General features: G+C 46.4%; 3 protein-coding genes, 1 long non-coding RNA gene, 1 other non-coding gene and 1 pseudogene across 16 annotated transcripts; 2 read left to right on the plus strand and 4 right to left on the minus strand.

Moving 5' to 3' along the window:
• Positions 1-7,360: 7,360 nt before the first annotated feature.
• Positions 7,361-18,525, minus strand: NINJ1 (ninjurin 1). 5 transcript variants are annotated; one of them, XM_081524405.1, is made up of 5 exons: positions 18,109-18,339; positions 17,728-17,976; positions 10,066-10,291; positions 9,081-9,239; positions 7,361-7,949 (listed from the first exon to the last, which is right to left on the minus strand). In XM_081524405.1, exons 3-5 carry the CDS (start codon positions 10,256-10,258, stop codon positions 7,915-7,917), a joined length of 387 nt encoding a protein of 128 aa, XP_081380531.1. In that variant the 5' UTR covers positions 10,259-10,291; positions 17,728-17,976; positions 18,109-18,339; the 3' UTR covers positions 7,361-7,914. The 5 variants fall into 5 exon arrangements, with proteins under 5 accessions (XP_081380531.1, XP_081380533.1, XP_081380529.1 ...); XM_081524407.1 differs by lacking the exon at positions 17,728-17,976 and adding an exon at positions 10,368-10,513 and having other exon boundaries at positions 18,109-18,318; XM_081524403.1 differs by lacking the exon at positions 17,728-17,976 and having other exon boundaries at positions 18,330-18,525.
• Positions 18,526-41,755: 23,230 nt separating this feature from the next.
• On the minus strand, positions 41,756-44,263 carry LOC145516421 (tRNA-splicing ligase complex subunit RTRAF pseudogene; annotated as a pseudogene).
• Positions 44,264-56,121: 11,858 nt separating this feature from the next.
• WNK2 (WNK lysine deficient protein kinase 2) lies at positions 56,122-229,878 on the plus strand. 8 transcript variants are annotated; one of them, XM_081523595.1, is made up of 31 exons: positions 56,124-56,366; positions 56,940-57,613; positions 99,123-99,295; positions 99,528-99,748; positions 103,250-103,407; positions 106,106-106,194; positions 108,374-108,593; positions 116,514-116,796; positions 120,334-120,536; positions 122,993-123,148; positions 123,530-123,721; positions 125,214-125,768; positions 127,882-128,175; positions 128,743-128,792; positions 129,577-129,745; positions 129,832-129,948; positions 130,318-130,488; positions 130,759-130,804; positions 131,298-131,417; positions 159,654-160,477; positions 160,660-160,729; positions 162,566-162,648; positions 162,745-163,436; positions 164,654-164,868; positions 165,746-165,934; positions 166,661-166,759; positions 173,169-173,213; positions 174,667-174,926; positions 194,989-195,100; positions 203,851-203,916; positions 227,818-229,878. In XM_081523595.1, exons 2-31 carry the CDS (start codon positions 56,942-56,944, stop codon positions 227,895-227,897), a joined length of 6,624 nt encoding a protein of 2,207 aa, XP_081379721.1. In that variant the 5' UTR covers positions 56,124-56,366; positions 56,940-56,941; the 3' UTR covers positions 227,898-229,878. The 8 variants fall into 8 exon arrangements, 7 of the variants coding, with proteins under 7 accessions (XP_081379748.1, XP_081379721.1, XP_081379731.1 ...); XR_014063274.1 differs by lacking the exons at positions 127,882-128,175; positions 203,851-203,916; positions 227,818-229,878 and adding exons at positions 167,110-167,268; positions 197,920-198,119 and having other exon boundaries at positions 166,661-166,763; XM_081523605.1 differs by lacking the exons at positions 127,882-128,175; positions 203,851-203,916; positions 227,818-229,878 and adding exons at positions 197,161-197,211; positions 197,920-198,119.
• Positions 70,472-74,072, minus strand: LOC145519707 (uncharacterized). The gene is made up of 5 exons (XR_014063841.1): positions 73,898-74,072; positions 73,016-73,190; positions 72,371-72,866; positions 71,125-71,301; positions 70,472-70,947 (listed from the first exon to the last, which is right to left on the minus strand). It is a non-coding gene; the product is annotated as an uncharacterized LOC145519707 (long non-coding RNA).
• Positions 188,733-189,422, minus strand: LOC145539394 (tetrapeptide repeat homeobox protein 2-like). Its single transcript, XM_081573449.1, has one exon. It carries the CDS (start codon positions 189,420-189,422, stop codon positions 188,733-188,735), a length of 690 nt encoding a protein of 229 aa, XP_081429575.1.
• Positions 214,505-214,577, plus strand: TRNAM-CAU (transfer RNA methionine (anticodon CAU)). Its single transcript has one exon. It is a non-coding gene; the product is annotated as a tRNA-Met (tRNA).
• Positions 229,879-243,466: the final 13,588 nt, after the last annotated feature.

Raw genomic sequence — 243,466 nt, forward strand, 5'->3', positions numbered from 1 at the left:
CGTGTCCCGTTCCCTCCTTCTGTGGTCTCCTTCCACTGTTTCTCTCCAGAACTCCCTACCTTGAACCCTTCTTGCCATCCCCTACCTGGAGCACTGTTGGTCCACATACCTGCCCCCGCCCATCTCCTCTCTGTCCCAGTCCTCAGCCCCAGGTCCGGAGGATGGACAGGCAGGCCCTCTGGACCGCTCTGTTACCCTTCCTCGGCTCACAGGGCCACCAGGGCCAAAGGCAAAGCACCAAGCCCTCTTGGATGTGTACACTCACCCTTCTGGGTCCACAGGAATGTTTCCATGACAAGATCCTGAGCCTGAGCTCAGGGTACAAGCTCCCTGGCTGAGGGGACAGGTCCTTGTCCCCAAGGCAGTTACAGGGCTCAGCTCAGAACAAGGGGCTTGCGTGTGGCCAAACCCCAAGCCGTTAGGGGAGGGCCGTGGAGGGGCACCAGCCGGATGCCTTGTGATGCTCTAGTGCTTGCATGTGTTACTTTGACTCCTCCCAGCAGCCCCAGGTGGGGGCTGCTGCCCTTGCTTTCCTCGTGAAGAAGCTGAGACTGAAAGGAGAGGTCACTGAGCCAAGAAAGGAGGACCCGGCACGTGAGGGGCTCGACCACCATCTTCATTCCCTTCCTATGACATGTCCCAGGGAGATACCCTCCATCAGCCCTCTTGTCTCTGTCTAGTCACCAGAGCCAACACCCAGTTCCTGGGCCCTGTGAGGCTCCTCAGACCCCACTGTCCAGGAGATGGAGCCCCTCCCTCCTGGGGAAGCGATGACCTTGGCTTTGGGGGTCAGGGACATATATATGGTCAGAGCCTAAAAATGAACACAAAATCTTATCCCTGATCCCAGGTGGAGAGGAGGTTGAGACAGAAAAAAAGGGTCCACAGAACCCTCTAGGACTTTTGGAGATGAAAAGTGTAATTGTGCCATTTGAAGTCTTGGGCTCTGGCTCCTCACGCCCTCCCTGAATGGCCTGAGGGAGCCCCTCGTTGGCCCCACACAGCCCCTTGTTCTCAAAGCCGAGCCCTGTAATTGCCTTGGGGAGATGGGCCTGTCTCCTCAGCCAGGGAGTTTGTACCCATCTGTCTCACCTGGCCTCAGTCAGGCTCAGGATCTTGTCATGGAAATGTCCCTGTGGACACAGAAGTGTGAGTGTACACATCCAAGAGGGCTTGGTGCTCTGCCTTTGGCCCTGGCAGTCCCCACTGCTGGGCCATGGGTGCCCACTGCCCTCCAGGCTATGGCTGCATGGCCCCTGCCCTCTGTGGAGCCCTGTCAGCACCCTCATTACCAGTGAGGGAGCTGAAGCTCAGCGCCCAGGACCACACAGCACCCAAGAGTGCCCTCGCCACGCGCGCACACACACATGCACTCAGATGTGAGAAGTGTGCACAGTGCTCAGATACACACGTGCACATGCGCAAGGCATGGGCTGCTGGGGCCTGGGCCTGGCCCCTGATGGATTCCTCTCCCCGTTGCCTCCCTCGGTCATCTCCTTCCCCTCCAGCCTCTTTCTGGGGTAACAGAAGTGTGTCAACCCGAGAATCATCATATGCTTGTATTATCCACAGGGGGTTTCCAGAGGTCCCGCAGGCTGACACCAGGAATGATGCTGCCATTGGGCAGGCCCTCAGGAGGGGTTCCACTCCCGTGTCTCTCAGTCTCTCAAAGCATGTGGGAGGGGAACAAGATGGGAAGCAGAGGAATTAGCTTCACGACGTGGTCTCTGGCCCTCATTCAGTCAGCCTGTGGGTTCATTCACTCATTTGTATGCCCAGTCATTAAAGCGAGGGCCAGGGCATGGGAGAGCCAGGCAGAGGAGCCTTCCTGCCTGCCCTGAAGCCCAGGACAGCACAGCTTCCCACTAGCTCTTCCATCTCTGCCCTGCCAGTCCTGGAGGGGTGTCTCCAGACTCTGAGCCTTAGTTGGCCCATCTATTCAAAGAGACAGGACCCCTCCTTGAGCATGGATATCCTGAGCTGGATAGCACTGCTCCAAGTGCTGTTTTCTGGAAATGGCTTCATGAATTGACCGCTAAAGTTGTGTTAAAGGTGCAGCTCATGCATGTTTCTCTGGAACAGACCCTCATTGGGTGAAATGAGCACCCTGAGCTGTGTGAGCTGAACAGAGCCCTCAAAGGCTGGGCCGCACATGAAGGTTCCTCACTCAGGGTCTAGGATGAGCAATGCTGTGAACATAGCCACTCCCTCCTCCTCAGAGCTGTAAACATGAACTGCACTCCAGGTCTCTTGCACACAGTGTCCTGTGTAAACTGCTCTTACTGCTGCAGAGAGTGATTGGAGGCCACCTTTTTGGCTAGCCATACAGATCAAGGAACTAGTTTCTGGACTCTGAGCTCAGAAGGTAGGAGGTCAGCAGAACCCTGAGGCCAGCCCAGCACGTCCTGTCCAGTCTGCAGCCCTTCCACCCACTGAGCAGGTAAGATCCTGATTCCCAGGGGAGGTTGCTTCCTGGGCAGATGCCGAGGTATTACTGATGTTTGTCCTGCTCTCTGACAGATGTGCTTGGCTAAATAGTGACACATGCCCAGTGAAAGGGACAGAACTAGGTAAAGGGCACCACTGGGTAAAAGTGCCAGATGCCTGACTGTAGCTGATAGAGACATCTGGGTAAAAGTAAATGAGGCCACTGTGTGTAGGGTGCAGGCAAAGCAGACACCAAACAAGCCAGTGCCTTGATCTCAGTCTTCCAATCTCCTGAAATAAATGTTGTTTATATACCTGCCTGAATATAGTCCTTTGCTATTAGCAGTCCTGAACTATTAAGTAGAAGCACCTTTGAGGGGACATCCCAGAAACAGGCTGTGGCAGGGAAGGTCCTGTACTTACCGTGAGGCCCTGTGGCAGGGTTCCATCCCCTGAGCGAGGGGCAGTCAGTGCCGGGCCCAGGTGTCAGGTGAGCTGGTGAGCTGTGGTAGTCCAGGGCACCGATTCCCTTGGCTCGAGCTGGGCCACTTCTTGGACTGCCGACTTTCTCCTTTCAGCAATGACCCACCCAAGGCCTTGCCCTAGTGGTCCAAAGCAGTTCCCGAGTTCAGGCTGTTCTTGGACCCCCTCCATGGATCCCAGCCTCAATGGCCCCTTCTCCAACTGAAGTCTGTGGCAACAGCCCAGACCACCAGCCCGGCCCCTCTCCCATCTGCTTGCCCCTGGCTTGTGGCAGCCATACAATGACCCCATTCCTAGGCTGGGACTGAGGGAGGTGGAACAGTGGGGCATCCATGTCTAGGCACAGCACTTCTCCCCATGAGGGCCCCCTGCCAACTACTTGCTCAGTAACCATGACCTGGAATGAATTAAGTCCATCAAGGTGTGAAAGATGCCAAGGGTCACAGTCTTACTTGCTGGACTCCTGGGACAGGCCCTTACCTTCTGTCCCCTGTCCCTACCTCCATACCTCAACAACTGGAACTGTTCATGATCCATACCCCCCACCTTTGCACATGCTATTCCCTCATCTGGAAGACTACTAACCATTCCCCCCATCTACTCAACCTTCAGATCTTGGGTAAAATGCCACCTCAACTGGGAAAGTCCCCCCCACACTCTAGTAATAAGAGTAGTTCCTCATCTATCACAGTACCTCAGCTACCAAGTGGTGGGATCACTGTCTCGTTTCCAGTCTGCCTGGGTGGGGAAGAGCTCCCAGGTGTTGGGAGGAGAGTGAGGGAGGATGTGAGGAGGGTGGGAAGGACGGAAGTGATGGGGGCGTTCAGGAGAAGTGTGTCTGTGAAGGAAGTATGTGTGTGAAGAGCAGAGGTCCTGTGATGGAGGCAGTTAGGGCCCTAGATGCTCTCAGGGATATGGTTTCAGGCCTGATGAAGTAACAGGCTGCTGCTTGTGGAGCCGGAAATGCAACTGCAATTTACACAAAGCAGGGTCCCCCTCTGGGAGTAGGCACAAGATCTGGGTGGGGGTGCTGACACTGCTGGAATATGGGGTTGTTATTTTCAACCCGCCCGGTCAGTGCTCTGAGAACTATCTCAGAGTGCCCACCCCACACCCCAAAACCTCAGCACGAACCCCAGGCCTGACCAAGTTGCAGGTCAGGTCCTTGCTGGATGGGCCCTGGGGCACCAATCTTGTAGACTCGGTTGGGGTTTGGGAGTGAGGAGCAGGTGTCCTTCCTCAGCACTGGCTAGGTGGCAGCTGGCACCTCAATTCTTATCCCACTTGGAGGCAGGACTGGAGCCCCATATCCCCTCAGAGGGCATTGAGGCCTAGGGCAAGGTCTGGGGGGCACTGCTGCCATGAGGCATCTTCCCTGCGCCACACACAGATCCAGCAGCTTAGTTAGCTTAGTTTCCCCTGAAATAAATACTTGAGAGAGAGAAGAAAAAGGTTAGAACATTTTGCTCGTGGATTCTTAAAAGTAATCTAGTGAGAAAAGAGGAATTAAATTCCATTAAAGGCAGGTGGGAGAAAAGGTGCCTGAGAGAGAGGGAAGTGGGTAGGTGGATGTGGCAGGTGTGGAAAGAAGGAACCACTCAATCCTGCAGCAGAAGTCCACCTTCTCACTCCACTAGCCCCATCCCATCCCATCGCATCCCGGCCTACTTTTCTCAGAGCTCCCTGCCTCACCCTGTCCTTCCCTCTCTCAGATCAAGTGGGCCTGGGCCTTGAAGGGTGGACAATGGGGATGGAGAGTCAGGGGGAGGAGACCCCCAGGGTGACCTGGGGATGACTCATCTATCCCTACCCCTATCTGTCATCTATCTGTCTGTTTTCCATCCATCTGTCCATCAATCTGTAATCTTTTTGTCATCCATCCGTCATCGTCTCTCTATATTGTATAGCAAGGAAGTTAAGCACAAAATCCTCCCAGCTCACTCAGTCGCCTCAATTCCTAGCTCTTCGTGACTTCCCCCTCCCCACACTGACCATCCTACACTCCTTTAAGGCCAGCCCCAGCTCACGTGGCCTTGAGGGTCGTGCACCACAGGCTTGTCCTTCCACAGGGCTCCCTCCTGGTCCTGGATCCTGGAGCATCAGCCTTGAGAGCTCCCCCACTCTTCACTTCCCTATGTGTGTCCCTCTGTGGAGTCTCCCAACTCGGCACATACATTTCCTTGCTTTTTACTCCTCAAGCCCCTTGCTTACTCTCAGGGTTTCTGCCGTCCCCCGGGATGGCAGAGTGGGGTCCCCAGATGGGGCAGCTGCACAGCAGGGCTTGGCCCTGACTGACTCTCTGGGCTCCATCTTTTTTTTGTCTATCCCTTGTCCACTGTAACACATGTGCAGAGCTTGGAACTTGAGGAGTGGATCTATTGTAGACATTTACTAAGTACCTAGTGTATGCTGGACACAGTGCTGAGCACAGGCTTTGAGTGGTTGCATCAAGTGGAAGGGCCAGGGCAGATCAAATAGAAGTATGATTAAGGGTCCACCTTCTTCTCCAGCTCAGGCAGAGCTCCCTTAGCCTTCAGGGAGATGGTGAGCAGGACCCTCCTTCTCAGGCAACAGCCCTGATCATGGGCCAGATGATGGGGGTAGTCAGGGCTCAGATGAGGGCCCCAGGGGGACACTGTGGGCAGTGACATGACCAATGACATCAAAGGCAGAGCAAACCCAAATGGTCCACCATGACAGTGACCAGAAGCAGTGGTCAGGAGGGCCAGTGGGGAAGACCTCAGGACACAGCCCTGACCCTAGAGAGCTGCAGCACGAGCCAAGGCCCTGAGACAGGAGAACATCCAGAGTGAGGGTCAGGGGGCCGGGGCTGTTGCCATGAGCCTGGGTGCTGGTTGGTGGGGAGATCAGGGGCTGTCAGGTGTACCTGTGGGGGAGCAGCTGGGGCAGAGGCTGTCAGGGGCTGAATGCACATACCCACCCTCTGTCATGCCCTGTTCCCAGTGCCCCTAGTGCCTGTAGAGGCCAGCCTTATTGGGTGACCTAGGACCCATCCAGCCATCTGGGGCTTACCCTCTCTGATCAGGTCTGGGCAAACTTCCTGTCCTGGCCAAAGGAGGAACTCAGCCATCTGCTGGCCATGTCCATGGTCCACACAGGCTGGCATCCCCCTGGTGTGGCCGTCAGGCAGCCCACACCACAGGCCACAGACTGCTTCAGGCTACCCCAGGGCTATGGTGCTGGGCAGCCTCCACTTGTGCAGAGCCCTGAGTGGGGCTGGACCTGGGGGCATGGGCCCAGATACCACCCTGAGGGCCAGGTAGTAGGGCAGGTTTACAGCCAGAAGACTGACCCCTGCTGCTTCCTGGCAATGAGACAGCCAAGGTGCTCATGGTGACCAGCCCTCAGAGGTTGGCCTCTCTACCGCTTGCTCCCAGGGCCCAGTCACGTGACAGCTGTGCATCTGCCCTCCTCTGACCAGGTTGGCCCCAGGCTCATTGGCTCCTCTGGGAACATCTGTCCACCCACTGCCCACCTGCTGGTCTTGCTTCTTCAAGGATCTCATCCCATGTGTGAATCACCTTTAGTAGCCTTCTTTACGGGACATTCAGACACTCAGCAGAGCAGAGAGCTGGCTCTGGGGCCCCAGCTCTGCAGTCCCCAGCACTTCCAATCTTGCTTCATCCATTTCCCTGTACCTTTTTTCTGAGTTATTCATTTTAAAGCAAAGTTCAGATTAGATCATCTCACCCATAAGCACTCTTGTTTATCAATCACTCTGTGCTCACCTTTCAGCCCCACAGAAGACTCTGTGGGGTCATCGGAATGTCTGTTGGAGCTACCCCAGGCTCAGAGTGGGGAGGGCAAGAGGAGTGATGGGGGAGGGGCCTTGGGAGCTCCTGGGGGCTGCAGCCCCTCCTCAGGCTCCAGTTGCTTGGAGGGAGTTCTCGGATATCCCACCTGGAGAGGCCCAGGTGAAGGCATTGCTGACTTGAGATGAGGGAATGGGGCCAGCAAGGGTCAGAAAGGAGATGACAAGGGGGCTGAGAGTGAGGGCTCAGGCCCTAGCGGTCACAGGGTGGACTGAGGGAGCTGGGGGTCCCAGCCAGGTGAGAGGTGGCTTCATGAGCCCCCAGAGACAGCACCTGGCCTTCACTGATGTCTCTATAGGGTCGAGGCTGGCTTGGCATCAGCCCCACTCTCCTTGATCCAGTACTGTGGGTATGGAAGGGTGCTAGTTGGGTGTGTAAACTACAGGAAATGTGGGAGTGCTGGAACTTTTCACGAGGGACTGGTCAGGGGTCATTGAGCTGACTGCCCTGAGGGACATGCATGTGAGGGTGATGTCTGGAGATGCCAACAAAGTCTGCTCCTCCCATAGACCACAGGCTTGGAGGCAGGGAGAGAGGGCTGTATAGGATGGGGGCTCTGAGGGGCACAGTGCAGCACCCAGGCCTGGGTGGCAGGGAGGGTGGTTCTGGGAGCCACATGAGAAGAATCAGCTTTATTGGTTACTTATACATAGAAAAGTGGGGGTTCAGATCCCCAAGGAGGGGCTAAAGCCCTGCCCAGTCACTGCTGGTGGAAGGTGTGAGGTCTGAGTCAGTGGCCACGGTGGGGGGCCCACAGGGTCACTCGTGGTCTATAGCCCTGGGTCAGAAGTGCAGAGGTCACAGGTCACCCAGGGTGGACAGCGCACAAGGCCAGGACGCTGCTGCACTGGCAGAGGGCAGGCATCGCTTCGTCTCTCTGGAAATGTCCCGAGATGGGGCCAGCCCCTTGACCCCTGCCCTTGGGCCTGCTGCATGTCCACGGCAGCGATGACCCTTGTTGAGGGCTCACCAGTTCCATCTTCTGGGCCTGGCCACTCCATGCTCCAGGAGGAGGAGCAGCTGAGGACGGGGCAGGCCCTGTGTGGCCAGAGTGGCCTGAGCACGTGTGGCTTATTTGGATGCAGTCCAGCGGGGCCAGCCTGGGCTCCAGCGGTTTAGGGAAATCCTGCGCACAGGAGGATGGGCCTCAAGGGTGAGGCGCCTCCTGTGTCTAGGCAGCTGTGGCCAGGCACGATCCAGGGGCACCTGCAGAGAAGGAAGAGGAGATGCATGGAGTCGCCAAGGCCAGAGGAGCCTCCAGCTCTGTTTTGGTGACCCTGCCTCAGCGTGATGTCTGCTACCCAGCCCATAAATGTCAGGGCCACTCTGACTCCAGAGTCAGCCCAATCCTGACCTGGGAGAGCCAGTGTCCCCCTGTGGGACACTGTCAGGGTTTAAAAGCCTGGCTCAGCATGCTCTGACAGGGCACCCCTGAGAGCAGGGGCTGGTGGGTGGACATGTGCCATGGGGACCTTGAGGTCTCCTCACTAGGCTGATGCTTGGGGAGACTCAAGACTGTGTTTGGGGCACACAGCAGGTGATTAATAAATGGCCCAGTTGTCATGTGATGAGTGAGGGAGTAGGCTGGCATCCAGGGGATTCCACGGGGGACAGACTGAACAACAATCTGGGGCCAGGAGATGGGCAGTGAATCGATGTCAGGTGGGGGCAATAGTGATGGCAGGGGCAGTGGAAGCCAGATACTCACAATGGGCCACACAAAGGCCCTGCTCCCAGCATCTTGCTTCATTGTCCACTTGGTCAGTCTGGAAGGTTTTCTCCTATATCCCTGACACACAGGTGTTTGCTAGGTAGAGACAGTCTCCTGTCCACTCTGCTGTGGTAGTGGATGGACAGCCGTCTGTCTGTGGCACCCACCTCGCCTCTGTGGCAGACCTGAGGACTGCTGGGTCCAGCACCCTGTGGACCTGTGTTGTGCGGCCCTGGCCAGGACACATGCCAGACCTGCCAGCCTTCTGTATCTGCCCTCGTGACAATCCGGGTTGCCTGCATCTGAGCCCCCACAACCACCCTATAGAAGGGGCTTGTTGAATGTGTTACGAGGCTCACTTGACTTCCTTGTGGCTTCTGCTCGCAAGTGGGGTCACCTTGTGCAGGCACTGTGTCTCTCTGAGTAAGGACAGTGGGCTGAGTATGGTGTAGGGGTGCACATGCCCAGGGGCGCCCACCCTGCAAAGCCCAGGCAAGGACAGATGCAGTCACGGGAGGTCTGCACAAAAGACCCTGAGTTTCCCACACTGAGTCAGCAGCCCAGTGGGGTGAACGGGTGGGTTCGCGGTGGAATAGACCCTGCTGGGGATGGCCCTGCCAGCTCACCTGAGCCCCTACTGCCGGGGTGCCGTGTCCATGATGGGCTTCTGGACACCAAAGGCAGTGATGAAGATGTTGACCACAACGATGATGAAGACCAGACCGGTGGCCAGATTGTTGAGGAAGTCCAGCTTGGCATGCTTGGCAGGGTTGTTGAGGTCATACCTAACTGTGAGAGGGAGCAAGCACTGTCCAGGGCTGTGAGATATCATGGGGCCCTCTTCTGCCCCCCCAGAGAGAGACATGCCTACTTTAAAACACTGCCAAAAATGGGGCCTGGCCAAGGCAGTCTGCTATCTCTGGCTTGACTGCTGCAGCCCCGATTGCTCTGTTAAAAGAAGCTCAGAGGGGCCTGGCACCTCATCACGAAGTGGAAGGCGTGGAGGCCCGAGGCCCAGGCTTGCATTCTAAGGCACAGTGTACTGCACACAGATAGGCAAGCACCATTCTGAGCACTGGCATGTGATACTCAAGCTATTCCCACACGTACCCAAGGCTGTCCTTACGCCCACTTTCTAGGCAAGGAAACAGAGGCTCAAGAGGTCACGTAACCTGCCTGAGGTCACACAGCCAGGCGGAGGTGGAAGGGAGCCCAAACTCTTGCTGCTTCTACACCTAACCCTCACCTGGGGGGCAGGACCATCACCTGGTCCCTATAGACCACCTAAGGACTAACAGGTACATAGTAGGTGCCCAATACACATCAACTCTTCGTATGGTTATGATGTTTTCCTGTGTCCTCAGCTTGGGTGAATGGAAGGATAGAGACACGAGGGGCCCTCTGGGGGCCACAGTGGGAGCTGGTAATACATTTTGGACCACTTGGCCTAGTGAGGCGGGCTGAGGCTCCCGTGCGGCTTGTGAGGGCCTGCAAAACATTCAGCCGGGTAAGTGACCCATCCCAGAGTGTGTGCAGACAGAATCAGCTGACTGTAGGGCAGGGGTACCCCAGGGTCCTCCCACGGCTGCAGCCCCCTGCCCAGGCACGCACCAAGGAAGATGAGCAGCACGCCCACACCAATCTGCAGCACGAGGGAGATGGAGATGAGGACCACCAGGGGGATGAAGAAGGCGAAGCCAGTGCCCTGCTCAATGACAGCCTTCAGCTGGGAGGCGTTGGCCATCAGCAGTGCGATGTCCAGCATGCTCTCGGCTGCACTCTTCTTGTTGGCATAATGGTTCATGTTGATGGGCCGGTTCCTGCCCCAGCGGCTAGGCTGCAGGGAGTGGGGTGGTCAGGCCAGGCTCTGCAGCAGGGGGCTGTAGGTCCGGGCCCACCCTGGTGTCCCCTACTTTGAGCCTGGTCTCCTTCCTAGGTACTGGCAAGGAGGTGGGGGTAGATTGGGTCAGCAGCTGAGGCTCGAAAGGGATGTGCTGATTAACAGAATAGGCCCAGAGAAGAGACTGTACAGCCCTAGACCCACCCTAGGAATCAAGTCCTGGAAGAGAAAGGAAACAAAACACAACCTCAGCGCACACTCTGGTTTTAGACGGGAAAATGCTGCCAACTATCTGCTGCCACGGGTGGGGCCATCTGGCAGCCTCCCCTGCGTGCCCCTGCCCGCCCTTCCCTTCAAGAGGTGACTGGTGCCAGGGCGGGAAGTGACGTGACAGCAGCTGGATCCCAGATTTCCACACACTCGCCCACATGTGAAATAAGCCTTCCTGGGATGGCTGATCCACCCAGGCCATCTCCCAGCTGTGCAGGCACACAGCAGGCGCTCAAGAGATGCCTCAGTATTCTAATCTACAGCTAAACTTAGCTTCTTCCTTACTTTTTTATTAAAAACAATTTTAAACCACTTTACTGAGTGAGATGTGACTGACACACAAAAAGCTGTACATAATAAACATGAACAACCTGAGGAGTTTGGAGCTAAGTGTGCATTGTGACACCATCACCACACCCAGGCCACCACACATCCACCCCTCCAGAGTCTCCTCCTGACCCGTTATTACTAGTATTTGTGGTAAGAAACATGAGGTCACCCTTAGAGTGCCCTACTGGTCATGACGTGTGGCTCTCTAGAGCTTATCCTGCCTTCATGTTTATATTGATAAAATGCAAACACAAGTTTGGATACCTCCTCCCTCGCTTCTGCCTGAGAACATCCCCAGTCCTCAAGGCCAGGCCCCTGTCACTCCCAAATGCCCTCCATGCCTCAAGGCACCACCCAGAGCTGACTTTCTCTGCAGGCTAGGTTCTCTCCAGGGGCAGGAGCAGGGAGGGCAGTTAGGCAGAAGAAGGCTGGCCTCAGAAGCTGGAGTCCAGGCCACCAAGACCCCTCACGAGAGGGACTGGAGTTTGCCTCTCAGGATGGCTGTTTCACTTGAAGGCAACTCTAAGTTGCCTGGCTTCCTCTTGGTAGCCAGCCCATCCGCCCTCTTCAAGCTGCCCCTGGCCAGGCCACTCCCCGACCTCCCAGAACCAACCTGTTCCCCTCAGCCCCGGCCACTTGTCCACAGGCCTCCCTGAGCCTAGGCCTCCTGGGGCCATTCAGGAGATCTTATTTCTAGACTCATGAAAGATGCAGGGATGGGAGGTGGGGGTTCTGGAAACCTCTACTTTCTGCAGTTGGAGAAAGCATGGAGATTACAGAACTATACATATCATGGAAATTACAGAACTACAGAAGTTTTACAAAAGTAAAACTACTTTTACATTATATCTTCTTTTTTAAATTGGAGTATAATTGCTTTACAATGTGTTAGCTTCTGCTGTCCAACAAAGTGAACAGCTGTATGTATACATATATCCCCTCCCTCTTGAACCTTCCTCCCAACCTCCCCACCAACCCCTCTAGGTCATCACTACATTGTATCTTTTAAAGTTTAAATTTAATCTAGAATAACAGGCCTAGGAGGGAAAGCATGGGAACAGAGACTCCCTGTCCTGTGTTCCCTTAGTGTCAGTTGTTCTTAAGCAGCAAATCCCCTTGGTTTAAAATTTTAGAGCCAAGTGCTCGCTGGGAAAGCCTCCTCTGTCCAACCCAGTGCCCTGGCCCTGCCCTCTGGGAAATTCCATGTGCTGCTGCTGCTGCTGCTGCTAAGTCGCTTCAGTCGTGTCCGACTCTGTGCGACCCCACAGACGGCAGCCCACCAGGCTCCGCCGTCCCTGGGATTCTCCAGGCAAGAATACTGAAGTAGGTTGCCATTTCCTTCTCCAGTGCACAAAAGGGAGAAGTGAAAGTGAAGTTGCTCAGTCGTGTCCGACTCTTCGCGACCCCGTGGACTGGAGCCTACCAGGCTCCTCCGTCCATGGGATTTTCCAGGCCAGAGTACTGGAGTGGGTTGCCATTGCCTTTTCTGAATTCCATGTGCAGTCTCTTTCTTTCTTCAAGTGGGGTCTCTCCTTTGCCTCTCCATGCCACACCTACAACTGCACTCACAGCTGGCTGGGCCACCCCCTAGGCCAAGAATACCCAGGGCACACCACTCCTCCCCAGGGTCTGTGCCCTGCCTCAAAAGCACCCAGGCTGTCTCCCAGCTCTGCTCTTGCGAAGTGGCCCAGCTGGCCATGCTCCATCATGTATGTGCTTCACTGGGTGCAGGCATCCTGGAGGCCCTGACCTGCTGGCCATGTGCCCCTAAGTTTCATAAACCAGAAACACCAAAACGTCTTCCCTTGAGGCCACCTCAGGGCTCATCCCAATCCCCAATCCCAGAGAAAAAGCCAGATGCAGGTCTTCCAAGGAGCTTCTACCTTCTGGGGGAAAGGGAGCTATACATACACAAATACACACATTCATGAGCATATACACATATACACGCCATACACATGCATCTATACACACACAGAAGCACAATACATATACACGTATAAGTACACACTAACATGTATACACACGTGTGGATACATGTACACACATACACACAACATACATGTATGTATGTATTAACAAACACACACACAGCTAACAGTGGAGGCTTCTGGACAGGAGGGAGAATTCCTCTTTTACTTTGAACTCTCTTGAGCTGTATAAATATTTCACGCCTATGCAACCACACACACATCAAATACACAATGACATCAGCAGCAGCAGCGCCCCCAGCACAGGGAGCCTGTGCCCCACTGTCCTCCAACTTGGTTGTCCAGGGCACAGCCTGTCATCCTATTCACCCTTCAGCTAGGTGCTTTCCTCCAGGGAGTCCCTGTCCTCACAACAACTTACCAGGGGTAAACTGAGGCTGTACGGGGAGGAAACTTGTCCAAAGTCAATAGGAAGTGAGGGCTGCACTGGGATTTGAACCCAGGTCCCAGGGCTCAGAAACTCTGAGAGCTGACACCACAGTCTCCTCCGCCCCTGCAGAGGGGGCCTGGGGTCAGGGTCACCTGCGAAGCTGAGTGCTCAGAAGTCCCCAGCCCCCTCTGCAGCTGAGCGCCCTAGGTGTGCAACAGGGCCATGGAGCAAACATGCCAGCAAGTTCTGGGGGGTCTGGTCACTGTCTCAGGGCCCCTGGTAGCAAGGGCCTCAGCCCATGTGCCCCTCCTGGCCAGGTCATTTCCTGCCCACAGACCCATCTGCTTCCTATTCAACCCATGCAGTGATAAGGAGCACTGGCCAGAGGCTTCAGGCCAGACAGTTGGTGGGGAGGGAGCTCTGGTCAAGCCCTAGCTGACTACAGGCTTGCAGTGTAGCCTCGACAACATATCCCCTTCACTAGGCCTCAGTTTCCCATCTGTACACCCTAGGCCACAGTCTAGGAAGTTCTACCACCCACCAAGTATACTAACAGTGAGAAAGAGCACTGTTCTCCCATTCTACAGAGTGGAAGACTAAACCCCAATGGCATCTCAGAAGCTGAGTGAGCTCAGGGCTGCCAACTTTTTTCTTTTTTCTAAAAGCCAGGAAGGAGCCTGTAAGGAAGGAGCTGGTTTTGGCACGGGTGCCCACAAGGCTGGTTCCCTGAGCCCACTTTCTGTGGACAGAGTGCCGCATCCCAGTCATTTGTACATAGGCAGCTCGCAGGGACCCAGGCCACTTGGCCCAGGGTCACACTGCACTGAGCAACCTCAGCTTGGACAGGGAGGCAAGTTGGAACAGAAGCGAGATTCAAAACAGGTCTGCGGTACTCAAGAGTACCCGGTTCCAACACAGCGCATCCTCCAGTTCACCCTGGGCTTGGAGAGGCTGCCCATGGCCTCCAGCTGGACCCACGAGGTCTGGCCCATCCTCAGCCTTTTGCCGGCACACCCTCTGCTTCCTTGGGAGATGAGGGCAGGCCAGGGCCATGGCTGACTGAACCTCTGCAGGACCTCAAGGTTTGGGTTATGGACTTCCTTCAATCCTGCCTGCCCCCAATTCTGCCACTGACTCCAAATCCCAGGTACAAGCATGGAACAAGATGCCCACATGGGAATTCCCGCCCCCCTTCCCAGAGCCCAATTTCACATCTAGAGAATGAGAGACCAAGGCCCCCAAAATCTATGAGGCTCATCATCTGCTCTGGGAAGAGGTGGAATGTGGATGTGGACCTTCCCTTTATCATCTCCACATCCTGCCACACCACAGACCAGCAGAGTGACTGGTCTGTGCTCAGTTTCCTCAGCTATAAAATGGGCAGGTGGGCATATGACGGGGAGTGAATGAAGCGCTCAGAAGCCTAGTGGCTGGTTAGAGCATAGCTGGGGCAGGGCAGGTCTGGATGTTCCTCTTCCTCGCCACCCAGCCTCACAGCTTTGAAAGGCTGCCTCCCAAATGAACTGTAACAATTTGTAATTAATTCTATTGTGAAAGTCCATAACAAGGAAGAGAGTACTAGCCCCAGAAACTGCATGAGCTGAGTGAAGCCCAGCTCCAGATGCTGGCCATTGCAGCCACTTCTGCATAGGGCCCCTCCCCTTGGGCTCAGTGGGCAACAGAGGATGTCTGGAGTCCTCACTTCTGGGCTGGGACCTGAGAACCGACCAAGTAGGATCTGCTGGGGCCAAGTAGGATCTGTCTAATCCATCAGTGTGGGGCATAAGCTGCTACTGTGCCCACTGCCTGGGCTCAGCGTAAAGGCACCCACCCCAGGTCACACTAGCTCACTCCTGCACTGTCCCCACACCATCTGTGCCCAGCCAGCCTCCGGAGGTCTCTTGATCCAGGTCTGAGTTCCTGGCAGGAAGTTTCCCAGGGTGGGGGTGGGAGATCCTCGCAGCAGCTGAGCAGGGTTGGGCAGTCCTGCTTCCTGTGGGCTCACCACTGACCAGGAGTGACCACGCAGCCACGTCAGAGTTGCCTTTCGGAACATGGCCAAGACCCCACCAGCCTCGGGATCTGCCAGGAGAGCAGAAATGAGAAAAAGCAAACTCGGAACTTCCCTGGTGATCTCGTGATTAAGACTCCACAATTCTAAGGCAGGGGGCACAGGCTCAATCCCTGATGGGGGAACTAAAATTCCACATGCCAGCTCAGCAAGGCCAAAAAAAGAGTTTAACAGAAAAACAGCAAACCTCTCCCAGCAGCTGAGGCTATGCAAGCAACCCTCCCTCCCAGGACTTGGTTTCCAAGCCCAAATGTTGCCCTACAAGCCTCACTGCACCCTGTCCTGCCACTGCCCTGCTGGGTCCTCAGCTGGCTATAGCCCCAGAGTCTGCTGCAGTGTCCAAGGCAGCTGCCCCCTCAGATAAACCCTGGGCATGGCCACATTTATTTTCACAATATAACCAATTCTTCTTATTTCTTCTGCTGCCATCCAAACGTGAGTTAATTGACTAACGACACCAACTCACTCCAGCAGGGGCCCTGAGCAGACTGGCCTTGCATGGAGGCCACGGGGGTGGGCAGCACGTGGAGGGGGACATCTGTGGAGCTCCCTCACTGCCCTGGCCTGACAGCTCATCTGCCCTTGGATTACACACACAACTCTCCTCTGAGCCCAGTCACCCTGGGAGGTGAGTGATTCTTCCCCACTCTACAGAAGAGGAAACTGAGGTTCAGAGAGAGTCCGTACTTGCCCAAGGCCATGCAGCAGGGCATCTTGAGACCGATGGGGGCTCTGGGCTTGGGCTCCCAGTCAGTCCTCCCGCAGCCAGGGGCACATTAAGGACATCGTGGTGACGCAGCCCACACATCATGCTGTCTGGGGGCTCTTGCTCAAGCGGGTAAATATCTGAAGATCCTGGGATTTTCCCCTCCTCCCAGCAAGCCTTTCTACCCCTCCTCCCAGCAAGCCTTTCTACCCCTCCTCAAGCAGGACCTTGGGACTCAGATTCAGGCAGGAGCCACTGGGAGAGAAGGCTGTGGAAGAGCCAGATGAGGTGCAGGGGGAGGGCCGTGCCTATCGTGGGGTAGGGGGAGAGCGGATTGCACCTGGGAGAATGTGCTGCCCTTCCTAAACCCTGCCGGGATGTCATCTTTGAAAGAGGATCTAGTTTGGCAGGCAGGAATGTTAATACAATGTGTCCAGTTTCCCCCAGCACTTCACACACATTAGCCCATTTAGTCCTCACCAAAAGCCTCTGAGAGCTTCCCTGGTGGCTTAGACAGTAAAGGATCTGCCTGCGATGCAAGAGATGCGCGTTCAGTCCTTGGGTCGGGAAGATCCCCTGGAGAAGGGAATGGCCACCCACTCCAGTATTCTTGCCTGGAGAATCCCATGGACAGAGGAGCCTGGCGGGCTACAGTCCAAGGGGTCGCAAAGAGTCACACGACTGAGTGACTAATACTTTCACTTTCTTTCATAACCCTCTGTTGGAGGTGCTGCTCTCACCCCCTTTCACAAATAAGAAACTGAGACACAGGGTGATGTGCCTAAGGGCACAGTGAGGCAGGTCCTGAGGGTGGGAAGCGGAAGGCAGAGGCTGGAGAGCGAGCAGTGTTGGGTGGGCCTGGACCCCAGGTTGGATGAGCAGAGCAGCTGTCAGTCCTGACTTTCTCTCTCAGAGCCTCCTTGCCTGTGACTGGAGCTCCCTGGAACAATGTGTCCATTCTCACATGAGCGTCCAGAGCCTCCATGGCCTCCGCAACTGGCAAGGTCTGACCTCCTATACCCAGCCCCGATGTACTTGGTAGTCCAGCCCCTGGGCTCTTCTCCCACTGTTCCTCCTGCCTGGGATGCCCTTCCACAGATATTCACACCCCAGGGCTCAATCCCAATGTCCCCACTGCTCAGGAAGTCTTCCCACCCACCTGTGTGTTCAGCACTCTGCCCATGGCTTCTCCGTCAGGACTGGTCTCAGCTCTCAGACTGAGTGGAACAGGGCTGTAGCACCCGCAATTTGTCCCAAAGCCAATGGCAGTGACCCCTGAGCACAGGGATCCCTGCCTGCCGAGGGACTGTTTCCCAGGCCAGGGCCTTGCTTGCCCCACATGTTTGCCCTCCACCCCCTAAACATGACCTGTTACTACAACATCGCTAGTACTGGTCACCCACACCTGAGCAGGGTCACTCTCGGCCTTAGTCTGGTGTACATAGCTGAGAGGCCACTGTCCCTGCCCCCATCCCCAGGGGGTCAGAAACTGAAAGAATGTCCAATGTCAACAAGTTACCAAAGGGTGGTGCTCAGGACTGCGCCACAAACAGAGTCCCTGGGGAAGTGCTGGTCCTGGGCAAGGCCGGTTACGAACCGCTACTCTGGCCCTGCTCCAACAGTGGGACAGGACCCCAGGGTGGGAGGGTACCGGATCTAAATGGGACCACTGCCAGGGCCTGCCCCCATGCTCACAGCATTCCAAGGCCAGCAGGGCGTGCTGAGGCGCAAGAACCCGCAGGTGGAGAGAGGGGAGGAGGCCACAGCGGCCCCAAGTTCCCCATCAGGGCATGCACAAGACTGTGCGGTCGCTGTGGACACCGTAAGTGACGTAACTGTCTGCCCGCTGCTGGCCTGGAGTCCAGAGGCCGGGATCCGTTCCGCGCCTAATCCCGGGGCGCAGCGAATCGGAGCAGAGGCAGAGCTGGAGCGCTGTGTGCGAGCCTGGAAGGCAGAGGCCCGCGGAAAGCCGAGTGAAGGTGGCGCCCAGGCCCCACGGCTGCGCAGCTCCATGTGGGCGCTACCTGCCCCGGGCCACATACGGCAGCCTGCCAACCGCCCGCGCCCCGGCCCTACCTTCCAGAGTGGCTTGAGCCCCGGGTCATCCCTGGGCTCCCCGCGACCACGCTGGCAAGGGGGCGGGACGCAGGGGGCATGGCGACCACCCCGACCCTCACTGCGGACGCGGCGCGCAGCGGGTCGGCGCCCGTAGGTGCCTGGGAGCCGCGGGCGCAGGGCTCAGAGAGGGCTGGCGTCGGCCAAGGTCGCACAGCGGCGCGGAGGGAGGGGGTGCTTACCGAGGCGTCTGGGGATCCCGGCGAGCTCGGGCGCAGGTCGCCGTTGAGCTCGTACTCTTCGGGGCGCGAGTCCATGGTGAGGCACTGGTTCAGCTGTGCTCCGGGTCTCAGCGTGGCCCGCGCCCCAGCCGCTCACACAGACCCCGCTGCGGGTCTGCCCACGGCTCGCCCCCTTCGGCTCAGCGCTCAGAGTCGCAATCAGACTCCGCCCACGGCCCGCCTTCCCCGGCCCGGCGCACGCAGCCGCCCTCAGACTCCGCCCCCAACCCCCTGGCGGAGGTCGGGGGCCGGGGCTTAGGCTTCCGGGGACTTGCCCCGCGTGGACCGCTTTGGCAGGATGAGCCCGCTCTGAATTTCGGTTCTGTTAGGTCCCTGACCTCTCTTGTTCGTGGTAACGCACGTCGCCTTCTGTGTTCCTGTCGTGGACACTTTTAATCCATAAAACGAGGGCAAGAACCGGCCTTTCCCTGGCCGCTTCGCTAACCGCCATGAAGGCTAGCGGGTACTGCCGCGGGTGTGGTTTTGTGTTTTCCCGGATGACGCTCACTCCCGGGGCCCCGGTGCAGCTCTCGCCAACACATCTCTCGCCCAGCACACGATTTGGTCTTCTCTGGGAAAAGGGGACGTAAAGGCCTCCCACCCACTCAGGAGGGGGCAGACAGCATATCACCGCAGCTTGGGCCCGCTTTGTGCCTGCCGCCCTTCATGGAGCAGCCTCTGTGTCTTCAGGCAGGGCTCCTTGTTTGGGGTGGCACCTTGTCTGTGCCGGTGCTAGCCGCTAGGGGTGGCAAAAGCATGTTGGTTCTTCCAGCCCTTGACTCTTTCAGCCCTTGTTTCCCGGGACGCAGGCCTCTCCCAGGAGCCAGGTGGGTGCAAAGAGGCCAAGCATTATCTCCCCGGCCTGGTAGGCGAAGGTCTGGGTCTCTGTGTTCTGCCCTGACCCTGACCTGGCTTCCATGACCAACGGCATTTTACTCCTCCCAGTTGCCCTGCCCACCTCCACCCCCATTCCCGCCCCACTTTCTGCCTTCTCTCATAGTGTCTGCTAAATTCTGTTAGCACGAGGCATTTGACCAAGGCTATGTGGGCGTGACATTACCCCTCCTGTTAAACCAGAGATCAGAGAGAGTAAGCAGCAGTGCAACCAGAGATCAGAGAGAGTAAGCAGCAGTGCGCAAGGTCGGGAGATAGTTACATTGGCCTAGAGCTCATTCATTGATCCTGTAACCAGAGTGCCTGCTTTATGCTAGGCCCTGTTCTAGGTGCTCTGGCCTGGAGCAGGGTTATGGGGCAGATAGGAGGTGATTTGGGATAGCCTTGTGAAGCAAGGGTTACCCTCTCACTTGACATGGGACAAAACTGAGGCATAGCTGGGAAGAGACCTAGAAGGGCCATGCTCAGAACTGGGGGGAAATTGCATGGATCTGTAAGCTCTCTTGGCTGGTCTCAGTTCAGTTCAGTCGCTCAGTCGTGTCCGACTCTGCGACCCCATGAACCGCAGCACGCCAGGCCTCCCTGTCCATCACCAACTCCTGGAGTCCACCCAAACCCATGTCCATCGAGTCAGTGATGCCATCTAACCATCTCATCCTCTGTCGTCCCCTTCTCCTCCTGCCCTCAATCTTTCCCAGCATCAGGGTCTTTTCAAATGAGTCAGTTCTTCACATCAGGTGGCCAAAGTATTGGAATTTCAGCTTCAACATCAGTCCTTCCAATGAACACGCAGGACTGATCTCCTTTAGGATAGACAGGTTGGGTCCCCTTGCAGTCCAAGGGACTCTTCAAGAGTCTTCTCCAACACCACAGTTCAAAAGCATCAATTCTTTGGCGCTCAGCTTTCTTTATAGTCCAGCTCTCACATCCATACATGACCACTGGAAAAATCATAGCCTTGACTAGATGGACCTTTGTTGGCAAAGTAATGTCTCTGCTTTTTAATATGCTGTCTACGTTGGTCACCAGTGAGAAATGAAATAGTTCCTGCTGTGTGAATAAACAAGGATGTCACAGTCATCAGTGATTGCAGCCGTTCAATGTGAGCTAGTGAGCCCTAAGAGAATTCAGGAAGGCGAAGAATACCTGCTATCTAGCAGCCAGCAGACTACAGCCATTTCCTATGATGAGCTCTGAGGAAAGGAAGTTCAAGATGTGAAAACACAGGGTACTGGCCCCAGATAGCTGAGGTGCATGTGAAAGAAATGATTTCAGTGAGTGCAGACTCTTACATCTTCCTATAAATAGAAGAATGCTGATTTCCTTAACTTGGGATGTCTCATTTTCTTTAGACTAAAAATAATCTTTTGATGATCAGACTACCTGCCCTTTGTTGCAAAACTTGGCTCCTCCCCTCACCTCCTCGGACCAGTTCTCTCAGGGTTACTTGAGATGCTCTCTCCTGGGCTAGAAGTGCTAAAAATTTCCACTGAATAAATATAACTCTCAACGTTTAGGCTGTGAGTATTTTTTCAGTCAACAGATGGGCATCCATGAGCACTGTAACCTAGTGCCTGCCTCACCTGGGGTTGCCCTCCACACCAAGACCGCCTTGTTTCCCCGTGCCTAATGCCTTACCCTTGCTACTAGAAGTAGCTTTTTTTTAATTTAAACAATCGCATCTTTTTAAAAATTGGTTGACTGATTTAATTATTTTTGGCTGTGCTGGGTCTTAGTTGTTTCATGCGGGGTTTCTCTAGTTGCACCGAGTGAGGGCTACTCTCTAGTTGTGGTGCACAGGTTTCTCATTGCAATAGCTTTGTTACTGAGTCCAAGCTCGCTCTGCCCACTGCATGTTAGGCCAATGAATCCAAGAGACAAGGTGTTGTTGAGGCAAGGAATACGACTTTATTCTTATTCAGAAAGCTGGCAGACAGAAAAGATAGCAGACTAACGCCTCAAAATAACCATCTTGTTAGGGTCTGGATGCCAGGTTCTTTTATGAACCAGAGATGGGGGGAGGTGAGGAAACAAAGTAAAAAGGCCACTTAATCTTGCAAGTTATCTCCTAGAACAGCAAGCCTCAGGCAGAGTGATATGTTAATTTCTTCCTTCTTGCCATCTACACATGGACAGGGTTCTGAACAAAGGCACTTTAGTTTAATAGTCAGGCAAAGGGGTAGGATTCTCTGAGGCAGGTCATTATGTGTAATTATAATAATACAAGCAACGGAAAGCAAGTCAAAGAAACCATTTCAACATGGAGTCAGAATTGACTTCTCCCTGCAACAGCTCATTAGTTGTGTGTGGGCTTAGCTGCCCCATGGCATGTGCAATCCTCCCAGGGGACAATGGAATCCTTGTCCCCTGCATAGGCAGTCAGACTTCCAACCACGGGACCACCAGGGGAATCCCTAGAGGGAGTTTTGAAAGTGAAGCTGAAAGCATGGAAAGTGCAAGTCACCTTGGAGATTTATCAGTAAACGGAAACTTCCTCTAAATCCTGCTTCAGGCCTTCCTCCTGACATGCTGGCACGTCCGCACCATTTGTGGTGATGGACAGGCTGGGGGCCATGGGGTGCCCACAGCCCTGGCTAAACCCAGCTGGGTATTTACCGACTGTATGATGTGACTGTATGATTTCCTCCTCTGTTCAGCGAGCTGTTTGGGCTTGATTCCTCAGGGCTCCAGGCCATGGTGGGACCCTGGGGTCTAGGGTCTGTATGGGCTAGGCTGCCTGGGAACTTGTCCTGACCACAGCCCTAAAGTCCTGCAGCCACAGCTCAGACCAACAGGCCTCCATTTGTGCAGGTGTAGGCAGGCCCTGCCCGCTTGCATCCCTGCTAAGGGCCCAGTGCATCTTAACAGGGCCTCAGTTCTGCCCACTCACAGCCCTCTGGTGAAGGAGGAACTGCTGTTGTCCCACTACTTCATAGCTGAGAAAACTGAGATTCACAGAGATGGCTATTGCCTCAGTACTAGTTGACAAGGCCAACATGAGTGGGGACACAGCAGTGCCTGGGGGTCTGGTCAGACCCAGGCATGGTGACCGTTACAAGTAGCAGTTACTGTTATTCTCACATAACCCAAATGTAACTAAACACGAGCAGCTGGAAATCTCTGCTGCAGCAGCAGCCTGGCTCCTGGAGGGGCTTGGGAGAGGGCAGCCAGAAGAGAGGGCCCTGAGGATGCAGGGGAGGCTCCAGGTGCAGGGGTGGGGTAGGTGGGGGGAGGTGGGAAGAGAGTGCTTGAGAGGGCTCTGTTCCTGCCTGTTTACTGGATGAGAGAGTTTCGGTGGGTGTCACCAGCTTGTGGGCCCCGTGGCAGCTCTGTGCTGAGGTTCATTATTCCCTCTGTCCAAAAGGAGGAAGCTAGGAGAGATCATGGTTGAATAAATAATTGGGCATTTAGACTTGGGTTTGTAACCATGCTCTGTACTGACCACCAGGGACCCAAGCAGGCACTTCATCTTCCTTGAGTAGAGCTGATAGGGGCATGGTTAGTCCTTGGCAGGGTCTCATCCTCCAGATGTGCTTGTCCTCAAGGAGGGACTTTCCCCAGTCTGCGTTGTCATCCTCACATGCCTGTGCTGTCTGTTTACCAGACTGTTCCCAGGACAGACTGAAAGGGGCAGTCCCTACTTGGATGTCCTCACATCTACCTAGTTTGAGATTCTCCTGCTGGAGAGAGCAGCATGGGTGTCCGAAGTTGGTTCCCAGATTCTGACTGTGAGGCTTGGGTCCATGGGGAAGTGACCACTGGGGAATGTCCCAGGAGAGAAGATGGGCTGGGGAGGGACAGGGCCAGTCTCTGTTCTACAGCAAAGAGACACACAAGAGAGGGACTCATGTGCAGTCAATACACACATGCAGACACACACATGTTGCGTGATGTTTAGTTCACCTGCCCATTCTGATCTGTGTCACTGGAGGTGCATTTCCTGTTTGTAAAATGGAGATGCTCTGAAGATGAAGTGACCCAGCCCGGGTGAAGCCCAGACAAGCTCCCAGTAACGGGGATGACAGTCTTGACCTCACCCCCCCACCCCTCATGCTGCCACCTTGAGCAGGAGCTGAAATCCTGCTGGCCATTGATAGTCAAGAGCCATATCACCCAGAATAAGCCCCAGAGTCGGGTGGCTCTTAGGGTGGTGGCTTCACGCTCTGGGTGAAACAGAGACCAGATGCCTCGGTGGCTTCACTCCTCATCAGGAGGGATAGGGTCTCATGGCTAGAAGGGCCTGGGCCCCACTCCACCCAACACAGCACCAGGAGGAGGACGAATATTGCCTGTGCCCCTGAATTTCTGTGGGGAGAGCATGGCCGTGTCAGCTGGGGTCTGGGAAGATGTGCATTCAGATAGATCACGTGAATGGGAACCTTCACAAATGGCTGAATCCCTGGCCCTTTTCCTTCTCTGAGAGGCAAGGAGACAGGGAGGGCATTTGCATTTACAGAGAGAGAGAGGAGACCAAGTTTGGAAAGGTGCTGTGACATGCATGGGGTGCCCCAGGCTCAGTGAGGCAGGCCTGTGCTCAATCCTGCTCTGGGAGGCTGGCTTTGCAACTGAAGCTCCTGCCTCTGCCAGGGCCCAGGCCAGCCCACACATGCCCACTACCAGGGAGAGCGGGAGGAGGGGGACCAACTGGCGGTTAGCCTGGGGCAACTGGTACTCCCTGGGAGCTGGTGGCCTGACTGCCTGCTACCCACTCGAGGGGAACCTTGTCATGGCTGTGGGGTGGGCCTAGGATTCTGCATTCCTATCAAGCACTTCCAGGCAGTACACTTCCCACCAGTTCAGTGCTCAGAGCCAAGCGGCAGGGCAGAGCTGCCACCCTATTTCCAGAAGGACAGAGGAGGGAGGCCAGGCATATGAGGAGGTTCTGTGTTATCACTCTCATTTTAAGGACAGGGTGGCACTGGCCAAGGTCACGCATGGTAATGGACTAGGTAGCATGAAATGGGCACCCAGGTAGGCATATGCATCACCTCACTCAGTCCTCCAGCAAGACATGACATGCCTAAGGTCACACAGTTAGGCCCTCACCCCCCAAACAAAGCAGGTTTCTCCCACGAGGGTGTTGCTGAGTTATGCTCATCATATTCTGGAATATCACCAACATGACAGTCTCTGGATGTTCTGCAGCCATCAATAGAGCGTGAGAGGCAGGTTGGGTGACTTGGAGGCACCCACCTAGTACTGTGGAGAGAGAGCAATGAGACACAGCTTCCTCCATGGAGACTTGATCTGCCCATTTGTCCTGCCGTCTGTGTATCCGTCTCTCCCCCGCCCCCAAGGGGCTGACTCCGCTTGCCATCTATAGGAATCTATGCCCAGCCAAGTCCTTGTTCCACAGCAGGTCAAAGGGGCAGGGATAACGGCCATCCCTACTATTGGTTCTTCCCTTCTCTTTCAGTCACAGACGCCTGAGTTTTAGCTCAGCCAATGGTTTCCCAGAATAGGGGTTTCTCCTGCACTTCTGAACTTCTTCTGCACTGAAGTGTGGCTGTGTGGCTACATTCTGGCAATGGAAGAGGTGTGCAACGTTAGGAAAGGGACTGAGGATTACCATTTTTATTTTTTTTTTTTTACTTCTACCTTCCTATTGGCTGAAATATGGATGTATTGATTGGATCTCCAGTAGCTATATTGGACCATGAGACTGGGCATGGGAGTCTCGCACAGCAGAGCCAAAGATAGAAGGAGCCTATGTCCCCTTGGAGCCCAGGCCTTCCCTAGCCTGCCCACCTCAATACTTCTTAAGTGTAAACAAACAAACAAACAAACAAAAAACTATCTTGTTTTAGGATACTGGAATTTTGTGTTTTTTTCCCCTGATACAGCTGATCTTAATCCTAGTTTTTATATGTGTTATATTTTTCATTGATAAATAGGTTTTTTTCCCCCCTTTAAACACAGGACATAAAACAGATTAAAACACTCACCCCTCCCCCACAGTCCTATTTTGAAAAAGTAGATCAGGTTATATCCCTGACCAGATTAAGTCCCTCTGAATTCTTATGAAAATCTGCACTCCTGGGACCTATATATCTGACACCCCTGCATCGTCCCCTCTCCTCACCCTCCTCATTGCCCCTCTGTTTGTTTCTTGAACTCATTGCTGTGTCAGGACTTTGCATTCCCCATATTCCCCACCTGAAGGTCCTGTTCCCAGGTCTCCACATGTCCAGCTTCTTCATAACATCTGAGTGTATCCCATCCGTTTGTTTACCCTCTGTCTGCAGTAGTCCTTGGCCTCCCTCAGCTTGTGCCCTGGATCAGCCCCTGAAAACCCCATGCTTGTTGTTTGTGTGTTAACTACCTCCTCCCCCGACCGGACACAAAGCCCCAGGTACTGCTGACCCTCAGCCCACGCCTAGTGGCTGCCCCGGGCATGCCCTGGCCATGCCTACTTTGTCCAGGCTTCGGGAGTCCCTCAGCCTAGCCAGCTCAGCCCAGCCTGTGCTTTGCAAACCACTAATGATGGGGCTCTATATTCTTGGCTCTGACAGTGACCGCTGACTCAAACCATGAAGCTACTGGGCCACAGGTGAGTGTGGGAGTGAGGACAGGGGTCTGGAGTGCTGGTGGGGTAGGTGGCTTGTGGTTTGGCAAAGAGGTGTCCTCTGGAAACAGGTCAAGTCTCATCTAGGTACCCCACTTCCTGTTCCGAAGGTTGATTGCTAGCCTTACCCTGTCCAGGGAACCAGCTGGGCAGAAAGCCCAAACCCAGGCCTTGACGAGGTCCTATGGACTGATGATGGCTCCTCCACAGTAAACTGGATCTCAAAGCTGCACACCAGGTGCTGAGAGAAAAGTTGCTGAGGAACTGGTGGGGCTTGTGCACATCCAGCCTAAAGACCACCCTGCCGCTTCCTGCCTTCCCCTGCCAGGGTCAGTGTCCTCTTTATCCAAGCCTGGGGGCTGCCTCCTCTGGGAAACCCCAAGATGCCCCTGAGGGTGTGCTTTCACACCCCCAGGTCTCTCCCCCCGCCTTCCAAGACTCCTACCCATGTTGAGGGTCTCAAGGCTCAGGCTGGGGGCTGTTTCCTTTAGCACCCACAACTTCCCACAGGTTGTGGACAAGTGGAGACAGCGCCACCAAGAGGTCAAGGATAGAACCAGCAAGCACTGCTGAGGGACGCTGGTCTGGGGCTTTGGTGTGAACTATCTCACTATGCACCCATTGCTGCTGCTGCTGCTGCTAAGTCGCTTCAGTCGTGTCCGACTCTGTGCGACCCCATAGACGGCAGCCCACCAGGCTCCGCCATCCCCGGGATTCTCCAGGCAAGAATACTGGAATGGATTGCCATTTCCTTCTCCAGTGCATGAAAGGGAAAAGTGAAAGTGAAGTCGCTCAGTCATGTATGACTCTTAGCGACCCCGTGGACTATAGCCTACCAGGCTCCTCCGTCCATGGGATTTTCCAGGCAGGAGTACTGGAGTGGGGTGCCATTGCCTTCTCCATTAGGCTTGCTTAAGAACTAAGGCTCCCAGAGCTGAGGTTTGAACCCAGGTATCCTGAGCCCACCCCCACCTGCCCCAGATGGGGACTGGGAGCTACCACGAAACAGAGGTGAGTCTCACAGGAGCACTCAGCTGCCCCAGGCCCTTTCCTCTCGTCCCTGGAGAAGTGAGGCCCACCTCAGATTCTGGGCTGACCCACGGCTTCACTTTCCTTAGGAAGACCCCTGAAAATACCCTCGGAGCCACAGCAGGGTGGGGAATTTGAGCCTCCTGCTCTGAGGTGGGGAGGGGACAGTGGCCCCTGTGTCTGTGGACATCATGTGGTGCCATCCACATGGGTGTCCTTGTTCTGACCCTGGTTGGGCCAGCATCAGAACTGTCGAGGGACACTGCTCGCTACCCACTCCCTGCATTTCTACCCAGGTCCTGGGGAAGCTGGTGTGGCTGCTCTAGGGATCCCACTCTGAGCCCCAGGGTGGGAATTTGAGTCAAGTGGATTTGACTGAGGGGTGCAGAGGGGAGGAGACCCCACTGCTGAGCACCAGCCTTGGCCCTGGCGCCTTTGCGCAGATGCTGTCACCAAACACCCCTCAGCACAGGGCATGTGTCTCCTGCTGTGGAAAAGCTGACTCCTCAGGGTAACATGTTAGAAATGCCTGTACTGCAAAGGCACCATTTTATTTCACTTGCATAAATCCATGAAGGAAAGAGTCCTAAGGAGGGATCCTGTTCAGATTCCTGCCAGGGTCAGCCAGCACAGTCTTCATGTTGGCTGGGTTCTTGATGACCTGTCATCGGTCATTTCTCACAGTTGCTGAGCAAATTCGGTCCAACAGATGGCAAGTTTGCCTTCATCTTGGTAAAGCCTATTCCATCAAAAAGCAAGGGTTTCAGAGGACTTTGTTTGCTAAGAATAACTGCGGGGCAGCCAGGTGAGGGAGCAAGATGGTTTCACTTTAACTTGCCCTTTGCCCTCTGCCTGCTGCCTGCCTGCTGTAATGCCTGGGCTGTGCTTCTCAGTCTGACAGTGTTGATCTTCACAGCCTCTTCTTTCAAGCTGCTTGTGAATTCCAGGAAAGGACTCTTGTCCCTTCAGGAGCAGGTTGGAGGCAGATGTATCCTCCTGGTCCAACATGGAGTGGAATGGGGGCTGGGTAAACCCAGGGGCTGGTTCTGGGGTTACCACTGCTTGGGAGTCCAAATCACCAGGCCATTGAGGCCTCTGGCTCCATATTCAAGGCATGTACAAGAGCCAGGCCCTGTACGGACCCTTTGTGGTCCCTGGCCTCTTTGTGGGGCTAGCTGCACATCTAGCCCATGGATGTTGCCTGCACTGTGCAGAGACTGAAATTTCCAGGGTGTCTCCCCCAAATGCCCTTCTCCTGTTGCTGGCTCTTCTGGTGTCCCAGCTGGCAGGACTTTTGCTGGGCAGAGGCCGGAGCAGGGTGCAACCAGCTTTCACGAAAGACATCTCATAAGTTAATGGAAACCCATCCAGCACAAAGGGGCATTTACTGAACTGGATGGTATGTCTCCATCTGAATGCAGGGAGGACAGAAATAGCCTTTCACAGAGTGCCAGCAGGGCTGGGCTCTCCTGCTCTGAGGGTGTCAGTTTTCCAGCTCTTTCTCCAAGCTATGCAACTTGTCCATTTTTCATGTGAGTTACTCACCCTGTCCTGGACAGAGGACTCGCTGATCCCTTTCTTGCTAAAACTTTTGGGGGGGGGGGGAAGGGGGAGAGAGTGAGGGAGGAGAGAGAGACTGGAAACATGAAAACACAGGTTGAGTTTCTGTTGAGATGCTGTGTCTCAGTGGTTCTCCATGATGGGAGTGACATGCATTAATGTCTTACCTGACACCCTCTCAGTAAGATGAGATTGGATGGTGTCATGCTCCAAGAAGTGACTCTTGTGTTTCTCAAAACGGCTATCATTTCCATGATAGCTTTGCTTGTGCTCCTCCATCTGCCTATAATGTTCCTCCAAAAATGCCCAATTAAGCAGCAGTTAAGTCTTATTTGACACCTATACATAATTTTTTAAAAATTCAGTGTGCTAAACCCAATGCTAGTAGTGTTTTGGAGAGGTTAAGAAGTAGCTCAGCTGCTGCTTTATTGCTAAAAAATGCTAACTATCATCTGACGCAGGGTTGCCACAAACCTTCAATTTGTGAAAAATTCAGTATCTACAAAGTGCAATAAAGCAAAGCACAATAGGAGAAGTTATGACTGTAACTTAAATTTCCAGCAGGGAAAACACATGATCATGCTATGTTATATTCACTTGGTGGGATATTCAGTCACTGTAAATGTTATTCATGAAGGACATATAGTAACAAAAAGAGTTTTTACAATGTAACTTCAGAGAAAAGTCAGGATATCAAAACGTTCATTGCAATTATTACTAGTTACTGTGCATCTGCAGAAGGCTGGGAACAGAAACACAGTGGTCTTAAGGAAAGGTTTTCTTTCTAAACATCCCAGAAGCTTGTTTTATACATATGCACATAGACATTTCTTTATATAAAAAACTTAGATAAATAATAACACATATAAGCAATAAAAATGTATATAAATAGTAAAATATTACACTTAATAAAATATAATATATAAATAATAAATATATATTGAATAAAATATATAATTAGATTAATATAATATTATGTTCATATCAGAAAATTTAGAAAATGAAGGTAAGGGAAAAAAAAGAAATTGATTCTGTTATGCAGGAATAACAGTTTTTCCTGTTTTGATGTTGTGTAATCAGTCACAGCCACTGTGAACACTAGGAGGTGCTGGAGGGGAAGGTGTAGGTCTTGCTCTTGTACCTGTGACTTGGCTAGGGCTCGGCCTCAGCTTCCAGTTTGGTCCAGGTCTGCTCCACATGTCTCCCATTCTCCTGGGACTGCCTGCTACTCGGATGCTCCTCTCCTGTTGAGAGTCTGAAATTCCCAGATTGGCAAGGAGAGCATGCAAGTCCTCTGAAGGTTTGGAATTGAAATTGGCTACTGATGCTGCTGCCAGAACAAGCCATTTGGCCAAGCCCAAGATCAACATGATGGGAAGGTGTCCTCCACTCACAATTGAAGGGGACGTGTGTGGATACGTGCCCATCTATAATCCCAAATTACTCAGATGGGTAGCCTTTCCTACATTTTCTATGCTTTATATAAAGACATGTTCTTTAGGGGGCTTCCCAGGTGGCGCTAGTGGTAAAGAACCCGCTGGCCAATGCTGGGAACATAAAAGATGAGGGTTCTATCCCTGGGTTGGGAAGATCCCCTGGAGAAGGTCATGGCAACCTACTCCAGAATTCTTGCCTGGAGAATCCCATGGACAGAGGAGTCTGGTTCATAGGCTGTCTATAGGGTCACAAAGAATCGGACACAGCTGACGTGACTTAGCATGCACACATGTACTTTAGGACTTCCCTGGTAGTATAGTGAATGGGAATCTGCCTGCCAGTGCAGGGAACACGGCTTTGATCCCTGGTCCAGGAAGATTCCATGTGTTGCATAGCAGCTAGGCCTGTGTGCCACAACTATCGAGCCTGTGTTTTGCAACAAGAGAAGCCACTGCAATCAGAAGCCTGTGCACCACAAGGAAGAGGAACCTCTCCTTGCCACAACTAGAGAAAGCCCACATGTAGCAATGAAAACCCAGTGCAATTAATAATAAAAGACACATTCTTTACACAGCAGAATCATTCTACCTCTGTTTTGTCACTTAATTATAAGTACATCTTTCTATGTCATAAAATCATTCTGCAACATATGAGTGCACACAATTCTATTTTAATGTCACAATATGCCTTATTCAACTTAATGGACATTATGGCCCCACCCTTTTTTTCTGCTTCTAAAAGCAATACTTCAGTGACTATCCTCTCCTGGTACCTAAGTCTTTGTGTATATTCATGATTTTAAAAAAATAATTTTTTTTAATTTATGTTTTTGGCTATGTTAGGTCTTTGTTGCTGTGTGGGTTTTTCTTTAGTTGTGGGAGCAGGGGCTACTCTCTAGTTGTGGTGTATGAGCATTGCCGTGGCTTCTCTTGTCGCGAAGCATGGGCTCTAGGGTGCAGGGGCTTCAATAGTTGCAGCATGTGGGCTCAGCCATTGTGGCTCCCGGGCTCTAGAGCACAGGCTCAACAGTTGTGGTGCAAGGGCATGCTCCAAGGCATGTGACGTCTTCCTGGATCAGGGATCAAATTCGTGTCTCCTGCATTGGCAGGCAGATTCTTTACCACTGAGCCACCAGGGAAGCACTATCTATGACATTTTTAAAGAATAAATTTCTAAGTAGATTTAGGGAGGGAGATAGTTGACCTCAAGATGGCCACAATGATCTTTGCTTTCTTATTCACACCCTTCTATAGTCTCTTCTTACAGCAAATCAAGGCCAGACTATATGGCCAATAAATTACAGCAGAGGTGATGGTGTGTGACTTCTGTGGCTGAGTCATAGACGGCACTGTGGCTTCTGCCTTTCTCTCCTGGCTCAGAGCCACTCTGCAGAGTCACTCCTGAATTCTTGACCAACATAAACTACTGGAGAAATTAACTGATTATTTTTTAAAGCCACTTATTTGTTTTAAAATGATAGATACCTAATAGTGTGAGTATTTTGATCGAGAGGCCCAATTCTGCTTTGTTATCAGATAAACTCCAGCATCTTGGTGGCTAACAGAGTATGGTTTATTTCTCACTCCCACACACCTAATGTGGGTAAGGGGGCTCCCCTGCTTTTCACAAAGTGGTGCCCAGGGACCCAGCATATTTCAGTCTAGTAGCAGATCACAGCCTCTCACATCCAGGTGGTGAGAATTAGTTAGGTGATCACACCCAGATGTATGGGACCAAGAAAATAATTTGACCAACTCTTGATGTTCAAGCTGAAACTCTAATACTTTGGCCGCCTGATGCGAAGAGCTGACTCATTTGAAAAGACCCTGATGCTGGGAAAGATTGAGGGCAGGAAGAGAAGGGCACGACAAAGGATGAGATCGTTGGATGGCATCACCAACTCAATGGACATGGGTTTGGGTAAAGTCTGGGAGTTGGTGATGGACAGGGAGGCTTGGCGTGCTGCGGTTCATGGGGTCACAAAGAGTTGGACACGACTGAACGACTGAACTGAACTGAACTGAGCATTATTTCTGAACTGAACTGAATTGAGCATTGTCTCTGCCAATGAATCAAAGAAACTATAAATGGTTACTATGTATTTTTAAAAGGTAGACTCAGAACTGCTGCTGCTGCTAAGTCACTTCAGTTGTGTCCGACTCTGTGCGACCCCATAGACGGCAGCCCACCAGGCTCCACCATCCCTGGGATTCTCTAGGCAAAAATACTGGAGTGGATTGCCATTTCCTTCTCCAGTGCATGAAAGGGAAAAGTGAAAGTGAAGTCGCTCAGTCGTGTCCGACTCTCAGCAACCCCATGGACTGTAGCCTACCAGGCTCCTCCGTCCATGGGATTTTCCAGGCAAGAGTACTGGAGTGGGGTGCCATTGCCTTCTCCAAAGATCTATATATTGAAATCATGATTCACAATGAACAACAAATCCTGAAGGTGCTCAAATTTCCACAGTTGCTACATGACAAACATATACAAATACAGTGACTCTTCCATATGACAATTTGACAATCTATACCAAGGGCCTTTAGGATATTTATAGCCTCTGACCCAAATAGAAGCTTCCCTGGTAACTCAGCTGGTAAAGAATCTGCCTGCAATGTAGGAGAGCCCAGTTAGATTCCTGGGTTGGAAAGATCTCCTGGAGAAGGGAACGGTTACCCACTCCAGTATTCTGGCCTGAAGAATTCCACAGACTGTATAGTCCATGGGGTTGTAAAGAGTCGAACATGACTGAACGACTTTCACTTTCACACTGACCCAAATAATTTTGCTGCTGTGACTCTATTCTAATAAGATGTTGTTTAATATGATAAAATCATTATGAATAATTCCCCATAACATTATAAGAAGTAATGAAAAATTGTAGGCAACTGAAATGTATGCCAGGGAAAGGATAATTTGTCACCCCCTCCATGATATAATATTACATAACCATTACAAGAGATGCTTTCTGTGCAACTTGTCATAGCTGACACTATATTGTTATGGGGAGAGGTCGCAAAATTAAATTATTTCAATGATACAAACACAGTTAGGGAGAAAACACTACATTATTTATAACCTACCTTATTTTATAACCAGAAAAAAGTTGAAAGAAGCAATTTAAAAAGCGTTGCTGGTCTTTCTGATTGCTAGTCAAAGGCACATCTATTGGCTTCACTGTCCCCTTCAGGTGACAGCTTCCCTAAGCTTCCCAGGAGTGGATGCGGGAGAGGGTGCAGGCCAGGTAGGAGCAGGGACGCTTCAGAGAGTATCAGAGTGCTGGTCCTGCATCCCCAGGGATGGGACTGGGATAACCCACCTGGGCACCACCCTCTTAGCCCAAAGTGAGAGCCCAGCCTAAGGCTGGGGACATCTCCCACCTCACTGGCTACACAAGTTGGTGGCCTCCATGATGCTGATATCCCCCCGTGAGGTCCATGTCCTCCCATTACATCCATGATGTCCATGATGCCCCTGGCGCCCTTGCTGCCTATAGCTCCCATGGTATCTGTGGCCCCCATGATGTCCATGATCCCCTGTGATGTACAAGGCCCCAGTGACTCTCATGGCCCCTGTGATGTTCATGACCTTCATTATATCCAAGGCCCTATGAGGCCCATAGACCCCCAGTGATACCAAGGGATCCCCCTCAAAGGTGGCCTCTGCTCCCAGCCCACCACCTGCTGAGTGCACTGTCCTTCACAGACCCCTCAGGGCAGGCCCTGTGTGAGCTGGGTGGACAGAGGAGTGGGTGCAGAAGTTAGTCACCAGGGTTTGGGCTGGGGAGGGCAGAGGGAACCCGAGGGACCCACTCATCTCAAGGCTGGCCTCAGGCCTTGGTCTTACTTCTCTGAACTGTGCTAGAGCTGCCTCCCCAGGCCTGGGTGCTGAGGAACATTCAGCACCATTCGCTGATCCTGGTGAATGGTGCCCTGGAGGGAGGGGGACTGGCTTGCACACATCGCTTATAACAAGCCAAACTGTGGATACTATTATCCCATTTTATAGATGAGGAAACTGAGGCCCAGAGGATGGCAAAGCTAATAGGTGGAGGAGAGGACTTGAAAACATGGAGGTCTGGCCAGAGCTCTCTCACATGATTGCTGTGAGGGGGCAGCTCCACCCTGGTGCAGGCCAGGTTCAAGCGGACAGGGACACAGGATGGGTCACCAGACTCAGTTCTTGGTCACAATGGAGGCCATCACCAAAACTCAGGCTGCAGAGAGTTGCTGTGTCATGCCCAGGGGCTGCCTCCTACAGAGGTGCCTGAGAGATGAAAGGGATGAGAGGAGGAAGATGGCCAGGTTGTGGTGTGCCCAAAATCCCTTGAGGCTCTTGGCCTTGGCTCAGGGCCTGAGTGAGAACAAGGCAAATCCAGGCAGCTGGAGGATTAAAAGTGCCAGGGGGAACATGAGTCCAACGCTGTGATGTGATTACCAGGAGCAGAGAAAAGCCCAGACCTGTGGGCACTTTGCAAAGTTCTACATGGGATTGTCCATTTAGTTCTATCTCACAGACAGGACCTGAGGCAGAGGGGATGCTTGACTTAAGGTCACACGGCTGGTACAGCGGGAGGATGGGAGACCCTTCTAATGTGGAACTCAGCTCTCAATCCATCAATGTGAAGGAAGGGCACACAGTCACTGCCTCACCTCACTGCCAGCATTTATTGTCAAGGATGCTGAGAAAACGGAGATTTGAAAGTGCAGAGATGGACAGAAGCAAGAGAGAGCAGTGAGAAAGAAAGAGAGAAATATGGGAGTAGGAAGAGAGAGAGAACCTGGGAGAGAGGGAGGGAGGAAGGAAAAGGCAGGGAGTGGGGGAAGGTGAGTCTGCCCCTTGCCCCCACTGGCTCCTGTGCTTGGCTTGGTTGCCCCTTGAAGTCACTGCCCACCTCCCTCTGACTTTGCTCAGGTGCGCGGCGGCTCTGATCTCCAGAGAGGGAGCCAGCCGCTTAGTGACTGACTGGGAAGGGGCGCATAACACAGTTACGGCTGGAGTGACTTTTGCAGTTGGTCCTGTGACATTCCTTGGTCTGGGGTCTGCTCCCTCCCCTGTGCCCTTGGATCCTGGTACCCAGCTCCCCACTGGGGTGGCAGTTCCTCCTTCAATACAGCACATACCATCACTAAGGCCAGCAATGGTGGTGTCACCCTGGGTCATCCCCAGAGATGGGTATGCCTCTGGCATGAGGCCCAACTTCACAGCAGTCAGGAGTGGGTCCTAACAGCTGCCCTCCCTCCCTTGGGCTCTGGTTCAGTTGGCTGCTAACCCCTGAGCTGTGGTGAGGGGCAGGAAGCAATTACTGCCACTAGTCTACTTGTGGTGTCCACCCCTGGCCCTGTGTATCTAAAAGACAATTGGACTGAGAATTTCAGAAGCTCTTTTCCTGTTTAAAAGCATCAGCCATAATTGCAAATGACAGCATTTATTTTTCTGCCTTTTTTCTTATGTTGCCCAGAAATTGCTTTTAAAACACATGCTGATTAGAGTGGATTCAGGTAAGTGTTTCCTCTCCTCCACACTGGGCTCCTGACAGCCCAGCCAGGGATGGAAAGAGGCAGCAGACTGATTGGAAGTGGGTTCCAGGAACCACACAGGCCTGTGGTCATGGAAACATCAAAGTGGGTGAGATGCTCACTCTTCACCTCGAAATTGGGGCATCAGGAGAAACGATTAAGGCAGTGTGTGTTAGTTTTTAGGCAGCATTGCAAATTGTGCCACTAAATATATATCTTCCCTTCTGGTCTGTAGTCTGACCTGGGTGATAGCAACCAGAAGACTCCTAGCACTCACCACATCCTCAGAACTCATCCCTGGGAGCAGCTGTCACAGCTGGCTTATAAGCTAAGTTTTGTCTATCCATTAGGAATTTATGGGGTATCAATAATAGACATAGTTTTATCCTTCCCATCACTAGATCAGACCCAAACAGCTGCTGCCTTGCTCAGAAGCTTGATGTTGTCCGGACAGTAACTCTGCAATGATATTGGCCTCCTCCTTGGAGCTGTTCCCTCATGGTTATAACTTAACTCCCACAGCTTCAGGTATCACGTCTGTGTGCAGACCAGGGAGAAACAGGGAGAAGACCAACAGCCACATCTGTTCCCCTTCATTAGCAGAAGTTCTGCATTTCTCCAGCAGACTGCCCTTTAAATCTTAGGGCCACCCCTCACTGCAAGGGAGGCTCAGAAATATGGAACAGTCACCTGGGCTGAAGATGCTGTCCCTGGGGCAGAGATTGCCTCCCAGTATTCATTCTTTCCCTCTTGATTTTTAGTAACTGAACCCCTGATATCACCTCTTCTTGTCTTCTTAACAGCCAGATGCAACTGAGTTCCAAACCATCATCTCAACTCACTGGAGTTTTGTTCACAAGAAAGAAGGGAACCGTGGCTGTTCGGGAGGTGTCAGTACAGTAAGTCCACTGCCCTGGTGTTTGCTCAGTGGAGTGAAATATCATTTCATAGCTTGATCCTTAGCTGATTCATCACATGGAGCTGCTTCTCCTCTTCAAACGGAAACTTCTCACCATCTTGATCCTTTCTCTTCTGCGTGGTTGGGTCTCCCTCTAAGAAGGGGCCCACTGGGATGTGGCATCCTGTGGGATGGACAGGGCTAGACAGGGTGAGACATGGTTTAGATTTTAACAATGGATTATTACTCACAGACACCAAGAAAGCACCCATCTTGGAGGTCCAGACTGATGTGTTTTGAGAACTGTACAGATTGACCATCATGAATATCAAGTCTTAGAACAGTGCTATCCCCAAGAAAGCTTCCTCAGGCCCCTGTGCAGTCAAGCCCTCTCTCCCCACTACAGTGGCTACCCCTGTTCTCATCCACTTTGCCTGTTCTGAATCAACAAACAAATGGATTAATTTATTACGTGTCTGGCTTCTTTCACTCACAAAATGTTTCTGAGATTCATCAGGGCTGTTCATGTATCAGCAGCCCATCTGTCTTCCCTCTTGAGCCCATCCCAATGCGGGGGCACCCAGCATGTTTTCACATTCACCTGCAGACAGTCATCAAGGTGGCCCTTGTTTGTGGCTGTTATGAATGAAACTACTCTTCGTGCAGTGTGTAAGGACTTGTGTAAGCATGTTTTCACTTCTCTTGGCCAAACAGAGAGGAATCTCTTGTGTATATTTATAAGAAACCACCAGACCATTTTCAAAGTGGCTGTACTATTTCTTACCAGCAAAACATGAGTCCCTGTTGCTCCATGCTTCCCTAACACTGGTTATTTTCTATCATTTAAATTTTTAGATGTTAAAATGGTTGGGGGAGGTACTTTATTGATGGCACTGAGCACACTTTCGGGGGCCCAGTCATTCACAAAAGTATATCATCTTTTGTGAAGTATCTGTTCAAGTCTTTGGCACATTTAAAAATTTAGGTTATTCATCTTTTTAGCCTTGATTTTTAAAGGAGTTCTTTATTCACTATGGCCACATGTGATTTTTTCAAATACAAGTATTTTTTCCAAATCTGTGTCTTGTCTATTATTTTCTTAGTTGTGTCATTTGATAAGCAGAAGTTTTCAATTTTATGAAGTCCAATTTACCAGATTTTATTCAGATAAGTAAATCCAGATAAAACAATTTTATATTTTTTGATTAGGTATTTCTTTTAGCATCCTTTCCCGGAGGCCTCTTTACCCCCAAGGTCAGTGTACCAGTTCGTTGCCTCTGAGCTCCAAATACCCTTGAACGTTTCTCCTTCCTGGTGAGCAAAATGTCAGGCTCCCCCAGTTCAGAGCACTGGAAGTATGAAAAGAGGATGGAGCTCTGATACCTGGGGGTCAGAGGTACGGGATTCAGGATACTTGGTGCCCATGTACCCCAAATGACATTCCTGTGATCTTGCAGCCCTGCCCTGGTGGTAACCTTCCTAAGGCCTCCAGATTCATGTTCCTCACTCTTGACCTCCAGCTGCTTCTTGATGCCCCAAATTTGCTATGCACCCAGGCCATTAGGCACAGTGTCTGCACTGGGTGGTTGCAGACCAGCCTGACCCACACAGACCAGCAGATTTCCCTGCCAACTAGTGGGTTCAGGCATGCCTTCTCCATTGAGGCCTAGCTCCCTCCAAGCTAACCTCCTCAAGTACCCTCCCTCAGCCCTGGAGTTTCCTAGGGCTTTCTTTTAGGTCTCATCAGTGCTTACTAATTGGGCCTATTAGACATCCTGTTCAGGTCACTGTGTGGTCCCATCTGATTGGATACAGATTAATACAGTCACAGAGATATTCTCCAAGGTCTGTGATCAATGAGACACGAGATCCATCAATATAGATACAGGTAATTTTTTTTAACCACTTAATCATTTTTAAGTTTGCAGTTCAGCAGTGTTAAATGATTTCACCTTGTACAAAAGATCCAGAACTTTTTCATCATTCCAGACAGAAACCATCCCCATTAAACACTAATTCTCCATTCTCTTTCCCCCAGTCCCTAGCACCCCACATTCCACTTTTTGTTTTTATAATTTGATAACTGTAGGTGCTTTATACACGTGGAATCGTACAGATTCTGTCTCTTTATGACCAGCTTATTTCAGTTAGCACAATGTCCTCAAGGTTCAACTATGTGTTATGTGTCAAAATTTCCTTCCTTTTTAAACTGAATTATATTACCAGTATCCAGAGCAGGAAAGACTATGGACCCAGGCTCAGATTCGGAGCTGGCAGTCCCTGAGTGTGGCGTGGCTGTGGGGGCCTCCCTGGGAGCCCGTCATCAGTCCCTCTGCTCCTGGGGCATTTGTGGAGCACATTCAATCTGGGCTGCTTCTCTGGCACTCAGAGGACTTTCCTGCAACCCAAACAGCAGATGGTCAGGAAATGAAGACTCACTTCAATATCAACCAGAGGAAAATGTAATTCAATTGGCAAAACATAGAGGCAGAAAAGCATGTGGCTTAACACATGTCATCTTGTTAGGTGGCGTTGGCTTTCAGAGACTAAGGACCCATGACCAACAGCTGGGCTGGGGCTGGGATAGGGCAGTGGAATATCGTGGTTTTCTCTGAGTCAGCTTCCCTCCCAGGTTCACAGGCCTGGGTGCATTTCTACTCTATTCCCGTCATACATGTGTGACTGGGTTGGATCCTCAGCTGGGATACCTGTAACTGGCCAGATGCTTATCAGGTACTTTATATGATGTGCCACTCAGGGCAAGTGCAACTGTGATGACACAAACCCCAAAATATCAGTTACTTAAGCAAGAAAGACAGTCTTTCTTATTACATAGAAGACGTCCTAAGGCAAGCAGGATGGGGCTGGTGTGGCAGTTCCATACTGTCAGAAGCCCAGGTTCCTCCTAATTTCCTGTCCTGCTGTTCTTAATATCTCCACCTTGTGGCCCAAGATGGCTGCTTAAATTCCAGCCATCCTGCTTGCATCCCAGCTAGCAGGAAGGAGGAAGAGAGAAAGAAATACGCATCCTACATTGTCAGACTCTTTTTTTTTTTTGGCCACACTGTGCAGCTTGCAGGATCTTACTTCCCTGACCAGGAATTGAACCTGGGACCATGGCACTGAGAGCACTGAGTCCTAATCTCTGGACCACCAGGGAACTCTCTAAGACACTTCTTAGAAGTTTCTGCACAGTTCCACTCATATCTTTGGTCAGAACTTAGCCATGTGGCTATACCTAGATGGAATGGAAGCAGGGAGGTGTACCTTATGTTCTAGGCATTCATGTTCCTAACTGAAAGTTCAGGATTTCTGTGATAGAGGAAGAGAATGGATGATGGAGAGCACTTAGCCATCTCTGTTACACACATCTAATTCTGATAAGTTCTCATCATTGTTTAAGTTTAAATCTTATTTATATCTACATTTTTGTTAAGTAGGCTGATCACACAGTATGAAATTCAAAACAGTGTGTGTTGAAAACTCTTCCTCTCGCTCCTGCCCACCTCTTGCTCCTGCACTGTTTCTTTACTTTTCTATCAGGTTATGGGGCCTCCTGGCCAGCTCTCGGGGGACTTGGATGCTCCATGGGCAATGGCTTCCACTCACAGGACCAGTGAGGTCTCTAACATCTTCCTTCCAGGGTTTCTTCAGTCAGCAATCAGGGGGACCTGGGGTCCTGGCCTGTACTTTCCTATGGCATTAAGGCTGTTTAGTCTGTCCTTGCTGGGTTGGCAAGTGTTCAGCTGGTGTCTGTGTGAGGAGGCATCCTCACAAATGTTTGTTGAGTGAATAAATGCAGGGTCACTTGTACCTGCAGCTCCATCTCCCAGGTGGCACTAGTGGTAAAGAACACTTGCAGATGCAGAGGACACAAGAGATGCGGGTTCAATCCCTGCATCAGGAAGGTCCCCTGGAGGAGGGTATGGCAATTCACTCCAGAATTCTTGCCTGGAGAATCCCATGGAGGGAGGAGCCTGGCTGGTTACAGTCCATCTCAAAGAGTTGAACACGACTGAAGCAACTTAGCATGCAATAGCTCCATAAGTAACTCTGGACCTTGGATACTTACTACACTTACCCAAACCTCCGCTTTCCTCCCCTATTAGAAAGGGAACTGGAATCCTCACCTCACAGTGTAGTAGGCAGAGTACAAAGAGAGACGGCCAGTGGTCGGCTATGTCTGGGATTGGGAAGCAGCAATGTTTTTCTCTTTCTTTCTTCCCAGAGAAAGAAGGTTTCCTTGAGTACAGATGGTGCTTTGTCAAATCTAATGTCGATGCCCCCTGGAGCCTGATTGTGCCTCCCTGCCTGAGTTGCGCACACATCCTGAATGGCCAAGCGCCACCAGGGGGCGCAGCACACCAGAGTCTAAGAAAGGACCTGCGGTCCAGAAGACAGAGCGGGGAGAGAGGGCACAGGCCTTGGTCTGAGGAGTGTGGGGAGTTTAGTCAAAGATTTTGTTGGGCACAGACACATTAAGGGAAAAATAGATCAACTTCAAAATTAAACACTTTTGGAATCAAAGGACACTATCGAAGTAGTGAAAAGACCATCCACAGAATGGGAGAAAATACTGGCAAATCACAGTTCCCACAAGGATCCAGTGTCCAGAATATGTAGAGATGTCATAAAAGTCAACCAAAAAAAGACAAAGAACACAATTCAAGAACTGGCAAAGGTCTTGAAAAGACATTTCTCCCTTAGAAGATATATAAATGGCCAATAAACACGTGAAAAGATGCTCAGCATCACAGCTGTTAATCAAAACCACAATGAGGTACCCCCTCACGTCCACTGGGATGGATAGAATAGAAAAACATGGAAATTAAGTGTTGGTGAGGATATGGAGAAATTGGAGCTCTCATACACTGCTAGTGGAAAAGTAAAATGATATAGCCACTGTGGAAAAGTTTGGTGGTTCCTCAAACAGTGAACATAGAATTACCTTATGATCCAGCAAGGCCACTTAGGTATATACAAAAACGTGTACATGATTGTTCACAATGGTCAAAAAACAGAAACAACCCAAGTGTACACAATTGGATGATGGATTAAACAAAATGTGGTGTATTCAAATAATGGAATATTAATCAGCTATAGAAGGGTGAAGTGGTGGTACATGCTACAATGTGAATGAACCTAGAAAACATGCTGAATGCAGGAAGCCAGACACAAAAGGTCACATATGGTATGATTCTATTCATATAAAATGTCCTGAATAGGCAGATTCAGAGTCAGATTCATGATTGTCAGGGTGCGGGGGCCCTGAGTGGGGGCTGATTGCCTGTTGGGTACAGGATCTATTTTTTGTTTTCTTCTTTCTGAAACTTCATTAAAGAAAAAGCAATGGTGGTCGCTTTCTAGAACATAGTCAAATTTCTGGGATTTTTCCATTGAAAATGTAGCATTTGCTTCCATATATATGCCAGTGTGTACTAGGTAGGGGCGATGCTAAAATTCTAACTTTAGATGAACTTTCTAATGTTCATCTTCCACCCAGTCTGTGGTCTGTCTTTGGATCAGCAGTAATCATCTGAACAGTCACTATGGCTGCATTAATTTTTGTCTGCAGCTCTCTGAGCTCTTCTATACGCACCAAGTGCAGAATTTGAGCAGCTTCATTAAGAACCTCAGCTCCTGTGTCAAAACCAAGAATACACTTGTCTTAAGCAGCAGGCAAGCCCTCTTCTGTTGGGTTTGTGTTAGCAACTGCATGCCATGTCAGGGTTCCTGGACCAAAATGTTAATTGCTTGAAGCATTGCCAGGTAATCACCATGGGTTGACTCTGAAAGGTAGCCTGGGCTAGGACACCAGCCCTAAAATTAGGATTATTTATGTCCAAATTGATCATGGGCTCTGCATTTTTAGTTGTGTTGTCAGCATTTTTTGCATTATCAGTTACCAAGTAGTTGTATTTTTCAGCATTATCTTCATATTCAAGCCTAACAGCTAAACCAAGAATCTAGTCAATTGCTTCTTATCCATCTAGAATCTTGAAAGAACAGTGAACATCTCTGATATACTTTTCAAAGAACTTGGGCTGGTCACTGTTGTGGATTATCTCTGTCTTCAGTCTTAAACAGTGTCTGATTTTCTGGTTTTCAAGGAAAAAATCAAGTTTCTAAATTTCGTTTTATCTGTTCAGTTGAAGAGGTAGGTTGTGGTGAGAAAGGCCATCACGCTTCCTGCTTCAGCTGGGAGGGCCAGATCTTCTTTTGTGATGATGAGAACATTCTGGATTTAGTGATGATGGTTGCCTAAGTCCACGAATGTGCTAACAACCACTGAATTGTACACTTTAAAAGGGGGATTTTTATGGCATGCAAATTATGTCTCAATTTTTTTAAAAAAAGGTTTTCTTGGTCAGAATGAAATGTAGTGGCTGAGTATTGGTCATGTCCTTGCAACTCTGGCATCCCCCTACCCTGCCCCATGGGGGCGAGGGAAGCAGTCAACCCAGGGAAGGGAGGCAGTTTCCAGACAATTTCAGCTTTCTGTCAAATTCATATCCTCATTCATTTCACCCTGTGATTCTTTCTCTAGGGCACAGTCAGGGAATGTGATGGAAAACTGCAGTGTGGCAGACAGGAGCACAACAGGGGACCAGGCTGTACGGGTGGGGTGGGGATATTCACCATCCCTGGGACCCTGCTTGGCTGTCCCAGGGCAGTTATAGCACAGGAGCTTCAGGTCTGTGGTCCATCTGGGCATCTTGAAGGCCTTGTGCTCCCATCTGGAGAGATGCCAGCAGAGCTGGCTGGCATCCCTCAGGTCCTGGGGAGGGGCTTCCTGTATCAGCTGGGGGCTGGACCAGATGATGTTGATTTTCTGTGTCATTCACAACATTCATGCATTTAAAAAAGAGCTCCAGAGTTACAAACAGTACCTCAGAGTAGATTAATTTATTTAACCAACAAATAAACACTGTTTTACAATTGGCTTCCCTATTTGCTCAGACAGTAAAGAATCTGCCTTCTGTGCAAGAGACCCTGGTTCAATCCCTGGGTTGGGAAGATCCCCTGGAGAAGAGGATGACAACCCACTCCAGTATTCTTGCCTGGGAGATCCCATGGACAGAGGAGACTGTGGGCTACAGTCCGTGGGGTCGCAGAGAGTCGGACATGACTGAGTGACTTCTCACTTTGAGCTACTATCAGCTGGGAAGGAACCGCTGAAAGGTACATCCTTGTCATGACTTCAGAATTTTTCCTAGTTGCCTGGGATGACAACTTACCTCTGGCACCTGTGGTGAGGCTAGGGTGAAATCAGACAGAGGCAGCACCTCCCCACCCTGAGAAACCCAGTGCAGCAGAGTGTTCATCATGACCGTGAGCGCGTGCTGAACATCATGGTGTGCTTCTAAAAGTGCAGAGCCAAGAAAAGTGCCAGAACAGCGTAGGGTCTGGGAGCTCCAGGTGTTGGGGATGCAGGACAAGCTATCTTCCCCTCTATTGTTATGGTTTCCATCCTGCAGTTCAACAAGGAGAGCTCAGAGAGGCCGGCAAATCTGTCCAGGGTTTCCCAGCTGACCATATGGGGGCAACTTTCTAGTTTATCCTTAGCAGATTGTGATCCTGTCTTTTTGCCCATTCATCTTTCCTCCCTTCGCTCCCTCCTTTCTTCCACCTTCTCCCTTCTCTCCTTCCCTGTGTCCCTACCTTCTTCCCTCCTTCCCTTATTTCCATCCTCCAATCCTTTGAGCAGAGACTGCCACGTTCCTTCACTCATCTGGCTGTCCTCCTCTCCTTGCAAGTGGGGAAACCAAGGCTGGAGAGCGGCACCACCACCTGTTTAAGGCCACTGAGCCTCCTGGCTGCCTCCACCTGTGTCTGCAGGGCCTCACGCCATTTGTGTTAAATTCTTGCGAAAGAAGATGAGGGTGTGAGGCTGCAGGCTTGGTCCTCCCAGGGAAACTACAGACCCTGTCCTCAGGACCCCGTGAATGAATGCTGGTGCTTTGTGAACAGAGGTACCTGTGCAGCCCTGGGTCATGCTGGCCCTTCCCAAGGTGCCACTCTGAGAACACCTTGGACTCCACTTAGCACTGCCCACCGCCCTTGGTCCATGTGATATGGAGGGCACTGGCCTCTACTACCAGAATCAGGCATGGGCTGCAGGCAGGTGTGGGGACCCCAGGGTCAGGCATCTGGCTGGCAGGGGCCAGGCACACACTAATCGATCAATCCAAAAGCCTCCACCCCAGCTGTGGCACAGGCAAAGTGGGCCCTGGGAGCGGAGATGCTGATCCAGCCCAGCATTATTTGGAGGAGGATGGAGAGCCCAGGGCACGCACCCTCAGCTGCCTAGAGCTGCAGTGACCACTCCTCTTGTGCCTGGGCCTGGGCTGCCCACTGGAAGCACTGCAGATGTCTACCCTGTCACTCTGACGGTGACATTGCCGGTTGGCAGATAGGAAACTGAGGCCCAGGGGATGAGCTTATTGCAGCCCCCTCAGCCTAGGCATCTCTCCCTCAGGCTGGTACGGCCTCGGGTGGCCAAGGGGCTGGACTTGAGTTTAAGCCACATTTCTGATTGCCACCATACAGGCCTTCATCTTGAGGCTAAAGGCCTTGCTCCATGGGGAGCCCAGAGGTGTGAGATGGGTCAGTTAGCACAGACTCATCTCCAGCTGGCTCAGACCCTGCTGGGGCAAGGGGGCTTCCAGAACCAGAGGAGCAGGGGCTGTGGGCTGTGACCTGAGTGCCTGTTGCAGAGAAGCAGATGCTTCAATGGTGGCCCCACATCAGGCTGGGCTGTGGGCCCCTCAGGGACCTCACCCCTCTGCAGAGGTGACTTCTGAGCCTAGGGCTGACAGAAGAGATGGAACTAGTCACTCAGAAGCTGAGCGAAGATGGTCTGGGGGAAGCAGGGCAGGGAGATATCAGCCCCTATGAGGACAGTTCAAAGGAAAGAAAGCTGGTTTGAACCCAGGGGCAGAGGCTGGGCTCACAAGTGGCGGGAGACATGGAAATTAAATCCTTGGGGGGATACAGCGTTTCTCCTAATACAAAAGTCAATTAATGTGCTCTGTGGGCAAGCCTACAACACTAGTGGGAGTGTAAATTGGTACAACCTCTCCTGAGAGCAGTTTGCCAAAATCTGTCACAATTACGAATGCATGAATGAACTTCTAACCGAGCAGCTAGTCCAGGGTAGGCCAAGCAGGTGAGTGCATGGTACAAGCTGTGGGACAGCCATGACTGCCATTTGAAAATATTAGAAAAGCATGAAAACAAAAAATGGAATTCACCTAGACAGAAATAAAAGTGAAAGTGAAGGTTGCCCAGATGTGTCCGACTCTTTGTGACCCCATGGACTATAGAGTCCGAGGAATTCTCCAGGCCAGAATACTGGAGTGGGTAGCTGTTCCCTTCTCCAGGGGACCTTCCCAACCTGGGGATCAAACCCAGGTCTGCCGCATTGCAGGCGGATTCTTTACCAGATGAGCCACCAGGGAAGCCCAGATAGAAATAACTACTGCTAAAAAAAAAAAAAAAAAAGAAATAACTACTGCTGATATCTGGTGTATTTTCTTTGAGATTATTCCTTTACTGGCTGTTTTAAAAATTGTTCCTTGAGCTTCCAGAATACATCAAGCTTTCTTGTGCCAGGAATCCAGTGTGGAGCGTATCAGTCCACATTGCTGCAGTAACAAATGATCACAAACTCCTTGGTTTAGGATAACGAAGGGTTACCTAGGCCTCCCCCTGGAAACTTGTCATTTGCAATCTTTTGGTATGTATAGTAACTCTGAGATAAACTACTCTAGGTCTAAATCTTTGCTTTCCTCAGAGTAGATGCCAAAAGTGAATCAGAGTAAGAAATAAGTGTGAGGCTTTTCCAAGCTGCTTCCCTGAAAGGCTGGGACTGACTACTTGCTCACAGCTTTGCCTGTCTGCTCCCCTCTGCCAGCACCGGGCCTTATTAAACCAGGACTGCTAATCTTCACATGAAGATGCCAGTTTGTTTTACTTGCCTTCTGACAGTTCCTGGTGAGACAAAACTGTGGTTCTATACATTCCAAGACTTTCTGTGCTTGTCGGCATGACTTTCATCCACTTTTCTTTTGGGAATTTGGCTTTTTTCCACTAATACTGAACCCGTATTGACTCATGTGAATTTTTGTATATTAATGATCACTCTCCTTGCCCTTTATATCTGCTGTGAATCTTTTCCCTCAAGGGAATGGCTGCCTTTAGATCTTATTTCTTAATATTTAAAAATTTGGTCAATTTTATCTTTCTTTTTTAAATCTTTGATCTCTCCTCCCTGCCCTGCCCCCTTTTGCTCTTGTGTCTGGGAGGCCCCCCCACAACCCCAATACACACACGTAAACATCCATATCTAATGAATGATCACGTAAAGCTCCCTCCAGCAAGAGACAGGGCCTCTTTCGACCCTGGAGGCCTGTCTATAGCCTGATCACCATGTGCTCTTGGGCAGCTCCCTTTTCCTCTTTGAGCCTTGGTGTCTCCTCCTGTTAAAAGCCGTACTTTGCTCTTGCTGGTGTCTGTGTGTCTGTGTTGGCCTCTGCCACTCAGCTTCAGAACCAAGGCATCCTGCCCCCTACCTCTCCCACCACTCACATCCTCACAGACAGACCAGAACCATGTCAAGCCCCATGCAGCACACTATACCCCACATCCTTACCCCATGGCATCTAGGGGTTGGCTCCTGCCTGGTTGTCCCTGTGATGCTGATGTAGAAATCGCCCCAGGGCTTGAGGCTGCCTGCAGTATCCTGCTGATGCCCTGAGGGTGCCAGTTATATTTTGGGTCTTTATTCAAAGTGGAGTATGATTCTGGTTGTTGGTCCCCAGTTATCTTGTAAAATGGCAATTCTGTCTCTAAGACTAATAAGTATTGGAGTCACTGCTGTGGTTTTTTGATCAGTGACTTCATTCCTGGATGTGTAGTTCACATGAAACCTTCTAGAAAAACATGTTGCAGCTCAATGGTCTCAGAGGTTGTGACCCATTCCCTCAGCAGGTGTGTGCAGAGTGTTGAGCCTAGGAGGGTGGCATTAATGTTTAATGAGCACCTACTGTGTGCCAGGCTGTTTAGGGCCCTCCCATTCTCCTTTGCATGGTCTGATGAGGTGAGCCATTCAGCAGATGAGCAAATTGAAGCCACATGTATAAGAAGAGTACATGGGGCTCCCTGGGGGTTGGTACAGACATTCAAAGAGGAGCCATGCCTCCTTCCCCAAGGTCAAGATCAGGGTGTAAGTGGGATGCTTCCTCCTTATTTTGGAACAATCCCACTTCCCACATCCAGTCTTTGGACCTATGAGGGACATGTGCCCAGTCTGGCACATCAGAACATCCCAGCCCCGTCCCCAGGGGTGGTTCAGGGATGAACATGTGACCGCTTAGCTAAAGGCATCCATCTCCAAGGCTTTTCCTAGAGCTGTGGAGGGAAACACTGGGAATGTCAATGTAGAGCTACTGGTGGGTATGGGTGCCTCCTCCAGGAAGAGTCAGACTGTGCATGAAGCCACAACAGAAGGAAGCATAGCTGAAAGATAGGCAGTGCTTCCTCTTGCAATATGGCCATTTTCTAAAATGTGCACTAGGCCTGGCCACCAGTGAATTCATTTGGGCAGCAGGATGAAACAGAGGCAGTAGACAGTATGCAAGGGCTGGCATGAGCCATCAGGACTAATAGGAGAAAGTCCAGAATTTGGGGCCTCAGTGGGATGAGAACTCTCTAGAGGGCTTGACAGGCATTTGGTGATGATATATTATATCACCCAGACACCTCTTCATTTTGAGTGAACAGTCATTCCCAGGGGCAGTTATTGCAATTTGAACTGGGTCTGCTGGAAAACCCCAAGTCAAGCAGGCCAAGTTTCCAACCAGTGGAAAAAGCCTCTTCTGCCTCATATGGAGAATTATGTGGCTCCCTTGAGAGCTCATGGGGGCTGACGGGGCCCACTGAATGTAAAGAGGAAACTCTGGGTGAGTGAGACCCCTGTGAACCATGGTGGCATAGCCCACCTTGGCCACTGGTCAGAACCTGTCCTAGACGGTGGCCTGGCTCTGGTCTGAGGACTCCAGCCAAGGCCTAGTGGCACCTGGCTCTCCATGCTCTTTCTCTCTGCTCTGTCCACACGAGCCCACATGTCTGCCCTCCCTCCTTGCTAGCTCTGTGGTCCTAAGCAAAAGACATCAAACCTCCACGTCCCCTTAGGGAAGTGGGGATTCAATGGCTATCTTGAATAAGGGGCCATTTCTCTCTCTATGTCAGGTCCCACCAGCAAGGAGACAGGTGGCAAGGTAGAAGGTGGTCAGAGTCCAGGATGGTTACCATGTTTCAGTCCTCCTGGCCTGCTAGAACCCCTGGGGATTCATTTAGTGATTCAGTCACAACCCTACGAACTGGGTGCTGCTACCACCCTGTGACCAGTGAGGAAACTGGAATTCAGAGACATTAATGAATGAATTGAAGTTCATGGCCAACAGATGGTGCCAGGATTTGAATCAGATCCAGGCTTCCAGACACTTGCTGAATCAGTGCGCCCCCTTTTCCAAAGAACGGGCCACACATTAAGTGAACCTGCCTCTTGTCCAAAGTGCAGTAAAACACACAAAAGAAAAACCATCTACTGCTGACATTTTGGTGTGTTCTTTTCTGGTTTTTCTCCAGTGCATTGTCACTTCAAATTATCTCTAATCACTTCCTGCCTCATTATAAAATTCCAAGAAGAGCATTTAAGTGGCTTCGTCATATTTGATTATGTCAGAATAACACAGTTTATTGAGCCATTTTCCAATTGCTGAAAATTTACATTATTCCTAATGCTTATTATAAACAACCCTTCAGTGAACATCTTTATGCACCACTATCTGCATAGCTGGTCACTTCATTTGTATAAATTCCCCAAAAGGGAATTACTGACTTAAAAGATATAAACATTATTTTACATTCTTACTCCAACTATGAATTGCTTTCCAGGAAGCTTGTGCTAGCCTGCTCAGTGGATCCATTTGGGCAACAGGATAGGAGAGGCAGTGGGGCCATGGTAAGCAAGGGCTGGCGTGAGCCATCAGGACTAATAGAACACAGCCCAGAATTTGGGGTCTTACTGGGATTTGGTATCTCTAGAGAGCAGTAGATAGATGTGGTTGGGGTCAAGCTAGAATTCAGCTCAGTCGGCAAAGAATCGGACTACAATGCTGGAGACCAGAATTTGATCCCTGGGTCAGGAAGATCCCCTGGAGAAGGAAATGGTAATCCATTCCAGTATTCTCTCCTGGAAAATCCCAGGGACAGCAGAGCCTGGCAGGCTACAGTCCATGGGGTTGCAAGTGTTGGACATGACTTAGTGACTAAACCACCATCTCTCACTCCTCAGCCTGCCCATTAAGACAGATCCCTCAAGAGCTGAGAGTTGAGGAGAGAGCTGAGGCTGAGACTGGGTGGAGCATCCATTCAATCCTAGGGCTTAGATGCCAGGTGTTGGCAGGCTGATTGAGCACACTGGGACTCTGCTCCCACTGAAACCCAGACAGCAGTGCATACTCTGAGTATGGACAGAAGGAAGCTGTGGAGCTTGGATGGGTGGCCACCTCAGGGGATGCTCAGCCTCAGGGATTGGGAATGTGGAAGGGGGCGCTGCTGTGCTCTGGCTGCTCCCTAGGAGGGGAGTGGAGCCATGTGACTGGCTCCGGGGACCAAAAGAAGTCTGATGGAGAGTACTGTATACCCCCTGTTCAGTGGATGGGGACAGGAGCTCCTTCCAATCTGCTGCTGCCAGTAGTTCCTCTGACAATGCCTTCCTGAAGCCACAGGAGGCTGGGAGAGATGGAGCACAGACTCCCAGCCCCAGTGCTGTACGGGGTGGAGCTGGAGGTAGGACGGGTCGTGGGCATGTGACAGAAGAGCCAGCAGAGTTAGGGCTCCAGGGGCCACATGGACAGAGGTGTTAAGAGAGGATGCAAGAGAGCTGGTGTGATGAGGCATGTACCAGCTTGCCGAAGACCAGCCCCTCGAACCAGCAAAAGTCAATGGGCAGGGACCGGCCACAAAGCTCTGAAAAGGCTAGAAGGCAGCAGTTGCAGGCTGAGAGGCAGCTCACAGTGAGGTGTGAGCTGGTTCACCTCCAGGTCCACTGCCTGCAGTCGACAAACTGAGGCAAGACCGCCTCTCTAGTGCTTCCCATCTGATAACAGGGCCCTCTAGGACAGTGTGGGGCAAGCCAAGAGAATTTCTGCAAACTTAGCTCAGCACTGGGGATCATCATCATTATCATTATTTCAGCAGCATGACTTACTTTAGGCCCCACCACCCACTGGGCTCTATGACTCACCCATATTTTCGATGGCTATCAGGTACTCACGCTAATGGCAGAAAGTGAAGAGGAACTAAAGAGCCTCTTGATGAGGGTGAAAAAGAAGAGTGAAAAAGCTGGTTTAAAACCCAGCATTCAAAAAACTATAATCATGGCATCTGGTCCCATCACTTCATGGCAAACAGATGGGGAAAAATGGAAACAATGACAGACTTTATTTTCTTGGGCTTCAAAATCACTGTGGATGGTGACTGAAGCCATGAGATTAGAAGATGCTTGCTTCTTGGAAGGAAAGCTATCACAAACCTAGGGAATGTATTAAAAAGCAAAGACATCATTTTGCCGACAAAGGTCCATGTAGTCAAAGCTATGGTTTTTCCAGTAGTCAAGTACAGATGTGAGAGTTGGACCATAAAGAAGACTGAGCACGGAGGAATTGATGCTTTCAAACTGTGGCGCTGGAGAAGAAACTCTTGAGAGCCCCTTGGACTGCAAGGAGATCAAACCAGTCCATCCTAAAGGAAATCAACCCTGAATATTCATTGAAAGTACTGAAGCTGAAGTTCTAATACTTTGGCCACCTGATGTGAAGAAATGACTCATTAGAAAAGACCCTGATGCTGGGAAAGATTGAAAGCAAAAGGAGAAGAGGGCAGCAGAGGATGAGATGGCTGGATGGCATCACTGACTCAATGGACATGAGTTTGAGCAAACTCAGGGAGGCAGTGAAGGACAGGGAAGCCTGGCACACTGCAGTTCATGGGGTCGCAAAAAGCCGAACATGACTTAGCAACCGAACAACAGTGTTACTCAAGATCCCTGGTTCAAATTCCTGGGGCTTTAGGAGAAATGAAAACATGGAAAATAGCCTGTGATTTCTTCTGCCCATTTCCATATTTCATGATCCATGCAGGTCTCTAGAGCCATGTGGACCTTCTCTTTAGGTCCGCATGACAAACCAAAGTCAATCCTGCTTTGAGACACTAAAAGAGGGCTTGTTCAGTGGGTCTCAGGTGGTGGACACAAGCATCATCTCTTTTGTGCAACCAGAAGTTGTGCCACACTCCATCTACTTCCACCAGAGACGAGAATGAAGGGCAGGCTGTGACCAAGGATGATGATTAGGGTGAATGCACTGCTTAGCTCCGGAATTGACCACAACTCCTGCTGGTAAAGGTTGAAGGCTGGTCTGAAGGTGTGCAGGTGCCCTCTGTGCCCACCTAGCAGTTCCCCACTGAGACTGATCTGCACTCCCACAGCTCAGGCCACTGAATGGGTAGGAACGATCATTGAATGGTCTTAGCTGTTCTTCTTCAGACTCTTAACCATAAGATGGAAATAAACTGTTTCTAAAGGTTGAATCCATAAAAAAAAAAAGTGCCTGGGGTCAGGAACTGAGCTGTGCAGTTTGGGAGTGGTCCCTGAGGGGAGACTGAGGGCTGACAGCATCTCCCACACCTGGAGGCAGGCTCACTTCACAGCAGGGTCATGGGGAGAGGATTTCAAACACTTGCACAGTCAGGATATCTGAGGGCTAAAGCCGTGTTCCCTGGACTGAACCAACAAGGATATATAACGTAGCATCTGGTATGAGCCAAGCTGAGAAAAGTTAAATAACTTTAAGTAACTCACTGCATAGGGGAAAAAAGCTTGAATCATTATTCAGTTGTTTGATGCAAGCCTGCTGAGCATCTCCTGAATGGACAGCTGCACGTGGAAAGACATCCTGCTACGGGTGGTGCAGTGGAAGTCATACTTATTGTTGTTATTCAGTTGCCAAGTCGTGTCCGACTCTCTGTGATCCCATGAACTGTAGTACACCAGGCTTCCCCTTGTACTTCCCTTCCTTTCCGGGAGTTAGTGATGGACAGGGAAGCCTGGCAGGCTGCAGTCCATGGGTCGCAAAGAGTCGGACATGACTAAGCGACTGAACTGAACTGAACTGAACTGAGGCTTCCCTGTCTTTCACTATCTCCCTGAGTTTGCTCAAACTCATGTCCATTGAGTCAGTGATGCCATCTAACTATCTCATCCTCTGTTGCCCTCTTCTTCTCTTGCCCTCAATCTTTCCCAGCATCAGGATCTTTTCTAATGAGCCGGCTCTTCGCATCAGGTGGCCAAAGTATTGGAGCTTCAGCTTCAGCATCAGTCCTTTCAATGAATATTCAGGGTTGATATCTTTTAAGATTGACTGGTTTGATCTCCGTGCAGTCCAAGGGACTCTCAAGAGTCTTCTCCAGCATCACAATTCGAAAGCGTCAATTCTTCAGCACTCAGCCTTTTTTATGGTCCAACTCTCACATCCGTACATGACTATTGGAAAACCTCAAGGCTCCTGGGCAGTGGATTGGCCCCTGGGTGGCCAGCAGCAACAGTGAGGCTGGGAGCCAAAAAAAAATCTACTTCTGCTTCATTGACAACGCTAAAGCCTTTGACTGTGTGGATCACAATAAACTGTGGAAAATTCTTAAAGAGGTGGGAATACCCGACCACCTTATCTGTCTCCTGAGAAACCTGTATTCAGAACAAGAAGCAACAGTTAGTACTGGACGTGGAACAACGGATTGGTTCAAAATTGGGAAAGGAGTGTGTCAAGGCTGTATATTGTCACCCTGCTTAGTTAATTTACATGCAGAGTACATCATGCAAAATCCTGGGCTGGATGAATCACAAGCTGGAATCAAGATTGCTGGGAGAGATAGCAACAACCTCAGATATGCAGATGATACCACTTTAACGGCAGAAAGTAAAGAGGAACTAAAAGTCCACTTAATGAAGGTGAAAGAGGAGAGTGAAAAAGTCACACTTGGGTAACAACTTAAAAACCTCAAAAGATTTTTATTTCTACTTTTTCTATCTTATAAAATTTTAATGAGCACATGCTCTTATTCTCTACAACAGAATATTTTTAAAATTAATTAATTATAGTTTGGTTGCGCTGGGTCTTCATTGCTGCCTGCAGGCTTGAACGCTCACTCTTTAGTTACAGTGAGTGGGGTCTACTCTTCCTTACGGGTGCCTGGGCTTCTTACTGAGGCTTCTCTCATGTGGGCTTCTCTTGTTGTGCAGCGCAGGCTCTAGGCATGTGGGCTTCAGTAGTTGCAGCTCGCCGGCTCTAATTGTATCGCATGCTATTGGTTGCTCCACAGCATGATGAACCTTCCCACACCAGGGATCAAACCTATGTCCCCTGCATTGGCAGGCAGATTATTATTATTATTATTTGGCCACAGAAAGGAGTGACGTACTGATATGTGCTACAACATGGATGAAGTGAAACACCGCTAATGGAAGAAACCAGTCACAAAGTACTGTCACATGATTCCATTTCTATGTGATGGTGCTGTTATTTAGTTGCTAAGTCATGTCTGACTTTTTTGCGGCCCCATGGACTGTAGCCCATCAGGCTCCTCTGTCCATGGGATCTTCCAGGCAAGAATACTGCAGTGGGTTGCCATTTCTGTCTCCAAGGGATCTTCCTGATCCAGGGACGGAACTTGCATCTCTGGCATTGGCAGGCAGATTCTTTACCACTGAGCCACCAGGAAAGCTCATGTGTGATGTTATGAATTAGCAAATCTATAGAGGTAAAACGGAGAAGGCAATGGCAACCCACTCCAGTGTTTTTACCTGGAAAATCCCATGGACGGAGGAGCCTGGTAGGCTACAGTCCATGGGGTCGCAAAGAGTCGGACAGGACTGAGCGACTTCACTTTCACTTTTCACTTTCATGCATTGGAGAAGGAAATGGCGACCCACTCCAGTGTTCTTGCCTGGAGAATCCCAGGGATGGCGGAGCCTGGTGGGCTGTCGTCTATGGGGTTGCACAGAGTCGGACATGACTGAAGCGACTTAGTAGTAGTAGTATAGAGATAGAAAGTAGATCACTGCTAGCCTGGGACTGAGAGAGGGGTAATGTGAAGCTAATGGGCATGGGTTTCTTTTGGAGGTGATAAAAATGTTCTGTAATTAGACAGTGGTGATGGTCACACAACTCTGTGACTATAGTAAAAATCACTGACTTGTACACTCTAAAAGAGTGAATTTCATGGTAACTAAATTATATCCCAATAAAGTTGTTATTTAAAAAAAATCAACACATATTTTCAAATTTGGGAGTAAAAGAAATGTTATATCATCTTATTATAAAAGAAGAAAACAATGCATTATAGAACTGCTCGGCCCCCACTGGATGGGGAGACTTCCCAAGGAGTCAGAGCCCCAGGCGCCCCATCATTTGCCCTCAGTTGCAGGAGGCTCCAGGGCCTCGGAGCCCAAGCTTGGAAGTCCCATATGCCCCGATCTCATCTGCCTGTCCCAGCACCCTTCCTTCAGTCCCTGAGAAGTCTGCCCTGCCCCCATCACCTCAACTCTGCTCTCCTGGCACAGTCCCCCCATTTGCCCCATCCCCTTATGGGACCTGGCTCTCCACTATTTCACTTGTGCCTGGGGTGGACCCCACATAGTCATCAAGTGAGGGGCCACCTCCCCATGCAGTAGCCTGTGGGGGGCACTCAGGGAAGTGGCCTGGCTGCACTGGGTCTGACCACCAGACTGACCCCAGGCTGTCTGAGCCCACTTAAAGGCAGGCCCACCCTCAAAAGTACCTTTTGACTGGGCTCCCTGGGGGCAAGGCCAGACCCTGATCTTCCTATCAGTGGGCTGTGCTGGGAACTGGTTGGAGCAGAGGCAGAGGGTAGGCCTTGTCTCCATTCCTCCCTGCTTCTGTAAGCACTTGTTGAACACCAGCTGTGCACTAACCATTATGTTCATCTCATGGATGAGCAAACTGCAACCTGTCCATTAGCTGCTTAGCTGTGTACTTATGAGTCATGGGTCAGCAGAGAGAGTGAGCTCCCTGTCACGAGAGTCAGGCAAGCAGGGCTGCCCAAAACTACCCCTAAGGGTGCAGAGAGCAAGCACAGAGCACTCGGTCAGGGGCAGGTTCTCTTCGATCCCCCAGCGTTTAGGTTGCCCCTTAAATGTGTGGGGATACTTGCTGCCATATTATGTACATCTGTCAGGTGTGGGTGGGCAGCTGTCTGCCAGCGATGACATGAATTGCCTGTCATTTCCTCCATCACCGGGCAGGCATGATGCCCACATGCCACCAGCATGTCCTAGGGAGCACGGAGGAAGCCAGACTGGCTTGCATGCGTCTGTCTGGAACATGCTTAGCTTCATCCCTTGATAGGCCTAGGTTTGTCCGTCATGGACAGGCTTGAAACGGATAGGCTTGTAATTCAGGATGTCTTCCCGGACTGATTGAATCTTGATGAAATCGGCAGCCTTTCCAAAAGGCAGACAAACTAGGATGGTCAAGCCATTTCTGCAGGGGGGTAACAGACCATTCGCGACCAGCAGTCCGGTGGGACATTCCAAAGATCCTCAGAGGCCAGCAGTGCCCCCTGGAGGGGGAACAAGAGGGCCGCAGTGGGCCTGCGCGGCCCCGGGGGCTGGCCTGCAGGTGGCCGCGCGCGCCCGAGGACAGGTGGGCGTGCCAGGCCCCGCCCCGCCGCGCCGGCCGGGGGCGGGCAGCCGAATGCCCCGCCCTCCTCGCGCGCCGGGTCGGATCCCGTGCCGGAACGCAGCCGCGCGCAGCCGGAGCAGCACGCGGGAGCGCGGCCCCGGCGCGGGCCGGCCAGAGGAGTAGCGTCGCGACCTGGTGCCGTGGGTGACCTGGGTCTGGAGCGCGGACCCAGGCCCTGAGAGCTACCCAGACCGAGCGCGGATCCCGGCCCTGAGAACGGCCTCGCCCGCCCCTGCTGCCGGGCCGCGGGCATGGACGGCGCCCGTTCGCCCTGTGAGTGCAGAGCCCCCCGCCCGCTGCCTTTGTGTGCGCGCCGCGTCGCCGCAGCCCCCTCCCCGCGCGCCCCTCCTGCGCCCCGGGCCGCGTCCTTTGTGGAGCCGCCGCCTGGCCAGTACCTCCTTCTTCCCCAATCTCCTTCACCCCTCCCCGGCCCAGGGTTGAGCCGGGCACGGCGCCCCCACTCCCCCAGCCCGGGCCTCACGGTCCCGTCTTCACCATCTCCACCTCCCAGGGACATCCCAATAGGCCCCTTTCCCCGGGGTTGGGCAGGGCACAGGTGTGCTCTCTTCGGCCTCCCGGTCCCCTCTGCAGCCTCCCCCGGTCCCCCCTGAGACAGCCCTGCAGGGCTCCTCCGCGGCCCAGGCCTGAGCAGGGCACGGCCCCCTCCCACCCAACCCGGCCTCCGGGTCCGGTCTGCAGCCACTCCCCACGGACAGCTCGGCAGGTCCCTCTGGGCCAGGGAGGGCAGGGTGCGGACTCCGGGGCGGTGCTGCTTCATCCCGCGCGCGGCCCAGGCAGGTGCGGCGAGGCCCGCACTCACACGGCCCTGTGTGTCCTTGTCCGCAGAGATGGACGACGATGGCGGCCGCCGAAACGCCCTGGGCGCACTGATGGAGGCCGGGCGCGGTGCGGGGCCGGCGGGCATGGCGGAGCCCGCGGCGGTGCCGCGGGTGCGGGCGGCGCGGCCGGGCCCCCAGCGCTTCCTGCGGCGCAGCGTGGTGGAGTCTGATCAGGAGGAGCCGCCGGGCCTGGAGGCTGCCGAGGCGCCGGGAGCGCAGCCCCCGCAGCCGCTGCAGCGCAGGGTGCTGCTGCTATGCAAGACGCGCCGCCTTATCGCCGAGCGCGCCCGAGGTCGCCCGGCCGTCCCGGCGCCTGCCGCGCCTGCTGCTCCGCCGAGCAACCTTGCCGACCCCGGCCTGGAGCCGGCGGGAACGCAGGAACCTGGCCCGGACCCCGCGCCCGCTCCCGAGCCCGCCCCCGACGGCGGTCCCCGTGAGGAGGTAGCGGCCACGAGGAAGGAGGACGCGGGGGCTCCCGAAGCCAGGCCGGAGCTCGGGCGCGCACGCCGGGAGGAGCCCGAGGAGGAGGAAGACGACGAGGACGACCTGAAGGCTGTGGCCACCTCCCTGGATGGCCGGTTCCTCAAGTTTGACATTGAGCTTGGCCGCGGCTCCTTCAAGACGGTCTATAAGGGGCTGGATACGGAGACCTGGGTGGAGGTCGCCTGGTGCGAGCTGCAGGTGAGGGATGCGCTGGCCGCAGGTGGGTGGTGGGTGAGTGCAGATCCGGCATGGCGCCATGCCTGGCCTAAGCCAACCCTGGCGGCGGCCGTCTGTCTGTCACCCTCTCTGTGGGTGGTTGGTTGTGCTGGCGGTCTGTGTGGTGAAGGTTTGGGTGATGGAGGTCGGACCTCCCAGTGTGTGGTATGTGAGTGTGGCACGATGTGAGCCCATGATGAAGAGGGGGCACTTGGAGGGCGTGTCTTCCAGTGTGTGTTAGTGCTGCTCTTCGAGGCTGTACTGACACAGGCAGTGGCTTTGCTGACTTGGTGTGGGGGCTTCAGAGCCCTGTGTCCAGGTGGTCACAGGGTTGTTTGGGGGACTCGCAGCTGCTCTTAAATGAACACCTTCCTGTATCTTGCAAAGTGTAGATGCCCTAGTTGGGGATATCTGAGGGGCTTCCTTTGACCTGGGGGTCTGTTTATAGTGAGGCCTGGGGGACAAAACCTGGAGGTGTTGTCACTAGTTAGTTCACGAAATGGATGTGTGAGAAGTCCTAAAGTCAAGTCATGCAAAATGCAGGTGGGGTTTGGTTTGGTTTGGTTTGGTTTTGGTTTTGGTGGATATAAAGGCCCTGGACATGCATTTTTCATAACCTTGCCCTCCCGTTGGCTGTGTCAGCCCCAGCCCTAGAAGATTATATAAATGGTAACTCAAGCTGCCCTGGGCCAGTCCTGGAAGCTGGGGTAGCGCCTGTCACAGTGGGTGTTTATGGGCCCTCCCTTGTTTGGGGGAACAGCTGTCAGGCACTGGGCTGGCCTATGCGAGAGCTGGCCGTGCGGGTGTAAGCCTACCTCAGCACCCTGTAAAGTTATAATAGCTGGGCCTGCCAGTCCTGACGCAGGCTGCCTGCCACACTGCAGGCAGCTTTCCTTTTTGGCTCAGAAATGGGATTTGGTTGCTTTGTCCTCTGGGCCCCTGCAGAGTGGCGTGTGTGTGTGTGTGTGTGTGTGCTGGCGAATGTGTCCAGTGTCCACCTGTCCTCAGCCTTTCTCCTAACACAAGAGCTCTGGAGACTGCCCCTCCCCACAGCTCCTTGGTTCTTCTGTGGAAATACAGATTTTTCATGGTGAAGCTAGTGGTGTCCTATTGAGGTCCTCAGAAGGGGCTGAGAGCTCCTCTCCCTCGTGGCTGCAGATTCTGGGCCCTGCTGAGGGCTGGCCTCAGTGGTCTGTGGTCTGGGGCCCTCGGGATGGTGTGCCGGGATGGCACAGTTGTGAGCTGGGCATCACTGCTGTGTGTGAACACACAGGAGAGCGGGGACCCGGAAAGGGAAGATGGGAGAGGAAAAAGGATTCCTGATTCTAGAGTGCGGTCATGTGCCTTCCCTCCCTCCCTTCTTACTCTTGCCAAGTGGCCTGGTGTGGCGCTCCAAGCACCCACTGGTGCTCTGCCACGGAATGCCTCTGCAGGGTAGAGGACAAGAGTGGGGGTGCTGCAGCAGGCAGGAGCTGAGTTCGACCTCAGCAGCAAAGCCCAGCTGATCTGGTTGAGGTGCTGCAGGCTCATGTGACCCTTGGAGGAGGTTGTTAATTCCCATTCCCTTTAAGGCAAGGCAAGCTGTTCTGTCTCTGGGTCCCTGAGCAGAGCGGCACCAGAGTGTAGCTATCCAGGGGGCCTTTCCTCCGGTACTCTTGGTGGGAGTGGGAAGGTGGGAGATTTGGCTTCTACTCTGTCTGATTTTGCTTCTTCTACACTAATTACTGGGGGCCCCATGCCAGCCAGAAAACTGTTCCTGTATCTCCCCTAACAAGAGGGCTGATGGTGCAGCATTTGGGTTCAGCTGCCTTCTGCTGAGTGGGTCTGAGAGGGTTTTACACCAAATGGGGCTGGGACCCAGCTTAGGGCAGCAGCCAGGCATCTGCTGTGTGCACTCTCCTCTTTACTAAACAGGAGGCTGCTGTCTCCCCCATTTGGTTGTTGAGCGCCCACCAAGGTCACCTGTGAGGATCCAGATGATAGAAGGGATGGCAGCATCATGGAAAGAGGCCACCAGCCGTCCTTAGGAGAGGAGAGAAGGGTGGAGGGCAGGGTGCCGAGTCAGTCCGGTTAGATCATTGACAAGTGGTCTGCTGGCTTTGTGTGTGGGGAAGGGGTTTCCGTGTGCACAGGGTGGAGACGTTCATCTTCCACCCAGCACCCAGAGTTCCCCGGCATCAGGGCTCCCAGTGGAGGGTGGGTTGCCGGGAGCATTGCCTTCAGTGCAGGGAACTTTGCAGGATTCCTCCTGCTCTCCAACCCTCCCTTCCCCAGTCCCCATAGGCTCCTCAGCAGGCAGCTTTGGAATGCCCTGGAAATCAACCCTCAAAAGTCTGTTTCCTCCTCTCAACCTTGGGGTCATGGGAGATGTTGGCACCTGCCTGCCTCCCCCATGACTGAAACAATGTCACCGTTCGCTTTTTCTAGGGTTCCCTGCAAAGGGAAGGAAAGGCTGCATTTTTGGACCTAATAAGTCTGGCTTGGAGGATGTAAGATTCCCATGACTTCCAGTTTCCTTCTAGAATTTGCTTTTGAAAGAGCTTTGCAGGAAGAGCAATATGTGTTCACGTCACAGTGAAGGGCAGCGATCTGTTTCACCTCCTGAATTCTCCAGATGTTCAGAGCTGATACTGATTTGGGGGGGGGAGCCATTTTAAAGTATTACCTCCCCTTCTGTTTTATTTTGAATGAACGTGTATTTCTGGCACCAGGACATGTTACAGTAGCAACAGGGACCTAGAACCACTGACTTGACTCTAACTCACGTTTCCCACGTCGGTGTAGCCAGCTCTGGCCCCTCCCAGGCCCCATCCTGTCAGTGCATGGGATAGCTGGGGCTTCTGGTTGACTCTGGGTTGCCATGGAAGGATAGGTGTGGATCACTGACATGGTCCCGCATGACCCAGGCACCCTCTTTCACCTGCTGATGCCTCTGAGCCATGGGCAGGGCCTTGGAGCAGAGAAAATGCAGCCACCCCAGATCCCAGCCAGTGTCCAGAAGCCTTGTGGGAGATGGCCTATTGGCCTTTCTTGGACCACCTGCTTAAGCATCTTTCTCGAGAACTTGGAAGGAACCTTGGTTTTCAGCCCTCTTGGTCAGTACTGCCCGCTCCTGTCAGCAGGCCCCTGCATCCAAAGGAGACAGGTCTCAGGTGCTGTGTGCTTCCTCCTCCCTGCAGAAAGCTGCTGTTACAGGGTTGGGCACTGCCTCCAGGGGATTCCACCTGGAGCTCATGTTTCCTGTGCTTGTGTCCTGGCCTGTGCCCAGTGCGGGAGACATTTTGCCTCATGGAGGTGTCAGCTCTTGACCTTTCTGGAGTCCTTGCAGGGGCTTTGAGGGCCATGAGAGTCCTAAAGAGATACCATGGGGCCTGAGTCCCCTTCAGCCAGGGACGGGTGCCTGGGTCCCTCAGGTGTCATCATGAAGCTGTCCTGCTGGTTGGTACTGCCCAGAGGTGACTGCATTCCCATGGGGTGGTGGTGGCCTGGACTCCAGGCCCGGGAGTCGTGAGGACCACAGGACCTCCTGACAGCTCCTTCCTGTGGCCATGGAGGACTCATGTTTCCAGCCCACCCACTCCAGCCAGGCCTCTGTCCCATTCACTTCCCTGCGCCCTGGATGGGGATAATGCCTCTAGGGGTCTGCCAGGTGCAACCATTTGAGCATGCTTGTCCCCTTACTGTCCTCAAAGGGTCTTCCTGCCATTGGTGTGGCCTGGCACCTCTCCCATGGCTGTACTGGGTGCTGAACTCACACACTGATCATACAAGCGTACCATCGTCTTTCATGGACAGACCAGGCACGTGCCCTGCCGTGTTGGGCAACCTCAGGCCTGGGATTGAGAGGTGTCCCCTGTGGCCTCCATAAGAGACTCAGGTGCTGCCTCATCCACTTTCAGAGGAGCCACAAGCAGCCGGACCTGGCTGACATGGGGAGTCAAGCGGATGTGCAGAGGAGATGGCGCTTGCTTGCTGTAGTAGGCTGCTTGTGTGTGGTGCTTAGTCCCTCAGCTGTGTCCGACACCTTGTGACGCCAGGGACTACAAGGCTCCTCTGTCCATGGGGGTTCTCCAGACAAAAATACTGGGAAGCCATGCCCTTCTCCAGGTGATCTTCCCAGCCCAGGGATTGAACCCAGGCAGATTCAATTGCAGGCGGATTCTTTACTGTCTGAGCCACCAGGAAGGCTTAGAAAGGTCTCAGCTCAATTTGATTGGCGGTCACTGTGCTTTTTTATTTTTATTAAAAAAGAAATCTTTTAAGAGCTTAATTTTGTTGCGAGAGGTGTAATTTGAAAGCAGTTGGGTGTCGGCACTGAATTTGCTTTCTCAAATGATGTCCCATGTGCCACCTTGACCACAGTTCTGGTCTGGTTGGTGAGAAAGCTGGGTGCCAGTTGCCTGAGAAGCCTGTGGAATGCGCTGGGGAGGGGCCCACCAGCGCTGAAGTATCCACGTCCAGAACCCAGAGGGGCCTCCCCTGTCCCCAGGCTTTGGTGGGGGTGTGGTCAGAGTGTGGTCAGCAGTGATGGACAAGCAGCCTGAACTGTGGGTCACGACTGTGGGCACATTGGGCATTGTGGCTCATTCCCTTTTGGAAGAGGGTGCTTCTCTGGGCAAGCATGTGTGTCCCAAGGTGTTCTCAGGGCTCTGGCATGTACCAGGCTGAGTGTTTCAGGCTTGAATTGCCCAGTGACTTGGAGCCCAGAAGGAGGATTCTCAGACTGTCTAACTTGAGTGGAGGGGTAGGGGGCATTTCTCCACCCCCTGTGCCATTTCAGGTGGCAGCTGGGATGTAAGCTGGGGAGTGTGGAGAAGCACATTCAGCACCGAACATAGAGCAGGCACTCTTCTCACCCCATGTGAAGTCGCTCAGTCGTGTCCGACTCTTTGCAACCCCATGGGCTGTAGCCTACCAGGCTCCTCCGTCCATGGTATTTTCCAGGCAAGAATACTGGAGTGGGTTGCCATTTCCTTTTCCAGGGGATCTTCCCAACCCAGGGATCAAACCCAGGTCTCCCGCATTGTAGGCAGATGCTTTACCGTCTGAGCTACCTTTGGCCCCACGCATGCTGGCTAAACAGTTTTAAGAAGCTGAGCTTGAGGTGGAGAGCAAGCTGTATCTGGAGGAGCAGGGAGGCCTGCCTGAGGCTGGAGGGCCTGTGCCTCTGCCTGAACACCTGCCTTATCATCTGAGCTGCAGATAAGGAAAGGGTGTGAACAAAGCAGCTGCAGTCTCCCAGAAGCAGATTAGGATCTGCTTCTGGGCACAGACAATCCAGGAGCTGTGTTTTGGGTGGAGAGACTCCCTTGGTGAGAATGCAGAAGCCTAGTCTGTCTGAGGTTGGCAGCCTTAGTCAGCTGTGGGTTTTCCTCCTTCAAATAGTTTTCAAATCCAGATCTGCTCCTGAGAGACTTAAATTCTAAGATTTTCTAGAATACTTGATCACTGCCTTCAATTTATGTCAGCATTCTCTAAGTAAATGTTAAAGTTTTTAAAAAAGAATAAAAGAGGCAGTGTGGTATAGAGAAATAGATCAATGAAACAGAATAGAGAGCCCAGAAACAAATCCAAATAAATATATGACCTGACCTTTGACAAGGGAGCAAAGGCAACACAATGGAGAAAAATGGTCATTTCAACAAACAGTACTGGAACAACTGAACATCCACATGCAAAAAAAGGAATCTGGACTCAGACTCTATACCTTTCAAAAAAGTTAACTCACAATGGCTCATAGACTTAAATATAAAACACAGAACTTTAAATCTCCTGGAAGATCACATAGAAGAAAACATAGGTGACATTGAGTTTGGCAATTACTTTTTAGATACACCACCAAAGATATGATCTGTGAAGGAAAAGCTTTCTAAGTTCAACTTCATTAAAATAAAAAACTTCTGCTCTGCAGAGGCCTATAAGTGAATGAAAAAACAAAATGCAGACTAGGAGGAAATCTTTGCCAAATGCATATCTGATAAAGGGCTGTTACCCGGAACGGGGAGTCCTGCATTGCAGGCAGATTCTTTACCATATGAGCCACCAGGAAAGCCCCAGAATACACCAAGAACTCTTAAGACTTAACAATAAGAAATCAGACAACCAGATTAAAAAATGGGCCACCTATCTTTTTTTGTGGGTCAGGGAAGGTGAACACAGACCCACCGTCTCCTCCTTGTTTCTGAGCTTGGCTTCTAGAACAGAGGAAAGCTCCTGGAGGGAAAAGTAGAATAAAGACCTTAACAAACATCTCATCAAAGGAGGTATACTGATGGCAAATAACCATATGAACAGATACATCATATATCATTGGGGGAAATGCAAATTAAAACAATGAGATACCACTAAACAACTATTAGAATGGCCAAAATACAAAACACTGGCATCACTGAGTGGCACTAGTGGTAAAGAATCTGCCTGCCAATGCAGGAGATGTAGAGACGTGGGTTCAATCCCTGGGTTGAGAAAATTGCCTGGGGGAGGGCATGGCAACCCACTCCAGTATTCTTGCCTGGAGAATCCCTTGGACAGAGGAGCCTGGTGGGCGACAGTCGTAGGGTCGCAAAGAGTCGGACATGACTTAAGTGTCTTAGCACACGCATGCATGGCATCACCAAATGCTAATAAGGATGTGGAGCAGGTGAAACACTCATTCATTGCTGGTGGGAATACAAAATAGTACTGCCACATACTCTTACGATTCAGCAACCATGCTCCTTGGTATTTACCCAAATAAGTTGAAATTTTATGTCTGCACGAAAACCAGCATGCAGATGTTTATAGCAGCTTTATTTATAATTGCCAAAACTTGGAAGCAACCAGGATAGCTTTCAGTAGTTGAACAGACAAATTATAGTACATCCAGATAATGGAATATTATTCAGTGCTAAAAAGAAAGGAACTATCAAACAACGTAAAGATGGAGCAATCTTTTTTTAACTTATTTATTTTAATTGGAGCTAATTACTTTACATTATTGTGGTGGGTTTTGCATACATTGACATGAATCCGCCACTGGTGTACATGTGTCCCCCATCCTGAACCCCCTTCCACCTCCCTCCCCATCCCATCCCTCTGGGTTGTCCCAGTGCACCGGCTTTGAGTGCCTTGTTCCATGCATCAAACTTGGACTGGTCACCTGTTTCACATATGGTAATATACATGTTTCAATGCTATTCTCTCAAATTGATATGGAGGAATCTTAAATGCATATTAGTAAGTGAAGGATGTCAATTTGAAAAGACTGCATACTATGTACTTCCAATTACATGGCCTTTTGGATAAGGCAAAGCTGTAGAGACAGTTAAAGAATCAGTGGTTGCCAGGAGTTGGTGGGGAGGGAGTGATGAATAGGTAAAGTATGGAGGATTTTTAGGACAGTGGGACTATTGTGTGTGATACTATAAGGATGGATGTGTTAGTTGCTCAGTTGTGTCTGACTCTTTGTGACCCCATGGACTATAGCCCACCAGGCTCCTCTGTCCATGGAATTCTCCAGGCTAGAATACTGGAGTGGGTTGCCATTTCCTTCTCCAGGAGATCTTCCCACCCCAGGGATTGAACCCAGGTCTCCTGAATTGCAGGCAGATTCTTTACCACCTGAGCCATCAGGGAAGCCCATAATGATGGATACATGTCATAAATTTGTCCAGACCCATAGAATGTGCAACACCAAGAGAGAACTGAAATATAAAGTATGGACTTTGGTTAATAATAATTTATCAGTATTGACACATCACTTATAAAAAAGTACCACACCAAAGCAAGGTGTTAGTAATAGACAATACTGCGCAGGTGTGAGGGAGTACAGGGGAACTCTGTTTTCTGCTCAGTGTTTCTATAAGCTGAGAACATCTTTTAGAAAAAAAATAGTTAATTAAAAAACAAAGCAGTGTAACAGCTACATTAAAGAAGTTTGCAGAAATGAAAAAACTCATAATTAAGTGATTATAATTACTTATTATTTTTGCGTATTACCTTCAAGTTCTTGTTTCCCCATATATGGCTTTTATAAATACCATTATAGTCTCTAGGTGTCATTGCTTTTAAAGTTTATGTTTCTAGAGTGTTTCTTAATCCTATGTATTGGTTTGCAAGGAGATTCTGTGGGTTAGGGTCCATTCCTGTCTTTGTGCTTCCTGTCCTCTTGGAGGGGTTTTCCAGAAAGCCCTGCTCGTCTGTGCTCTGAAGAGGGGGAGCAGGCTGCAGCCTGGGCAGAGTGTCCCTGACCATGGAAAGGTGGTCTTGGATTGTGGACTCCCTAAGCATCTGCTTCCAGGAGCTTCTGTGCTCTTGGAGTGGTCTTTATGCCTTGTGCACGAGTCTGGAGGGTCTAGACAGTGGACCCCCTCATGCCCCACCTCCCTGGCGACCAGGGATGGCCAGCTCCTGAGCTGGGATATTTCCCAGGTGCTCAGGAGTGGGGTCTCTTTGGTGGCTTCAGAAATTAAAGATGGCATGGCATGAACCCTGCTCAGGCACATGGGCAGAGGAGGCTGTGGAGGAAAGAGGGGTGCCAGACGAGGCCTGGTGCCCCCGAATTCTGGTGATTTGCACAGAGCTGTCCTCTCTTGGCTTTGGCGGGCGGGGGGTCTCCTTGGCAGTGAGGTTCAGGCCTGACTCTCAGCTGGCCATGAGCAGGATGTGGGCACAAGGGCAGGGAGGAAGCTGTGGTGTGGGGAGCACTTGAAATGGATATGTAGACCTGTATGTGAGTTTATTAGGTCCTCAGAACCACTTTGAGAGGTCTTGGGACTCTGTTTTCACAGATGAGAAGGAAACTCAGGGGAGGTGGCACACATCTAAGCTCACACTGAGGGACAGCAGCTGGTGTCATACTTCAGGCCTCTCCCCTGGATTGTCATTTTCCATGTGTGTTCAGGGGCTTCCCTGGTAGCTCAGCTGGTAAAGAATCCACCTGCAGTGCAGGAGACCTCGATTTGATCCCTGGGTTGGGAAGATCCCCTGGAGGAGGGTGTGGCAACTCACTCCAGTATTTTTGTCTGGAGAATCTCCATGGACAGAGGAGTCTGGCAGGTTACAGTCCGTGGGGTAGCAAAGAATCGGACATGACTGAGCAGCTCAGCATAGCACAACATGTGTGTTCAGAGGGTTGCTGTGGAAAGGGAGGTGTTACTAAATAGGCGTGGGGAATGCTGGGTCAAGCATGAATTGCTGTTGTGGGACTTTTCAGAGCCTTTAAAATACTCACTGTGTTGTGAAGCTCTCAATGGGGCATGGGAGGCCTTGCACCCCTTCCACCTTTTCTTTAGATTTTTGAACATCTCGTGGGACCAAGATGGGTTCTGGGGAGCGTCCTGTTGGCTGACTGTTAGTCAAGATACGTATGTTCTCGTGGCATGTGTTGGCTCCATTTCAAACACCATGGGAGTTCCCATCTCACTCACTGGTGGTGCTGTTGTCAGCACTTGGATCTAAACATGGAAAGCTGGCCTTGCCCTTGACACTTTCTACCTGTCTCAGACCAGAAGCTGCCCTGGAAGGACCTGTCCTCCTTCTGATGTCCATCCCCACCACCCCCAACTCCCAGGCCTCCTGCTTTCCTGACTCTCTCTGTGCTTTCTCAGAAGTGGATAAACTGGGGAAAGTCTTAGCTATAAGCCAAGTGTGGCTAAGCAGTGCAGACCTTTGATAATTCCCTGAATCTGAAATTGGGATGGCCAGTCCAGGGCCTTAGAGACTCAACAGTGTCAGCAGGGTACTTTCCTCAGCCTTGTTGAATTTGTCCCCTGTCTCATTGTCTCATGGTGGCAGAAAAGCTGCCATGGTTCCAGGTATCACAACCATATTTGAAGACAAGAAGCAAGTAGGTAGTTAGGTGGCAGTTAGGTAAGATGTCCATATTTTGGACCATAAAGGGAAATATTGGCCAGTAAGCTTCTTTGGTTTTTCTGGTTTACAGTGAGATAGTGTGGTCTCCCTTAGTTGTAAGGGCATCTGGGAAAGGCTTGATGGTGTAGATGGGTTGTGATTTATCTCCTGGGATGGGGCACAGTGGGTTTTGTTGGTAGAAAGGTGTGGCAGGCAGTGGGCAAGTGCAGAGGGATGCCTTCCTGTGTCTGTCTTGGTTACCTTATCCTCCGAGGATCTGATTGGTGCTCATGTTTGATGAGGCCCTCGTCCACCTGGGCCTGTCTTCTGGCCAGAACAACCCACATACTCTACTTCTTTTAGGTGCCTCCAGGGGCTGCTATGCCATACTCCTCCCACCTCTCACTTCGAAGAGTCTGTGGCTGGGATCCTGTGACCTGGGAGCTCTCTACGTGCCTCCTCTTTCCTTTTTCTCTGAGCTTTACATTTCCCCACAAACTTTTTATTTTGAAAAACTTGATCAGAAGAGTTGAAGTTATCAATTGTTAACATTTTGGCATGTTAGCTTTGTCGCTGTACCTCTGCATGTGTTTTATTTTGGCCCATATACAGCTTGCCCTGAAAACTTCAGCACATGTCTCCTATAGGAGTGAGGATATTATCCTGCAAAACCACAGCTCAGTGTCCCACTCAGATCTAACACGGATGCTGTCAGCCACACATCTGATGTGGACTGTGCCTTCCTAATAGTTTTCCTGTTTAGATCCGGGATACAGTCAAGAGTCCTGCGCTGCATCTGGTTGTTAACGTTAGTTTTCATCTAGAATGGTCCTCCCCTACAGTATGCTGGCACTGGGCCCCTCCAGTGTGTCGGGGTTGTGAGGATGGAGGGGGTTGTGGACAATGGATAGGAGGCCACTGTGAGCTTTTAGGGGAACATTTCCAGCTACCTAATTTCTAGGAGGGTGATGGACATGACCGTGCTGAAACCTGAAAAAGGAAAAACTGCCTCAAATGTCTTTCCTCTGACATAGCAGTTTTCACTTTGGTACGTGCCCTTTTTGTCTCTTTTTTATGTTCTTGGGTATTTTGCAAAGTCATAATTGTAGCATTTGTACTAATGTGTGTGGTGATGGTGAATCACCGCATGCCTGCAGTTTCTACCTCCTTGAGCTTTGGTGAGAGCCCACCACAGTGATGAGTGGGTCTGCCAGCCTCCTTCTTCCCTCGGAGGTAAGTTCAGGGTAGGCTCACCCCCCCGCCCTGTCCACAGCTGGGCCCAGGGTTTTGCATGCCCCTCTCATCTCTAGATTGGGGCCAGACCTTTCAGGGTGCCTCTCCCGGCGCTGTGGGGGATGCAGCGTCTCTGCCCAGGTGCTGCTGTGGTCTCTGGGGCGCCCCACAAGGAGCTGGCTGTTGGGTTGTGTCTCAAGCCAGGAAGTTCTCTTGCTGCTCTGGCCAGCAGAAATTCACTGACACCTGCCCCAGCAGGTTCTGAGGCATTTCTTCTCTTTAATTAAAAGTTTCAAGTGGGAGAATAAATTAGGCTTTTTTGGAAGAAGCGTTGTAAGCGTGAAGGGTGGCGGAGCGAGGACTGGGGGCAGGGCAGTGGTGTAGTCACCAGGTATATTCCTGGGTGTGGTGAGGGCCCATGCGTGCTTGCATTTTAGAGGTACTCTATCATCCTGAAGTGTTTTGTGGCAAAAGAAGTGATTGACTTAAGGGGACTGCAGGGTCATTTGGTGAGCAGCAGTGTGAGGGTCCTCTGCCACTGCTGAAAGCCTCCCACGCCCCCCATCCTCTCAGGTCTTTGGGACCATCCTGTGTTTCCAGTTGGAAGCAGATTCCTGAAGGTCTAGGTCTTGATGGCCACAGCCACAGGCAGAGTGGGCTGGTTCCAGGGAACCCTGGGGAACAGTCTAGATGTCTGTACTGTCTCGGGCCCTGGGGACACAGGTAGCACCCCGCCTCTCCCTGGCTGTGCACTGGACCTGTGGCATATGAGAGTGATCTGCTCTAACATTTGCTGGGGAATGGTTGGTCGTGTTCCCCCTCCCACCTCCCAATGTAAGTCTTGACTTGGTCATCTGGACTGTTGGGCTCCTAGGGGGACAAAAGCTGCCCTCAGTGGTGGCTGTCTGTCTTTTGGCAAGCTTCTTAGGGGCATCCGGTTGGAGTGGTTCTGCCTTTGAGGTTTCTGGGTCAGGAATCTGGGTAGAGGACATGGGGCCTGAACTGTGGACATTGTGTGGGTGCTGAGTGGTCTGGAACCTGGAGCTGCCATGTGGGGAGAAGGTTATCAGGGGGGTGTTATCTCCATTTCATGGAGAGGGACAGCAGCTGTGTTGTGTGGGGAGGGTGGCGGGCTCCTGATGTCTCGGGTGAGTCCTAGTTTTACCATGGGGTGATGGTGAGCACTGGTCAGCACAGACTCCTCTGGTGCTATGAGTGATTTGGAGCCCCTCAGAGGGGGCTGGTTCCAGGGAATGGTAGAGAGTGTGAGGCAGGGGTGTCCCCAGGCACTGGGGACCCTGACTGTGAGTGGGATTCTTGGCCAGTGGACCCACCGTCCCTACCTATACTGACTCCTGGGGTTTGGGCTCAGCCTCAGGAGGGCTTGCCTGCCTCTGCCCATCTTGCTTAGTTGCCTTTGCAAGTTTGAGGTTAACATCCCCTGGACAGTACCCCTGGGGTACCTACAGAACTAGTGTGGGTTTTTAGGGCCCTTGGGTGGTCTGCCCTGGCTGGGGTCTGGTTGTTGTGGCTGCAGGCCCGGCTCAGCCCGAGGGGAGGTATGCACAGGTGACTGCATTTGCTGTTTGTGAAAAGAAGGTTAAAAGGGAAACTGGGAAGTGAATGAACTCACCTAGGCATACTTCAGAGGAAGAGGACAGGGTGAGTTTAGGGAAAATGATAAAACATGTTAAAAAACTATCAGTTAGAAATAAAATGAAGCAAAAGCAGATGAAAATAAACAGTGAAAGTTTTTAAAAACAAAATGCTGAATGATGGAGGGGCATTCATTTATTATCATGGAAATCAAACTGCTGGAGCCCACATAGCAGGTCAGTGTGTTGTGAGCCCCACCTGGCAGAGTAGACGCTTCCCCCGCCCCAGGGCCCCTTGCCCGGCTGGTGCCTTACGGATCGCCTGCCTGCCCTAACATTTCCTGCACGTAGATCACACAGTGTATGTTCAGTCTTTTGTCTGCTGCCCATGCACGTCAGTATGCCTTTGGGACTCAGCCCTGGCTGCACCAATCACGGTCGGTCTCTTTTCTGCTGTGTAGGTGTCCTCAGTCTGTCAGCCTGTGGACAGACTTGGGTGGTTTCCAGTCTGGACTGTAATGGATTAGAGGGAGGCCGCAGAGGTGGAGGTGGGGATCAGGGGCTGCTCTCTCCTTGTCCTCAGCAGCACGAGGCCCCTGCTTGTCCGGGCTGTGGTAGATGCCCACTCATGCCCTTGCTCTTGACTTCCTGGGAGTCCTGAGTATGGAGAGCCCTTCTGTACTTCTTGCAGTGGGGTCAGTGTGGAGGCAGCCTGCCCTGGGCTCTGTGTCCAGGCAGCAAGGACCCAGACCCATGGTGGGCATGCTCGCTCCAGTTGGAGAGAGCAGCTGCCTGGCAGGAAACTCCACCCCTCTCGCCGCCCCGCCTTCTCACCTGCAGCTCCCCGTGTCCTGGGAAGCGTGGTGTTTGGCTCACGGCTGGCCTGCCTGAGATGTCCGTCAGCCTCTGTAAATATTTGATGACGGAGATGATAAAAAACAAAGCCCTGCTCTGTTCCTGGAGGGGAGCAAGATGGTGACTCTGGAACGTTCCGGCCCTGCTGACTGCTTCCTGGAGAGGATTATAGATGCATTTTTGAGGCAGGCCCTTTGTGTCCTCAGTCTGGCAAGGCAGAGCGGAGACAGTGTAGCCAACTTTCCACCTGGAGCCTGGCTGGGCCTCTGTGAGTGCTGCTGGCCAGCCAGGGGTCACAGTGGGATCTTGCCCTTCAGATGTGACCTGGGACAAACCCCTGGCCACAGGTCCTGGGGAGGAGCTCAGAGAAGCCAGGGGACTAGGGTTTGGCATAGGCACTGGACCTTAGAGCAGAGGGGTTAGTGGCTGGCCAGTACTGTTGGGCCCTGGTGGGCTTAGCTAGAGTGTCACAGGTATATCATATGCCTGCCCCTGTGGCCCTACCCCTGTGGTCCTGCTCCATTGTCCTTCCCTTGTGGTCTTGCCCCTGTAGTCCTGCCCCCATGGCCCTGTCCCCATGGCTCTGCCCCTGTGGTCCTGCTCCCTTAGTCCTTCCCTCATGGCCCTGTTCCCCATGGCCCTGCCCTCGTGGTTCTGCTCCCACAGTCCTTCCCTCGTGGCCTGGATGTGGCAGCAGCGGCCTCTGACTCTGGCTTCCCCACCACTGTCCGTTGCTTGTGCAGGTTGTGAGTGTGGTGAAGATGCCCTGTCAGGCTGTGCTGGCCTTTCTGTGCACTTATATCTGTCGCCTTGGGTCTGTGTGCCAGAGTAGAGGCCTCCCTGCCCCGTGGGCACTTCTGTGGGAATGGCAAACCCTTTGAGGCACCCTTGCTGAGGGGGAGCAGGCCTCCAGGGTTCTGGAGTCAGGGCCACGGCCCTACCAGACAGTGAAGGCCCTCTCTTTGGGTGGGGCAGGAGCTGCTAGTGGGCCTCTGTGCTCTTGAGGGTGGAGGCAGGTGTTCCAGGTGGGTGTTTATGGCTGATGGCCTTTCAACGAAGGGTTTCTGCTGTGTTTTCTCTTTGGAGGAAGGAAGATATTATGGGTGGGGTGGGGGTAGGTATAGTTTGGTGGAGGTTGAATTAACGAGAGTTTCAAAGGACCTTGTCTCTGAGTATAATTATTAATGGTCATGATAAGAGCTATGGCAGTTTCCTGAAAGCTCACCGAGGACCTGTGTTAACGTGTGTGCTTATGTTTCTCACTGAGTCCTGGTTGCTGCCCCAGGAGGCTGGTTTATCTTCTGAGGCCCAGGAAGGCTGTGCTTGCTGGAGCTGTCCTCCACTGCCCTGGGGCTGCCTGTGCCTGGGATTCCTGTCGGCCACTCAGAGTACTGTCAGTCCTGCTGCGGGGGCGAGGCTGGAGCCCCCACTGCCCGGACCTGGAGGGGCCATTCCTGGGGGCTGTGAGCAGGGGGCCAGCCAGTTTGACCCAGGCAGGGGGGCAGGGCACTGTCGGGAGCCTTGAGCACGTTTTGCTGAACCTGGTTTGTGACGTGAAGCTGGAGTGAGGGCCCCCGGGCCTGATGGGCTGGGTGTGGCCAGAGGAAGGTATGGAGGCCAGGAGGGGGCACAGGCTTGGCAGCATGGATAGATGGCCCCATGTGGGCAATGATAGATGGGATGTAGATGAAAGGGGTCCCACGTGGGGCTTCCTTCTTCATCTAGGGAGGGAAAAGATGAATTAAAAAGATGGCATTACCCCCTGAGTCTCAGTTGTGAGACTGGGTGATGGCTGGCTTGGGGAGAGATGTGTCTGGTGTGAGTGCTATAGACAGGGGCTCTGGTCAAGGAAACACACTGGCGGTCTTACCCTGGTCAGTGGGCATGAGGGGCTGTTGCAGGCTCTTGCAGGGGTGATATGAAAACAGGGTTCAGGGACAAGGGCTTGACAGTTGCATGTGAGATGGTGGGAGCAGTAGAGGCACTGGGTAGCTGTGGCCCCTTCCTCGGACCTGTCCATGCAGGCAGCCTCCTAACTCACATCACTGTTGGGGGTGGCAGAAAAAATGAAGGCCCCACCTGTGGCATGTGATGAACTGCCTGTGGCCCCAGGAAGGGGTGGCTTTGCTCTCTGGGAGGCATGTGTAGCCAGCCCATGGGCTCTGAGGGGTCTATCCCAAAAGCTCCTGCCTGGGGCCTGGCTCTGGGCTGATGGCACATGGACCCCCTCTACCTGTCACAGAGCTGCACGTGTCCTGTGGCCAGAGAGTCGAGTGGCCCTTACCTGCCAGATGGGACCTCCCAGGGCTGGGGTCTCCATGGCAGGGAGAGGGAGTGCGGGAGAGGACACAGCCAGCTGTCCTGTGGCCATTCCCTTGGACTCCCTCCTGGAGGGCTGTCCTGCTGCTCCCTATAGGCCAAGAGTAAATTCAGCCCATAGGAGGTAACTGCTGCTAACTGCTAAGTCGCTTCAGTCGTGTCGGACTCTGTGCGACCCCATAGACGGCAGCCCACCAGGCTCCGCCATCCCTGGGATTCTCCAGGCAAGAATACTGGAGTGGGTTGCCATTTCCTTAAGGAGTCAGTGAATAGTAGGAATCAAGGCTCTCTGGGGAAATATGTTGGACTTGAGCTCAAATCAGAAAAGTGTTTGCATCTGTGGGAGATCCTGTTTTCCTCCCTCCATTCTGGTACAGATATTACTGTTTAGTGACCTCCCTCCCCAAAGTCTGTATTTGCAGATCAGCTTTACCAATGATAGGAGGCATGAGGGCCAGGGTTGGCCAGGTGCCTCCTTCCAGCTGACCAGCCCTTCTCTCCTGCCCCCTGCAGGCACCCTCTGTACCCCACCATCTCTTTGCAATCTCATCTCTGTACTCCCTTCCCCCAAAAGCCCCCCTCCCCCATCTCTGTCCCCACCCCCTGCTTAACAGGAGCTCTGTATCCATAGCAACAGTTGCTGCTGTGGAAGCCACTGCCTGCCTCCTCATCCCGTGGGGAGGTATTTTTGGCACTGCAGAGAGATATTTATTTTATTTTTGGTTTGACTTTTCCTCTTTGAGTGAGCACTACACAGACAGAACTGGGGGCAGTGTTCAAGGAGGCCTTTGCACTGGGAGGGGCGCCGGGCCCAAGAGCCGCCTTGTATAGACGTGGGCCCTTCCCCAGGGGATCCTGTAGACTCCGTCAGAGATGATGGCTCCTTTGAGCAGCCTCTGGGGACGTAGATCTTGGGGTCACAGATTGTACTAGGGGTTTGGGGCAGTGACTCTGGACAGCAGGAGAAACCAGCGGGGTAACCCTGGACATGAGGAGTGGTCTGACTGAAGCCCTGAGGCCTTGGGTCTGAGCCAGTAGTCACAATAATAGCTCACTGGGAGCATGCAGGGCATTGGCCTTTTGGGCACCAGCCAACCTAGTGCTGGCCCTGGAGCCTAACGCTGTAAATTCCCGTGATGCTGCCTGGGCTCCATTTTACAGGCTGGGGATACTGATGCCACCAGGGTGGTCTTGAGCACCTTGGCTAGACATCTCCTTCTGAGACATCTTCCTGTCCCCCCCAAGGCCCACGGATGGCAGAATATCTGGGCTCAGCTTCTTCCCCTAGTGTGTGAAAGTGAAAGTCTCTCAGTTGTGTCCGAGTCTTTGTGACCCCATAGACTATATGCTGCTGCTGCTGCTGCTAAGTCGCTTCAGTCGTGTCCGACTCTGTGCGACCCCATAGACGACAGCCCATCAGGCTCCGCCGTCCCTGGGGTTCTCCAGGCAAGAACACTGGAGTGGGTTGCCATTTCCTTCTCCAATGCATGAAAGGGAAAAATGAAAGTGAAGTCGCTCAGTTGTGTCCGACTCTTAGCGACCTCATGGGCTGTAGCCTACCAGGCTCCTCCATCCATGGGATTTTCCAGGCAAGAGTACTGGAGTGGGGTGCCAGAATATTGGAGTGGGTAGCTGTTCCCTTTTCCAGGGAACCTTCCCAACACAGGAATTGAACCCAGGTCTCCCTCATTGCAGGCAGATTCTTTACCAACTGAGCTATCAGGGAAGCCCTCCCCTAGTGTGTCGGGCCCCCCTTGTTTCTTTGGGGGTTGGGACTGTACCCTTCTTTTGCTCTAGTCTTGGCCACTGCTAGTAGAGGTGACCCCCACATATGGCACCTGCCCCAACACAGCTTTGCTCCTTACTGGGAGTGCCACTGGGATGCCCGGGAGACCCCAGGGGCATGGGATCTGCCCCGTCTGGCCCAGGCACACCCTGGCATGAGGCTGGGGGCTGTGGGTTTCCAGTGTCCTTTACTGAGATATCAGGGGGGCTGGCGGCCAGATGGATAATGGAGTGGACAGGTCTTCCCATGAGCCAGTGCTGGGGTTGATGTGTGCTGGGTTTGTCCTCGAGGGACTATCACTGAGGGTGGTCCACAAGGCATCTGCTGCCATTGGTGGGGAGCTGTGGCCCCTCGAGGAGGGCGTCCAACCCCCTCTCATGGGTTTCCTTGTTGAGGAGGTGGCTGGGTGTGCTGCACTCCAGGGTGACTAAGAGTTGCTCCCTGATCCTTCACGTGATGGCAGCTTGCAGGGGGCCGTGGCATTGCTCATGATGCCCATGACTGGCCAGGTTTCCTGCAAGGGTCATGACAGGGCATCCAAATCAGAGTCAAGGGCACTGGTGCTGACTGAGGGCCAGAAAACCCAGTTGTTATTTCTGATTTATCATCATGGAAATTCCATATACGTCAGAAAGTAGACTAATAAACCTCATCCCACCCCAAATTATTATCAGGAGGTTCCTATATTTTATCTTCTCAATCTCCCAGTTTTGGATAAGCTCCCAAGTACAGACCTGAGGGGTTAGACCTGCCCAGATCTCTGGAGGGACCTTAGTTACCATCACTGACAGACAATACCTGCCAGTTCCCCCCTAACCCCTGCAGAGGGTTGCATTTCCCATTAATCAATACACAGTTAGTGCTCAGTGCACACTTGGGAGGATTGGACTGGTCCATCTTCTTTGTCCCCCGGGAGGAGATGGAGCTCAACAGGAAGAAGCATTCAGGGTCTGTGGGTTTTACAGAATCAGGAATTCTGTCTCCAGTGAGTGTGTTTGGTGCAAACCCAAAGCCATTTATAGAACAGATGCCAAAGGGAGCACTTGAAATAAACGCCATGGTAACCTCACCCTGGGGAGGAAAATAGCCTTGCAGTAAGCGTTGCTGCTGCCCAGAACATGATCTGGGGATGTAGCTGGCGAGTGCTTTTTGTGTTTAGTTTCATGAAGTTTAGCAGATTGCAGAGAATGGGGGAAACAGAAGGAAGGAAGAGAAAAGTCCCTGTGCCCTCCTCCCTGAACTCAGCCCCCCATTCTCACTGGTCCTTTTGTTCTCACCATGTGAGTTTTATTAAGTCCCCACTTGGTGCTTTTCACCCTTGGCCATCTCACCCCTTTTCTTGGTAGTTGGGGATTATAACTGCCCTGTAGACCACATGATCTGAGTCACTGCCGCCAGGCCTGTCCTGGGATGTCTGGTTATTTCTCAAAATTATAAATAACCATGCAGTGAAGAATTCCAGACACACATACACGCACGCACGCACGCATTGTGGTTTTGGATGGTTTCCCTGTGGAGAAGCACTAGGCTGAGAGTCCCAGGTGGGTTCTGCAGGACTCACAGGCTGTGGGTGCACTTCTGGGTTGCGGTGCCTGTTGGACAATGTGAGCAACTGCAAATGGAGTTTTAGTGTTAACATTATCTGCCGCCCTCTTCTGTTGTATTCTCTGAGAAATATTGTAAATACAGTAGAGGAAGTAGCTTTTTATAGGGAAGAGACACCTGGCTCCTGTCTGCGGTCCAAGGGTAGGAATGTGCCTCTGCCTGTGTCCTGTGTGTGTGCATTCACACACGTGCAGTGGGGCTGCGCTCAGCACTTCCCCGGCTGCTCAGACGGCGGGTTGGGGGGCCGTTGCTGAGGAGGAGCAGCTCCGAGGAAACAGCTGTGCCAGGCGGAGGGAACAAATGCTGCGTTGCTGGGAGCTGGGTGTCTGTCCGTGTGGCCTCTGGCAGTCAGTGAGGGTGCTGTGAGCATTGGGAATCACCATTGACCAGTGGCCTTGAACGATGCATCCCCTAACCCCCTGCCCCCGGCTTCCTCCTGGGTCAAGGGTTGGAAGGGGGATGGCTGCAAAGAGTTACGAGATGATGGTGACCCTGGCAGAGGAGGCTGCGAGTGAGTGAGTTCACTGCGTCCTGTGGTTTACATTGGCCGAGTATCTACACCTGTCTTAGGCATTTCCTGTGCAGCCAGACCACACAAGGAGGTTCCCCGTGTCAGTAGCTAGGAAGCTGATGGGGCTGGTTTGTGTGGGTCACACAGTGCACTGGTCCTGTCCTAGGGAGTCGTGGGTACCTTGAGGCACAGCCAGGGAGGAGCCCACAATGGCCTGAGGGGTGGTGTGCTGAAGGTCACTGAAGAGCACTGTCACTTTGTCAATGCCCTGGTCTCTGGTGGGAAGGGGAGTTGTGTTGTGTGAATGGTGGAGTTGGGTAGAGTCAGGGCTCTGACCATGTCGCAGGGTGGGCAGGCCCCATGGCCAGGTGGCTGATGTGCTGATTGCTCCAGGCACTGCCCCTTATGGAAAGTGGCATTCCAACCTCTCCTGGCCATCTCTCTACACTGTGATGCCCCTGCCTGTGGATTTGAGGACAACTGGGGGTGTGGGTGAGGTGGAGCTGTTAATGTTCACAGGGCCAGGGTTAGAAGACTCTGGAGTGAGTGTAGTTGGGATGGGTGTTGGGGGGCGGTGGGCAGGTGCCACATGGTCCTGGGGCCTGTGCTGATGGCTGTGGTCCCTGCCACAGTGTGGGTGCTGACTGGGGCAGGCTGTCTGGCAAAGGGTATGAGAGGGACTTGGTTATGTGCAGAGAGGCCTGGGGGAGGGGGAGCTGAAGGGTGAGCTTCAGGAACTCACCCTGCTCTTTGCTTGTGCATGGGTCCTGGGTTCTTTCAAGTCTCCTCATCTGGAGTGATGTGTTCACCCCACTCTGAGATTTGCCTGTCTTCTGCAGCCATGCTTCACCCATGTTCAACCATGTTCCTAGGAACCTGCACACACCTGGAGGGAGTGGGAGCCAGGTTGGCTGAGCATCATGTTCTGACCTGCTGCTTGCAGAGGTGTTGAGCTTCTCTGAGCCTCAGCTTCCTCTTCTGTAAAGTGGGGCAGCACCAACTTGCATAGCTGATAGGGCTGAACAGCAAAGGCAGAGGTCTTGTCTTAGGGTCACCTTAGTGAGCTCAGTGTGTGGCTGTCCAGCAGGGCATGGCTGTTGGTAAGTATTTGCTTGAGGGAGAGAGGTGTGGAGGAGGTGGAGGTATTTCTTCACCCATCAGGGTGTCAGTGACAGGAGAGAGACTCCGTGACACTGGTTCTCCTGACCCTGAGTTTGCTCCTGGCCTCAGGAGTCATTCCTAACTGTCCTAGGTGAGATATAACAGATGAAGGCAGAGCAGCCCCTGTGGGGTGCCAGGCCTGGCATCTTTAGGTCTCAATCATGCAATGGGGAGGTGGCTTTACCATCTCCCAGGAAGCAAACCCTCCTACAGAAGGGAGCCCCACCGAACACTAGCTCTGCATTGGATTTGGGATTCTTTTCTATCTTGGGAAGATTGTGCCATCATCCCGTAGGTGATTGGGGTCACAAAGATGGTTGTCCTTTGTAGGCATGTCCTGGGGAGACCTGGGTTGTAGGGCTGCATAACTGAAGAGGGCAGGATGGAGGGTGACAAAGAGCAGGGTAATTGGGGTGGTGTGCTTATTTCAGTTGTCATTTCATTTTACTTCATTTTGCTGTGTATTTGCAATTTTTGGTCATTATTTCATTACGTACTTGTATATCCACATAGTGGGAATTTTAACAACTGAGGTGTGGTTTCAGGTGTGTCTGCTTTGTAATTGGATGAACCAATCTTAGCTCTCTAGGCTTTGAGCGGTTTAGAGTTTGTACTTAGAAAGTTTCTCATGCATTCTTTCCTAAGTTTTTTAGTAGTCCAACTAGAGATTACAACAATGTATCCTTGATTATTAAAGCACCTGACCTGTCTCCTGATAAACCTATATGTGGTCAAAAAGCAACAGTTAGAACCATACATGGAGTAACTGACTGGTTTCAAATTGGGAAAGGAGTACAACAAGGCTGTATATTGTCACCCTGCTTATTTAACATCTATGCAGAATATATCATGCGATATGCTGGGCTGCATGAAACACAGGAGGAATCAAGATTTTCAGGAGAAAATATCAACAGCCTCAGATATGCAGATGATACCACCTTAATGGCTGAAAGTGAAAAGGAACTAAGAGCCTCTTGATGAAGGTGAAAGAGGAGAATGAAAAAGCTGACTCGAAACTCAACATTAAAAAAACTAAGATCATGGCATACAGTCCCATTACTTTATGGCAAATAGAAGGGGAAAAACTGGAAACATTGCCAGACTTTATTTTCTTGGGCTCCAAAATAATTGTGGACAGTGCCTGCAGCCATGAAATTAAAAGATACTTGCTCCTTGGAAGGAAAGTTATAACAAACCTAGACAGTGTATTGAAAAGCAGAGACATCACTTTTCCGACAAAGGTCTATATAATCAAATCTATGGTTTTTCCATAAAGAACAGAAACAGTAAGAACCTAACAGAATCAGAAGAGATTAAGAAGAGGTATCAAGAATACATAGAAGAACTGTATCAAAATGGTCTTAATGACCTGGATAACCACAATGGTGTGGTTACTCAACTAGAGCCAGATATACTGGAGTGTGAAGTCAAGCGGGCCTTAGGAAGCATTACTATGAACAAAGCTAGTGGAGGTGATGGAATTCCAGCTGAGCTATTTAAAATCCTAAAGGATGATGCTATAAAGTGCTGCACTCAATATGTCAGCAAATTTGGAAAACTCAGCAGTGGCTGTGGGACTGGAAAAGCTCGGTTTTCATTCCAATCTCAAAGAAGGGCAATGCCAAAGAATGTTCAAACTACTGCACAATTGTGCTCATTTCACATGCTAACAAAGTAATGCTCAAAATCCTTCAAACTAGGCTTCAACAGTATGTGAACCAAGAACTTCCAGATGTACAATCTGGATTTAGAAAAGGCAGAGGAAGCAGAGATCAAATTGCCAACATCTGTTGGATCATAGAGAAAGCAAGGGAATTCCAGAAGAACATCTACTTCTGCTTCATTGACTATGCTAAAACCTTTGACTATGGATCACAACAAACTATGGTAAAGTCTTAAAGAGATGGGAATACCAGACCACCTTACCTGTCTCCTGAGAAACCTGTATGCAGGTCAAGAAGCAACAGTTAGAACTATACATGGAACAACTGACTGGTTCCAAATTGGGAAAGGAGTACGTCAAGGCTGTATATTGTCACCCTGCTTATTTAACTTCTGTGCAGAGTACATCATGCAAAATGCCTGGTAGATGAATCACAGGCTGGAATCAAGATTGTCAGGAGAAATATCAATAACCTCAGATATGCAGATGACACCACCCTTATGGCAGAAAGTGAAGAGGAACTAAAGAGCCTCTTGATGAAGGTGAAAGAGGAGAGTGGAAAAGCTGACTTAAAACTCAGCATTCAAAAAACTAAGATCATGGCATCTGGTCCCATCACTTCAAGGCAAATAGATGGGGAAAAAATGGAAACAGTGACAGACTTTATTTTCTTGGGCACCAAAATCGTTGTGAACAGTGACTGCAGCCATGAAATTAAAAGACGTTTACTTCTTGGAAGAAAAGCTATGGCAAACCTAGACAGCATTAAAAAACAGACATCACTTTGCTGACAAAAGTTGGTATAGTCAAAGCTATGGTTTTTCCAGTAGTCATGTACAGATATGAGAGTTGGATTATCAAGGCTGAGCACCAAAAGATTGATACTTTTGAACTGTGGTGCTGGAGAAGACTCTTGAGAGTCCCTTGGACAGCAAGGAGATAAAACCAGTCAATCCTAAAGGAAATCAACCCTGTATATTCATTGGAAGAACTGTTGCTGAAGCTGAAGCTCCAATACTTTGGCTACCTGATGTGAAGAGCTGACTCATTAGAAAAGACCCTGATGCTGGGAAATATTGAAGGCAGGAGGAGAACGGGACGACAGAGGGTGAGATGGTTGGATGGCATCACTGACTCGATGGACATGGGTTTGAGCAAGCTCCGGGAGGTAGTGGAAGACAGGGAAGCCTGGCATGCTACAGTCCGTAGGGTCGCAAAGAGTTGAACATGACTTAGCGACTGAATAATGACAATGAACTAGAACTTCGACCACATCCTGGGCAAGGAAAGCAAGGGTCTTAGAACATTGCACTGTATCTACCCACCCCTGCCTGCCTTTGTGATATTGTGTCTTAAATTTTCCTGTGTGTTTGTTTTGTAGGAGTTTTATTTGGCTGCAGTGTGCCCTTGGGTGATTTTCCTTATGTTTAACCTGATTAAGGTTTATAGTACTTACTGAATCTATGTCTGGATGTGTTGTTTTAGTTTTAGAAAACTTTGGGCTGTTATTTTAGACACATCGCTTTTGTTCCATTCTTTATGCCCTCTTGTTCCAGAATTCCTTTTATGGAAAGGTTGGACCTTTTCACTGTGTTTTATGAGTTTTTAAAAATCCTCTTTCCTGTATTGTCTATCCATTTGTCTCCATGTTTTCAGTCTGTATATTTTGTAGCCCCATCTTCTAGTTTTTGATCCAGTTTTTAGCCATGTCTAATCTGCTGTTAAACTTGTATATTGAGTTTCCATTTTCATTTCTTAGTTTTAGATTTCATTTGATTTCTATTCCATAGATTTTGGTTCTGGTGAAATTATCGGTCTCACTATTTTCTTGACCACACTAATCAGGATTTTAATGTCTGTGTCTAATAACTATAATATTTGAGTCCTCCTGGAGCTCACTGTCACTGTCTTTTTTTGGGCTGTTGTCATTTTTTTTCCTCTCGATTTTCTATCATCTGGCCTTGTCTCCTAGTCTGCCTGGCCGTTTCTGATGGATGTGTTTAAAACTTACAGAGATGTTTGAGGGAGGCTGTGGGTGATTTTGTCTTTCTCTAGAGAAGATTTACTTTTGTTCCCAGAGGCAGTTAGAATAAGAGGAGATCACATTATTCGAGTCTGGAATTAAGCTGATTCAAAGTCGAGCTTCAACCTTTGTGAGGGCTGCTCTGTTCCCTTTTATCCATTTTCCTGGCACTTAGCACTTCTGGGGGGACTAGACTGAAGCCTGGGGGTTCACTGAGGCCTCCCTCCCTCAGCAGACCCTGTCATTCTGCTGCAGCTCTGCCCAGCCCTTCAGTGTCTAGTCTACGGTAGTAGTGGCGATGCTCTAAGGTGGAGCAGCACTGGTCCTGTAGAAATTTATTGTGAACCATATATGTAATACATAGTTTAAAAGCCACTTATAAAGTATGAAAAGAACAAGTAGAGTTAACTTTAATAATATATTTTCCTTAATATATCAAAATTATCTTTTTAACATATATAGTTGACCTTTGAACAATGTGGGTTTGAACTGCATGGGCCCACTTACTATGTGGATTTTTTTTTTTTTCCAGTAAATACATGTGACAGTATTAGATGATCCATGGTTGGTTCAATCTGTAGATGCAAAACCGTGAATATGGAAGGCCAACTGTAAATTTGAATGTGGATTTTCAACTGTGTAGAGGATCATCGACCATAACCCCCATATTGTTCAAGGATCAGTTCAGTTCAGTTCAGTCGCTCAGTTGTGTCCGACTCTTTGTGACCCCATGAATTGCAGCACACCAGGCCTCTCTGTCCATCACCAACTCCCGGAGTCTACCCAAACCCATGTTCATCGAGTCCGTGATGCCATCCAACCATCTCATCCTCTGTCGTCCCCTTCTCCTCCCATCCCCAATCCTACCCAGCATTAGGGTCTTTTCCAATGAGTCAACCCTTCGCATGAGGTGGCCAAAGTATTGGAGTTTCAGCTTCAACATCAGCTGTAATTAAAATAAGATTATTAACGAGACTTAAATACTCCTTTAAAAAATGCCATGTCTTAGAAATCTAGCATGTATCTTACATTTAGATTGCATCTCAGTTTGTACTAGCCGCATGTCAAGTATTCATAGCCACATGTGACTCATAGCTATTGTCTTAGGCCACACAACTCTAGGGGAGAATGTGGCTGAATGTGGGCTTCCCTTCTCTTCAGAGGAGTCAGGCTCAGAGCTTATTGCCCGTTTCACATGCATGTACCCTTTGCACCTGCTGTCTTGTTTTCACTGAGGCCCCAGGGCTCTTGCTACCATCTTGAGGCGGAACCAAGGAGTTGGTTCACAGGACTGGGACAGATGCAGCCACTGGCCTTTCTTTCACCCCAGAGAGCCCTGAGCCTCTCCCTGTGGTCCTCTGTTTTCTTGATCGCATGCATCGTCCATCTGTCAAAGCCTCCTTCCACCTTGCATTCTGGTGCATCACCTGACTCAGAGGGACATCCCCAGCTTCCTGACCTGCATCCTGGTATCCTGGTGCAGCATCTGGCCCAGAGGGGACACCACCTCTCCCCCCACCCCCCGCTTCCCCCCCATGCCCTGTACCCTGGTGCAGTGCCTGGCCCAGAGGGATACCATGGATGTTCAGGCCTGGGAGCATGTTCACTAAGCACACGCTAGCCTGAGGCCATCAGTCTGCCACCTGGCCCGTGCGGTCATCTTACCTCTGTTGGTTAGATTACTTGGACTGCCCAGGGCCTCTGGACAGCAGTGGAGTGAGTCTGGGCCACTTTTTTTGTGGGGTGGGGCTTAGAAGACTTGGCTGGATGAGACCTTCTGTAGTACGAAGCTTTGGGTTCTCCCTCCTTTCTGCTTCTGTGAGCAGCCAGAGCTGCAGGTCTGGGTGTTCTTCGGCTTGGAGGTATGTGGGGGAGTGTCCATAGCATTCAGCAGATTGATACAGGACCATGGACCCTACTGTTACAGTAGGGTGCCCCAGCCACAAGAAGATCCTTTATAGGAAATGGGGCCAATGAGGAGGCCCCAAAGGAGTGACCTGTCAGCAGCTTGGCCCTGGTGTTGGGCAGTGTTTGCTGTCCTGTCCCACTTCTCGCACAGGCACTGTCCTTGGTGAGGTACTCACCTCGACTGACCTTTGTCCATGGTGCGTCCACATCTATCTTTAGGTGTCTCTGTGGGGACGTGGCCTGGGCTGGAGCCGGCCCTTCCTAGAAACCAGACACGTGGTTTGGTCAGGTACAGGGGGTGACTGCTCCCGAGCTTCTGCCTGCTGGGCCTTGGGGCCACCTCAGATGACTTCTCCTGCTTGAAGGGTAGAGGGGGAGCCAGGGCAGGAGCAGGGAGTGGCCAGTGGGATTGGCACGAGCCAGGTGCTAGCTCCCATGCTCACTAACCTCCTATTTGCATTTCACACCACAATGGGTGACCCACTGCTCTGGCCCAGGTTACCAGGGTTACTCCATTGCTCTCTTCTCTCTTGTCTGCCTGCTTCCAGGAGAAAACAGACCTGTTCTCAAACAGAGTCTGTGGTGCCACCTCCATAAAACATCCATCCTTTCCCTTTGTATGGAGAGGAATGAGGTGTGGCGAGACCACAACCGTATAGTTAAGACCCCATGGCTAGGCCAGGAGGGGCGAGCTAGACCGTGGAGGGCTGACTCTCCAGTACTTGCCAGGGAGACCTGCTCAGGGCAGCTGTGATAGGAGGAGGTGTGTCTTGGCCATGACCATCTGTTATTATCTGGGACTATCTGCAGGGCTGGTTCAGGTCTGTCTGTGGCCTGTGTGAGGCCTGAGGTCCCATGAAAGGTTTTATGGACTGGAGGGCTTGGGGTTGGATACTGCAAAGGGGCCAGGGCTGCCCAGCGAGCTCCTGCCCTTGAGGATGCCGGTGGGCTCTGTCTCTGATCAGGTGCTATCCTCAACCCCCCTCCCTCCACCCTGAAGCCTATCTGCTCTCCGAGATGTTCCCCAACCCCTGTCTGGTCTTCTTCCCCTGTTTGGCTCCTTTTCTCCACCTGTCTTTACCAAATAGTGACAGCTCCTGCCAGCTTCACTGTGGCCCTGCCTGTCCTGTGATGAGGAGGATGAGCAGGCCTGGGGTGGGGTGTAGCCTGCCCATGACCCAGAGCCTGGGGTGGGGCATGAGGCAGAGGCCTCCACCCCAGGAGTGCCCAATATAAAGGGCCGTCTAAAAACTGACCCACTGTGTTCATGCCCGGAATAAGGGCTTCCTAATGGGTAGGAAGGGGCCATCTCCTGTACCTGCCCTCCCCCCGCCCCTCCAACAGACCTCACCTCTGGCCCTGCTCAGAGTAAAATGTGACAGTAGACCCCAGTGAGGGTCTGGGGATGGGGTTGACATACTTTGCTATGTTCACAGAAATGGAGAAGGGCCTGATGGGGCTGCCAGCTGGTCCTGAAGAACTGGTCTGTGCTGGGCCCATAACTGCTCCCTCACCCCATCTGCTGGCTGATTAGAACCAGAAGTGAAAGAACTGATGCTGGCTTGGCCTCAATCGAGTGATAATTAAGATTCACCCATGGAGAATATGTGAAATGATAGGGAGAAGGCTCCACCCGGCTCAGTAAAAAATGCATGTTCAGTCACATTTGTTATCTGTTTGATCAACTATGCACTACTGTTTCATAATAACTCGGTGCATAATAAAAATGTTTGGACCTCAAAGTTATATGACCATAGGAAATAAAAACCCTAAATTCCAATATGCATCATTTTGTGACAGAGAAGTGTGATCGGGTGATCAATAAAGGCTTTTAGGAAAAACCTGTATTATATTAGGTCTGTGGAGTGAAAATAAGAATCTGGACTGTATTAGAGATGCTTTTACTTGTGTATTTTTATAATACAGCCGGGAGACTATGAAGTTCCATGGGAACCATTTCATAGAGCATTAAAATAATGACACTATTTCCAGTATGCTGCAGATGACATCCTTTACAGCTTGTTAAACTTGTGACATAGTTGTATCCCAGCTCGCATGTGGTGAGGGAACCTAGTTTTCCATAGTCTTTCTGTAGGTGGCAGAAGGAGCGGGGCCTGGTGAGCCTGGCCACTGGTGGCTCTGCCTTTTGTGGGAAGGGCAATGGCCTGAGTGGCCTTAAAAGAGCAAAGGCCCTTAGAGACTCTAATTTTGAGTCATTTGTGTACCTAAACCTCCCTCCACCCCGAAGAAGATAGTATTGTTTACAAAAGCAGTGAGAGGCTGGATGGTGATGTTCACATTTCCTTCTCAGCAATTATAAGCTTGCTGGCACCCATGACAAAGAAAGTGTGAGTGTTGGGGTGTCCAACCCTCCCTGACCTGTCTGTCCACTGAGATTTTGCTCTCAGCCTGTGCCCAGTGGGATCTTCCTTTTTCTGTGAGTCCATGGACCCTTTACATTGGGTGTGCACTTCCTGAGAAGCGGGATTCCATCTTATGGTAGCAGTGGGAGGACTTTTCATGTCAGTAATGGTGCCTTTATTTTAGTTCAGTTTAGTTTATCTTGTATTTTTTCAGAAGCAAAGGAAAACTGTCTTCTTTGATCAAAGAGTGGAAAGGTGCAAGCTCATGTTCTAGAGTACACACTCTTTGATGCCTTTGTTTGAAAATGAATTAGAAAAAAACGTACCTCCCTTTTCTGTGAGTTCATGTATTTTATTGCTTAGATGCAGCTGAAGAGAGCACTTGAGTTTAAAAGAAGTGAATACAGCAAATATTAGAGGGAACAGGTCACAGCCCAATGTGTGTGATATTACTGTCTGCCCAGGGCTCTCCTTTGCTGCCCGGGTGGAGCGTAGCTCTTGAGAGAGGTCAGGACAGCCCCACTGAGCCACCTGACTTGGGGCAGAGCCAGCACTTGGCTGCTGTCCCTGCAGCCACCAGCCCCTGTGGTGAGTTTTAGACCACAATCAACCCACTCTTCTGGGACCTCACACTCTCATAGGATGCTTCCTCCTGGAATCCCTGCCCTGCCAGTGCCCTGGGTAGGTGGGGGCGGCCCTTCTCTCCAAGCCATTGGGGGTGTTCTCTGGCTCACGGTGCCTCCAGCTGCCACACCCACCTATCCCTTTGCTCTGATTTTTGGTGAAGTGTAACTGCGTGTTTTTCTGTTGCCTGCCATCCCTGCCGCACCTGAGGTTGTCCACAGCTTTTCCTGCATGCCCAGAGCCTCAGTGACCATCTGGTGACTGGGCGAGGTACGGGGACCCTTGCCTGAAGTAGGAGTCAGGGACAGAGCAGTGTCCTCTTCTCCACTGACATCTCCACTCCCTGTGTACCCATTACTCCCTGGACCCGAGACCCTGTGCTTTCTCTCTGTTTTATGGTGAGAGAGTGGCGAGGAATGGGCCACCTCTGCAGCAGGTTGAGCCTGGGTCAGATCCTCTAGTCTTGGGAAGGCTCTTCCCACCAGTGGTATCTGGGCCTAGAGTATGTGGAGACACTGTGCAGGGCCAGTGACCCCCGCCTGTGGGCCCACTCTGTTCCTGGAGCCCCTGTACTCAGGTGATTCCCTGTACATGGGACTGTTCTCAACAAAGACCCTTGAGACTTTGTTTTATGACCAAATGGGGTTGAAGAGAGGTCCAGATTGTCAACCCTAGGACTCTGGTTGTTCTTGACACTCTCCTAGCTGCTCATGTTCCCTCTCTGTATTGTGTGTGTGTATCCTGCCTTTCCCTGGCTGGACTCAGGATTGCTGGGCAGCTCTGCTCCTCATGGGGTTGGTTGGCTTTGGCTGGAGAAAGGAGATGGTTGAAGAATCCCCTGAGAACAGCCAGGGTGGCCCTCTGGGTCTGATAATTTCAGCCCTCACTGGTGTGATGTTGGGCAGAGCTGGTGACCCCTCGGTGCCTGGGAGGGCCTGTTAGATCCAGGGATTTCTTCCTCTGACCACCTTGGCCATCTCTTCTTCCCTCTATTCAGAGGGTGCCATCCGTGACTGGCTGGACCTTTTTCCTGTAGGAGAAAAGGGCCGGCGTTGTCCCAGAATGCTTTTATGCTTTATCATCTGGTTGACTTTCATGATCCTTAGCCAATAAATTATTTACCAATAATTTACCCACCACCAGGGATCTGGTGGAAGGGAGGCTGGTCTAAGAGACCTCACCTTCTTGTGTGGTGGGGGTGAACTGTCCCATAACGATACTATGTGACCAGCCAGAGCCCACCTCCTCAACATCAGACCTCCAGAACAACCTGACTCTGGCAGGATTTGGGGGTCTCGAAGGGATTATGTGCTTTCTTCCTACCCTGATTTATGACTTGAGCCCCCAGCACATCAATGAATGAAATCACTCCACAAACAGTGATAACGCATCAGTCACTGTGGTGGTCCTGCCTCCGTGGAGTCACTGAGCTGATGGGGCCAGCCAGCAATCAACAAACTGGAAAGGACCCCAGCCAGCTCTGAGAGAAGGGACGTTGGACAGCATACTGCAGGCAGCTCTGGACAGTGCTCTGAGGACATACCAGCTGACCTTTTAAATTATCGAGCAGTGTGTCACCTAGTTAAAAATAGCCCAGTGGCTTAGAATATAAAATAAGGTCTGCTCCCTCCCACTTCCACACCCAGTCCAGCTCCAAGAGGTGCTGTTGTTAAAGACCTGACTTTTGTGTTATACTTGAGTCTTGGATTTACCATGTTTAGCTGGCATCTGAAAATGAAAACTGTAGCATATGCAGGGCACTTTCCTCTCCCTCTCAGTGTTGTTAGTTGGGCTATTTATAACATGAACCTTTTGCTCTGCACTAAAATGAAATCTTTTGCTTTACTGTTGGTTGATGCTGAAATACTGGCAAAAACAGTTTTTATTATAACTATAAGTAATCCTGTGAGTTTGCTTTAGAATAAATGACTAGACCATTAGAAGGTCTAGTAACTGAAATGTAACTGAAGTGTCGTCGCCCAGATGGCCGCTGGGTCTGGGAGTGGCACAGTGGTGTACCCCATGTCCTTTCTGGCTTCTGTTGCATGGTGCAGCCAAGTTCAGTCACCCATTGTGGGCCAGTGGGGCTTCACCAAGTTCCCTTTTGTGTTCTGTGTTTTGCAGAAACACTTCCAGTAGCTGTTTCACCTGGGGTGCTGTGAAGTAACCTTTGGGTTCCCAAGTGTCTGAGAATAAGTCTTTGGGCCTCATGGTTTGATGTCCCTTTGGCGGATGATAGAATTCCAGGTTTGAGTCGGCATTTTGAGGATGCTGCCAGTATTACCAGTGAGACTGGGTGCCTGTCTGAGTGTTCCTTGAGAGGTAGGACTTACTCTCAGTCCTTGGGAATCTGATTTTTTCTGGAATGAGACTGGAGGTAGGTCGTTTTTCATTGATTCGGCCGCGGTGTATGCTTTTATTCTCAATAGTTCTCCTTTTAGCTCAGGGAAATGATATTCTGCTGTCGTCCTCTTTCCTGATACCTGTTCTCTCCTCCTAGAACTCCTGTTCTGTATTGTTAGGACTTCCAGCTGGTTCTTTCATGTCTCTCGATATTTTTCTTCTCTTTATCTGTTAGCTTTCTGATGCTTTCATTTTACTTTTTACATTTGAAAAATTGAGGTATAACTTACATATAATGAAACACAGATCTCAAGTGTATACATGATGAGCTTTGACATATGCGTGGGAAGGTGTAACCTTTGTCTTCAGTTACAATGTAGAATGTTTCTGTCACACCCTCATTCCCCACCCCACTACCCCCCCATCCTTCTCACACACCACCCCCAGCCCCCCGCCCAGGTTCTCAGCTTCTGCATTTCCCCTTATCCAAGAGGCAAGCCCTTGTTGAGTTTTGCCTTCTCTGGAGTTTAGGAGATATTAGGAGTGGAGCTGGGCTTCCCTGGGGGCTCAGTGGTAAAGAATCTACTTGCCAATGCAGGAGACGCAGGTTTGATCCCTGGTCCGGGAAGATCCCTGGAGAAGGAAATGGCAATCCATTCCAGTATTCTTGTGGGGGAAATCTCACGGACAGAGGAGCCAGATAGGCTATAGTTCATAGGGTTGCAGAGTCGGACACGACTTAGCAACTGAACAACAACAACAAAGTTGAAGGGGAGTGGCTGGATCTAGAGCAGGGGTGAACCTGCCAAGGGCTCTCTGAGGCTTGTACCAGCTTGTGTTTCCAACAGCTATGTGCCCAGAGAGCTCAGCTGCTCTCGGATGCCCAGTGGTTGGAATGATCCGTCTTTTTATTTTAGCCCTTCTGGTGGGTGTGAAGTGGTATCTTGTGGTTTTAATTGACATTTTTCTGGTGACTCATGGTGCTTTACACATTTTCATGTACTTATTGGCCTTTTCTGCATCTTCTTTTGTGACTTTTCTGTTCATGTCTTTATTGTTGAGGTATGGGAGTCCTATCTATATTCTGGATGTAACTCCATGTCAAATGCACCTATTGAGAATATGTTGGTGACTTACTCTCTAAAACAAAGTATCGCTTTTAATGAGCAGAACATGTTTCCATGTTTTTGTCTTGGTGAAATGGTAACTTTTTTGTGTTTATTGTTTCATTGGGTTACAGAATATCTTATTCTTAAAATACAGAGCTTTAATTTGCAAAAGCTCTTCCTTGATTGTTTCTATTTAAATAGAAGCTGCTCTTATTTATTTGTGTCAAGCTCTTGGATTTTTATGAGGACATGAACTAGATTTGGGGGGAAGTTGCTTTTGTGCCTGAATTGCTTGTTTTTCTGGAATCAGTCTTGGTGTGTCTCTGCTTTGTTGGTGATTATTCTGTCCAGTCCCACTTGTACCTGGAGTGTCTGATGACGGTGTGTTGAGGTGGGCCCGGTGGGCGGGAGAATGCCTAATGGGTACCATTTGGGATAGAATTCCTTAACTAGCTAATCTTGTCATGACCCTAGGGCCCTTCTCTTCTTGTGGATTGGTTGGAGTCTGGCTTGATGTCCTCTGGGGTCTTTCAAAGGACCTGAGAGGTCTTGGGCTGTGTTTTCTTTTTTTTTTCAGCTTTGATTTCTTCATTGAAATGTATCCATTTCTGTCTTCCTAGACATGTCTGTCTTCAAAAACTTGATGGTTTGTGTTCATTTGTATTTATGTTTCCTTCTGAGAGTTCTCCTGGTGGGAGGGTGAAGGGTGGGCTTTGTAGGCTGATTGGGCTGTGATGGAGGTGACACTGGGGGCACCTGTTCAGGCTTGGGGAGAAGGCTGTGCTGGGGCCTCTAGGGGTACGATTCACCCATGAGGTGAAGTGGAAAACAGCAGAACTCTTGGAGTTGTTCTGAGTGCTCTCTGGTGGGCATCCATTGGAGGGATTTAAGAAGGGAAGGGCCAGGATCTAGGCTGCAGAGGAGGGATGAGACAGGTGGCCAGGTTGGTGGTAGCTTGGGATCTGGGCAATGCTGGAGCAGATGGATCAAGGGCAAGGAAGGTGCTTGGTGTGTGGGAATGTGCTGCGGGAGTCCGTGTCTTCCTCCCAGGATGTGGCTGGGCATGCTTATGGGTGACACCCCAGAGGTGCCTCCCCGTACTGTGATGGCGGGGTCGTAGTTCCCTACCTAACCTTGAGGTCCCAGCTCAGTCCTCAAGGGGTAGGTGTTCCCAGGCCCCAGGGAGTGTGTGTTCTGTGTCCTCTAGCTTTGATGCAGATGTGCCTGGGACTCTGCTGTTCTTCTCTGCCCCTCATGTCATTGTTTCCTTGTTTTCTGGTTGTCATCTGCTGTGGTTGTGGACATGTCCTCAAAGCTATGTGTAAATTAGAAGTAAACAGATGCTTCTTTCTTTTAATAATACTCAGTAAGTGGGTGTGGAGGCAGCAAGGTTTCAGAGGGTTTTTTTCTGTTTTTAATTTCGATATAGTTGCTTTAAAATGTTGTATTAGTTTCTGCTGTGCGATGAGGTGAACTGACTATATGTATACATATATTCCCTCTGTCTTGGCCCTCCCCCACCCATCCCACCCATCTGCTGCTGCTGCTGCTAAGTTGCTTCATTCGTGTCCGACTCTGTGCGACCCCATAGACAGCAGCCCACCAGGCTCTCTCATCCCTGGGATTCTCCAGGCAAGAATACTGGAGTGGGTTGCCATTTCCTTCTCCAGTGCATGAAAGGGAAAAGTGAAAGTGAAGCCGCTCAGTTGTGTCCGACTCTTTGCGACCCCATGGACTGCAGCCTACCAGGCTCCTCCGTCCGTGGGATTTTCCAGGCAAGAGTACTGGAGTGGGGTGCCATTGCCTTCTCCTCCCACCTGTCTAGGTCACCACAGAACACCGAACTGAGCTCCCTGCACTCTACAGTAGGTTCCCACTAGCAATATATATGTCAATCTCAATCTCCCAATTCAACCCACTCCCACTTCCCCTCCGCCCCCCAGGTCCACAAAGATTCTCTACGTCTTTATCTCTATTCCTGCCCTGCAGATAGGTTCATCTGTCCTGTTTTGCTGGATTTCACATATATGTGTTGATATACAGTATTTGTTTTTCTCTTTCTGATGTACATCACTCTATATGACAGATTCTAGGTCCATCCACATCTCTACAAACGACCCAGTTTTGTTCCTTTTTATGGCGGAGTAGTATTCCATTGTATGTATGTACCACATTGTCTTCTCTTTTTTTCTTGGCCACACCATGGGGAGTGTGGGGTTTTAGTTCCCCAAGCAGGGATCGAACCCATGCCCCCTACAGTGGCAGCATGGAATCCTAACCACTGGACTACCAGGGAATTCCCCTGTACCACATGTTCTATATCCATTCTTCTGTGATGGATGCTTAAGTTGCTTCCATGTCCTGGCTATTATAACTAGTGCTGCAATGAACATTGGGGTGCCATGTGTCTTTAAATTATGGTTTTCTCAGGGTATATGCCCAGTAGTGGGACTGCTGAATCATCTGGTAGTTCTGTTTTCAGTGTTTTTAAGGAACCTCCATACTGCTCTCCACAGTGGTTGTATCAATTTACATTTCCATGAAGAGTGCAAGAGGGTTCCCTTTTCTCCATACCCTCTCAAGCATTTATTGTTCGTAGGTTTTTGATGATGGCCATTCTGACAAGTGTGAGGGAATACCTCATTGTGGTTTTGACCTGCACTTCTCTAAAAATTAGTGATGTTGACCATCTTTTCATATGCTTCTTGACCATCTCTATGTTTTCTTTGGAGGAATGTCTATTTAGGTCTTCCAGCAGTTTTTTGATTGGATTGTTTCTTTATGTTGAGCTGTGTGAGCTGTTTGTATATTTTAGAGATTAATCCCTTGTCAGTTGCTTCATTTACAAATATTTTCTCCCATTCTGGGAGTTGTCTTTTTGTCTTGTTTATGATTTCCTTTGCTTTGCAAAAGCTTTTAAGTTTAATTAGGTCCTATTTGTCTATTTTTGTTTTTATTTTCATTAGTAAAGGAAGTGAGTCAAAAAGGGTGTTGCTGGGATTTATGTCAAAGAGTGTTCTTCCTAGTTTTCTTCTAAGAGTTTTATAGTATCTGGCCTTAAGTGTAGGTCTTTCATCTATGTTGAGTTTATTTTTGTGTATGGTGTTACGGAGTGTTCTAATTTCATCCATTTACATGTAGCTGTCCAGTTTTCCTAGCACCACTTATTGAAGAGACTGTCTTTTCTTCATTGTATATTCTTGCCTCTTTTGTCATAGATTAGGTGACCATAGGTGTGTGGGTTTATCTCTGGGCTTTCTGTCCTATATTATTGATCTACATTTCTGTTTTTGTTTCAGTACCATACTGTCTTGATGACTGGAGCTGTGTGGTATAGTTTGAAGTCACGGAACCTGATTTCTTCAGCTCTGTTTCTCTTAAGATTGCTTCGGCTCTTTGGGATCTTTTATATTTCCATATAAATTGTAAAATTTTTTGTTCTAATTCTGTGAAAAATGCCATTGGTAATTTGATAGGGATTGCATTGAATCTGTAGATTGCTTTGGGTGGTATAATCATTTTCACAGCATTGATTCTTCTAATCCAAGAGCATGGTATATCTCTCCATTTGTTTGTGTCATCTTTAATTTCTTTTATCAGTGTCATATAGATTTCTGAGTATAGGTCTTGTATCTCCTTAGGTAGGTTTATTCTTAGATATTTTATTCTTTTTGTTGCAATGGTAAATGGGAGTGTCCTTGATATTTCTTTCTCAACTTTTGTTGTCAGAGTATAGTAATGCAAGAGATTTCTGTACGTTAATTTTGTGTCCTGCAACTTTACCAAATGCTTTGATTAGCTAAAGTAGTTTTCTACTGACATCTTTAGAATTTTCTATGTATAGTATCTTGTCATTTACATACAGTGTCAGTTTTACGTCTTCTCTTCCAGTTTGAATTCCTTTTATTTCTTTTTCTTCATAGCTAGGACTTCCAAAACTATGTTGAATAATAGTGGTGAGAGTGGACATTCTTACTCAGTCTGTTTCTGATGTTAGAGGAAATGCATTTAGTTTTTCACCACTGAGAATATTTGCTGTTGGTTTGTCATATACGGCCTTTATTATGTTGACGTAGGTTCCTGCTTTGCCCATTTTCTGGAGAGATCTTATCATGAATGGATATTGAATTTTGTTAAAAGCTTTTTCTGTCTCTATTGAAATGATCTGTTTTTATTCTTTAATTTGTTGATAAGGGTTATTGCACTGATTGGTTTATGTATATTGAAGAACCCTGGGATAAATCCCACTTGATCATAGTGTATGATCCTTTTTGTGTGTTCTTGGATGCTGCTTGCTAGTATTTTGTTGAAAAACTTTGCCTCTATGTTCATTAGTGATATTTGTAATTTTCTAATTTTGTGCTTTTTTTGGTCTGGTTTTGGTATCAGGGTGATGGTGGCCTTGTAGAATGAGCTTGGGAGTGTTCCTTTCTGTGCAGTTTTTTGAAAGAGTTTGAGAAGAGTGGGTGTTAGATCTTCTCTAAATGTTTGATAGAATTTGCTTGTGGAGCCATCTGGTCCTGGATTTTGTTTGTCAGAAGATTTTTAATTGGAGTTTCAATTTCATTACTTGTAATTGATCTGTTTAAAACAATTTTTTATTTCTTCTTGATTCAGTCTTGGGAGATTGTACCTTTCTAAGAATTTGGCCATTTCTTCCAGGTTGTCCATTTTATTGGCTTATAGTTGCTTGTATAGTCTCTTATAGAGAAGGAAATGGCAATCCACTCCAGTATTCTTGCCAGGAGAATCCCATGGACAGAAGAGCTTGGTAGGCTATAGTCCATGGAGTCACAAGAGTTGGATACGACTTAGCGACTAAACCACCACCATAGTCTCTTATGATCCTTTGTATTTCTGTGGTATTAATTGTAATTTCTCCTTTTTCGTTTCTAATTTTATTGACTTGAATCCTCTCCCTTTTTTTTCTTGATGAATCTGACCAACAATTTATCAGTTTTGTTTCTTTTCAAAGAACCAGCTTTTAGTGTCATTGATTTTTGCTGTTATTTCATTCCTTTCTATTTCATTTATTTCTCTTTGATTTTTATGATTTCTTTCCTTCTATTAACTTTGGGTTTTATTTGTTCTTTTTTCTCTAGTTGCTTTAGGTATGAGGTTGTTTATTTGATGTTTTTCTTGTTTCTTGAGATAGGATTGAATTACTAAACTTTTCTCTTAAAACTGCTTTTGCTGCATCCCATAGATTTTGAGTTGTCTTTTATTTCTAGGTATTTTTACAATTTTCTCTTTGATTTCTTCAGTGATGTCTTAGTTACTTAGTAGCATATTATTTAGCCTCCATGTGTTTGTGCTTTTTACAGTTTTTTTTCCTATAATTGATTTCTAATCTCATAGCATTGTGGTTGGAAAAGGTGGTTAATATGATTTTAATTTTCTTAAATTTACTGAGACTTGATTTATGACCTAAGATGTGATCTACTGAAGAATTTTCTGTGTGCGTTTGAGAAGAATGTGTATTCTGTTGCTTTTGGATGGAATATCCTCTAAGTATCAATTAAGTCTATCTGGTCTGTTGTGTCATTTAAAGTTTGTGTTTCCTAATTTATTTTCTGTCTAGATGATCTGTCCATTGGTATAAGTGGGGTGTTAAATCCACCCACTATAATTGTATTACTGTTGATTTCTCCTTTTATTGCTGTTAACATTTGCCATATGTTTTGAGGTGCACCTATGTTGGGTGCATAAGTATTTACAGTTGTTATATCTTCTTCTTGGATTGATCCCTTGATCATTATGTAGTGTTCTTCCTTGTCTCTTGTAATAGTCTTTATTTTATTTTAAAGTCTAGTTTATCTAATTGCTACTCCAGCTTTCTTTTGATACCCATTTGCATAGAATACCTTCTTCCATCCCCTCACTTTCAGTCTGTACATGTCTCTAGGTCTGAAGTGGGTCACATGTAGACAGCATGTATACAGGTCTTGTTTTTGTATGCATTTAGCCAGTCTTTTGGTTGGAGCATTTAATCCATTTACATTTAAGACAATTATTGATATATATATTCCTATTGCCATTTTCTAATTGTTTTGGGTTTGTTTTTATAGGTCTTTTTCTTCCCTTTTGTTTCCTAGAGAAATTCCTTTAGCATTTGTTGTAAAGCTGGTTTGGAAGTGCTGAATTCTCTTAGCTTTTGCTTGTCTGTAGTGCTTTTGATTTTTCCATCAAATCTGAACCAGATCCTTGCTGGCTAGAATCATCTTACTTGTAGGTTTTTCCCATTCATCATTTTAAATGTATCTTGCCACTCCCTTCTGGCCTACAGAGTTTCTGCTGCAAAATCAGCTGATAAACTTTTGGGGATTCCCTTGTGTGTTATTTTTTGCTCTCCCCTTGTTGCTTTTAATATTTTCTTTGAATTCAATTTTTGTTAGTTTGATTAAGATGTGTTTCAGTGTGATTCTCATTGGGTTTATCTCCTTGAGTAGGGAAGTCTCTGTGCTTCCTAGACTTGGGTGGCTATTTCCTTTCTCATGTTGAGGAAGTTTTCGACCAATCTCTTCAAATATTTTCTCAGATCCTTTCTCTTTTCTTCTTCCGAGATCTCTATAATTTGAATGTTGTTGTGTTCGGTGATGTCCCAGAGGTCTGTGAGACTGTCCTCATTTCTTCTCATTCTTTTTTCTTTATTCTGCTCCTCAGTAGTTATTTCCAGCATTTGATCTTCCAGATTACTTATTCATTCTTCTGTATCAGTTATTTTGCATTGATTCCTTCCAGTGTATTTTTCATTTCAGTTGTTGTGTTCATCACTGTGTATTCTTTAGTTCTTCTGGGTCCTTGTTAAACATTTCTTGTATTTTCTTGATCCATGCCTCCATTCTATTTCTGAGATTTTGGATCATCTTTACTATCATTCTTCTGAATTCTTTTTCAGATTGGTTGCCTGTTTCCTCTTCATTTATTTGGTACAGTTTTTACCTTGCTCCTTCACCTGTAACATATTTTTTTTTGTCATCCCATTGTTTTTGATGGGCAGGGCTGTGTTCCTGTCTTGCTGGTTGCTTGACCTGATCAGTTCAACACTGGAGTTTGCAGACGGTTGAGTGGAGCTGTGTGTTGGTGCTGAGATGAGGACCTCTGGGAGACCTCACACTGACTAATTTCCCTGTGACCTGAAGTTCTCTGTTAATTCAGCAGCTTGGACTTGGCACTACCACCGCAGGAGCTCAGGTCCAACCCCTGGCCTGGGAACTAAGGCCCAGTAAGCCTTAAAGTGCAGCACAAAGAAAAAAAAAAGCAAGCAGCAAGCAGAAAAGAACAGAACAATACCAAACAATAAAGTAAGATAAGATTAGGAAAGTAAAAATTATATATTAGTGAAATAACTCTAAAAATTAAACAAGAAGACAAAACAGAACGATAACAGCAAAAAAAAAAAAAAAAGCAAAAGAAAGAAAATAAAGCAATTTAAAAATTAATTAGAAAAGGAATACAAATAAAAGATAAAGACATAAAAATAGGACTTCCCTGGCGGTCCAATGGCTAAGACTCTATGCTCCCATTGCAGAGAGCCTGAGTTCGATCCCTGTTTGGGGAACTAGATCCCACATGCCACGACTAAAAATTCTTCCTGCTGCAAGGAAGGTCACAGATCTCGCTTTTGCATGACACAGCTAAGACCCAGCACAGCCAAATAAATAAATAAAAATAAATAATTGTTGAGAAAAAAATAAATAAAATATTCTTCATGCCTCCTCTTCCAGTGTTCTTCCTTCTATTGTAAGCTACGCCTACCCCTGTCTCCCCAGTAGACCCTCCAAGACTTCTAGATAGGTCTCTGGACCTGCTTTGTCAGCCTCATGTCTCCATGTGTTCGGCTCACTAGCATCTGTTCCTGAAGCTGGCCTAGAGCACACATGCCATGTAGGCCAACTGGGGCGTAGGCCTCCACTGGTGTGCCCATAGGGGCTGGTGCAGCCAGGGGAGAGGCCTTAGAGGCGGGTGGCATCTGGCTTGCCTGCACCTGCATGGCCAGAGGAAGCCCTGTGAGGGGCGGGACTTGGGCTGCCAGTACTGTGTGGCTGGAAGAGGCCTTCGTGGGTGTGAGGGCTCAGGACTGGGATCCACACAGCTGGAAGAGGCATGGGGGCTGGACTCAGGCTCAAGATGCAGGTGTCTGGAAGAGGCCTGGAGTGGTGGGGGGACCGGGTGGTCTTAGGCCTGAGATCTGTGCAGCCGGAGGGGGCCCCAGTGGGTGGTGGGGCTTTCAAGCCCTTGCTGAGCTTCTTGAGCAGGGAGAAGCTAATTTGAAATCGATGAGGTATCAGGGTCTGATGTTCCAGAAGTTGGAGAACCGTGAGCAGTTGTGCTGGCTTCCTGAATCAGAGGCCTGCTCTGCTCTCTGTGGGTAAAGAGGGGAAGGACTTGGGACTGGGTCAGATTTCCCTCGACCCCAGACGTCTAGTCCTTTCCTCCTGCTGTGCTGTGTGTTAAGAGCCGAGAGAGCGGCCTGGCAGAGTCCTGGCCCCGGCTCCCTGGAAGGCCTCTGCCTGACGCTGTGCCAAGTGTCCCCCTCAGTCCGTGTGTGTTTCTCTCTAGGACCGGAAGCTCACCAAACTGGAGAGGCAGCGGTTCAAGGAGGAGGCTGAGATGCTGAAGGGCCTGCAGCACCCCAACATTGTGCGCTTCTATGACTTCTGGGAGTCCAGTGCCAGGGGGAAGCGGTGCATCGTGCTGGTGACCGAACTGATGACCTCGGGGACACTGAAGACGTGAGCATGCTACCCACCCAGCCCATCGGGGCCTTGGGGTGGGCTTGGCCTGGGGCTCAAGAGTTGCAATGGCTGAGGCCCCAGGCCTGTGTCTTCCTGGGGTGGTCCTGGCTGGGGTGGCCAGTGGCCCTTTCTCATTAGTGCCCCTGTTTGGGGAATAAATACACAGCCCTCAGCAACTGGGGGCCCCTTCCCCACACGAGCCGTGGGTGAGCCACACCCCCACCTGCAGGTATCTGAAGCGGTTCAAGGTGATGAAGCCCAAGGTTCTACGTAGCTGGTGCCGGCAGATCCTGAAGGGCCTGCTGTTCCTGCACACCAGGACGCCCCCCATCATCCACCGGGACCTCAAGTGTGACAACATCTTTATCACTGGGCCCACAGGGTCTGTGAAGATCGGCGACTTGGGCCTGGCCACCCTCAAGAGAGCGTCCTTTGCTAAAAGTGTGATAGGTAAGCCCATCTTGTCTCTTCATGCCCCTGTGCTTCAGGGCACCTCCCCACCCCCCCGGGATCACCATCCTGCAAGTGCTGGCTCTGCTGCCTGTGCCCCCTGTGCCTGGCTGCAGCCCTGGATGCCCTGTGTGTGAGTCCCTTAGCTGTGTCCCTTGGGTGCTGAGGCTGACTGGCACCCAAGGGCCTGTGGACACTAAGGGTACTTGGGTGCAGGAAAGGGCTCTGGAGGACAGAAGAATGTGGGGACTTTGTGGTCAGTGAGGCTGGAGCTGCCTTCAGTGGACTGAGGGTGGGGAGCGTGCCCCAGACCCCAAGAGCCACAGAGGGAATCTTTGGGGTAGTTTGGGGCATGGAGTGAGCATGAAGGGCGTGGGGGCTGAGGGATTTCATGTGGACGGCAGTTTGCTGGCTATTACTGCCTCTGCATTTCTTACCCTCCTCAGAGAAGTTCCTCTGTGGCTGTGGCTGTCGTGAGGACATGGTCTGCAGTTCATGCCAGCCCCATGTGGGGTTGTGCTTCGGTTCTGCACATAGCAGGCACTGTGTGTCCACCAGAGCTGGGGGGAGCCCTTCCTGGGTTTTGCAAAGAATGTGCTTGAAGGGGCTGTGGGGCAGCCATTTATAGGGTGCAGGATGTCTGGAAAATGCCAGTGAGCTGCAGGGTCAGGTGGCTGTAGTGTATGGCTCTGGAAGCTTGTATCAGGTAAGATTTGGAGAGACTCTCCTCCATGCCATGATGTGATGGCTTCTTCCCACATAAGCGAGATGAGAGGGTGATTAGGGCTTGGCAAGTTCATGGTTTTGTTGTATGGTTGGAGACAGAACTTGACCTGTTTGTGGAAAATGGAACTGCTGGCAATCTGGAAACTTCTCTGGAAGGCTAGTGGTTTTGGGATGTGACAACATCTGGGACAAGGTAGCCACCAGGTGTCCTGTGGATGTGAGGCCTCTGGCCTCCAGCTGAATGGGGGAGCTGAGTGGTGACACAAGGGTTGACTCAGGCCTCAGTTCCCTATCTGTGAAATGCGTAGAGCAGGCGAGGGCCTGGCTGTGGGACCCAGGGGTTTGGGGGATACACCACCAAGCCTCTGAGCTACCAGAGGTGTCCAGGCAGGCTTTGCAGATTTGGCCTTGGAAGTCAGGGCTTCTTTGACAGCTCTTTTTCCTCTTGGAAATGGACTTTCCAGTTGCTGAGTGATGTGGTGGGGTGAGATGAAGCCTGCATGTTTCTGGAGGCACATTGAGCCCCACACAGTGTCTGGCTCCACGAGGTTCCCTGATCACCCCACATTTTGCTCAGCTGGAGCCCTCGAAGCTCTACGCTCATTGTAAATGGAGGCTGGTCAGCACATCTAAACAGGTGGTGGGCACCAGGGCCCTGTCCCCAGCAAGGGGCCTCAGCTGAGTGAGGGGTCTGTGGTCAGGTGAAGGATCCCCCAGGCCTGTGAATGAGGCTTTTCCCTCCTTGCTGTGTCCGGGGTACCTATAGGGCAGTTGATACTGTGGACCCATTCTAGGTGCAGCTGTCAGAGAGGTTTTGTGCAGATAAGACGTGGTTTGAGATATCTGGCAGTGGCGGCCTCCCAGAGGCTCCCCATGACCCTCGTGGGGTTTGTCCGTGAGGGCCACTGGAATCTGATGCCGTCATGCTGTGCTCTCACTGCGTTTGTGTTGGCCGGGCCCTGAGTAGGTGGAGGTGAAGTGGGCACAGTCCTTCCTGCAGGTGTTCACAGCCATGGAGGCTGGGACTTGGGGGATGCAGAGCTGTGGGGCTTAGGAGGCATGCCCAGAGGTCCGTGGACACATGTGTGTATGGGTGCCAGCATACACACATTCTTCTTAACATTTAGATTTAAACAGCTGTAAGGAAAGAGAAAAAAAAGTTCGGTGTCCGTGGCCCAAGTACAAGTGCAAAATTGGCATCTCCCACCATCCCACCTTGGAGCTGGGCCCCACACACACCCACTGTCCACTCTACTCCCACAAAGTCAGAACATCTTGGGTCTTTGGGGTATTTCTCACAAAGCAGCATTTCTGGTTCCCAAGGGTCTCAGAAGAGACTGAGCTGAGTGATCAGGAGTCCTGAACAGGTAAGTCGGGTCCTCTCTGAGCCGGCTTTGCTCCCAGCTGCTTGCCACCAGCCCTGAGGCTCCCCTCTCTTATCCTTGTAGATGGACATGGCCAAATGCCAAAATTTTCAGTATTATCTTATGGTTCAAAAACCCAAAAGGATGAAAAACTGCCAGTGCAAGGGCCCTTGAACTCCAGTTCTCTCTCTAAATTCATCATTATTTCTGATGGAATCTTCCAGAATTCTTTATGCATATGTGTAATTCAACTTAACGTAGATTCTTGTGTTTTCCATTTTTCACCCAAACTGTTAACTTTTTTTTTGTAAATGTATAGTACATCTTAAGTTGAAATTATGGGTAAAGGAGAAAAAATTAAAATCACCCTTAATCTATCTGCATGCCAGATACCCCCAAACCTCTTGCTTTTTAACACACTAGTTTGTACTGTTTTACATCTGCTTTTTTAAAAAAAACTGGAACATTTTGAGAATCTTCCAAGGTCAACAAAGATGGAGAAGTTGAAATTAAAAGCAGTCTTATTGAAATTGATGGCCCCGTTTCTTTGCATTCAGCTTTACAGACGCTCAGTTGGACCTTTTTTTTTTAAATAAAAAGTTTGTGATTTTTAAAGCAAATATTTGTTACAGAAAAATTAAAAACACCAAACTAAAGGAAAAGGCCATAACCCCACCTTCTAGATGAGTCATTTTGGGCTGTGCTTATTGTTTTATATGGGATGGTCAGCATGCATGTACAATCATATATTTTGCTTATTTTACTCAGCCTATGTGAGTCTATCATGTCCTTAAAAATTCAGAGTAAGCTTTGTTTTAAAATCTCTTGTGCTTAGAATGATGGGCAGTTCTCACCATAACATGTTGCTGTGCCTGCCAGATGATTGGCACCTGCCCAGCTGCCGCCAGGCAGCCATCTTTAGTGAAGAGGATCACTGTGCTGACTGATGCTCTGCCTGTCTAGGGACATGGGGGCCTTTCTGGGCTTTTACAATTTACGTAGCTCTGTGGTGACCCCAAGTTTTTGTCTGCTCTGGGTTATCCAGGCCTGTAGCCAGGAGGGATATGCTCAGACTTCTGCCTCCTCAAAGAGAGGCACCTCTGTCATTTCTGGCACAGACCCTGTCTCCTGGGAAGTAATAGTCTCCCAGCTCTGTGATCAGGGGATGGTGCTATAAACTGATCCATCCTAGAATTGGGAGGGTATGGGGGGCTGGGGATTTGGGGGAACTTCTATCAGTAAAGCAGAATCCTGTTTGAATCCTGGATTCTAGAACCAATGGCAAGGAGCATGGGGGCAGGGCCCGTCCTGGCTGGTAGATGGGGGAGGAGGTGCAGGACTCTGATGAGAGGCCCAGGGGAGTCCGGGGCCCAGTGACCACTGACCCTGCGTCTTCTGCTCCTGGGTGCAGGTACCCCCGAGTTCATGGCACCAGAGATGTACGAGGAGCACTACGATGAGTCCGTGGACGTGTACGCCTTTGGGATGTGCATGTTGGAGATGGCCACCTCGGAGTACCCCTACTCGGAGTGCCAGAATGCCGCCCAGATCTACAGGAAGGTCACCTGTGTGAGTCCACCGGCCACTGTGATGGGTTGGCTGTTTGTCCCACATTGAGCTCTGTGTGCTTTGTAAAATCCTCACAGGAGCCGTGTGAGGAAGGGAAGGAAGCCATTTTACAGATGGAGAATTAGAGGACTAGTAGGGGGTCTCCTAGCTTCCATGGAGTAGCAGCAGCTGTAACGTGGGCTGTGGGTGGACCCTGGAGCCTTCACTGGGGCCTCAGGCAGCGCTGTGGGACTGGAGCACCAAAGGGGCCTCTCCAGGAGGCCCAGGCCACCTGGCCCCTCCTCTGTGCCACCTGGAGGCTGCTGGCTTTCCCATCTTCTTGCATGTCTCTAGACTTTGATCAGATGGTTTCAGCTCTGAAAACAGCATCTTGTCCTCCCTCTATGGCCGTCCTGCTGGGTGGGGAATGCAACAGGAGCATCCAGCCCAGGGCAGCAGGGGCTGTGCCTTTTCTGGGCCCTGGTGCCTCACTGTCCATCTGTACCTGCAGGCACCAGGCCTTGCTGCCCGAGTGCTGGCTGCCTCTCCCCAACCCCAGCCACTCCCGCCCCCTCCCTGAAGCCTCCTCACTTCTGCAGAAGCGTGAGGCGCCATGGCTCTTGGAACCCCAGAGCACCTGCCCTTATCCCGCCCTCTACTTTGAGCTCTCCCCTCAGGTCACAGCTTGTGTCTGTCCTTTGAGTCTTCATTTTCAGTTATCTATCAGTCATTTTTTTCACTCTAAGCGCCTCCTGTGTGCTGCTGAGGGTGCAAGGTAGAAAGAGAGAACCCTTGGTTAGTGGCACTAGTGGCTGTGGGTCAGATACCCACAGAGGTGTGCAGCTCCCCAGAGGTGCTGACCAGAGAGGTGACCCATCGGCCATGGGCAGTGGTCCTCCGGGGGGACAGGGAGGGACTCAAGGGAGGTTCATTGCCAGGCCTTGGAGGAGCGCTGGGGCCCAGGGTGCAGGTGGAGCTGCTGCTGACCTTGGTCCTGGTTGCGTGTGTGGATGGGTGGTGGTTCCTCTGCTGGGCTTGGGGAGACAGGGACTGAGTCTCCTGACCACATACTCCTTAGCCACCTGGGTTCTTTCAGCAGCACCTCTGCCCCCCATTTAGGCCCAGGGAAACAAGACACTGGTCAGAGTCCCAAGGCTCCTACGTGGACCCGTGTTGGTTTGAGTAAAGCAAGGCCCTACCTACCCTGCCTCCTTGAGGAAATCTGATGAAAGATGCATTCCCTTATCCTTGGTGTTTCCTCTATTTGCCATGGCACCCTCGTGCTCTGGGTCCTCTGGGCCCTCACGCCACACCCACACACTGGTCCAGCCTCCAGCATCTGCTCCAGTCCTTGGAGGGTCTTGGTTCCCTTTGTTCTCAGGTGCCCCAACTCTGTGCTTCTGAGCCCAGAGATGTGAATCCCTTCAAACAACACTGTGTTCTGGCACATTCTGCCACAGCCTTCCAGAAATTTAAATGACGGTGTATGGGCACACTTACCTGTATTTATAGTTTCTCAGACCACTGATTCCCACCCCTGTTAGGACTGTGGCCTTTCTTTCTGGCATGATTAAATTTCTTTTTCTGTTGGCTTCAGTGGAGTAACACAGGGGTCTCACGTTCAAGGAGGACCCTTCGCCCACTTTTAAAGCCGAGGGCTGTGTCTGTTACTCCACAGACTCCCCTGCATGTCAGACACAGCATGACCCATTGGTTATGGCCAGATGTCCTAGGCAGGGGTTTGCTGGGCACTTTGGGGCCTCACCTGCACTCCCAGGGTGCACCTCCTCTCTCCCCCATCCCTGTCTGTGGGAAAATGTATGCTTTAAAAAAAAAAAAGCCAGGACAAGATCTTTGAAGACAGTCTTTTTGAAGGAGGAAGAACATGATGGTTGAGCCCTCACTGTGTTCAAAACCTTCAAAAGTCAGGATCCCCTCCACCCAAACCCCTCCCTGGGCAGATTGCAAATAAGCCCTGCCATCAAGCCCCTGCTTCTCTTGGAATCCCATCTGCTTGTGGGATCGGAACCCTCCTCCCCCCATGCCTCTGGCTGCACACCCCTGGTACCCGCTGGCTTTCTGGTCCACTTCAGTACTCGGCCACCTCCTGCTCCTGCTGCCTGAAAGTCATCTGATCTGGCCGCCGGCTGTGAACCTTCATGGTACAGATGCTTGCTTGCAACCCCCTCCAGCCACCAGGCCTTGGAAGTCAGCCCTGCCTGTGACCACAGTGTGGCCAGAGTCTCTGGTGGCCCTTGGCCAGCAACAGTGACCACACAATGACTTCTGCATCCTCCAGGGAGGTATGGCAAGAAAGGCCAGCTCTTTAGGGTTCCTTGTCCAGCCTCTGAGACCCTCTAGGCAGCTGGCATGGGAGGTCCTGCCTGGCTGGTGTGTGGCCTTGGGTAGGTGTGCCTTCCCCCACCCCCACCTCCTCTGTGCAGTAAGAATGCAAATGCTCCCTTGTGCGGAGCTGGATTGGGCAGAGCGAGCATCCTTCATGTCTGCTCCTAGTCTTCCCTGAGTGTTTCTCATCCTCAGACCTCACTAATCCCAGTAACCCTTCAGTGGGGCCTTAGAATGAAATGATGCCCCTGCCTCCCACCCGTTTGGGAAGCCTTTTGCACTTCCCATTTTCTCTTCTACTGGGGTGAGTGTGAGGTGAGCAAGAAACAGACCCCAATTCGATGTCAGGTGACTCTGCTCATGTCGTCTTCAGGGCATCAAGCCAGCCAGCTTTGAGAAAGTGCACGATCCTGAAATCAAGGAGATTATTGGGGAGTGTATCTGCAAAAACAAGGAGGAAAGGTGAGTTTCCATGCAGCGCTGAATCTAGGCTGTTGCTCTGACTGAAATCCCATCCCAAGAGAAGGCGAGAGTTGGGAGACAGGCCACTTCAGGCCACAGATGTACTGGGTCCCAACAAGCCCACTGGGCAGTTGGAGGGCAGTCCCTGCCTGACCTCAGCTGCCTAGAACACGCTCCCTGGCTTTGGGTACTGTCCTAGAGTCCCCATACCTTTACTGGCTGCTTCTCACCCTCCCCAGCCTGGAGTGTGGGGGCTACTGGGGCCTCATACTGCCCTTGTTGCTTTGTTTCTGAGTTGTCCCTGGCAAGCCTATCCATCCCCCCAGTCTGGGGGACACCCCCATGCCAGGGTTCCCATCGAGCCTCATCCTGCCCCCTCTCTCAACTCCAGGCTGCATCTTTCATGCACCTGTTGTCTGACCCATTTCAAAGTCCCACATTCAAGTCAGAGCCCTCCAGATGCCCCCAGACCAGCTCCCTTCTCAGGTCAAGACCCTTCCTTCCTCAGCTGGTCAGCCAGGAAGCTGGGTGTGTGTTCTGAGCCTTCCTCCTTCCTTCGTTTTTTCCTCCCCCCTCTCTCTTTCCTCTTTCCCTCCCTCTCCCTCCTCACTGCTCCTTCCTCCCTCTGTCTTTCCTTTCTTTCCTCCCTCCTTACTCTCTCTCTTCCCCACTCCTTCTTATCTCCCTTCCTTCCCTCCCGTCAACCCTCCATCCCTCCTCCCTTCCTCCTTTCTCCCATCTCCCTCCCCCCGCTTCCTCCTCCCCTGCCCCCTTATCCTGCCCATTCCCCACCTTCCCCATTCCTCCGTGTCTGCCCTTAATACCTCTTCCTCCTGGCAACCCACTCCAGTATTCTTGCCTGGAGAATCCTGTGGACAGAGGAGCCTGGAGGGCTGCTGTCCATAGGGTCGCACAGAGTCGGGTACGACTGAAGCGACTTAGCGTGCATGCACGCATTGGAGAAGGAAATGGCAACCCACTCCAGTGTTCTTGCCTGGAGAATCCCAGGGACAGAGGAGCCTGTTGGGCTGCCGTCTGTGGGTCGCACAGAGTTGGACATGACTGAAGCGACTTAGCAGCAGCAGCAGCCCCTCATATTTCGTCTCTGCCCTTGCACAGCCAGCTCATTTCCCTTCCCCCATGTTGCTGTGCTCAACATTGACCACTGTCCTTTCTGTCATCTTTCACGTAGGGGCCTGTCCTGATCTCCTGAGTCTTCTCTTTGGCCTCCTCACGTTATCATGTTTTGTTTCTTAAAGAGAAAATATTAAAAAACTGTGAACTATAGCTCACATCAGAAAAGTACAGAAACCACCTCCCAGACCAGGACAGAGCCCCCAGGGGCTGTGACCTCTGCGCCCCTAGGGGCCCTAACTTCTGAGCTTCCCCAGGGTCCCCACAGGCATTTGTCAGCCTATGTAAGGGTTGCTCACTCTACTCTCCCCTTTTCATGTATGGTGGCTATCCAGGTGGCATGGTTCCACTGCCTGTGGGATGTGTTGCCCTCAGTACAATCAGTAATGGGCCACTGGAACTCAAAGCCCACAGTGACCACAGACAGGAAGCTGGGAGGAAGCCAGGCCCTGGACAGCACTGGGATCTGTTTGTGCCAGAGATCAGAAATTAGGCAAGCATTTAGGGATGTGGATTTGGGTGGCAGAGTGGTTAGCAGGGCAACACGCCACCCCCACCTGCCATTCCTATCCTTGGGAACCTCCAAAATTATCCCTGCTTCTTGGAGGTCAGGGTCCCCCGGGTGGTGAGCTAGGGAGGTTGGGGCTTGCCTCATCCAGGTCCAGTTCAGTTTTACCTGGATCCAAGGTATCCTATGACAGCTGAGAGCTCCCCAGCATCTCAGCAGGCTTTGTCTGGACAGTGCAGAGCCTGATTTAAAAACTCTTTTCTGAGTTACCCAAATCTCTTAATAATGGAGATTTTTTTTTATGATGAGAGAAAAAAAAGGTCTTAATGTAGTATGTAGTTAGATGTGTTCAAGTAGCCGAGTTTTCCTCTTCCCCTGAGAGTTAGAGAATGCAGATGTACTGTTTTGTGCTGCCCTTGGGGGCAGAAATGCTCAGTTAGTGGTATGGTCAGAGGACTTTCCAGGGGGAGCTGGGCAGGTACAGGACCCTCTCAGCTGGTGTGCCCATGCCCTGCCTGACAGCTGTCTCCTTCCCAGGTATGAGATCAAGGACCTGCTCAGCCATGCCTTCTTCGCAGAGGACACAGGTGTGAGGGTGGAGCTGGCCGAGGAGGACCATGGCAGGAAGTCCACCATTGCCCTGCGGCTCTGGGTTGAGGACCCTAAGAAACTGAAGGGCAAGCCCAAGGACAATGGGGCCATAGAGTTCACCTTCGACCTGGAGAGGGAGACGCCAGATGACGTGGCACAGGAAATGGTAATGTGTGCTTGTTCCTTGGCAAATCTGGGTGCATGCCTTGCAAGTGTGTGGTTTCCAAACATTAGAATGAAGTCAGAAAAGGCACATGGTCCCTCAGTGGGTGTGCAATTTTGGGAACAAGGATCCCCATTTGTTGAGTGCATCTGTGAAGGACAACATAGGTCAGAATCACAGTGCTGCACAGTAGGACATCACCTTGGAAATGGTGCAGTGAAAGGATATTGTGGACCAGTGCAGAGATGCCCCTGGGGACTTCAGCATATTAGGAAGAGCCCTGTTTTGACCAGATTCTTGCTAACTTTGTGCAGATGTAGGCCTTTGAGTTTTGATCTTTATTTCACTTTGTTTCTGAGGGGCATTGTGGTCTGAAGAACCTGGCGAGAGCAGGAGTGTAGAGATGCTTCCTATCACAGGGGGAAAGAAGTATATGTGAGAAATAAATTAGACACTAATTTTTGCTAGAAAATCTGAGCAAAAGTAAAAATCTACATGCTAATTGCAGTAGAGTGAGTACTTGGCTGCACCTGTCATAACCACAGAAGTGCATATCCTTTTTTTTCTCTTTTTTAAAAAATAATGTGTCATTGAAAGTAGCACATCTTTCAGAAATGCAGTAAGTCACAAAGGTATGGCTGATGTTTTCTTTACAAGTGGATTCCCTGAACCCTAGTAGGTTTTTTTTTTAATCAGTAAAAAATATTTTTAAAAATTGAAGTATAGTTGATTTATAATGTTCAGGTGTACAGCGAAGTGATTCAATTATATATCTTTATGTATTTTTATATATATGTGTATATATATTCTTTTTTAGATTCTTTTTTAATATAGGTTTTTACAACATACTGAATATACTTTTCTGTGCTATATAGTAGGTCCTATTGTTTACCTGTTTTGTATATAGTAGTGTGTATCTGGTAATCCCAAACTCCTAATTTATCCTTCCCCTCCATTACTCTTTGGTGACTGTAAATTTGTTTTCTGTGTCTGTGAGTCTATTTCTGTTTTGTGAATAAGTTCATTTGTATCATTTTTTAAGATTCTACATATTAGTGATATTATATGATATTTATATCTGTCTTTACTTCACTGTCTTTACTTCACTTAGTGTGATAATCTCTAGGTCCATCCATGTTGCTGCAGTTGACATCATTTCATCTTTTTTATGACTGAGTAATATTCCCTGATAGCTCAGTTGGTAAAGAATCCGCCTGTAGTGCAGGAGACCCCAGTTTGATTCCTGGGTTGGGAAGATCCGCTAGAGAAGGGATAGGCTACCCACTCCAGCATTCTTGGGCTTCCCTTGTGGCTCAGCTGGTAAAGAATCCACCTGCAATGCAGGAGACCTGGGTTTAATCCCTGGGTTGGGGTGATCCCCTGGAGAAGGGAAGGGCTACCCACACCAGTGTTCTGGCCTGGAGAATTCCATTGACTGTATAGTCCATGGGGTCGCAAAGAGTCGACATGACTGAGCAACTTTCACTTTCACTTTCAATATTCCTTTTATTTAAGTAATGTTCCTTTATATATACAATATCACATCTTCTTTGTTCATTCCTCTGTCCATGGACGTTTAGGTTGTTTCCATGTCTTGGCTATTGTAAATAGTGCCCTGTGAACACTGGGGTTCATGTATTTTTTTCAAAATAGAGTTTTTGTCTTTTCCAGTTATATGCCTAGGAGTGGAATTGCTGGATCATATTGTAACTCTATTTCTTAAGCAACCTCCATACTGTTCTCTGAACTGGCTGCATCAATTTATATTCCCACCAACAGTGTAGGAGGGTTCCCTTTTCTCCACATCCTTGCCACCATTTATTATTTGTAGACTTTTGAAGATGACCATTCTGACAAATGTGAGGGGATACTTCATTGTAGTTTTGATTTGCCCTTCTTGAATAATTAGCAATGTCGAGCATCTTTTCCTGTACCTGTTGGCCATCTGTATGTCTTCTTTGGACAGGTGTCTAGTTAGGTCTTCTGCCCATTTTTTTAATTGGGCTTTATATATATATATATATATATCAGTTTAGTTCAGTCGCTCAGTCATGTCCGACTCTTTGTGACCCCATGGACTGCAGCATGCCAGGCTTCCCTGTCCATCACGAACTCCCAGAGCTTACTCAATCTCACAGCCATTGAGTCGGTGATGCCATCCAACCATAACCATCTCACCCTCTGTCATTCCCTTCTCCTCCCTCCTTCAATCTTTCCAGCATCAGGGTCTTTTCCAGTGAGTCAGTTCTTCACATCAGGTGGCCAAAGTATTGAAGTTGCAGCTTCAGCATCACTCCTTCCAGTGAATATTTGTCTTTATATATATATATATGTACATATATATATATATAGAGAGAGAGAGAGAAAGAAATCTGTATGAACTGTTTGCATAGTTTGAAAATTAATCCATTTTCAGTTGCATCATTTGCAAATGTTTTACTTCATTCTGTAGGTTGTTTTTTTTGTTTTGTTTATAGTTTCCTTTGCTGTGCAAAGACTTTTAAGCTTAATTAGGTCCTGTTTATTTTTGCCTTTATTTTCTTTACTCTAGAAGACAGATCCAAAAAAATATTACTGCAGTTTTTGTCAAAAGAGTGTTCTGCCTGTATTTTCCTCTAATTTTATAGTATCTAGTCTTACATTGAGGTCTTCAATCCATTTTGAGTTTATTTTTGTATGTGATGTTAGAGGATGTTTTAATTTCATTCTTTTACATGTAGCTGTCCAGTTTTCCCAGTACCACATGTTGTCTTTTCTCCAATGTATATGCCTGCCTCTTTGGGGGGTAGATTAATTGACCATAAGTGTATGGGTTTATCGGAGAAGGCAATGGCACCCCACTCCAGTACTCTTGCCTGGAAAATCCCATGGACGGAGGAGCCTGGTAGGCTACAGTCCATGGGGTTGCTGAGAGTCGGACATGGCTGAGCAACTTCACTTTCACTTTTCCCTTTCATGCACTGGAGAAGGAAATGGCAATCCACTCCAGTATTCTTGCCTGGAGAATCCCAAGGACGGCGGAGCCTGATGGGCTGCCATCTATGGGGTCGCACAGAGTCGGACACGACTGAAGCGACTTAGCAGCAGCAGCAGCAGCAGTATGGGTTTATTTGGGGGCTTTCTGTCCTATTCCATTGGTCTATATTTCTGTTTTCATGCCAGTACCATACTGTTTTGATAATTATAGCTTTGTAGAATAGTCACAAGTCAGGGAGCATGATTCCTCTAATTCTGTTCTTCTTTCTCAAGATTATTTTGGCTATTTGGGGTCTTTTGTGGTTCCATACAAATTGTAATACTATTTTGTTCTAGTTCTGTTAATAAGGCCACTGGTAATTTGGTAGGGAAGGACCCTGGTATGGCCCTGAAAGGTGGGCTACAAGAGGTGGAGGGGAGACTGCCTGCACAGGCTCTTGTGGGCAGCATGTCTTTAGGACCAGCCTGTGCTGACCACTGTACCATGGAACTCTGGTCAGATGAGGAAGCTGAGGCTGGCCATGCCATGTAAGGTGTGGGAGTCACAAACCAAGGGGACCTCGGGGGACTGGGCACATGTCAGGTGAGGGGGGGTCCATGGAGCTTTGTTTAGGTGGTTGCAGCAGGTTGGTGCATGACAGGAGTGGGATGTGCATGGCCACCCAGGACCCTGCCCTGCACTTGACAGCAGCCTGTGCCTCTGCTGCCATGTGTGGAGGGTATGATGTACTGCTGATGGCATGGAGCCCATGTCAGGACTCCTTCCCAGCTGCTGGTCACATTCCTGGACTTAGAAACAGACACCTCTGCTATAATCGGATTTAATAGAATTGTTTAGCTCTGTGGCCTCCCGGAGTATCTTTCTATGACCTGCACAGTGCTGTTGAATTGCTGCATATTTGCTGAGAGTTGCATTAAGTTAATTATCAGCTTATCTATTTTAGTATAGTAGTTTGTATCTGTTAATCCCTAGACCTAATTTGCCCCTCCCCCCCCTTCTCCTTTGGTAACCATAGTTTGTTTTTCATGTCTGTGAGTCTATTCTGTTTTATATATATCAATAGATTCATTATTTTTTAGATTCTACATTAAAAAAGTTAAAAAAAAAAAAAAAAGAATTACCAGCCCATCTATCCTATGAATTCAGGACCTTTCTTTTTCCGTACAGTGACATTGGTCCCTCCATGTTTTCTGCTGAAGTTTAAAGCATAAACATACGTAGCAATCAAGGTCGTGTGTAGGCTGGTGTCCTGTGAGCTGAGATTCATGAGGGTGAGTTGCATTTGGCGAGCATCCTGGAGGGACTGTGGAGATTGGGAGTACCTGGCCTGCAGCTCTAGCTCCCCTGGTGTTAAGAGGAGGGGAGGCAGGCCGAGGGCTGGGACAGCCCTGCTTGGAGATGAAATGGGTCCCTGGACGGCTTTGAGGGCTTATGTCTGTCGACATGCAGGCACCTCAGAAAGCATAGGTGATGAACAGTGTTCTCATTCCCCCGTGAACACTGCATAGCAGCGGTATGAGAATGACAGGGGACACAGATTCACGTGGTGGCATGTCCTGGAGGCACCTAGGACCCAGACAGCTGGAGCCATCTGTGTCTCAGCTATACCAGGTACGTCCTGCAGCTCTGGCTCCATTCTTGGTTTGTTCCAGATGCTCTTCAATTATAGGACTGCTGCTGCTACTGCTGCTAAGTCGCTTCAGTCGTGTCCAACTTGGTGCGACCCCATGGACTGTAGCCTACCAGGCTCCTCTGTCCATGGGACAGCGGTGCCCAAATGTGGCCTGGACCCCTTCACAGGACCTGCCTACCTTCCTGAGAGGACTCATCCCTCCTATGGCTCAACATAGAGAACGCCCATGGCCTCCAGGCCCTTGGGTACACACCTGTGCCTATAGCCGTGGCCCTGTCTTCACCAAGTCTCTAGCACCTGACTGGACTCATGGGCAGAAGGTGTCTCTGAGAGTTCACAGCACAGGCCTTGGGCCCAGCTTCTCCCCCTTTCCTCTCCTGTGTTTCCTTTAAAAGCACTTTTTCATGGGCACACCCTCCATGTGTATGGCATCCATGTAGAGGGCGGCACATCATTGTGTTCAGTTAAGGAATAATAAAAACCAACACATACCCAGCACTCTGTTAAGAAACAGAATGAGCCCAGAGCCCTTGGTGCCTGTAATGAGCTGAAAGTGGCCACATTTGCACAGTGGGGTCTTCCTCCTGTGTGAATGCCCCTATTGTTACTGGTTGCTACTCCTGTCTCCTGGCTGGGCCTTGTAGGTCAGTGCTGGTGCTGCAGCCCTTGGTGAGGGTCTAACTCCCCTTCCTTCCTTCCCTCTCCTCCCCTCCGCTCCCCACACATCTGTAAACACCAGACCCAAAACTGGGGTCTGAGGCTCTCCTCCCTGGGGTCCTGATGGTAGCTGCCTGAGCCTTTCGTGGGCTGTCCCTGGAGACAGCCTGAGTTGGGGAGACTTCCAGAGCTCTCAGTCTCCTGGAAGCTCTGCTGGGTGGTCACTTGCTGATAGCTTTAACCCAACACAGTTTTAGGACCTGGTCCCTATTCTGGGCTGCCCTGTTGTTAACGCCTGAGATTAGCGAGCGTTAAGTTTTGAAGATGATGAGGCTGCCTTCCTGAGGCTGCTGGGGCTGGGAGGAGGCCGATGGGATAGCTTTCTCTTCTCCCTCTATGGTCACCTTCCAGCAGGTCCTGTAGGGAGTAGGGGAGGCGGGGCGTGCTGGGGGTGGGTAGAGGATGCAGTGAGGTGGCCCATGTAGATGTGGATCAGAACACAGATGCCCCCATGGCCAAGATCTTTAGGGACCTGGCATGGCTTTGATCTGGATGTGACCCCTTGTGTAGACCCCCAAGGGTGGGAGGGGAGGGGGCTTGGAGCCTAGCCCAGGATTCTTGTGTCAGTGGTACCAGCCCTTCCACCTTCACAGCCTCCGGATAACAGGATGCCCCAGTGTGGCCAAGTTCTCTCCTGATTGGGAAAAAATAGAAGGAACACTTTGGAGAGGATCACTGGGTGGTGACTGTGAAAATGGAGACGTAAGGAAAAATGGGTCATGGGCAGAAAATAGAAATGGCAGGCAGGCGTGTCTGTGGGATGCCTTCTTTTCAGCGGCCTCTGGTCGGGTTGGCCACGTGGGTAGCACTGAGGGTGGGCGCTGAGCCTGCTCAGCCTCTTCAGTGAGTCCCGGCCGTGGGCACAGCCCTGCTTGCACCTCCGCCGTCCTGGGCTGAGCCTGGTGGGAGCCTCAGGGTGGACGTCTGCACAGTTCATTCTGTCTAGTGAAGTTGTCTTCTGACAGGAGTCTTTTGAAGTAATCACAAACTTAGAAGAAAGTTGCAAATGCAGGACAGGTTCGTTCAAGATGACTTTGGACCCTGAATATATCCGTGTCTGTTTCCCACAGACAGGGACTTTCCTCACAGCTGCCTCAGCTGTCAGAATCCCGAAAGCAACTCTGCCCCACCAAGGGTCTGGAGCTGTCCAGTGATGCCTTCATGGCAAGAGTGGCTTCATGGGAGAAAGTGATCCACAGGAGGGAAAGAAATAAAGGGAGAAACAGAGAGACAGACTGAGAGATAAAGAGGCAGAGGCAAGAGACAGATGGAGAAAGGGAAAGACAGAGACAGAGACAAAGAGAGGGCTGAGAGGCAGAGAGACAAACTGCATGTATGTGGCAGTCCTTTGTGTAACCGCATATTGGCAGCAAGCCGAGCACTTCTGCCACCGCAGATCAGTTCTGTTTCTCCTGTGTGCGTTTGTGGACACGTCCTTCAAAGCATCATGGTATCACTTTATTTTAGTGCTCAGAATGCCCCAGATTCAGCCAGTAGGAGGCCTTGGATGCTGGCTTCCGTGTTGTCCTGCTGTCTGTCATCTTCCCAGCATGTCCTCGATTTCAGGCACAGTAAGATGTCCACCTCCCCCCGCCCTTTCCCTGCAAGCCTGAACCTGCTGTCTCATGGGGAGTCCTGCACTGTCACGGCAGCCAGGCTCCAATTGTTGGCTGTCATTGCCCCAGGCCCACTCAGTGGGTGGTTCAGAAGCACGCGCTACACCGTGTATTATATGTGCTCAGATCTACATCTGGTGTGTTTATGTCTGTTGTACTTTGAAAACTGTGAGTTCACACCATTCCCATCCAGTACCACAAGGTTTGTTCTTTTGTTTTCTCTCTTTTCACGTGGGGAATCCCACAGTGATGGTGAGGAGCCTGGCTTCTGCTGTTTCATGGTTTTGCCACAGATATTCTCAGAGGGCACCATGATGTTTCTTAGAGATTGTTGACTCCTTTACAGATGCTCTCAAATGCTCTGTTGGGTGAATTGGGTTCAGAGTTTTGCTAGGCATGGGTACACACCTTCCTGGTCTCTTGTTACTAAATGTACCTCTTTTCTCCAGCCTCTGTGGTTGCTCAGAGGATGCCCAGGACGACACTGAGGACAGTGTCGGCTGAGGCTCCTTGTACCTGTCCCTGAGCACACAGATGCAGCCAGGACCTCCTTCCTGCCCTTGGCCAGACTGAGGGAGGGGCTCCGGGAAAGCTCTGGGGCCCAGCCAGTGGGAGTCTGCCCTGTGTTCTGGCCCTGCCAGAGGCAGATTGGGATCTCCCTTCCCCTCACACACCTGGCCCATGGTTATGAGCCTTTGTGTTGCCACAGACCCAGGAGCTGGATTATTATAGGTTTAGATGGTCAGTCTCCCCGTGGATCTACAGTCAGTGGTGGGAGGATGTTTACTTCTGGGATGATGAGCATGTCCATGACAGGGATGAGCTTGGTAAGCTTGGTTATGGGGGTGAGGGACCCTAGGAGGGGACTTAGGGCAGAGACTCCTCAGGCAGGAGGTGGCAGTGTAGATGGCAGGGTCCCCTGGAAGTAGGGTGTGCAGCTGGAGCTGATCCCAGTAATGACATGGCGATTTCCTTTGCAGATTGAGTCAGGATTTTTCCATGAGAGCGACGTGAAGATTGTGGCCAAGTCCATCCGTGACCGTGTGGCATTGATCCAGTGGCGGCGAAAGAGGATCTGGCCAGCCCTGCAGCCCCAGGAGCAGCGGGAGCTCAGCAGCCCTGACAAGGCCAGGGGCCCACCCACGCCCCTGCAGGTCCAGGTGACCTACCACTCGCAGGCCGGGCTGCCAGAGTCTGAGGAGCCCGAGGCTGACCAGCACCTCCTCACCCCTGCGCTGCCGGCCAGCGCCACCTCCCTGGCCTGTGAGTGTTGCCTCTCCAGGTGCCCCCTCCCCCTGCACCACCCCTCCCTCTAACCCACCTGTGGGTATGAATGATTGGTGTGGGCAAGCATTTCTCCAGGGAGGTATTCCCCTGGGAGGCATCCCCATATGGCAAAGAGATCTGTGACCAGAGGCTTCCTGAAGTCTGGCTTCTCAGGGCAGACTCAGAACTGAGCCAGCGGGGCTGGAGCTGACTCAGTTCAGCTACTTATCCCCTCTGGAGGCTATCAGCCCAGCCTCATAGGGTACCTGCGGGGCTGTACCTCCGCCCTGGATTCACTGACCGGTGGAGGCGTCTGAGCCGCATGCTGTGGTTCTGAGGCTGCCGGTGGCTGCAGCCGCCAGTCTTGCTGTGGTCTTGGTTGTGAGCTTTACTGCTTGGATTATCCATCCCCAAGGTTATCTCCCTTCTGATACCGTACTTGTGACCTTTAATATGTTTCCCAGGGAATGTCACCGATGGATTGGTGAGAATTACTTTGTACCTGGCTTCATCTCAGACCACTGGAAGGGAGAATCCAGTGTCTTCTTTAAGTCTGAGTAGAAATTCTGCCTTTACCCTCAGTATCTTAAACATTCAGCTGTGAGCCACGGATGGAGGATGTAGCCTTTTCTGTCTGTTCTATGAACAAGCATGGAGAGCTGAGCTGACTGCCCAGGCCACTATTTTAGGTGTTTTTGTCTGGAAAGACCAAAATAGTCTGTTTATTTAATAGTTACATCCTTTCTTTATCACTAGAATAGCTAAACGTTCTTCAAAGTAAGCTGTTTAAATTCAAACCAGCAGCTGGCCATCACTTTAAGACAAGTTGCCAACTGTTTACTTCTCTCCTACCTGCTCAAGTTTGCTTTGGAGAATAGAATCGTTACATCATTATTACACTTTCTGATAAACCAAAAAATTAATTCATGAGTATAAACTTTTCGTAGGAAAAAGCTTTCCACACCTGGCATACCACTATACACTTTGAGAACATAATTTTTGGTTGAACAATTTTTAGGACAGGAATTAAGAAATCTCCTTTTGTTGAACTTTGCAGAGATACAGTCTGGGGCCTAGAATAGGTTTTACCTGCTGCATAGACGTGAATCGACAGATGAGTTTAGAGAGGATGTTGTGTCTGCACACAGATCCGCTTCCTGACTGACTAAGAATGAGGAGTGTGCTTCACGTCACGGCCATAGTTCTCAAAAACATTTTTACCCATTTATTGTATTGGATTAGCCTAAAGGTTTGCTTGGGTTTTTCCAGGACATCGTACAGAAAAGCCCAAATGAAGTTTATGGCCAACCTAATTTCTTTAAAGTAGATAATATAGTCACATTGTATAAAATTCAGAAAATCCAAGAGGATATACAGCAGAAGCCAGTTAATTTTCTTCCCTGGAGGTCGCTGATGTTAAATGTCTTTTAACTTTCACTTCCAGAGATTACAACTTCCAGACATCATCTGCACACATGCACACGCACGTGTACGGTGCACACAGGCCCCGTGTCTCCCTGTAATCCATAGTCCAGCATCCTGCACATGCTCTTCTGCACCTTGCTGTGGGTCAGAGCAGAAAGCCTGTGCTCAGCCATTCCTCTGGCCGCGGTGCCTGAGGCCAGTTGGACCACGCTGGCTTCATAGAGATGAACTAGCGGGGACACCAAGCAGCACACATGTCACTGTAGAGGACCTGGTCTTAGGTAACAAGATGGGCACACAGACTTTCACATATCAGAAGGTGCAGTGAGTATCAGATAACTCCCCACTATGCGTTCTGTAAGCTACCCACCACAGTCCAGATCAAGCTCAAGCCAGCATCCGTGACCGTGAGAACACACGTTTTCAATAGCTTAAAAATGATTTTTTAAAGAAATTTTTATTATATAAATAAATAAACGCGTTCACTTAAAAATGTAAAATGCCACTTATATGGTTAAAATCACTCTACTTGAAATTGGTCTCGCTCACTCTTGGGCACTTACTCTGTCTCTCTCTTTCATGTGCCCACATTCTCCATTTCTCATGTGCACATACGTGGTCTCTGTTTCTGTCTCTCTCTCTAAGTAACAATGACTACTAGCCACCTGATCAGAAATCAGAGCCACTTGTTTAATTGGTTTTTCACAATAAAACCTCACCATTCGTAAGTCTTCCTGGGTCAAAATAAGTTCTGCTCAGCTCTCGGGAAAAATTATTTTGTTGTAAAGCCAACAAGAGTCCTCTTGTACTTTATTTGTTTAAAGTGAGAACTGAAAGTTTCAATCCACACTGAAGGGTGTCCTGTAGAATTAGCTTGGAGAAGGCAATGGCACCCCACTCCAGTACTCTTGCCTGGAGAATCCCATGGACGGAGGAGCCTGGTAGGCTGCAGGCCATGGGGTCACTAAGAGTCAGACACAACTGAGCGACTTCACTTTCACTTTTCACTTTCATGCATTGGAGAAGGAAATGGCAACCCACTCCAGTGTTCTTGCCTGTAGAATCCCAGGGACGGGGGAGCCTGGTGGGCTGCCGTCTATGGGGTCACACAGAGTCGGACACAACTGAAGTGACTTAGCAGCAGCAGCAGCAGCAGAATTAGCTTGGTGTTCATGGATGGCAAATCCTAACGTTTATGTAGCTTTTGGAATCTGGAGGCAGTAAAACAAAAACGCCACTTCGAACAGGTTTTTGCTCTTCTTTCTTGCCTGCCATGACCATACAGGTGCCCTGTCCTCCCAGGTGTGTCTTGGTGAGACCAGCCTGTGGGCCATGGCGGTCCTGTCTGTGCCACCTTATACAGGCAGCTCCTTCCATCCAGGCTGGGTTTGACAGGCCAGTCTAGGCTTACCTTCGGTGAAGCCGGCCTCTTGGGAGGCTGTCTTGAGGCTGCAGAGCCTTTGGGTCCTCCTCTCATGGCCTCCTTGTGGGGCAGAGGCCTTGTCAGCCCCATTTTCCAGCCACTTTAGACCCGAGCCTGTGAAGTGAGGGGTTAGATTTGGACATAAGTCTTCCTAATTCAGGCTCTTTGCTGTGGTGAATGGAGGTGGTCAGGGCCCTCTCCACTATAAAACACAGCTGGTAATTATTTCCTCCACGTGACTGTGGCTTTTGCTAACTTGGACATTCAATCTTCTACCTTTGAAGAGCTGAAAGCGCCCACTTTCAGGGCCAGGACAGGTGCCAGGTCAGGTCCCTATCTGTAAGCTGGTGGAGGTGGCAATCCTGCCTACAGAGGCTGGTGTGAGTTGCCCACCTGGGACCCGTGGTAGTCCATGGTGAGCACCAACAGCTGCCAGGCAGGGTGGGGTACGGTCTCCCAGGGCCATTTCTGGGTGGTGCGGTTATAGCCTCTTTATAGGTGATTGTTTAAAATGATGCACATTTATCATGTTTGTGATCTGGAAATGCAATCAAGTCTTGTTTTACAGAAGAAAACACATGGACAAGCTGTCCCACGTTTGCATTCCCTGGGACTTGTGCGGCGTGTTGTGGGGATGATGTTTGGAGGTGCCTGCTTTGAGCCGTGCTTTTTTCCTCCTTCCCCAGCGGACAGCACATTCGACAGTGGCCAGGGCTCCACGGTGTATTCAGACTCGCAGAGTAGCCAGCAGAGTGTTGTGCTGGGGTCGCTGGCAGACGGAGCGCCACCCCCCTCCCAGTGTGTGTGCAGTCCCCCTGTGAGCGTGAGTGATGGGCCTGTCCTGCCACATAGCCTGCCCTCCCTGGGGGCCTACCAGCAGCCTGCCACGGTGAGTCAGCCCACCCCTTCCGGCCAGTGTTCCTGTCCACATGGCCTAGAGTCTGTGGTGGTCCATGCAGTCTGTGCCGGCCTGTTGTCTGTTCGGAACCATGCAAAAGTGGGCCCGCAGGAGCTCCATCCTTGCTGGCAACTGCAGTGCTGCAGGCTGGAGCAGCCTGTGATGTACCATGAAAGACCTGCTAGATGAGAAAATCCTGGAAACAGAGCCCGGTGACACCCGTACATACAAAGCTGTGATAAAGCTGCGATAAAGCTGGTGAGGTCCTGCCCTGTATGCTGGGCCTGAGAAGTAACTTCTGACTGTTACAAAGGTGATGGAAAAGCATCATTTATAGCACTGAAATCTTTGATTTTGTCTCAGTGTCCAGCTTCACTGAGAGAGTGTTAAGTATCTCCCGGCATTTCTCCTCTGCTTATTATACAGCCGTTAAAAGTTAGGGGTATGGAAACAACCAAATCATAGGAAATGTTTTCAGTGATGTTTCAAAAGTGGGATTGAAGGGGCCTCATGCTTATGCCTGTGGAAAAATTTGTAAGATATGGAAAGCCTAAGGCTGTTAGATGAGATGGAAATTGCTAGATGAGGGAGTCACATTTCATTTATTGTTTTATTTTGATTTTTTTTCTAATGGCAAAGAAAGCAGAACAATTGCTTGTCTCCCAGTCCCCAGTCAGTCAGTCCCAGAGAAGTTGCCCTTGAGCCGGGCTGCAGAGAGGGGTCCACAGGGAGATTTAGATGCTTCTCAGGCCCAGAAGCGGTCAAGGCTGGAGCCTCTCCTGCCTGGTCCTCGGTTACTGCGGTGCCCAGATGTGCTCTCACTTCCTCTCTTTCGCGTGTCCTTTTGATCATGTGCTCTCACACTGTGGCTGCCTTTTGGGGCTCCCTGAGTGCCAGGTGCCAGCCTTTCCAGCCACCTCTGTCTCTCGTCCCTCCCCTCCTGTCTGCTCAGGCTCAGAAAAGTCCCCTTGGAAAAACAGCTGAAGCGTTTGCCTTTGCTAACTGAAGCCCAGGATTCATTTGCAATTTGCATTTTGCAGTTTGACTCGTTTCACAAAATTAAGTGAAATACAGTTTTACAGCAGCAAGAGTTCACTGCTCAGAGCAGTGGTTCTTGGCTTTAGGTCGCCCATGCCGGGGCTGAGCCAGACCCGTCCACAGGCCCTCATCCCCTCTAGGGAGGTCACACAGTGCTCTCTACGCAGTCCCTGCAGTGCTGGATGTGTCCTAGGTTTGACTCACAGGCCAGGATGCCCAAGCATAGGGAAGTTGGGGGCCAGGCCAGGAAGCACCTGACATTGACTGGGGTGCTCTCTCCCATCTCTTGCCGATTTATGCAGAAACACCTTGGACAGAAGGGGTCCCCAGGGTGCACCGAGGGTTCCTGGGGAGTGTTGCCATGGTAGTGTGCCCCTAGGACCCAGGGAAGGAAGGGCACAGCCGGTGGAGTCAGGAATACAAGCTGCTCCTCCTCTGAGGCTTCCGGGCTGCCTGAGCGCCTGACTCCCACTGGGCCAGGGACTGCGGCTCTGGGAACATGTGCGCAGGTGACTCATTCTGCCCTGCGGCTTCAAGTAAATGCAAAGGAGAGATTCCATCCTACCCCACGCTGCTTTTCATACAGCATTTACTGTGAAAGATGAAGTGAGTGATAATAGTTTTGGAAATGATGGTCACCTGTTTCATCTAGAAAACCTCAAGTGAGAGAAGCTTCTGATGTCAGTGTGTTCTCAGCTTCAGAAGTCATCTCTGTTTTTTTCCATAGCTCTCACCTGCTCGCACCCCTAGTATTTTGAAGTAAATCCTAGACAGAAAGATGTTTTGCCCCCAAGATATTTTTGTCTATATCTCTTCAGGATCAAGACTCTGAAAACAAAACCCAGTACCATTATTGTACCTAAAAAGGAACAAGTTAGCAGCATCAAGCATCCAGTGCTCATACTTCTGACTCTTTCCCATTCCATGTCTATGCTTTGCCTGGTGCTGAAGGCTCACATCTGTGGCCTCGTTTCTCTCCTGATGGCGAGTCATGGGAGACTCGCAGCTCTGTAGAGCACCCTTCTCTCCGGCTCTGTCCCGCTTTTTATCCCCGTGTTTCCATATTCTGTTTGTGAATATATCTGCATGTACACCTTTTATTCAGCTCTATAAATGAGAGGTGTGCATTTTTATCTTTCCCTCAATTAATGCCATCACAAGCATTTTCCAAGTTTCCGCAAATCTCTTGGTTGCATGATACTCTGTGGAATTGAACTCTAGCACATTCCCTGGTTGGGAGGTTTCGGGGCCATCACATCTTGCTTCTGCTGAATCCGGTTCCTAGGAAAGTGTCCCTGGCGGGATGGCAGACATAGGGAATGAGAGGTGGGTCCCTGAAGATGGTGAGTGTGTGCTTGGTGGCGGTCCTTACGGCAGCTGCTGAGTGTGGCTGTGTGTGCTCTTTGCAGCCTGGCCTGCCGGTGGGCTCTGTCCCAGCCCCCGCCCGCCCTCCGCTCCCACAGCAGCCTTTCCCAGAGCCAGCCATGAGCTTCGCCCCTGTACTGCCGCCACCCAGTGCCCCTGTGCCGACAGGCCCAGGCCAGCCCACAGCCCCCACCCACCAGGTGAGTGCTGGCTGCCCTCCTTATGGGTGGCATGGGTGTCTTGGTCTCCCCAGGCCCTGGCTGTCCATCTTGGCTGGCCTGAGCCCAGGGCCTGTGAAGCTCCTGGCGGGTCCAGGCCCCCTATGCTCCTTCTCTGCAGTTCCCCAGGGCCTGGGGTGTAGACAGAAGTGGGGATGGGTCTCTTGTGTCTGTGGAGTTCAGGGTCACACAGCATTTGGAAGGCCCCCCTTGCACAGAATGGTCCTCTCAGATTTGTGTGTCCTGGGCTCCAGGCTGGGTGTTTGAATGTGTGTCACTGTGGGTATGTGTGCATGTGTGTTGTGTCTAAGTACATATCTCAGGAGGACGCTGGTCTAAGAGGAGCCCCCTCTCTCTTTCTAGCCTTCTCTCCTGGCCCAGCCGGTACCCTTGCCGCAGGTCCTGGCCCCACAACCTGTGGGCCCTCTGCAGCCAGCGCCCTCCCACCTGCCTCCTTACCTGGCTCCAACCTCCCAGGTGGTGGCCCCTGCTCAGCTGAAGCCCCTCCAGATGACTCCGGCGCCCCTGCAGCCACTTGCTCAAATCCCCCCACAGGTACCTCTCTGTCCCCTGCCTTCCAGCCTGGCCTGCTCCCCCAGCCTGGTTGGCCAGTTCTTGTCCTCAGGGCGTGGGGGTGCCTCAAGAGAGAAACAATTCCCTGGTGACAGGACGGCTGGGTTGGTGTGTTCTGCCTTTGACTTCTGCCCCACATGCATCCAAGATTGGGAAAGGTTTAGTCCAGAGTTAGGCCAGCAGAGCAGGAATGGAGCTGTGAGCACAAAGCTTTGGTCACTGTTCTCCATGGAGCTACCTGAGGCTGTGCGGACCATGGATTCTTGGGGGTCCAGTAGACAGCTGAGCAGCTTGCCAGCTGCAGAGATTAGACTGTCTTTGGGGGGGCATCATGTGACCAGAATCATGTGATAGCACGTGGTTGATACTTGGGTGCTCTTGCTCAGGCTAACGCTTTCGGTGGTCATGCGTGTTTCTAGTGAATCTTGACCACAGGACATGGCTCCCATTGTTGTGTGTTGGCAGGGCTAGGATGGGAAGTGCTTCTTTGTAGGGAGGATGTGAGTGTTCCTACGGTTTACAGGCACCCCTCAGAAGGTTCTTTCATGTCAGCTATTGCCTGTCACCTGCCTTGTCCTCATCACTCCTACATTGGAGTCACATTTAGCATCTAGTTAATCTAACACCTTGCTCCCAGTGGTTGTGGCATTTAGTAGCTTTTCAAATACACAGAGGTCAATTTGCATATTTTCTGTCTTATAATTGCACAAAGGTACATGTTGTGTGATGCTCATGTGTCTGTGACCAGAAAGGCTTTATTTTAGAACTGTCAGAGAATCTGCTGAAATGTTTCAAGTGCTGAATCCATGAGATGTCTCCAGGATAGAAGACCAGACACGAAAGGTTCTGGAGCTCTGCTGTTACGACATGCTGCTCTCTCCCAGGCTGCATGGCACAGGGGCATTCAGGCAGCAAGGAGAGGCTGGAAGATTTGCTTTTTTTGAGATAACTTGTCGAAGAATTTGGTCTCATTGTGAATTTACACAGATTGGAGGGAATCAGCCAAAGTAATTTCAGATATTTGGAGCCAGTCTGGTTAGCTTGGACAGTCCTGGTACTTCTGAATGAGAACATGCCAAAGCTAGGTATCTGATGGTCACTATTATGACCCGCAATATCCTTGCAGTGACCATGGAGAGTGGTCCAGCCTGAGACTCTCTGAGGTGGTGCTAAATGGGGGCCATCTTGAAGGTCGTGTCTATATCCCACACCCTTCTAAGGCCTCCTGCCTTTCCTTCTGTTTGAGTGTCGTATATACTTGGTTTCATTTAAATTGGGTTTATGTTTTGATTCCCTTCCACAGCAACTACACAAAACGTGTCTTGGGGGCAGAAGCCAGGGGTGATGTGGATCCATTCACCCAGTACAGTGTGCTGCCAGCAGGGCCCAGTCCTGGTGGGGTGACGTGGGCCCTCTCACCCAGTGTAGTGTGCTGCCAGCAGGGCCCAGTCCTGATGTGCTTGTTCTCTTTCAGATTCCTCCACTTCCTGTTGTCCCCCCCATTGCTCCACTGGCCACAGTTGACAGCCTCCCCACAGCCCTTCCTGACCTGCCAGCCACCAGTGGGCCCACCGTGCCTCCCCCCTCTCAGTATTTCTCTCCAGCTGTCATCTTGCCAAGCCTCCCACTCAATGCCACCACCGCTCCCCTGCCTGCGTCGCCAGCGCTGCCTCTGCAGACAGTCAAGCTGCCCCACCCTGCTGGGGCACCACTGGCCATGCCGTGCCGGACCATCGTGCCAAATGTGGCGGCCACTGCCACCGCCATCCCTCTGCTGGCTGTGGCCCCACAGGGTGTGCCCACCCTGTCCATTCACCCCACTGTGGCCCAACTCCCAGCGCAGCCTGTGTACCCGACGGCCTTTCCGCAGATGGTGCCCAGCGACGTCCCGCCTTCTCCCCTCCATGCAGCGCAGACTGTGCGGGCTGCCGCTCCCCAGCCGACACCCCCCGTGCTGCCACAGCCCCACCAGCCAAGTGTTGCCCGCCTTCCGGAGCAGGCTGCTCCGGCTGCCAGTGCTGGGAGCCAGGTAAGCCACCTGCTGGCCAGGGCCCACCCTTCAGGTGCTGGGAGACCCCTTAGCACATAAGGGGCTCACTGATCTCTGCTCCTTCCCAGTACCTTCACCCGGGTAGCAGAGTGGGATTGGACAAGCAGGCAGCACTGTCCCATGACTGCAGCGTCTCACCCAGTGTGGGGAATGTCTAATGCTTCCTCTCACTTCCCAGCATGTGTTAGGAGCCTTGGGGACTGGGGTGACTAAAAGCTTCGCTGTTGGTTCCTTCCCAGGTGTTGGAGGAGCTGTCTGTGGGTGTGGAGGGTCCCTGGCCATGCTGGGCACTGTGGCATCTGCCCTCACCTGGATAGAGTTGGCAGTCTTGGTGCAGCCGCATCAGCCCCTCCGTGGGTGCTAGAGAGGCTCACACTGCCTATCTTATTACCTGCCAAAGGAAAGCAGGTGGACAGCCCCCATCTCTGCAGTCAGCAAATGAGGAAAATGGGGCTCTGATGGGGTCTGTTGGTGATGACCGGGGCAGTGTTGGGTGTACATGGGCTATTGGTTCTCAGATAGTCATGGCAGACAAGGATGATGTCTCAGAGTCAGGTGAGGGCCATGGGCAGCTTGTTGGGCTGCCAGTGAAAGGACACGCCCCTTGCTGGCTGGGAGGACCTCCCTGTGGCTCCACACAGCCCATGCACACTTTGTAGCTCTAAACCTGTTACCCAGCCTCTTGTGAGGAGAGGAGCTGGCCTAGGGCTCTCACCTTAGGGGCGGGGCTCTCACCTGGGCATCCTCTTACCTAGGGAGCCTCTTACCTAGAGATCCTCACACTTGGCCCCACCTAGGCTCTAAGCCTCAATGGCCATGTGCCAGTGGGCATGTCCTTTGCCTTTTAAGCTCAGGCTCCTGCCCTTTTGATTTTGTTGTAAAGATTCATACCAAAAGTGTGCTACAGGGCCAGGTGTCCCCCAACTCATTTTGCTCTGAATCCATTCTAGAATGAGGCACTATCATAAGTATACATGGATTCTCCTGGGTGTTTGTCCATGATTTTGAGAAGGGGTTTGTACTCAGAGAAAGAAGGGGTGATTTTCATTGCCCAGTGGGCTGGTGCTTGTTTCAAAACCAGTGTGAGGAGGCCCATCATCAGTCCAGTGCTCTGACTGAGCGACCACCTTCCTGATCTCTTACTTGGAGTAACACTGACTCAGGGCTCAGGGTCATTTGGGGAAAGCCAAGGGATGAGTGGAGGCCTGGGGGTGTGTGGTATCATTGCTGGGCCTGTGTCTCGTGCCCTGTGCTGGCCTGGCACACTGCTGACACTGGGTCGTCTGCTTAGCCAGTGGCTGGAGAAAGCATGGGTGCTTATAGGTCACTGCCCAGGCCTGGTGGCCTCCCTGTGGTCTTGCCAACAGAGGGTCTGGAGTTTACTGATGAGCTAGGCTGGCCGCCCAGAGGCTTCCCTGTACCAAGGGAAGAGACTCCCCTGGAGGCTGGGGCATCTGTCCAGGAGAGAAAGTTCCACGGCTAGGCTGTGGCTTTCACATCTCACCCCACATACCACGTGTCTGATCATTCCCATTCCCAACCTCAACCCCAAACCGGGGCCCTTTCAGGCCGTGGCTCTCCTTCAACCTGTGTTAGCCTCTCCCCTGAGAGCCTTTAAAGAGGGAACAGGAGGGAATCTGGCCCAGTTCCTAAGTCACCCCATGGAAGGCTGGGGTCCACAGCCCCTCTTGCTCCCGGCTGGGATTGGAACACAGGCTTTGACCTGACAGGAGGCTGGGGTGGAGTAGCATGGTGATCTGGCACTGCAGGGTGGTGGCGGGGAGCCCAGAGAGGTGCTAAGCATGTGCCGCACTTCAGCTTCTCAGCCTGACACAGCAGGAGGTTCATGGATGAATTGCGGTTTTAGGTTTGATTTTATACACATGGGGACATGAGAGTGTCTTGTCCTTGGTTTTGCTAAATCTGCATACACGCATGCTGTGATTTTTCTGTGGAGTGTGGGTGGGTGGGGAGGTTCGTCCTCATCGCCTGCTCACCCCCTTGGGTGATGGAAGCGCCTGCTTTGGTCCAGGACCCTCAGGGGAGGCGATGGCCCACACTCCAGTCGCATCCTTGTCCCCTGTGTCCTCAGATCTTGCTTGGCCACCCGCCTGCATATGCTGTGGAGGTCACCACCCAGGTCCCCACAGTGCCCACGCCTGCCGCCGTTCTCTCCCCACCTCTGCCGGAAGTGCTGCTGCCTCCTGCCCCTGAGCTCCTGCCTCAGCTCCCCGGCTCTCTGGCCCCCACAGTGATGGCGGCTCCTCAGAGCATGCCTGTCCAGACCACTGCGCTCCTGCCGCCTGCTAACCTGCCGCTGCCCAGTGGGCCTGGGATCCCTGGTCCCTGCCCGACCGTTCAGCTGACGGTGGAGCCAGCCCCGGAGGTGTGTGACCCTCCCCTAGAGGCTCAGCCCCCAGTCCGTCACCCTGATTCCTGACCCCAGCATCACTGCAGTCCTCCTGTGCTATGAGCTTGTGGCTCAGCTCCAGAAGTCAGGAATACCCTCAGGAAGGTGGAAGTGTATGTCCAGGGACAGCCACAGGTGCTATTCTTCTCCCTCTGCTGTCCCTGGATGGATGTCACATTTTCCTTAATCACACATCCAGCTGGAGACCCTGATGTTTACACGTGGATTCAGAGTGCTTTTCTTGGAGGCAATGGGAAGAACCTGTGATAATTCTTCCTGGACCATGTGCTCCCTCGTAGGGATGATCAAAGTGGGTTAGCATGTTTGGAAAGGAGGTGGCCCCAGCTTTTAGGAATCTGCTTGGCTCTAAGTGTTAAACATAAAATCCCTCACTCCTGCCATCCTGCATGTGATTTGCTCCCTGCAGTCAGAAGGGAGTGGGTGGCAGGCTGGTTGGTGATGGTGGGGAGACGGCAGACTGCACGCGGCTGTGTCGCGGGGGAATGAATGTGACCTGGCCTCATTTCCGTGGTTTTATTTCAGGAGCAGGCCTCGCAGGACAAGCAGCCCAGCCTCCCTCAGAGCTGTGAGAGGTAATGGCACACTTTGCCCTCGTGTGTCAGGGCTACAAACAACATCGCCCATTTCCAAGCCTGACCTGGGGGAGCCTCAGGGAGCTCCTCTAGGGTGTTTGTCAGTGCTTGTTGTCGTTTGGTAGTCAGATACTCCCAGTTGTATTCTGGGCCCTGGTGCTGGTTTGCAGTGCTGAGGGCAGGGAGAGGCTATGGATGGAGAGTCACCAGGTCCGGGGACTGTGGAAGGCTGGGAAAGCAGGGCAGAGTCCGGCCCACATCCCAGGTCTCCCAGCACCTCAGGCGTGGACAGTGTTGCATTTAGGGAGGGAGCTGGTTACAGGAAGTGATCTTGTGTCCCACCCTCCTGGTAATGCCAGCACCAAGCTCAGTGCTCTGCAAGCTCTCCTCAAATGCCACAGTAGCTCCACCGTGTTGACATGTTCCCGATGCTCTTTAACAGATGGGGGAACCAAGGCACAGAGGTGGGTTATGTCTTAATTCTTACAGATACTGTGAGCCGATTGTGATTCACAGGTCAGGAGCTGAGAAGACTTAGGTGCTGGGTCAGAAAGGTCATATGCTCCATATGATCCCAGCACTGTCCAGGACAGATATTATAGGGTAAGGAGGGACAGTGGGCTCAGGGTCCCTCTGTTGTGCATGGCCAGCTTTAGACCCTCTGGGTTTTCCACCTAGCACACCCAGACAGTAAAGCTTCTGCTGGTTTTCTGGGAAGCCAAGTTTCTCAGGTGAGGCAGGCTGGGTTCCCCTGGGTGCTGTAAGATTCTTGCTTTTCATGTAGCTATGGAGGCTCTGACGTCCCTTCTGGAAGAGAGATGAGTGACAGCTGTGAAGGTGCATTTGGTGGGGGAAAGCTGGAAGGCAAGGCCGCCCGGAAACATCACCGCAGGTCCACGCGTGTGCGCTCCCGCCAGGAGAGGGCCAGTCGGCCCCGACTGACCATCCTGAATGTGAGTAGCCAGGCAGAACAGGCTGGCAAGACAGGGCAGGCTGGGCACGGTGTCCTCCCTGATCTCACCGCCTGAATGTCCTTTAGGTGTGCAATACGGGTGACAAGATGGTGGAGTGCCAGTTGGAGACACACAACCACAAGATGGTGACGTTCAAGTTCGACCTGGATGGGGATGCGCCTGACGAGATCGCTACCTACATGGTGAGGCTGGGCGTCGTGCCTGGTCAGATGAGCCCATAGCCCTTCCCCTGGGACTGTGAGGCTGTCTTCTTGTGTCATTGGGCACATACATGCCAGCCCCATTGAGGGGAGTACTGGTTGCCAGCCTTGCTTATCCTTCCACCTCTGCCAGTGGCTGCCTCTTGGAGATAGCACTGGCCCATCACCTGGAGGCCTGCTGTGGCTTCTTGCTGAACTGTGTAGCCCTGATGTTGGTAACTGAGCTCAGTGGCCGTGTCTCCCCTCTTGGCTTAGTTCAGAGTAGAAACCAAATAAATGCATCAGTGAAGACGCTGTGCGGCCAGTGGCCTGAGGCACATCCCCACCAGCAGGGCTGATGTGTTGTTCCAGGTAGAGCACGACTTCATCCTGCAGGCCGAGCGGGAGACATTCATTGAGCAGATGAAGGATGTCATGGACAAGGCAGAGGACATGCTCAGTGAGGACACGGATGTGGACCGTGCCTCTGACCCTGGGGTGAGCCCGCCACACCCCAGCACCTGTGGCCTGGGTGCTGGGGAGGTAAGTCCCCATTATGAGGTCCTGGGAGGGTCTGGGCCTACTTATACCCCAGCTCCAGGCTCTGCGAGTACAGCGCTGTGATGTGGCCTGCTAGAGGAACCAGTATGCCATGCAGTGTCGGGTGAGGTGGCTGGGAGGGTAGGCGCCTTCTGTCCAGTGAGAAATGTCCGAGCTCTTGAGGCCCCTCAGACGATTTGAGACAGTGTTGTGCTCTGAAGAAAGTTCTTGTTCCATGCAGTCAGCTGAGTTCTGATCCTTTACCTCCTTCAGGAGAATCGCCAATCCCAAGCAAATGCCCCGGTGTACCAGCAAAATGGTATGTCTCCCTTCACGGCTGTCCCTGCCAATCAGACATGCATTTGGAGGAGTCATGTCTGCCATTGTCCTTTCTCTGCTTCCAGTAGGCCTTTGATAAGGGCCCCCCACTTAGCATATTGTAAGGGGTTTTGGCCATCACACTGGGGGGTTGCTGGAGTGTATGGTGAGCATGTCCCCATCTGGGGACAGCTGCCCTGTCAGAAGAGCCATGTCTGGTCTGGGTGGGGACTGAGCATGTTGTGGACTCACTGCCCTGCTGGTCCCCCAGCCAGCATTACCACTTCAATGATGTACTTCAGGTGACCTTGGAAATAAGCCCGTGTTGGGGGGACTTGTGAGAGCCTCTAATGCCTCTAGGAGCCCCCTGAGCGGGCTGCATATCCTCCCAACTCGTGGGAGATGAGTTCCTCAAATCCTCATTTGACAGGTCTGATATTGGTGGGAGGGGTCACCTACTCACTCTCACCAGCTGTTTTTGTCCTGCCTCTTAGTCCTGCACACTGGGAAGAGGTGGTTTATCATCTGTCCGGTGGCCGAGCACCCGGCAGTAGAGGCCCCCGAATCTTCACCCCCACTTCCTCTGAGCTCCGTGCAGCCAGACACCAGCCAAGGTATGAGCAGCCAGAACTCCCAACGCATCCTACTTGATAATTCTGTCTTTCTCCTGTGTATTGCTCCACATCATCTCACAGTCCTCAGCCTGACTTTACTTGTGGCCATGTTTTGCCAGCGTGTGCTGTGTGCCAAACAAAGTGCAAGAGCCCCACCCTACACTGTTGCCCCAAAGCCCAGAGCAGTCTGTGGGGCTGTGTTCTTGTCTGTATCCCTGTCCCAGTTGTCCACCAAATAAGTGAAGTCAAGGTGGCACTCAGACTTGGACCTGTCAGTTACCTTCACAGGGCAGGTGAGGCACATGGGTTGCATAGGTATATGCTAAAAAGTCTCTGCCCTTGCCCTTTCCTACCTGTATTTTTGCAGGAAAAATTCTCAAGGAAAATCAGAAAACATTTTGATATGAACAAGAATGAAAATATAACATATTAAAATGTGTGAGATGCAGCTGAAACAGTAATTAGGGGGAAATTTATAGCACTACATGTTTAGAGGAAGAAAGAGGTCTCAAATCAATAACCCAAGTTTTCACCTTGAGAAGTTAGGAAAAACTAGAAAATCCAAAGCAAACAGAAGGAAAAAAATAAAAGTAAGGGCAGAAATCAATGACATTTGAGACGAAAACAATAGAAAAACCAGTGAAACCAAAAATTAATTCTTTGAAAAAAATAAAAATGTTTGGTCTCTTGTAAGACTGACAAAGAAAAAGACATAAAATACCACTATCAGGAAAAAAGGGAGACATCACTTATAGACCCTGCATAAAGAGATGCTGATCATGGAATCATAGTCATGGACTATTTTGAACAAACCTACACAAATTTATTTGACAGCTTAGTTGAAACAGACTAACTCTATTAAAGCCGCAAACTACTAAGACTCATCCAAGATGGAATTGATAACCTGAATACTCCTATACCTATTAACAAGATTGAATTTGCATCAAAAATATCTCCCAGATAGTTTCACTATTGAATTCTATGAAACATTTTAAAAAGGAAATAATACCAATTCTACAGAGACTCATCCAGAAAATTGAAGAGAAAGGAACACTTTCCAAACTGTTTTATGAAGCCAGCATTACCCTTATATCAAAACTATATAAAGGCAGTACCACACACAAAAGAGTGACAGATACTTCTATCTATTTTATCTGATATCCTAATCTTTCAAGGATATAGAAGGGAAAAAAAAACTCAGTAAAATGTTAAAAAGTCAAATCTAGCAATATAAAAAGAAGAATATGCCACAACAAAGCAGAGTATATCCTAGGAAGGCAATATTCAAGAATCAACTAATTCACCATATTAATGTCAAAGGGAATCTCATTTCCTTACAAAGGGAAAGGTTCACAATCATATCAGTTGATACAGAAAAAGTATTTGGCAAAATACAACACCCATTCATGATAAAAATGCTCAGCAAGCTAGGGATAAGGGAAAAATCCTCAACTCGATAAAGGACATCTACAGAAAACGGACAGCTACATCATGTTTAGTAATGAAAAGAGGAATATGTTTTCCCTAAGATGGGGTTCAAGGCATGGATGTTTAATCTCTCCATTTCTATTCAGCATCACACTAGAAATATTAGATTCCAGATGAACAAGAAACAGAAATAAAAGGCATGTGGATTGAAGACTTCACTGGTAGTCCAGTGGTTGGAAATCCGCATGCCAGTGCAGGGGACACGGGTTCAATCCCTGTTCTGGGAAGATTCCACATGCCACCAGGCTACTAGGTGCATGCGCCACAACCACTGAAACCCAGGTGGCCTAGAGCCCATGCTCTGCAACAAGAGAAGCCACTGCAATGAGAAGCCCACACCCTGCAACTACAGAGTAGCCTCCATTCATGCAACTAGAGAAAACCTGTGTGCAGCAATAAATCAGGCTATGCTGGCATAGCCAAAAAAAATTTTAAAGTCATGTGGAGTGAAAAGGAAGAAATAAAACTGTCTCTGCAGCTAGTATGATTTTATGTGGAAAAAAGTCACAAGCATTCTAAACAGAAACAACTCTGAGAACCAATGAGAGAGTTTAGCAAGATTGTAGATATGCAGTCAACAACAAAAATAACGATGCTTATATATGCTGATAGTGAACAATTAAAAGTAATATTTTGGAAGAATACTATTTACAGTAGCTAAAAAAAATACATAGCTCTAAATTTAACAAAACATATACAGAATCTGTATGGTGAAAACTATAAAGTAATGATGAAATGGATTAGAGATGATCTAAATAAATGGAGAAGCATACTGTGTTTATGAATTAGAAGATTCAGCAGTAAAAATGTTGATTTTTAAAGAATTTTTAAAGAATTCAGCAGTTCTTCCCAAAGTGTCATATAGATGTAATACAATGCCAATAGAAATTCAAATGGTAATTTTTGCAGATACAGACAGGCTGACTCTAAAGTTTATATGGAAGTACAAAGGTATAGCTAAAACAGTTTTGAAAAAGGCAGATGAAGTTCGAAGCATCATACTACACTGTATTAAGACATTATAATGTTACAGTAACCTAAGAAGTATAGTATTGACAAAAGAATTGATGCATAGATCAGTGAAAAAGAATAGAAAGCCCAGAAATATATCCATAGAAATATAGCCATTTGATTTTTTGACAAGGATGCAAAAGCAATTCTATGTAGGAAGGATAGTCTTCAACAAATAGTGTTGAACTAGTTGCTCATCCACATGAAATAATTGAAACTTGACCTATGCCTGAGATCTTTATACAAAAATTAACTCAAAATTCATTGTATATCCAAACATAAAATATAAAACTGTACTACAACTTTTGGAAAAGAACTTTTGTGACCTGTGCCAGGGGAGTCTTTAGATCCAACACCAAAAGCATAACCCATAAAAGAAGAATGGGTAAATCAGACATCATCAAAGTAAATTCTTTTGTGCTGTGAAAACCGCTGTTAAGAGAATGAAAGATGATCTACAGACTGGGAGAAAATAATTGCAAGTTACATATTCAGCATAGTATTTGTTCCCGAAATATATAAAGTACTTTCAAAACTCCTAAGAAAACAGCTCAACTGAAAAATGGACAATGGATTGGAACAGACACTTCCTAAAGGAATATAAGGATGGCAGTTAAGCACATTTAAAAAAATTAATGTCATTGACTACAAGGGAAATGCAAATAAAAGCCATAGTGAAGGATCATCACGCACTTGTGAGAATGGCTAAGCTAACAATACTGAGTTTTGTATAGATATGGAACAACTGGATCTCTCTTGTTAGTGGGAATGCAAAATGGTACCGCTGGAAAATATTTAGTTGGGTATTTTAAAAATCAAAGATATACTCAGTATATGACACAACAATTTCACTATTCAATATTTACCAAGGAGAAATAAAAACTCATGTTTACTAAACGCTTATATGTAAATAGTTATAGCAGTTCATTTGCATAATTGCCCAAACTGAAAACAACCCAAATATCCTGCAGTAGGTGATTAGAAAAACAGACTATGGTGCTTTGAGAAAGAAACAAACAGTTGACACATGCAACAGCATGAGTGAACCCCAAAGGCATACTGAGTGAAGGAAATCTGTCTCAAAAAGCTGCTGCTGCTGCTAAGTTGCTTCAGTCGTGTCCGACTCTGTGCGACCCCATAGACGGCAGCCCATCAGGCTCCCCTGTCCCTGGGATTCTCCAGGCAAGAATACTGGAGTGAGTTGCCATTTCCTTCTCCAAAAGCTGCATACTGTATAATCCTATTTTTAATGACATTCTCAAAAAAACTATAGATACCAGATCAGTGTTTCCAAGGAGTTAGAGATAGGGGGAGAATGTGAATATAAAGGGATAATAAGACAAGAAAGTTTTTTAGGGGTGATTGAATTGCTATGCATTATGGTAGTAATTATATGGATATATGTGTGCTAAAGTTCTCAGAATTCTGCAGCTAAAGAAGTCCATTTTACTGTATGATAATTTAAAAAGTGAAAAAAAAATTTACATATGGTGAAAGAAAGTATGTAACCTGGCAGATAATGAGGCAAGATAGCATGAAAGAAAAAGAGCAACAAGGGCAGACAATAAAAGAGATCCTCAGACTTTTAATTTAGGTCACAATGGATAATAGGCACTGGATTTATTTTCCCTTAAAACAACTGAAAAAGCATGCAAAATATACGAAACTATGTTTTTTAAAGACTTTGAACATAAAGGAGTGAATGGCATTGATTCCTGCAAGACTGAAAAAACTCGATCATTTCAGCTGACTGCACTGAGAGAGTTTTCACAATCCCAGAGCAGGGAGGGAGGGACCCAGGTTGGGCTCAGCAGATTTCCTGTAATGAGGAGACTGACCTGAGAGTCTTGGGAAGCCCAGGGGCAAAAGTTTGTGGGTAGAGTTTGGGAGAGGAGAGGGCACAAAGAGAAAAGTCTCTGGATTGACAGAGGATTCCCTTTGATTATTTTGCAGAGTACTGTGTGTGAGGAAACTAACCAATGCCAGGAAATGAACCACTCCAAAGGATTAGAGGGAATGCTACTATAACCCATAGTATGGGAATGTCTGTTCCTACCAGTTAGCTGGAAGGACTTATAATTCAAGGGCCACTGGGTAGAGGACTGACAAGGGCCTTGCCTCTGTCATGGAGAATAATTAGCCCTAAATTAAATGTTCTTGTCCTGCTGAACAAATCTTAAGAGCAAGATATCAAAAGATCAAGCCAGAGTAGCTTAACTGCATCCCATAGCAAAGAATGTTATTAGGAATACAAACTCATATAGCACCCAAGAAGGCAAGTTTTATATTGTCTGATATCCAACTGAAATTATCAAGCAGGACAATATGAGAAAAATTCCTCATTCTAATGAACCCATAGCAGACAAAGCTGTTAGAATTAGCAGACAACCACATTAATACAGTTAATTACAGCTGTATTCCATATGTCCAAAAAACTATAGGAAAGAGATATAATTTATCATATTGATAAAGTAGTAAAGAAGCAGTCCGTAAGATTATCTAAATAAATGCAGAAAAGGAATCTCACAAAATTCAACAACTACAGGTATGCTCTGCAAACTCTCCATGAACAATATAGAGTTAAATCTGATAAGGTATCTGTAAGACTGTTCAGTAAGAACTACAAAGCAATGTGGTTGGAAGCTAAAGACCTAAAGAAGTACCCTATTCTCGGGTCAGAAGACACAATATTATTACAGTTTTAATTCTCTCTCACTTGATCAATAGATTTTATGCAGCTGCCACCAGAATCCCAGAAGTTTTTTTCTAGCAGTTGAAAAGCTGTGAAAATGTAAAAGCCATTGGAAGTAAGAGAAATAGATTGCAATGCTAACACTAGCTGATTTCAAGAACTATTATAAAATCATAGTGATCAAGACAGTGGGGTGTTGGTGGTAGTGTTATTTACTTTTTAATATGCTGTCTAAGTTTTTCATAGCTTTCCTTCCAAGGAGCAAGCGTCTTTTAATTTCATGGCTGCAGTCACTATTGGCAGTGATTTTGGACCCCAAGAAAATAAAGTTGCCATGAAGTGATGGGACCAGATGCCATGATCTTAGTTTTTTGAATGTTGGGTTTCAAGCCAGCTTTTTTGCTCTTCTCTTTCACCCTCATCAAGAGGCTCTTTAGTTCTTCTTTGCCTTCTTCCATTAGAGTGGTATCATCTGCTTATCTGACATTGTTGGTATTTCTCCTGGCAGTGTTGATTCCAGCTTGTGATTTATTCAGCCAGGCATTTCGCATGATGTACATGTGAAATGATGTACATGTGCATGATGTACTCTGCATATAAGTTAAATAAGCAGGGTGACAATATGCAGCCTTGTACTCCTTTCCCAATTTTGAACCAGTCATGTTAGTTCCATGTTTGGTTCTAACTGTTGCTTCTTGACCTGCATACAGGTTTCTCAGGAGACAGGTTAGGTGGTCTGGTATTCCCATTTCTTTAAGAATTTTCCACAGTTTGTTCCAATCCACACAGTCAGAGGCTTTAACATAGTCAGTGAAGCAGAAATAGATATTATTTTTCTGGAACTCCCTTGCTTTCTCTATGATCCAATGAATGTTGGCAATTTGATCTCTGGTTCCTCTGCCTTTTTTAAACCCAGCTTGTAGCATCTGGAAGTTCTCAGTTTACATACTGCTAAAGCCTAGCTTGAAGGATTTTGAGCATAACCTTGCTATCATGTGAAATGAGTGCAATTATACAGCAGTTTGAGCATTCTTTGGCATTGCCCTTCTTAGGGATTGAGATGAAAACTGACCTTTTCCAGTCCTGTGGTCACTGCTGAGTTTTCCAAATTTGCTGACATACTGAGTGCAGCACTTTAACTGCATCATCTTTTAAGATTTTAAATATCTCCACTAGCTTTGTTTGTAGTGATGCTTCCTAAGGCCCGCTTGACTTCACACTCCAGAATATCAGCTCTAGGTAAGTGACCACATCATTGTGGTTATCTGATTCTTTAAGAGCTTTTTCATATAGTTCTTCTGTGTATTCTTGCCACCTCTTCTTAATCTCTTGTACTTCTGTTAGGTCCTTATTTTCTGTCCTTTATTGTGCCCATCCTTACATGAAATATTCCCTTGATATCTCTAATTTTCTTGAAGAGATCTCCGTCCGGTCTTTCCCGTTCTATTGTTTTCCTCTGTTTCTTTGCGTTGTTCATTTATGAACACAAGAGTTCTTATATCTCCTTGTTATTCTCTGAAACTCTGCATTCAGTTGGTTATATCTTTCCCTTCCTCCTTTGCCTTTTGCTTCTCTTCTTTCTTCAGCTATTTGTAAGCCTCCATAGACAACTACTTAATCTTCTTATTCTTTGGGATGGTTTGGGTCACTGCCTCATTTACAGTGTTACTAACTTCCATCCATAGTTATTCAGGCACTCTGTCTACCAGATCTAATCCCTTGAATCTACTCATCACCTCCAGGGTATAATCATAAGGGATTTGATTCAGGTCATACCTGAATGGCCTAAATGGTTTTCCCTACTTTCTTCAATTTAAGCCTGAATTTTGCAATAAGGAGCTGATGATCTGAGCCATAGTCAGCTCCAGGTCATTTTTTTGGTGACTGTATAGAGCTTCTCCATCTTTGACTGCAAAGAATATAATCAGCCTGATTTCAGTATTGACCATCTGGTGATGTCCATGTAAAGAGTCTTGTGGAAGAAGGTGTCTGCTATGACTAATGCATTCTCTTGGCAAAACTCTGTTAGCCTTTGCCCTGCTTTATTTTCTACTCCACCACCAAACTTGCCTGTTACTCTGCTGCTGCTGCTGCTAAGTCACTTCAGTCGTGTCCGACTCTGTGCGACCCTATAGACGGCAGCCCACCAGGCTCCGCCATCCCTGGGATTCTCCAGGCAAGAATACTGGAGTGGGTTGCCATTTCTTTCTCCAGTGCATGAAAGGGAAAAGTGAAAGTGAAGTCGCTCAGTCGTGTCCGACTCTTAGCGACCCCATGGACTATAGCCTACCAGGCTCCTCCATCCATGGGATTTTCCAGGCAAGAGTACTGGAGTGGGGTGCCATTGCCTTCTCCTGCCTGTTACTCTAGGTATCTCTTAACTTCCTACTTTTGTATTCCAGTCCTCTATGATGAAAAGGATATCTTCTTTTGGTGTTAGCTCTAGAAGGTCTTGTGGGTCTTCATAGAACTTTTCAACTTCAGCTTCTTCAGCATTAGTGGTTGGGACATAGACTTTGATTACCCTGGTGTTGAATGGTTTACCTTGGAAAGGAACTGAGATCTTTCTGTCATTTTTGAGGTTGTACCCAAGTACTACAGTTTGGACTCTTCTGTTGGCTATGAGGGCTACTTCGTTTCTTCTAAGGGATTCTTTCTCACAGTAGTAGATATAATGGTCATCTCAATTAAGTTCACCTATTCTCGTCCATTGTAGTTCATTGGTTCCTAAGATGTCGATGTGCACTCTTGCCATCTCCTGCTTGACCACATCCAGTTTACTGTAATTCCTCTACCTAACATTCCAGGTTCCTTTGCAATATTGTTCTCTGCAGCATCAGACTTTGCTTTCACTACCAGATGCATCCACAACTGGGCATCGTTTCTGCTTTGGCCCAGCCACTTCATTCTTTCTAGAGCTATTAATAATTGCCCTTCACTCTTCCCCAGTAGCATATTGGACACCTTCCAACCTGGGGTTGCTCATATTCTGGTGTCATATCTTTTTGCCTTTTCATACTGTCCCTGGGGTTCTCCATGCAAGAAACCACTCCAGAATACTGGAGTGGGTTGCCATTTCCTTTTCCAGTGGACTGCATTTTTTCCAGAAGTCTTCACTATGACCCATCCATCTTGGATGGCGCTGTACAACATGGCTCATAGCTTCACTGAGTTACTCAAGCCCCTTCTCCATGACAAGACTGTAATCCATGAAGGGGTGGTATTGGAGTAATTACAGGTAAATAGATCAGTGGAATAAGGAGAATTCAGAAATAGACACAAACACAGAGAGACACTTAATTTTTTATAAACATGTAAAGGACATTCAATGAAGATAGAACAGGTTTTTCCAGTCTTAGAATAATTGACCATTCATATGTGAAAAGTGAATATTAATCCATACTTAACACCATATACAGAAACCAACTCAAAATGGAATGTAACCCTAAATGTAAAACTGAAAACTGTGAAACTTATGGTAGGAAACACAGGAGAATGTTTGTGTGACTTTGGGTTAGGAAATACTGGTATCCTCAAAGTGCTAAGGGAAATAAACATAAACCTTGAATATCTACCTGGTGGTTAGCATGCTGCATAAATTAAGATGAGATAAAAATGAAAAGGATTTAATACCTGCATATTTCAAATATAAGAGAGGATATTTTTAGGCTAAACCACAGTGATGCCAGATGGAAGGTCAGAAATGAAGGAATAAAAGTAATGGAATGTTAACTGTTTAAAAACATAATGTCTTCTGAGATTTGAAATATATTTATTGTGCTAAAATATGTGAAAGTAAGGGCATATTTATCAGAGGAAGGGAATTGTACTCAAAGAGCTCCTGCATCCTTGCATTGTTAGAGAAGAGAGCGAAAATCAAGAATGTATATTGTAGTCTATAGAATACTCTTTTAAGAATTGTTAAGTTGTAGATAACTTTCATACTCATGGGGGAGGGGTAGAGTAGGGAAGAATTTTTTAAAAACAAAAGGCAAGGAAGAAGAGAAAAAGCAGCATTGAACATGATGAAAATATAGGAACTCATTTGTAAGATGGTAGTCTTAACCCTAGTAGATGAGTAATTAAATGTAAATGAAATAAATATCAAACGTTGTCAAATGTGAAAGAGAACAAACTAATAACAAACTAAGACATAAGACTACAAATGGTGACGAGTAAAGAAATGAAAAAACAGCATGCTAATACCTAAAGAAGGCTAGAGTAGATTGCTTTTTTTTTTCTTTTGTGGAGTGGGCAGAGCCATGGGGCATGTAGGATCTTACTTGTCTATGTGCTTGCATGCTAAGCTGCTTTACTCATGTCCGACTCTCTGTGATCCTGTGGGCTATAGCCTGCCAGGCTCCTCTGTCCATGGGGATTCTCCAGGCAAGAATACTGGAGTGGGTGGCCACGCCCTACTCCAGGGGATCGTTCAGACCCAGGGATTGAAGCCACTGTCTCCTGCAGCTCCTGAACTGCAGGCAGATTCTTTACCCCTGAGCCACCAGGGAAGCCCCTTAGTTCCCTGACCAAGGATCAAACCTGTGCCCCTTGCAGTGGAAGTGCAGTCTTAATCACTGGACTGCCAGGGAAGCCCCATAGAGTAGACCTTTTTATATCATACAAATAGACAAAAAAGTAATGATGAAAGATTCAGTTCTCCTAGAAGATGAAATAACTCTGTATTTGCATGTCTTCAATAACACAGCCTCAAAATATATAAAGCAAAAATTAATAGAAATAAATGAAAAAAATCATCATGAGCGTTTTAACTTTTAGAATGGGAAGACAAAAATCAATTCAGAATATAAAGGATTTCAACAGTAGAATTAGCAGTTTTGTTTTATATATAAGTAGGATACCCAATAGCTGAAGAATGCAAATTTTTCAAGTACACAAAGAATATTTTAAAATTAGACATATACAGGACACAAAGCTAATTTCAAATTTAAAAGGATTGAGATCATTCAATGCATGTTTTTTAACTACAATTGGCAGTAAGCTAGAATTTGAAAACAAGAAGATACCTAAAGTCTCCACAATTTGACAGTTAGGAAATGCATTTATCTCATGAAGCAACAAAAAAATTATAATGTAAGTTGTGAAAATATTCTGAATAATAATGATATGCAAATCATGCAAATGAAACATTAATTATCAAAATGTGTGGGATGCAACTAAATCTATATTTTGCAGAAATTTTGTAGTCTCAAATGCACATTTTAGAGAGGAGAAAAGATTAGAAACAATCAAAATATATCCACTGTAAAAAGTTAGAGAAGAGAAATTGAATGCAGTTGAAAGGAAGAAGTAAAACAAAAACATGAATTAATGAAATACAAAATAAATATACAATAGAGTATCAACAAAGCTTAAAGTTGTTTCTTTGATTTGGCAAATAAAACTGGTGAGCCGCTGGTGAGACTGACTCTAGGAAAGAGAGAAGGCACAGTCAATATCAGGAATGAAAAAGAGGGACATTGCTACAATCTGACAAACTTATGTCCTGGAGAAATATAACTTAACCACACTTCTTACTAACATAAGAAGAAATAAAATCTGGGAAGTGCCATAAATGTTAAAAAGTTGAATAATTAAAAACTTCACATTTATGCTTGGTGATCAGAAGATTGCTGGAACAGCTCAGTGTATAGTCTTCCAGATTCAAGTATAGACAGGAGAGTTATCACTTTTCAGAAGGATTCAGAAGTTCTGAGCCTAACTCCACTATGCAGAACTAGAATTAATATCTGTCTCTAAGGCAGTCATGTGACCAGGTGGCTGGAATGCACAGACCGACCTGTTCCCAAGTTAGATGCACATCCCTGGACTTGAAAGTAAGGAAAGCTGTTCCCTGGAGGAAATTTAAGAGTGCTGCTGCATGAGGGAAGGGATGAATGCTACATGGTCAAACCAGAAACTTGTTCATGATAGTGAGAATGGTGGACTCACTCAAATGTTGGAAAAGAGGTAATAATTGTTGAGAAGAAAGGAAAAGGACAAAAGGTTCATGTGAGGTGTGGAAAACTCTGCCCAGATTAAAAAATCAGATTGAAATAGACCCTCAGAGGATAATGGGGGTGGAATGATGTCAGCAAGGTTGCAGAGCAGGAGTTATCAGCATCCGTCCTCACATAAAAACAACAGTTGGACATCGATTCATAAACAGAAGTGGCCGTGGGATGGCTCAGAAATCCAGTTAAGAACCTGTGTTAACACAGTGGAGCAGAAATGACGAATTAATGAACAGAAAGGATTAGGGGGAACCAGCTTAGATGAGATGGCAAGGAACAAAGAAGATTGAGGTATCTGTATCAGCTACACAGCTTGTGCCATCATGGTCCCCAGTGGTCAGCTCTGTGAAGGACTCCATTAGCCTTTGCTGCTAAGGACCTCTGCAGCCCCCATGGCAGCTGCAACTTCCCCACAGCTTTCACAGCAGAGGAACCTGTAGTGATAGCAGGCATGGGCCCCAGTTGCCTAGTCCACAGAGGAAATTGGGTGCTTTCACCATGGAGTTAACCAGCAGCCATCACCACCACAAGACACCCTAGGGAGAGAGATGCTGCTGTACCTTATTCTTCCCTCCCCAGAAGGAGCTGCTGGTCTGCTGCCATGGGACCAGGACTGCCAGCTGCCTCCCTCAACCCTGTGCATACCCCAGACCCCAGAACCCTGGCTGTTGTGGTGGCACCCATGCTTCAGATCCCAGCTCCATGGTAGCTGCACACTCATGCACCTGAGATGCTGGAGCCACCACCCTTGTGAACTAGTCAGCACACCAGAACCTGGAGCCATCATCCCTCTGTGAGTGCCTGCACTCCAGACCTCTGCTGTGTCTTTGTGCCATCGGCACCTATACATCAGACACCTGTGTTACCACTGCCAGGAGAGTGTGCACAGGCTGGATCCAGTGCTAAGAGGTAGCCCATCAGCAGTAAAATCCCCATGGGAAAAAAGGGATCAGAAGGTGCCCACAAACTTTCACCACTGGAGACCCCAATAGTCCCACAGCCTCTGTACCTACCTGCAGTTGAGGACTCATACCATCCTTGCCAATACTGACCTCAGCTGGTGAGCTGCACAGAGACTACAGTGCTGGGCCTGCCCTGTACCTGCAATCAACATACCCCATCCAACCAGCTTCCCTGTACCCACTGGCAGGTAAAGGTCTTCTCCACCGAAATCAGTTTGTAAGGTCTAGAAGAGATGAGTGATCCATCAAATACACAGATATCAACACAAAGTTATAAGAAACATGGAAAAAAGCAAGGAAACATGACACCACCAAAAGGAGCAGAGTAATTTTCCAGTAACAGGCCACAAAGAATTGGAGATCTATGAATTGCCATAGAATTCAAACTTAATTGTTTTAAAGAAACTTGGTAAGCTATAAGAGAACACATGTAGACAACAAAATCATGAAAATAATACACAAACAAAAATGAGAAGTTTAACAGAGAAATAGAAATGGTAAGAAAAACCAAACAGAAATTCTGAAGCTGAAGAAATATAGTGAATGAGGTTTAAAAACATGCAATAGAGATCAAGTCTGCAATACAGACTTGATAAAACTGAAGACAGAATCTGTGAACTTGAAGATGAGTCATTTGAAATTATCAAGTCATAGAAGAAAAGGGAATAAAAAAAAGTGAAGAAAGCCTATGTGAATTATGGGGCTCCATCCAGTAACTAATATTTTCATTGTGGACATCCCCAGAGAAGAGAGAGAGAAAGGGTAGAAAACTTATTTTAAGAAATTTCCAGGAGGGAGGTTCAAGGGAGAGGGGACATATGTATACCTATGGCTGGATCATGTTGATGTATGGCAGAGACCAACACAATATTGTAAAGCAATTATCCTTCAATTAAAAATAAATTAAAAAAAATAAAAGAAATTCTCAAATCTAGGACAAGATCATGAACATCGGTGTCTATGAATCTCTTAAGTCCCTATATAGATTTAACCCAAAGAAGATTTTCCCAAGATACATTATAATAAAGCTATCAAAAAATCAAAGACAAAGAATTTTGAAAGCAGCAGTTGGGAGAAAAAACCTTGTTTTATATGAAAAAAACCTCCGGCAGATTTCTCAGAAGAAACCTTGTAGGGCAGGAAAGGGTGGAATGATATATTCAAAATTCTGAAAGAAAAAAGCTGATGACTGAGAGTACTACTTTAACTGGCAAAGCTGTCATTCAGAAATGAAGGAGAAATAAAGACTTTACAGAAACAAACAAAAGTTGAGGGAGTTCATCACCATTGTACCTGCCTCATGAAAACACATGGAAGTATTAAATTCAGTGGTAAAAGTATATAGGCTGTTATAACTATATTTTTATTTTAAGCCTCATGGTAGTCACAAAGTAAATACCTATACATAAAAGATAAAGGAAATAAAGCATATCATTATAGAAAATCATCATATCACAAAGGAAGAAAGAGAGGAAGAAAGGAACGGCGAAACAGAAAGCAAGAAGATGGCAATTAGTAAGTCCATGTTTATCAATAATTTCTTTAAATGAAAATGAATCAATGTCTCAAATCAAAAGATAGAGTTGTTGTTCAATTGCTAAATCATGTCCTACTCTTTGGGACCCCATGGAGTACAGCATGCTAGGCTTCCCTGTCCTTCACTATCTCCTGGGGTTTACTCAAACTCATGTCCATTTAATCGGTGATGCCATCCAAGCATCTCATCCTGTGTTTCCCACTTCTCCTGCCCTCAATCTTTCCCAGCATCACGATCTTTTCCAGTGAATCAGCTCTTTGCATCAGGTGGCCAAAGTACAGAGTGGCTGAGTGAATTAAAAAACAAGACAAAACTATATGTTGTCTGCAGGAGATTCACTCCAACTTTAGTGGCATATATATCCTGAAAGTGAAGGATGGAAACTTATATTACAGGCTGATGGAAACCAAAAGAGAGCAGGGGCAGTTATATTTATATCAGACAAAATGGCTGTGAGTCAAAATCTGTAACAAGAGACAATGAAAGTCATTATATAATGACAAAGTAATCTGTTTATCAAAAGGATATAGCAATTGTAATTATGTATGTACTCAAGATGTGATCACCTACATATATGAAGCAACTATTAACAGATCTACAGGCAGAAATAGATATCTATGCACTAATAATGGGGGACTTAAACTACTTCACTTTTAATAATGGATAGACCTTCCAGACGGAAAATCCATGAGAAAATATGGAACAAAAGGACCATAGAACAAATGGACCTTAACAGACATAAGCAGAACATTCTACTCAACAACAGCAGAGTACACATTCTTCTCAAGTGTGTATGAAACGTTCTCCAAGATAGATCATTTGTTAGATTACAAAACAAGTCTTAACAAATTTAAGAAGACTGAAATCACATCAGGTTATTTGTCCAACCACAATGTCATGAAACTAGAAATCAATAGGAGGAAGGCTGGAAAATGTAAAAATATATGGAAATTAAGCAACACATTTCTGAAAAACAAATGGGTCAAAGAGGAAATTAAAAAGGAAATAAAAATATCTTGATATAAATGAAAATGGAAACACAACGTGCCAAAACTTACATAGTTCAGCAAAAGCAATTTTAAGAGGAAATTTATAGTAACAAAAACTTACATTGAGAGACAAGAAAGATCTCAAATTCTTTAATTTCACACCTCAAGGAACTAGTGAAAGGATGAACTTAGCCCAAAGTTAGCAGAAAGAAGGAAACAACAAAATTCAGAGTAGAAATAGAGACTCGAAAAAAAAAAATAGAAAAGATCAACAGAACTAAGAGCTAGTTCTTTGAAAAGTTAAAGTCAGCAAACCTTTAGCTAGGCTAAGAAAATGAAATCTGAATTGAAAGGGGAGATGTTATATCTAATAATACAGAAATGAAAAGAATCATGAGAGAATACCATGAATAAGTACATACCAAAATATTGAATAACCTAGAAAAATGGATAAATTCCTGGAAACACACAGACTATCAAGACTGAATCATTAAGAAATAGAAAATCTGAATGGACCTGTAACTAATGAAGAAACTAAATCCATAATCAAAAATCTCCCGACAAAGAAACGTGCAGTACTGGAAAACTTCACTGGTGAATTCTATTAAACATTTAAAGAAGAATTAGCGCCAGTCTTTCTTAAACTCTTCCAAAAAAAATTGAAAAGGAGGTAACACTTCCGACTCACTTTGCTAGGCCAGCTTTACCCTGATACCAAAGCTAGACAAGGATACTATAAGAAAACAGAGTTACAGCCCAGTATCCTTGATGGATCTATATGACATTTATATACAAAAACCCTCAACACAATACTACCAAACTGAGTCAAAAGTACATTAAAAGAATCATACACTACAGTCATGTGGGATTTATTCCTGAGGTGCAAGGATGGCTCAAAATGAGTAAATCAGTAAATGTGATACAACACATTAACAGAATGAAGTAGAAAATCTTATGATAATGGCAATATATGAAGAAAAAAAGCATTTGAAAAAATTTAAATGATAAAATAAATCTCAACAAATAAAGTGTAAAAGGAATGTACTTCAACATAATGAGAGCTGTATATAATCAGCCCACAGCTAACATCATACTCAATCATGAAAAGCTAAAGCTTTTCCTCTTAGTTTAAAAACAAGACAGGATTCACACTCTCATTATTTCTATTCAGCATCACCCTGGAAGTCCTAGCCAGAGCAGTTAGTCAAGAAGAAGAAATAGAGGGCATCCAAATCAGAAAGGAAGAAGTAAAATTGTGTCTGTTTGCAGATGAGATAATCTAATATATAGAAAACCTTAAAGAGTCCATCAAAAAACTGTTAGAACTAATAAACAAACCCATTGAAGTTGCAGAATACAAAATCAACATGCAGAAATCAACTTTATTTCTATAAACCAATCTGAAAGATAAGCTAAGGAAGCAATCCCAGTTACAATAGCATCATACTCAGAAATAAATTTTACCAGGAGATGAAAGCCATGTGTGCTGAAAACTGAGACATTGATGAAAGAGACTGAAATAAGTGGAACCATATCTTATGTTCTTTGATTGAAAGAATTAAATGTCTGTACTACCCAAACTTAGATACAGACTCATTGTGATCCCCATCAAAATTCCAGTGTCATTTTTCACAGAAATAGAAAAATTCTAGAATTCATATGGAATCACAAAAAAAGCCAAATAGCCAAAGCAGTTTTGAGAAAGAACAAAGTATATTATTTCATGATTTCAAACTATATTGTAAAGCTATGGTAATCAAAACAGCATATGGTATTAACATAAAAATAGACATAGACCAGCAGAACAGAGAGCCCAGAATACACTCAAGCATATATGGTCAACTAATCTATGACAAAGGCATCACATGTATACAGTTGGGGGAAAGGTTAGTTTCTCCAATAAATGGTTCTGAGAAAGCTGGACATCCAAATGGAGAAAAATGAAATTGGACATCTGTCTCACACCACCCACAAAAGTCAACTTAAAATACATTAAAGACTGAAACTTAAGGCCTGAAACCTTAAAAATAGAACTGCCATATGTTCCAGCAGTCCCACTTCTGAATATTTATCCAAAGGAACTGAAATCACTGTCTCAAAGAGATACCTGCATCTCCATGTTCATGCAACATTATTCATAGTAGCCAAGATATGGAAACAATCTTAAGTGTCACTAGTTGAATGGATAATGAAAACATGGCATATTCAGCCATAAAAAGAAGGAAATCTTGCCATTTGTGACAGCATGGATGAAATCATAGTCATTATGCTAAGTAAAATAAGCCAAGCAGAGAAAGACAAATACTCCTTCATGTCAGTTGTATGTGGAATTTGGGGAAAAAAACATTGGGCTCATAGAACCAATGAGTGGAATGGTGGTTTGCCAGAGGCACAGATTAAAGAAGCATATGATCGTCTCAATAGATGGAGGAAAACATTTGATAAAAGTCAACATCTATTAATGACTTTAAATAATAGGAACTTAAATATAAAAGTGAATTTGTTTAATCTGACAAAGGATATCTATTTTAAAAACAACAGCAAATATTCTTAATGATGATACACTGCTTTTTTTTTTTTTTGAGATGGACAGCAATATAAAGATACTCATTATCACTACTTATTTTCAGTATCCTACTGGACATCCTCAATAGCCCAGTGTAGAATAGGACAAATAGGACATTGTAAATGGGTTCCCAGACCCAACTGCAACTTTGTATGTGTGCGTTGCTCAGTCATGTCTGACTCTTTGCAACCCCGTGGACTGTACAGGCTCCTTCATCCATGGAATTTTCCAGGCAAGGATACTGGAGTGGGTTGCCATTTGTACGTAGGCTTCCCCACATCAGCGAGCAATTCTCAGATGCCAACAATATGTCTGAGAATTCAACTCAATTCTGACACTTTCTGTCTGGAGATAGATTCCAGAGGTAAAGGGTTCAGTTCCACTGGACCACTCTCCACATTAGATGCCAGTCACAAGCCCAGGTTGTTATCTGTGCATCTAACCAACTTGCTACAAACTGGAGTTTCCAACAGACATCCTCTAACTTAGGATGTCAGTTGCAAGTTAAGGTTGTTTCTTGTACTTCTGACTGACTGGCTATAAATCAGGGTTTCCCATGACCCCTTAATTTGCTTGAATTGCTCACAGAACTCAGAGAAACATGTATTTTACTGGATCACCAATTTATTATAAAAGGATGTTAAAGTATATGAATCAGCAGCCAGACGAAGCAATATATAAGGCAAGGCATTGGGAAAGGGTGTGGAGCTTCTGTGCCTTTTCCAGGCTCACCACTCTCTCCAGTCTCCATGTGTTCAACCTGGAAGCTCTCTGAACCTTGTCCTGTAGAGGTCTTATGGAGGCTTCATCCAGTTCAGTTCAGTCACTCAGTCGTGTCCGACTCTTTGCGACCCTATGGACTGCAGCACATCAGGCCTCCCCGTCCATCACCAACTCCCAGAGTTTACTCAAACTCATGTCTATCGAGTCAGTGATGCCATCCAACCATCTCATCCTCTGTCGTCCCCTTCTCCTCCTGCCTTCAATTTTTCCCAGCATCAGGGTCTTTTCCAATGAGTCTGTTCTTTGCATCAGGTGGCCAGAGTGTTGGAGTTTCGGCTTCAGCATCAGTCCTTCCAATGAATATTCAGGACTGATTGCCTTTAGGATGGACTGGTTGGATCTCCTTGCTGTCCAAGGGACTCTCAAGAGTCTTCTCCAACACCACAGTTCAAAAGCAACAATTCTTCAGTGCTCAGCTTTCTTTATAGTCCAATTCTCACATCCATACATGACTACTGGAAAAACCATAGCCTTGACTAGACAGACCTTTGTTGGCAAAGGAATGTCTCTGCTTTCTAATAAGCTGTCTAGGTTGGTCATAACTTTCCTTCCAAGGAGTAAGCGTTTTTAATTTCATGGCTGCAGTCACCATCTGCCGTGATTTTGGGGCTGAAAAAAATAAAGTCTGTCACCATTTTCCCATCTATTTGCCATGAAGTGATGGGACCACATGCCATGATCTTAGTTTTCTGAATGTTGAGCTTTAAGCCAACTTTTTCACTTTCCTCTTTCATCAAGAGGCTCTTTAGTTCTTCACTTTCTGCCCTAAGGGTGGTGTTATCTGCATATCTGAGGTTATTGATATTTTCTCCAGGCAATCTTGATTCTAGCTGGTGCTTCATCCAGTCCAGCATTTCTCATGATGTACTCTCTGCACATAAGTTAAATAAGCAGGGTGAGGCTTCATTACATAGGCACAATTGACTAAATCATTGGCCATTGGTGATTAATTCAACCTCCAGCCCCTCTTCCCTCTTGATCAGGGGCTGGGACTGAAAGTTCTAACCCTCAGATCACGTGGTTGGTTCTCTTGGCACCCAGTCCCCACCCTTGGGTGAGACCCAAAAGTCATCCTCCCTGAAGCATTTTCAGGAACTGAGGGCAAGAGGCCAAATATTATACTCATAATGTATAATTAATGCTCTTAATGCTCAGGAGATTCCAAGGATTTTGGGAATCTGTGAGCCAGGAGGTATGGATGAACACCAAATACGTGTTTTTCCTATAAATCACAAACATTGCAGACATGAAGCAGGAAGGGAGAGTGAGAGAAAACAGAGAGAAAGGGAAGGAGAAAAAAGCGGGAAAGAATAAAAGAGAGGAAGAAAAGCAGTAAGACTGAAGAAGCCCAGGCCCTGCTCTACACAGTGAAATTTGCATTTCTACACATGAGACCCAGCATCACTCTCTTTTGTACCTTCCAGGTGATTCCAATCTGCAGTCATCTTTAAGAGCCATGCCCTGTCCAGTTTTTGTAAATATTTAAGGAAGTGTCACAGTGCTGACACAATAGCTTAATTTTTCATTTGCAGTAAATACATTTATCTCAAAACAAGGTTTTCTGAAGCAAATTTTTGCTTGTTTGAGTTTGTACCATCTAAAAGTAGGCTTCCTTTTTTTTTTTCAGAAGTGAAATCAGGGATCGTTTATTTAGCTTCTTTTAAAGACACGTAATCACTGTTTTCCCAGGCCTGTGGCAAAAACTAATGTCTGCCTTTTTTCAGGTAACTTCATAATTCCGTGTTCCCAAAACTTCTTATCTTTTTGAGCAAGAATTCTTTTAGGTGTCTTTTACAGTCTTCCAGGGAGCTGGAATTTTCCCATTAAGAGAATTTGTAAAACTGAAATAAACAAAAATCCGGTGCAATGTCTGGTCAGGACAGCAGGTGAATCAGAACTTCCCAGCCAAGCTGTAACAGTTTTTGCCTGGTCATCAAAGAAGCATTCAGTCTTATGTTATACTAATGGAAGATGATACATTTTCTGTTGACTAATTTTGGATGCTTTTCATCAAGTGCTGCTTTCAGTTGGTCTAATTGGGAGCAGTACTTGTTGGAACTAATTGTTTGGTTTTCCTGAAAGTGAAAGTGAAAGTGAAGTTGCTCAGTCATGTCCGACTCTTTGCGACCCCATGGACTGTAGCCTACCAGGCTTCTCCGTCCATGAGATTTTCCAGGCAAGGGTACCGGAGTGGGTTGCCATTTCCTTCTCCAAGGGATCTTCCCGACCCAGGGATTGAACCTGGGTCTCCTGCATTGCAGGCAGACACTTTACCCTCTGAGCCACCCTGACTGCTACTGCTAAGTCACCTCAGTCGTGTCCGACTCTGTGCGACCCCTTGGATGGCAGCCCAGCAGGCTTCCCCGTCCCTGGGATTCTTCAGGCAAGAACACTGGAGTGGGTTGCCAATTCCTTCTCCAGTGCGTGAAAGTGAAGGTGCTCAGTCGTGTCCAACTCCTAGCGACCCCATGGACTGCAGCCTACCAGGCTCCTCCATCCATGGGATTTTCCTGGCAAGAGTACTGGAGTGGGGTGCCATTGCCTTCTCCGAGACACCCTGAAGGAGCTCGTAAATAGAGGACTTCCTTCCAGTCCTACCGTATACACAAAATCACCTTTGGATGAAGACTGGCCTTCGGTGTGGTTGGTGGTGTTGGTTCATTTCACTTGCCCCACAGTCTCTCCCATTCTATATTGTTGTACAGGATCCACTTTTCATCGTCCTTCACAATTCGTGTTTAAGATGAAATGTTTTTCTTGCATTTCAATAGAGGACCGCATGTGGACTTATGGTCAAGAAGGCTTTTTTTTTTTTTTTTGGCTTAACTTATGTGGAACCCAAATATCAAAGCTATTAACATAACCATGCTGGTGCAAATGATTTTCATTGCTTGATTTGGATAGTTTGAGTGTGTCAGCTATCTCCCATGTGGTATAACACTGTTTTCAGTTAATGTCTCAATTTGATTGTTATCAATGTCAGCTGGTCTACCCAACCACAGAGCATTGTCTGGTATTGGTTTCCGTGATAGTTTATCATGGGAAATTGAATATAGTTCCCTGTACTATATAGTAGGACCTTGTTGTTTATCCATTCTACATGTAATAGTTTGCATCTGCTAATCTCAAACTCTCAATCTACCCTCCTTCACTCCCCTTACTCTTTGGCAACCACAGGTCTGTTATCTATGTCTGTGAGTTCATTTCTGTTTTGTAGATAAATTCATTTGTGTTATATTTTATTTTTTAAGTTATTTATTTATTTTTGGCTGTGCTGGGTCTTTGTTGCTGAGCATGAGCTTTAGTTGCAGAGAGCAGGGGTGTACGGGCTTCAGCAGTTGCGGTACATGGGCTCTAGAGTGTGGGGGCATGTAGGATCTTCCCAGACCAGGGATCGAACCTGTGTCCCCTGCATTGGCAGGTGGATTCTCAACCACTGGACCAACAGGGAAGCCCCTGTGTTATATTTCAAATTCTACATATAAGTGATATTATATGGTATTTGTCTTTCTGTTTCTAGCTTAAACTTCACTTAGTATGATAATCTCTGGTTCTATCTGTGTTGCTGCAAATGGCATTACTTTGTTCTTTTTATGGCTAAATAGTATTTGTGTATATATATATATATATATATATATATATATATATATATATATATATACACACACACACACACACATACATATATCTCATCTTCTTTATCTATTCATCTGTTGAAGGACATCTAAGTTGTCTCCATGTATCAGTGATTATGAATAGTGCTCCTATGAACATGTATCTTTTTGAATTATAGTTTTTTTCCCAGATACATGCTGGATCATATGGCAACTCTATTTTTAGCTTTTTGAGGATCCTCCATACATGTTTTCCATAGTGTGCACAAATTACATTCTCACCAACAGTGTAGGAGGGTTCTTTTCTTTATGTCTTCTCCAGTGTTTATTATTTGTAGACTTTTCAAGGATGGCTATTCTGACTGCTATGAGGTGGTACCACATTATAGTTTTGATTTCCGTTTCTCTAATAATTAGTGATGTTGACCATCTTTTTACATGCCTGTTGTTGGCCTATAATTTTTTTCCTTTGTGAATGTATTTTTCTGAGTATCAGGGTAATGATGGCCTCTTAGAATGAATTTGGGAATGCTCCCTCCTCTTCAGTTTTGGGGATAGTTTGGGAAGGCTAGGTATTAGCTCTTCTTTGTATGGTAGAATTTTGTCTGTGAAGTCATCTGTCTGGCTCTGGACTTTTGTTTGCTGGGAGTTTTTTGATGGCAAATTCAGTTTCACTACTATTGACCTGTCTATTCCAATTGTCTCTTTCTTTCTGATTCAGTCTTAGAAGATTGTGTGTTTCTAGGGTTTTTATCCATTTATTTTAGGCTGTCCAATTTGTTGCTGTATGATTTTTTTGGTATCTCTTTGATATTGGTTTTATTATTTCTTCTTTCATTTCTTATTTTGAGTCCTCTCCTTTTTGCTTAATGAGCCTGGATAAAGACATCAATTTTATGCTAAAAAAAAAAAGCAAAAAATGCTGGGTCTTGTTTTCATTGATTATTCTATTGTTGAGGTATTTGTTCTTGGGTTTGTTTTTTTTTTTTGGTCTCTATTTTATTCATTTCTTCTCTGATCTTTATTATTTCTTTTCTTCTGCTGACTTTGGGCTTTGTTATTTGATTCCTTTAGACGGTAACTGACGTTGTTTATTTGAGATTTTTCTTCCTTTTTGAGGTATTCCTTTATTGTTTCCCTCTTAGACCTTCCCTTTTCTGTGTCACATAGATTTTGGGAAGTTGTGCTTTTATTTTCATTTCTCCCAATGTTTTCTGATAACCTCTTTGATTTCTTCATTGACCCATTGTTTTTATAATATCATACTATTTAGTCTCCATGTTTTTGTTTTTTTCCCCATTTTTTTTCCTGTAATAAGTCCCAAAAGTGAAAAGCGAAAAAGTGAAAGTGTTAGTTGCTCAATCGTGTTCAACTCTTTGCAACCAGATGAACTGTAGCCTGCCAGGCTCCTCTATCCATATAATTCTCTAGGCAAGAATACTGGAGTGGGTAACCATTCCATCTCCAAGGGATTTTCCCAACCCAGGGATCAAACCCAGATCTCCTGCATTGCGGGCAGATTCTTTACTCTCTAAGCTACCAGGAAGCCCAAGTTTCATACTATTATTGTCAGAAAAAATGCTTGACGTAATTTCTGTCCTCTAAAGTTGTTGAGACTTGTTTTGTGGCCTAGCATGTGATCTGTCCTGGAGAATGTTCCACATGCACTTGAAGTGAATGTATATTCTGCTGTTTTTAATGGAATGTCTTACTGGTATATAATAAGTCCAACTGGTCTAATGTTAAGACCACTGTTTCCTTATTGGTTTTCTGTCTGTATGATTTCTCCCGTGATATAAGTGAAGTGTTATAATCTTCTATTCTTATTCTATTGTCAATTTTTCCTTTTTCTGACCATTAACATTTACTTTCCATATTTAGTTACACCTACATTTGTTTTTGTTCAGTTGCTAAGTCATGTCTGACTCTTTGTGGCCCCATGGAGTGTAGGCTCCTCTGTCTTCCACCATCTCCCAGAATTTGTTCAAATTCATGTCCATCAAGTTGGTGATGCTATCTAACAATTCTGTCCTCTGCCACCCCCTTCTTTTGTCTTCAGCATCAGAATCTTTTCCAGTGAGTCAGCTCTTTGCATCAGGTGGCCAAAGTATTGGCGCTTCAGTAACAGTCCTTCCAATGAATATTCAGGGATGATTTCCTTTAGGATTGACTGGTTTGATCTCCCTGCTATCCAAGGGACTCTCAGCAGTCTTCTCCAGCACCACAGTTTGAAAGCTTCAATTCTTCACACTTAGCCTTTTTTATGGTCACTTCAATACATGACTACAGGGAAAACCATAGCTTTGACTATACGGACATTTGTTGGTAAAGTGATGTCTCTGCTTTTAATATGCTGTCTAGGTTTGTTGTAACTTTTCTTCCAAGGAGCAAGCATCTTTTAATTTAATGGCTTGTAGTCACTGTCCACAGGGATTTTGGAGCCCAAGAAAATAAAATCTGCCACTGTTTCCATTTTTCCCCTTCTATTTGCCATGAAGTGATGGGACTAGATGGGACCTGGTATCTTAGTTTTTTAAGTATTGACTTTTAAGCCAGCTTTTTCACTTTCCTCTTTCACCCTCATCAAGAGGTTCTTTAGTTCCTCTTCACTTTCTGCCATTAGAGTGGGATCATCTGCATATCTGAGGTTGTTGATATTCCTCCCATCAATCTTGATTCAGTTTTTGTGATTCATCCAGCCTGACATTTCACATGATGCACTCTGCATAGAAGTTAAATAAACAGGGTGACAATATCTCCTTTCCCAATTTTGAGCCAGTCAGTTGTTCCATGTTCAGTTCTAACTGTTGCTTCTTGACTTGTATACAGTTTTCTCAGGAGACTGGTAAGGTGGTCTAGTATTCCTGTCTCTTTAAGAATTTTCCACAGTTTGTTCTGAGCCACACAGTCAAAGGCTTTAGTATAGTCAATATTAGGTGCATATATATTAATGAATGTTATATTCTCTTCTTGTATTGATCACTTTATCAGTATATAATGGCCTTCTTTGTCTTTTTTATAAACTTTCTCCTAAAGTCTGTTTTGTAAGATATGAGTATTGCTACCAGCTTTCTTGTCATTTTCATTTCCATGAAATATCTCCTTCCATCCCCTCACTTTTAGTCTGTGTATCTTTAAAGAGAGTCTCTTGAACATAGATGGGTCTTGTTTTTTTATCCAGTCATCTCCTCTATGTTGGAGAAGGCAATGGCACCCCACTCCAGTACTCTTGCCTGGAAAATCCCATGGATGGAGGAGCCTGGTAGGCTGCAGTGCATGGGATTGCACAGAGTCAGACACCACTGAGTGACTTAGCTACAGCAGCAGCTTCCTCTGTGTCTTTTGATTGGAACATTTAGTCCATTGACATTTAAAGTGATTATATATAGGTATGTATGTATTGCTATTCTGTTACTTGTTTTCTGGGTTATTTTTTTCATTCTGTGTTCTTTTCACCTTCTTTTAGTTTCTTGTGTTTTGATTAGTGGTTTGATTTCCTTTTGTTTCCTGGTATGCTTGTGTTACTTTCTCCCTATTTTTGTGTGTCTACTGTAGGATTCTGATTTGTGGTTTCCATGGGGTTCATATATGTTGACCTAAATATCTGTTTATTTTAATCTGGTCATTTAAGTCATTTAAGTTCAAGCACATTCTAAAAATTCTCCATTATTTTACTCCTCTCCCCCACATTTTGTGGGTGTTTTTTTTTTGGCTGTGCCATGCAGCATGCAGGATCTTATTTCCCTGAACCAGGGATTGAACCTGTGCCTCCTGCAGTGGAAGCATGGAATCTTAACCACTGGACCACCAGTGGAGTCACCACATTTTGTGTTTTTTTATGTCATATTTTACATCTTCATGTATATCCCTTAACTGTTTATTGTAGTTACAGTCGACTTTCTAATTTTTGTCTTTTAATCTTATGCTAACTTATATAAGCATTTGATCCACAGTCTTTGCTGTATATACTGTGTATTTTCCTTTACTGGTGGGATTTTCCCTTCCTATAAATTCTTTCATTTTGTTGTACCCCTTTTGTTCCACTTGGAGAAGACTATCTAAGACTTCCTTTAAAAGTGGGTTAAGTATTATGAACTTTTAGTTTTTCCTTATCTGAGAAGTTCTTTAGCTGTCTTTTAATTCTGAATGATAATCTTGTTGGGTAGATTACCCTAGGTTTTAGATTTTTCCTTTTTAACACTATGGGTATGTCATGCCATTCCCTTGTGGCTGTAAAATTTCTGCAGAAAAATCAGCTGATGGACTTATGGGTGTTTCTTTATATGTTACTCTTTGTTTTTCTCTTGCTGCCTTCAGATTCTCTCTTTGTCTTTAACATTTACCATTTTAATTATGGTAGGTCTTGATGTATATGTCTCTTTCAGTTTGGGACACTATGTTTACCATACATGGATATCTATTTTTCTTCAGGTTCAGGGAGTTTTCAGGCATAGTTTCATAAAATACATTTTTTTACCCTTTTCTCCTTTGGAACCTCAATAATGCAAATGTTAGTATGCTTGGTATTGTCCTAGAGGTCCCTTGTTCTCATTTTTTAATATTCTTTTTCTGTTCTGATTGGGTGATTTCCATTATTCTGTCTTCCAGCTCTCTTAAGCATTCTTCTGTATCACTTAGTCTGCTGTTAAATCTTTCTGGTGTTTTTTCATTTCAGTTGTTGTATTTTATGACTTTATTTTTTATATTTTCTACTTCTTTGTTAAAATTTTCACTGTGTTCATCTATTATCTTCCTTAGTTCGTTAAGCATTCTTTTACTAATGCTTTGAACTCTTTCTGGTAAATTATCTCTGTTTTATTAGTTATTTTTTCAGGAGTTTTTCTCCTTTTTTCATATGAAAGAAATCCCTCTGTCTTCTCATTTTGCTTAACGTCTGTTTTCTCTGTGAAATTAGGTGAAACAGTTACCTGTCTTGGTCTTGAAGAGTTGTACTTGTATGGGAGCATCTCTGTTCAGTCTGTCTTTGCCCAGTGGCTTTGGTGGGAGAGCTGGATCTGAAGTAAGCAGGGTCATATCTTTTCCCAGAGTGTGCAGGCTGGTATCACCTTAATGGTAGGTAGGATTGGAGATGGAGAGGCCAGAGGCAGAGCCAGGTATGATCTGGGGCTTCTTGTATGCTCATTGGTCATCACAGCCCTATCAAGGGTGGGGTCTGGTCCCAAAGTCTAGAGCAGAATCCTTGAGGGTGGAATTCAAGCTGCCTCCTTTTCCTCTGAATGTGTGCTCCCCACTCTCCTGACAATGAAATGTTTGCTCCAGTGGAGATCTGTGCTAGAGCAAGAGGATCTGAGTGGTACCTGGTATAGGCTAGTGTGTGTGCTTGTACTGTGCCTCCACACCAGTCAGAGCTCCAGTCTGTCCTGATATGCTGCCTCTGTGAACACCAGTAATGGCTGTCCCACCCCACCCCCTGACCAGATGCAGGGCTGGGTCAGAGCCAGCTCTGTCTCCCACAGATGCACATTTTCCTCCACCATAGCAGCTTTTGACCTAATGGGAAGCCGTGGTGAAGCTCGTGGTGCTGGAGTGGGTGCTCAGTATGGTCTAGGGCATGCCTTGGATCAGTTGCAGGAAACTGACCAGAGTCCCAGGCACTTTCAATCTGCTTCCTCTGTTTTGTTCCTAGGAGTAAACAAAGAGTATTCGCACTCTTCCCAAGCGAATTCTAGGTTTCTTACAGCCCTCCTTTTAGTCCCACTGGTTTTCAAATCAACCAAGGGGACTCATCTTCTCGGTGTCAGACCCCAGGGATGGGATGTCTAACATGTGGTTCATACCACTCATTCCTCAGGGAGGATCTCCAAGCCTATGTAATCCCCCTTTACCTCTGTGTCCCCTTCTAGGGGCATCAGTTCTGACCTGATCACTTTCTACCTGGCTCAGTATGGATCTTTACAACCTTGATTGTACAAAAGGCTTCCTGCCAGTGTTCAGTTTGATTTTAGTGAGAATTGTTCCACCTGTGATGTATTTTTGACATGTTGGCAGAGGGTGGTGAACACATTGTCCTTCTACTCCTTCATCTTGATCTCCTCTCTCTGGTCCAAGCTTCTGATCTTACCAAAACATGGTGTCTGGCTCATCAGAAGTTACTGTCCTCTCCAGGGCAGGGGAATGTGTACTGCTTGCTACTTAAGACTTTATAATTTCATTTTACAGTTTTGTGGAATGGGCCAGTGCAAGGGTCATAAGAGCCATTTTTATGGAGCTCACCTGGCACATGGGGGCATGGAAAGACATTCGACAGACAGGGATAGGTTATGCCTGATGGCTAAGTGCTACAGAAAAATCAGAAGGAAGGTGGGATGTGCTAGTGCGGCTGAATGGGACACTTCTGGAACACAACCTGAGGTGAGAAGCAGGGTCGCAGGAAGATGTGTGCAAGGAGTCTCAGGCTGGAGCTAGCACATGCATGAAGTTGACATGTCGGAGAAAAGGAGAAGAGGACTGGTATATAGAGCACTACCAGCCCAAAGAAGGCATCTTTTTGACTAGCAAAGTGCCAGGTGAATAGGACCAGAATAGGTTAGTATAGAGGCATCTTTCCTATTTCTTCTAGATTCAGCACCCTCTAAAGACCAGCTATCCTCCAAGGAGAAACCCAGCTTCTCAACTGATCTGCAGCTTCTGAGCCAAGCAGTCCCCAGGGACCTTCCTGGTGGTGCACCAGCCCCTTTGGTGCCGTCATCCCCTCCCGTGACTGCTCTGTCCCAAGACATGGCCCCACCAGCTGCCAGTCCTAAGCTGGAGCCAGCACCGGGGCCTGCCATGCAGGCAGGGGGACCAGGAACCCCTCAGGGGCCGGTCAGTGAGCATAAGACTCCCTGGCCACTAATGGAGACTCTTGATGCACAGCTTGCTGCACAGTCCCCTGGCATGGGCCGAGGGCCTTGTGCCCCACCTTTGGAGGCCCCCCTTCACCCCATGGGTCTGGGGGATCCTGCCTTAGCCAGAGAGCCCATCACCAAGGGGGAGCCCCTGTCGGCTTTGGCCCCCACATCTGGTGCCCCTGGTGGGGCCCCTCAGCCCACTGTGAGCCAGCCCCTTCCCTCACTTCCCACTGTGGTGGGAGCAATCAGTCTGGCCACTCCCCAGCTCCCCAGTCCCCCACTGGCACCCACTGCCCCCCCTCAGCCACCTTCAGCATTGGAGTCAGATGGAGAAGGGCCTCCCCCAAGGGTGGGCTTTGTGGACAGCACCATCAAGAGCCTGGATGAGAAGCTGAGGACTCTGCTCTACCAGGAGCACGTGCCCACCTCCTCAGCCTCAGCCGGGACCCCTGTGGAGGCAGGTGACCGAGACTTCACCCTGGAACCCCCAAGAGGGGATGAGCCCCGTACAGAGCCCTCTGGGGGCAATCTGGCCCTGCTGCCCCAGCCTGCGGTGAGTACTGTCCGAAGCACTGTCTCCCGGCAATTCATGTCTGACCCACCCACGCGTGTTTTGCTCAAGTTGCCTAGGGAGGAGGAGTCCATCCTTTGGACTGGAGGAGAGGATTTGCAGTTTTGCTACAGAGATGTAAGCAAGTAAGGCTCACAGCTCTTTCTTTCTGTTTCTTTCTTCAGTTGGAAAAGTCAGAAATGGCCCCTGGATTAGAGGTCTCACTGGAGCAGTCCTTGTCCTTGTCAATGACAGGTAACAAGCTGGAGGTGCTACCAGCCTTCCTTACTTTGAAACATTCTGCTTCTTTACCCTTCATCCCCACAGCATCTTGGGTGGGACCCAGATGTGGCAGAAGCAGTTCTAGCACAAACCATGTGTTCACACTCCAAGAGAAAGCCCTCGGTGAAAATGGGTGAAAGCCCTATTGACTGGGTATTAGGATCTTAACAGGGCCTGTCTGGCTCCCCAGTGCTCTCAGTATATTCTGGTGGATACCCCTAGCTCCTATTTCTGTAGGAGGTTATAAGATGACTGTGGTTATTTTGGACAGAACGCAGGGCTGGGGCTGGGGAGTTCCAACAGGTCTGTGGAAGCTGCCAGGCCAGAGCCATCCATGAAGTCTGAAACAGAATTTCTTCTGTGGTTCCTGAGTATTGTGCATCTCTGCAGGAATTCTTTCTGTAGTTCTCATCTCATTACCTGAACACATATGTTTTAACACAAGGGAGTTGGTCTGATCTAAGGTATTGGTTCCTTCTCAGCCTGGGATTTCTTAGGAGATGGGCAAGATAAGGATCCAGCTGACCTTGTAATGGGACCATGGGTGTGTATCAGTGGCAAGAACGGTCCTCCCAGATCACAGAACAAGGGGAGTGGACTGTTGGATTCTGTGGTTGGACCCCAGGACACTGCATTCTTATAGATGCCACACTTTAGAGGGATGGGGCTTCTGGGATTGGGGTCAGAAGCCATAACATATGATGTTTACCTGGGGAAGGTAAGGATCATGGGATGAAGCAGGAGTGGGCTGGGCAAAGGAGGTGAGAGACTGTACCTGAGTGCCCTCTCCATCTCCTCCTGCCTTCTTTCTGTGAACTTTGTACCATGGGCAGCCGCCTTCTGCAGCATCAGTGCCTTCAAGTGCCGGAGCCTTCCAGAGTATGGAACTGACAGGGAGACGCTAAGAGACGGATTCTAGTTTGGAAAAGGTCAATTTTTCTGGCGGTCAGAGCTGATCAGAAATAGAGTGCAGTTGGTAATGAGCCTTCTATCCCCAGAGGTGTGCAAAGCAAGATTGGATGATCTTCACCACAGTTGTGTAGGGAGGAGTGTTGTGTATTGCCTAGGGTTGGGGTTGCATGACAGATGAATCTGGGTCTTCTCAGGAATCTGTGCGGGGGCAGCCCCCCAGGCTGGCTGGAGGCTCTATCAGCCCCTGTCATGCCTTCCGCAATCCCCTGCCCACTGCAGTGTGTCAGCTGCACACAGCTCTGGTTTCCTTTTGCTCTGTGCAGGTCTCAACTCAGACCAGGCTTCCACACATCCTTCTGCTTCTGTTATTTACTCTTCACAGCAACCCAGGAAGGCTGGTCAGATATGTCATCTGTAGATGGGGAAGTGAGACAGTCTCAGATGACAGGGACCTTCCATAGACTTTGGAGCAGCAGGATTAGGAGTCAGCTTTATTGTTCTGATCTTCCTAGACCTCGTAAGACCCTTTTATCATCAGAACATGTCAGGGAAGGAGAAGGTGATGCTGTCAGGTGAGACAGGGCACATCAGGAGTATAGAGAGGACAGGTGAGACAGGTGATAGTCATCAGGTATGTGGAAGGCCTGGCTGTGCCTGAGGGTCTGGAGCAGGGGTCTTCAGGGATCTAAGTAGTATTGGGCTGATGTCTCCCCCCTTTTCTGGATCACAGGACATCTCCTGTGAAGTGATGGGGTTAGGATGTCAGTAGTTTTTGTTTTCCAGCTGCACACACCGCTTCTCACTGCCACTCCCTTTCTCTTCTGGATGGCTGCTTTTGGGTCATTCCTGCCTGTGTTCTCTGCACCAGCCTGAGTAATGGTTTTAACGTTCCTACAGCTGAATCATCTTTGAGCCACACGCTTGGCTGTGAAGGAGGACAGGTGGCCTCAGATTCACTCGCAGCACCCAGTGCCCCCCAGGTAAGAAGTTTTCTCCAGTGAGATGCTCAGTGGGTTGGCGGGCTTGCTCTCTGATGGTGTTTGCGTGGAATCTTTTCCTTTCCACTGTTTCCCAAGGATGTCCCTGCTTCTGCCATCCCTGCCCATCTGGAGCCCACAGACCGGACCAGCAGGGTCCCTGGGGAAACCTTGGCCGAGTCCATGCAGAGCTGCCCGGGGACGTTGATTGAGGGTGGCCAGGACAGCCAACCCCAGCCACACAGCACTCTGGTATCAGGATCCCCTCCGAAGTGGCCAGGGCAGCAGGATGGCAGCTCGCCAGCCAAAACCGTGGGCCGGTTCTCAGTGGTCAGCACCCAGGATGAGTGGACTCTGGCCTCCCCCAATAGCCTGCGGTACTCAGCCCCACCTGACGTTTACCTGGATGAGGCTCCCTGCAGCCCAGACATGAAGCTGGCTGTGCGGCGGGCGCAGACGGCCTCCTCCATCGAGGTCGGCATGGAAGAGCCCATGTCCAGTGACTCTGGGGATGAGTCCCCTCTCAGGAGGCCCTCTGTGCAGAAGCATGCCTCCCTGCCCAGCAGCAGTGGTGGTGTGGCCAGTGACTTTGTGAAGAAGGCCGCTGCCTTCCTGCAAAGGTCCTCTCGGGCTGGCTCCCCAGGCCTGGAGACACCCAGCAGGATGGGCGTGAAGGTCCCTACCATCAGCGTGACCTCCTTCCACTCCCAGTCATCCTACATCAGCAGTGACAACGACTCAGAGATTGAGGATGCTGATATCAGGAAAGAGCTGCAGAGTCTTCGAGAGAAGTAGGTCCTGTGGGACAGGTCAGGTCTGGGCTATGGTGTCAGGGGAAGTGTCCGGCAGCTGAAGTCCACATCCTGCCATGTGCACTTTGAGCTCCTTGGGCTGGGTGACAGGGCAGAGGCAGTGTTCCTGCCATCAGATCTGGTCCCTGGTCTCTGGGGCCCACACCTCCCCTCCTCCTTCAGTCTCACACATAGGCCTTGATCGCACTTGCTCTCTCCCCCTGCAAGTTCACCTGCGCCTGCTGTGGTCAGGGTCACTGAGATACAGCTAAGCCATGAAGTCTCCTTCAGGACAAGAGGGCCCCGCACTCTAGTTACTAAGGTCGGGAGAGGCTGGAGTCCTTGGGAAGGAGTGGCTATGGGCTCTTGAAGTGGGCCCAGAAATGGAGACATGGGCAGGAGAAGCCTGTGCTCTCTGCTACTCTTGGCTGTGCAGAGAGGGCCCCAGCCTTAGCTGCATGCTCCCTGAGGAAGGCCAATCGGGACGACCCAGCCCTTTCCTAGACTTTTCTAGAAACTGCCCTTGCCCACAGCCAGTGATTCCACCCAAGTCTTAACGGCAGCTTCCCACCCATGTGACCTGGCATCTCGGCTCTGTTCTCAGGAATAGTGTTGCTTGTGGGGTCAGCCTTAGCTGGAAGCTCCACTGGGCACAGCTGGAGCCCCAGGGCCCTGGCTAATAACATATTTTCTGTAGACTTGCTTGTGCAGGCTTCCTCTCCTCTGAGAGGCCTCTTGTGCTGTGTTCCTCACATGGAGGAAGTAACACTTATTTGCCTGATAAGCTAAGGCAGCCTTCCAATTCTGAGCCCTGATTATTTGTTTCTTCACCCATGTTTATGAGTAGGGTTTGTATTGTAAGCATAAATGTGTGAAGTTGTTCATATCCTTCCCTTGTCACCCGCCGAAATAAAACAGCAATGTTACAATCTGGATATATCAGAAAACTTGAATGTCTTAGGCTGGTCTTCATGCAGTTCTGTTGTTGAGTGTGTTGATGCCAGAGGTCTCAGTGATACTCCCATTTGGCTTAGGTGTAAACAGAAGGTGACATTTAAATGCCCTTATGTCCCCTGTGCATGGCCTGTCTGCCCAGCCTACCCTGCAGGCTCTACTCCTCACATCTGTCCTACCAGTCCCGGGCTCTCCTGGAGGGGCCTCATGTTGGAAATGACCAGAATGCCCACCTGGCTTCCCTCTTCCTTTCCCTCCTACAGGCATCTGAAGGAGATCTCAGAGCTACAAAGTCAGCAGAAGCAGGAGATCGAGGCCCTGTACCGCCGCCTAGGCAAGCCGCTGCCCCCTAACTTAGGCCTTTTCCACACGGCCCCACCCGTCGGCCGCCGGAGAAAGACCAGCAAGAGCAAGCTGAAGGCGGGGAAGTTGCTGAGCCCCCTGGTGCAGCAGCTCAAGGTCGTGGCCTCCAGCACAGGTTGGCCCAGGGCCCTCCTAGCCACCCTCAAGACGTGGGAGCTGGGCAGATGGGAGACAGGCACTAGGCCTTGGAAGAGCGCTTATTGAATCTCCTTTCATTGGAGCAAGGAAGCGTCTTCACGCCCAAGAGAGCCAAGGCCTCCACCCCTCCTGCCAGGAGGGAAGAACTGGAGTCCCAGCTGCCTGTGGGTTGCAGTGTGCTCCTCCCTGCAGAGTGCTGCCTGGGCTGGGGTCTGCTTCCTCTGATCCCGTTTCTCAGATGTATGTCAGCCCCTGATAGTGGGGGTTGAGCAGCTGCCTTGGGGGAGGGAGAGGATGATAGGGACCCTCCCCGCCCCCCAGCCTTTAACTACAATGCCCAGGCGCTAAGAGTAGACACCCCAAGTCCCCACACTCTGGAGTGGGGACCCAGTGAGCTGAAAGCCCCAAATGCACTAGGTGGGAAGCCAACAGTGAACTGACCTTAAGCCTTCCCTCTCCATGTTGCAGGTAACCTGCAGGATACACACCCAAGAATTTCTAGGATTACCCAAAATTACATGAATTCCATATCAATTCCTAAAGCTAACACGAGACTTCAGAGAGGGAGGAAATCCACAGGTCCCCTTTGAGCCCACGCGTACATCTGCAGATGGGCCGTGGTCCTTTCACAGCATTTGCACAATGTAGGTTAGCACCAGTGGAAACAGTGGTCATTTTCTTCGATCTTCCTGACAACCGCACATGGCTGATCCAGCAATGTACCCATTGCCTGTAGGGACTCAGCTTCCCCAAGGTCACCCAGCAAAGAGCAGGGAGGATAGACGTGGCCTGAGCTGGCTGGTCTGTCCTGTGGTGCCTCATCGTGCCTGTCACCCCTTCTCCCCCCAACCCAGGTCACTTGTCAGACTGCAGCAGAGCCCCTCCTGCTAAGGACCCTGCCCAAGCTGGGGCAGGGCCCACAGCAGCTTCAGACCCATGTGGGAAGGCAGTTCAGACTCAGCAGCCTTGCTCCGTGCGGGCCTCCCTGTCTGCAGACATCTGCTCCGGCTTGGCCAGTGATGGAGGCGGAGCGCATGGCCCAGGTGATTCCCAGCTCGCCCGTCTCCGAGCATGTGCTAGCCTCATAGGGCCCGTGTGGCGTAGAGGGGACATGAGCTGTGGCCAAGGCTGCCAACAGCCTCTTAAGGAAAAAAAAGTTAGACGTAGATTTTGAATGAGAGAAGTGGATGGCCTGCCCATCATCAAGTCTTGCTGTAAGTGGCTCAGAGGGAGGTGCGCTTTGCAAGAGCCGGCCTGGGGAAGGCGCCAGGACCACTGAGAGGTCAGATGTGGCATCTGCAGTGTGCTCTGCGCCGGTTCCCAGGCACTGGCCCACCCCCGCCCTACCCCACTCCCCACTAAACATGGGTCCTTCCGTCAGGAGGGCCAGTTAGGGGGACGAGGGCACAGCTCTCGAGCTGGGAGATTGGCCTTGAGGAGGAAATGCTCGTCACCGCTGCCGTGGATGCAGCAGCTACGCGATGAGGTGCTCTACCCCCACCATCTCTCTCCAGAGAAGTCGTGGTGACCGCTGCCGGTGCCCACCCCCCACCCTGCCCCGCACGCTCTCCTGGGGTCTGCTTCTCTTCCGCTCCAACATTGCCTCCTTTCCATTATGTGATCAATGGCTGTGGTCCTCTGGGCTGGGCTAGGTGGAGCCGTGGATGCTAAGTGAAGAGGCTGATATGGCTGGTGGTGTGTAGGAGGAATCCCAGAGACTGTACTTGATGCCTGTCTCTTTGTTTTCTTCCCTCTATATTCATTTGCAGGCTGGACGGTTTACCACCCAACGTCTGAGAGAATGACCTATAAGTCTAGTAGCAAACCTCGCGCTCGATTCCTCAGTGGACCCGTGTCTGTGTCCATCTGTCTGTATTTGTTCTTTTGTATTTTATCACCTCCTGGCCCTTGGTTTCTCCCCTGCCCCTCCCTGTCTTCATTATCTTCCATACATTTTGTAGGACACCTTACCCCACCCCCATTGAAATCATGTACTTAATATTAAAAATGGAACCCCGTCCATGCCCACCCTTCTGGCCCCAGAAAGCGCCAGTGCATGCTCTTGGCTGGCTCATGCCTGGACACCAAAAGCATGTGCAGTGGTTTGCCCACTCCCAGCCTCTGGTGCTCTGCCCCAGACCCCAAGGTGCTCTGCATTTCTTTTGTCACTCGTTTGTTTAGTGTTTTTTTTTTTTTCTTTTTTTTATGTTGGACGTAGTTTTATTTCTGTTGCAATCGTGGCAGATTTACACGTCTGCTGTCCCCAGTTCCAGCGACAACAAAAAGACAACCCCGGCCTTCTCTAGACGCATGGTGTGTTTCACACGTGTCTGGACTCTGAAGACATGCATGTAGCGAGCCAAGACAGTTCTAGAAGGTCACTGGAGGGTGTAACTTCTGTACAAGGGCCGTATCACAACATCCAGTACTGTTAACCCACTGCCCCACTCCCTGCATGTGGAAATGCTGAGAGAACGTGCTCCAGCTAGGATGCCCCAGCCCCCCCCCCCCCAATTCTGGTCACGTCAGGAATCTCTGACCCTGAGAGACATGATTCTAAGCCTCCTGCTCTGCCTCTCTGTGTGGGCCCGGCCCCTCCTGGTCTTCTCTCTAGCTGGAGCACTTTACTTGGTGTATTTCCCTCTCATCTCACTGACCTCAGAGATGAAGTCAATTATTCAGTTTCCCAAAAGCTCTGCTAAATTAAAACTCAAGTCCCAGTCATCATCTGCCTCCCTGGAACACACTGCTAGTACCCAGGGACTCCATGTCCAGGAATGGCGCATCTGCTCAGGCTGTCCAAAATCGTTTTCATCCCTCAGATCAATTGGCCAATGATTCAGAAGCTGTGAGGTTTTCAGGTTTTTGTTTTTCAACAGAAGTATTAAGCTTTTTACCCATTGGATTGTACATGCTGGTTTAGGGCCTCTGGCTTTTGCTGGTACAATAAAGATACATTGTGCTTGTTGGGATCTGAGGCCACATCCATGGCAGGCATCCATCAGAGTTCAATGTCCATCCCCATCAGAGTGACTCTGGCACCCTTCCTGGGAGGGGACATATCAGAGGCATAGGACTGTGTAGAAATGCTCAGGAACTGCCCAGTGCTCCTTGTCAGCTAACAGCTTCCCCCGCCGCCCGCCCCCCGCTCCAATTCTGCTCAGGTGTCTTGGGTCTACAGGTTAGTTGCCAAGTTGAGTAGGGGGCTGGGAGGCCTACATGCATCCTGGCTCCCTGCTCATCTCACGCATCACCCACTAGTCCTCTTCTGCCCGTGTGTGCCTGGCTCTCGCCTGGGAAGCTGTGGCGAGGGCACCTGCTCCTCTAGGCATCTCCAGGCATCTCCTAGTTGGACAAGTGTGTGTATCACTGCTGTGAGGGTGGCTAGCCAGGCATGGGAAGCAGATTAGAGCAGGGCATTTGGGGTAAAAGTGTGAATGAAGAGTACCATGTAGCCCCTGAGGTCATTGCCAGGCTACCTTTCTACTCAGGTGGTCCTACTTTTTTTTTAAGGGTTTTCATTTATATCATTATTAATTATTGTTTCAAGATAAAAAAAATTTGAGTCTCAGTAGGGACAAAGAGTTTATGTTTTCCTTCTGTGCTTGTGTGTGTGGCTAGGAAGAAAGGAATGTATATGGCACGGCTTGGTGGCAAACGGGGAGCTGGCCTACGCAGATTGATTTTAGGTGGTGGTACATGCTGGCCTATAAGGCTTTATTTCCTCTGATGCTGTGAATCCAAAAATGCTGTCTGTTTTCACACAGTGGCCCTTTTAGGCATGGCATGGCTGAGCTCCTAGTCTTAGGGCCACAATGTGGCCCCCACATTCTCTGAGGTTGCTGGTCAGGAGGGTGTACTGTGGGTTCCTGCCCTGGACCCGCTCACTGCAGCCTCCAGCTGAGGCATGTGAAGGTTGAGCCTGTGCCCCTGCCATTGCCACTCTAACGGGGTGAGACACCCCGGGACTCCCCATCCTGTCCCATGTGCCCTGGCATTTGCTGAGCCCTGCAGGGGGTTCTCTTGGACCTGTAGTCTGCCGGTTTCTGGGTGACCACGGAGCTTTGTGCTCTGAGAGGAGACTGAGCATGTGCCTCAGTGAGAGACCAGAGGGAAACATTTAGGGCTGGCTTCAGCCCCTGAAGCCTAAGAGGCAGGGGGACTTTGGGTTGGCTGCAAGGGGCAGAGGGAGCTTGAGTTTGGGTGCTGAGGGCCGTGGCTCTGGGGTTGTGGGGACAATTGGTCCAGCCCAGAGCTGGAGATAAAGCCAAGAGAAGGTTTTCAGTATGTACAGGAGACAGGACTCTAGGAAAATAAAACCTGTGTTAAGCTTTGAGGTACACAAAGAAGGTCCCAGCTTCCGTGAAGCTTGGAGAAGATAAGAGGGGTTGGACATGGGTTGGGGTACCTGGGGTGGAGCTGCAGGCAGCTACGGGAGGTGGGGGGGTAGGTAACTCGAGGTGGCGAAGCAGCCATGCCCAGGATGGAGAGCCAGGGGAGGGTGAAGCCTGGGTGCTGCCATAGGGTTGGCGCCAGAACAGGCCAGCCCTCAGAGCCGTAGGTGGGCTGACACTCAGGGAAGGGCAGACTTGGGAGTGAGGCTCTGGGCACAGACCCCTCCTTGCAGCCAGTGGAGGGTTCAAGGAAGCTTGGAGTCAGGGGTGTGAGGTCATGTTCAGAAAGTGGTTGTGTCCTGTTGGTCAGAAGCTGTGATCAGACCCATTGATCCTCGCTACCCCCCCACCCCCACCCCGCCATCACTCTTCATCGGAACAGAGACAGGCACGGGCCGAGCCTTTCTTTGTGCACGTGGAACAGTGGGGTCTGCTCTGTGTTTTTCTCACATGTCCATCGGCAGCAGGCCGGGTGTCGTCCATGCTGTAGCAGGTTAGTCTCTGGGACCGCTAGGTGCCACAGTGCAGCCCCCCAGGTTCTTCCCACACCTGGGACTATTCTCATCCCTCCCTGTGGGGACTCACGAAGCCCCAGCCTACACTATGAGCACTCAGGATGAACTAGTCTAAGGGTAGGCCCTGTGCCACTCGGGGAATGAAGTTCAGGGTGGAGTCACCCTAGGCTAGAGCTGAGACATATCCTTCCTTCCTGCTCATGCTTCCCAGAAAAGTTTCAGCTCCGTTCTCGGATCTAGGTGGCCTGGTACAGAGACACTCAGGATGATGTTTTGTCTGTGTCCCATTTGTCTTCTGTGCCAGAAGAGAGCTCCTGATGCCACTGTCAGGTGCAAGGCTGACCGGTGGAGCTGCACCTCTTGCCGTGGGGGAAGCAGGGAGGCCCCTGGCTGGTCTGCACTGAGGCTGTTGTCCACATTTCCTTGTGAGCTTCGTTAGCATTTGAACCTTGATAAACTGCAGGTGTGATAGTGGCTGCAGGGCCTGGCCCAGGCAGATGTGATAGTGGCTGCCCTGGCCCACCTCTTGAGCAGTTTGCCTGCATCATGTATCCTGGGATTTGAGGTGTCCTTCTGGCAGTCCAAGGGTCTAAACAACACCGATAGGGTGCCTGACAGGGCTGGCCATCCATACCAGGAGCCGCCTCTGTTTCCATGCCAAAGTGAATGTAGGGGCAGGTGGGGTGGGGGGCCTTGTTGCATGCAGGCCTGGGCAATGCCTGAGACTCCTGGCCTGGCTATGGGGGGGTCCTGCAGACACGAGCTGCACCAGGACAAGATGTTAGGTCATCCAGTGTGTTGCTCCTTTGCAGTCTGGGAAGAACAGTTTTCTCAGTAGCTGGGAGAGGCTGCCAAGCCCCAGATCCCTTAGCATCTGCCCATGTGGAAGTTTCTCGGAGTATTTCTGGGGTTGCTAAGCTGGCTTTTACCAAGCCTTGGCTAAGGATGGAAGTGCTATGAGGAGGACTCTCTCTTCATGGGAAACCAGGGGGTGGGGCTGGTTAAAACCATTATTCCCCACGTGCGCCTGATGTCAGCTTCCTGTGGGCCCGTGTGAGTCCCATGTAGGTATCCTGTGGGGCACAAGTGGGCCCCTGGTGTGTCCCATGTGGGCCCTTTGTGGGTTCTTTGCAGGCCTGCTGCCCTTGCATTGTTCCCTTATAGCTTCATGTTCCTTGTAGCTGCCTTGTTCCTTCCTGCTCTGTAGGCGGGAACTCGATGTGTATACTAGCGCAGTGTGGGTTGAGCAGGGCTGGGTAGAGGCTTGTTCATCAGACACTGTCTGCATGGTGTATGTTTAGAGCAGGACTCAGGCCAGGGAACAGATACAGGGGATGAGATTCAAAGGGCCACTTGAGGATGGACAGGGCTCTGGCGTGAGCGTGGACTGGTTAGCCACATGATGTCTGCTCAGCTGTGGTTTTATAGAGCCAGACAGTGTGACCTGTGTGGAGGGATCCAAATCTGGTTTGTTTGTGTTAAAGATCCACCCTAAGGGCTGGGAGCTGACCAGGCTCTGGTCACCTCAGGGCCCATGTTCAGCTAGGGCATGGAAGGCCAGGAGCTATGCTCCATCCCTCAGGCTGTGTCCAGTGAGGGTGTGGGTTGGTATCGCTTTCTGGCTCTGAGGATGGTATCCTGGTGTCTGATGGCTTTGACCCTGCCTGGGTAACCAGAAAGATCGGTCTGGAGCCCTGATTTCAGGCTGATCGCAGGTGCAGACTCTAGCAGGCAGCTTCTATGGCTGGCTGGCGTGTTCTCTTTCCCATGAGGATGACAGGAGACAGTTCTGAATACAGAGCTCTAGCAACACTAGGAGCTGCCAGACAGGCACAGAGCAGCCTTTTGAAAGAACCTGTTATGGTTAGACTGCAGGGACCTGGCAGAGTGCTTAGGCCCAGGTCCCAGGGTTGTCTGTAGGGGAGTGCTGTGGTCCAGAAGACAGTACAACCCCACAATCTTGACTAGGAAATCTGTGTTCACTTGCCATGCATGGTCACAGAGCCCAGAACCCTTCTTCCTTTGTACCTTGGAACCCCTAAAGGGCTTTGTGCTTCCAGCTCTGGTCCATCTCAGGACAGAGACCAGCAAAAACTTTTCAGAGTTCCCACTGAGAATCAGTCTGTATTGCTCCTACCTGGCCCAGTTCCATTTTATTCTCATTACAGACCCCAACTGAATATCACCTCCCTTTTTACCAAGTCAGCCTCAGCGAACACAACAGGATGAACCAAAATAAGTGCAGCTCAGTGTGAGCTAGGTTTCTGAACCAATGAGTACAGCTTTTCCCCAACAAGCCTTTGCCCCTGTCCCCAAATACAGGAAGCAGTGTCTTGCCTTCTGTAGTGAAGGGGCTGGAAATGGTGCTGTGGTGGGCACTCTCTTGGGAGAATGGGGGTGTGTAGGGAATCGTGCTCCAGGGGAGGGGCTGTGGGCAGGAGCACAAACAGACCCTCCATGCTAGCATGGCCTTGCTGAGTGACCTTGGGAGCACCTGAGCTGTCCTTGCCCATCCCACCTTTGCCTGCTCGGCTGCCTGGAATGCCACAGGGTAAGCCAGGTGTGGCAGCCCCTTTCAGCCAGCTCATCTGCCCTCCAGGTGGGCGCTAATTGTCACTGCCAAACACTAAAGTCACTGCCCATCTGTCTTAGCACAGGCAGACTCTGAGAGCACGGGGTCTGGGAGCTCTTAGTGATGGTGTAGTAAGGAGGCCTCTCACCCTGCCCCATGGACAGGGAATACCCAATGAGGCAGCCATGTTACCGAGAATGAGGGTCAGCTTCCCTCCCACGTCTGTACACAGGGCTCCTCATATTTCCCCCTCCACGCTCACCACTGGCCTGTTCAGGGCAGCCCAAGATCCAGGATTGGCCTCAAATCTGCAAAACAATGTATCTTTTTGCACTTGATAAACTGCCTGTGAGCCTTATGCCAGGCAGGGCCAGGCTCTGCTTTTCAGTGGGCATCCTGCCTCAACCAGCAGGACTTCCAAAAACCTTACATTTGAAAGCCAAGCAGTGTGCTTTGCTTTTTTTTTAATTGTTTTTTTTTTTTTCTTTCTCTATCTCTCTTTCTCTCTCTATTTTTTTTTTTTTTTTTGAATATGCTTCTAGAGACACACACACTTCTACCTGAAGCTTGGGGCTTGGCCCTGCACCTCCGCCCCTCGGCGAAGCTCGTGTGAACCTCCACACTGACTTGGGGGCCTCCCAGTTAGCCCAGGAGGCTGGTCCCTTCTCTCTGAACTGCTGGCCTTTGCTCCTCCTCGCACACTGATGACTTTTGCTTAGAGTGTGGTGGCTTGTTCCCCCTTGTGTGCTGTCCTGCCTAACCCTGTGGTCTTGTGTCATTTCTTCTTCCCTTGCAGGGTCTGCCTTGAAGCGTCTCTGTCTAGGCAAAGAGCACAGCAGTCGTAATTATCGGGTTTTTTACCCCTTGTCCGCTTCCATCGCATGGGCTTTTTTGTGGCTATTGTGCATCAGGGTTTCCGCGGCTGGACCGGGAGCCGAGGGCCCAGCGGGTAGGCGGGTGTGGACCCGCTCTGTGCCCACCCTCCGTGGGTGCTGCTGGGCCTTCACCTGGCGAGATAGCCGCCCTCAGGCACCCTTTCAAGCCTCCGTGGCTCCTAGAGTTTGTGCATTCTTGCCAGTTCACATCTAACTGGCTTTCCTTCTCCAAAATGTCCATGTATTACCAGTCATTAATTGGCTCCTTTTCCAAAACCATAGGAATGAGTATTTGCTTCAGGTGCTAAAGATGAGTGCTCCCACAGAGGAGAGATGCCAGGACAAAATGGGTATCAGTTTACCTGAGCCGCCCACTGCTCTCATCTCATGCCTCTTATTTTTTAATTTTTAAAATTTTTCTGTTTTTCTTTTTGGGCTGAAATGTTCATGTAGAAATAGCAACGTGTGTAAAATCTCATCACTAATGTTTAACTGTTTGTGTCTGTGCTTTTTCATTGCTAGCCTCTAAAGTAAACTACGTTTTGCAATGACTTGTTTGAAGAGATGGTCATTAGGTTATTTATTTAGTGCAGAAAATTTAAAAATTGGCTTATCCAAAATTGCCAACGAGAAATTATGTACCAGAGGAGGAAAGGGACACAATTTTAAAAAGTTTTAAAGTCCTATTTTGGTCCTTGAAAAAGATCTTTGAGTAAAGTGGCCAAGTGTGCTCACCTTTTTCCAGCTTCACCTAAGCCACAGCCCCAGGCCTTCCTTGGGCATCTGGGCCTCCCAGTTCCTTCTTCGACAGGCATCAGCCCCTTAGTTGGCACCAAGGTTCTGGGTGTTTGTACCCCTTATTATTATTACATGCTCTGGTAAGGAGAGGCATGGTTTCTGTGTCTCAAATTACAGATCACCAAATCATTATCGTTCACAGAAACAGCAGTCCAACCTATCGCAAGCATTTTCACTTTGCTGGAAGGATATTGGCAGCTACTAAGCACTCTGCCCAAAGTATTGTTGAGTCTCCTCTGAATACTCATGTTAGAACTTAGAGTGCAGAAACCAGAGGACTTTGCCCCTAGTCTGTGTCCAGCTGTACCGGCAGTTTTCTGAACTCCCTCACATGGAGGTCTGGTGGTCCTGGGCAGTGTGGGCACAGAACGGATACTGTGTAAAGCTGCCAGCAGCTGGGATCCTGTCTCCTGACTGTTGAGATGGGTGATGGCTGCCTGGCAAAGCCCTGTAGCCTGAGATCACTCCACTGTGTCTAAAACTGCATGGACCCCCAAATGCAGACCATCTCCTGAAGCAAGGTGTTGCCTGGCTTAAGCAAGACCATTGTTTAAATGACTGCAGCCGGCCATTGGTGCTGGCGGGCGGTGTCACCAACCCTGGCCTGTGTGTGCTCCCCAGGGTCCTCCACCAGCAGCCTGGTCCCGGGCCCTGAGCCGGGCCCCCAACCTGCCCTGCACATCCAGGCGCAGGTGAACAACAGCAACAACAAGAAAGGCACCTTCACGGACGACCTGCACAAGCTGGTGGACGAGTGGACAAGCAAGACGGTGGGGGCCACACAACTAAAGCCGTCACTCAACCAGTTGAAGCAGACGCAGAAATTGCATGACATGGAGGCTACAGCAGGCTGGCCCCTGGCCTCTGGCGAGGCACGGGCTGTAAGTGGGGCATGGTGGGGGATGAAGGGGGGTGAATTTGCCCAGAGTTGAGGGGACGGAATGGGAGTGAAGCCATCACTCCAGATCTCAGCAGAGCAGTAGGCCCCAACCCAGTGCTGGGCAGTGTCTAGGTGGGACTGGCCAGCAGCTTGCAGGTGTGGCCTTGTCCTGGTGGCCCCACCTCCACTGTCTTCCGTCAGAACCCAAGCTGGCAAAGTGGGTGTGGTCTGCATGATGTACCCAGGGGATACCTCTTGTTGCGTTTTAGCTCAGGTGTGCCCAGAACACGTGGGGCAGAAGTGAGGAGCTGCTGTCTTTGGTTCTGTTGTATGATTTGTTCCTGGATCAGGACTGCTACCTTCAAAACCTACTTTGAAGGAGTATTCCCTCTTTTTCAGTCTCCTGGGAGAGTTTGTGCCAGATTATGTTATTTCTCCCTGAAATGTTTAACAAAGTTTACTAGTGAAGCCATCTGGGCCAGGAGGTTTTATTTTAGTCTGTTTTTTTTTTTTAACTTTTTATTTTATATTGGAATGTGGTTGCTTAATAATGTAGTCTTAGTTTCAAGGGTACAGCAAAGTGTTTCAGTTATACATACACATGTATCTGTTCTTTTTTCAAATTTTTTTCCCATTTAGGTTGTTTCATAATACTGAACAAAGTCCCCTGTGCTATATAGTAGGTCCTTGTTGGTTGTCCATTTTTTGGTGGGGGAGGGGGCTGCACCGAGTCTTCACTGTGGCCCGTGGGCTCTTTGTTACATACAGACTTTCTCTAGTTGTGCATGTGGGCTTCTCTCTAGTTGTGGTGTGTGGGTTTCTGTTGTTTGGTGCACAGGCTCCCTAGTTATGGCATGCAGGCTCTAGAGTGTGTGAGCTCAGTAGTTGAATTGTGCAGGCTTAGTGGCCCTGCAGCATGTGGGATCTTCCCCAACCAGGGGTGGAACTCGCATCCCCTGCATTAGAAGGTGGATTCTTAACCACTGGACCACCAGAGAACTCCCTATCCATTTTAAATATAGCAGTATGTACATGTCAGTCCCAAACTCCCTAACTGTTCCTTCCTGCATCCTTCCCCACAGTAATTATAAGTGCGTTCAAGTCTGTGAGTCTGTTTCTGTTTTGTAAATAAGTTCATTTGTTCATTTTTTTTAAGATTTTGCATAAAGTAGTGATATTTTACAATGTTTGTCTTACTTGGTCTGACTTACTTCATTCAATATGACCGTCTTTAAGACCATCCATGTTACTCCAAAAGGCATTATTTCATTCTTTTTAATGGCCAAGTAATGTTCCACTGTATACGTATGCCACATCTTTATCTGTTCATCTGTCCATGGGCAAGTAGGTTGCTTCCACGTCTTGCCTATTGTAAACAGTGCTACAATGAACTTTGGGGCGCATGTATCCTTTAAGGCCGTGTTTTTGTCCGTATACATGCCCAGGAGAGGGATTACAGGATCATACGGTAGCGCTACTTTTAGTTTTTTGAGAAGCCTCCATACTGTTTTCTACAGTGGCTATGAAGTGAAGTGAAAGTCACTCAGTCGTGTCCAACTCTCTGTGACCCCATGGACTATACAGTCCATGGAATTCTCCAGGCCAGAATACTGGAGTGGGTGGCCTTTCCCTTCTCCAGGGGATCTTCCTAACCCAGGGATCGAACCCAGGTCTCCCACATTGCAGTCGGATTCTTTACCAGCTGTGCCACCAGGGAAGCCCACAGTGGCTGTACCAATTTACATTTCTACCAACATTCTCTTCACACTCTCTCCAGCATTTATTGTTTGTAGATTTTTTGATGCTGGCTGTTTATTTTATTTTTTTGAGTGTGGGAAGGTTCAAAAGTTTCAAACGTACAGAAGATTGAAAATTCTTAAGGAAACTCTCAGGTACCCTCTACCTGTGAGCTGTGATTGACATTTTGCTTGTATGTATTTCTCACATATCTCTCCATCCCTCGAGGGTAAGGTTTCCATTATGGATTTAATTTCCTTTACAGTAATAGTACCATTTAGTTTTCTAGTCTTTCTGTTAAAGTCTTATTTTCTAACAATTGGTACATCTCTAAATTTATCTAAGTTTTCCAGTTAATTGACATAAAGTTGTTTATAATATCTTCTCTTCAGTTTGCAGGATTTGCAGTGATGTCTTGTTTTTCATTCCTGATAATGGTGATTTCTCTGAGTTTATAAATTTTAATAGCCTTTTCAAAGAACACATCACTTTGATGATAATTCTTGATTGTATGTTTCATTAGTTTCTTCCTTTTATTATTTCTTATATCTTTGGGCTACTTTTTTCTAGAAAGTTTCTTGAGATATGTAGTGCATTGATTTTGAGCCTTTCTTCTTTTTTAATGTAGGCATTCAGGCTATAAAATTCCTTCTAGTGGTATTAGCTGCATTGCTAAGATTTTGATATATAGCATTTTCTTTAGCCTTCTGTTCAAATATTTTATAGTTTCTGTAGTGATTTGAGGCAATATAGTAATTAATTGAGGTAATATAGTTATTAGGGTCTTCTCAGGTGGTATAGAATCCGCCTGCCAAGAGGAGACTCAGGTTCAATCCCTGGGTCGGGAAGACCCTCTGGAGAAGGGAATGGCAACCCACTCCAGTATTCTTGCCTGGGAAATCCCATGGACGGAGGAGCCTGGCATGCTACAGTCCATGGGGTTACAAAGAGTTGTACACAATTGAGCAATACAGTTATTAATCTTTTTGTTAGTGTTTTTTGTTGTGTTTTTTTTTAGCCTAAAATCGTGTGTTTTCAGTTCTTTAAATCTTGCTGGGACTGGATTTTTGACCCAAGTTGTCAGTCTTGGTCACTGCTCCACAGGTGCTTGAGGTCATCCTCTTTCGTTCCTTCTCACATCGACAGTCCCCATCTGAACTTCCTCTGTTCCTCTTCCGTAGCACCCTCCCTTCACTGCACCTCCATTAAACTCCTCAAATCTGTGCTCCGTTATTCTGGGACAGAATTGAGAGCTCATAACCTGGCCCCAAGGCCCTGCAGGGTCTGCACCCAAGCCTTGGGCAGGCTAGTCTCTACTTTTCTGCTCAGACTCCACCACATCAGGTCTCCGTGTCTGTGCTGGGCCAGGTCCTGTTGGTCAGCTCTGCTGATTGTGTTGTTCAGATAGCTGAGATTCTTAGTAAGGTTTTGTTTTTTTTTCTTAACTATTCACGACTATGCATTTCTAGAACTTTTTTGTTATCCCAGACAGAAACTACTCAATAAGAAACAACTATCCAATCCCTCTTTCTGGTAACTCTGGTTATCCAGCCACTGGTAACTACTATTCTACTTTCAGTCTCTGTGAATTTGACTTCTCTTCTTACCTCATGTAAGAGGAATCATACAATATTTGCCCTTTTGTCACTAACCTATTTCACTTAGTATAATGCTTTCCAGGTTCAGTTTTTAAAAATTGTGGTCAAATATGCATAATATAAAATTTAACACCTTAGCCTTTTAAAAATATATACAGTTCAGTGGTATGAATTGTATTTATATTGTCCAACCATCACCACCATCTGCCTACAAAATTTTTTCATTTTGTAGAACTGAAACTTTACACTCAATGAAAAATAACTGCCTATATATGCCCACTTTCCCCCAGCCCTTTTCAACTCTCATTCTGTCTATGAATTTGACTTCTTTAGATACCTAATATAAGTAGAATCATATAGTATTTGTCTTTTTGTAAACTGGTTTATTTTACTTAGCATAATGTCTTCAAGTTTCATCCATGTTGTAGCATAAGTGAGAATTTTTTAACTCTGAGTGATCGTCCATTGTATGTACATGCCACACTTTTTTTATCCATTCATCCATTGATGGACACTCGGGGTGCTTCTATCTTTTAACTGTTGTGAATAATGCTACTATGAACATGGGTATATTGATATTTCTTTGAGGCTTTGCCTTCAGTTCTTCGGGATTCCAGAAGTGGAATCACTAAATCATATGGTATTTATAGTTTTAACTTTTTGGGGAATCACCAAACTACTTTCCAGAGCAGCTGCACTATTTTACATTCCCACCAACAGTACATAAGGATTCCACTTTCTCCACATCCTTGCTAACACTTCTAAAAAATTTTCTGATTTTTTAAAATAGTAGTCAGCTTGATAGGTATGAAGTGGTATCTTCTAGTTTTGTTTCACATTTCCCTAATAATAGGTGATGTTGAGCATCTTTTCAGGTGCTTATTGGCCATTTGTATGTCTTCTTTGATTCAAGTCCTTTGCCCATTTTTAAACTATAAACAAAAGAAATTTATTTCTCACAGTCCTGGGTGCTGGATGTCTGAGATGAGGGTATCAGCATACTAGGGTGAGGGCCTTCTTCCAGGTTGCAGACTTCTTATTGTATCCACCATTGTATGGTGGAAAGAGCTTTTGAATTGAGTTTTTTTTATTGTTGTTGAGTTGGAAGAGTTCTCTATATATTCTGGATATTAATCTCTTTTCAGATAATATGATTTGTAAAACTCATCTCCCATTCTGTGGGTTGCCTTTTTGCTCTGTTGATAATGTCTTTTGATGCATAAAAGTTTTTAATTTTCATGAAGTCCAGTTTATCTATTTTTTCTTTTATTGCCTGTGACTTTGGTATCATATACAGTAAATCATTACCAAATCCAATATTATAAAGCTTTCTCTCCATGTTTCCTTCTAAGAAGTCTCTAAAGATGCTAAGAATTTAAATATCTGTAGCTGTTATGTTTAGAGCTTTTAATCCATTTTGAGTTAATTTTTATATGTGGTGTTTATCTTTATTCTTTTGCATGTTGTTATCTAGTTGTACCAGCAATATTTGTTTAAAAAAAAAAAAAGTGTTCTCTTCCCATTGAATGATCTTGGCACCCTTGTTGGAAATCAATTGGCCAGATATGCAAAGGTTTATTTCTGGATTTTCTATTCTATTCCATTTGTCTACAGTCTATCCTGTTACAATGTTTTGATTTCTGTGGCTTTGCAGTAAGTTCTGAAGTCAAGAAGTAAGAGTCTTCCAATTTTGAAGTTTTCATTCCGATCCCTAAGAAGGGCAATGCCAAAGAATTCTCAAACTACTGCACAATTGCACTCATCTCACACACTAGCAAAGTAATGCTCAAAATTCTCCAAGCCAGGCTTCAACAATACGTGAACCATGAACTTCCAGATGTTCAAGCTGGTTTTAGAAAAGGCAGAGGAACCAGAGATCAAATTGCCAACATCTGTTAGATCATAGAAAAAGCAAGGGAATTGCAGAAAAACATCTATTTCTGCTTTATTGACTATGCCAAAGCCTTTGACTGTGTGGATCACAACAAACTGTGGAAAATTCTTAAGAGGTGGGAATACCAGACCACCTGACCTGCCTCCTGAGAAATCTGTATGCAGGTCAAGAAGCGACAGAATCAGATGTGGAACAATGGACTGGTTCCAAATAGGAAAAGGAGTATGTCAATTCTGTATATTGTCACCCTGCTTATTTAACCTATATGCAGAGTATATCATGAGAAATGCTGCACTGGATGAAGCACAAGCTGGAATCAAGATAACAGGGAGAAATACCAATAACCTCAGATACGCAGATGACACCAGCCTTGTGACAGAAAGTGAAGAGGAACAAAAGAGCCTCTTGATGAAAGTGAAAGCGGAGAGTGAAAAAGCTGGCTTAAAACTCAGCATTCAAAAAACTAAGATCATGGCATCCAGTCCCGTCACGTCATGGCAAATAGATGGTGAAACAATGGAAACAGTGACAGACTTTATTTTCCTGGGCTCCAAAATCACTGCAGATGATGACTGCAGCCATGAAATTAAAAGACACTTGCTCTTTGGAAGAAAAACTATGACAAACCTAGACAGCATATTAAAAAGCAGAGACATTACTTTGCTGACAAAGGTCCTTATATTCAAAGCTATGGTTTTTCCAGTAGTCATGTTATGGATGTGAGAGTTGAACCATAAAGAAAGCTGAGTGCCAAAGAATTGATGCTTTTGAACTGTGGTGTTGGAGAACACTCTTGAGAGTCCCTTGGACTGCAAGGAGATCAAACCAGTCATTTCTAAAGGAAATCAGTCCTGAATATACATTGGAAGGGCTGAAGCTGAAACTCCAATACTTTGGCCATCTGATGCAAAGAACTGACTAATTTGAAAAGACCCTGATGCTGGGAAAGATTGAAGGCAGGAGGAGAAGGGGACGACAGAGGATGATATGGTTGGATGGCATCACTGACTTAATGGACATGAGTTTGAGCACACTCCGGGAGTTGGTGATGGACAGGGAGGCCTGGCGTGCTGCAGTCCATGGGGTTGCAGAGTCAGACCCAACTGAGTGGCTGAACTAAAAGTGTTTTCTGGTTTTCCTTGTGATAATGTCTTTGACTATTTGGTTGTTTGAGTTTGTCATTTACTTTCTATATATGTATGTATGTGTGTGTATATATATTTGCCAGTCATCTAGTTTTTAAATTTCATCCATTGTGTTAGAAAGTATACTTTGTATGATTTATATCTTTCAGAATTGTTTTATGGCCTAGTTCAGTTCAGTCGCTCCTGTGGAGCTCTTGCAGTCAAGCCTTGCTGGCCTTCAAAGCCAGGTGTTTTTGGAGCTCCTCCCTCTGATATCAGAGCCTCAGGCTGGGGAACCTGACTTGGGGCTCAGAGCTCTAACTCATGTGGGAGAACTTCTGAGATGTGATTAATCTTCAGTTTGTGGATAGTCCACCTAGTGTGTATGGGATTTGATTATATTGCAAGTATACCCTTCCTACCATCTTGTTTTTGTTTATTCCTTATGTCCTTGGATATAGAATATCTTTTTTGGCAGCTTTCAGTCTTTTTTACTGATGGCTCCTCAGCAGTTTTTGTGTGTGTGTGTGCTCCTGAGAGGGGGTGAGCCCAAGCTCTTCCTGCTGCACCATCTTGGATGAGCTCTCAGGAGTTTGATTTCACATCATTTTACTTTCTTTTTAAAAAAATTTTTTAATTGAAGTGTAGTTGATTTAAACTATTTTTGTTAGTTTCAAATGTACAGCATAGTGATTCAATATTTTTATAGATGTATATCATTAAAATTATTATAAAATGTTGGCTATATTCCCTGTGCTGTACCATATATCTTTGTAGCTTATTTGTTTTATACATATTGGTTTATACCTCTTAATCTCTGGCCACTGTCTTGCCCACTCTCCCTCCAGCTTCCCATTGGTAGCCACTAATTTATTTTCTGCATATCTGTGAATCTGTTTCTGTTTTGTTATGTTCTTTTTTTTTTAGATTCCACATATATCTGATCAGATATAGTATTTGTCTTTCTCTCTCTGACTTATTTCACTAAGCATAATACTCTCCAGCTTCATCTGTATTGATGCGAATGGCAAAATTTCATTCTTATGGCTGAGTAATATTCCATTATATATGTAAACCACATATCTTTATCCATTCATCTGTTTCTTAGGTTGTTTCCATATTTTGGCTGTTGTACATAATGCTGCTGTGAACATGCATTGAGGTACATGTGTCTTTTTAAATTAGTGTTTTCATTTTCTGTTGATTCATATCCAAGAATGGAATTGCTGGATCATATAGTGTTTCTAGTTTCAGTTTTTTGAAGAACCTCTATGTTTTCCATAGTGGCTCCACCAATGTGCATTCCCATCGACAGTGTACTAGGGTACCCTTTTATCGATATCCTTGCCCATGTTTGTTATTGGTGATCTTTTTGGTTATAGCTATTCTGATAGGTGTAAGGTGATACCTCATTGTGGTGTTGACTTACATTTCTCTGATTACTAGTGTTGAAAATCTTTTCATGTGCCTTTGGTCATCTGTATGTTTTCTTTGAAAAATATCTATTCAAGTCCTCTGCCTATTTTTTTTAATAAGGTGTTTTGTTTATATTGAGTCATATGAGCTGTTTATTTATTTTGGATATTAACCCCTTATCAGTCATATAATTCGCAAATATTTTCTCACTTTCAATAGGTTGTCTTTTCTTTTGGTCAAAGGTTTCTTTACCTGTACAAAAGCTTTTAAGTTTAATTAATTCCCCCTTGTTTATTTTTATTTTTGTTTCCTTTGCCTTAGTTTTGTAGTCTTTAGATTATAGACTCTTTGCCTCCTTGGTTAAGTTTATTCCTAGATATTTTATTCTCTTTGATGCAATTTTAAATGGGATTATTTTATTGCTTTCTCTTTCTGATAGTTGATTATTAGTGTTTAGAAAAGCAATAGGTTTCAGTTTGTCAATCTTATATCCTACAACTTTATTGGATTCATTTATTAGTTCTTAGTTTTTTGTTGGGACTTTAGAATTTTCTGTATATAATATGTCATCTGCAAATAGTGACATTTTTACTTTTTCCTTTCCAATTTGGATACCTTTTATTTCTTTTTCTTATCTGATTGCTGTGGCTAGGACTGCCAGTACTATGTTGGAAGTGGCAAAAGTGGGTATCCTTGTTCCTGATTTTAGAGGAGAAAGCTGAGTATGTTAGCTGTCAGTGTGTCATAAATGGCTTTTATCATGTTGAAATATGTTTTTTTATGTACCAACTTCTAGGTTGTTCAGTTTGTTGGCATATAACTGTCTATAATATTCTCTGACAGTATTGTGTTTCACTGATATTGGTTGTAATCTTATCTTTCCTATCTTATTTTGCTTATTTGAATTCTCTTTTTTTCTTAATGAGCCTAGCTAAAAGCTTATCAATTTTGTTTATCCTTTTAAAAAATCACCTCTTGCTTCCATTGATCTTTTCTATTTTTTGTCTCTCTTTTATTCATTTCCTCTCTGATCTTTATTATTTTTCAATAAAGATCAACAAAAATATTATTTTAAAATAATGCCTTAATTATTTCTTTACTTGTGCTGACTTGAGCTTTGTTCTTTTTCTAATTCATTTAGGTGGAAGATAGCTTGATTTTTCTTGTATGCTCAGATATGTATGTATCATTATAATCTCCCTTATTACATCTACTTTTGCTGCATCACATCAGTGGTACAAAGGAGTGTTTTTGTTTTTATTTCTCTCTTTTTTTCTGATTTCCTCTTTAATTTCTTCACTGACCCATTGTTTCTTTTAAAGACATGTTATTTAGGCTCCATGTGTTTGTGTTTTTTCTTCTTCCAGTAATTGGTTTCTAGTTTCACACTGTTGTGGTTGGGGAAAAAAAGCATGATGTAATTTCAGTGTTCTTATATTTATTGAGATTTGTTTTGTGGCCTAGTCTGTGATCTGTATATATCTATTATGTACATCTGGTCTAGTGTGTCATTTAAGACCACTGTTTCCTTATTGATTTTCCATCTGTATGAATCTGTCTCTTGATGTAAGTGGAGTGTTAAACTCTCCTACTATTTTTCTGTTATTGGCAGTTTCTTGTTTTTATGTCTGTTAATATTTGTTTTCCATAAATTTAGTTGCACCTATATGGGATGCATATATATTAATGAATGTTATATTCTTTTTTTTAATTGATCACTATATCATTATATAATGCCCTTTGTTTTCTTTTTTATGGACTTTCCTTTAAAGTCTTATTTGTAAGATGTAAGTATTGATACCAGCTTTCTTGTTATTTTCATTTGCATGAAAAATAGTCTGCATGTCTTTTGAAAATTTTATTTATTTTAATTTATTTTTTGCCTGTGCTGTGTCTTCATTGCTCCATGCAGGCTTTCTCTAGTTGTGGTGAGCAGGGTCTACTCTCTAGTTGCAGTGCATAGGCTTTTCATTGCAGTGACTTCTTTCATTGCAGAGCTCAATCTCTAGACTTAGTCTTCAGTAGTTGTAGGCATGTTGGCTCAGTAGTTGCAGCACATGCGCTCAGTAGTTGTGGCACACAGGCTTAGTAGCCCCACAGCATGTAGAATCTTCCTGGACCAGGGATCAAACCCATGACCCCCGCACTGACAGCTGGATTCTTAATAACTAGATAACCAGGGAAATCTAGTCTGTGTGTCTTTAAAGAGAGTCCCTTGCACACAAATGGGTCCAGTTATCTGCTCTGTCTTTTGATTGAAACATTTGAAGTTATTATATATAGGTGTGTATTTAACTACTATTTTGTTACTTGTTTTCTGATTGTTTTTGTCATTCTATATTCTTTTCTTCTTCCTTTAGTTTCTTTCCTTTCATTTGATGATTTTCTTTAGTGATATGCTTGTGTTCAGTTCAGTTCAGTTCAGTCGCTCAGTCGTGTCCGACTCTTTGCGACCCCATGAATCACAGCATGCCAGGCCTCCCTGTCCATCACCAACTCCCGGAGTTTACCCAAACCTATGTCCATCGAGTTGGTGATGCCATCCAACCATCTCATGTTCTGTCATCCCCTTCTTATCCTGCCCCCAATCCTTCCCAGCATTAGGGTCTTTTCCAATGAGTCAACTCTTCGCATGAGGTGGCCAAAGTATTGGAGTTTCAGCTTCAACATCAGTCCTTCCAATGAATATTCAGGACTGATCTCCTTTAGGATGGACTGGTTGGATCTCCTTGCAGTCCAAGGGACTCTCAAGAGTCTTCTCCAACACCACAGTTCAAAAGCATCAATTCTTCAGCGCTCAGCTTTCTTCACTGTCCAACTCTCACATCCATACATGACCACTGGAAAAACCATAGCCTTGACTAGATGGATCTTTGTTGGCAAAGTAATGTCTCTGCTTTTAAATATGCTATCTAGGTTGGTCATAACCTTCCTTCCAAGGAGTAAGCGTCTTTTAATTTCATGGCTGCAATCACCATCTGCAGTGATTTTGGAGCCCAAAAATAAAAAGTCTGACACTGTTTCCACTGTTTCCCCATCTATTTGCCATGAAGTGATGGGACCAGATGCCATGATCTTAGTTTTCTGAACATTGAGCTTTAAGCCAACTTTTTCATTCTCCTCTTTCACTTTAATCAAGAGGCTCGTCATTTTCTTCTTCATTTTCTGCTATAAGGGTGGTGTCATCTGCATATCTGAGGTTATTGATATTTCTCCCGGCAATCTTGATTCCACCTTGTGTTTCTTCCAGTCCAGCGTTTCTCATGATGTACTCTGCATATAAGTTAAATGAGCAGGGTGACAGTATACAGCCTTGACGTACTCCTTTTCCTATTTGGAACCAGTCAGTTGTTCCATGTCCAGTTGTAACTGTTGCTTCCTGACCTGCATACAGGTTTCTCAAGAGACAGGTCATATGGTCTGGTATTCCCATCTCTTTCAGAATTTTCCACAGTTTATTGTGATCCACACAGTCAAAGGCTTTGGCATAGGCAGTAGAGCAGAAATAGATGTTTTTCTGGAACTCTCTGGCTTTTTCGATGATCCAGTGGATGTTGGCAATTTGATCTCTGGTTCCTCTGTCTTTTCTAAAATCAGCTTGAACATCTGGAAGTTCACGGTTCACGTATTGCTGAAGCCTGTCTTGGAGAATTTTGAGCATTACTTTACTGGCGTGTGAGATGAGTGCAATTGTGCAGTGGTTCGAGCATTCTTTGGCATTGCCTTTCTTTGGGATTGGAATGAAAACTGACCTTTTCCAGTCCTGTGGCCACTGCTGAGTTTTCCAAATTTGCTGGCATATTGAGTGCAGCACTTTCACAGCATCATCTTTCAGGATTTGAAATAGCTCAACTGGAATTCCATCACCTCCACTAGCTTTGTTCGTAGTGATGCTTTCTAAGGCCCACTTGACTTCACAATCCAGGATGTCTGGCTCTAGGTGAGTGATCACACCATCGTGATTATCTTGGTCGTGAAGATCTTTTTTGTACAGTTCTTCTGTGTATTCTTGCCACCTCTTCTTAATATCTCCTGCTTCTGTTAGGTCCATACCATTTCTGTCCTTTATCGAGCCCATCTTTGCATGAAATGTTCCCTTGGTATCTCTAATTGTCTTGAAGAGATCTTTAGTCTTTCCCATTCTGTTGTTATCCTCTATTTCTTTGCACTGATCACTGAGGAAGGCTTTCTTATCTTTCCTTGCTGTTCTTTGGAACTCTGCATTCAGATGGGAATATCTTTCCTTTTCAGTTCTCTTCTTTTCCCAGCATTTGTAAGGCCTCCTCTGACAGCCATTTTGCTTTTTTGCATTTCTTTTCCATGGGGATGGTCTTGATCCCTGTCTCCTATACAATGTCATGAACCTCTGCCCATAGTTCATCAGGCACTCTGTCTATCAGATCTAGTCACTTAAATCTATTTGTCACTTCCACTGTATAATCATAAGGGATTTGATTTAGGTCATACCTGAATGGTCTGGTGGTTTTCCCTACTTTCTTCAATTTAAGTCTGAATTTGGCAATAAGGAGTTCATGATCTGAGCCACAGTTCACTCCCGGTCTTGTTTTGGCTGTCTGTATAGAGCTTTTCCATCTTTGGCTGCAAAGAATATAATCAATCTGATTTTGGTGTTGACCGTCTGGTGATGTCCATGTGTAGAGTCTTGTCTTGTGGTGTTGGAAGAGGGTGTTTGCTATGACCAGTGTGTTCTCTTAGCAAAACTCTATTAGCCTTTGCCCTGCTTCATTCTGTACTCCAAGGCCAAATTTGCCTGTTACGCCAGGTGTTTACTGACTTCCTACTTTTGCATTCCAGTCCTCTATAATGAAAAGGACATCTTTTTTGGGTGTTAGTTCTAAAAAGTGCTTGTGTTACTTTCTCCCTATTTTTTGTGTATCCATTGTAGTATTTTGATTTGTGGTTACCATGAGGTTCATATATGTTGACCTATATATCTACTTTTTTAAACTGGTAGCCATTTAAGTTTAAATGCATTCTAAAAGACACTTTACTACCCTCCCCTATGTTTTGTGTTTTTGATGTCATATTTTATATCTTCATGTATATACATTGTTTATAGTAGTTATAGTGGATTTTCTTTTTTTTTTTTTTTTAAGTTGTTATGAATTTTTTTTAATTGAGCCAGGTCCCTAAATACAAAATAAATCTATCCACAGAATCCTATATACAAGGATGGGGAACACATGTACACCCATGGCTGATTTATGTCAATATATGGCAAAAACCACTACAATATTGTAAAGTAATTAGCCTCCAATTAAAATAAATAAATTAAATATATATATATACAAAAATATGAAAAAAAAGAATCCTATATACAGAACACAGATTTTAAAATAAAAATTTAAACTCATCTAAAATATCAGGTAATCACAAGACAAAACACTAGAAATAAACCTACAGAAATAATAACACTTAGCAGAGAATCTTTGTAAACAACCAAATGAATGATTAATAAGTAATATACCTAGATTGGAAGGCTCAGTATTGTAAAGATGCCAATTAGCTCCAAAACTATTTATGGATTTAATGCCCTCCTATTTTATTTGCAAACATTTATTTGAAACTACAAGTAAGGATAGAGACAAGCAAAATCAAAAATCTCTAGACATCAAGGGAAGGTAAAGATTTAAGGCAATGTTAATTAAATTCCCTGTGAGGCTGGTGAAGGTCCTATAGGAAGTTCCCACGACTGTGAAACAGACGCTGTGAACAATAATTCCACCTCTCACTTAGAAATTCACAAAAAAACCCACTTGCTCCTCAAATACTAACGAGGACGGGGACATTCGGAGCTTCGAGACTTGAGATGGCCTCATAGTAACACAAAAAAACGTCCCCTCCAAAGGCTGGATCAAGGGAGGTGTGGTCCCTTTGTGGACAGTAAACCAGATGTGAAGACCAAGCCATCACACCTTCCCGCGTCCCCATGGGCACCACATGCAGACTCACAAGGTCCTCATCCCCTTTGGCACCTCGGGGTCTGCAGGACTTTGTGAGGACAGATGACCACGACCCTATAAATTCATGAACTGCCTGGGGCCTGTGTCATTCTCATCCGCAAAGCTATCTCCCATTTGGTACCCAGACGTCGGGGAGGAGAGCTCCTGGGATGAGAACATCAGGGCACAGTCAGGAAGCGAAAGAGGCTCTGGGCGGTAGTTCGGGACGTAGGGGTCCTGAGGCCAGTCCGGGCCTGGGGCCGGGGCTGGAGCAGCCGGGCCGTACACGTGGACGCCCTGTGCCGGGACCCACGTGGCCCAGCCGCAGCTGGAGACGCCAGGCTCCGGCCCTGGGAGCACCCGCGCGGGGCTAGGGGGAGGACGGCAGCTGTAGAATCCAGGGCCGTCTGAAAAACGGGGGTTCGCAGCTGCGGCAGCATATTCCGGAGCGGGAGCCCGAGTCCGGGAGGCTCCGGGGTCCGTGGGCTCAAGGCCGGCCCTCTGGTGTCCGCCCTCGGCCTGTCGTCGCTCCAGACGGGAGCGTTGGGCCCTGCGGTTCTTGAACCACACCTGCACTCTGTGCTCGTCCACGTGGAGCCTGGCCGCCAGGCGCAGGCGGGCCTGGTAGCTCGGGTACTCGTTCTTCAGGAAGGCTTCTTTGAGCGCCTCCAGCTGCTCTTTGCTGTACACCGTGCGCTCCTGCCGCTGCCTGTTTGGGGGCGCTGATCTCCCCGTGAGGCTCATGATGGACTCGGGTTCTTGCATCCTCCTGCTGTTTTGCTGTCGGAGTTTGAGGCTCTGCTCCTATAGTGGATTTTCTAACTTTTGTCTTTTAATCTTTGTACTAGCTTATGTTGAATGATTGACCCACAGCCTTTACTATATATTTGTGTTTACTTGTGGGGTTTTTCCTTTCCTATAAATTCTTACTGGCATCACTGACTCATGGATATGAGTTTGAGCAAACTCTGGGAGTTGGTAATGAACAGGGAAGCCTGGCATACTGCAATCCATGGGGTCTCAAAGAGTCAGACATCAGTGACTACTGAGTGATCAAACCGAACTGAACTGATTAATTCTTACATCTTGTTGTACCTCTTTCTTTTCCACGTGGGGAAAACAATTTAAGACTACTTTTAGGATTGGTTTAGTATTTTTTTTAATTTAAATTAATTTATTTATCTATTTTTAAACTTTACAATATTGTATTGGTTTTGCCATACATTGACATGAATCCACCATGGGTGTACATGTGTTCCCCTTCCACAACCCCCCTCCCACCTCTCTCCCCATCCCTTCCCTCCGGGTCATCCTGGTGCACCAGCCCCAAGTGCCCTGTATCATGCATCGAACCTGGACTGATGATTTGTTTCACATATGATAATTTACATGCTTCAATGGCATTCTCCCATATCATTCCACCCTTGCCCTCTCCCATAGAGTCCATAATACAGTATTGATAAACTCCTTTAGTTTTTCCTTATTTGAGAAGTTCTTTATTTCCCTTTCAATTCTGAACGATAGTCTTGCTGGAAATAGTCCTAGTTGTAGGTTTTTCCCTTTTACTACTCTGAGTATGTCATGCCATTCCCTTTTGGCCTGCAAAGTTTCTTCAGAAAAATCAGCTGATAGACTTAAGGGTATTCCTTTGTATGTGACTTTATGTGACTTTTTCTCTGGCTACCTTTAATTTTTATCTTTAATTTAACTTTTCCCATTTTGACTATGATACATCTTGGTCTATATCTCTCAGTTCATCTTGTTCGGAATACTCTGAATACCTGGATATCTGTTTCCTTCTTCAGGTTCAGGAAATTTTCAGCCATAATTTCATTAAATACATTTTCAACCCTCCTCACTCTCTCTCTTCTCTTCTGGAACCTCTGTAATGTGAATGTTAGCATACTTGATGTTGTCTCAGAGGGTCCTTAAACTGTTCTCATATTTTTAAAATTTGTTTATCTTTTTACCATTCTGGTTGGGTGATTTCCATTATTCTGTCTTCCAGATCACTTATACATTCTTCTCTATTACTTAGTCTTCTCTTAATTCTTTCTAGTATGTTTTTCATTTTAGTTATTTCATTCTTCAATTCTGACTGGTTTTTGTACTTTCTAGTTCCTTGTTAAAATTCTCTCTGTGTTCATCTGTTCTTTTTCCCTAGTTTGTTTAACATTCTTATTACCAATGCTTTGAACTCATTATCTGGTAAATTCTCTCTGTTCTCATTGGTGGTTTTTTCATTGTTCTTTCATTTGAAAGGCATTCCTTTGTTTTCTCACTTTGCTTAGCATTTTCTCTTGCTATGAAATTAGGTGAAACTGTTCCCTATCCTGGTCTTGATGTGTTGTACTTATGTGAAAGCATCTCTGTGCTGTCTGCCTGTGCTCAGTAGTTTTGATGTGAGAGCTGGATCTGATGTGAGCATGGATCATGTCTCCCCCCACGGTGTGCTGTCTGGTATCACCTGGTGGGTGATGGGGCTGGAGATGGAGGGACTAGAGCCATAGCCAAGTGAGCTGAAGCTTCTTCTATGCTGAGTGGTCATCACTACCCTATCGGGGTGGGGACTTGTCCCCAGGTGCTGAAGCAGGGGTGGTATCCGAGCTGGTTGCTTTCCCTCTAAGTGTGCACTCTAACCTCTCCTAGAAATGGCACTTTTGCCCCAGGAGACACAGTGCCAGAGCAGAAAGGGCTGCAGTGGGCACCAGGTGTGGGGCAGGGTGTACACTGGGACAGTCTGAGCAGGCTAGTCAGCTCCAATCAGCTCCTGATCTGCTTCCTCTGAGTACCAGCAGTGGCTGTAATTGCCCCAATTATATGCAGGGTTAGGTGAGCCAGCTCCACCCCCAGCTACACATTCTCCTTAGCAATGGTAGCTTTCAACCTGGTGGGAAATCTCCAGAGGTAGAGGGGCTGGACACATGCTAGGCAGTTTCATGAAACTCTCCAGAATGCCATCCTACACTTCATTCCTGGGAGTAAGCAAGCTTGGGCCTAGGTTTCTAGGTTTCTCACCCTCCTAGAAGTCCGATTGATTTTCAGACCACTGAAGAAGGCTTCTATCCTTCTGGAATTCCTATACTGTAAATGTCAGCACGTTGGACCCTAGAGCTGAAGTACCAAATATGTAGGTCAAATCACCACCAGGAGAGATCTCCTACTGACCACCACATATCACCCTTCTTTTCTGTGGGCCCAGATCCCAGCCTCATAGCTCTTTTCCCTTCTTAAGTGACTCATATGGCTCTTTCTTTTACAGCTTTTGTTTCAGAAGAATTTTTCTTTCCATTTCCAGTTTATTTTCAGAGAGAGTTGCTCCACATATTAGATGTATTTTTGATGCGCTCATGGGGGAAGGTGAAGTTGGCATCATCTTCCTGCTCTGCCATCTTGATCTCCTCTCCTCCATCCTTTTACTTTCAACATCTGTGTTTTTGTATCTAAAGTGAGTATTTTGTATCTAAAGTGAGCATATAGATCAGTTGTGCTTTTTTATCCAGTCTGCCAATCTTTTATTTGGAGATTTCAATCCATTTACATAAAAAGTAATTATGGATAATAAAGGATTTCTACTGTTTTTTTTTTCTTTCTGTATGTCTTACGGGTTTTTATTCCTCAATTACTTCATTATCGCCTTTTAAAATTTTTTAGTTTTTTTTTTGTAGTATGTTGTTTTGATTCCCCCCCTTTTTAACTTTTCTGTATATATTTTTCTTATTGGTTACCTTAGAGGGTTTACAATTAAAATCTTAACCTTATAACAGCTTTATTTGAATAATACCACCTTGTTTCAGTAGTGCGAGAACACTTTACTTCTGTATATCTCCATCCCTTCTCCTTTGTGTTTTTGCACAGATGGCATCTTTATACATTGTGTGCCCATTCACATGGATTTATAATTGTTATATAATGCATTTGCCTTTTAAATCATATAAGGGAAAAATAAAACCAAAATTAAAATAGTATTGGCTTACATATTTAGCTAGGTAGTTGCTTCATTTATTTCTTCTCATGACTTTTGAGTTACTGTCTATTATCCTTTCATTTCAACCCGAAATGAAAGTTTTTTGTTTAGCATTTCTTGTGAGGCAAATTTTTTAGTAACAACCTACCTTTGTTTTTGTTTATCCAGAAGTCTTAATTTCTCCTTCAACCTGCTCAGTATAGAATCTTGGTTGACAGTCTTTTCTTTCTGTACTTCAAGTATTTTTTCCTATCTTTAGTTTTCTCTTCTTGATAGGCTCTGTACACTTATCTTCTTCTTTTTTTTTCTTTCTGTTTCTCAGAATTGACTATTTCAATTATATGGTCTCAAATTTGCTGATTCTTTTTCTGCCTGCTCAGATCTGCTTTTGAGCTCCTCTAGTGGAATTTTAATTTCAGTTATTATCCTTTTTAGCTCTAATATTTCAGCTCTAATATTTGTTTCCTTTTGTAACTTCTTTGACTTTATTTATATTCTCATGTTGTTCATGCGTCATTATCCTGATTTCCTTTTTGTCCATGTTTCCTTTAATTCTTTGAACATATTTAAAACAGTTGATTTAAAGTCTTTATTTTATAAGTACAGTGTCTAGACTTCTTCAGGGACCGTTTCTATTAATAAGTTTTCACCTTTGTATGGATCATACTTTCCATTTTCTGTGTGTAATATTTGTGATTTCTTGGTGAAAACTGGACATCCAAATATTATAAATGATAACTCTGGAAAACAGAGTCCTGCCTTCCCCAGCATTTGCTGGTTTTGTTTGCTGAAGGCTTAACTAGTGGTCATTTTTTTTTTTTCAAATTGTATTCCATTGTACATTATTTCAAGATATCATGTATAATTCTGTGTCACACAGTAAATTCTTGATACTTATCTTTTTATGTATAGTTTGTATCTGTTAATACTTCTTATTTGTCCTCCAAGAATTTCTTGATTTTTCTAGGTCATTAATAATTCCATCTGCATTTTAGAAACAGCCTGTATATATCTACAAAATAGCCTTATTGGATTTTTATTCTGATTGTATTAAGTCTGTTGATTATCTGGGTAAGACTTGACACGTTAACAGTAGTGAGTCTATTATAAACGTGACATTTCTTTGTTTATGTCTAATTTTCTCTCAGTGAAGTTTTGTAGTTTTCAGTGTAAAGGTGTTACACGTCTTTCATTAAATTTAACCTGAGATAGTTGATATTTTGGAATGTGATTATAAATTTTGTTACTTTAAAATATTCTTTTATAAATTATGTTGGTAGTATATAGAACTGTGGTTATTTTTTGTACCTTGTATGCTGCAATCTTGCTAAATTTACTTCTTAATTCTAGAAATTGGTTTGTCTGCTCTTTTTGGTTTTCTCCATACACGGTCTTGTTGTCTGCAAATAAGGATGGTTTTCCTTCCTCTTTTCAGTCTGTGTTCCTTATTCCTTTTCTTTTATTGGCTGGAGTTTTCCCATACAGTGTTGGCTAGGGGCAAGGGGAGCAAGGGGCAAGGGGAAATACATTTGGCATTTCACCATTGGCACAGGGTTGGCTGTGGGTTCTACAGAGGCCCTTCCAGATGGAGGAGGGACCCTCCAGCTTCAGCCCCTGTGCTTTCTGTGAAGGAGTGTGGAACTTCTCAGATACTCCCCCTGCATCTGTGGGGAGCATCACATGGAATTCTCCTTTGGTGTGTAACTGTGGTGAGATGCAGTGATTTTTTGCTGGGACAACATCATTGCATTTGTGGGGCAAAACCTCACTTGGCTCTGGTGTTTTATCTTTTTTTTTTTTTTTAATAGTTGCTTGGTTATATCTGCCAACATTTTGTCTAGAGAGTTTGAAGGCTATTGGTCCGTAATCTGTTTTCTTGCAGTAGCTTCATCAGGTTTCTGCATCGTGGCCATGTTGGTCTCACTAACCATCACAGCTCATTTCCCTGTCCTTGTGCTGCTTCTCTTCTGGGGCTGTACCTGAGGTGCAGGGAGCAGAGGAGCCTCCCTGCCCCCGACTGCAGATCTCTGGGCACACCACCCTACAGAGCTCCCAGCTGTTCTGGACCTCCCATAATGGCACTAACTAGTCAAGCAGGAGGCCTTTGGGAGGGAGTGTGTGGTTCCCTCACTGTGACTCAGGGTTTAGGTCCTGCCAGGTCTGCTTTGAAGCCCACTCTGGCCTATGGACATTCACGGCATGTGGCTTCCTTCTCGCCCCACACTTTCACTCTGATGTCAGCCGTTAAAAGGTGCCCCAGGGCTGGTCCTGAGACTACCCTTTCCTGAGGATGGAGAAACTGCAGGGACCCCCAAGGCCACTGAGTGATGCTAGCTGATTGAAGCCATGTTTCTTGTCTTGTAGATGAGCACATCTCGAACAGCAATGGGGATGCCATGTCTGGCCCCGCTACCCAGCCCTGTACCCACCGTGGTCATTCCTGGAGCTGCCTCAGCCCTTCCTGTGCCCATGCCAGGTACTGCCCTCTCCTGCCTCCCAGCCCCACCTTTGGGCCAGTATGGAAGCCTGATCCCAGCTCCAGTGTCCTGGGGTCCCTGGGCAGCCCAGGCAGGCAGCCGGAGCCTCAACGGGGGGCCAAGCCTGGGTGCAGCAGATGCGCCAGCCCTCCCTGTGTTCTTCCGGCCAACTGTGGTCAGCATGCCTGGCCCCAGGCTGCAGATCATGTAGCTCTCTGTCTCACTACTTGCCAGTGGAAGACACTGAACAGCCTGGAGGAGTCGGGTTGTGGTTTGGCCTCTGAGTCCTGCCCTGCCTGCTCATGGGTGCCCAGCCAGGGAGCTGGCACATGGGCAGCAATCCTTGCTTCCTTTATTGCTGCAGACCTTATTTCCTCTTAGGTTCCCGTGGTCAACACTTGCTGTCTTTGCACTCACTTCCTGTACTTGAATCGATGGTTAGAACATTGTAATAACCCTGCAGAAGTACAGTGCCTTGAATTCCAGCTTTTCCATTCCCCGATGGAAAGAGGTGTTTTAAAAAACTGTGTATCAGAAAAGGTGTATTTCATTTATAGTTGGTTTGTGCACTGATATCTCTATTTCCCATTTTAAGTTGCAGAGATATGAATGGTTTATAAATCTGAAGCTAAAGTCTGATCTTTTCTGTTGTACATGCTTTAAAAAAATTGAGCTAGTGACCTTGAATATTGAAGAGTTGCAAATGCTAGAGTAACTCTGCTTTGTACTCATAAAATGAGATCTCTCCAGCTGTATGGTCACAGATAGCAAACAGATGGACAAATTCCCTCAACTGCAGTGCCGTGGGCAATGCCAGCAGACTGCCCAGGGGTGCATGGTTACTGGGGCAGTGCATTGCTAATGGTAGTTGATCTCTTAGTCAGGAATGTTAGCATCTGTGTTTGGCTACGTGGAACCTGCTGTAAAGTGCTGGGTAAGCAGACATGACCCAAAGCTTGCAGGGCTGCTATGAGTTGGGGGGAGGTAAAGGTGTGTGCCTGGAGGTGCAGAAGCACAGTCAGGCCACCTGCTCTGCAGAGAGAGTGTGGCCCCTTCTGCTCAGGGGACCCACCAACCTCCCCTCCCAACCTGCCTTCCTTTTCTGTTGTTTGCACAGAGGCCTGTGGCCACCTGGGCCTAGCTTTCCCATGTGTTCACAGGCTACTCTGCCCACCTCTGGCCTCCAGACTGTTCTCCAGGCACCAAGCCATCGTGCTGGGGGGTAGGAGTGTTCCTCTCCTGGAAATTTCAGTGGTACTCATCTCAGACAGGCACCAAACAGCCCAGGGTGGGAGCTGAAGGCCCCACTCCTCACTGGCCAAGATGTTTCCCATTTCCCACTGGGAGGCAGCTGGTTGGGCTGCCCAGCTGTGAATTGTATAGTTCTGCTGTACTTTGGGACTTCACTAGAACTGGCTGAATTCTTTTGGTTTAAATGTATTATTCCATCAATTCAGCTAGAATTGAATTTTCTAGGTGATTATGCAGAATCTTCTGCCAGGGCATGAAGCTATAGTAAGAGATTTCTGTTCTCTGTAATGTGCCCCTGGGTCCTTGGGTTGAGAATCATGTGCACCTGGTTCCTGAGGGTGGTGGAAACTGCCCTCTTCCCACTCCCCCTGCTGTATCAGACATGCGGTTTGGAGTCCTGGCCTGTAACAGGAATGGTCAGTGGCACAGACTCTCCAAGCGATTGTATATTTGAAGGAGAAAAATAAACATTTTTGCTTGAAAACAGTGTGGAACCACATCTTTTTCTTAACTTCTAGCCGCATAGAAGCTGAACCAGCCAGTCTCATAGGGAGCATTGGGTGGGCAGCCCTGGAAGGCAGCACTGCTGTGTCCTGGCACAGCTTTACTCTCAGCAACACGCCTGCTGTCAGCCCCTCGCCCAGGAGGGGCCAGGGGGCTGAGTGGCAGGTGCTGTCTTCCTGGCAGGATCTGGTGTGACTGACGCTGAGCTGATCTGACTCGGAGGATGAGAGTGGGGTGTTAGGCAGGTCTCGTAGGCCAGCTCTGTGGCTCTGGGCCTAGGTTGGCCTGTTCACTCTGCTTTCAGACTCTGAATCTGAACTGCATTTGGATATACAGTAGCCTCTGCCTATGCAAGGTATGAGTCTCATGGCCAACTGAAAGTTGTCTCTGACCCATGTCCATGTTGTCTAACAGAAAGCCAGGTGTGTGTGACTCACTCTGGACAGAGCTGGGTGGGGGGCTGGGCCACCTGCCCTCAGGTCACCTGAGGGTCTCTGCTGTCCAGCAGGTGCAAGTTGGGGGAGGCCCCCTGCAGGACTCAGCATGTTTCCCTGGCTCACTGGCCCTGATGGCCATATGCTCAGCTGGCGGTGCCCCTGCATGCCTGCTGCACGCACTCAAGCTGGGGCTTGTGGTTCTTCCCAGTCCACCCAGCTGGGGTCGCTGCCCTGGTCTGTTTGTCCTGTGTTTCCGCCAAGGTGCAGTCAGGCGTTGTGCTCCCGCTACCCACAGTGCTCCACCTCAGCACTGGCTCTGAGCAGAGGCCGGAGTGGCTTGGGGTGCTGCTCTGCTTGCTGTGCCGAAGGAGCCAGAGGTCCCTCACTCTCCAGAGCAACAGTTGAGCGGACCCTGGGAGGCCCTGCCTGGTTCGGGCGGTTGCTCAGTGTGGAAGGTGGCCAGATAGCAGAGGCAGCCAGGAGTCTTATCTGTATAGTGCCTGGGTCGTGGTCAGGCGGCCCGGCGCTCCAAGGAGTGTGACCGCTCTGGTGTCACCATTCCAACTTCCAGGACCTCACGTGGTCACGGCAGGCCTATAATGAGCTGTGGCGGTTTTGTTTTCTAGATTCTGAAAGTGAGAAGCCCGACTGAGCCCAGGCAGGCCGACCCAGACCCAGACGCCAGGCCCTGTGTCATCTCATGCAGAGAAGGCGAGCCCACGCCTCGTGTCCGGTTCACGATGTTTTGTAATCACTTTCTAAGCATTTTTTATTCACAATTGGAAACACAAATGTAAGCAAGAATAAAAAAATATTTTGGGGGAAACAGGACTTTGGTTTTTCAAACTCTCCTTTCTGGTGGTCCCCAGACAGGCAGGTAACCTGCTATGGTGGTAAGTGAATGAGGGTGTTGGAGAAACTCCTGGGATCACACAGCTGGATGGGTCTGGGTGTAAGTACCCTTAGCTAAGGGGTTCTTGAATATAGGGATGGACGCTTTCTATGGTGCTTAATAGTGCCCAGGGTAGCTCAAGGTCCTTGTGTCCAGACAGCAGCTAGGATGGGTCAGATGTGTGATAAAGACCCACCTCTCAGAGAAGCAGTTGAGGTTGTGGATTGCAGGCATCCTGGCCCCAATTTTCAGGCATTCTCCTCCTTCACACCCAGGACAGCCCTATTCTATGCAGAACCCTGGAGGCTGAACAGTGGTGCCCATCTCCGGTGATGGCTCCTTGGCCCATCCAGGCTTGAGCCTTTGCGCATACAGCTCCGTTCTTTATGCTGCCCCTCAGGCTTCTTTACTTTGTGTCACTTGAAGACTCATGATCATACATCCCCCAGGCACAGGATGGGCATCCACAGTGGCTTGAAATGACCCTTCCTTCAGATTTCCCGTGCACCCCTGGGAGGGGCCAGGCCCAGGTCTGAAATCCCTGGCTTCAGTAGGTGGTAGGATTGGCCCAGGGGCCCTTGTAGGGCTGCACCACCACCATGGTAGGGGGTCCAAAGCACAGTGTGAAAGCCAGGAAACTGGCTAGTGGCTTCTCAGAGTAGTGTGCAGTAGTAAAGTTGCAGCCTGGCCAGCTGGAAAGCGGGATCACACTGGGACCTGAGGTTTGGTGTAGAATTCAGGGGGACCCATTCATTGGGATGAGAAAATTGTATCTTGGTTTTCATTAATCTGTGAGTGCAATTTAGTATTTCCTCCAGTGAAGAACGTGGAGTTGGAGCAGCAGCACCTGGGCTATGTCACCACTGGAGCCCACAGATGCTTTGTATAACATTGTAGTTGTCACGGTGTCCCCAAGTGTCATGTGTGGTTGTCACACAAACTGCCAGCCCCTTAGACTCAATACCTGTCCAACTGGCTGACAGAAGCAGAGCAGCACAGGCTTCCTGCCTCCCCACCGCTTCCCAGCGGGTGTGCAGGTGAAGTTTCTGGACATACATAGGGGCTGCCCACTTCATCCCTTGTCAGCTCTTGGTGTCGCTGCCCAGGCCAAGTGGACATGTGCCAGTGTGTGCTCTCTTTGATGAAGCAGAGCAGGCAAATGTTTTACCATGTGTAACAACACTGTGTATTTTCACTGTGTTCATTTTGTCACTATCTGTTTGTGGCTTTTGTTACTTAGGTTTTCTGTCGATGGCAATAATGCACAGTTTACTTTTTCAGATAGCAGGTTTATTTAAATCATCCCTTTTAAGCACCTATGAATACAGGTGCTAATGGTAAAAATTGGTCGTAAGATAATAGTAATCAAAGGTAAAAGTAGCACATGAGTGAATGGTAAAAATTGCAAGGGCAGATGGCTGAAGTGTGGAAACCCAGCATGGGCTCACAGGTTCACATCCAATAGCCCTTGGATGTGAACACCTATGAGGGCCCAAGCTTCCTCCAGAATTTGAGTAGGCAGCTGTCAGATTCCTTTATTAGGGGGTATGTTTCTGGTTGGGCAAAGGGGAGAACAGACTGAATACCTGTTCACACTACAGCATCATTGAGCACTTCCCACAGCACATCTTGGGAGCAGAAGCCAGTGTCTACCTTACCTTCTAGGACCCTCATGTAGCAAAGTCAACCTCACCCTGACTGCAGGAGCAGCCAGGTCCTCCCTGAAAATGGGGATGGCCCTCTGGAAGCAGCTGAATTGCTGTATTCATCAGCATAGCCAGAGGGACAGGCAGATGATGTTGATAGTCAAGCCACTATCCCAGGGGGCAGATCCTGCATATTGCTGTCCTGGGGATCTGCACGCACAGCTTCATCCACTGCTTAGAAATGCTCAGTGGCTCTCCGGAGCCTCCAGGAAAACCTAGTCCCAGATAAAACCCTAGAAGACAGAAAAAACTGCAAAGAGAGCAATAGACAAATTCACAGTCACAGTCAGCTATTTCAATAAATGACACAAGTAGACAGAAAGCCATTGTAATAGAGTTGACTCTGTTTTTGAGGTCTGAGTGCTAACAGCTTTTAAGCATCACCTCCCCTCCCCGCTCCATGTCTGGGCATGCTTATAAGCTAAACCCTAGTGCCCCATCCCTTGGCATCATGGGAAATTCACACTCTTAAGTGGAAGCCTCATCCTGACTCTACTCCCTAATAACCATAAAAACCCCAAGCCAGTCTCCCTTCCCTGCCAGTCTTCTTTGCCTGCTCACTCAATCTGTTCTGGATCTTAACACCTCATAATGTGAGTAACAAGCCTGTTTATCCTCTTTTGATGTGTGTGTATGTTTGTGCACGTGTGTATGACTGTGTCTTAATATCCAAACCAAAATTTGGCTGGAGGTCCCTCCTGTTTCTGTGAAGTGACCACAGCAATCACTGAGAACGTATAAAACTTGAACAGCACTCTCAACCAGCTGTTTTGATTAACATTTCTATAACTCCACCTACACATTCTTTTCATGTGTATGTGGTCTGTATACCAAGATAAGCCAGATTCAGGGTCATGAAAATGAGTGACTATTCTAAATTCTAAAGGATTCAAGTCATATAAATGACATTCTCTGACCACAATGGAATTAAATTAGAAATTAGGAACAGATCTCTGGAAAACATCCAGAGATGTTGGGAAATGAGGTAACATACTTCTAAATAATCTATGGATTAAAAGGAGATCAAATGAGAAATTAGAAAACAAGTTAAACAATAAAAATGAAAACATCAAAATTGATGGTATATTGCTAAAACAATACTTAGGAAATTGATAGCACTAAGCCTATATTAGAAAAGAAGATGAAATTAATGACTTCATCTTCTACCTTAAGAAATTAGCAGAGGAAGAAATTAAGTGCAAAGTAAACATAAGTGGAATAATAAAAATCAGTAAAATAGAAAACAGGAAAAACAATAGAGAATATCAATGTTACCAAAAGACAATATATGAGAAACTCAATAAAACTGAAAAGTCTATGCAAAAGTCTCTTGCATTCCTATACACCACCACCAAAAGATCAGACAGATGAGAAACAATCTCATTCACCATTGCCTCAAAATAAAATATCTAGGAATCAACCTACCTAAGGAGGCAAAAGACCTGTTCTCAGAAACCTACAAGATACTGATGAAAAAAATGAGATCACACAAACAGATGGAGAGATATACTATGTTCTTGGATTGGAAAAATCAACATTGTGAAAATGACTAGGGCTTCCCTGGTGGATCAGATGGTAAAAAAAAAATCTGCTTACAATGCAGGTACCCAGATTAAATCCCTGGGTCAAGAAGATTTCCTAGAGAAGTGAATGGCTACCCACTCCAGTATTCTTGCCTGGAGAATCCCATAGACAGAGAAACCAGGTGGGCAACAGTCCATGGGATTGCAAAGAACTGGACATGACTGAGCAACTAAGCATGCACACAGGCACCCAATCTATAGATTCAGTGCAATCCTATCAAACTACCAATGCCATTTTTCACAGAATAAGAAAAATTTTTTTTAACAATTTGTATGGAAACATGAAAGACCTCAAATACCCAAAGTAATCCTGAGAAAGAAAAACAGAGCTAGAGGAATCAGGGTCCCTGACTTCAGACTATACTACAAAGCTACTGGCACAAAACCAGAAATATAGATCAATGGAACATGATAGAAAGGCCAGAGACAAACCCACACACCTGTGGTCATCTAATCTATGACAAAGGAGGCAAGAATATACAATGGAGAAAAGACAGTCTCTTCAAGACGTGGTGCTGGGAAAACTAGACAGCTACCTGTAAATGAATGAAATTAGAACACAACACCATATACAGAAATAAACTCAAAATAGATTAAAGACTTAAATGAAAGCTGGATACTATAAAACAGAGGAAAGCATAGGGAGAACACTCTGACATAAATTGGAACACTTATTTTTGGATCCACCTCTTAGATTAATGGAAATAAAAGTAAACAAATGGGACGTAATTAAACGCTTTTGCACAGGAAAGGAAACCATAAACAAAAAGACAACCCACAGAATCAGAGAAAATATTTGAAAACGAGGTAACTGACAAGGGATTAATTTTCAAAATATACAAACAGCTTCTGCAGCTCAATATCAAAAACAACCCAATCCAAAAATGGTGGAAGATCTATATAGACATTTCTCCAGAGAAGACATACAGATGGCAAACGAGCATTGAGCTTCTTTGGTGGTTCAGTGGTAAAGAATCTGCCTGCCAATGCAGGGGATATAGGTTCAATCCCTGTGTTGAGACACACCCTGAGAAGCAAATGGCAACACACTCCAATATTCTTCCCTGGGAAATCCCATGGGCAGAGGAGCCTGGCCAGCTACAGTCCATGGGGTTGCAAAAGTCAGACACGACTGAGCAACTAAACAACAAAAGCAAACAGACACAAAGAGAAAAGATGCTCAACATCACTCATTATTAGAGAAATACAAATCAAAACTGCAGTGAGGTATCACCTCATACCAGTCAGAATGGCCATCATCAAAAAGTCTACAAACAATAAATGCTGGAGAGGGTGTGGAGAAAACGGAACTCTCTTACACTGTTGGTGAGCATGCAAACTTGTACATTATGGTATTGGCACAAAAGCAGAAAAACAGACCAATGGAACAAGATAAAAAGCCCAGAGATAAACCCACACACCTATGGGCACCTTATTTTTGACAAAGGAGGCCACAATATACAACAGAGAAAAGACAGCGTCTTCAGTAAGTGGTGCTGGGAAAACTGGACAGCTACATTTAAAAGGATGAAATTAGAACACAAGGCAATGGCACCCCACTCCAGTACTCTTGCCTGGAAAATCCCATGGACGGAGGAGCCTGGTAGGCTGCAGCCCATGGGGTCGCTAAGGGTCGGACACGACTGAGCAACTTCACTTTCATTTTTCCCTTTCATGCACTGGAGAAGGAAATGGCAACCCACTCGAGTATTCTTGCCTGGAGTATCCCAGGGACGGCGGAGCCTGGTGGGCTGCCATCTGTGGGGTCACACAGAGTCGGACATGACTGAAGTGACTTAGCAGCAGCAGTAGCAGAATACCATACACAAAAATAAACTCAAAATGGATTAAAGATTTAAATGTAAGGTCAGAAACTATAAAACTCTTATAGTAAAATATACACAGAACACTATGACATGCATCTCAGCAAGATCCTCTTTGACCCACCTCTAGAGTAAGCCACACTGCTTTAGGTGTAGGGTTAGGTTGCTTATTTGTGATTTTTCTTGTTTCTTGAGGTGAGGCTGTATTGCTATAAACTTCACTCTCAGAAGGGCTTTTGCTGCTTCCCATAGGTTCTGGGTCATGGTGATTTCACTGTCATTTGTCTCTCAGTATGTTTTTTTTAACATCCTCTTTGATTTCTTCGGTGATTCATTGCTTATTTAATACCATATTATTTAATCTCGAGGTGTTTGTGCTTTTTTTCAGTTTTTTCCCTGTAATTGATTTCTAATCTCATAGTATTGTGGTCAGAAAAGATGCTTGATATGATTTCAGTTTTCTTAAAATTACTGAGGCTTGATTTGTGCTTTATAAACAATTTTGCTTATTCTTTTCCAATTTGGATTCCTTTTATTTCTTTTTGTTTTCTAGTTGCTGTGGCTGGGACTTCCAATACCAGGCTGAATAATAGTGGCAAGAGGGACCTTTGTTGGCAAAGTAATGTCTCTGCTTTTTAGTACACTGCCTAGGTTTGTCATAGCTTTTCTTCCAAGGAGCAAGTGTCTTTTAATTTCATGGCTGCAGTCACTGTCTGCAGTGATTTTGAAGCCCAAGAAAATAAACTCTGTCACTGTTTCCATTGTTTCCCCATCTATTTGCCATGAAGTGATGGGACCAGATGCCATGATCTTAGTTTTTTGAATGTTGAGATTTAAGCCAGCTTTAAGTAAAACTAACTCTTTGCAAATGATATACTATACATAGAAAAATCCTAAAGATGCTACCAGAAACTGACTACAGCTCTTCGATGAATTTGGCAAAGTTGCAGGATACAAAATATATACACAGAGCTCTCTTGGATTCCTATACGCTAACAATGAAAGAGCAGAGAAAGAAATCAAGGAAACAGTCCCATTTACCATCATTTATTTTTTTTGATCCTCGCGGAAATGCTTCCAGTTTTTCACCTTTGAGAATAATATTGTTGTCGTTCAGTCACTCAGTCGTGTCCGACTCTGTGCTCCATGGACTGTAGCACACCAAGCTTCCCTGTCTTTCACTGTCTCCCAGAGGTTGCTCAAACTCATGTCCATTGAGTCAGTGATGCAATCTAACCATCTCGTTCTCTGTCATCCCCTTCTCCTCCTGCCTTCAGTCTTTCCCAGCATCAGGGTCTTTTCCAATGAATTGGCTCTTTTCATCAGGTGGCCAAAGTATTGTAGAGTAATTATCCTCCAATTAAAAATAATATAAAATTTAAAAACTACTGTCTTATAATTACAATGCTATAACAAACTTCAATACAAACTATGTAGCATCAGTTAGGGAATAAACAGAAGGATTTGCTGTATGACTCAGGAAACAAACCTGGGCTCTGGGAGGTGGGAGGGAGGTTCAAGAGAGAGGAGACATATGTATACCTGTGGCTAATTCATGCTTATGTATGGCAGAAACCAACACTTTTCCTTCTACTAACTTTGAGTTGATTTCCTTTAGGATTGACTGGTTTGATCTTGCAGTCCAAGGGACGCTCAAGAGTCTTCTCCAACACCACAGTTAGAAAGCGTCAGTTCTTTGGCGCTCAGCCTTCTTTATGGTCCAACTCTCACATCCATCATGACTACTGGAAAAACCAGGCTTGCATCTATACAGACTACTATACCAAAATCTCATGGGAAGTGCAAATGAAAAAACTACAGTAGAAAGACACAAGTAAAAGCAACTCAAACACAGCACTAAAGATAGTCATCAAATCATAAGAGAATAGAAGAAATGAGAAAGAAAACCAAAAAAAAAAAAAAAAATCCAAAACAATTAAGAAAATGGCAACAAGAACATACATATTGATAATTACCTTAAATGTAAATGGATTAAATGCTTCAACCAAAAGAGATAGACTGACTGAATGGATGCAACAGAGAGATCTATATATATGCTGTGTACAAGAGACCTGCTTCAGACCAGGGTCACATACAGACTGAAAATGAGGGGATGAAAAAATATATTCCATGCAAATAGAATCAAAAGAATGCTGGAGTAGCAATATACTTATCAGACAAAATAAACTTTGAAATAAAGACTGTTATAAGAGACAAGGAAGGACACTACACAATGATCAAAAGATCAATCCAAGAAGATATAACAATTATAAATAAATATGCACCTAACATGGGAGCACCTCAGTGTACAAGGCATCTACTAACAGCCATAAAAGGGGTAATCGACAGTAACACAGTAATAGTGGATGACGTTAACACCCCACTTGCACCAATGAACAGATCATCCAGACAGAAAATTAATAAGGAAACACAAGCCTTAAATAACATACATCAGAGGGACTTAATAGACACTTATAGGACACACCATCTAAAAATAGCACAATACACTTTCTATGCAAGTGCACACAGAACAGTCAGTCTATTCAATAAGTGGTGCTGGGAAAACTAGACAGCTACATGTAAATGAATAAAATTTGAACATCCCCTAATGCCATACAGAAAAATAAACTCAAAATGTATTAAATACCTGAATGTAAAGCCAGATACTGTAAAACTCTTAGAGGAAAATATAGGCAGAACACTCTTTGACATAAATTGCAGCAAGTTCTTTTTGGATCCAACTCTTAGAGTGATTGAAAAAAATTAACTAGTGGGAGATTAAATTTAAAAGCTTTCATATTAGAAAGGAAACCATAAACAAAATGAAAAAACCCTCAGAATGAGAGAAAATATTTGCAAATGAAGAGACATATATATATATAACAGTTCATGCAGCTCAATATCAAAAAAACAAACATTCCAATCAAAAAATGGGCAGGTCTAAATAGACATTTTTCCAAAGAAGACATACAGATGGCTAAAAAAGCACCTGAAAAGATGGTCAACATCAGTAATTATTAGAGAAATGCAAATTAAAACTACAATGAGGTATCACCTCACACCAGTCAGAATGGCCATAATCAAAAAATCCACAAACAACAGATGGTGGAGAGGGTGCAGAGAAAAAGGGAATCCTCCTATACTGTTGGTGGGAATGTAAATTGGTATAGCCACTATGGAGAACAGAATATGAAGGTTCCTTAAAGAAAACTAAAAATATAGCTACCATATGATCCAGTGAAAACCATAATTTGAAAATACACACTCACTACAATGTTCAGTGCAGCACTATTTACAAAAGCCGGCACATGTAAGCAACATAAATGTCCATCAACAGAGGAATTGATAAAGAAGATATGGTACATATTTATAATGGAATATTACTCAGCTATTAAAAAGTACAAAATAATGCCATTTGCAGCAACATGGATGGATCTAGAGATTGTCATACTGAGTGAAGTAAGTCAGACAGAGAAAAACAGTTATCATATGGTATCGCTTATATGTGGAATCTAAGAAAATGGGCTTCCCTAGTGGCTCAGATGGTAAAGATTTTGCCTGCCTTGCAGGAGATCCAGTCTCTATTCCTGGGTTAGGAAGATCCGCTGGAGAAGGGAATGGCAACCCACTCCAGTATTCTTGCCTGGAGAATTCCACCAGCAGAGGAGCCTTGTGGGCTACAGTCCATGGAGTCACACTGAGCTGGACAGGACTGAACAACATTCACTTCACTTCAAAAAATGGTACAAATGTACTTATTTACAAAACAGAAATAGAGTCACAGATGTAGAAACTGAACTTATGGTTACCAAGGGGAAAAGGGGAAGGAGAGAGAAATTGGGAGACAGAGAAGCCTGTCATGCTGCAGTCCATGGGGTGGCAAAGAGCCAGACACGATTTAGTGACTGGACAACAAAAACAACATGCACACTGCTATATATAAAAGATAACTAATAAGAACCTACTTAGTATAGCAAAGGGAACTCTACTCAATACTTTGTAATGATGTCTATGGGAAAAGAAAATAAAGAAGAGTCAAATATGTATCAGTTCACTTCAGTTCAGTTCCCTCAGTTGTGTCCCACTCTTTGTGACCCCATGGACTACAGCACTCAGGGCTCCCTGTCCCTCACCAACTCCCGATGTTTACTCAAACTAATGTCCGTTGAGTCGGTGATGCCATCCAACCATCTCATCCTCTGTTGTCCCCTTCTCCTCCTGCCTTCAATCTTTCCCAGCATCAGTGTCTTTTCAAATGAGTCAGCTCTTTGCATCAGGTGGCCAAAGTATTGGAGTTTCAGTTTCAACATCAGTCCTTCCAATGAATATTCAGGACTGATTCCATTTAGGTTGGAGTGGTTGGATCTCCTTGCAGTCCAAGGGACTCTCAAGAGTCTTCTCCAACACCACAGTTCAAAAGCATCAATTCTTCAGCGCTCAGCTTTCTTCATAGGCAAACGCTCACATCCATACTTGACTACTAGAAAAATCATACCTTTGACTAGATGGAAGTTTGTTGGCAAAATAATGTCTCTGCTTTTTAATATGCTTTCTAGGTTGGTCATAACTTTCCTTTCAAGGAGCAAGCGTCTTTTAATTTCATGGCTGCAGTCACCATCTGCAGTGATTGTGGAGTCCCCAAAAATAAAGTCTGTCACTGTTTCCACTGTTCCCCATCTATTTGCCATGAAGTGATGGGACCAGATGCCATGATCTTCAGTTTCTGAATGTTGAGTTTTTAGCCAACTTTTTCCCTCTCCTCTTTCACTTTCGTCAAGAGGCTCTTTAGTTCTTCTTCGGTTTCTACCATAAGGGTGGTGTCATCTGCATATCTGAGGTTATTGATATTTCTCCCAGCAATCTTGATTCCAGCTTGTGCCTCATCCAGCCCAGCATTTCTCATGATGTACTCTGCATATAAGTTAAATAAGCAGGGTGACAATATACAGCCTTGAAGTATTCCTTTTCCTATTTGGAACCAGTCTGTTGTTCATGTCCAGTTCTAACTGTTACTTCCTGACCTGCATACAGATTTCTCAGGAGGCAGATCAGGTGGTCTGGTATTCCCATCTCTTTCAGAATTTTCCACAGTTTGTTGTGATCCACACAGTCAAAGGCTTTGACGTAGTCAATAAAGCAGAAATAGAAGTTTTTCTGGAACTCTCTTGCTTTTTTGATCATCCAAAGGATGTTGGCAATTTGTTCTCTGGTCCCTCTGCCTTTTCTAAATCCAGCTTGAACATCTGGAAGTTCACGGTTCACATTACTGTTGAAGCTTGGCTTGGAGAATTTTGAGTATTACTTTCCTAGTGGAGATGAATGCAATTGTGTGGTAGTCAGAGCATTCTTTGGCATTGCCTTTCTTAGGAATTGGAATGAAAACTGACCTTTTCCAGTCCTGTGGCCACTGTTGAGTTTTCCAAATTTGCTGGCATATTGAATGCAACACTTTCACACCATCATCTTTTAGGATTTGAAATAGCTCAACTGGAATTCCATCTCCTCCATCCACTAGTTTTGTTTGTAGTGATGCTTCCTAGGGCCCACTTGACTACACATTCCAGGATATCTTGCTCTAGGTGAGTGATCACACCATCGTGATTATCTGGGCCGTGAAGATCTTTTTTGCATAGTTCTTCTGTGTATTCTTGCCACCTCTTCTTAATATCTTCTGCTTCTGTTAGGTCTGTTCCATTTCTGTCCCTGATGGTGCCCATCTTTTCATGAAATGTTCCCCTGGTATCTCTAACTTTCCTGAAGAGTTCTCTAGTCTTTCCCATTCTATTGTTTTCCTCTATTTCTTTGCATTGATCCCTGAGGAAGGCTTTCTTATCTCTCCTTGCTATTCTTTGGAACTCTGCATTCAAATGGGTATATCTTTCCTTTTCTCCTTTGCCTTTAACTTCTCTTTTTTTCTCAGGTATATGTAAGGCCTCCTCAGACAGCCATTTTGCCTTTTGCATTTCTTTTTCTCGGGGATGGTCTTGATCCCTGCCTTGTGTAAGGTTTCACAAACCTTCATCCATAGTTCATCAGGCACTCTGTCTATCAGATCTAATCCCTTGAATCTATTTGTCAGTTCCACTGTTTAGTCATAAGGGATTTGATTTAGGTCATACCTGAATGGTCTAGTGGTTTTCCCTACTTTCTTCGATTTAAGTCTGAATTTGGCAATAAAGAGTTCATGATCTGAGCCACAGTCAGCTCCCAGTCTTGTTTTTGCTGACTGTATAGAGCTTCTCCATCTTTGGCTGCAGAAAATATAATCAATCTGATTTCGGTGTTGACCATCTGGTGATGTCCCTGTTTAGAGTCATCCCTTGTATGTATAACAATATATACATAACTGATTCACTGATTCACTGTGGTGTTGGAGATGACTCTTGAGAGTCCCTTGGACAGCAAGGAGATCCAGTCCTGGGTGTCCACTGGAAGGACTGATGTTGAAGCTGAAACTCTAATACTTTGGCCACCTGATGCAAAGAACTGACTCATTTGAAAAGACCCTGATGCTGGCAAAGATTGAAGGCAGGAGGAGAAGGGGACGACAGAGGATGAGATGGTTGGATGGCATCACCGACTCGATGGACATGAGTTTGAGTAAACTCCAGGTGTTGGTGATGGACAGGGAAGCCTGGCATACTGTAGTCCATGGGGTAACAAAGAGTTGGACATGACTGAGTGACTGAACTATAACTGTAACTGTAAGGAAGCCCAGAGAGTCCCATACTGGATAAACCCAAAGAGAAATTCACCAAGATATATATTAATCAAACTAAAATGAAACAAAGAATAAATATTAAAGGCAGCAAGGGAAAAGCAAAAAATAATGTACAAAAGAATCCCCATAATGCTGACAGCTGATTTTTCAGCAAGGACTCTGCAGGCCAGTAGGGAGTGGCAGAATATACTTAAAGTGATAGAAGGACAAAAATCTACAAACAAGATTACTCTATTCAGCAAAGATCTTATTCAGATTCAAAGGAGAAATCAGAAACTTTACAGACAAGCAAAAGTTGAGAGAATTCAGCACCACCAAACCAGCTTTACAACAAATGCTAAAGGAACTTCTCTAGATAGGGAACACAAGAGAAAGAAGAGGCCTACAAAAACAAACTCAAAACAATAATGGTAATAGGCTCATACATATCAATAATTGCCTTAAATATAAATGGACTAAATGCTCCAATCAAAAGACACAGAATGGATGAATGGATACAAAAACAAGACCTGTATATTTCTTTCCTTCTACTAACTTTGAATTTTGTTTGTTCTTCTTTCTCTAGTTCTTTTAGGTGTAAGGTTAGGTTGTTTATTTGAGATTTTCCTTGTTTCCTGAGATAAGGTTGTATCACTATTAACTTCCCTCTTAGAACTGCTTTAGCTGCATGTCATAGGTTTTCGACTGTTTAGGTTTTTTTTTTTTTTAATTTATCTGTAGTATTTTTTAAAATTTCCTACTTGATTTCTTCAGTGATCCACTGGCTGTATAGCAGCATATTGTTTAGCCTCCATGTGTTTGTGCTTTTTGCAATTTTTTCCTTGTAGCTGATATCTAATCTTATAGTGTGGTTGGAAAAGATGCTTGATATGATTTTAATTTTTAAAAATTTCCTGAGACTTCTCTGTGAATTAGAATGTGATCTATCCTGGAGAATACTCCATGTGTGCTTGAAAAAACTGTGTATTCTGCTGCTTTCTGATGGAATGCTCTATAAGTATTAATTAAGTCCATTTGGTCTAATGTGTCATTTAAAGTCAGACCGTATCTTCTTTATCCATTCATCTATTGAGATGGACACTTTCATTGTTCCCATATCTTGGCAATTTTAAATAATGCTACTATGAACATTGGGATGCATGTTTCTTTTTTAATTAGTATTTTCATTTTTTTCATATATTTACCCAGGAATGGAGCTGCTTTGTCATATTGTAATTCTATTTTTAGTTTTTTGAGAAGCCTCCATACAGTTTTCCACAGTGGCTACACCAATTTACATTGCTACCAACAGTGTACAAGGATTCCCTTTTCTCCACATTCTCACTAACATTTGTTATTTTTTATTTTTTTGATGTTATCCATTCTGACAAGTGTGAGGTGATTATCTCATCATGGGTTAGATTTTCATGTCTCTGATGATTAACTATATTGAATATCTTCTCATGTTCCTGTTTACCATCTGCATTTCTTCTTTGGAAAAATGTCTATTTAGGTCTTCTGCTCATTTATAAATCAAGGTGTTTTCTTCTGATGTTGAGTTGTAAAAGCTATATATTTTGGAAATTAATCTCTTGTCAGTCTCACCATTTGCAAATATTTTCTCCCTTTCAGTAGGTTGTCTTTCATTTTGTCAATGGTTTCCTTTGTTGTACAAATCCTTTTAAGTTTAATTAGGTCCCATTTGTTTATTTTTGTTTTTATTTCCCTTGCTTTAGGTGACAGATCAAAAAATTATTGCTATAATTTATGTCACTGAGTGTTCTGCCTACATTTTCTTCTAAGAGTTTTATGGTTTCCAGTCTTACATTTAGGTCTTTAATCCATTTTGATTTTACTTTTGTATATAGTGTTAGAACTGCCAGTGTATTCTGTTACAAGCTCTTTAGGATTTAGCTACTACTTTGCTATTCCAGTCGCTTCTGCTGCATGCTCTCTTTCTCCAAAAATAACCTTTACTGTTGATGTTTCATTTCCTGTTTTCTTTACAGTTGTAGATTTAATACATTTTTATTGTTTTATTGTTTGTCTAGTTTTACTGAGGTCTCCAGTGTTCTTGCCTGGAGAATCCCAGGGACGGTGGAGCCTGACGGGCTGCCGTCTATGGGGTTGCACAGAGTCGGGCACGACTGAAGCAACTTAGCAGCAGCGAGGTCTCAGGAGGTGAGGTGAAGTAGATTGTTACTCTGTCATCTGAAATTGAAAGCACTCCATCACAGGCTTTGTATATAACCTGCTTTTAAATTTGGGTTAGAAAAAAGTAATAATGTTACTAAGCAAGACGCTTTGGGGCCTTTCCAGGGACATTCCCCCCAACATGTCCCCTACCTATCTCTTGTTTATAGAAAACTTTTAGCATCCTAGACCTTCCTCAAGTTCCAAAGAGCAAAGTTAATCAGAGAAGTGAGAAAATGCAGAAACAAAGAGAAAAAGTTAAGCAAGACAAAATAAGAATTGTTTAGTCATAAACAAAGTCAAGGATATTAAGTTTCTCTTCAAGAATTATAAATAATATCCTGAGCAACATCCTTGAGTTGTTTTGCAGGTTCTAAAACCCCCACCTGGTGAAAGAAGTTAAGTGCTTACCACCAGCAAGTAGACCCAGGCCAGTTCAAACCAGGAGGTTGATGATGTTGACTCCAGAAACATCACCAATCAGTCAGAGAATTGAGCACAAGCTGATCACACATTCTCGGACTCTCTCCCTCACAATGTATTTAAAATTCTTCCCTGAAAGCCGTTAGGGAGTTCAGGTCTTTTGAGCATGATCTGCCTGTTCTTGCTTACCACACAATTGTACCTTGCAAAAAATGCTGTACTTTCCTTAACAACAAACTGCTGTCTGTAGATTATTTTTAATGCATATGAATGAGCAGATCCAAGTTTGGTTGAGTAGATCCAAGTTTGGTTGAGTAATAATAATTGTAGCATTCCTTTCTAAAGCTAAATCTACCTGAGAGTGAAAATTTCTCACTTGTGTCTGACTATGCGACCCCATGGACTGTAGCCCATCAGGTTCCTCATTCCATGGAATTCTGTAGGCAAAAATACTGGAGTGGGTAGCCATTCCCTTCTCCAGGTGATCTTCCCAACCAAGGGATTGAACTGGGTTACTGGAACTATAGGAAGGGTCTGTTATCTTAGTGAGATTCAGTGTCTGACAGGAGGAAGGGGAGGTGTGTGGGTTGAAATACTTTGAAAAATACTTTGATATTTCTCTCCACTTCCTTTCTTACCTTCGCCCATTGACTCATTATGGTGAGATACACTCTCACCATAAGCTCCACCCATGGCACAGTGCCTTACAATCAGAAGGGATGCCTGAGAAGTAAAGGATTTGGACCACACATGTAACACCTCAGTTTTTAAGTTTACCACCTGAGCAATAAGCCCTCAAATCACCTAGCTCTGAGAATCAACAGGGTTTGCATTCATAAGTCCCACAGGACCATGAAAAACAAAGAAGCATTTTTAATTGATGTATAATTGATATATAACATTATATTAGTTTCAGGTTTAAGGAAGCAATTTTTAAATGAGTGAGTGAGCATCCCTTTGCACTTACAGCTTCAAGTTCACCACAGAGATAGCAGACAAAAATACCCATCTCCCAGTTTCTCACTGGAAGGGAAGGGACAGCACATTTTTCCAGTTGCTGCCTAAGGGTTTTGCTTCTAATCTGCCTGCATGTGACTGACTGGGATACTCTCAGGAACCTGAAAGAACTGATGGGCACAGCTATCCTCATCTATCCCTGACTCATTCCAGCAGTAATACCAAGTCTCCTGCTTATGGCTGAAAAAAGCTTTTTCACACATCTAGCACCCCAACTGTTATGACTGCCACCTGAGGAACTGGCTCCCAAATCATTGATCTCTGTGAGCTAACAGGGTTCAGCATTCGTGAGTCCCAGAGGGCCAGAGAAAACCAAAAAAATGTTTCTATGTGGGCACACTAGCACTCCAGTGACTATTTCCTCTGACTCAACAGAGAGTGAGTAAGCAAAAACCTCAGTTTTGGGTTCCTTACTACTTTATTAATGTCCCAATTTTCCCAACTCCTGCCTGAAGATTGGACTTCCAATTAACTTATATCCAGGAGCTGAATGAGGCAGGCAATTATTAGTCCTCCAGGAGCCTGAACAGGAATATGGGTATTTCCAGCACCTTTGAGACACTGATGAGTCTTGGCCCGTTCTAATATATTGGACAATATATTGGTTTGGACAATCACAAACATTTGAGAGGCAACTAGGAACCCAGGCAATGTGTGTGGACAAGGTTCATCTCCTACACAAAGCCAACTTCTCAAGATTGGGATAAGTGGTTGTTTTATTTAACGTAAAGAAATCAATATAGAAAGTTAAGAAAAATGAAAACAGAGGAAAATGTTACAAACAAAACAAGAAAAATCTTTAAAAACCAAGCTTAATGAAATGAAGATTAGATATTTACCTGAAAGAGAGTTTAAAATAATAGTCAAAGGGACTTCCCTGGTGGCCCAGTGGATAAGACTCTGTGCTCATAATGCAGGGGGCACAGGTTCGATCCCTGACTAGGGAACTAGATCCCACATGCCACAACTGACGGCTGGCTCAGCCTAAATAAATAAATAAAATAGCCTAAATAAATAAAATATATGTAAAAGGCTCTCCTCCCTTAAAAAAAAAAAAAAATTAAATAGTAGTCATAAAGACACTCACCAAGGTAAGGAGAGCAATTTATGAACAAAATGAGAGTTTCAATACATAGAAAATATTTTAAAAAATACCAACAGAAATCATAGAACTGAATAACAATAAATAAGTTGAAAATGTCAATAGAGGGTTCAACACCAGACTAGATGAACCTAAAGAAAGGATCAATGAACTTAAAGAGAAGTTGATAGGGATCATCTATCAGAGGAGCAAAAAGAAAAAAGAATGAAAACCAGAGAAGATAGTGTAAGGGACTTAGAGAATACCATCAAGTGGACCAATACATGTGTTAGACGTGTCCTAGAAGGAGAAAGGGAAAAATAAAAAGACAGGAAACTTATTTAAAGAAATAAAGGCTGAAACCTTTCCAAGCCGGGAAAAAGAAACAGACATCCAGACCCAGGAAGCCCAAAAAACTACCAAAAAAGATGAATCCAAAGAGGCCCACATCAAGATACATTAAAATTAAGTTGTCTAAAGTTAAAGATAGAGAGAAAATCTTAAAAGTAGCAGAGGAAAGCAAGTTGTTACATGCAAGCAAACCCCCATAAAACTATCAGTGGATTTTTCAACCAAAATCTTGCAGGCCAGAGGGAGTGAACTAATATATTCAGAGTGCTGAAAGAAAAAAAAAAAAAAGATATAAAAGTTTCCCAGACAAACAAAAGCTGAAAGAGTTCATCAACACTAGAAATGCCTTATAAAAAATGTTAAAGGGAGTTCTTCAAGTTGAAATGAAAGAATACTAATTAGTACCATGACAACATATGAAATTGTAAAACTCATTGGTAAAGGTAAATATACAGTTAAATTCATAACTCTAATATTACAGTAGTGATATGTAAATCATTTCTAACTCTAGTATAAAAGTTAAAAGACAAAAAAGCATTAAACACAACCAAAAACATGAAACAAGGGGAGGATAAAAATGTAGAGTTTTTGTATGCATATATATTCAAAGCAGAGTTATTAACAAATTAGATTGTAAGATCTTTTATGTAAATTTCATGGTAACTGGCTATCTACTGCTTAAAGGGATTCACTTCAGCTTTAAGGACACACATAAACTGACAGCCAAGGGATATAAAAAAAGATATTTGATGTAAATAGAAATCAAAAGAGAATGAGTGTAGCTATATTTATATCAGACAAAATAAACTTGAAGTCAAAAACTGTAACGAGACAAAATGATCACTATATGATGATAAAGAGATTAATTCATCAAGACAATGTAACAATTATAAATATTTATTCATGCAACATCAGAATGCCTAAATTTATAAAGCAAGTATTAGTACACCTGAAGGGAGAAATAGACAACAATGCAGTAATAGTAAGGGACTTCAATACCCCACTTTCAACGATGGATAGATCATACAAACAGAAAATCATTAAAGAAATCAGACATAACTATACCATAAATTAAGTGAACTTAACAGACATATACAGAACATTTCATGCAAAAGAAGTTGAATACACACTCTTCTCAGGTGCGCACAGAACATTTTCAAGGATAGAGCAAGTGATAGACTGTGAAACAGTATTAACAAATTTAAGATTGAAATGATATCAACAATCTTTCCTAGGACTTCTCTGGCATCCCAGTGGTTAAGAATCCACATGCCAATGCAGGAGACAAGATACCTGGTCCTGGAAGATTCCACATACTGTTAGACAACTAAGCCCATGCACTACAATAGGAGAAGCCACTGCAATGAGAAGCCCATGCACCACAATTAGAGAGTAATCCCTGCTCGCTGCAATTACAGAAAGCCCACACATAGTAATGAAGACCCAGTGGAGCCATAAATAAGCAAATTCTTTAAAAAGAAAAATACTCATTCTTATTTTAAAAAAGAATCTTTTCTAATCACAATGGTATGAAACTAGAAATCAATAACAAGAGAAAAATTGGAAAATTAACAAATATGTGAAAATTAAGCAACATGTTCCAGAACAACCAATGGGTTAAAAAAGGAATAAAAGAGAAATCAAAAAATATCTTGAGACAAATGAAAGCATAACATATTAAAGCTTATTAGATGCAACAAAAATAGTTCTAAGAGGGAAATTTATAGAGATAAATATCTATATTAAACAAGATAAATTTACACGTCAAGGAACTAGAAAAACAAGATAAAACTAAGCCCCAAATAAGTAGTAGGAAAGAAATAACAAAGGGCAAATACAAAAAACAAAGAAATAAATGAAACAGAAAGTAGAAAACAACAGAGAAGAACAACAAAATGAAGAGCTGTTCTTTTAAGAGATTAAAAAAAAATCCACAAACGTTTAGCTAGACAAAGAAAAAAGAGAGAAGACTCAAAATCATAAACAAAAAAGGAGATATTACAATTGATACCACAGAAATAATATGGATCATGAGAAAATATTATAAACAATTATATACAAGAGATTGGATAACCTAGAAGAAATGGATAAATTCCTAGAGATATATGACCAATCAATACTGAGTCATGAAGAAATAGAAAATCTGAACAGACCAATTTTGAGTAAGGAGTTTAAATTAGTAAAAAGCAAAATGAACAAAAAAAAAACCCTCCCAACATGGAAAAGTGCAGGACCAGATCTCTTCACTGGCAAATTCTACCAAAAATTTAAAGAAAGATTAACCACTAATCCTTCAGAAAACTCTTCCAAACATTTAGGAGGGAACACTTCCAAATTCATTTTATGAGGCTGGTGTTACCCTGATAACAAAGGCAGTTAAGGACTCTACAAGAAAGAAAATTACAGGCCAATGTCTCTGATAAATATAAATGCAAAAAATCCTCAACAACAACAAAAAATTAACAAACAAAATCCGTCAATACATTAAAAGGATTCAGTTCAGTTCAGTTCAGTCGCTCAGTCGTGTCTGACTCTTTGTTACCCCATGCACTGCAGCACACCAGGCCTCCCTGTCCATCACCAATTACTCAAAATCATGTCCATTGAGTCGGTAATGCCATCCAACCATCTCATCCTCTGTTGTCCCCTTCTCCTCCAGCCTTCAATCTTTCCCAACATCAGGGTCTTTTCAAATGAGTCAGTTCATTGCATCAGGTGGCCAAAGTATTGGAGTTTCAGCTTCAACATCAGTCCTTCCAATGAACACCCAGGACTTATTTCCTTTAGGATGGACTAGTCGGATCTCCTTGCAGTCCAAGGGACTCTCAAGAGTCTTCAACACCACAGTTCAAAAGCATCAATTCTTCAGCACTCAGCTTTCTTTATAGTTCAACTCTCACATCCATACATGACTACTGGAAAAACCATAGCCTTGACTAGACGGACCTTTGTTGGCAACGGAATGTCTCTGCTTTTTAATATGCTGTCTAGGTTGGTCATAACTTTCCTTTCAAGGAGTAAGCGTCTTTTAATTTCATGACTGCAGTCACCATCTGCAGTGATTTTGGAGCCCAAAAAAATAAAGTCTGTCACTGTTTCCACTGTTTCTGCATCTACTTGCCATGAGTGATGGGACCAGATGCAATGATCTTCATTTTCTGAATGTTGAGCTTTAAGCCAACTTTTTCACTCTTCTCTTTCACTTTCATCAAGAGGCTCCTTAGTTCTTCTTCACTTTCTGCCATAAGGGTGGTGTCATCTGCATATCTGAGGTTATTGATATTTCTCCCGGCAATCTTGGTTCCAGATTGTGCTTCTTCCATTCCAGCGTTTCTCATGATGTATTCTGCATATAAGTTAAATAAGCAGGGTGACAATATACAGCCTTGAAGTACTCCTTTTCCTATTTGGAACCAGTCTGTTGTTCCATGTCCAATTCTAACTGTCGCTTCCTGACCTGCCTACAGATTTCTCAGGAGGCAGGTCAGGTGGTCTGGTATTCCCATCTCTTAAGAATTTTCCAGTTTGTTGTGATCCACAGTCAAAGGCTTTGGCATAGTTAATAAAGCAGAAATAGATGTTTTTCTGGAACTCTCTTGCTTTTTCGATGATCCAGCAGATGTTGGCAATTTGATCTCTGGTTCCTCTGCCTTTTCTAAAACCAGCTTAAACATCTGGAAGTTCACAGTTCACGTACTGTTGAAACCTGGCTTGGACAATTTTGAGCATTACTTTGCTAGCATGTGCTCAGTTCAGTCGCTCAGTCGTGTCCGACTCTTTGCAACCCCATGAATCGCAGCACGCCAGGCCAGATGAGTGCAACTGTGTGGTAGTTTAAGCATTCTTTAGCATTACCTTACTTCAGGATTGGAATGAAAACTGACATTTTCCAGTCCTGTGGCCACTGCTGAGTTTTCCAAATTTGCTGGCACATTGAGTGCAACACTTTCACAGCATCATCTTTTAGGATTTGAAATAGCTCAACTGGAATTCCATCACCTCCACTAGTTTTGTTCATAGTGATGCTTCCTAAGGCCCACTGACTTCACATTCCAAGATGTCTGGCTCTAGGTGAGTGATCACACCATTGAGGTTATCTGGGTCATGAAGATGTTTTTTGTACAGTTCTTCTGTGTATTCTTGCCACCTCTTCTTAATCTCTTCTACTTCTGTTAGGTCTATGCCATTTTTGTCCTTTATTGAGCCCATCTTTGCATGAAATGTTCCCTTGGTATCTCTAATTTTCTTGAAGAGATCTCTAGTCTTTCCCATTCTAGTGTTTTCCTCTATTTCTTTGCACTGATCACTGAGGAAGGCTTTCTTATCTCTCCTTGCTATTCTTGGAACTCTGCATTCAAATGAGTATATCTTTCCTTTTCTTCTTTGCTTTTTGCTTCTTTCTTTTCACAGCTATTTGTAAGGCCTCCTCAGACAGCCATTTTGCTGTTTGGTATTTCTTTTTCTTGGGCATGGTGTTGATCCTTGTCTCCTGTAAAGTCTCATGAACCTCCATCCATAGTTCATCAGGCACTCTGTCTATCAGATCTAGTCCCTTAAATCTATTTGTCACTTCCACTGTATAATCACTAGGGATTTGATTTAGGTCATACCTGAATGGTCTAGTGGTTTTCCTTACTTTCTTCAATTTAAGTCTGAATTTGGCAATAAGGAGGTCATGATCTGAGCCACAGTCCGCTCCCGGTCTTGTTTTTGCTGACTTTATAGAGCTTCTCCATCTTTGGCTGCAAAGAATATAATCAATCTGATTTTGGTGTTGACCATCTGGTGATGTCCATGTGTAGAGTCTTCTCTTGTGTTGTTGAAGGAGGGTGTTTGCTTTGACCAGTGCGTTCTCTTGGCAAAACTCTATTAGCCTTTGCCCTGCTTCATTCTGTACTCCAAGGCCAAATTTGCCTGTTACTCCAGGTGTTTCTTGACTTCCTACTTTTGCATTCCAGTCCCCTATAATGAAAAGGACATCTTTTTCAGGTGTTAATTCTAGAAGGTCTATAGGTCTTCATAGAACCATTCAACTTCGGCTTCTTCAGCATTACTGGTTGGGGCATAGACTTGAATTACCATGATATTAAATGGTTTGCCTTGGAAACAAACAGAGATCATCCTGTCGTTTTTGAGACTGCATCCAAGTACTGCATTTTGGACACTTTTGTTGTCTATGATGGCTACTCCATTTATTCTAAGGGATTCTTGCCCACAGTGGTAGATATAATGGTCATCTGAGTTAAATTCACCGATTTCAATCCATTTTAGTTCGCTGATTCCTAAAATGTGGACGTTCACTCTTGCCATCTCCTGTTTGATCACTTCCTATTTGCCTTGATTCATGGGCCTAACATTCCAGGTTCCTAGGCAATATTGCTATTTACAGCATTGGATCTTGCTTCCATCACCAGTACATCCACAACTGGGTGTTGTTTTTGCTTTGACTCCATCTCTTCATTCTTTCTGGACTTATCTCCACTGATCTCCAGTAGTATATTGGGCACCTACCAACCTGGGGAATTCATCTTTCAGTGTCCTATCTTTTTGCCTTTTCAAACTGTTCATGGGGTTCTCAAGGCAGGAATACTGAAGTGGTTTGCCATTCCCTTCTCTAGTGGACCACATTTTGTCAGAACGCTCCACCATGACCTGTCTGTCTTGGGTGGCCCTACATGGCATGGCTCATAGTTTCATTGAGTTAGACAAGGCTGTGGTCCATGTGATAAGATTGGTTAGTTTTCTGTGATTGTGGTTTTCAGTCTGTCTGCTCTCTGGTGGAGAAGGATAAGAGGCTTATGAAAGCTTACTGATGGGATAGATTGACTGAGGGTGATACTGGGGCTTGTTCTGATGGGGAATGGCATGCTCAGTAAATTTTTAATCCAATTTTCTGTTGATGAGTGGAGCTGTGTTCCCTCCCTGCTATTTACCTGGGGCCAAACTATGGTGGAGGTAATGAAGATAATGGTGATCTCCCTCAAAAGATGCATGTACTGCTACAGTCAGTGCTCCCAACCCTGCAGCAGGCCACCACTGACCCACACCTTTGCCGGAGACTCCCGGACACCCACATTCCAATTAAAAGGATTATATGCCATGAATTATGTGAGATTGAGCCTTAGTATGCAAGAATGGTTCAACATATGCTAAACATATGTAAAATGTGATACACTGTTAATATATTAACAAGATGAAGAGTAAGTCATATCATCATCTCAATAGATGCAGAAAAGACATTTGACAAAATTGAAAATTCAGCACCCTTTAATAATAAAAACCCTAACAAATTAGGTATAGATGGAATGTACCTCAACATAATAGAGATAAGCCCACAGTTAACATCATATTTGATGATAAAAAGCTAAAAGTTTTTGCCTCTAACACCAGAATAAGACAAGGAAGTTCATTTTTGCCAGTTCTATTCAACATAGTACTGGAAGTTGATGGAAGTTCTGGAAGCCAGAATAATTATGGAAGGAAAAATAAAATTCATCCAAACTGGAAAGAAGTAACATGTCTCTGCTTGTAGATGACATGATACTGTATATAGAAAGAATATATACAGTAGACTAAAGACTCCACGGAAGAAAACTATTACAACTAATAAGCATACTCAGTAAAGTTGCAGGATATAAACTCAATACATAAAAATCAGTTACATTTCTATACGTTAACGACAAACAATTGAAAAGAGAAATTAAAAAAAGATCTCATTTACAATAAATTAAAAAACAGAAACTTAGGAGTAAATTTAACCAAGGAGGTGAAAAATTCGTACATTGAAAACAACAAAACACTGATAAAAGAAATTGAAGAAAACTCAACAAATGGAGATAGTCTGTGCTCATGGATTAGAAGAATTAATATTCTTGAAATATCCATCCTAATGAAAGCAATGTACAGATCCTTAATGAAAGCAATAGATTCATATTCTATCAAAGCAACTCCTGTCAAAATTCCAGTGACATTTTCCACAGGAAGATTTTTAATAAATTTATTTATTTTCAATTAAAGGATAATTGCTTCACAATATTATATTGGCCTCTGCCACACATCCACATGAGTCAGCCATAGGTATACATATGTCCCCTCACTCTTGAACCTCCCTCCCACCCACAGAAAGTTTTTAAAAACAAAAGACCCTCACATAGCCAAAGCAACCTTAAGCAAGAAGAGGGAAGCTGGAAGCTTCCTTTTTCCTGATTTCAAACTATATTGCAATGCTATAATAATTAAAACAGACAATAGACCAATGAAACAGAATAGAAAACCCAGAGATTAACTAACACATATGATCAATTAAGGTCTATATAGTCAAAGCTATTGTTTTTCCAGTAGTCATGTATGGATGTGAGAGTTGGACAATAAAGAGGGCTGAGTACCAAAAAATTTCAAACTGTGGTGCTGGAGAAGTCTCTTGAGTGTCCCTTGGATAGCAAGGAGATCAAACTAGTCAATCATAAAGGAAATCAACCCTGAATATTCATTGGAAGGACTGATGCTGAGGCTGAAGTTCCAATACTTTGGCCACCTGATATGAAGAGCCAACTCATTGGAAAAGATGCTAATGCTGGGAAAAATTGAGGGCAAGAGGAGAAGGGGTCGACAGAGGATAAGATGGTTAGATGGCATCATTGACTCAATGGATGTGAGTTTGAGCAAACTCCGGGAGATAGTGAAGGATAAGGAAGCCTGGTGTACTGCAGTTCATGGGGTCACAAAGAGTCTGACACGACTTAGCAACAGAGCAACAATTTTCGTTAAAGGTGCCAAGAGTACATATGGACAAAGGATAGCCTCTTTAACAAACAGTGCTGAGAAAACTGTATACGTATATGCAAATGAATGAAACTGGACTCCTATCTCATACCATACACAAAAATTAACTCAAATGGATTAAAAGCTAGAATTTAAGACCTGAAACCATGACACTCTTAGCTTATAGGGGATAAACTCCTTGACAGTGGTCTTGGCAATGAGTTTTTGGATTTGACACCAAAAGGAAAACAAAAAGGTCACAGGCAATGAAGGCAAAAATAAGCAAGTGGGATACATCCAATGAAAAAGCTTCTGTACAGCAAATGAAACCATCAACAAAATTAAAGGCAACCTATGGAATGAAAGATAATACTTGCAAACCACATATCCAATAAAAGGTTAATGTCCAAAGTATATAAGAAACTCGTACAATTCAATAACAGAAATAAATAACCAGATTTTTAAATGTGCAAAGGACCAGACAGACATTTTTCCAAAACCAATAGGTACATGAAAAGCTGCTATCACTAATCATCAGGGAAATGCAAGTCAAAACCACGATGAGTTATCATCTCACAACTGTTATGACGTCTAACATTATTAAAAAGACAGGAGGTAAACTCTGGTGAGATGCCAGAAAAGGGGAACACTTGTACACTCTTGGTGGGGGTGTAAACTGGCCTAGTCACTGTGGAAAAGAGTATAGTTTCCTCAAGAAAATAAAAATAGAACTACCATATTTTCCAGCAATCTCACTTCTAGATATGTATGTAAAGGAAATAAAACCACTACCTTGAAAAGATATCAGTTCTTCCATGTTTGCTGCTGTGCTGTTTGCTCAGGCATGTCTGACAGTTTGTGACCCAATGGACTGCAGCCTGCCAGGCTCCTCTGTCCATCGGGATTTTCCAGGCAAGAATACTGGAGCAGGTTGCCATTTCCTTCTATAGGAAATCTTCCTGACCCAGGGATTGAACCCACATAGCTTGTGTCTCCTGCATTGGCAGGTAGATTCTTTACCCCTGTGCTACCTAGAGTTTTTTTTAATACTCCCATATTTACTATAGTATTATTCACAATCATCAGGTGTGGGAAAAAATGTCCATTGACAGATGAATGGACAAAAAATATCAGATGAGTATATATATACACACACACATGTGGTGGTTTAGTTGCTAAGTCATGTCCAACTCTTGCGACCCCATGGACTATAGCCCTCCAGGCTCCTCTGTCCATGAGATTCTGCAGGCAAGAATACTGGAGTGGGTTGCCATTTCCTTCTCCAGGGAATCTTCCTGACCCAGGTATTGAACCCGGGTCTCATAGAAGGCAGATGATTTACTGACTGAGCTATGTAAACCAATGAAATATTATTCAGCCTTATAAAGGAAGAAACTCCTGCTTTTTGCAACAACGTGGGTGTAACTGGAGGGCATTGCTGCTGCTAAGTCACTTCGGTCATGTCCAACTCTGTGTGACCCCATAGACGGCAGCCCACCAGGCTCCCCCATCCCTGGGATTCTCCAGGCAAGAGTACTGGAGTGGGTTGCCATTTCCTTCTCCAATGCATGAAAGTGAAAAGTGAAAGTGAAGTCGCTCAGTTGTGTCCGACTACTAGCGACCCCATGGACTGCAGCCCACCAGGCTCCTCTGTCCATGGGATTTTCCAGGCAAGAGTACTGGAGTAGGTTGCCATTGCCTTCTCCATACTAAGCAAAAGAAGCCAGACAGAGAAAGACAAATGCAGCATGTTATCACTTTTTTTTTTTTGGTCTTTTGGCTACATTGGGTCTTCATTACTGCATGCAAGCTTTCCCTAGTTGTGGCAAGCAGGGGCTACTCTTTGTTGTGGTACATGGACTTCACATTGCAGTGACTTCTTTTGTTGTGGAGTATGGGCTCTAGGCCTGCAGGCTTCAGTAGTTGCAGCATGCAGGCTCAGTAGCTGTGGCGCACAGGCTTAGCTGCCCCATGCCACGTAGAATCTTTCCAGACCAGGGATTGAATCCATGTCCCTTGCACTGGCAGCTGGATTCTTACCCACTGGACCACTAGGAAAGTCCTACATGGTATCACTTATATGTGGAATTTTAAAAAAGAAAAAAAATGTTGAACACCTAGAGAATAGAATGGTGGTTGCCAGAGGGTGAGAAGTGGAGGAAATTAGAGACTTTGGTAAAAGGGTACAAACTTTCAGTTGTAAGAAAAATAAGTTCTGAGGACCTAATGTAAAGCATGATGGCAGGGAGGGTGAGAAGGAGGCTCAAGAGAAAGGGAATACATGTATCATATAGCTGATTCATGTTGTTGTACAGCAGAAATTAACACAACATTGTAAAGCAATTATACCCCAATTAAAAATAAATTTAAAAAAGCATGGTGACTATAGTTAACAATGCTGTACTGTATAACTAAAACTTACTAAGGTAGATCTTAAGCATTCTCACCAAAAAAGAAAAAGTAATTATGTGAAGTTATGAATGTGATTATGGGAATAATTTTATAATGTATAAACATATATATATTTATATATATATATATATATATAAACTCATCACATTGTATACTTTAAATATATTATAATTTTATTAGTCAATCTTACCTCAAAAAAGCTGGAAAAGTTTAGTAAAATCATAAAAAAAAGAAAATCAGGTAACCATAGCATTTGGGATAATGGTATCTCCCATTCCAACAATTCTCTGTTTTCAGTTTAGTATTTTCCCTAGATTTAAAAAGGCAATGGGTCCAGGCCTAGTTGGTTTTGCTTGAAAAAACTCTTTAGTTTCATATTTAAGATCTTCTAAAGACAGACTGAAATTTTCATATCTTCACAGTGTTAAAAGAGAAATGTTCTTATTTTTCTTTAAACATTTTCTCTCTGTAGCATTAGCAACTTAAGGGAAAATTCACTTCTTGAATATATAATAATGCTAACCATTTTATTTGGTTTTACTAAATTCTTTGTGCTTCAAATTTGAAATTTAACAATCTCGGTAAAATTTTATTTTTTTTGCTACCTACAAAAGGTGGCAGTTTTAGCAAAATGCATTGTATGTGTTCATAAAAATTCACTTTATTATTTTTTTAAATTTTGATTTCATTGAGCTATTTGGGGGTTAATCTTTTGGCTCTTACACTTGCAAAACTCCTTAGAGTTCAGAGCATGTTATGTTCATGGAATAACTTGAGAACTGGGCCTTTGGTTTACTTCTCAAATACTCTCTTGAATTGCCTTTGCTTAGCTTTCAAAAGGTATTTTCTCGGATCTCTATTCATTTATACTCTGCACAGTCTCTTTCTCTTTGTAAATTTGGACAATTCAAACCCCTACCCTCTATTTGGTTTTCAGAAGTTCTGATCTATGAAGCATTGTTGCTTAGCAACAGGTTCACTAACTCTTTCTTTCTATGGCATACTGCAAAAGAGCTGATCAAAACCTCCACACACTCTTACTCATCAAATGACTACAGATATAGTTTCTTAGGTTGTATTACTGATGGACTGTATAATTTTGTCTGTATTTAAACTGCAACAAAATTATTATAAGTGTGTTTTAAAATCAAACATTTCTAATTAAAATCTGCCTACTTTTTTGACTTGATTTTAAAACAATCTTTGCTTAAAAAGATTCCTTTCAATTGAAATAAGCTAAATCTTTCCCCCCCTATATTTAAACCAAGGAAACAGACATTATTTTAAGCTGATCATAAACTTCTTTAAGATACCTTTTATTACTGAGATGTGCTTCATACAAATAGTGTTTTGAATAGTGTAGTGACAAATTAATCTTCATATAATTAAAATACATAGCAGAAGCCAATTTGGGATTAAATAAGTGCACTCAAGCCAATAAGTACAGTACTTGTACTCTGAGAAATAAAAACTTTAAAAAAAACTTTAAGAAATTTTAAAGTTAAGGTCTATTGAACCAGGGAACAAGTGTAGAGAAGGTACAATTTGGTAGTTTCCCATTTAGCCGTAAACGATCATAACATGTTGGATTCTTCACCTGCCAAATAAACTGTTCTAAAAGTCCCTGTTGCTAGGGAAGAAGATTAAAAAAAGAGAAGAAGAATGCTGAATACCGCTTGGAAAAAAACATTTATCTAAAATAAATAAATTCAAGCTAACATTTTATAAGATTTCAAAGTTTTGGACTTCTCATGCTAGTCAAGATAGAGTAGGCACGCTACAGCCTATCTTTCCCACTCAGTTATAACTAAGCTTTCTGGACAAAATTATATAGCATCCATCTGTAAATTTTGTAAAGTAAATAATGGCAGGCACTTTGTGGGGTATGGGGTCAAAATCTGAAAAAGCAACATGTATAGGAGTGAGTTTCCTAGTTTTTCATTCCGTTAACACTTTGAGCTTTGACATGAAAGCGGCCCCAGTCAGAGAACTCCCCAGTTGGCACACACAACAAAACCTCCAACAGAAGCCCTTTCTGGCTAGAGATCAGGAAAGAGGTCAGTGAGCCAGAAAGACTGCAGAGGGAAATCCCTGTGTTCCATTGCACTGGCTGTTGATATATATAGATAATATAGACATAGATACAGATATAGATATGTTTATATGTATGGCTCATCCTGTTCATGACACCAACTGTCTTCCTGTTTGCACTGTTCGCTGAACCCGGAGTAGGTAAGGCTCACGCTAAGAGGCTGGAAGAAGATTCTAGGAGCCATAGGAACTGCAGACATAGTTATCCTCTCCTCTCGTGGCTGGCCCAACGGACACAGCCTTGACACAGCAACCATAACATCATAACATAACTGCACACAACAACCTTTTCCAGGTGAAGCTTATGTAGGCGTACCGCACAAAGTAGCCCATGACCAAGAAAGTGCCTCGTGATGCGCATGCACAATGCTATAAATGATCTCAGTCATAGTCATTATTTACAGAATGTGGGGCGAGAGAGCCTGAACACGACATCTTGGCTAATTTGCTGTCTCCCCACAGTTATATCTTCCTTTTTTTTTCTTTTTCAGTTCTGCTTGAAGAAGACTCCAGTCCTGTTACTATGAAAAAAGGCAGCATGGGCAACAAAAACTCCAAAAATTTCCTGTAAGCCAAGCAGGTTCTTGGGAAATCTTAGGGAATTGGAACCCCTGACTCTGCATATGAACTGGCACAAACCCTGGCCTCAGGTTGAAGGTACACATTCATGGATAGACTCAAAGAAGTAAAGAAAGTATCTGAAAACTGAACTGCCATTGGAAGCACCACCTATAGAAGGACAGACAAAATTTGCAGCCTGAACTTAACTGGGATGATTGCCTGCTTAAAATAAGAATTCTCTGGAGGACTTTAATAGGTTGCAAAATCTCACAAATAATCAAAATGTCCAATACAAGATTATTCGGCACACAAGGAAGCAGGGACATCTGATGTCCTCACAAGGGAAAAGACAATCAAAACATGTTCGGACAAAAATGACCCAGATGTTGGCTCATCAAACAAAAACTTGGAATCAGCTTTTATAACCCTACTCTTAAGACAAACAAAAAAACCAGAAATTTTGGACAGAGACATAGAAGCAATCAAAATTCCAAACAGAAATTTTATAACTGAAAAAATACAATTTCTAAAATTAAAAAAATAATGGATGAAATAGCAGAAAGGAAATAACAGAATAAAGAATCAATAAATTGAAGACAGAACAGTAGTAATTAACCAATATTAGGAACACCAAAGAAAAAGATAAAAGAAAATGAACAGTTTCAGAAATCTGTGAGACAATGTCAGAAGGCCTAATGTTTTTGCCTTTGGAGTCTTATAAAGAGAAGGAGAAAAAATTATTCATAAGAAAAATGTTTCGACAAAATCATTGCTGAAAACTCTAAATTTGGTGAACAATATAAATTTACAGGTTCGAGAAACCCAGTAAAACCTAAACAAAATGCCCAGTATATCATAATCAAACTGCTGAACACCAAAGATAAAAAATCTTGAAAGCAATAAGAGACAAAGAACACATTCAATACAAAGAACAACAATTTGAATTGCAGATAACCACAAACACCCAATAAAAAATTGTGTAGGCCAGAATTCACTGAAACAGCATCTTTAAAGTATTGACGGAAAAGAACAATTAACCCCAAATTCTATATTCAGTGAAAATATTCTTCAGGAATGTGGTGATTCTAAAATATGTCCACAGTCCATACTTATCCTCCATTCAAAAGTTGGAGCCTAATTCCCCTCCTGATGAAGGTGAGCCAGAATTGGTAATTCATTTCTAATGAATAGAGTGTAGTAGAAGTGACATTTTATGATTCTGAAATTGCAGTTACCATAGTTTGCTTGACACCAGTACCCCAACACCATGGTTCAAATTTTAGTTACCACAGTAGATTAACTGTGACTAAATGCTTAAAGAACGAACTTGCTACAAACTTACTGCTGGCTCCACAGTCCACCAATCATTACATCAATTCAAGATATCACACTCAGTGGCCAATGATGTCACTTCTTGCAGAGTCTATCAATGACTGATCACAAACAGTCTAAGTAAGGAGTTAATTCATGCACAGACAGCAAAGTATGTCGTTGTGTTGCCTCCGTGCCTCTCAGTGATAAACTCACATGACAAAAATGGATCATCCAATGATGAAAGTACAGTGAAGAAATGAAAACTGGAAACACTAAAAGTGAAATTTAAATCCATTTAAATCCAACATAAGATATGTCATCCAAGAAGTAACTGACTGTGGAGATGTCAGTATTGCTATCATTCCAGACACTCAGATGTGTAGCCAGGAGAACATAGTAAAGATAAATTTATCAAATACATAAGGAAAGTGTTTGTGACAAGTACTGTCCAAATGACTCTGGATACAATTTTACAAAGACTAAAAGCACCTTAATATCTCAGTGCTGCTAATGTTTTCAATTATAGTATACAAAATGAAGGTTAATTTTACTGCTTTGCTCATTTCCTTATACATTTATAAATGGTAGTATGTGTTTTTAATGTTTTGATGAAAATTTCTAGAAGTCAGGAAAAGTCATAATTTTCCCCTTCATTATTAAAATCATATGGCACAGTTTCAACTTGCACAGTCATTTTTATGGTCCCATACTGTTGGGCAAAACAAAAACCATCTGTTTTATGTTGGGAGGCCCAATGTGCTAAAATTCTAAAAAAATTTATCTGGAGAAAGTTGATTTTTTGTTTGTTTGTTTTAGTAGGCAATCACCCAATTTAGCCTGACTGAAAAATCTAGTCTTACCCTCTGTTAGTGGTGGTTCCAACGTCAGTTCATTTTCAACGTGCTGCTGTGCAGGTCTGAACTGAGCAAGATATATGCCTGTTCATACCCAGAACTGAGGAGCCCCTTTCCAAGTGTCTTGTCTCCAAGATGTCCTCCAGGCTCTCTGGATCTTATGGGCCCCCTTTCCTGGTGATCTGGCTAGAAAGGTGGGGCTTCTCTCTGACTGTTACCTGTCAATGTGCCCCATGATATTGTCAAAAGGAACTGCCCTCAGGAAAAGAGGAAAAAAAAAATGGAGGGAAAAAAAGAAACAGATTCCTTCCATGTTCTTCAGAAGGGACACTTCTGCATGCCTCTATGACTGGAAAGACAGGTTTTCTCTCAGGGCTGAGTTGACTGCTATCTCCCTGGCCTCTGCAGTGCTTCTCCATGACTAGGGTCAACTTCAGGTCCAAGTCTGAAAGAGTAAAATGTTAGGAAAAAAACGAAAACCAAACATGGGTACTGCCACACTCTGGCTTGAAGGGGCCCCATTACCGAACTTTTAAAAGAAAGTTCCAGACTGTTTTCCCATCTGCCATGTGAGAGTTCCAGTTCCAGTGCATCTTCATCAGCTTTTAGTAAAAGGCACTTTTAATTTTAGCCATTCTAAACATCTTTGTGGTTTCTTTTTTGGCTATTGAATTCCAGCTTTTCATATATTTTGAAAATTAAATTCCTTATCAGATATGATTTGCAAATATTTTACCCCATTTCTTGGGTTTCTATATACTCTTTTGATATTGACCTTTGATATACAAAAGTTTTAATTTTGATGAAGTCCAATTTTCCATTTTTTCTTTTATTGTCTGTGGTTTTGGTGTCATACTTAAGAAATCATTGCTAAATCCAATGTCATAGATTTTTGCTTCAGTTCAGTTCAGTTGCTCAGTCGTGTCTGACTCTTTGTGACCCCATGATCTGCAGCATGCCAGGCCTCCCTGTCCATCACCAACTCCCCGGGTTCACCCAAACTCATGTCCGTTGAGTCAGTGATGCCATCCAACCATCTCATCCTCTGTCGTCCCCTTCTCCTGCCTTCAATCTTTCCCAACATCAGGGTCTTTTCAAATGAGTCATTTCTTCCCATCAGGTGGCCAAAGTACTGGAGCTTCAGCTTCAGGATCAGTCCTTCCAATGAGTATTCAGGACTGATTTCCTTTAAGATTGACTGGTTTGATCTCCTCGTAGTCCAAGGGACTCTCAAGAGTCTCCTCCAACACCACAGTTCAAAAGCATCAATTCTTCGGCGCTCAGCTTTCTTTACAGTCCAACTCTCACATCCATGCATGACTACTGGAAAAACCATAGCATTGACTAGATGATATTTGTTGGCAAAGTAATGTCTCTGCTTTTTCATAGCTGTTCTTCCAAGGAGCAAGCGTCTTTTAATTTCATGGCTGCAGTCACCATCTGCAGTGATTTTGGAGCCCAAGAAAATAAAGTCTCTCACTGTTTCCATTTTTTCCCTATCTATTTGTTATGAAGTGATTGGACTGGATGCCACGATCTTAGTTTTTTGAATGTTGAGTTTTAAGCCAGCTTTTTACCTCTCCTCTTTCACTTTTATCAAGAGGCTCTTCAGTTCCTCTTCACTTTCTGCCATAAGGGTAGTGTCATCTGCATATCTGAGGTTATTGATATTTCTCCCGGCAATCTTGATTCCAGCTTGTGTTTCATCCAGCCTGGCATTTTACATGATGTACTCTGCATATAAGTTAAATAAGCAGGGTGACAATATACAGCCTTGAAGTACTCCTTTTCCTATTTGGAACCAGTCTGTTGTTCCATGTCCAGTTCTAACTGTTACTTCCTGACCTGCATACAGATTTCTCAGGAGGCAGGTAAGGTGGTCTGGTATTCCCAGCTCTTGAAGAATTTTCCAGTTTGTTGTGATCCACACAGTCAAAGGCCATGGTGTAGTCAATAAAGCAGAAGTAGATGTTTTTCTGGGACTCTCTTGCTTTTTTGGTGATCCAACAGATGTTGGCAATTTGATCTCTGGTTCCTCTGCCTTTTCTAAATCCAGCTTGGACATCTGGAAGTTCACGGTTCACGTACTGTTGAAATCTGGCTTGGAGAATTTTGAGCATTACTTTGCTAGCATGTGAGATGAGTGCCAATGTGCGGTAGTTTGGCCATTCTTTAGCATTGCCTTTCTTAGGGATTGGAATGAAAACTGACCTTTTCCAGTCCTGTGGCCACTGCTGAGTGTTCCAAATTTGCTGGTATATTGAATGCAACAGTTTCACAGCATCATCTTTTAGGATTTGAAATAGCTCAACTGGAATTCCATCACCTCCACTAGCTTTGTTCATAGTGATGCTTCCTAAGGCTCACTTGACTTTGTATTACAGGATGTCTGGCTCTAGGTGAGTGGTCACACCATCGTGGTTATCTGGGTCATGAAGATCTTTTTTGTATAGTTTCTGTGTATTCTTGCCACCTCTTCAATCTTCTGCTTCTGTTAGGGCCATACCATTTCTGTCCTTTATTGTGCCCATCCTTGCATGAAATGTTCCCTTGGTGTCTTCTAATTTTCTGGAAAAGATCTCTAGTCTTTCCCATCCTTTTGTTTTCCTCTATTTCTTATTTCCTCTACTCTTTCACTGAGGAAGGCTTTCTTATCTCTCCTTGCTATTCTTTGGAAGTCTGCATTCAAATGGGTATATCTTTCCTTTCCTCCATTGCCTTTCACTTCTCTTCTTTTCTCAGCTATTTGTAAGACTTTCTCAGACAACCATTTTGCCTTTTGCATTTCTTTTTTACTTAGATTTTTACTTATAGTTTTACTATTTTAGCTCTAAAAGTTTTTGTCTAAGAATTTTATATTTTTATTTCTTAAGTTTAGGTCTTTGATCAATTTTGAATTAAGTTTTGTAAATGGTATGAGGTAATCTGTTGTTGTTTAGTTGGTAAGTCGTGTCTGACTCTTCTGCGACCCCATGGGCTGTAACCCACCAGGCTCCTCTATCCATAGGATTTCCCAGGCAAGAATACTGGAGTGGGTTGCTGTCTCCCGGTTCCTGACCCGGGAAGATCCCCTGGGTTATCCTTCATTATCAGGAGGGTTCTTTACCACTGGGCCACCAGGGAAGCCCTGGTATGAAGTAATGGTCCAACTTAATTCTTCCTCATGTAGCTATTCAGTTTTCCCAGCACCATTTGAGAAGACTTCCCTTTCCCCTTTGAATAGTCTTGGCATCCTCACAAAAAATCAATTGTCTATGTGAGTTTATATTTCTGGGTGCTGTTTTATCTTTTTGGTCCATATGTCTGTGCTTATGTTGGTACCACCAGTCCTTCTAATGAATATTCAGGGTTGATTTGAGCAAACTCTGGGAGATGGTAAAGGACAGGGAAGCCTAGCATGCTGCAGTCTATGGGGTTGCAAGGAGTCAGACATGACTGAGCAGCTGAACAACAACAAAATGTTAGTACCACACTGTTTTGATTACTGTAACACTAAGAAAGTTGAGAAATTGACAAATATGAGTTCTCCAACTTTTTAAATTTTTTTTCCCCAAGAATGATGTCTTGGGACTTTCCTGGTGGTGCAATAGTTAAGACTCCACACTTCTACCTCAGGGGCATGGGTTCAATCCCTGGTGAAGGAACTAAGATACCATGTGTTGCATGGCATGGCCAAAAAAATAAAGAAACAAATAAACTTTAAAAATGTTGTCTGTTTAGTGTTCCCTGAGATTCCATTTGAATTTTAGGATGGGTTTTCCATTTCTGTAAAAATTGTTGGATGTTTGATACAGGTTGCATTAAATCTGCAGCTCCCTTTGGGTAGTATTGTCTTCTTAATATTAAATCTAAATCCTTCAATTCATGAGCATGCCATGTCTTCCCATGCATTTAGGTTTTAAAATTTTCTTTCAGCAATGTTTTGTAGTATTTGTGTAGAAGTCTTTTGCTTCCCAAGTTAAATTTATTTCTAAGTATTTTATTCTCTTTGATACTATTGTAAATGCAGTTTAAAAAATTTTTTCTCAGATTGTTCATTGCAAGTATATAGATTATGTAACTGATTTTTGCACAATGATTTTGTATTTCACATCCTCACATCCTAACCAAATTAATTTATCAGCTCCAACAATACTTCTGTAGATTCTGTAGGGTTTTCTCTATATAAGATCATGTCATCTGTGTAGAGAATTTAACTTCTTTTCCAGTTTGAATGTGTTTTATCTCTTTTTCTTGCTTGCTTGCTTCAACTAAGACTTTCAGCACAATGTTGAATAGAAATGATGAAAGTGGACACCTTTGTCTTGTTCCTGCTATTAGAGGAAAAGCTTTCCGTCTGTCACCATTGAGTATGATGTCACCTATGGGCTTTTCATCGGAGAAGGCAATGGCAACCCACTCCAGTACTCTTGCCTGGAAAATCCCATGCATGAAGGATCCTGGTAGGCTGCAGTCCACGGGGTCGCTAAGAGTTGGACACGACTGAGCGACTTCACTTTCACTTTTCACTTTGATGCATTGGAGAAGGAATGGCAGCCCACTCCAGTGTTCTTGCCTGGAGAATCCCAGGGACGGGGGAGCCTGGTGGGCTGCTGCCTATGGGATCGCACAGAGTTGGACACGACTGAAACGACTTAGCAGTAGCAGTAGTAGCAGCATGGGCTTTTCATATCTGGCCTTTATCATGTTTAGGAAGTTCCCTTTTAATCTCAGTTTACTGAATATTTTCATCAAGAAAGTGTGTCAAATTTTTCTAATGTTTCTACATCAATTATGATGATCCTGAGGGATTTTTTCCATTAATTCATTCTATTAACGTGGTGTATTGCGTGTGTGTGTCTGTGTTGCTTCAGTCATGTCCAACTCTGTGTAACCTTATGGACTATAGCCTGCCAGGCTCTTCTGTCCGTGGGATTCTCTAGGCAAGAATACTGGAGTGGATTGCTGTGACCCTTCCAGGGGATCTTCCTGACCCAGAGATCAAACCTGGATCTCTTATGTCTCCTGCATTGGCAGGCAGGTTCTTTACCACTGGTGCCACTTTCGAAGCCCAACACGCTGTATTACGTTGATTTTTTTTTTTTTTTTAATGTTGAACCACCCTTGAATCATCCTGGGAATAAATCCCATCTAGTTATGATGTATAATCCTTTTAATGTGCTGCTGAATTCAGCTTGCTAGTAATTTATCAAGGACTTTTTCACTTATATTCGTAAGGAAAATTGATCCGTTTTCTTGTATTCGCTTTATCTGGTTTTGGTATCAGGGTAATTCTGGCCTCTTAGAATGAGTTTCAAAGTGTTTCATTCTTTTCAATTTTTTTTGAAGACTTTAAGAAAGATTGGAATTAAATTCTTCTTTAAATGTTGTGTTGAACTCACATTGAAACCATCTGGTGCTGGACTTTCTCTGTTGGGAAGTTTTTGATTACTGAGTTAATTACGTTACTTGATGTGGATTTATTGATGTTTTCTACTTCTTTTTGATTCAGTTTCAGTAGATTGTGTGTTTCTATAAATTTGTTCAGTTCATCTAGGTTATCCAGATTGTTGGCATACAAATGTTCACAGTATTCACTTATAATTCTTTTTATTTATATAAAACTGGTAGTAATGTCTCCACTTTCATTTCTGATTTAAGTTTAAGTTTAGTCTTTTTTTTTCTTACTGAATCTTTGTCAATTTTCTTTATCTTTTTGAAGAACCAACTTTTGATTATTTTTATTCTATTACTTTTCTTCTTTCTATTTTATTTATCTCTGCTCTGACCTTTATTATTTCTTAAATTATGCTAGCTTTGAGTTTAGCTTGCTCTTCTTTTTACAGTTTCTTAAGATGTACAGTTACTGGTTTATTTCTCCTTTTTTAACATATATATTATGACTATAAATTTCCACTTTAGCATTGCTTTTGATGAATCCCATGAGGTTTTGTACATTGTGCTTTTATTTTCATTTATCAAAGCATTTTCTAATTTTCCTTGGTATTTCTTCCTTGACCCATTGTTTCTTTAAGCTTGTATTTTTTCTTTTTGAGCACTATCGTTATTTCTTTTTTTTAATTTATTTTTTATTGAAGAATAATTGCTTTACAGAATTTTGTTGTTTTCTGTCAAACCTCAACATGTACCAGCCATAGGTATATATATATTCCCTCCCATCTCCCTCCCCACCCCTGTTTTAGTTTCCTGAGACATAGGGCAAATTCCCATTGGCTATCTATTTTACATATGGTAATGTAAGTTTCCATGTTACTCTTTCCATACATCTCACCCTCTCCTTCCCTCTCCCCATGTCCATAAGTCTATTCTCTATGTTTGTTTCTCCGTTGTTGCCCTGTCAACAAATTCTTCAGTACCATTTTTCTAGATTCCATACATATGCATTAGAATATGATATTTATCTTTCTCTTTCTGACTTACTTCACTCTGTATAATAGGTTTTAGGTTCATCCACCTCATTAGAACTGATTCAAATGCGTTCCTTTTTATGGCTGAGTAATGTTGCATTGTGTATGTGTACTACAACTTTATCCATTCATCTGTCGATGGACATCTAGGTTGCTTCCATGTTCTATCTATTGTAAATAGTGCTGCAATGAACCATGGGATACATGTGTCTTTCTCAATTTTGGTTTCCTCAGGGTATATGCCTAGGAGTGGGATTGCTTGGCCAAAAGGTGATTTTATTGCTAGTTTTTTAAGGAATCTCCATATCATCTTCCATGGTGGTTGTAGCAATTTACATTCCCACCAACAGTGCAAGAACATACCATTTTATACACACTCTCCCCAGCATTTTTTGTTTATAGACTTTGATAATGGCCATTCTGACCGGTGTGAGGTGATATCTCATTGTAGTTTTGATTTTCATTTCTCTGCTAATGAATGGCAAATAGATGGGGAAACGTTGGAAACAGTGGCTGACTTTATTTTTCTGGGCTCCAAAATCACTGCAGATGGTGATTGCAGCCATGAAATTAAAAGACGCTTTCTCCTTGGAAGGAAAGTTATGACCAACCTAGACAGCATATTAAAAAGCAGAGACATTACTTTGCCAACAAAGGTCCATCTAGTCAAGGCTATGGTTTTTCCAGTGGTCATGTATGGATGTGAGAGTTGGACTATAAAGAAAGCTGAGCGCTGAAGAATTGATGCTTTTGTACTGTGGTGTTGGAGAAGACTCTTGAGAGTCCCTTGGACTGCAAGGAGATCCAACCAGTCCATCCTAATGGAGATCAGTCCTGGGTGTTCATTGGAAGGACTGATGCTGAAGCTGAAACTCCAGTACTTTGGCCACCTCATGTGAAGAGCTGACTCATTGGAAAAGACCATGATGCTGGGAAAGATTGAGGGCAGGAGGAGAAGGGGACGACAGAGGATGAGATGGTTGGATGGCATCACCGACTCAATGGACATGTGTTTGGGTGGACTCCGGGAGTTGGTGATGGACAGGGAGGCCTAGCGTGCTGTGGTTCATGGGGTCGCAAAATGTCGGACATGACTGAGCGAATGAACTGAACTAAACTGTTTGTCTTCTTTGGAGAAATGTCGGTTTAGGTCTTTTTCCCACTTTTTGACTGGGTTGTTTGTTTTTCTGGTATTGAGTTGTATGAGTTGCTTGTATATGTTGGAAATTAATCTTTTGTCAATTGTTTCATTTGCTATTATTTTCTCCCACTCTGAGGGTTGTCTTTTCACCTTGCTTATAGTTTCCTTTGCTGTGCAAAAGCTTTTATGTTTAATCAGATCCCACTTGTTTACTTTTGTTTTTATTTCCATTTCTCTAGAAGGTGGGTCATAAAGGATCTTGCTTTGATTTATGTCATTGAGTGTTCTGCCTATGATTTCCTCTAAGAGTTTTCTAGTTTCTGGTCTTACATTTAGGTCTTTAATCCATTTTGAGTTTATCTTTGTGTATGGTGTTAGGAAGCGTTGTAATTTCATTCTTTTACATGTAGCTGTCTAGTTTTCCCAGTACCATTTATTGAAGAGGCTATCTTTGCCTCTTTCTGTTTCTCTTCTTCTTCTGGGATCCCTATAATTTGAATGTTGGTGCATTTGATATTGTCCCAGAGGTGTCTGAGACTATCCTGAGTTCTTTTCATTCTTTTTAGTTTATTCTGCTCTTCAGAAGTTATTTCCACCATTTTATCTTCCAGCTCACTGATTTGTTCTTCTGCTTCAGATATTCTGCTATTGATTCCTTCTAGAGTATTTTTAATTTCAGTAATTGTGTTGTTTGTCTCTGTATGTTTATTCTTTAATTATTCTAGGTCTTTGTTAATTGATTCTTGCATTTTCTCCATTTTTTTTTTCAAGATTTTTGATCATCTTTACTATCATTATTCTGAATTCTTTTTCAGGTAGTTTGCCTATTTCCTCTTCATGTATTTGGACTTCTGTGTTTCTAGTTTGTTCCTTCATTTATGTAGTGTTTCTCTGTCTTTTCATTATTTTTTTTAACTTATTGTGTTTGAGTTCTCCTTTTCCCAGGCTTCAAAGGAAGTTGAATTCTTTCCTTGGAGAAGGTAGAATTCTTTTTTCCTTTGGCTTCTGCGCTCCTAAGGTTGGTCCAGTGGTTTGCATAAGCTTTGTACAAGGTGAGATTTGTGCTGAGTTTTTGTTTGTTTGTTTGTTTTTCTTCTGATAGGCAAGGCTGAGTGAGGTGGTAATACTGTCTCCTGATGATTGGGTTTGTATTTTTGTTTTGTTTGTGGTTTGGCTGAGATGTCCTGCATAGGGTGCTAATGGTGGTTGGATGATGCTGGGTCTTGTATTCAAGTGGTTTTGTTTGTGTGAGTTCTCACTATTTGATACTCCCTAGTTAGTTCTCTCATACTCTAGGGTCTGGGAGTTAGTGCTCCCACTCCAAAGGCTCAGGGCTTGATTTTGGTGAATCAACCCCCTTAGAAGCAGTCAGCCTTCCTGTTAGGGATTCAATATCCTGCTGAGCGCTGAGTGCACATCCTTCCTGCTGCCTCACCTCTCAAGGTGCTGTGTCCTTCCCTCTTAAGGTCTCCTAGTCTTCCTTGTATTGTTTAATTTCCACATATTTGTGAATTTTCCAGTTTGCCTCTGTTATTCATTTCTAATTTCATCCCATTATGATCAGAAGACATACATTGGATGATTTCAATCTTTTAAAAATTTATTAAGACTCATTTTGTGGCCTGTATATGGTATATATGGGCTTCCCAGGTGGCTCCAGTGTAAAGAAGCTGCCTGCCAATGCAGGAAATGTTAGAGATGTGGGTTCAATCCCTGGATTAGGAAGATCCACTAGAGTAAGGCATGGCAACCCACTCCAGTATTCTTGCCTGGAGAATGCCAAGGGCAGCGGAGCCTGGTGGGCTACCATCCATGGGATTGCAAAGTTGGACATGACTGAGTGACTAACACACATTGCTGTATCAAATGTTATCAGTATATGATGGGTGCATGCTCAGTCACTTTGTCATGTCTGACTCTTTGAGACCCCATGGACTGTAGCCCACCAGGTTCCTATGTCCATTGGATTATCCCAGCAAGAATACTGGAGTGGGTTGCCATTTCCTCCTCCAGGAGAACTTAGTGATGCAGGCATCGAACCCATGTCTCCTGCATTGACAGGCGGATTCTTTACCGCTAAGCCAACTCGGAAGCCCCAATATATGATGAAACCTTTTTAAATTTAATTTCTATTTGTCTAATAACAGTACAACCAAGTCAGTTCAGTTTTGGTTATAGCTTTCATGGAATATCTTTTTCCATCTTTTTACCTAAAATTAGCTTCATCTTCATATCTAAAGTGAATATTTTGTAAACAGAATGTTGATGGATTCTATTTTTTTAAATATAATCTTCCAAACCTTTATTTTAATAAGAAAGAGTAATCCTTTTATATTTAATTTGATTACTGAAAAACAAGCATTTACTTTGCCACGTGGCTATTTATATTTTATGCTTTTGGACCTCAATTTTCTATTGTTAACATTTGGAGGATATCAGTTACCATATTAAACTTAATAAACACATGGTTTGAATATACATAATAGTATATAATAATTTACAAAAATTCTGCTTCCTTACATCTCCATTTATTTCTTTTTGGGTTCTCTGCTTCAACCCTTACAGTTGTTATTATCACAGATTATTCCCTTAACATGAATTTATAATTATTGTTTTACACATTTGTCATTTAGTTTATTTAGGGAAAAAAAGGGAAGTTAGAAATTAAATGAAATGTACAATTTCATTCATTCAAAAGTCCAGTATTACTGGACCTTATGCTTATTATTTTTTTATGTCTGAGAGTTACTGTCTGGTGTTCTTTCATTTCATCCTGAAGGAGTCTCTTTAGTAATTTCTTGTATGATAGATCTGTTTACCTGGGATTTTCTTAATATCTCTTTCATTGTTGAAGGATAGTTTTGCCAGATACAGAATTCTTTTTTTTTTTTTCCAGTTTTATGTATTTATTATTATTATTTTTTTTACTTTAAAGCAGATACAGAATTCTTGACTGACACTTTTCTTTTCCTTCAGGATACTAAACATGTCATCCTACTGTCTTCTGGCCTCTGTGGTTTCTGGAGAGAAATTATCTGTTAATTTTTTGAGAATCACTCGTATGTGATGAGTGACTTCTATATTCCTGCTTTCAAGATCAACTTGGTGTAGAGTCTATAAGTATCCAGCTTGGAGTTAGTTGAGCTTTTCAGATGTATATATTCATGAATTTCATCAGATTTGGGAATTTTTTTGCCAAATATATTTTCCTATTCCTGTCTCAATATCTTCTTCTGGGAGCCCTATAATGCATATGCTGAACACTTAATGGTATCCCACAGGTCCTTCAGGCTTTGTTCATTTATATTCATTATTTTTTTCTGTTTCTCTGAATTTATTATTTCATTTGTCCTTATCTTCAACTGATTCTTTCTTCTGCCTGTTCAAACCTGATTTTGAACACCTCTAGAGAATTTTTCATTTTAGATTTTGTACTTTCCACCTCCAAAATTTCTAGTCAGTTCCTTCTATCTCCTTATTTTTCATTTTCATTTGTATTTTTATTTTTTACAGTCATTATTTTCTTGATTCCCTTTAGCTCTCTGTCCATGATTTCCTTAAATAAAATTAATAAAGTCAATTTAATGTCTTTGATTAATAAGTGTCTGGGCTTCCTCAGGGATGGTTTCTGTCTAACTCTTTTGTTCCTCTAAAGGGGTTGTACATTACTGTTTCTTTCTATGTACTGTATTTTTGTTGTTGAAAACTGGACATTTTGAGTTGTGGTAATTCACACTATAATGCTGTGGGAATTCTAGAATTCCCATTCTGTCCCTCATCGGGGATTGTTGGATTTTGCTTGTTGAAGGCTGAAGCCATACAATTGTAACTTTTCCAAACTGTTTTTGGAAGTATGTGCTTCTTGTGTGTGATCAGTAAAGTTTCTGTTCCATTGTCTCTGCAAAGTGCAACCTGACAAAGATATCCTTAAGCATTTGGCTCCCAAAAGGGGAAAATGTAGATGCTCTCTCTTTAAATCTTCTACAAATCAGGAAGACATTTTTTAGCCCACTGGGGATGAAACAATGGCTAACTTCTGTCTCAGCCCCTTGATGATTAGCAATAAAAAACCTATGATCCCATTTTTTGGGAAGACAAGATCCATATTCCCCACCACGGCCCCAGAAATTTGCACCAGGAACTGAGTTGCTGCATTGTTGGGTGCTGGGGTGTGAGGCATGGTAGCCACTACCATGCAATCACTAAAATTCATCAAAATTGAATTTACCAGCTTCTTCATCAAGCACTCCTCTGGATCCTGTAAGAGATCTATTAGACTAGAGTGGCAAAATAGTTGCTCAGACATTTCCTACCAGCTCACATGTCATTTCTGTGGACAGTCAAATTCCTGGGGCTTTCTACTCTGCCATATTCCCTGATATCACTTCACTGTGGCTTTGTCTTTCCCTAATAACTAATGACGTTGAACGTCCATTCATATGCTTATATGTCAGCTCTATATTTTCTTTAGTGATGGATCTGATCAAATTATTTCCCAAATTGTACATTCCTTTTTTTCTTAATGAGTTTTCAGTCTTATTGTGTATTATATGTATTAATGAATGTATGTATGAACTCACATCTGTTCATGATTTGAAAATATTTTCTACAACTGTAACTTTCTCTTCATTATGTTAACAGTATCTTCTGAAGAGTTCACATTCTTAATTTTGATGAGGTTAAATTTTCAATTTTTTCTTTTACAGATCAGGCCTTTGGCACTATCTAAATATCACAGAGATTTTCCCTTATGTTCCTTTCTAGACCTTTTAAACTTCTAGGTTGCACATTTAGCTCTAATAATTATTTTTCTTTTTACTAATTTTTAAGCTAACTTTTGTATATGGCTTGAGATGTAGATTAAACTTAATATTTGTTTTACTCCCGTATGGATATCCAATTATGTAAGCACCACTTCTTGAAAAGGTTACCTTCCTCCATAAGTTGCTTTTGAATCTTTATTGAATATTAACCCAAAATGTGTGGGTCTACGTCTGGACTCTCTACTTTATTACGCTGATCTCTTTATCATGCCAGTATCACACTACCTTAAGCAATCTACACTGAGAGTAAATCTTTAAATTAGGTAATGTGAGTCCTCTATTTCTGTTCTCTCTTTTTCTTCAAAGTTATTTTGGTTAATGTAGGTCTTTTGAATTTCATATAAATGTTGTGTATCTCTTTATTTAGATTTTTCCATAACTATTTAATTAGCATTTTAAAGTTTCTTTTTAAATTGAGATATAGTTGATTTACAATATTATATGTTTCAGGTGTACAACATAGTGATTAATAATTTTTAAAAGTTATATTCCATTTATGTGGTAGTGGTTTAGTCGGTAAGTCGTGCCCAACTCTTGTGACCCCATGGACTCTAGCCTGCCAGGTTCCTCTGTCCATGAGATTCTTCAGGCAAGAATACTGGAGCTGGTTTCCATTTCCTTCTCCTGGGAATCTTCCCGACCCAGGGATCAAACCTGGGTCTCTTGCATTACAGGCAGATTCTTTACCAACTGAGCTATGAGGGAAACCCATATTCCATTTATGGTTATTATAAAATATTTGCTATATTCCTTGTTCTGTACAGTATATCCTTGTAGCTTATTTATTTTATACATAGTAGTTTGTACTTCTTTTTTTTGGTAAATTAATTTATTTATTTTAATTGGAGGTTAATTACTTTACAATATTGTAGTGGTTTTTGCTATACATTCACATGAATCAGCCATGGGTGTACATGTGTCCCGCATCCTGAACCTCCCACCCATCTCCCCCACATCCCATCCCTACTTCTTAATCCCTTATCTCTATCTTGCTCCTCCCCTTTCCCTCTCCCCATGATGAAAGCAAAAGTATTAGTAGC

Source organism: Giraffa tippelskirchi, chromosome 1, assembly GCF_054371585.1.
Source record: "Giraffa tippelskirchi isolate mGirTip1 chromosome 1, T2T-mGirTip1v1.2.pri, whole genome shotgun sequence".
NCBI classification, from domain to species: Eukaryota; Metazoa; Chordata; class Mammalia; order Artiodactyla; family Giraffidae; genus Giraffa; species Giraffa tippelskirchi.

Coding starts and splice junctions, on each gene's coding strand:
- NINJ1 (XM_081524403.1), bottom strand. CDS start 18,404: ATGGACTCGCGCCCCGAAGAGTACGAGCTCAACGGCGACCTGCGCCCG. Junction 9,240..10,065: donor CGTGCTGCTCATCTTCCTTG/GTGCGTGCCTGG, acceptor TCTCACAGTTAG/GTATGACCTCAACAACCCTG. Junction 7,950..9,080: donor CCCCGGCAGTAGGGGCTCAG/GTGAGCTGGCAG, acceptor CCTTCTCTGCAG/GTGCCCCTGGATCGTGCCTG.
- WNK2 (XM_081523595.1), top strand. CDS start 56,942: ATGGACGACGATGGCGGCCGCCGAAACGCCCTGGGCGCACTGATGGAG. Junction 129,746..129,831: donor CCCGACTGACCATCCTGAAT/GTGAGTAGCCAG, acceptor AATGTCCTTTAG/GTGTGCAATACGGGTGACAA. Junction 174,927..194,988: donor CCTCTGGCGAGGCACGGGCT/GTAAGTGGGGCA, acceptor CTTGTCTTGTAG/ATGAGCACATCTCGAACAGC.
- LOC145539394 (XM_081573449.1), bottom strand. CDS start 189,422: ATGCAAGAACCCGAGTCCATCATGAGCCTCACGGGGAGATCAGCGCCC.